Raw genomic sequence first — 288,358 nt, 5'->3', positions numbered from 1 at the left:
CTTGATTAAATTGCCACAGGGGGAAAAAGAAAGGAAAAACACATCAAGAAAAGTCAACAAGAAGCATAAAGATATGCATATGAGATTTGCTTTCCAGTATTATATATCAGCATATTTATTTAAGCAGGTTGGTTGTGTTTCACTCTTTTTTCAGCCTGGAAAGAGAAGGACAGAGTGCTATTAAATCACAAGACAGCTAGGGTAACAAATGGGTATGGAGCCTGCAGAGCACTGGCCTTGAGCATCCTCCAGCCTCTGAAGGCGTCACACACATATAATGAATGAGATAATGAGATGCATGTGAAAGGTTTTGTTTTGATTTGGTTTGGTTTGGTTTTCTCAGTGTTAACACCAGTGATTTGCTTTGTCTTCTTGCAAGCCCAAGGGATTTTTGACACCCATATGCCAGGTTTGCTGCTATTGTGAAGAAGAAAAGGGGCAGGAAACCCAGGAAGTAATGGCAGAGGGCCAGTCATAGAGCCAAAGCAAAGGAAATGGTATTAGAAGCATAAAAGCGGGATGTGACTGTAGACAGCACCAAATCCAGCTTGTCTGAATACAGACCTAGCTCATCTGAAATGTTCACAAGCTGCTTCCTAGTAGTTTAATGCCTGGAGTGACTAAAGCTGAAATTCCCTGGGCACTTTAACTTGGTATAAGATGACTTTCTTGCTGCAAGAAACTGATTTTGTGCTTGTTGGCAGGTGAATTTTCCTTTCTCACATGGAGACAGCAGGAACAGAAAAGCGGAAACGGAAGAGGAATATCTGGAAAACATGAAAGGTACTTTGTTCAAATCCTGATCCAATTCTGGCCAGCTTGTGAATGAGACATTCCCTTCTTCTACATGTTTTTCATCCAATAAAATTGGAGTATAAGGCCTGGCTTCACAATTTTTAAAAACTTTTTTATTATAATATTGGTTGGAAGAAGCTCTGCTTGCAGTTCCCCTGCATGAAAAAAGTACAAGACTGACATGCAGCCTTGTGCCACAGGATCTAAAACCAGAGTCAATGGACCTCACAGAAATAAACTGAGGACATGAATGAATTAACAGGATTGCAACAAACTGGGGAATAATGGAAGAGCAGAGTTGCTGTTGTCACAGACTGCAGAGGCCTGGCTTATGTCAGCTCTCCACTCCTGACTGTGCCGTGTTCACCTCCTCCCTCTCCTAACAGCAGCAAAAACATCTTGGAAACCTGGAGTATGGTACATTATGGGGACATCTGTCAGGAAATACACCCAAGCTGTTGTGGATGAATGGCAGATGGGTAAGGTTGGTCACAGTCAATAAAAATGTGTGGAAGGTAATTTAATCATTCCATGAAAACAAACACAGAACAAAGCTTTCCTTCCTGCACATGGGGTCTGTAAAAAGCCTTTAGAGCCAGGCATCCCCATTCTCCTCTGCAACATGTAGACTCAGGGACAAGAGTCCCCTTCTCCTTCCACCTTCAGGCTCATTCCTGTCAGTCTGTCATTCCTTCTGTTCAGCAGCCCAACGCTCATCGGGTTTGAAGGGGGCAAGCACCCAGCCTTGAGCTGCACATCAGTACTCACGAGAGAACCTGAAATTTGGTTTCCCATTCCCTGCCCAAATCCCCTCGCCAGCAGGATGCTGAACAGAACTTGACCATGAGTCCTTCTGCCCATAGTTTGCTGAGAGGAAAGCCAGAAACACTCCTGTTGTCTTAGGCAGAGAGCTCGTTGGGAGGATTTTTGCAGGCTGCTGTTATACTCAGATACCTGTAACCCACCTGACTGACATGCAAGTGCTCTTTGAATCCTGTTCTTGTTATCTTTGTGGCTTTGATAACATCAGTGCGTTTATGCCCACCTAACTTTTTCTTTTATGAACACATAAGATACAGAAGACATTTTTACAGTGCAATTAATGTCATCCATGTCAGAAACTGCAGTGGCATAATTACTGTAATAAAAATCCCATACTTCTTTTTGATTTTAATATTGCCTACTCTCTGTATGTAAAATTGCATATTGTGATGTTTGGAGCACCTATCACTTTTTTTAAAATTAGGCTGGTGTTCATCATTGGCATTTGCAATATTTTTCTACACAATCACTACTTTTTCATCCTACTCTGAAGACTGCCTAAGAGCTACACATTCCTTTGTCAACATTTCTGGAGCAAATGTGCTCTTCTGTTTCTAAAGACCATGGTAACGCCTGCTTCAGAAAGTTTGCATGTGGAATCTGGTGAATATTTCGCAGATGTGGAGCAGGACCTCCCTATCAGCCATTGGATCTGACCAGATGAAATTTATAACATCTGCTGTTGCTAGTCAGACACAGCTTTCTGTTATTCCAGCTGTTGCTGAGCATGCATTAAGCACTTCCAATTAGTTCAACCTCCTCCTAATGTTACAGCAGCTTGTTTTTTTGCTGCCAGAGAAGAAATATTTTTCAGACCTAAAAGATTTATTTGTAGCTGTGATGTTGATACACCCTGTAATGGGCTTTCATATTTTAGGCCAAAATACCAGAAGCCCCAACTGTCAATAAGAGTAACAGATTGCATGGCATCACCCTTCTCCAGAATTCAGAGTGCTATAAATGGGTAGTGAATTCCCTCTTCTGCAGTTAGGAAGAATGAATAATGGAAGGGATTAAGACTGGAAACAGCCTGCTATAAATTAATATGGAGAAACCCAAAACTTTTGCCCTGGGATCTAGTAGACAATGCTGCTTAGTATCAGCTACTTTTAGCTGATGTATGTTTTGCTTCAGCTCCAAGGAGTTCCTACCATCATTCATTGCTGCAGCACACGTGCTGCAGGGCTCATTTTAGCCACACTTTGGTACTTCATTTCAGAGGGCTGTGGATTGGAGTGGGTTTAAAGCAAAGAAAGGTGCTGGAACAGACCTTTCAGCAATGTTCTTCATCTCTAATTCAGTGTGACACCCCCTCCCAGTGCTTCACAGCATCACATCTCCCAGAGGTTTTGCTGGTTAGAAACTGTGGCCAGCGGCACTGTGAAAACTGTGCCTTTGATTTAGAGGGACATGAAGACTTCTAATAAGGTCATTTTTTCTTGTTAGTGTCTCTGTCAAGAGAATGAGGCATCATATTTTAATGGCCAATATATTTTGTTAATTATGGCATTTCATTATTTTTCTCTGACCTTGTCAACAGCCAACATTTTGATCGTGTATATACATTAAATGCATTAATGCCTCTCCCTCTAATAATCCAAGCTGTCAAGCAGGGGTTCAATAATCAGGCAGCGACTCTGTGGAATAATGAAAATATCAAAGCACTGTCATGAACTTCCCCAGTTTGTGCAGCATATGAGGCAATCACTTTGCAATATTTCTTTTCTGCGACAACAGGAGGAGGGCACCAGCCGCCTCTCTGCATAGAGACCTGCATAGAGAGCAGCAGAGTAAGCTTAAATAGTTGTCACTGGCACTGTGGCAAACAAAAGCAGCCAGCAATAAGTGGCACAGAGACACAAGTGCAGAGGATGTGGCCTTCTGTGCATTGTCAGGGAAATGGAAACACTCTCCCTGATGTGGGAGAATGGAGTACTGTGCAGTGGCCTTCTTACAACACAGCTACACATCTAAAATAATTTTGCTTCAATTAATACTTTGTGTTCTTCTCCCTTCCTGTGTCCAGATCCTTTCCTCCTTTGTGAAAACCTGAAGCAAAGAAAATCCCCGAAAAGTCTCAAAAACTATTGTCCTTTTTTTTTTTTAGTACTTCTTTGAAAGTGCACTGATTTGTTAACTTTTTGCCTGAGAATATTTTCTCCTGATGATTCTTCTTCATTTTCCTTCATTATTATTTTGTCTCTTATGCTGGGGAAATCAATGCCACTTTGATGAAGCGTGAAGTTGTGGTGGGCTGTCAATAATTCATCATTTGATCCTTTGGTCAGTGTGGCTCATTATCTGTGTGGGAGAGGTGGTATCTTCTACCTCGTGTGAGTTTCTTGTGGGAAAAAAGCCAAACACCTCTAGCATCTGTTATGCTTTCCTTCCCAGTGTTTGGGGTTATAACTAGCTATTAGCACATATTTCTTCTGCATTTTTTTTACTAAATACAAACAGATAAACACAGAGACTGTTGGGCTCACTTACTGCAGTCTTACTGGAAAAATGGAAAATGAAGCAATGGAATGATAACGTTAAGGTTATAATTAAGCCAGAATCTATAAATCAATGGGTTCAAATTATCCAGTCAGTAAATTCATCATGCATGTAATGAAATGATACTGTGAAGTTAACACTAGAAGCAATGGGGCTGTACTAGTTTGTATTCAGAGGGTTTATAGTGGAGCCAGCTTCCTTCCAGTGCCAGCTCACCAGCAGTGATGGCTCGGATGGTGCCCTGAGCCTACTGACAGAGAGAAGCCCTTGACATGAGAACCCCAAAGCAACACAGCACCAGTTTCAATCCAATTTGCACCCATTTCCTTAGACCCTAGTGAAGGGATGGTTCCTGCTTGATGATAATCGCACATGACTTTGCACAGTCAACAATTCCACTTCAAATACAGTCTCTGTTAAGGTGTTTTTGCTCCACTTTCTCCCTTCCCACAGAACACTACACATTTTCCCCAGCAATGAATCAATCAATGCTTGTAGCAGCTTTTGTATAATGTTGCTTTTTAATTCAGAAACTAATGACTAGCATGATGGCACCTCAGTGTTTATTTCTGGGAACAAATCCTCTTGTAATGCACACCCACATGCACACTTAATGAGGGCGTCTCTTCATTAAACAAAAGCAAAAGGATGAGTCTGTATTCCCTCTGCTCAGAGACTCGGGGGCTGTGAGTTCTTCCCTGGCAGTCACTGATTGCTGTCTGGAATTGGGAGACAGAGGCTCTGCTGAGTTTAACTCCACAACAAACTGGCTACACCAGAGGACACACTGTTTTTCTTCTGCTCCATCTTTGCTTTTATAGGGATTTATTCTTGTTACATTGAGCCTATTTTCCAATTTTCAGTGCTCTGCCCTTTGTGCAAGTCAATCCTGGTTACAGGTTCTCCTTAGATGTCACTCATCCCAATAGTCCTCTCTCCTGATCTCACCTGAAGTCAAAAGCACAGATCTCTTGGCCGATGGAGCACTGCAGTGACTGCAGTGTAAGTTCCCAGTGTTTGTGTGGCCTCTCCATCTAAGCTGGCTCTGCTGCTGCTCCATGGCTGGGAGCAGTGGCACAGAGGCAGCTCCATGAAAACAGAAGAGCCAGCAGCAGGCAGGTGTGGGGCTGAGGCCTCATGGGGAGGTGGTGAGGAGTAAAGGGTTGTGTTGGCATGACTGGGTAGCAGACCAAAAACAGAGTTGGGAGGAGGTTTGTACTGCCCATGTTTCAGTGACCATGTAGTGACCTGGAGTAAGAAGCTTCCAGGGGGCAGAGAAATGTGAGTGCAGCTGGAGACAGTCCCTCCTAGCCCACTTCTCATTCTGAGGTTGTGGAAATGCTGTCCAGGAGTGCAGGGAAGAAGCTCTTGTAGGGCCATCAGAGCCCTCACAGCACCTCTCCACACAGCATAAACAGCCTTTTGTCCAATACCCTGCACCACCTGTCCTGTCCCTCAGTATGGTCTGAGTCACATTTTATATCCAGTGACTAGCCCTTTAGTTCCCTCTATTATTAGTTTGGTTTATTTTGGTTTGAACCATGATGCAGAAGTCATATTTGCCTTGGGAGTGTCCTCTTTCCACCCCATCATCACCACTTCCCCAACAGCTGTTTCTAATCTCCTTGTTTTGTTTTTAATCTCCTTTTGGGGGTAGAGTGATACTATTTACCACCCTCTCAACAAGGGAGTTATTGCCAGGGCAGGGGTATGTGTTACTTACATTCATCATGAGGAGGAGCTATGCAGAGCCAAATACAGGCTTGGGAGAGGCAAAAATTATTCCAGCCCACCATATGAGTCAGGTTATTGTGAGGGAAAGTGGCACTTTGCTGATAACAACAGCACATGAGCAGTACTCTAGAAATTCAAAACAAATATTCCCTTGTGCATACTGGTAAAAATCTGGGGGACTGTAAGCAAAAGTTACTTCCTCAATAAGGAAAAATGCCAAGTCCTGCAGGAGAAATAACATCCTCACACACCAATATGTGCTGAGAGTGGATCAGTTGGAAAACTGCTTTTCTAAGAAGAACCTTGGGGTCCTGATGAATGGCATGAACATTCAGCATGCCCTCACAGCAAAAAAAAAGCCAGTCTTACTCTGGACTGCATTAAGAGAGAGGTGATTCTTCCCCTTTGTTTAGTGGTGGTGAAGGCTCTGCTGGAATGCTTTGTCTAGTTCAGGGCTTCCCAGTACAAGAGAGGTATGATCATACTGGAAAGAGTCCAGTGGAGGGCCACTAAGATGACTGGAACACCTTTCCTGTGAGGAGAGGCTGTGAGATCTAGAACTGTTCAGCTTGGAGAAGAGAAAGCTCAGGAAAGGAGATCTCATCAATGTGTACTTGATGCATCTGATGGGAGAAAATGAAGATAAGGAATACAGACCCTTAGCAGTGCCCAAAGACGGGGTAAGAGGCAATGGGTACAAATTATACATGAAATGCCATTTGAACACAAGAAAACACTTTTACAGTGAGGGTGGTCAGACGCTGACACCGTTTATCCATGGGGGTTGTGGAGTCCTCATCCTTGCAAAAATTCAAAACCCAACTGAACATTTCCTGGAGCAGACTGATCTAGCGGTTTCTGCTAGAAACAGGGTGATGATGATCAGGGGGGCTTAGACCCAGGTGACTTCCAGAGGCCCTTCCAACCTCAACTATTCTCTGATGCCACGCTTCTACCAACTTGCCAGAAGGGGCTTTTGGCACAGGCCATAGAAGGAGGTTTCACTATTTTAGATGAATCATTTCTTTCCTTATGTTCTTGTAATCACTCCTTTCATTTATGCCTTTTCTAATTTTGCCACCAGTTTTGCTGGTAGTAAGGTACTTAAAAAAAGGTCTCCACTGATAAAGGCAAAAAAGTACACATCTTGTTTCTCTGAAAAGATAACCAAAATGCCAGGCTCTGAGGGCATGCTTGGAAAATGTGAGGCCAGAAAGCACTATTGCAAAAGTTGCACAAATGGGATATACCTGCCTGACAGCTAGAACACCCACTCTGCAGAGCTTGTTCAGGCAAGGACCATGTCCAAATCAACGTCTCTTTGTCAGAAAAACGGGTAGGTCCCTACAGTTATTTTTCAGCAGAGTCTGACATTAAAACTTCTTCAGATAATCTGGGCTGCCATGTCACGAGATATTTTGAACCAAATAAGTGATTTTCATGCAATAAAGTACCATTGACTTCAATGGCTCAGGGAAGAAAAACCCCAAACTTTTTCAGGGGCATTAAATTCTTTTTCAGCCTGGAAGAACATAAGCACTGATGTTTGCTCTACTTGGAGAATGTACAGTAAATCCACACTGAAAATGTCATTTCTCCTTACCCAGCTGAAACACAGCAAACAGCAGAAGCTACTGCAAGTGTGTGTGCTGGTGTTCCCTCCACCCTCCACACAACTTGATTACTTGATTTGCAGAAGAAATTGCCCTTAAGTAAATGTGAAAGCAAAAGTTTTGACCACAGGTGCAGCTCAGTTTTAGAAATAAAAGTGGGAGGACACAGGAGAGGAACAGAGAGGAAGGAAGGGGCAGGGTGGAGGAAAAGAGAAAGGAGGGAGGGAGTGGAGTAACAGATATTTTTTAAAGCAACAAAATAAGGGCTTTAACACTAATCTAAGAATCAATTTTATGCAGGTAATTTCCACTATAAAGAATGCATTTTTTAAGATGTGGTAACATTGCAGTAGTGATATCCAAGGGGTACATTCACACAATTTAAAGTGCCTCCAGGTGAGGGGGCAGAGCACAAAATCTGCTGCCACCACCAGTTCTGCTCATATTCATATAAACTGAAAGGGACAAAAACAGAATGTCTTGACCTTCAGAAGAATAGGAAAACAGAAAAAGTCTTAGATAAGTAGTAGAATAAGCTAAGGCAGATTCACAGTCAAAATTAATCTTGTACTATGATGAAAAAATTGTAACTAGAAAAGACAGTCTAGGGTTACTACTGGGTTTCGTCCAGGATTTATTTCCAAATGTGTCAAACTGATCAGCTTATACATTTAGTAAAGCCTTTGAATTAAAAAACAATCAATATTTCAGTTTCTTCTCAAAGTTAAATAGACTTCTCTACTGATAAAGAAAAATAAGTATATACATTAGATATATCTGGTCTATCTGAGGTTGGGCAAAATGTAAAATTTCCTATGCTAGAGTCATTAAGAAGGAATATCTTTAAATTAAATGTTAATATAGTTTATTCTTTTAGAGGAATATTCCTTTTAAGGGAATAATATTGGCCATCCTTATTATGTTTCTTAGAATAAAAGAAAAATTAAAAATGGGTATATGTACAAGCTAACAGGGTTTTTTTTAGTTAATTTAAGCATCCAGACTCTCCTGAAACTGAGAAGAGGGACAAGAATCTCTAGAAGAAATATTTTCCAGACTCTGTAATTAAATCACCCTTCTGGTCAAGAGCTGTGGCTGTTACTTGCTGCTGTATATAAAGAAGCTCATCGCTTTGCTGATACCAAGGCTTGCTGTCAGAGATGTGAATTTATTAAAGAGGGTAAAGCCAGAGAAGAGAGGTTGAGCTAAATCAGCAGCCCTTCTCCTGGAGTCTGATTTATGTTAGTGACTAGAAGCTCCTGCTGGTTGTGTCAAACCCCTTGCCATGTTGGCTCTGCAAAATGCAGGATTTGTTCCCAGATGGACAGGATGGTTTCAGGGAGGTGGGTCAGAGGCCAGCTATGATTCAAGCCATGAGGGCTAGGAAATCCTCTTTTTCAGTGTGTGCAAAGCATTAGCTTCTATTTTCTAAAAGTTATAAAGTATGATTCACAGTCCCTATATTAAAAGAAGTTGAAAGATAGCACACTCTGATCCATTTATTCCATTCCACTGTCTGTAGCTGTATTAAATCAGCAGGCATCCCCCGTTTGCCTGTCGCTGGTGACATGCAGCCTCCCCTGCTGTGGTTGCTATTGGTGACTGCTGTAGCTCAGGAAGATCAAGGCACCTCGAAGGGCTCTTTCACTGCTGCACTTGCTCATCTGCTTCAGGACTCACAGTTCGCTAGATACTGGCTTTGAGGTTATTGAGAGAAATATTTGCTTTTCTTTCTTTGTTCTTTCAAGATTTTCTTCTGGCTCTTCCAAATGATCATTGTGTTTTATGGTGGAAAGAACAAAACAAACCTGTGACTTCAAGCAACCATGGAGTGGTCTCTATTTTTCAAGGGTGATTTGATAAGGGGTAGGAGCTAAAAATAACATGCAAACCCCACATTTCTGAGGCATGGGTAAAGGCTGATGGTCGTGTTCCAGGGCACTCCTACTTCCAGGGGAAAAAGGAGTTTTTAATTCAGTCCTGTCACTAGTCCCTGCTTGATTTTTGCCCTATATCCGTAGCTGCTATGAGACTAATTCTTATCAAATTGCTTTGGGTCCTAAAACTTATTCCAGAAGTATAAGGTAATGTTGCTTCTGTTTCATATTAATGAAAGAAGCACACAGATGAAGCATCCAGCAGCACAAATGCCTTACTGTGTTTAACTTAGTACACCTTCAGTTCTGTATTATTAATTTTAGTGGGTTTCTAAATGTTATTGATGAAAAAAAAATCCTCTCTTCACTTTTTTTGCAGTTACAGGGCAAAATTCAAGACTTGCTTTCACTCAGCCTTCCTTTTTGTCATATAGACAGAGACAGGCACAGCCAGGTTCTGAGGAGTGTTTGCTATTAATTAGAGGTGTTATGTTGCACAGTATTGGCACAGTCTAAGAACCAGTACAGGTGTGCTCCATTGGCAGGAGAGATTTTTCTTACTTTGCAGCAAAGACATTTACACTGGGGTTTACAAAGGGATTTAAGAAGGTTAGGTGCCCAAACCCCACAGCAGCTTAGGTGGAATTGGGGGCCTTGCTGCCTCTGGTTCTGCTGCATAAAATGGTACATGCATGAATGCACTTCACTGATGTCACTAGCCATAATGTGGCCCCAGATCAGTGACAACGCTTGAAATAGTGGGTTGACCTCTTCCTGATCCAGAGCCTTTTTGCTCCAGTGAATTCTTCTAAGCACTCAGCCTGACATAAATCATCTGTAGGGCCTTTGCACTGCTTCTTTCCACTTATTTTTTTCAGTGTGGAGATGTGTGAGGGAGGAGGGGAGACAGAGAGACTGAAGGATTCAGGAAGAGCAGGGAATGCTTGGGAAAAAGATAAACCAAGCAAAAAGGGAATCTGCAGGGCAGATCTGGGAAAGCCAGGGGAAAGCATGATTTCAGAGCCAGGTAAATGAATATTTTATGAAGGCAGTGGTCCTTTTACTCCAGGGCTATGACTTTCATAACGTGTTAGGTACAGTTTGCTATCTATACACTGGTAGGCTCCTGGGTGAGAGCGCCACACCCTTAACTGTGTTTAATAAGATATAGAAGACATTAGAGAGTGAATGAAGAATATTTTCAAGCTGATACCATCTGAAAGATGTGTCCAGCTGTTGGTCATTTATGCAGATTCTGCCTCAAATTGCTTAACACATAGTAAAGGAAAGGCAGAGGCAAGAAGCTGAAGTGTGGAGAGAATGTGATTAGGGGAGGTGAAGCATTGTGTCCATGGGGTTGTATGATGCCCCTCTCTCTGCCAGGACCTTCATGCCAAATTAATGTTCTCAGGCTCATGTTCAGCTATAACAGAGCATTCCATCAGTCTCCTGCGATTACCAATACTGTACCTTCAATGTGGCTTTGCGCCTTCGGACTTCACATGCTCACTTCTGCATGCACAGCACTTGGGTTTCTATTGCTTTGCACGTTGAATGTCATCTGGGGAGCTGCCTGAAGGGCTCTAAACATATTCCCGAGCTACATTTGCCCTTGTACAACCTTATTCATAAACTTACTCTTGGCAGAGCTTTTAATTACGTCTTATATGGACTTGCATACACGTGTAAAACCGAATTACAAAAAATTCACAGTTTTCAGATGAATTCACATCAGCCTGGAATGCCTCACAGTCAGTGTCTGAGATTAAACACTCCTTTCCTGTTGCAGGGGCTAATTCCAGCAGGTGAGCAACCTTCCCTCCATAGAGGACTCCAACTCCTGTTTCTTATTCTTTTTCCCCAAATTAGGATACTTCACCTAGATCCCATTACAAACTGTCAGGCACACCAGAGCATGACAGGGAGCTGAGGATGGAACTGGTACTCCAAGCTCTTGTGGGGAGGGATGTCCCTACCAGCTGTCCACAGAGTTCCTGGAGAAGTCCAGAATGTTAGGTCTGACCCTAACTGTACCTTTAATTCGGCACAATAGGAGTGCTGATGCATTGCAAAGCAGGCTGGTGGCCAAACACCCCTGAGGCCAGAGACCTAGTGTCTAAGTGATTCTTCAGTGGGCACCTGGAGTGAGGGTTCCCACAGCTCAGCATCTGGACAGCTGTGGCTTCACTTGGTGATATGTTAAGAACTGGACAGTGGGAGTAGGAAGGAAACCACAGGGCAAAGACTCCAGTGATCTCTGTTTACAGCTTGCTTTATAGTATATTCTTGATCTCAAATACAGCCTGATTAAGAAGCTACACAAAAACTCTACAGGCACAGGTCAATACCTACGCTACTGCTTCATATTTTACTGTTTGTGTATAATAATGACATGACTTATCCCGAGTGCTAAGCCAGACAGTTTAGACCAGCTGTACAGGAGATTTATCTCTCCTGTTTTTTATTGCTCTTCCCTGGTCTTTTGTCCTGATATGCAAAATCTCTCTATCAGGACAGTTGCAGACACTGGAACAGATTCTGTTACCTGTGCCAACCCACATCCTGACTGCTTATTCATTCTCTCAGCCACAAACAGTGTTTTTGCATTACAAAGTAGACCTTTCATTTGAAAATGTATCATCTTCCACATCTGCAGACTTAGAAGGTATATTTTCATGAATAATTCAAACTAACAATGAGGCTGAAGGGAATACACTGTAATAATGTGTATAAGCATAGAGCCCTGAAGCACCCTGAACTTCATCTTGGTATTAGAAAAGAAAAGCATCAACTTATTTGACTTTGATTTGATATTAAGGGAACATTTTATTTGTTCAAATACTTTAGCAATTCAAAATTTGAAGGAGAAAAGCACTTCCCTGTGTGCAGGACTTTGAGCATAAGCCTTCCCAGGTGCACAGAGCTAATGCTGTGCTCTCACACTGCTGAGAGGGATTTCTGAGACTCAGCACCAGGAGGAATGGCTAGATACAAATGCTCCTGGCTGGCTGATTTGTCTCCTTTACAGAGGTTGTTGGTGGTTCAGAAAGCTTCCTTTTGAATAATATTTTGACCACATAAATATGTGCCATGTTCAACAAAGTTGAAGCTTCACTTTTCCACCTGAGTATTTCCAAAACAACATTCTAATTCTTTCTGTTTGCTTTCACAGAATCACAGAATGGGTAAGGTTGACAGGAACCACTGGAAGTCATCTGGTTCAATCACCCTGCTCAAGCAGGGTCCCCTAGAGCACATTCCTCAGGGCTGTGTCCAGATGGCTTCTGAATATCTCCAGGGAAGGAGACTCCACAACCTCTCTGGGCAACCTGTGCTGGTGCTTCGTCACCCGCAAGATAATGAAGTTGTTCCACATGTTCAGATGGAACTTCCTGGAACTTCAGGTGGGACTTTTAAAGCCAGAGGTCATTCTAACTCCTTATGCTGAGCTGTCAGACTGATATGTATACCCTTGCTCTTCTTGTTTGCAGGAAGACACACCAGGTATACTGAGGACTGTCATGATTTCCATGACTAGAGGGAAAACAAGAATATAACCAATCTAGAGGGCTTTTTTAGCCTCTGTGATTCTGCATTTTTTTCATTGATTGCAAATACTTCAGTTCACTTACCAATAGACTTGCCATTTGTCAGAGTTTTGCCTTTTGTGTTCCATATTTTTTGTATTTTTGAAACCTTTTTACACTCTACACTTTAAGAAATGCTTTGAAAGGCAGTTATTTTTGCAGAAATATATGTGTCCCAGCTCTTTCCTCCCAACCTGATTTTGCAGCATCACTGTATTGGGTGTGTTAAGCATTTTCTCACTTCTTAAACACATGTAAGATTTGTAATGTAAGATTTGTATGTTATGTGCCATAGTTTGGTAAAATTAGGCTACTCTTTTTATGTAGGTGTCTGCTTAGGTGATCTGCCAAGCATCTGAATGCAGACTTCTGAATTTCCCCTGGGTTTATTTGTCCTAACCACCAAGACCTTCTCATCAGGAAGAGAGGACTGGCACAGACCTTAGGTTGTCTCATTTTGAGCAATTTGTAAATACGGCAGGAAAAAATTCAAGAGATAAAAATTTTATTTTTCTTTATTATCATGAGTCTAGCACATTCCTTTTTTAAATTTGCTTGCTACTCCCTTGAATATGAATTATAAAACATTTTAGCAATGCAGAAATATTCATTTTCTCCATAGCCGGAACATTGAAAGCAACCAGCAGAACAGTAGAAATCATGCCTTCATGAGCATAATACATCACCATGTAAACAGCTTTGAGAATACTTTTCAGTTTTGACACTAAATTTAACCATGTCTTATCAAGAGAGTAATATCTAGAAAATCCAATTTACATAACATGAAAATCAGTCATTACTCAGAATTGTGCATGAATGCTTGCATGAAAAACCACTTGCTTCTCTAGACACAATATCCGACTGCATATTTACACAGTTTAATTGGATTTCTCACCCTTCTTGTTGAACTATTTGTTTAGATACTTACAAACATACCTAAAACTGTGTGCGCAGCCAGTCCATGGAAACCATGCAAGCCTCCCTCTGCTTCTTCAGGTCAGTCATGTTTCCCAACTCTTATTTCTCAGTGTAATCCAACATTGTGTTATTGTGGGCAGGTGGCTGCCTTTAACACCTACTGCCTGTAGCACAGTACTGCTGGCATAATTTGAGTCATTAGGAGGATAGTAGCATATTTAAACATTTAAAGAATAAGACCTGATGAGAGATTAAGAATTCTAAGAAATTATTTCCTGAGAGGTTAAGAGTGCTAGGGAATTACTTCCCTCCTCAAAGATAACTACAGCAAGAAGAAGAAGGGTCTGTTTTTACCTAGCTGGTCTATCCTTAAAGAAAAGAGTCTTTCAGGACTGGAGTATATTTGGTTTGCTTTGCCTGGCACTTTTCTGCTGAGGAAAGTCTTTCCAGTGGCCTAGGAACAGCAGCTGGTCCCAGGGAGGACCAAGCTCAGGATAACCAGTCTTGACATGCTGAGCACAATTGCAATTTGTTAAGATGAGGCTTAGTGGAGCTCTTTCATGTTGCCCAAGAAGAATGACATCTTTGGAGAACTACTTTAAGAACCTAAACAAGTGTGTGATCTTCAAGGATGCAGGGTGTCTGCCACTCAGATTAAATTTAGACAGTATTAGGCAAGATCCACCATGTCTGAAAATCAAATTTGAGCTCAAATAAGTGTTTTGGGGAACTGAAAGGAGGTTCCCTGACTTAGAAATGTCATCTTCTCTTCCCTAATGGTGATTTATGGAGTAGTTTCCATGAACCCACAAAAATGAAAGACTCTTATAATGAGAAGAATAATATTTTTCTTTTGGCCTTTTTCTTTTAAACCTTTCTTCCTTACATCCATCCAGTATCAAATTGAAGTCCACCGTTACTGGACAGCAACTCCAAAATCTGCAAGGTGGTATGAGCCATGCATGAGCTAGCTGATGTCCCTCTACATGGAGCACAGGGGGACTGAGACTGGGGATAGTCCCTTCTCCTGCCAGTTCCTCAGGTGGGGTTGGCTCATGGGAATGGAGTGCACTGGGAAGCAAGGAGAGATCAGACTGCCCCACAGCTGTGCCTCTGCATTTCTTGGCTGTAGCCAGAGCACAGCAAGGGGATGTACTCAGTTCAGCCAGCAAACATAACACCTCCAGAGACTTTCACTCACCCACCCTCTTTTCCCAGTGCAATATATGCAAGTTGAGGCTTTTGTGGACAGGCATGTATAAGAACTCCCTTAAGAAAATATACATGCTATTTCTCTGGCTCCTGGGACTGCAGTAGCAATTAGGTCAATTAGGTCATTAGTAGCAATTAGCTAAGTTTCACTGCTTATCTCTGAGTTGAGGGAAGGAGCAGCAGAAACCAGATATTACTTACCTGCGGGGATTAAGGACATGACCCCAAATGAACCCCATTTACTTGCTCAGCAACTCAAATGTCATCAGTCTTAAAAAATCAATGAACACTGAATTATGAATAGTTTTCATATGGAAAGTTTGAGAAATATTGATGTGACTCCTGAGAAGTTGGTTCCACAATATTAATATGAGCTGTGAATCTAATTAGAGCTACACACTCAGCAGAATATGGACAAAGACAAGGTTAAAGTATCACCTTCAGCCTTTCAGAAAGAATTGAATGGCTTCTTGAAATCCATATTTGATACTCCCTAAGTAGGTTAAAAATGCAGTTACAAAATAAACTAATAGATCCAAAGCTGAAAACCTGTGTGCAAAGTAGGTGCTCTTTTCTTGTCCACAAGGACAAAGTTTATAGGACTAAATTTGATCTTTCTTTTCTTTTGACGATCTCCATGTGTTTCCATCAATGAAAGTAACTTGTTTACCATCTCTCTGTTCAGACTTTATCTCTTCTCCAATTATATTTTCTTTTTCTTTCAGTCCTGAGTGCATTTTTACTTTCCTGGTCTTTCAATATCTCTATCACAACCACATGTATATAGCCCTTCTGTTAAAGAATACATAGCATGCCTCTCTACCCGCTTCTAATACAGTAGAGAAGCTTCTTGTTTGAAACATTTTACAACAAAATAGTAAATGACAAGTAATTGTTGTACTTGGTCCTTTCTCTTGCTGGTGGACAGTGGGAGAGGCTTTTCCTGGGGGGCACAATCACTGGCACAACATAGCACAAGTCTTACCATCTGTGGTGTGGCCCTGCTGTCTTGGGAGAACAAAGATGTAAGCATTCACTGTATATGTCCCAGCCCATGAATACCTAAGGTTGTTACAGCAAATGGGATAGGAGGAAATTCGATTATAAATGGTGACTTGTTTTCTTACTGTTGCCCACAATAAACATATTTACAATTCAGTGGTATAAGAAATTATGGATGTTCAAGAAAAGCCTGTTTGTGTCTCAAGCATGGTGAACAATGGGTGAAATTCAGCCCCATGTTGAACTCCATTAGTATCAATGCAGTTTCTTCTTCTTTGGGCTATAATTAAAGGCCATTTGTGTCATCTTTACCTCCTGATTGCTGCAGGGGAGCAGCCGCAGTGGGTGCACTATCGGCTTGGTGGCTGTGCTCATGCTGCCTTGCCTGATGGGGCACATCAAGCAGCACCCACTGAATCAGGGAGTGACATTCCTGGGACCCCCCAGTAGCATTTCTCTGCATGGTACCTCCTCCCTCCAAGGGCTCACCTTCAGTTTAACCAAGGAGATGCCAAATATCACCTGAAGGTTCATGCACATGGAAGCCAAGTCCTGTTTTCTGCAGTGCCTTTGCAGAGCTGATTTGTTTGGAGCCAGGCTGTGTTTGTGGCCTTTAGGGACCCGGGGCATAAAAAGTCCCTTCTCTGAATCAAACTGTCATCTATGCTGATTTCAGTGCTGAAGCTCCCTGAGCTCTGGCTGCTTCAGGCCAGGGACTGAGCTCTGTCAGAGCCACAAATCATCATGCAGCCACTGTAGAGATGTCCTGCTTCTCTTCACAGGAATACCCAGATGGGCACACATCAAAATACTGCCTAAAATTCCTGCAGTCCTACAGTAAGGGCCCCATCCTCATTCTCCATCACATTGGAGATACTGCATCCCCCTGAAGGGATGTGATACCAGCTGATAGCCAGTTGGCAATGCATGGATATTTTCATTGTAACAGTCCTCTGTGTCATCCTGTGCAATTCAACCTGATTCTCTTTTGCCTTACACAGACACTCTGCCTCCTTTTTTGCCTGCTTACCTTTGTTGCTTAAATGCTGGACACCAGGAGTCCAGGAGCCATCAGAGCAGACAACCAAACATGTTCAATTAGATTTTGTTGTTTGCTATTCAAAACACTAATCTCGGCATTTGAGCCAGTAAGGTTTTGGGTTTTTTCTTCCTTTATTTCTCTGCAGCAGAACACAATAGGTGTCAGCATATGCAATGCCCACTTTCATGGCCATGAATAACAAAAGGCCATAACTCTGGGTTTTCAGTTTCACAGGCAGTGCACCTGGGAATTCATGGCTGGCAGCAGCTTGGGAGAGTGCAGACTACACTGCAAGTCACTACTGAGACAGAATTATTTTAACAAGGTAGCAACACAGCTTTAAAGTCCAATAGAAAATATGAATAGCTCCAGAGAGAATACAGGGGGAAAAATTAAACAATGACATTATGCATACAGCTGTGCAGCTGTTGTGTTCCCCAGTTTATGTTTACCTGAAGTGTGATGAAATATTCAAAAAATCTTGCCTTTGAAAATAAGTCCTATATGATTTTCCCCAAGCCAAGCAATATGAAATGATCTTCACTGCTCAGGCATGAAGCTTTAGTGAGGTTATTACTGAGTTCACAACACAGATGGACAGTCTCATTATACAGAACAAATGGGAATTGTCTTTACTGCAGTGTTTAATTGGCCATCTCCAGACAACACAAGATAGGGCAAGGCATGTTCCTCCATAATGATGCTGGAGAATGATCACCAAGCTCTCCACGAGCTTCCCTTCTGTCTGATGACTGACTTTTTTTGGTGGAACAGGCTCCACTCTCAACCTCTGCCTGCTCAGGGGGAGCAGCTTCCCCTCCTCTCCCTCTTACGCTCACACACTTTCACCTGTGTTTTCTATCATTGACCCCTAATGCTGAGGGTAGAAGCTGTCAGAACTGCAAATACCCAATGTGTCAGTACATCAAAGAAGGAACAGCTTTCACCCAGCTCCCCACAACACTGGGGAACACAAAACAAGGTTTTATGATCCTTCCCTTCTTTATTTGGTTGAACCCATGGGGGAGCCCTGTGCTTCCAACCTGCCAATTCCTGATCTCCCAGCACAGGTTGTGCTCAGCCCCAGATCACTCCTTCCTTGAGAGGTGACCTTTCACTGAGAGGACAAGAGTGCCCCGTGTCTCCTCTCAGGGTAATATGGTGGTTCAGACAGTCAGGTGGGAAGCACGAGGAGCTTTTGGTGCTCCCAAGGGAGAGGAGGCAGCTCAATGCACACACTTCAGGATGGAGATGACTGCCCTGCATCATCCAACCCTGATAGTTCAACAGCAGCAGTTCCTTTTTAGGAAAAAAAGCCAAATGTTCAGACATGCTGGCACTGCCAGAACTAGGCAGCAGCTGCAGTCTGGCATCATATTTTTGGACTTCTGTGCCTGATGCTCCCTTTCACCCCTCAGCTGAGTGCCATAACTGGGTTTTTTGGTTGTTTTCACACAGTTATACCCTACAGGCAACTCGAGATTCTCCTTATAGGTGTACTTGTGCTTTGCTGTGTGCGTCTTTGGCTGAAGGAGTGTGCATAGGGGCAAGAGGGAGCCGCTGCCTCAGGGAGATACTGCTGCTCATAGCCTGCTACTGCTGAGTACTGGAGTGCAGCCCAGCAGAATTAACCTAAAAGATCACAAATTATGCACATTGCAGCTAGGAGTATAATTGCTCTGCTTTTATGTACCCAATTTCTGTAAAATAGCATTATTTTACTGTTTAGAAATGTGTCTTTACCAGCAGCTATAAATATACTTGCATTCCATGGCGGGTTAATTAAACATCAATTAAAATATTTATTGAATTGAATTATTAATTGACATAACTATCATGTTACATGAAAAAATTGTTTAGAGATGTGAAATGATATCTTAGACTTGTGCAGTTACAGCTGATAAACCCGTAATTTTAAATGATATATTGAGAATAAGCTTTTTTTACACTTTTTTTGGACACTCTGTTTTTTATGTCCTCCTACTTCATGAAAGTTGATTTGTTTAGACAGTATTTTAAAATGTATAGATGACAAATTAAAGTGCTACATTATAGTTTTCCAGGTAAGCTTTGGAAGCAGCAGAGGTGAAACAGGAGGTGCTGTTATCTCAATCTCTGCAGCATTCAAGCACTTTACCCACTTTTGTGGGGGAAGCATTTGGTATGCACAACGCAGCAAGGAGAAAATTACAAGGAGGAATCTCTAGCAGCAGGACTCATAAATTACATTGCCAACTCCCCCCCTCCCCCCCCCCCCAGTGACATCCTCACAATCAAGCTGGCACTGCTTTCATTGTGGAGGTGGGAAGCATCCCCAAGGTTACATGGCTTTTGGTTGCCAGCATCTCCTTCCCCTCCTCTCACCTCAGCATCACTCCAACATGCCCTTCCCTACACTCATCTCCCCTGTCTTTCAACCTCTCCCTTTTTTTACCTGCTATACCACTCTCTTAACCAAACTTATCAGGGGTGATGGTAAAAATTAAAGTAGCAGAAAAATATACCACTCCCCAGCCAAAAGAGTGGGCAGGTAGTTGAGCCATATTCCTCTCTTGAGGAGGATAGGAGCTCAGTAGGAGGAGCTGAGCGACTTCTACTCTTTTCCCTGCTTCATTTGGCAGGACTATTTTCAGATGTATTACCCATAGGCTGCTTGTGAAATGAAATACACAGGCCATGAAATCAGTGAGTGTTGTGACACAACAGCCATGTGAGTAGTTACTTATGGAGGGTTAGACCTTTTCCTTTCCACCTTAAAGCACAGGATCACTCCTCTTTTGATGCTGGTCCAGCTTTCCAGCGTTTATTTTGAAAGCATTACTGGGACTTATCTTGCATAAACGTTGCTGTTTATCAGCTGCCACACTTTTAATTGTGAGGGATGTCCACAGGAATTAACACCATTTGCACAGATGAAACATGGGCACGGTGCTTGCAGCTTGCCAAGCGGCACCAGACTGCATGTGAGCAGTGGTGTTCTCCAGACAAACACACACACACACACACACACACACACTCTTCCTCCTGTAAAAGATGTCAGCACGTCTCTGCAATATTCAGATCAGAGCACGTTGCTTGCCTCTGCTTCAGGATTCCCCTCCTGCCCCTCCCAATAGCACCAAGACAAACTATAAAATGACCTTTGTAATGAGAAAAAAAAATAGCAGGCAATTAGTATGCTAGAAGGGAAAATATGATGCTATATGGTTTCTTTCTTGCTACGCTTAATAGATTAACTATGCTTGTAATTTAGTAAAAGGCTGTTGTGGAGGGCATGTGACAGAGAACAGATGCAGTGAATACTGTTTTTCAATTTTCTTTATTTAGTTATTGAGACTGAGACTCTGAAATAGATTTCCCCTCAGACCTGAATACTGCATTCTGGTATTTTTACATACTTCAGACTGTAGTTATGCTACTGTGCAGATTTTGGTGAAAATCTCCCTTTTTATTAAACTTTTTCCATTACTTATTAGAAAGGTCTCTTTCCTGTAAGTCACTGTCACAAGGTGGGGGCAGAGATTGATTTCCTCATGTTTGACCTGTACTTCTGTGAATGCCTCCAGAATACATAGAAAATGAATATAGATAAGTGAGGATCAAAAATATGACATTTTGTTGAAAACTTGGCACCTTTGAGATCAGTGGAAACCCCTTCTTTCAGCAGGGCCAAATTTTTGTCCTTAGATCCTTCTAGCTATTGAAAACTATGAGGTTGGCTGTCAGCAGCTCTGGTTTTTTCAATATTTATTTGTTGTATATATTATTCTGTGATCAGTGCCACTCTTATCCTGTGGCACCCATTTCCATTGCAGTTGAACGGCTCTCACCCAAGCAGCCCTTCAAGTGGCTTCACCCCCTGCCTGGTTCCATTCAAATTTAAGGGAGGAAGGTATCAGCATGTTTCTGTCTAGATGGGAGAGTCATTTGGTGAGAAAGAACTGGAAAGTAGTGAGAGCCCCTGATAAGTAACTTGATCTTCTTCGCACCAGAGCAGGAGAGGAGGAAGGGAATCATTAGGACTGTGAGTAAGTGCCTTTGGTTCAAGCAGTTATTACATGCTACTTGAGCCCTGTGAGAAGGAAAGTGTGTCTGCTTTCCATGCACACATAAAGAATGGCTTGTGAGGGTCACCACACAGCTGTGACTTTGCTTGCACAGTGCCATGGTCTGTGAGCAGGAAGGAGGTATCCCATTCCTGGGATGAGCAGCACCCTTGGGAGCAGCTGGGAAAGAGGAAACTCATCTAGGCTACTACCAGCATTATGATCCATGTGTGACAGTTTTCTGGAGCCTGGCTGCAGTGCTGCAGCAGCTGTGACAAGCAATTCAGACAAATAAACATTAACCCCTTTCGCTTCAGAAGCTTTGTCAAACTAATCCTGATCTGAGGCAGTCCCTCTGCCATGGTCTGGGAGCACTGCTAACTTGGGGGGTGCCTTGGGGGATGTGGAGGTCACAGTCTACCCACCTGCCAAAAGCGTGGCTACCATCAAGAGCAGCATTTGTGCCTGTGGCTGGCCAGGACACAAACACCAGGGCTGTGTTCAGTACCCTGTGTTTTGCACGAGTTGTCTTTTTCTTCTCTTCTCAGCCGTGGAGAGGAAAGCAAAGAGGCATGAGTAGCCTGAGAAACAAGCCCTTCATCTGCACTGTAGGGACTGAGAGCTTTTGTATCCTCCTTACCTGAAGGAGCAGTGAAACTGGAGACTCTCAGGTGTGGAAGCCAAGCAGCAATGGCATTGTACAGCTGCTGACTCCTGAGGAGTCTGTCGTTAGCGGGGAACTGAAAGGGAAGGTAGGCTGTCTGTTTTTCTAGCTCCAGCTTATGGTCAGCTGGGGTTCTGATTGCAGCTGAGGAAAGTTAGAAAGACAGAAAAGAGCACCTGCCTGCAAAAAGGTGAACCTCAGGTTTCTTCTGCCTGTCTTGCAGCACCACATTTTCAGGCCCCCTTTCAGTAAGGCTCACCAGCATGGGCACACCTAGGGTAGACACAGCTCAGCCCAATAGTGGGTATGTCTGGATCCCTTCAGAAGTGAGGACAGCACATTAGCACTAGAAGAAATCTGCCAACGAATTTTTTTTTCAGTGCAGCTTTCCTGAGATGGACAATATGCCCACCTCTGGTTTGTGGGGTCTGTGGCACTGCCTCATGCAGCATCTCTGTTGTCCTGACCACAGCTTCTGCACTTGATGCTTCCTCCTACATTTTCCCGAGGGATGCAGTAAATAGTGTAGCTCTGTCTTTTACTCCTCTGTTGCATCACTTGAAGGACCAAAAGACCAGCATCTGCAAGTCCTGAGGTGTGCAGTTATCAGCAGAGTGCACCCCACTCACACAAGGACTCCATTGTCTTGGGCTCTGTACCAGAGACTCCAGAGAAATTCCAGGAGTGAGAGGAAGAGGCAGAAGGTAAAGTCAGGCTTGGATAGGGGTGGAAAAAGGATGAGGGGACAGCAGCAGGAGTTTGGCAGAGCCAGGAAAATGTGAAGAGGATTAAGAAGCCCAGAACAAGGCTTTCCCTGTGCTTCAGCTTGCTGCACTAAGCATGCCACAGTTCATGCTAGTGGGGTAATGCCAGTTCATTTACAAGATCTGCTGACTGGAGGATTCTGCATGTGTATCTATCTGTCTATACTGATATATGTATATATAGCTTTTGGCTTCTGAGGTGTTTTTCCCAACTAGCTGAACAGACAGAAAAGCAGCAGCGGGGAATTTACACATTCAGATGTGCCCACTGATGGTTTCCTCATCATAATCTGGCATTCCACACATTTGTGGGATATTTATGGACAGGAATCAGTTATATTTTGGGAAAAGAAAGCTACTAGAGCAGGAAAAATAACCACAAAAGGGAAAACATGACAGAGGGGGTAGGAAATAGAAGGAAAATTCTCACTGTATTACCACAGAGGCTAAGAGCTTTATCACACATGATGGTAATAAGAGTTTACAATGCAATGAAGCCCTGGTGCCAGGGTGATCTGCATCCCTGGTTTGGCTGGGACAGGACTGAAACACAAGCTTGAAAATAGCAAGAGGATTTTTTGTCTCAGGTCTCTATCTTATGTTCATGTCAGGTCACGCCACACCACCTAGCAGAAACATGTTTCTGCCACATCCTTCCTCTCTGGTTGCCCTTTCTTACACTTTCATCTGAATTTCCTTTTTCAATAAGCAGGTCTTCATATCCCACAGGAATTAATTTCATCCCAGCTCAGGAAAAGGAGCATACATCCTTAAGTAAAGAGATATTGTGCTTAAATAATATTTGTATGCTTTAAAAGAAAATTCCAGATGCCAGCCTTGCTCCTCCTGTCCACGTCTTATCTACATCCTGCATGAGTCACACAGAGCACAAAAGACTCCCTGTCTGATTTTCCTTGGCTGTGTCAGAATGGAAGGTTAATGATAGCGCAAAACACAAACTTAAAACTCCTGCTAGCTAGTGTCATTTAAGTATTTAGCTCAGAAAAACAGCAATGTACCTTTTCAAGCAAATGCAAATAAGCTTGATTAAAAAATCCTGCAGAAGTCTGGCACATTTACTCAGGCCAATGAAATTCAAAGTATTGCCATAATACCTGCCTTATAAAAAATGCATGTATTTCTTCAGCTGTGTGTATTTAAACATTTTAGCAGTTCTAATGAGCTTTCAGAATGAAGCTACTACAGCAATCAGCTTCTGTGTAACAAGCAACATTTAAATATTAAAAACGTAAATTAGCGAAGCTGGTTAATTACAATTTTCCAAATACTGTAGAAGTGCAAGTAAGACTATTAACTGCTTTGAAATTCAGATATCAGTTCCTCCTACTCAGGGAACATCTAGTTCAGTAGCGAAGATGAAGTTACAGAACAGTCTCCTGAGCTAGCCAAAACAGTATCTGCTTACCAGAACTAAAACCCCTGCATTTCAGATGCAATTGAGAGATTTTAAAATTGCACAGAAGGTTCAAGGAAATACTTCTTTTTTTTTTTTTTTTTTTTTTTTTTCAATTAGAGCATATCAATTTCTGCAAAGAAAAATATCACCCAGGAAACAGAATTTCTGATGAAACACAGGCTTTTACCTCTGATGCTGGGCACTGCGGTCAGCCATGCTGGGATCAGGGCAGGCTGGGTCTCACCTCCACAGCCTTCCAGGCATGTGAGGACGTTTCCCTCACTGAGCACACAGAGAAGCATTTGTGTCAAGTTCACCCACTGCCAAGAGTGTGAAGACAGTGTCTGAGCTACAGTTCCTCTGTCCCAACTTCTTCACAAAAATTACCTCAGCAGCAAATGTAATATCAGCAGAGTATTTACAAAAGCCAGCTGATGAGACATTATTTTTGTTTTCTCTTAGAGAGCACAGGTTGGCTTATGCTGGCATTCAAACCCATCCTGTGATCCCATTTCTGTTAGAGGAAAAAGTGGAGGGAATCCTCTTTGAAGTCACCCACTAGGAATGTCCCTTAATGTCCCAGATCAGCCATTACACCCACCTCCATTTACTGACATGGGAGCAGGCATGCAGTAAAGATGACTAATGGCTCAAAAATTAAAAATGTGCACACCTCTTGACTGTATCATCTGCCTGTACTGCTTCATGCTGCAGAAATAAAGAAGGGGTGCAGAAAATTCCTTCTTCTTACTGGAACTGATTGAAACCACATGGAAGTCATTTTCAATGAGCTCTGGAAGTTTTTGGTTGGTTTTTTTTTTTAATACTGAAAAAAGCCCATATTATTTTCTCTTTTTTTTTTCTTTTTTTTTTTTTTTACTTGATACATATACATACATATTTACGAGATAATGTCTTGCAAAAGTGAGGAAAATGTTTTATTATACTTCTTCACAGGAGTAAATGTTTTTGTTGCTCAAAGAAACAGGATTTCATTGCTAGCTCTGCAGTGGCTGTGTGAGCATTTATGTTTCTGAAGCGTCTCAAAATCATGCATGTTGCCTTTGTTTCCTTTTAAGTTATCTTTAATTTTCCATCTGTCTCTGACCCACCCTGTTTTTGCCTAAAATGCCAGCTGGCCTGTTTAGCTTCATCTAAGGTGAAAATGAATTTCCAAACTATTTCTGGAAGACATTGTGTATTAGAAGGATCAGCACTTAGTGGCATCTTTTCACTTGCAACCCCCTAGCTGACTTAGTTTGGTGTTGTCTTCAGGCAAGTATCTCCCAAAAGGAAATAAGAAAATGAAAAGGTTTACTGAACTGACTTTTGAGTGCTTAATAAGGATTGAATAAACACTTCTATCACTCAAGCATACTGTAAACTAGGACAATTGCTACCATTAGCAGCTAAAAAACCCCGTAATACTTCAGACCAGTGAATAGAATAGCTGCTGTACAGCAGCCTGAGTGACCTTCCAGCTGAATTAATGGCAATTTAGTTTTTACAATGGTAATTTCTTGTTTATATTAGCTTAGAGTCTCTGGGTTCCCAGTGCTGGAACATCCCTCAGTCTTGGCATTGCACATGGTGTAAGAGACTGTCTTCCCAACAAAGGTTATAAACATGGGGGAGGGGGGGTTTGTTACTCTTGGGAGATTGTGAAAAGAACATGCTGATTGTAAAATACCACTGCTGAGACACTGGGTCAGCTCTTATTTCACTGAATTTAGAATAAGGTTATTTAAGCCAGTGGAAGGGAATTTAGTGTCTACATAGAAGTGATTTTTAAAGATTGTTTTTGTGGTTGCTTCAGACTGTGTTCAAGAAGGCCTGTTACTGAAGTAAAGTTCAAAAGGGATAGGCTCAGAAGGGAAAAAATGGATCTATAAAGGCAAAAGCTGCAACAATTGTATAGATTTCTCTGCAGAACAGATTTTATCTCATCTTCCCAGTTAGTTCCCTTTGAAAGGATAACTTCAAAGATGTTCTCTGCAATGATAGCACTTCAGTGATGAACCACAGCAGCAAGGAGATATCAACGAGTTCACTAAGTGAAGTCCTTTAAAAAAAAGACTAAGTGCCTTATTCTGTTCATGCTCAAATGCTAACATCTTAATTGTGCTGTAAGATTTAAAAGCAGACATAAAAACAACAAAACCTTACACAAGCCCGTCAGTGAGAGAGAGAAATATAGAAGTGGACACTCACTGTATTCTTTGAGGCATTTCTCAAGCAAACTCCACTGCTGGCTGGTGTTAAAATCATTGTGGTTCTCCTTCCTTTCTCTCAACCAATTTCTTTTACTGACTTGCCTATGACTGCTTTTTCTGGGACAGAAATCTGAGTGAATCCACAGCTACTTGCCATGTAGTTCATTCTCATGATTCTTGGCCAATTGTGGCTTCATCCAAAGTATCCCTGGGTTTCCTTACGGACATATCAGGCCGGATTCGCTTTTACTTTCTGTTTCCGGCTGAGGGAAGTGTTTCATGTCTGGAAAATTACAAACCAACACAAAGCTCTTTCCGACAATTCCTACATGATTATTACCAATGAGCACTTCAATTTCTTTTGGGGATGGAAAGAGCAGAGGGGGTAATTGCTGCTGCAGACACAGACACTTGCTGTGGATGCATGTTTACAGCACAATGTGTGGTTTCTCTGCCCAGGGCAAGCTTCTGCCTAGAGAAGTTACCCTTCGATATGGGCATACAGCATTTCACTGTGTTGGCAGAGCAGCCACTTTGGAAGGATTTTTTCTTTTCCAAGAGGTGACTGTGTGTAACTAGCTACAGCTTCTGTAAAAAAGGCCTGATGACCAGAGCACAAACACCTCAAAACCTATTTGTTTCAATTTTTTTTCTCTGGTAGTAATACTAAGTCATCTATTTTCAAGGATGAACCTTAATTTTCCTGAGCCTGACTAAAGGCCCACCACCAGTGGGTTGTTAACATTTTGTTTGATGTTTAGGTCTTTTGAGTCACGAAGTATGATGCTTGTCTGATGCTTTGCTAAGCCCACGCTTAAGATACTTGTGCTATCATTTTTTCTTCTGAAAGGAGAGTAGGACCCATAGAGTCCTCAATGAGATATTTAAATTACTTTGAATGGGATGAAGGAAAGTGTGTGTGATTCATTCCCTACACCCCAAAAGGAAGAAACCACCCAGCTACGTGGATGGAAGAGATGTCCCCAGAATAAGGCTGGCAGAGGACACAGTCAAGGGACTCTCAGAGAAAAGGATTTCCTCTCTCTTTTGAAATCTTGGAAAGCATGGAAGACCCCATTGAAGACAGCTGCTTTATTCTCTCTGGGAGAGAGCCTGGAGGTTCCTACTTTGAAAGAAGAATGCAGGGGGAGCACTGGGGATCTCCATCCTCACTGGCACCCTGGGGACCTCAGTGTCAGTGCCCGTGTGCCCCTTGCCGGGGGCACCAGGGGCTGCAGCCACGCTGTGCAGCTGAGCCACGGGCTGCAGGATGTGTCCAGCACCACGCCGTGGGCACGGGTCAGCCTCGCTGCTCATGTCTCTCTCCACTGTGTCTCTGTCATTGTACAGATTCACAGGGAAAAACCCATGGATTTGTGTAAGTAAGTGCTGGAAATGAAAGCTTGAGTTTGCTGATGATTTTTCCTTTCTCCCCATGCATCTTGGTATCAAAGGAATAATGAAAAAAAAAAAAAAAGATACTCCAGCATTAATCCCTGTAACTAAATAAACCAGCAAGTTAATGCCACAATACTTTTTTTCTATTTTTAGTTTCTTCTGCAGAAGACATGAGTTTATTATGTTACCGTATGAGGAATGTTTATGTTGGTAGCAGTTCTCTGATGAAGGAAAAATATTAGCTCAGTAGAGCCCAGGTAATAAGGGAAATTTGAATCTGACCTATGCTTGGATAAACATCAATCCCGTCAAAATAAAATATCTTCAAATTTTAACTCAACAAATTTTAAAAATAAAAACAAAGGAAATATCTTGACAGTATCCTTTTAAATAACCTTCAGATCTAGAAGCACCATTTCTGAAAGTCTATTTAAATTCCTGTAAGCATCTAAATGACTCAGGGGAGAGCAGGCAGAGGAACAGATAACAAAAATCAATACATGTTTTTAGTAAAGGACAGTGGAAAAGGAGAATGAATGTAAACAATTCTAAGAACAGAAGATTGCTGTAGCTCTAGTAATATTTCAGTCCCTTTCATCTTGTTCAACCTGCTGTTACTTTAGACAGGGGAGTTGTTAAGGCTCTTTATAGCCAAGGAATGGAAGAAAGCAGCCTGCTTTCTTCTGTGTGCTTTTTAAAAAGCAGAGAATAACTACATTAAAACACTTCCTGGCCTTTTCAGGTTTTGAACAGAGGCTTATTGGGAGTGTCCATGACTCTTTTGCACGTGCAGGCCAGCTGTGCTAAAAACTACTGTGTATTTAGAGCAATGCATTCACCTTTGAGGAAAAAAAATCGCTAGAGGCTCTCTGGCACCCTTCACACTGTCACTAACTGGACAGCCCTTCTTGTCCAGGTCTCCCTGGGCATCGATCTCAGAGGTTATGATGAAGGAGCCCTGCAGTATTGCACCAGTGTCACTCGAATAAGAATGAATCTGCTTTATAATGCAGTTTCATGGCTACTTAATTGTTTAAAATATTAATAATTCAGGATTCGCAGGGATGGCAGCAAGAATTATGAGAAATAGAGATATCTGTGAATTAAATAGGATTGCCAGAAAGACAAGGAGAGCTTGTGCACTTATTAACTCGGCTCTGTAATGAATATGAAGTGCAGGAGGTGATACTGGAAAGCCCAGATGGACTTGGCTGACACACTGGTCTCCTCGATCCTCGCCAGGGCTGTGTCAGCAGCACGTGCTCAAATGCTTTGTTCGGCCCCATTTTTAGGTAACCAACTGCAGCCCTGCTACACCCCAATCTGTTAATTTTTCCCCTTGTTTTCCCTTGTCTTTTTTATTCATCGCACATGTGGCGATGAATCCCAGGTTAAATGTTACCGCTGTTCCGTGTCGCTGTATGGGCACAGACCAAGCAGGACCAGAGTCTGCTCCTGTGTCATGCTCAGCACCAGAGCCCCAGTGGATCTTTGAGCATCTTCTCTGAGGGCTGGGCTCGGTTGATTTCCACTGAAGCTTGAAATGAGACGTATTTTTTTCCCAAGGCATCAGTTGTTTAAAAAACAGTATAAAATTGTGGGGTAAGGGTGGGGAGAGTGGGAAGGCAGGGAGGGGGATAGAGCAGGAGGAGTGGGCTCCAGGGATTTTATCTACATGTGCGAAGAAAAGGCTTTTGCTCCATTAGTCATCGTGTAATGGAGCGTCTGGCCTCCAGAGGCGTCAGGGGTGTCGTGATCTCATTGCAGTTGCAAGGTGGGTTCCTCCAAAGACGGTTAATAGGATCAGTTAATGCTTTTTGCTTTTAAACCAGCGCCAGCTGGAAAAATCCTGCTGTACAGCAGCTTGCCGGAGTGATGTCAGGTGCCCAGGGGCTAGGAAGGGGGCGAACAAAGGCACCACGGGGATACAGTGCACCACTGCTGCCTAAACATACGATACAAATTGCCCCTAACACTGAGCAGCCCTTCTGCTCACTGTCAGTCAGACGAACAGGAAAAGAAACAATTGAATTTGGGTGCAGCTGCTCAGTGTGCTGATGGAGCTGCCCTCTGCCCACGGCCACGGCTGCGCGGAGCGAGATTCCCCCCGCGTTTCCAATGCACGTCGCGGGAGCCAGGTCCTGCCGGCTTGTCTGTCCTGCCCACGCTGCCCTGGGTCCTGTGTCCTGCCTGTAAGCGCCGGGCAAGTCCCAGCAGGGACTCCCTTTCGGCATGTGCCACACTGGGCCCTGCTTTTCTTATCATTGCTCTTGAGTTATTTTCACTGGCTGTACAGAAAGCTGCACTCCACTGGGTTCATCCCACTCCGTAAGACTTCTCTTGCCTCCAGCTGGAGGGGCAGCAGGCTGCCAATGTTCAAGCATCCTATCTTTGGCAGCCTGGCAGCCTGGCTTGGGTGGCAGTGGCATGACAGCGCGGTGGCACAGAGTGAGCCAGCTCTGGGTCCTGGCCGGAAGAGGTGACAGTCTCCCCCTTGGGTTTCTGGCATGGCAGCTGCAAGGACAGGAGGGCTGGGCAGTGCTGCGGTGGGCAGTGTGTCAGGTGCAGGCTGGATCCAGGCTGACTGGGGCATCTCCAGTGAGATTTAGAAGGGTACTGCGGTTTGGTGCCAGCATGGATGTCATTCATAAGTTTGCAGTGTGCAGGCATACTTGAGTAGAATTACAGCATCTATGGGCACATGACAAGTTTTAAACTGCTTTTCAAAGTTTGGAAAGTCACGTTTATAAAGCTTACAGAAGAGTGCCAGAAGAATAAGAGGAAACCAGAAGAAAGCTATTGTTAATAAGCACAAACAGTCTCATGTGCTGCATTTGCACTGAGGGGATGCAACAGTACTCCCCCAGAAAATGTCAAGAAGTGGTAAATATCCCTTGAGAAGAGAAGCAGTGTGGTGTTTTTATGCTTTAATTTCCCAGCCAGTGATTGTTAGACACTTCTTTGTGATTAAGCATTCTCATTAACTAGAAGGGTCCTTTGCAGAGCTAAACTTAATCTATATGTAACCTGCTTATTGCTATCTGGTGACAGTGTATAGTTTGGTGCCAATGGACCTATAGTTAGACAGAAATAAAATTGAAAGAGAAGAGATCCCAGAACACAGAGCCCGTGCTTGTGCCCGTGACAGAAATATGTTCCCTTGCTTTGAAGGAACATGAAATAGATCTTAAAGCTTTGTCGTCTTCCTGAAGGTTGACAGTGATGTACTGATAGGAGAAACAGCAAATGAGGTATAGACAGGGCAGTGGCACACAACAGACTGCATGGCCTGATAGTCTGGTAGTCTGGTTGCTGTTAAAATACATGCACTTAAAAAATGCAGCCAAGCTCAAATCCAAACACCCAGGGAGATAGTGCAGAGCATCCTTCTAGGGAAAAGGCAGTGCTTCCTCCAAGGAAACTGTGAAAGACTGGAAAAGAGCTGGAGACCACAACGAATATGAGCTGCTAACCCAGCCCTTCTGCCAAATGATTAAAGACATGGGAATACTGAGTGGGAGTAAGTAGGATATATTACCTCCATGTTTGGTGCCAGCACATTGGCCAAATGAGTCCAATTCTGGTGCCAGCAATTCAAGGAGAATATTGAAAACTGGAGAGTAAGAACTACCAGACTGACAAAAAAAAAAAAAAAAAAAAAAAAAAAAGAAAAAGAAAAAAAAAAAAAGAAAAAAAAAGAAAAAGAAAACATAAGGAAGTCTCAAGGAGAGAAGTCTGTTTATCTTATCAAAAACAAGGCTAGTTCAGCCTGTGAATATCTATAGAGGAAAGAAAAATTTATTAGCAGATAACTCTTCAGCCCAACAAATATAGAACACTGTACTATCAAGAGGAGACAAAGAGAGAAACACTTCGGATTAAAAATAAGGTGTAAGTGCTTAACAAAAGGAGTAATTAACAACTAAGCTAGTCGATAGCTACCATAGCTGCATTATTTTCCTGCTCAAATAGATAGTCTGGATAGAATAGGGGTTAACAGAGGAATTTGAGTTTGATGTTCTGCAAAATCTCAAACCAAATATACTCAGCTGTCTCTTCCAGCTCTGCCTTTGAATTCTGTAATGAATTCTGTTCCTAATTCAATATCGGAAAAAGGTTTTATTCCAGTATCTACAATTTCTACAAATGGTTTTTGCATTTGTCTTCCAGTGGTTTTTATTTCCTGTAATGAAATTTTGGCTGATCTTTAGCTCTGTATGCATAAACATTGCTGGCAGATAACAACTGGGCTGCAATATCCAAAGCTTCATAGGAGCATTCCATAAGATAGCAGCCAGTTATGAGAATAAATTATTAGATTATGATTCTAATTCTCTGTCCTGAGGGAATTTCAGCCAAAATCTTTTTTTTTTTTTTTAAGAACAGTCACAGCTTTTCCCAAGGGCTTGCAAAGTGGAGACTGAAAAAACATCTGAACCCTATGTATTTCCTATAACTGTATTTTATTGTACTTGTGTATTGTAGATAAGTATTCAGAAGCAGATAATTTAAAACATAAATTTTGCATTGTTTGTTTGTGTGAAGCCTGGTGACAGTTTTTGATACGATGTGACACCTTGTTTAAATGCAGAGCTTGCTGAAATGAATCTCTAATGTGATTGCCTACCCTTGTATGCTGTAAATCCCAAACCAGGTGGGTTTTAGAAGATACTGTGCTATAGGATTAATATTTTACATTTGTTTTCTGGGGGCCAGAAGGGCAGGACAAGTATCTGAGCTCAGTTATTTTACTGCTTGCAACACCTTGCCTGTGCCTTGTGTTTAAGGGAACAAAAAGTTTCCTTTTTTGAGGGATTTCTGGGTCACATCATCCACTGGTTTTAGCATACCATTGTCATAATTTGATTACAATGATACTTTCATAATTTTTATTGTTGGTATTACCCAAAGAGTTTACAAAGCTGTGGCATATGGACACAACACCCATGAATTTTTATCACAATTCATTTACGAATTAGCCATATGCATATGCTAAAAAATAAAAAAAAAAAAAGAAAAGCAGCTGTGTTTAAGGCGAAAATGTTGCCAGATGCTGCATGCAAAATTTGAGGAATGGAATATTTTTATTAGGGTTAGTTTAATGTGTTCTCTTACGTTGTCTGTTTGAATAGCTTGTTCAACTCACTTTTCTGCTTTTGATGCGGGGCGGTCCAAAGCTCTTCTAGTTTCATTTTTAACTAGTCTGGTATGTGCAACACAGAGTGATAACCAGATCAGGTGGATTGGTTGGGACACTGAACTCACATGAACACATTTTCTCCATGAAAATGGATGGGGCAAGCTCACATGTTTGACCAGCTAACTTTTTATTTGTATTTTTACCAAAACTGAGGAAGCAAAGGGGAAAATCCAATGCAAACAGCGTGGATTACTGCCTGGACCTAGTGGGCACTAACAAATGGATTTGCTATTTACAGGGTTTTAGATTCAGTGTTTCAGTGCTATGAATTCAATTGTTAAAGTCAAACTCTGTTTTCAGATTTACCATGTACAAACATGCATCTAATTCAAACCCTCTGTGTAGAAATAACAATAATTTGAAGCACCAGAAAGCACAGACAAATTCAGCTAAGAAATCTTCATACCCTGTTTCCATGTTTGCTTTAGAAATCACTCCAAAGCCATGGCTCATACCTCCATTTCTGTTCCTGTGTGAAGCCTAAAGCCTCACATGTTCAAAACACACACATCCTAGAGTCAGAATTTGAGACAAATTTGGTCTACAGATATGTGGGGGTTGAGATGGAGTCTTCTGCCAGAAAAAGGCACAGAATCAACTTTGTTTTGTTATGTCAGTAACCAGTCCAGCTTGGATTCTTTAGTCCTGTCACAGGAAAACAGATGTGGTTTTGGTGACGCTTATGTTTCCTTGCTTTTGATTCTTTTTCTTCTTCCTTTTCTGTAAGAGATGCCTCGTCCTTGTCTGTATTTCAAAGCAACACTCCCCACTACAGGTCATCAGTGGGAAAGAGGAGAAAGTCATGGCTGCCTGTGAAGAAGGCAAATAAAGATCTGGAGTTTTTAATCAGATCCTCTTCCCTCTGATATAAATGACCCACTAGGCACTTAAAAAAAAAAACAAACATAACCAAAACTTTTATTTAAATAAATTAAATATAGATAAAAGATAAAAAGATAATTCTGTGCTCTTATCAATTCATAAGCAAGCCAATTTACTAGCAAACTTGTTCTAGCCTGGCCACTATTTTTGACACCAAACTAGTGCTAAGCTTTGGATGAGCAAGGCTGCACTGCAGAATTAACAAGGATAAGGGATAAAGTAAATAGATGCCTGTGTTTGTTCTGTAATTGATCAGATTTTAAATTCTGAGCTCTGAATGAGAAGATGCTCATATTTCTGAATATGAAACTTATGGAGGTGTGATTTCATTCTCAGCCTGCCTTCCAGCTGGCCTCCTTGCTTCTGGCCCTGGGCAGGCAGTAGCACTTTGGGAGTCCCTGTAGCAGCAGGCAGCTCTATGTCAACCACTCTTATGATCTTCATAATGTGTTGATAGTGCCTGCTGTGAGCTTCAGTGTGTATGAGTCATTAGTCCCAAGCAAACATGCATTAGATCCCTTGCATTCAGGGGAAGAAGAAAATGCCAGGGTGGTATTTTGTATGTTCCAGCTACTGAAATGTGAAAGCAGGAGGAACAGCAGAGGCAAACAAAGATACCATCCCGAGATAATCTGTTCTGAGAAGCCCTTAGAGATAAAAAGAGGAATATTATTGAATGTATATTTGAGGTACAATTTTGCACAGGACTGAGTTCTGCAGGGGTGCAAGTCACTCAAGATTGTTCTCATCAAACTTTCTGTTGGAGACACTTTCATATATTGTGAGAGTACTTGTGGGAAATAAGTGTTTTAGACCCTTTTATTCATCTTTATTTTTCTCAGACTTGTTAATATTTCATTTGGAGTTAGATATGTACATGATGAAGGTGGAATTATTTCATCAGGACATCCACCAATTAAATGTCCTCTAGGAATCATGGCAAGTGCATTTAATGCTCCTTCATGCTTCAAAAAACAGTATAGGAGCATAAGAATTAAAGAAAAGATGTAATCAAGCATCTGTGTCTGTAAAGACATGGTTAGCTCTGAGAGGGTTATATCTGTTAAAAACAGACAGAATTCAAAAACACAGCTTTGCTCTGTGTTCTTCTTGCATTGAAGGAGACTGAGGTAATTCACAAGGAAGCTTTATTTATGCAGTAATGACTCAAGACAAAAAAAAAGAGAGATCTTTTAATTATACCCCAGTGACAGAAAAGAATGAAAGCAGTATTCATGGTACCCTGGAGATCATACAATATCTTAGTGGCAGTTGTTCTGTCCAAACAAAATTACATATGAAGGAAACTATTTACATTTTGTCTAAATACATTCCCCTGAGGATTAATATTTATGGGGAATTTGGAAAAAAATTTGTTTCAAATCAACACTGATTATTTAAATGAGAAACTGGACATTAAATAAGGGATGAAGGATTCAATAAGAATATAAGATCAGTGGTTCTGTTTTCTAGGACAGAGAAATACAGGTGCTGGGAGTCAGTCTGTAAACCTTGCTTTTAGGAACTGGATTTTAAATGATTCTGGCCCCACTGAGGAAGAAAAGGTGGCTATATTCCTGGGGAAACAAGGGACCATACCTACCCACTTTGAAGGAGGATGGTGTTGGGGTTTGTGGAGTTTTGCTTCATTCCTTTGTTCAGAGAAACAAAGACATTTTCAATGTGTATACCTGAAATCCCGCTGCTCAGCATTACTAGCCTGGCTGGGAGAGAGATGCAGCAGCCCACAGACATGGGCATTTGCTTTGTCCCAGGCACTTCTGGTAACAGAGAATGTTGATTTTCATATGAAGAAAAGGGGGAAAAAAAGTGTTATCTTTAATATTCTGTATTAGGTTTGCCTCCTTCCCTCTGGAGGGTTTGCACCTTTATTTGGGGTGATGCTGGGACTGGCGAGATATTTTTGTCATTCTTCATATTTAAAATATAAAGCTTTTTGATGTGATTTTTTTTTTCTAAAGCTGGGGAGAAGGGGAGAAAGACAATCACAGCCTTTCAAGGAAGGAGGGAAGGCCAATGGGGATTTTTGGTGTGCTCCCAAGTCATTAATTAGTATCAGCTGATGAGTCAGAAAAATGTGGCTGTCTGCTGACTTGTAACGTGTCCTAGTAACAAAACAGGTTCCTGTAGTGGCAGTTCACCGTTACTAATCCAGAGACAAGCCCTCTGTCAGCCCCACATCCAAATAAAGGCTGCTTTTTGCTTCATGTTTGCTTGCCCGATCTCTTGGTCCCCCCTACCGACCTCTGCAGGCAGCCTGATGGAAATAGGGTTTCTACAATGTTCTACAGCACCCTGTGTGTAGATATATATAGATACATATATATAGATACATATATATATTTTTTTTTTTCAAATTGACTCAATAAGGATACTAGATTGTGCAATATTTAATAAAACAGTGATCTCCATTGTTAAGACTGTTGAAAACTGCAAAGCAGTTTCAGGTCATTCACTGCCTGAGGCAGTGGCTGAAGGCCATCCTTCCCCCCATGTATCATGTCCCCCAGCAGCCCAGCGCTGCTCCTTACTGCCCAGGAAAGGAAGCAGCAGCCCCAGCTGGGATCCACCACTGCTGATACCTGGCTGCATCTGCTGCAAGACAATCCCCAGGGTCAGCTGTGATGGAGTGGGACTAGGGAAAGGCAAAGGCAGATGGCAAATGGGCTGCTCCTGCTCTGAGCGGGAGGCTGGGCTGCACCCACAACCTGTTGAGGTCCCTTCTACCTGAGTCACCCTGTGATCCTCTAATCCACACCAGAGCTACTCAGGACCAGAAGCCCTTGCACTCACTTGCCTGAGTCAAATATTTTGCTCTATGGCCTGCTTCCAGCCTTCTGGCCACACATTTGTACCTACCTCATTCTTTTGTGAGCTGAAAGTCTGGCCCCTGCTCTACGACTTCAGAATGTGCACAAAAAGAAAAGGACATAGAATTTTATGTTAGGGAAATTATCCAAAACTGTGTTTTCTGGTAGATTTTTATGGTTTGAGATGCAGACTTGCTATCTGCTACCAAAGCTGAGAGACAGGATTGTTGTACGAAACCTTAAGGGCCGTGACAAAAGGCATTCAGGGAGGGAGGCTGAGCTGGCACCACTGGGGTATTTGTCCTCAATGATGCTGTGTGACACACTTTGCCCAAGACACAGACTGTTGTCCTTTCCTGACCAGAATAATGCTGTGGTAATGTCACAATGAGAAGTCAGACACATTGGGATCACAGCAGAGCTCCCACCTAGCCTGGAGTGCCACAGCATTGCACCCTTCCCTCTGCAGAGGCTGGGAAGCTGTGCTGCCTGTTTGGCAGGATACACCATCTGTCTGATCCAAGCTCTTCCTGCCTGCCCTGCACAGTTGTGTCACATGTCTTCATTCCTCTATAGATGCTGAAAGAAACCCATGTAATCAAGCAGGCAAAACTAAGAGAGGCCACATGTGCAAGTTGTTGAAGTATCACAGAACCCACAAAAAGGAAAGGGGAGGATGGCCTCTTCCCTTGAAGGGCTGAGACCAGGGGAGCACCCAGCAGGAGTCAAATCCATCACTCATTCTCTCATGTTTAGTGAAAAAAGCCAATGATCTCTGCATTGGGACTGCTCTCAGCGGTCAGATTTCAAAATCCCACTAGTGTCTGGTAGCAAAGAGGGACTGAAAGGGCCTTGGGAAGGTGCATACAGCCACATGGATTCCTTGAAGCTGCTGGTTCACCTTCTCTGTGCTTCCCCCATCAGAACCAGGATAGACCTTGTTGTGCAGGTTGGCTCATGCATCTTGTGAGCCATTCCCCAGTCCCAAAATTCACCAGTGCCTGAGCAGCTTGGAGGCTGAGCCCTGACTGCCCATCTTTGGACAGATGTAGTTGTTTTTGGCTCAGATATGTCCCCACCAGGGCACAGGCTGCAGGCATTTCACTGCCCACTGCCCCACCTGCCCTCATTGTGCCCTCTTCCAGCTACCAGCCCACAGCAAACACGGGTTTGGATTAGATGGGGAAGGCTTCAGCCAGCAGCTCATCTCTTTTAATCCCATGAACCCAGCTCCTCCTCGACCACAGTGTGACTGGGTGGGGAAAGAGCATTTCTAAATGTCTGCCCATGTGGTAGGACCAGCAGTCTACAACATCTGTATTTCACACTGGGATTTGGAACTGGAGTGTCGCCAGTCAAACCAAGGTGCTGTGGATCCCTTCACTCCCTTATACAGAGTAGTGAATTATCTAAATGTCAGTATGAATTACCTAAATTAGTTAATGGCTCTGATCAAATGCAGTTATCTGCTAATATAGTAAATGATAGCTGGGCCATAGCACCATAGAAGCGATTGCTTAGGAAGGGTAGCATGGTTCCAGGCACCTGCCAATCATTGCTCATAGTGTTTTGAGACCTAGTTGGCAAATTAATTAGGGTTTTAATGTGAACTTTTTTTTTTCTTGTCTGACTAGCCTTACTTTCCTCCTGGTGAAGTTCTTGCTAGATCTTCAGCTTATGAGGCTGTTCTGTATAGCTGCATAGGTTTCTATGTTGGCTTTTTCCTGCTAACTGCATATTTCTGCTCACTCTTGTTTGACAAGCTCAGAGGTAAGGAGCTAACTGCCATTTATTCATGTTCAAAAGAAACTCTGGCACATTTCAGTTTAATCATGATCACTGAATCTGATTTTGAGGACAAGTGCTGCTCAGAACATGTGTGGTGTCACAGTCCATGCAATGTTTACTGGAAATACAAAGCACACTAGGAAGCAGGGTAGGAGGGACACAAATATTTTGACACAAATAGACAGAAAAAGCATTTTTTCTGAGTAGTTAATTTTCAAAATAGAAATCCTGTAGGATTTCAAAATAAAAGTCACTTTTATATAATTAAATCTTTTGAGAGGTTCATCTTCATGCTTGTCCTTGCTGTGGGATGGCCGCTTTGCTGTCCGTAATCAGGCACAGATGGTCCCCCCTGTAGCATCCAAGTGACTTTGTGGTATGGCCAGCAGGTCCCAATGTGTTTGTGGGGCATGTGGCCTCTCCTCCAAGTAACCATGTGCCTGGGAGGGGAAGGGCTTTAGAAAGGCCCAGATAAAATAATGAGAGAAATTTACACAGCCCCCAGGGGCCAGATTTTCAAAGATAAGCATACATGCACTGTTTCCAGTAGTGCTCCTCGGGGACCCAGTATTGTCCACACAGTTTTTACATTTGGAAATATGTCATCTGAATGTAAAGCAAATAGAAATGATGAGCTATTACAGACTTTTATCCCCTGTTCTGCATGAACACAGGGTGTGGGAAAAAATGTGTCTGCAAACATTAGTAGTACTCTGCACCAAAAATAACTGGGTAGTTTTTGGGCAGGCTGCTTTTGCACGTGGGTGTCTCTCTTTCTGTTTCTGTTATTAGGCTTCACAGATTTCTCTGCAGAGCAGAGAACAACAGGCTGTTATCTTTTGAGGTGCCTCTGTGTTTAAGACCTTAGCTGCAGGTATCTTGGGTATAAATAATCCCAACCACATCATGCCTGAGAGTGCAGAAACAATGCACTGCTGCTCAGCCAAGCAGTCAGCATTGGGCTGATGTGGGAAGGCATTTGCTCCCATGGCAAATGCTGGCAGGCAGCCCTCATTCCCCACAGTGGGGAGACGCTTGTGGAGGGGTGACAGAACCTGACAAACATGTCCTGTGCACTTGGAGGTAGACCAGTGCTTGCAGGGGGCTGGGGAGGAGGGAAGCAGCCCCCCTGCCCAGCATGCTCTCCTGAATCGCCCTCACACCTGGGATGAGGTGCTGTAGTGGGAATGGTTGCTTTATGCACACAAAAATACACAAAGCTCTTCCTAGTGTGCTGCACATGGGACCTTCCTGGGCAGAGAAGGAGGGCCCCGGTGCCACCGAGGCACTGATCTATGCCAGTGCTGTGGGGGAGACAAGCATCCGACCACCATGGTGCTGGAAAGCTCCTGGAGGCTTTCCACCATGGGATGCCCCCAACAGTCCCGGTACCCCTAGGTGCCTTTCCCTGTGGTGACAAAGTGTCACCAATGCCACCACATGCCGGCTTTGCCTGCTGCCCTCATGGGTGGGAAGGAGCTGCCCAAGCATCTCGTGTCAGGGCAGGGCTGATTTTCACTGGTGCCTTTTACATGCTCCAGGAACTCAGAGGTAACAGATGGCAGTATTTATTGCGTTGCAGTGGTGTCCCCTGCCAGCTTTGCACTGATCCGAGTCTGGCAGCACAGGACAATCCCTCCCATTCATAAAAATCCTGGGATTTTCATGGTTTCCTTTGACACTTTTTATTTTTGAATGATACTGATTTATACTCATGAACGGCCTAGCAATCTTGTAACAAATAACAGGGTGGCATGGGGTCAGGGGCAGGGAGGCCAAACCATTTTTCTTTTTGCTCCAGTTCTCTCCCAAGCTGGGTGTGAAATATGGTCTGCAGTTAATGATGAAGTGCTGAGGCTGCTGGAACATTCTGCTTACCCAACAAAAGGAACAAAGCACATCTTTTAGCAAAAAACAATATTTTTTTTTTTTTGTATTTGAAAGCCCAATGGTGCTCAGAAAGCACTGAAGATTTGAAGGTGGTGTTTAGGGGGAGGCTGAGTGAATGCAGCAGTAAAGCTGACAGTTTTAGAAGCAGGGACACCTAAAAAGCCTCCTCTAATAGAACAGTGATGCATGTAAAATGACCCAGATGGGGTATAGGTCTAACTCCTGCTCATAGCTCTGGCTACAGCTGAGGGTAAATGACTGTCAGAATAATATGCTGTTATGGCACAGTGCTTTCACAATCCCATATGCTGCTACAGCACAGTTATAACCTAAAGAGCTGGTGAAAGGGAACTGTAAATGTTAGGAACAACAGGATAATATGACAATATAATAAAATTTCTCAGTACTAAAGCTGTGAGTCTGCCCTGGATTTGATAAATATATGAATTGGTATCTTCTGGCATGGAGATTCAGAGAAACCCTGGGCCATAAGGCTTCTCAGTGGGTAGCACTAGCCTTGGGTGCAGCTAGTATTCCCTGAAGTGCCCCAGCACTTGGCAGGAAGGGAGAATTGTTGCCCTGAAGCACCTCACTCCCTCTCCAGAAGTGGGACAACTGGGAAAGCTGCTGCCCCCACAATGTGATAAATACCCACACCCTACTCATTCAGCACCCTTCACATGGTCCCTATCTTTACTGTAACTGTGGATCCAGCTCTCTGCTAGCCAAGCTTGGTCCTCCTCCATTCCCTGAGTATGCTGGGTCACAAATTTCATTGCATGGCTTCTATATGGTACAATGGAGATACACAACACTGTAATCCATACTGTAGAGGGATAAAAAATAAAATTAAATATTATTTATACAGCATATTTCTTACCAAATATTATTAAATATACATTTAAATTCATATGGACCCACTCACATATTATTTTAAATTTAGCTTTTTTTTCCTTGAAGTAATTATATATTTGATATTTAATTCACAATCATGAGTGTCCATTTTAAGGCTATCATGGGTATTAAAATAGCTTGAACTGAATAAACACTGATAGATAATATTCAAACACTACTTGTTTGTTCTCAAAATCCTTGAGACAGTTGGAGCTCTAGGACAGGAGCTGATAATGTTGAACCAGAGTTTCACCAAGGAGATGCACCAGCTCTCAGCAGCAGCAGCAGCCACTTCTCCAAGTACAGAAGGAACACCCACTTTGTTTTTCTTTAGTTGTTTAAAATCCATGACTATGAATAAGCCTTTCAGTAACCAAGCTAATAATTTCCAGTGCAAAATGCAGTTTGGGAAGAGTTACTGAAACATATGAAACCAATTTACCATAGATTTAAATTTCAGTACGTTTACTAAATCCCACTTTCCATCCAGAAACAGCAGGATGCAAAAAAGAGTTAGCTTTTTCAATTTTCGTTTGCTGTTCTTTGTTACACAGAATGAAGAACCTAAACAGGGTGTGTTATGTAATGGCTTAAACTTGTTCACCATGTGTCACTCTGGATTGCAGAAAAAAAATGTCAAATTCTGTGCAAAGACTGCATAAAACTTCAAATCAATACATCTTTGTGGCTAGTAATCGGCAAGGTCTACCTCTCCCTTGCAGAAGAATCAAGGAGAAGAAATGTAACAAGATTAAAAGTAATTATTTAAAGGAAGGTTTCTTGCTGCTAATTTATATTGTAATTAGAGATACTGATTATAATCCCTTTGGTTGAGATGAGTCTATTCACATGCACTGTTCTCTGAAGATGCCTTCACTCTTTCCTTCAACTAGAAATCATTGATTTTGGTGAAGAGAAACTTTGAGGAAAAAATAGTTACCCCTGAGCCTTCTGATGCAAGTGGAATAATATGAAGACCAAATCTGAAGCAGGACCTGGTGGCTAGGCAAGGCAGTCAAACTGAGTGCCATGGGAGGAAATGTTCTTGCTGTAAAAGTGGGCAAGAATAGTCATGTTCTCTTCTCCCAGCTTAAGGATCTGGTATGAAAAGGTTCCTGGACTAAAATCTTGTCCTGTTGCAATGTATGCCCTGACTTTACTTCTCCAAGGCAAAGGTAACCGTTATGGTCCCTCTGGAAGGCATGATTGAAGGGATATGTGGAATGTCCTTGCTGGTCTTTCCTGTGTGCTACAGGAATTATTCATGAAGTGGTAACTGCTCTAAGATTCCTCATTCCCCAGAGAGATGTCACAGACTGGCTATTACCAAACACAGTCTCATGAGTTACAAGAAGAGAAGTTTCCTCCTGTATGAAAAGGAATAAATGATGCACTGTGGTATTCAAGACATCAGAGGAGTCATTCTAACTATGAAGAGCATTGTCAAATGGGCAGGTGTTGCCTCACTGAGATTTCAAAAAAATCCCTTTAGCAACTTGGTATTCCATTTCCAAATGGCGTTGCTGCATGCAGAAACCAGCCCCATCCTGCTATTCTCACCAAAGGCCAAGAGATGCTAAAGTACTCTGGAGGCTTTCAATTGATTGCAGAATACTGCTGGCTCTCAAGAGCACAATTTCATCTGAGCTTCCAGTATTTCCCATGGTGTTTATCCCTCTTGATTTTGCAGTCTCAATGACTCCTGAGTCTCTGTGCATCACCCAGGGTCTGCTCTGAAACATGATGCATAAACATGAACATAAACAGCTCAAACTCTTTCACATCTTTGTCTTATTCCCATTTATTCTTGGATATCAGACATTTAACATGTTTTAAGTAGTTTTTATCACTTACTGTTTAGTCTGTTATCTTTTGACTATCATTCAATTATAGCGATTTTTAGATTCCTGCAGGGTAGATTTAACTAAATACGTTTGACTATTCTCATTTAAGAACAATCTTCATTGCAGTATTATCTTTCTTCCCCCAGCCTTTTTTTCCCTTCCTTTTTTTTTTTTTTTTTTAAGTGATGAAGCAGTCTGTGGTGTCAATGCAAATGCTGTGACATTTACAGCAGTTCAGCTGGGAACATACTGCCTGCATGTTCCTTTTATTTCTAATTTGCTGATGATTTCCAGCAGCGTGAGAGCACAAGCAAGCACTCTGTTTGATAGCAGTGTCTGCTGGTGCCCTTGTCTCTTTTTTTGTAACCCTTATCTAATTTTGGCAGGACCACAGTTCCTGCTCTTAGACCTGATAACAGGATCAGCACACAGCCCAAGCTTACAGTAAAATGCTTTGAGAACGTTTAGGCAGGATTCTCAGTCCAGCACATGCTGAAGTGGGGCCACCTGACCCATGAGACAGGGTATCCTTTGGTTCTAGTGAGCTTGTTGGATAACCACAACCCTAATAATCCTAGCATTTAGTACTGCAATTGGCATGTCCTGTCTATCTTTGTTCCCTCTCTCCTGATTTGTAAAAGGTCTTAACTACTAAGGAAGAGCTGCTGTTTAACCACGGTGTTTTATAAGTTTTTACATTTTTCTAATTTATTTGTGGTTTCCATGGTGCAAACCTTAATGTGCAGAACAATGTGGGGAGAGAACTGGGAGGGTCACCAATCTTAAGGCAAGAAAGAATCATGAAATTAAGCACAACCATATGCAAGGAACAGATAATTTAATTTTGAGTGTTCATATATTGAGATCAACACTTTGTGTTGGACTACAGCATATCACCCAGAAGGGCAATAAATCATCAGCTGATACCATCAAGAAGTTGAGAAACAATTTACATCTCAGCCTCCTTTTAACCACATTGTACTTGTGTACAAATGTACTTGTGTAAAAAAATTCATTTCTTATTTCTGCGACCTAAACCTGATAATTATTATCTGTTGATAATTTAAATATTACCACTGAATAATTTATCTGAAATATTAATACCTTCTTAATACTAGGCATTTTAAGAAACTATAGAAGTATTGTCTACAGATTTTGACAAACAAATGAAATATTTTCATAGAGCTTTTGGCAATTTTCCTGTGCTCCAATTCTTTGCAAGGTTTGTTCTGCAAGTTAATTTAATTTTGTAAGAAACGTAGTCACTAACTTGACACAGGTGTTCAGGATCACCTCACCAATGCTGTATTTAAGCATTTATATCACTGTGTTGCTCACTGTTTTCTTGTCCATGTATCTTTTTTATTTATTTTTTCACAGCATTATTCTGAGCACTTCAGTTGCATTTCTTGATTCTTTTAATTCACAAACTCTACAGAGTAATTTCTTTCCAGCATCCTATTTCCTGCCATGCAGATCCAGCACTCCTCATCCCTAGATGTGTGGTTTTGCATTGCCTGGTGTTAAAATCTTTCTTGTTTGGGTGACTTGAGCTGAGCAAGTGCTCCAGCTCACTCTGCATGACTGCCATGTCATAAGAGATTTCCCTTGCTGCTTGGGCATCTTCCACACACTGGCTTTGCAGGGTTCTTGAATTACTCTCAGGTGCTGAAAAAAAACCAGTGCCTTGGTCCTAGGCTGCCTGACTCAGAAACACAGCAGTCCATTTCATGACTGTTCCTCACTGTTAATCACTGAGGGCTTAATCCACTGGGTCTGTCCTGTATTATGTAGTGGGGAGTTTCTGTTGATTCTGGTGGGGTTTTTCTGAGATAACACCCAACTAGCTTGTTACAACAAGTATGGATTAGCAGTCTGTCATGTCCACGATTGCCTTTTGCAGACAAACTTATAAACCAGAAAAGTTAAGAGATATATTAAACAAAGTCAGCTTGTTCTTCTGAAACAATTACTTCAGTGATTAAATGTACATCTTCTTGATCCCTGAATTGCACATCAAGCTTCTCCATAGTTTTACTCAGAATGAAAGTCTTTCAATCAGTGACTTCCTACTTGTCATTTTTAATTAGTACATCACAATCTTGTTTAAAATGCTCTGTAATGCCTCCAGTACTTAAGAAGTTACTGAAAAAAATCATCCCCTTATCTTTTGGGACATCTGGGATGTGCATGACATGCTCTGGTCCTGTTACAGGAGTCAGCATCCTACATCTTCCAAAAGTTGAGAAAAAGCGCTTTACTGAATGTTTCTGTCCTTTTGTTGTCTCATTTGAAATGTATTTTAATCTTCAGCTATTGGAGGCCTTCAGTCATTTTATGTTCTTGTTTTGAGTAGATCTACCTTGAATAATTTTCCTCAAACAAATAGTAGATTGCCACAGTAAGAAGATGTATCTATCCAGCCTTGTTCATGAGACACATGTACTAGGGGCTACCATGACAGACTTTCTCTGAGCTTGGGAACATTCTAGCACATAACTCATGCAGCTCTGGAATGATGGGACAAACACTCGAATGGGAGCAGCTGTGATGCTCTGTACGGGAAGCTGCGTAAGGTTCCCTCTCCCCTATAATCTTGTGGTTGTGCTAAAGGAAGGCTGGAGCCTGGCACCCACTGCCTGCCCCACCACTGTCTGCCAATTCTACTTCCACTTTTCTTCGGAGGCTGCAGCAGCAACTTGGTGCTTTACAAGTCAGAGTTCACTTGCGAGAATTCCAAAGCACCCTGCAGCTTTCCCAACCTGCTCAGACTTGGAGTCTCCTTGTATGACAGCCTTTTGAATTGGCCACAAATATGTTTTCTTGTTAGCCATTCATGTATTAAATACTCATCTCAGTGATTAAATGCTTGCCTGGGTCTCTCTTAATGAACAAGTGTCAGATGTTTAGCACCAGTAGACTTTATTGCTCAAAGGCACAGGCTTCTTGGAGTTCCTCTCAGTCATTTCCAGCTCTGTCTGACTCAAATTAATGGAGAGGAGGAAAGGGAAAGGAAGAGGCTGTTCCTGTCAATGGGATTCCAGCTGGTTTGTATATAAAATCTTTCCAGGACACCCAAAATGCTTTATTCACCAGTTGGATGTCATATTCTAACTAAAACCAATTATTTGGTTGACATCTACAACCCTGCTGAGGTATGTGATAATGGTGCCCCTTGTCTGCTAAGACAAACACATGCATTCTCCCTGCAGCGAGCAGCCAAGCGGCCCTCGCCAGCGCCGGCAGTGGAAGAATGCACCCCTATTCCCTGCCTCTTTCTCTCTCTGCCCGCCTGTCCTGGCGAGCCAAGCCTGTGAGAATACCCTGGCTTAACTTCCTGGCAAGAACCATCATTTTTATGTTCCTTTTGGGCAAACTTCAATGACTCATCTTGTATTCATGCTCATCTATGGTTGGCTTTTCTAATTTTTTATTTTTTCTTCTAATGTTCTGATCTGCCAAGCTGCAAGTAGTTTGCTTAACAATGTGCAGTGCTTGGAGAATAGATGGGCTCTTCCACCCGGTAGCATGCAAAAATGAAATTTTATCCATCAAAATTCAGTCTGTGACATTTTATTTGGAATGGCTGTTTTAACAGCTACTTTGCCACCCAGCAGCTCCATTGTGTTTTCTTCTGCACTAGATATAACTTCATGACAAACTCAGCACTGAGCAGCCAGCAGCCTGCATTGTGATAGTACCTCACACAGGATTATCTTGAATTGCCCTCCTGCACAAACACATACTTAGAAAAAGTTTGTGTCCTTGAAAATTTACAGTGTAGGCAAGGAAAATGGTTTTCCAAGCATAGTAGCAGCTCTGGATATGGATACCCAGGTTCTCAGGCACACTGTAGGGCTGACTACACTGATGGACTCCCCTTTTCCAGGACTGGTGCAAACTGTTATTGAACCTACAAATTCTGCTTTAACCCAGAAAAAACATTTTGGAGAAATTACGTTATGTCTTTCCATGTGCCATTTAATGAAAAGCTAAGGAAAAAGACAAGAAGGAATGCTTCATACTCTGCTGCTCCACTTGTTCAGACTTCCTTTCCAGAGGGTTGACTAATATATTTTTTTTCACTGAAACTTTGCTTGCTACCTTTAGAAGACAAATGGCACTTTCCTCAAATACACTGTTCTCACTTCCATGAAATACCAATGGGAATGGCTGGAATCAGAGCTAGCCTAGGACTACTGAGAAAGTCACATCTAGAACTGCTGCATTCCATACACTTAGTCCAAAGTGCTCTGGCAGCCCTCATGGCCATCTGTGCAAAGAAGAAAGAGTTTGTTCTTTAGTTGGCTGACATACTTATTTCCCTGTAAGTAAAAGAAATCAGATGTAATAGATTGGACATTCCCATATGTTGCTGGTGAATCTCAGTTTCTTGAAGCTGTTGATAAGTGGTGCAATCTTGCCTAGAGCAAGAGCAGCACACAGACATGATAGGCTTTTGAGAGCTAAAAAGATGTATTAAAGCAGAATATTCACAAAGGCTAATTAAGCAGCAACAGCTGCTCTTCACAGGTCAGTCTGCAGGCAGTGGGCAGAGGGAAGCTCCCCTGGAAATGACTCAGAGCACATCCCTACATTAAACTCTTGTTCTGAATTACCTTCTGGGGGAGCCTTTTCTCCCCTTGCAGATGCCCATCTCCACCATTTCACATCATTCATCTTTCCAGCTGTTTCCCCTGGGCTCCTCTGCTGTCACTGCAGACACAGACCAGGGGAAATTGCTGTGAAATCTATTGCAGGTGGAAGGATAAGCATGTTGTAAGTGGCTTCACAGACTCAAACGGGGTTTAATCTTTACAGTGATGAAACACAGCTTGCTAAATTCTGTGTTTTGAAACTCACTGCTAATATTTTAAAGAGAAAAACAATAACCATATGGGATTTAGCAATTCGCATGCCAGGTTATGATGAGCTTCTTGGTTTGTCAGTTCCCAGCTGCTCCTTTGAAAAATCACCAGGGGATTTCCTCACTGACTGGGCTGCCAGCTATCCTGGGGTGAATACAGGGAACAAGAAGTTTGTATTCGATTTTATGGGCTGGAACCTTCAGCATGCCACAATCCCTCTGAACCACACAAATGTGAACCAAGGACAAACTGACTCTCATTAATCCCTGCATTTGTGGGGAAAAAGCTCTCCATTTACACAAAACTGGTGGAGGCAATGTTCCAGCTCCATATTTCAGACACATGTCCTATGGCACAGAGAGGTAAGAGGATGGAAGATATGTGGGAACAGGGCTCCTCTGTGTCTCATCCTCTGCCTTCTGGTTTCCTTTGAGCCTTAGTTATGGCTGCAGCAGATAGATGCTTTTACAGCTTCTAGGGACAGCTGTCCATCACCTACAGCTACACTTACGCACATTTACTGACACATACATCTAACATGGACAAGAACTGAGGTTTTATGTGCTCTGCGGCACAGAAAGTGTGACAATGTTCAGAGTGAGCCAGTGGGTTGTTGTCATGCCCTTCACCCTTGCTGTGAAGTCAGCCTTATCAGACTTTGCCCCCTGGAGCGTCTGGCACCAACAGCAGCAGTGAACTCGCCCACGCAGCCTGGCCCGACTCAGTGCAAGGAGAAACAGTGTGGCTGGCTGTAGAAAGCTCTGTATCTCAAAATTAATTTGCCTGTGGTTCTGCTGACACCTTCTGATTATGCTGCTCTCCCAGTAAAAGAAAGGGTGTACTGAAATCTATTTCCAGCCCCCTATTCCACTGCAGATAGAAGACAAAAGATATATTGCTAATTAAAATGTTCTAATCTGCTGGAAAGCAGTTTTGTAGGATTGATTTGAATAAAACTGATGATGCAGCCCACTCAGATCACTGGGAAACGACCTCTCTATTATGAAGTCCCAGAATAACATAGCCAAGCAATCTTGATTTCCTAATATCTGTCAAAGGAAGAACTTCTTAGTTACAGCATATAATACGGATATTCCTGAAATGTCCTCTGCTTAATGAACAGCTGATATTGGCTAACCTCACAGAAATAAGAGAGAATTAGTACCAGCTGCAAAATGCATTCACTGGATAGTGAAACTGGCAGTTGGTATTATGCCTGCTATAAATATTTTTAATTAAAAATTGTTTTCTGTCTCTTCAATTGGTATAATAGCGATAATGCTTACTGAGAGTTACTGAAGATGTAATAGGATTCCCCTTCGTGTATAGCAGAGCTATTTATTCTGCTGTAATGTTGCTATAGTGGAAATCTGCATAATAATGTCCAGATTCTAGTGCAAGAGAAAAATAGACTGCTGGAATGTTTCAGAATAAAGCACATGAGCAGGCAAATTTCTAAATAAAAACCATGCTCAGACTCTGTTTTCACAGGTATTACTTTAAAATTATATCAAAAAACCTTTGCAGGGGGGAATTTTCAGCTTCAATCCACAGCCCTGGGGTACTGTATGCCTCTAAGGATGGGTTTGCTTTTTGCATGCTTACACAGAGCAGTACAGCAGATCCTCTTGTGCTGCTCTGGCTGGGTCCTGGCACAGCTCTCTGTCAGGGAGGATGGGGACTTGGGGATGCTTCTCTTGTCCTGAGTCAGAAAGGATCATCCCTTTTCCCCATTGGAAGGGCTGCGAGAGGCACTGGCAGAGAGGACACTTCAGTGCTGCAGCAGACCCAAGCCTCTGGGTACCTCGTCTCCACTTGGTGCTCTACTGCCATGACCATCCACAGGTGATGAGGGACACCTGCTCCTTTGGGGAGTCAAGAGGCGTTAAACCAGCTATGCCCTGGCAGGCACGGCCCATGTTAGGCGTTACCTAAATAGGATGGATACTGCAACAGCTGGAAAAATCTGCTAGTTGTCCCTACTGGGCCTTTGGGAACTTGTGATTGCTCTCCACACTGTGTGGGAGAATTTCTAAAGCTGATGGGACAAAATGCTTTCTCATCCCCACTTGACTCTCTTCGCCTGTGAGGCTTTGGAGCAGTATAATGATTTAGGCATTTTCTTCCACTGTCCTCCTCAGGCCCCTGCCTTCGTCCTCCCCAGCTTCCAATACACCTACCCCTGACCAGCACTCACCCTCACTCTCATTTTTACTCTCCTGTGTATATCTCAGAGGTCCTGGTGCAGCTTGCCTTGGTCTGGTGTTTGCTTTCTGACAATTCCCAGAGGCTCAAGTGAAGACAAAAGCCTCATTCTGTCAGCCACTGTCGGAATACATGATTAGGCACATTCCCTGCTCCAAAGACCTTTTGATCTAAACCTGCTGGTTTGATTTCATGACACTAAATTCCTTTCCCAGTTTGGCTCTCATTCTTTTTTTGCCTCTAAACTGTCAGCAATTTTATTGCAAGCAAGTAATTTCCCAGACAAAGCTATGGTCTCTTTTATCCATAGGTTCTTCCTTCTTATTCTGGGTTCTTCTTTCTGCCACAAATTATCTTTGCTTCACTATTCCAGCCAGCCCTTTAAGAGGCATTTATGGTTTACAGTCCTCTCATTTTCCAGCTCCTTGTTACTCTTAGTGTTCATCAGGAATTGTCCTCTCTGCTGTCTTTCAAAGGGAAAGATGAACTTTGCTTGCTGGAGCATTTCCTGAGCTTTCCACAGAGAAGGCAGAAGCCCCACCACAGTGTGTTCCTGCCTGCCCAGGTTTGCAGTGGATACCAATACCATCATCTATGAGCACCTCTACAGATCAATGGATTCTACAGCAAAGACAAGAACAAAACAAAACAAAACAAAACAGAGAAGTGACTCACACCAGTGCCCAGAGAGATAAAGGAAGAGAGAGACAGAGAAATGACACCACAACCCCATCTGCCTGAGGGCACAGAGGTCATGTTAGCCAGGGAATTTAAAAAAATGGACTTTGCTGAGGGTGGCTGGGCAGGAGGAGTTTAAGTTTGATTATTTAATTCTTCCAGGCTACCTCCCAGGGTCAGGTCACCTAATTTTATTCCAATAATAAAAGTACTCTATTATGAAAAAGAGATTACATGAGATTTTTTTTTTTTTTTGTTCCATCCAATCCAATGAATTGGTTTTGGTAGCCAGTTTGAATGCTATTTTGACCACTTGACAGGTTTTATATAAAATACCTGATAATTTAAGAGCCTGTTACACCAGGAGAAAATCTCACTCACACATGTGTCTCATGCCCTGTTGTAAACTAAAATTAAGAACACCCTAAGCCAATTCTCTAGTTATTTGAATCTCTAGTTATTTGAAAACAATTGTCTACTTATTTGAATCAAAAGGCAGTATTGATTATTTAATTATATAGAAATGATCCAGATGCTTAGCATTTGCTACAGATTAATGACTGTCCCAGAGCAGTTAATGGCCCTTCTTGCTGCCATCAACAAAAGCTGTTTATTAATCCCTGGAAAATGGCTTGCATAACAATCATAACTTGCTGTTAAAAGTGTATAAATAGATAAAAGTGTCACATGGATTTATGAATGCTAAGGCTGAATGGGATCTGTGTGGTGTTTCTAGCAAATGAATGCCATGTGCATGAGCTCATCTGATTGCTTGAATTATCACAAAATCCCAAGTTGCTCTTTTGGATTGGAAATGGCACATAAGAAAGTGCCAAATGGCTGGAGTCCTATCTACTGACTGGGAAATAATTACTTTGCTGCATTATAAAGAGGCACCTTCCTTCTAACAGCAGTGCTCTGCCCTATTTATCGTATCATATAAATGTGTGGAAAAACACACACACACAGAGCTGAGCCAGGTCCTCCCACACACAGCAATGGCTCCAGCAGGTGTAGGAGTTTTGCTAGACTAGGATCTGTACTATTCAGACAAAGGTCTTTGAGACCTTTGAGAAGGTCTCTCCATCTTCTACCCACATTGTGCTGGGTAGAACACTGAGCATGGTATGTGCTGCCAGTGAAAGGTGATTTTGGAAAACATGTTGCTCCTGGGAGGGCATGCAGACCCTGGAGGAAGGGGTGGTGGAGGGCAGGGATTTACAGCATGCAGCAGCACAGCATCCCCACATGCAGTAAGTGTGCCCCACCACTGCGGTGACACTCACACTGTCCCTCCTGGCTGGGAGCTCAGCTTCAAACCAGTGTGCAGAGGTGTCGGAGTCCATGACATCCCTTTGGCTGCCCTGGCTGTCTCGAGACCCTGGCAGGGGTCTCAGAGACCCTGGCAAGAAGTCCAAAACATGTGTGGCTTTGATTTTAACCCATGGAAAACTGCCAACTCTGTATGAGGAATTACAAGTCACAAGGATTTTAGTAGTGTGATATGTAAACTAACACAGGGTGGAAAAATAGAATTTTGGGGTTTTTAAGATAAGGGATTCAGGGGACAAGATGGAGTGATTTGGGCGTATCCTGACCTTCTTCTTGTTCTTTTTGTCCTCCATGTCTTGCTGTGATAGTGACATTTTCTATAGGTTTAAGGTAGGGACACACTGTGCAACATAAATGTTAGGTATTGGTAATAAGTTGTAAACATAGTATACGTAACTTTTGATATAAATGGTAAACACAGCCCGAGAGGGCACACAGAATGTTATGGCCTCCTTGCTAGCCAGAGCTCGGCAGGTCAGAGAGAAACTGTTATAGATAAGAAAAAATAAACAACATTGAAAACACAATAGGAAGCATTCCAGACTCCTTCTTCAGCTGTGTTCGGGCTAAGGGAAGCAAAGACTCTTTTTGGATCTCTCTGGGGGTCACCCTGACCTATAGGAACACTGAGAGAGAGAAATCCACACAGAGGACCCTGCTCCTGAGGGGTTGCAGAATCCTCGTCCCAGCCACCTGGACAGCAGTGTCAGTCCCTGTCCCCTCAGTAGCCATTGTCCCTGTAGCTAGTTGTCATCAGCTTCCTAACCCCAACAAATGAGCAGTAGCTGGTTATTGCATTTGAGCTGTGAATAGTAAAAATTATATACACGTGCCGTTGTCTGGAGAAGCAGAGCAGGTCTGTGGGAGCATCCTGATCCTATTAGGAATTTAGGGAAGTAGCTTCCTTGTATCCAGCCAGACTGCAGATACTGAGGTAAGAGGAGAGATGAGAAATTACTGTCTCCTTCAAAGAATCAGAGAGGAGGGGACCTGAGGACCCTTCTCAAATCACATCTTCCAAGTCTGTTAGCATTACTGTCTCTATTTTCTGTTGTTTTCAGTGTATCTGTGTTGATCAGGCAAAGAGATGTTTCAGGGCAGCACTGGACCACAGAGGGTTGCCCATTGTTAGAAAAGTCACAAGGCCCCAGTCCCTTGCCCCTCACACCACACCGTTCACTTCTCCTCCAGCACAGGGGCTCAGGGGCTCAGTGACTCCCTGGAGTAGCAGCTGGCCAAGGGGCTGGGATGCAGGAGAGGAGAGGGCACACGAGTAGGCTGTCGCTGCCACTCAGACGTGTGGGACGTACACATGGAGCAGTCACACTACTCAGGAGGTTGGCAGGCTGGGGGCTGCAGCCTGTAATTCCTCTTCACACTCTCAACACTCTATGCATTGCAGCCTCTCTAACTCTCTCCTCTCATCCCATCAGGAGGCTTACTCCCACTGCCCAGCGCTGAGGGCATGCCCCTTCCACAGACCACTCCCGTGATTTTTTTGGTGGGCTGCACCACAGGAGTCGTCAGACACTAAACAAGAGCAGAACTAAGCTAAGTATCCTTCCTCAAGCTCTTTCCAAATCTGCTTTGCTGCGCTTTCACAGCACGTGGCCAGGTTTCAGGTGAGAGAGACGCGCACTGTGCGCTTGACGCGCTGCACTGCGCCGCCTCCCCAGGACCCCCCGCCCTCCCTTCGCATCGACCGGGTGCCTGTAGCCGGGCAGGACCCCGTCCTGTGCTCAAAGGCTTTGCAGCGCTGAGGAAAACCAGCCCGGCAAGCAGCCCCAGAAAGCTTCCGTGTCCAAGAGGTGGGAGAGGCAAATTTGCCTCCCTGAGCTCGTCCAGGGGCAGGGAACCTTTCAATGTCAATGGCATTCGGCATCCAAAGCCCGCTGCCGGGCGGGGGGGGGGGGGGGGGGTGCTGCGTGGGCGGAGGGGGAGCACATTCCCCACCGCCTCCATCCCTCCCTCCCTCCCTCCCTCCCGGTCCTGTCCCTCCCGCGGGAGCCACAGGGAGGGCGGCAGCTCCGTTCGGGGCGCTCCGCTCAGCGAGGCGGCCAGTGCCATCTAGCGAGACCGGGGGTGGATAACCTGCCTCCCCAAAGCACCGCCGGCACCTTCTGCCCTGGGCCTCGCGGGTTCCCCTTTCAGCTTCTTTCCCTTCTTTGGGAACCGCTCCCGCCCCCTGCTCGAAGGATGCTGACAGACAGAAATTAACATGAATGGCTAAAAGCGTGCATCAACTCGATGTCAAGCTCGCAGCCAGAAAGGACCCGCGAAGTCCTGTTTGTTGTGGGAGATGGGGGTGCGCAAAGGGCTGGCAGATGGAGCAGGCGAGGAAAAACAGGAAGGAAGGCCGAAGGTTTTAGGAGGGACAAAACTGATTTTTAAACTAGTATTTTACTCAGGTATAGATCAGGTGATAGAAATCTCTTTCTCATAATGTAGGTAATTAAATATCGTACAGTGCCGGTTTTTATGAACAGATGCGGTGAACCCCTGCCAAAGACACCACTGTCCTGCCTCGGAGTGTTTTTGCTCTTAAAGATCTCCTGCAGTTTTTCACTCCATTGGCTTTTCATGGTCTCCATAAAAGACAGCGGAGGAAGCGCATTCTTGCTTTTTCATGGAAGGAAATGTTCAGTTACAGGTACAGGAAAGGGCCTGGAGGAGGATGCAGAGCATCCCCCAGAAAACCTTAAACTACTTATTTACTATCCAGATTCATCAACTGAACAGTAAGCTATTCAGCTGAAAAAGCAGGTCTCACCAGGAGCCCCTTTTCTCTAGTTACGAGCACCGAAGGACGCCGGCGGCTCCCGTACGCGCCCCGGGGCGCAGGCCCCGCCCGCGCTGTCCCACACAAAGCGCGGGGGAAGCTCCGCGCCTCCCGGCCGCAGCCCCGGCCCCGCCCCTTCCGGCGCGCGCGGACATGGCGGCCGTGCCCGAGGAGGAGGCTGGGCCCGGGCCGGGCCCGAAGCGCAGAGAAAAGCAGAAGAACAAGAGCAAGAAGAAAGCGGCGCCGGGTGAGGGCGGGATGCGGGACTGGCGGCTGGCCGGGAGGGCCGCGGGCTGAGGGGGCCTCCGTGGGGCGCTGCAGAGAGTACAGGCGGCTTATGGGTGCTTGGGGCCGGCAGCGGCGGTGCCGTGTTGTGGTGCGCACGCCGTCGAGGTACTCGGCTTCCTCGCCTCAGTCTGTGCCTGTTCCTGTGTAATGTACTGGAATAATCGTCTTGTATATGCCAGATCAACAGCGCATATCTCGGCTGCGGATTTCTTCCTTTTGTTTTTTTAATGTAAAGACTTTAAAGTAGTAATTTTTCTAAGATCAGAAGAGATGCAAACCGCACTTAACAGTATATCAAGTTAATCTTCTTATAACAATAGCTTTTTTTTTTCTTTTTAATAGCAGTTGATGAATCTGAACTCCTCACTGTGCCAGATGGATGGAAAGAGCCAGCCTTTACAAGAGAGGATAATCCCAAAGGGCTGCTGGAAGAAAGCAGTTTTGCAACATTGTTCCCAAAGTATAGAGAAGCATACTTGAAAGAATGCTGGCCACTTGTCCAGAAAGCCTTGGGTGAACATGTATGAACTCTTAATCGTTGTGATACTGCACTTCACCTTTTGGGACATTCAGGTTTTACTTAAGCTAATAAAAATAGTGCAAGTTGCTTTTCTCATACCGTGTTTGTAAATTTCTACTGTGCTTGCATTTTGAATTTGCTTGCATTTTGAATTTGCTTGCATTTTGAATTAGCAGTGTCATTTTTTGTCATCAAAATCGGTGAAGAACTGTGTAGCCAGACTTGCAGTTCTTTACAAAATGCTATCAACAGAGTATTTGCAGCAGCAAATATCTCATCATCCAGGCACTGACAGCTTTATTATGCTTGAAATCAGGAAGACGAGAGAGGTGATGCTTGGGGCCTTGTGACACTCTGTGGGTGTGAATTTTCTTAAACTAAAAGTCACTTTAGAAATTTTGGAAAATAGATCTACATTCTGTTAGTCAACTGCTTACTGTCAAAGCTGAATTGTGATGTTGAACTGGTGTTTCTTTTCAAATATTGCAGTATGTGAACGCAGCGCTGGATTTAATTGAGGGAAGCATGACTGTCACTACCACTAAGAAGACTTTTGATCCATATGCAATCATTAGGGCTAGAGACTTAATAAAACTTCTGGCAAGAAGCGTTCCATTTGAGCAGGTCTGTAATAGATCCTGAAAGTTTTTATCCCTCCTGATGCTTGTATTTTGTCTTAAATTCTATTATAATACTTATAAAATACTACATTTAAAAAATGTGGGAATTTCAAGTGAGTCAAGTAAAATAAAACATATATTAAAAGTAAATATATCTGAAAGCAAAGGGAGAATAATAAACTGAAGTATTCTCTTGACTCTTATGATTAATACATTTGAATTCAGATGACATTGTCTGCATCTCTTTAGGCAGTTCGTATCCTTCAGGATGATGTTGCTTGTGACATCATTAAGATAGGCTCTCTGGTGAGGAAGAGAGAGACTTTTATAAAAAGAAGAGCACGGCTTCTTGGGCCAAAAGGATCTACTCTGAAGGTATTTCCTATAGGTGTAGTAACCACACAATATTGAGACCCAAATTTGTGTCAGGTCTTCATATTATACTAATTTATTTTCTTTTTTTTTGGTGTAGGCCTTGGAACTGTTAACAAACTGTTATATTATGGTGCAAGGCAACACTGTTTCAGCTCTTGGACCCTTTAGTGGGCTAAAAGAGGTAAGATGAGGTAGATGAGCCATTTATGTAGCAAACAAATTTCTGTGCCCAGCTTGAGGGTGGGCGATACAGAAAATCTGTCAACCTCAGCAGTATCTCACTGACTTTTCAGCTGTGTGTTAGTAAGCTGCATTTATATGAATGCCCATAGTATTATGATCTTAGATGCTGAATTTTGTTTAAACTCCAAGATCATCTGTTTTGGAAGAATAAGCATCTGTATGTATTTTAATAACTGTGTGGGAGAAGAATGCTTGTCAAAAGCAAGTTCCTCATGACACCGTAAGATCCATGGTAACATGAAAATAATGTTTGTGGGGCCTCCTGGAGTCTATAAGAAGCATGACAATAGTATTGGCATTTTTGAACTGCTGTTCCTTCTGGTTAACCCTGTGCTTTAGCTTTTGAAAGGCTGGAATCAGTGATCTTGGAGAGCTTCTCCAACCTTAATGTTTCTGTAATTTTAAATCTTATTACTTCAGGGAGGCAGAGGCAGGGAGAGGAAGCACAATAATTTATAGCTGATATTTAAAGTGATTAGCATATGAAATACTTGATGAGCTTTCTGTTCTTCTTTTGTATTTAATACAGGTTAGAAAAGTTGTTCTGGATACAATGAAGAATATACATCCCATATATAACATCAAGGTTAGCGTGGTCCACTGTGCATCTTTGTTTACAAGAAAATGCTAATTCTTCCCAGAGGGTTGTATGTTAAAAACTTACATGTTTCTGTGTGGTAATCTATTTTGAGGATATCTGTCATGTGTACTTTATAAAAACCGGTGACTTTGATATCCTTCATTTTACTAGGATACATTGCCATAACACCATTATGGCAGTATCTGCAAAATCAAAGGAGAAGTTTGTATAAACTTTCTCCTTTGATTCTTGGCTTGATACTTGCTCATTTAAACTGAAGCACCTTCTCCAGTGCATTCTGTTCCTGTTTTGAGACATCTTTTTAGTTCTGCTGTTCATAATTAAGCCCCTCTGCTCTTATTGAAGTGAGATGTGGAAGGTTTGAATGTAGCAAATGTAGCATATTCCCTCTAAGAAAGTCTAGTAAACTTCTGTTTTGGATCTCTTGGCTTCTGCTGTAATACTGTTTCTCTTAATAACTTCTTTGTGACGTTCTGAAACCACTGAAGACTTTGATGATCAAAAGGGAATTAGCAAAAGATCCTGAACTGAGGACACAAAGTTGGGAAAGATTTTTGCCTAAATTCAAGCGGAAGAACTTGAAAAAACGCAAGGAGCCCAAGAAGAAAAATACTAAGAAGGAGTACACACCATTCCCACCTCCACAGCCAGAAAGCCAGGTCAGCTGAAACTTGATTTGGTTATGCAGGAATATAGCACACCTGAAATTCTGTTCGTTGTAAAAAGAGATGGGGAAGCTTTTTCTGTCATGTTCTGATTCCCTGATGTTACACGTCTGGCTTATAATGCATAATTAACTAAGGCTTCTTGCTACTTGTCTTCCACAGATTGATAAAGAATTGGCAAGTGGCGAGTACTTCTTGAAAGAAAGACAGAAGAAACGCAAGCAAATGGAAGAGATAAAGGTAAAGTTGTACTAATCCAGGGTCCAGTTAAAAAGCATTTGATTGCTGACTTGGAATCTGATTTTTTTTTTTTTTTGTCCTTTTTTGCCCTGCTCTATTCCTGCTTGATCTTTTTATTGGTAACTTCAGGCAAAGCAAGCTGATGCAGTCAAGAGAAGACAAGAAGAAAGAAATAAAGCTTTTATCCCACCAAAGGAAAAGCCAGCTGTGAAAACAAAGAAAGGTAACCTTTTTTTTCCTGTTGTAAAATCTTCTGTTGTCTATTTCCAGGCTGAATGATTTTGCAAATACAGCCTAAGAAAAAGAAAGGTCATTGAGAAAAAATCCTGGTGGTAAGATCCATGCCCAGAGTTTGCCAGGGACAGTAGAAAGATCATCTAGCCAATAATTCTATACCTATAAAATAGCAATTCTCCATTGAAGAGCCAATCTCAATTGGTTGTTCTAGCTTCATCAGTTTTTACCTTGCAGTTTTACAGTGAAGCTGCCATGACTTTTACATTCAAGTAAACAGAAAGCGATACGTACTTGAAAAACTTACATCACAGTTTTGGTACAAGACAGGGTAAATAATTCTAACCTTTTCTAATAGTTTTAACCTTTTCTAAAGGTTAAAGTAAAACCACATTATGTGTAGAGTAAGAGCTTATGTTCTCAAATGTTTTATTTTTTTTTAATGCACTGGCGAAACAACAATCTTTGTATTTCTTATTGTGTAGCCTCCACTGAGAAAAAGATTGATATTGAAGCGATTAAAGAAAAGGTAAAGAATGCAAAGAAGAAGAAATTAGGAGCACTCCCTGAGGAAGAAGTAAAGTTAAAAATGGCAGCAGATGAAAAGAAAAAAAAGAAAAAGAAGTAATTCACCACCCAAGATGTTTACTTGTCAACTCTGATAATGAATATTTTTACACTCTGAAGATGGGAGATTTTTTGCTGTCAATATAATGTGGACAAGAAAAGACTAAGTAAATGATCATTCTCTTTTCCTAAGTACAGTTTAATTAGTGGACCTACAATAGCTGTACAGGCTTGGTGAGGCTGGTGAAGAAAATTTGTGCTACTTTGTTGTTTGATATAATAAGAGAATGTATTTGGATAATGTCCATCTGTCTAAAGGGAAGGTTTCACAGTAGAAACATTGAGGAGTTTGATGGGGAGGTTAAACACTTGGGCCAGATAACTGTGAAGGTGAAAGCTCAAGGTAATTCTGTAAAAGACTAGCAGACAATATGCAGCCTCAAGCTGTGGTGATAACTTTTGCTAAACAGGCAAGATTAATTACTATATAATGCTTTTATTTTTGTAAAAGCTAATATTTTTTTGTGTGTCTTGTCTCGCTGTTAATAAACTATTTTAATACAATGTTCTTAAATCCTTAGTTAATTTACTGCACAACCTCCATTGTGTTGTCCAGGAAACAAACTCGTAGTTTCATATGAAAATTAAGACAAACCATAATCTTTATTGCATACCACTGATTAACTGACATTTATTAGCATTATCCTGATGGGTTTTTACACAGAATATGGTACAAAGTAAGTGTCTTTGCATGGGGATTGTGCTGCAGGGAAAGCAAAAAGTTGTGTTATTTACCTTTAAATATATTCTTAGTTTAGTTCCTTCTTGCAAGAATGTCTTAAATTGTGTTCCTATTTTTTTTTCTTGGCACTTGCCCTGTTTTAAAGGAAGTTTAGAGGTTTTTCAATTTCCTGAAACTGTGAAATGTGATGAAATAAAGTGCACCAGCAGAGCAGCTATTGCTTATTTCATACATCTGAGATTAGAGAAACAAATGTATTGAGGGGGAGATAGAGCCACACTAATGTCATGATTCTGAGTGCTTTTGCTGGGGTTTGGAATTTTGATCACTGCACATGCAGTGCAAATGGTTCTCCTAAAAGGATGCAGCTCAATGCCTTTTAAGTTAGTGACCTTTTATTTGAAACTAGTAGGTGAAAACACATCCTTTTTGTTTGAAAGATGCCACATTGTAAAGTTTGGGTATTTAATCCCCCTATGCCCACAGGTTTTTAAGGGGAGGTCTTAGGTTTTCCTAAGAGCTCCTGAAGTATCTAGTTAGATTAAACTGTCAACATTTTGAACTTTTAGGTCTCTGCATTGCTTTTGTTTCTTCTCCTGGAGACTGTGCATTAATTAAACTAAGCAGGAGAGAACTGCTGAGCTCATTTTAAGCTTCTGGGACACAGCAGTGTATCTGGTTCCCTTCCCTGCGTTCCTTTCCAGTAGTAGGCTACTACCCACCATGGGGGGCAGAGACCGTGCTGGATGGTCTGCTGTGGAGCCCTGTGCAGGAGAGTGTCTGCACACATTAACTGCTGCTGCCCACGTGCCAGCTGATTTTTAGATGGGACTTTGCAGTACATGAAACTTGAGGCTTGGGTTTCAGACAAGAGTGTCTGTGTGTGTACTGTCTTGGCTATGGAGGCTCCAGCAGTCACCAAACTAAAATGTATATATATAAAGATATATCAAGCATGAAATTTGTGATTTTGTCCCCAGACATATTTGCATTTTGAAAAATTATTTATTCAAGGAATGCTACAATATTTAAATTATTCTAGTATAAGCAGTACTAGCAGATAACTATCTGGAAGTGTAATGTGAGAAATGTTGGGCCCCAGTTCCAGTGTTTTCAGTTAAAATCCATGCCAGTAGTAAGATCAGGAGTCAGGGTCAGGAGTGGGCACGCAGAAACACTGACAGGCATTGTGGTGATTGTGGTGACAGTACTGCAGAAATTGAGGGATGAGGGGAACTTCCCAGCTTCCTCTACAGCAGTGTGTGCAGAGGTACAGAGTGCAGAATCTTCTAAAAGTATAGACAGGGATTGCTGTGGTCCAGCTGCGAGTTTGTGCTGCTCTACTGCTTCCAGACTCTGCTTGAGCTAAGTGACTGGTTGGTAGAGGACATACTGAGCTGAACATGGCAGCTGTCCCCGAGCCTTCTGCCTGCTCCAGATGTGCAGGTTCCAGACTTGTTCTTTGGCAGCTGTTGAACCAAACTTGTAACTATGGGCATAGTGTGATCTTATTTGGAGTTGTATCTTTCCCAGTATTGTTTCTAGTGTTGTGCAAGTTGGAGCTGAATATGGGGTTATTTTGTGCTCCAGCAGTTAAGCTTTAGGGGATGTTTCAAATTCATGATTACCATACACAGGAAGCAGGAAATAATGATTTATTCTTTGAGACAACAGTAAAACCCCCATGCTCAAAAAAAAAAAAAAAAAAAAAAAAACCCACAACAGGAAAGATTGCAGTGATATATAACCATGTAAACACAGGTGAAACTGTTTAGGCACAGGTGCCATGAGTTTAAAAGCAAATTCTAAGCAAAATACCAATGACAAGTGCTCTGTGAGACTGGGAAGTGTGCTGGCTGCCCCAGGATGCAAATGCTAGAGCTCACAGGGATCCAAAAATTCCTTAAAAGAATTTAAATTATACAGGCCACTCTGCATCTTGCTGTAGGAGTGCCCAAGGTAAGAGTGCAATAGGAATGAGACAGGCATGCTCTGCCTGTGCCTTGGCTGTGGGCTGGGGCCTGGCTGCTGGGCTGGACACTCCAGCCGTTCCTAAAGTGTGTTGGGCAGCTGACTGCACCTTAGTGTGCTGCCTGGACAGTGTGCTCCTCTACTCACCAGATTCCAGGCACACTGCTCTACTTTAAAAATATTTTAACTTTTTAACTTTTAAAGCAATTTTAAGGTCTAAATCTATTTTAACTTTTAACTGGTTCTGAGCAATGAGAAAGCTGCTTATCAGTGCTTGTAACTACGACCTGCAATGAAGATGTTATTTCTATACTTCTAAATCACCTGTGGCTGCAAACAATGTCTCTACCAAAGTTTGTGCTGCCTGTAACTTATGTGAATGGAACAGATGAGTTGAGCCAAGTGGTCTTATGGTCTTCTACATGTGTGTTACCCACTGGCAGGTACTAGAGACCAGTATTTTGGTAAGAGCCAGGAGGCCACAAATGTCAGTATAAGAAGAAGTGATCTCAAAGCAATAACGGAGATGCAGAACTCATCACATGCAGGCCTGTCCCACTCTGGATGCCACTTGGAATCCTCTGTAAACAAAACAATTCACTTGTTTTCAAGTATAACTGCAACAAGGGCAACAAAAAAAGCAGTAATTCCAGTGGTACTTACCAATGACTTTGTCACGCTCTGCATTTTCTGGAGAGCAAAAAGAGGTAAACATAAGCACACTTATAATTTAGAAACAATTTTACTCTAACCAAAAGGGAATGAAATGTGAGTATCACAATGGGTTTATAAATACAGCTGATGTGTTTCTTCTCGGGAAAAAGCCAAGACCCACTGACTCTGGGAGAGCCCTGCAGTGACTCTCAGGATTCTGCTGAGGTGTGGTTTATCATACTTTTTTGACTTCTACTGCCAATGGCTGGTGTAGAGAGGACTACCCCCTTGGTGGGCTTCCCAAGATTCCAGGCTTCCAGGTTTTTGCCCTTTGCTTTGAGAGCCTGCAATTAACATTAAACAGCTCTGTGAATCCAGGACTCCCTTAAATTCCTTAGGTACTGGGGTTTTAACGGCATCTTCCCACTCCTTTTAGTTCACCAATGGTCAAGTGCTGGGGAAAAGCGTGACCATACCCTCAGCTCCCTGCAGGCCAATGGCCACAGCACAGTGCCTTGTCTTTATGGAAATTTCAGGTCTCCTTCCCTCCTGACTCCATGCAGCCATTACAAAGCCAAGTACAAGCATATCAGGAAGGCTGTCAGACTTGAGGTGAGCACTGCATCTCCATGAATGCTCTTGCATGTCAGCCTTGTTCTCTCCCAGTGCTTAGGGGAAACCAGATGGCCTGACTGATGGTCATTGGAGTGAGCAGCTTTGCCAGTGCCATGGCTGCTCTCCCCATTTGTAGTGGCATGGCAGGGGCAAAGCTTGCTTGGACCTGCACCAGCTCAAGCCACAGCTCACACATCAGGTGTGGATAACATGGAGTCCCCAGGACAGGCATCCCATTCTCTGCTTTCTGTTTCTTCAACGCCTTAAACAGCAGCCACCATATCTCCTGTAACACAGTCTCCAGCACCTGAAGAGTAGACCCCATTCCATCACTCCCCAGGGTAGAAAACAGGCTCCTTCTGCCCTCATCTCCTCTCTTTGTGCATCACTACCCACTTGGCTTCTGACTGCAGTTTTTCAGCCTATATTTAGGAATAGGAGAGTAATGTGCCTGCCTCCTGCCACTATCTTTTGTGTGCTCTTTCCCTTTCTACATGTGCCTGGGGAGGATGTCTGGTTGTCTTCTACTTACGACACAGCTGCATGGTACACTGCTCACCACCGCACTCACTGCACGCTCCTCCCGTCTTGTACGGGCGCACTGGGTAATTCCCACTGTGAAGGAAAATACCACTGCTCTCAAACAGCCCTTGGGAAGATGTTAATACCTACTGATGATTAGGTTTTAACCTGAGTTCTGCTTCACTTGTGTTGATAGAATGATGTTTTTTTTCGAGTCCCATCTGACTGCCCTGTGCCCAAGACATGCAGTGAAACAGAAGAGATTAGGTGTAGTGGGACACACTGTTTAGGAACTTGGAGACAGCAGTATTGCAAACCTGTGAATTAAAACAGTCTCAGAGTTGTGTAATTTGTGTGCGTGGAGACTCTGGAATCTCATAGCTGGCTCTGGCTATGGAAGCAAAAGCATGTTCAGTTACTGTGTATGTATGTGTGTATTCAGCCTTGAAGAGGAATGCTCTGGTGTTGGAGAATCATAGGTGGTGATTTCATCCATTTGTTGTTTAATATTTTAGGAGTGATGTAGGTCTCTCTCCTGCTCCCTCCCTCTGCCAGTGGTGTGAGTGGGACCAACTACCTCTGCCCAGGCTGATACTGCACCAAACAGCCTCAGCGCTTTGCTCAAAGCACGGCCAAAGCAAGACTTACGACATGCCTCAAACTGCCCATGAACACAGAGAGGGATTTTGTAAGCATGAATTCTCAGCAGTAAGATGAAACTTCATGGTAAAACCTCATTACTTTCAGCAAGGCAAGACTTTCATTACTTGGTCTAAGCTGAAGAGTACATTCACTTGAGGAAACTGTGTATGCATCTTGCCTGGGCCCTTGGCAGAGCTGAAACAAAGCAATGAAGCTGCTGCTTCTCAAAATCAATAGCTGGATTTGACATTACTTCACTTGTTAGCTTGCAACTGACCATTTGTGGTGTCCTCACCCAGCAGGGAAGGGCCCAGCTTTAAAGCCCTCTCTAGAGTGCTTTGCCTCTCCAGAGAGCCCTCTGCCTGCTTTGCTGGGTGCTGGTGAAGGGACCACTCCTCTTCCCCATGCCAACACAGGGCAAGAAATCCAGTGGGATTTTGGCCCTCTGCACATTTGGGTGTGGGGCTTCTGGGGAAAGCAGCAGCTGTGTCATTTCAAGGTATCTAGTCACAGGTACATATCCTTCCAAGGACGAGGCACGGGCAAAAGGAATGCCAAACTTGCTTGAGTTCAAGGGCTGCTTGGCTTTGGCTCAACATGGTATGCATGTAAAGCTTTTAAAGCTACATTTATACCGAGGTGGTATTAATTAGCTGGAGAAGAGAGTAATACATCCATCCTAGCTGAATATCCTACTGACTATGCGCATGAAGGATGTCTGGATTAAATTTTGTCTTGAGCAGCCCCAGCCTCCTAAGCAGCCCTCAGCTGCTAAGACTGCAGACTGCCAGCACTGCACACTTCAATGTTTATCCAAGCCATTGACTTAGGGGCTTAATTCCTCAGGCACATGTGGGAATATCTTCAGACTTTGGGTTTGCACCCTGGCAACTGTCTGGGGCCATCTTGGCATTTAGGAGCAAGGGATTAACTTTCAGATGATCACTTCAGTATTTTTATGTCAACAACTTCTATTTAATCCTTTCTTCAAGTCCCACTGCTTTTTCTCTCCAATATATAGCCCTCATCTAGCAAATAAAAAAAGCTGGTTGGACAAAGGTGTACCTCTTCTCTATTTTGGAGATTATTTCCTCCCACAAAAAACAGGACTAAATGGACTGATCTAATAAATTTGCATACTGTGGAAAGGAAGGGGTAGGACCCAAACCCTGTGAAATATCCATAACAAAAAACCTTACGGTGGCCCATAGTTGCAGACGAAGTGTGCTGCGTTGCGTATGGAGATGTATTTCACTGTGGGACAGAAGTGGACAGCACAACCAACCTTGTAGCTTGTAGCCCAAACTACCTGCAAAGACAGATGGATACACTGGTGACAAAGGCTTTGATTCAGCACCTGAAGAGTTAGGAGATCTGCTCTCCCCTGTTTTATCATATACAAATGGGATGAGGAGGACTCCTTTGGTAGGCTTCACAGGGAAAAGCAACAATAATGGATCTCAAAATCATCATTTGTTCTGACAAAAGACTGATTATTTTACCCAATTCACCACTTATTTGTTAAAACTATGCAGAAAGAAGACACAACTGACTGTAACAAGTTGTTTTCCTTTCTTGCAAAGGAGAAAGGTGAAGTTCATCTCCTTTGTTTCAACCTAATCTATTAGCATTCTGTCTTTCCTGCTGTGGGAGCTGAGTTCACACCAGAGCAGAAAAGGCTGCATGATCTGCTGCAGCTCTTATGAAAGCTGGCTGCCTGTTTACCAAATTCTGTGAGGACATAAAGCAAATTGCCAGAAGGCACTGGTGCCTTGGGAGGAGGATTGGAGGATTGTATCTGGGCTGCAGTCCTGCCTTTTAACATCATGGCCATGACTAAGATAATCTAAGGACAAGGCCATTACTTCACTTACTGATCCTCTCTCTACCAGAAGATTTTCTGTGGGAGCCAGCATCCTATCAGAGTGCAGCCAAATGCTGCAGTCCTGAAAAAGTAAGTCCCATGACAGCAGCAGAGGGGAGACAAGAGCACAGCAGCACTTGAGGGTAATAAAACAGCAGCAATGACTGACTACATGAGCAATATGGAAGGATCCTAGCCACTTAGAACATAAATACATTTGTGCTTCCACTGACTTAAAGGGGAAATCTGGCTCTTTCTGCTTATGCCTGTTTGGTACCAGCTCTAGGAAGATGGGATGATCCTCAGACTCCTGAGGGTCTTCTCAATGCAGTGGCAGAGCAGAGGTTGCTCCTGGCACCAGCTGTAGATAACTTCATTCCTGAGGACTGTGAAGGACTGAATAAAAGGACCTTCCCTATCCCAGGAGGCCACTGACCAGTGATTTGTGGTAACTGTGCCCAGGGAAAATTCTCTTCTCCACAGCTGAGGAGAAGATGAATGACGAGTTCCCTAACAGTAAAGACCCAAGGATACATCCTGAGAATGTCAGATATACATCTTCTAGTTACAATCACTATAATTGCTAACTCCAAGTGATAATAATCTTATTTTTTTATTCTACCCCCAAGAAACTGCATGGGCCACTTCTCTACAAACACCATGGTCAACAGCACTGTGCTTTAGTGCCAGGTAAGTTGTGTTTTTGTGCAATTTCCAGGTGCAATGTTCTTGAGAGCAAGCTCAAAGAGTAGCACAGTCACCTCTCACAGCTGTTGCATCCAAGTGTCTTCTCTGCACACAAGTTCAGAAAGCCCACCAGCTTTACCTCATCCACTCGAGTCCTAAATGCACATGTGTATCTCTGAAAAAAATACTAAATAGCCTCAGGTCAAAATTTAACCATAGAGTTGCTGTTGCAAGCTGTCCTGCTTTCCTATAGCTGTGGGTAGTGACTGCAGGGTTGCATGGCAGCTGCAGTCCTTTTCCTCCCTTTGCCTGCTTCCTTTGGGAATAGCAGTTGGACAAAGGGCATATATGATGTTTGCAGAACTGCAGATATCTCTTTTCATGATGGTACTTCTCCAGCCCTTGGCATTTGAAGTCTACCTGACAGAGCTGGGACCTCATTCCACTCATGCATTGCAGCCCACAGCCACTGCTGTTGCCTGTTTTTTGGCCATTGCTTGGCTAATCTGACTGCTTAATAGCTGCAGTGTTTTCTTCCCAAAAAACCCACAAACTGCCACATTTAAAGTAACACAATGACTCTTTTCCTCCCATAATTTGGAACATAAGAACATCTTGTGCACACAGACATATAGTAAGACTACAGACCTTGGAAAGATTCACTGAATCTTCAACAGAAATGTAGAGGTTTTGTATCAAAATGGCAAAGTTAGTTCATGGTTTAGATGGAGAAATGCAATGCCTACCTGCGTATAGTGGCCACATACTTTACTGCACCTATTGGTGCCATAATTGTAGGATTCCATCTCGTGGTACCAAGAGGCAAGGGCTGCTTTCACAGTAAAGACAGAAAGTGAGCCAGTCCAGATGTTTTCTCCAGCAGAAGCAAATCTGGGGTGAACTTTCCCTCGCTCTTTGAGGTGTATATTATGTTTAAATAAGCATTTACTTGCCCAAGCTTTTGCAGTTTTTGCCAAATCTGGATCCCAACTCTGCAAAATAAAGACAATTAAAAATCACTTTTATATTGGCAGTGCAGTAATTCAGAGCAGCTCTCAGGAAAAACTGTATCTCAATAGTGTAGATGCTTTTGGGTCATTAATTTTTTACTTCTGTGAAGACTTACAGAGCTACATGGTAGATCAGTCTGCAGGTTTATTTCTGATTTGAACTTAAATTGCTGATTAAGCTTGAGGAAATTTTTTGGGGTGGTATATGATCTGGGCTGACTGGCTTGTTGGACACCAAGAGCTGTATATCAGTCAATTACAGTGTTTTGTGGCACAATGAGCTGTTGCCCTGATTTTTTTAATTTTTCTAAAGCCTTCTGAGTTTACATTCTTGTAGAGAACTTTCTCACACAACTTTCTGTAAATAACTTGTTGTTTTGCATTCCTTCATAGAGGCGGAGAAATTTGATGGACTGGTAGTTTGTCCAGTGTCATTGAAGAGGTGGCACGTTCACCTTCCAATCCACTGGCACCTTTTGAGAACTATAAATGATAGGAGTCAGAGGAAATAAATTAATCTCTTCATTGTGACCATAGCTGTGGTGCGTCATTTTTCCTTGTGTCCTCTGGTGACAATGAGCATTTCAAAGCTGTGATGGCCATGACAGAACATTAATGTAAATTAAACTGAATTTACATGGAATCTGGAAAATGAGGGTTATGCTTACCACATCAGTAATGCAAAAGTCTTGTGTAGCCTTATAATCGCTTAAGGCCATAGCTTGCAGGTCAGTTCACAACCACACGGGGATTCTGGGGACAGTTTAAACTCAACCCTTTGGTGAGCATCATTGTGTTTGGTGGCTTGAAACCTGAGTGCTGAATTCATATTTGTGGAATGACTCATTCACTTGCTATTCAATTTTACAGAATGAGGTTATTTAAACACCTGAGTCATGTAAATGTCTTTTGTTTGCACTGGAGGTGGTGTCTGCTCTTGCTGGGTTTTCTTGTGCACACACCTTGATTGAGCGATTACAGCATTGTACCCCCTGGTAGATACAGTACCACAAATGTATGCTTGTAGTCCTAGTTATACTTTGTGTTATGTAAATGAAGTTGTCCAGCACTGAACTATTTTGTACTGAAGTTTTTTTTTTTAAATAAACTTTCTATTTGTCCTCTTCTGAATTAATTAAGATAGCTTAGTTGCTTCGGCAAATGATGGAAACGCTAAGGAAATTGTTTTGAATGGATCAGAAACTATGAAGGAAAAGGTGTATTTTACAATCTACCTTTTTATAGATTTTTTTGGTAGAATCTAACAGAGGTAGGTTGTTAGATTTTATGTCTATGTTTTATCAAAGTATCTTTTTTGTACCATAGCTAAGTCTGAAACAATATGTATTGTTTACGCTACTAATTAGTAATTAAAAATCACAAGATCACGCCAAAATGTATCTACAGAGATTTAAAAATATTTTTTAACCTATGTCATCCATTTCTTCCTTTGCCTAATGTTTGTGGAGGGTGTATTTTCCCAATGTGGTGGTGTGGACACTGGCCAGGTCCCCACCAAAGCCACTCTATCACTGCCCTCCTCAGCTGGGGAGGGGACAGAAAATGCAACCAAAAGCTCCTGGATTGAGATAAGACAGGGAGAGATCATTAATCAATTACTGTCATGGGCAAAACAGATTCAGCTTATGGAAATTAATTGTATTTATTACAATTTTAAACACCTTCCTCCCATCTCTCCTTTCTTCCAGGACATAACTTCAGTCCTGATTTTCCACCTCCTCCTTCCCCCCAGCAGCACAAGGGAACGTGAACTGGGGGTTATGCTCTGTTCATCAAACACTATCTCTCCTGCTCCCTCCTCCTCATGGGGAGGACTTCTTACACTCTTGTCCTGCTCCCGTGTGGGGGTCCCTCCAACAAGAGACAGTTCTCCACAAACTTCTCTTCCTTCTCATGGGGTATAGCTCTTCCCAAACTGCTCCAGCATGGTCCCTTTCACAGGGTGCAGTCCTTCAGGAACACACTGCTCCAGAGCGGGTCCTCCCTGGGGTCACCAGTTCTGCCAGCAGACCTGCTCAGTGCGGGCTTCTCTCTCCATGGGGCCACAGCTCCTGCCAGGACCCTGCTCCAGCACAGTTTCCCACAGGGTCAAAGCCCCTTTCAGGCATCCACCTGCTCCAGTGTGGGGTCCTCCACAGGCTGGGGTCCTCCACAGGCCTCTCTGTTCCTCCATGGACTGGAGGGTCACATCCTGCCTTACCATGGGCTGCACCATGGGCTGCAGGGAAACCTCTGCTCCAGTGCCTGGAGCACTTCCTCCTACTCTTTCTGCCCTGACCTTGGTGTCTGCAGAGTTGTTCCTTTCATATGTTCTTAATCTTCTCTGGCTGTAATTGCCTGTGCACAACCTTCCCCCTTCTTGAATGAATTATCCTAGAGGCACTACCACTGTGGCTGAAGGACTTGGCCTTGGCCAGCAGTGGGGAAATGGCTCTGCGGGACATGCAGGAAGCTTCTGGCAGCTTCTCAGAGAAGCCACCTTTGTATGACCCCCCCACTTCCAAAACCGGTTCATGCAAACCAAATACACCCACAAAACTAGGACATAAATAATTTAGATAGGAACTCAAGTATTCACATTCAGTATTATATTCATATTATTCATTATATTCATATTCAGTATTATTATATTCTGTATTACATCAAGTATTAAATTTGGAGCAGGGAGTCTTATTTCAAGTAAGAAGTTGGTATTTCCTTAGATACATTTAAGGACAATGGATAAAATCTGGCATCGTACAGAACTTATCTTCCAGTCCGGGAAGATAACTCTGCCAGTTAAGACAGAAGCTTCATTTGATATCTTGTCAAGGCTCTGAGATGATCATCATGAAAGGAGTACAACAGTAGGGGATGCACCTTAATATTTCATAGTCTCTTTTTCTTTCACATTCTGCTTTTTAAGAGTCCATGCACCTCCTCTCCTTCATTCTACAGTAGTAATAGGTTTAAAGTTTGATAAAGGTATGAATAATACTAAGTTTAAAGTTGCATAGTAGGTTTAAATATACTTTCCATTTTGTGTGAATGCTTAATCTGGCTGACAGATGAAAAGCAGTGTACAGAAATGTTCACAATGATTTTTAGTTTAACTGCAGTTACACTCCATATTTGCTTATAATACTGCACTTAAACAGAAAGATTGGACTAAATGGCTTGCAAAGAAAATGCACAGAACAGGGAGATTTGCATATAGATATCACTGTGGTTTAAGGAAACAATACTTACTTTTTTTTCCCCTCCTGAACTGCTTCTCAGTTTTCCTTTTTTTAACAAGTTGCTTGATGACTTAAGGAGGAAAAATTTAATGCATAATATGTGAAAAGTGATGGAAGGCAGCACTAATTCAAAGGAGACTGTTGTGAAGCCCTCATGAAACCGGTGAGACTGGTGTTTTTGAGGAGCCTTAGAACAGAATGAGTGCTTTTGGTGGATGAAAAAGGGCTCACATTTGTCAGGTAAAAAAATTTTAGATCAACGTTCTCATTTTATAATACATGTATTATAAATATCAATGGTTGAGCTTTGTTACTTGCAATTAAAGGAGTTTCCATTTTGCCTTTTCTTTTAAAAACTACTTTTCCAAAATATAGGAATGCCCTGCATTCAATCTTAATTTTTACTTATCTAGGGGGACAGTTACCTCCAGCAAAAAAGAAGTTCCCTGTGAAATAAAAGCACCATCTTATTTTCTGCCTTTTGGAAGTGCCAAGGGCCACTCAAAATACTGTTTTCAATTCCAATGCTTTTACTTTTGTAACAGATTTTATCACGTATTGCACTGCTATCTCCACATTAAATAGTTCCTGGGAGAGGTGATATTTAAGACTAGGGGTTTTGCAGCGTTTTGAAAGAAACCTGCCATGATTCAGTTTCTGTTTTTGATGCAATTTATTTGTCTCTTTCTTATGCTGCCTTTTTTTTTTCAGATTTCAGTTCTTTACTTTTTCAAAAGAAAAAATTAAGCACAATTTAAAAACACAAATACTGCACTTTTAACACATCCTAGCTACATTTTGTTTGTTTAGGGCCAGTAAAGCAATGTAGAAAATAAAGAGTCTAAGCAACATGTTCTGAAGATCAGGATGCAGAGCTGAGGAGAGCTGATCTAAAAGATTCATCTAGAAGAGAAACTAAATAAGTTTCCTGTCATGTTTGCAATTCAACTTTTATTAGTGTGCAGTTACCCCTCCCAAATGGGGCACTTATCTTTTAGTGTCCGACAACCAGAAATGGAAAATGAACTTGGTGCTTTTTGCAGGCCCAGCCCCTTGGAACTGCTGCCCTGCTGGCTCAGTTGGTGAGAGCCTTGCAGAGAACGCTCAGAGAAAGCTCTCCAGAGCTCTTTGGCAACAAGATCTGCCCTCGCCGACTCGAGCATGAAAGTTGCGCTTAGATGTGCACAAAGCCCACACCTCCGGCTGCCGAGCTGCGTGTGGTGCCTCGCAACCAGGAGGCTTCTCATACAACACAACAAACACAACACAACACAACAAACACAACACACCACCAAACACAACACCAAAACACAACACCACAACAACACTCGGCTGAGGGCTGGCATCTTCGGCTTCGAATGAGCAATTTCAGTCAGAGCTAAACTGCACATATCTGATTGCATAAAGCCAGCTGATAATTAGAGCCGCCTTCTCTGCTTTGAAAAGCGGTCAGTCTTATGACCCCGGGTTTTTGTGGGGTTGTTTTCTGATTTTTTGCATTTGATCACAAAAGCAATCTTTGAGAATCATAAACAGCATCGCAATGCTACAGATTTGTATATAAGTCATGGAGAATGCCTTACCATGTAGAGCATGTTGCTGGCTGGTGGATCCACTCTGGACCGCAATGTGTTGTGGGTTTGCACACATTCCTGAATAAACTTTGGATCCCGAGGATCAGGCAATGTCGATGGAGCATAAGAATTAGAGAAGTAACAAAAGAGTAGTAAAGCCAGCACACAAGTTGAAAATCTGCTTGTCATTGAGAAAGGGAGAAGAAGAGAGATGCTGCAAGCAGAAAGTCACCACAGTGCATCTAGGGGCATCCCTAGATATCCCGAGCTGGTGGTGCTGAAACCCGCCAGGCTCCGTGCCTGGCTCGCCTTTATAGAGCCCCTCGTTAGCTGAGGGCAGCTGGGCGGGGCCTGGGCCTCGCCGCGGGCGCTGCGCGGCGGGCGCGGGTAGCGGGGCGCGGGCCGCGGCTGCTCCGGGGTCGGACGGGGCGAGTCCCCGTAAGTCGAGTGTCCTGTTGGAGACCCCGCCGCCTTGTTTGTGCTGCTCCTCACTCGCTGTACAACTCACCGCAATGGAACGCCGCCGGCAAAAGCATCAGTGTCGGTCCTGCCCCCGCAGGGCCGGCGCTGACAGTCGGTTCATTTCTGCGGTTTGTTCACAGGCACCAGGGGAGTTTTCTTCAACCAGTTCCGTCGCCGAGCACTTGCTCAAGGCATAGACTGCAAATGTCATTAGCTCTTTCCTTACAGTCATGCTTCTCATCATCTGGTCTTCCAGCTTTAAGAACAGTGTTTCAGCTGTACAAAGTGGTTTTAGCTGTACAAGCAGCATTTTGCTTGGAAGATTTGTGGGCTGGACTTACCTTAGCCATAGTAATTGAACACAAAGCTAGTCACAGGAAACGAGTCATATTTCAAGAACACTGCCATGAGAATAAGGAAATTGAGCTACAAGTTCACATTAGAGCTGCAGCAGCCTTGTCTCTTTTTTTCTTCTTTCTTTAATTGTGGTGGGCAAATGTCTCTCCTGTCCTTTAGGCTTCTTTGTTACTATTTGTTTGATCCCTGTAATCCTATTCATAGCAACCCCTATGTATTACAGAAAAGTTGTAGGTAAATTTTCTTATTTTGATGAAACTACATGCTGTTAAGGCTATGGCTTTTTCTCTTTCTTTTCCATATATATTTTCTTCCTTTCCACTACAACCAAATTGTTATAAAATAAAGCTGCCTTATTTATTTATTTATTTTTATACTGGTCATTCAGTGTCATTTCACTCTAATCCACCCCAATGGATCTATTAACAAGAACTTCGGTTTGGGCCCATTTTTATTCTGTGGGATGACATGTTGCGAAGTGGCTCAGCATTTGAGTCACTGTGTTCTTAAAACATTAGAACAAAGACAAAAGAGGAAAAAACAGCTTTAAATATTGACAGCACAGCTATGCATTGCTAATATCAGTCAGTATCTCCTGGCTTGAAAGATTCCCCTCACTAACAAACAACAATGGAACAATGGGGTCAGGTTGAGGGCTAAAGGTCTCTTAAAACAAACTGAATCCATCAGAGGTTTGGGCTTTTTAAATGAGTCTGAGATATTCCATTTTTAAATCAGAATCTGTCCTTGGCCCATTTCATTTTCCATCTCTGTTTCCTCCTACCTCAAAACTCATGATGGCTGCCATCTACCCTGCATATTTTCACCATCTCACATCCTAAAATTAAGCTTTCCCCATTGACACCCCTTAATCCTTACTCTGTCAACTTTCCCTGGTATTCTTCTACTTATGGAAAACAAGGATTAATTCTGAGAGGAGAAGAACTGAATAGTACAACTGACACACATAGGCTAAATATAGCAAAGGGCAAGATTTACTCCTGTTCATGAAAAGTAATATATACAGTTAAATCTCCATTATCTGGGGGAAATTGTGTCTGGGATAACTGAAGGTTAATGAAGATGAATTATTGATTCTTTTGGATACAGTGTACCACTTCAGACATGTCCTTGTGATGCCCCAGGCATCCAGGAGAATTGTGAGCACATGGTGTCTAATCTCTGTGGTCCCTCTAGCAACCTACCCCTAGAGCTAAGAGGCTCATACAGACATAGGAGCATGTTGCAGCTACTGCCAATAAATTATACTAGCCACTTATATCTTGCCTTGAGTGAAGAAGCAGCCTTCCCCATGCTGGATAAACATAGCAGTGATAATGAAAGATAACCAAATGTTGTTTTTTTTTTTTTTTTTAATGTGTGCCAATTGTGTGAGAGTAATACAGCAGTAGGATCACAATCAGTATCTTAATTGATCACTACTCATAAAAAAAAGTGTGTGGAAATTGCTGTTGTACTAGAAGTACAGCACTAGCACTCAATACAAGAAACAGTGGCCTTAAAATTAAAACACTAAGACAGTATTGGTCACAAGAGGGTCGTGGATGCTCAGCAGGTGGGACGTGTGATGGCATGGGAGGCCTGGGGGGATGGGGCTGTGGTGGCTGGGGCTGTGTATCCCCGTCCGGATACCAGTTGGCATAACCTAAAAGTCAGTGGAGAAACAGGTGTTAAGACTAGTCTTAGCCATACTTACAGGAAAGCCATTAAGAACAATTTGATACGTACTTATCAGCTTCTCACGTTTTGTATTTTCTGCAAAAAGATCAGAAGAGGAAAGTAATGTGAGTACCATTCAATGGTGGCTCTTAATCTAAAGAGGTAAGCCTTTGCACTGATGATGCCAGTTAATGCCTAAAACATCCTGCAAGGGGGAAGCCGGCCAGCAAGAGCAGGCTCCCAACTGGTGTGGAGTTCATACTTTTTATTGAATTGAAAGAGAAACAGAAAAAAACAGCTGTATCAGGAAGAATTTGTGTCATGGAGATGAGGGAATAAAAAATAACAACAAAACATGGAATTAATTTAAAATTATTACATATACCAAATTTAAGTAGTTACAAACAGACAAATATAACTACTAATTTATCACAGAAGTACACCTTTACTAAAAGTTTTGATGCATTTGCAGGATTACCTATGTGCATCCTATTGAAATTTCTCTTTTGCCCTATAGGAGAAAATGGTAAAAGTGGGTAGTAGGATCTAGCACTTAACTTTTAAATTCCCTGCCCCTCCTGTCCCTCCCCCTGGTCGTTGAGATATTTCTAGTTTTCCTGTGATGTGTCAGTCTGTGGCTTTCAGATGAATCAGCCAGGATATTACAGAAGGAAATAAGAGCACCAAATGCTCAGTAATTTCTACAGCTGAAGCTGTCTAGAGCCTGGCTAGTAAAGACCATCCCCATTAAACCTCTGTATAAAATTCATATTTGATTTAAGACATTGCTGCATCTCCTTTAATTAATAAGTCCCTAGTCCCAGTTTGGGACTAGGTAAATTGACATAAAGGTTCACTGCTGTTTGGAGCAGACTCAGTGATGGGGTATGGGCCGTGCGTTTCCCTGCTGCACCCACACCCTGACACCAAAGAGACAGACCCAGCACAGAGTCACTCTGGCTCATTAGAGGGGAGGCAAGGAGGAGGGAGCAGGCTGAGCCCCTTGCCATCACTCACTTCTCTCCCAGACCCAGGCAGCACGTTTGCAAGGAACACCTCCAACCCAGAGAGGTTCTTACTCCAACCACACTCGTTCATTGTTGCATCTTTTGCAGGGTTTGCGAGGGAGCTGTGCCAGATCAGCCCCACATCAGCTCCCAGCACCGGCCAAATGTCCCACAGCTGCCACAGGCCTGCTTCAAAGGGTTTACCAGTCCTTTATCAATTGCTCCTCGAGATTTGATTAAAATCCCCTCATGCCCTGAGCCTTCCGAGCTCTGTTACAACTCTTCATTTAATTATTTATCACCAGCACTCTGATAATACTGAGCATAGTAGGGAAAAATATTACAAACAAGCTCTCACTCACTGCTGTTTTTCAGAAAACTGGAAGTTAGAAATAACTGTGCTTTTTGATACAGTCTTATTATTACTTCCGAAATACAGTTGTCTGGAAAATGTGTTAGGATATGCTAAATAAGCAGAAAAGCAGAAGATACATTTCCCATTTCTGCTGAGAGAGAAGAACTAGACAGTGAATATTTGTTGGGGCTAAAATTTTGGATTTGACTTCCTGACCAGATAAAAGGGACAAAATAGTCTGAGACTTCTCTACATCAGAAACTCTGGCTTCTTCTTCTGAAAGCCTTCAACTGCATAGTATTTCAATTATTTCCTTATTACAGTATTCCTCCCAGAGTTTGGTACTGCTGTTGTGTGGTGTGCTACAGACCTACTATGCACTTAGTGCAAATTGACTCGTTGTTGTCTTTCCACTGCTAATTATGCCACTTTTGCTTCTGCGCAATTTTCATACATGATCACTTTGGTCTTACCACAGAGCTTGTCTACACACTTGTCATTACTGCATCTACTGCATGGCTGTCCTTCTTTATATGGTTTTCTTGGGTAATTCCCCCTGCAAAACAGGAACAGTATTTTGTTAGCTGTCATTGAAAAGCTGTCAAGGGGAGGGAATACCCTAATCAAAAAACTGGCCATTGCAATTGTGTGAAACTCTTTTAAGATCAGATTAAAGCTCTCACTGGCATGAGAAGCAGTTGACTCCTGCCACTGAAAATTAATGAGACTTCTTAGGCAATACCGTATTATTGTAAGCATACAAGAATTTGCCTCTAGCAAATCATTACCCACCTGGATTCTAAAAAGCAAACATGTAAAAAGTAAGTAGAAATACTGCAAGGTACCAGATAAACTAGAGGACTGTCTTCCTTTTATTTCTTAAATTGCAATATCTTGTTTGAAATTCGTGTAGGGCCAGAGAAAGATGTAATCTTTCTGAAGCAGGAAGATTACACCTTCCCCATATTTCCTGCAAAGACTGAAATCAAAACAGATTTTCTTCCACCATCTGCATTATGGTGAGTGGTGTCAGCTATGATCTGCTCTCCTGCCTTTTTTAGAATGGGATTTTCTGCAGTTCCAGCTATGTCCAGTAGGTTCGGTTCCCAATGTCCAGGGGAAGTTTTCCTTGGACAAGTGACATGAAAATGTAGCTTATTCTGAAATTTGTTACAACTGCACCCATCATATCAATTGGCATCTGATACCAGATCAGTTGGGATATTTAAAGAACAAAACAAAAAAAACCTCAAATGCCACAATTAACTTACGCTGGCCCATAGTCACAAACAAAATGTGCTGCTTTGAATAGTCCTGGAAAATTTTCAACCGTATTGCAGAAGTGAACTGCGCAGCCAACTTTGTAACTCTCTGCCCAGACGACCTGCAGGACAAAGGGAAGTATGTAATGCACTGTTCAAATACTGTCAAAGCAACAGCATTAAGAGAAGAAGAAGAAGGGAAGTAGCTCAGGGAAATTTAAATCAGCTGACACAGGAGCAACTTAACCGAAGGGCAGCTGGGACAAATGACGGATTGATAGCCATTTTTGCACTTATTATCTGGCTACCCTTTAAATGTGAAATTGCCAGGGGATAATCCCTTTCCACCATTACTGGAAATAGAGCTTGACATTCCTGGGGCTTATAATATTTATTTCCAATCTCATGCAACAATAAACTGGGGGGTGCAAAGGCCTGCTGTAATTCCTGTTCCAAAGCAATCTGTTCCAAGCGACAATCCATATGTTAGACTATAAAGCACTGGGCATGCAAGACTTACCTGAGTGTAGTGACCACACTTGTTGGTACATGTATTGGTGCTGAAATCATAGCTGCTGACTTCATTAAACCAGGACCTGAGAGCTGCATCCACAGAGAAGATGTGGGCTGGGCCAGTCCAGATGTTTTCTCCAACAAAGCGAAAGGTGGGGTGCATTTTTCCTGGCATTTCAAGGTAGGTATTGTGGTTAAACTTACACTTCTTTGCCCATGCTTTGGCAGTCTTAGCTAAAGCAGCGTCCCAGGACTGTAGAAAAGGAGGAAAACATACTATAACCTGCACTGCAGTGACTTTGCCGAATTCAGACATTTTTAAACAGAAACTTTTCTTCTTCCCATCCCTGCTTTCAATTTCTTTCTCTCACTTGACATTTCTACTCCCACAACAAATTTTTGTCTTCTTTCTCCCTTAGCTACTTCAGGACATGCAGGATCTATCCACTGTTCAGTTGTATCTGACTTGTTCATATATTTACAGCTGGAGTGCATTCTTTAAGCTGCTACGCCTGGAGGGGGTAACTGTGTGAAACTTACAGCTGCAGAGGGGCCTGGGGGACTTTGTGCCTAGGAGATGTTGGTTGTCCAGGGATTTGCACTTGGCAATTATTACCAGACCAGACAGGAATTCTGTTCTGCTGGCCAGGACAGAAGGAAGCATCACAGCTGCTCCCTTCCTCAGCTCCTTCTGCCTCTTTTCTCTTTTCCCTCCTCAGCAGATGGACAAAGCAAATAAAAGACTCCCTCATCTCTGCTGGGCTGAGAAGGATACACCTCTCATCCAAAGAGGCAAAAGTGATAATTTAACAAACCAGTCTGGCAGACTTGCAGATTTTATGCTGACAAGTAAGGTTCAGTACAGGGAAATTCAAGTTAAGGGATGTGAGAAAAAAAAAATTGAGTTTGTGTTCCTAATAACAGATTTGGAGATGGCTATTACCACTTGAAAGTAGTAGACCAAAAAGCAAACAAAGTATTAGAAACTCTTTGCAAAGGAATGGAGAATAAAACCACATATATAATCACAAATCTGCAGAAGTCCTGTTAAATGCTGTGTGCAGCACAGCACCTCACCTCAGGAAAGGTACACTAGAACTAGAAAGGCCAGAGAGAACTTCGAGTAGGATGATCATCTTCAAGTTCAGAGAACTTTCATATAGCAACAGAGAGTGCTCTGCAGCTTCAATCAGAGACATCTGGACTTCTTGTGTGAAATAGGTAAATAAGCAGCATTAACTAATAGCAGTATGGAACAATACTGTGAAAATGAATGTATAGTCTATTTCATACAAAGAATCAACATATATGTTACAGAAATCATTAACTGAAATGGAAAGAATAGCAGTACAAAGGAAGAATAAGATGGGCTAAATCAGCAGCCCAAATATAATAATTTCAAAAAGATCACAAACACCACCTTACCATGCGAAACATATTGCTGGCTGGTGGACTCACTTTGGATCGAAATGTGTTGTGAGCTCTCACACAATCCTCAATGAACTTTTCATCTTCTATATCAGGCAAGGGATAAGCATGAAAGCAAGAGAAAAAATCCAGTAAGAACAATGCAGCAAAGAAAAATGTGTTTTTCATCATTCTCCAGTGTTTTTTCATAAGTTTTAAAATGAAAAATCTCACAGGTGGAGATGAAACCGGCAAGCAGTTTTGCAGAGGTTGTCCCCCGGCTGTGGAAGAACTTGAAAGTGTCAAACAGGAAGTGAAGAGCAATTGCTTAATCAGGTACAACTCTATCTGACATCATAGCTGGCAGTCAAAGGGTAAAGCGTGAAACAGGCACTTGCCATGCATATCAGCAAGGAGCAACACTCCAAGTATACTTCTGTCTTTTCTTTGAGTGTGCTCCATCCTGGGTGAATGCCAAACCATTCTGTGATTTTTGGTCTTATCTGAAGAGATGGTGCTGAACAGCTTTCTGAAAACCTGCATCAATCACAAAAAATGCAGCTTTGACAAAACAGAAATCTGCTATTCAGCTGATTTTCCAATAGTATTGCTTAGTCATACCAGTTTAGTTACAACTATGTAGCAGGACATTGCTTCCATATCAGAATTACTCAAGAAATAAACAGAATTAAGAAATCTGTGCTTCAGAAGGAGGAGAAAAAAAAAGGTTCCTGAACAGCATCCTGTTGCAGAACAGACATTCTGGCCTGGTTTGGTGTGTGTAACAAAAAATAAAATTTGGAAATCCCAGGCTTGAGTATGTGATGGTTCTCTCCTCCTTAATTGCTTGCTATTGCTAGCCTGAAATCACTGGAGCAGCTTCCTGTGCTCCTGGAGAGCAGCTACAAGATTAGCACTCCTGGTATAACATTCCAAGTCTGATCACTTCTCAGGGCAGTAGGATGGTATGTGTTGGCATTTGCATTGTCTCCCCAACTGTTCTACAAGCTGGCTGAATATTTCTTTTTTCAAACCTAAGCCAAATTGTACAAATATGCAAGAGTGTAAGAAGAACCATATGTTTTAAGAGCTAAGGTCTTGTAACCCAGTTTTAGGTAGGTTTATGGGGAAAATTTGTTGCAAATAGATTGCAAAATATGTTAATGGGTCTCATTCCCTGCTCAGTTTTGGTGGTCAGACTTAATGTAAAACCATGATTTTATTACAACTACATGCAGTTTGAACAAAAACACCCATTACACTAAAACTGCACCATTAAACAGTACAATGATCTTGCACTTATATATGCATGCAGTTGAAATTCTGTTTGGAAGATGAGTGGTGATTTTATGCAGTAGGAAATTTTGATGGGTCCAGGATAGTCCAGGTTATAAAATGTTTTCTTGCATTTCTGGCTCCATCTAGTGACTCTATCTATAATTAAAGCAGAAGTTCAGCCTGCCCTCGAGCATCTATGATATTTTTCCAATAAGAGAGTTTTAGACTTTTGCCAGCATTAAGCAGTGGACCTCGACAATTAAGTTTTTGGATTTGGATAGCACATTATAGCACATTTGGATAGCACAGTCTGGACAATACAAGCCATTGCTTATCCACAGACCTCAAGTGAAATTTAGCACCATGACCTGGGTACATGCAAAAAGATTTACAGCCTCATGATTTTGAAAAATTCCCCATGTTTACATCCCACTTTTGCACTTCTGACCTGCTTTTAGTTCAAAATGGCTGGAAAAAGAAAACATCAGATTTTAAATTTTTCCCTAAGGTTCTATTTAGTCAGAGGACTAAAACCTGGTGAATTACAGCCTATTACAGATATCCATGATGCCTGGGAATCTGTGAAATCACATTTAATTTTGTTCTCAAATCATCAACTTCCCCACAGTATTGTTCCTTTTGTTGGGGAGAGAAGGTCTGACCTTGACTTACTAGGTTGAGTTGAACAAATGGGGTGGATCTTCTGGGTTTTCTTATTCTATCCACAGGATTAGGCAGCTGCAAGATCATTTGGCCTTCCAGACCTGTGAATAAACTAATATTCTGACATGCATTGCTTCTGCTATTACACAATGGCACCTCAGGGCAGAAAACAGATTACAGGACAGGACAGTGGTGATATTGAATTTCCACAAGAATTATTCTGTAAGAAATAATTTTGTACTCATTAAAAGCTAAAAAAATCCTAAAATTATTTTGTAATAATGAGGCTGTAAAAACTTTCACAATTAACAGAGGAGGCCATTAGTATGTGGCTGGACTGCAGATAGTTTTACTGTAATTTGGAAGTGATCTGGATGATTACTCCTGTAAATTTAAGTGCAAAAGTTTTGGCACTGCATATTTTTAGACCAAAGAGTTTTACCTGCCAAACTTAAGAGAAGACAGGCATTACAGTTTAGGCATCTGCTTTGTCTTAGGAGATTCTTTCAATACCTTTTGCACATGATTAACCAAACTGTATTGAATTCAGGTAAAAATGTTTAATTCTATAGCTAGAACATCTGGATGATCATACATTCCATTTCTGGAAGACATGCAGACATGGTAGCTTAGTCAGTATCGAAGTATCTCTCCAGTAGGAAGGGTACAGGCCTCAGGTGGACAAACTGACTCGACCATTCCCAAAAGTTTCATCTCTTCAATTATAAATGAAAGAAGCAGTTGTGTTCATCAAACATAACCAGTTTCTTGAAATGGATCTTAATATTTAAAGTGGTGTTACCTGAATACTGGGTTAAGGACTAAGCATTTCAGCATATGTGACAGCCTCACATATATTTTTGAGATTTCTACTATTTTGAGATTCCGGTGTTGTGGTTCTCTTAACAGGTCTACACAGCACATCCATTTATGGGTCATAAATTTTACCCATTTTCAATTTTGTGTCTGAGCCTTCAAGAATACAACTGCTCCTGGATCGTGCATGGTCTTTGGTTATCAATTATGATGTTCATAGTGTTTAACCCATGTACACTGCTTGTTTTTTCTGGTGGTTAGTTTCCTTTGTAATGTTGCCTGAAATTCATGAATGTTTTGATATGACTTAACTGTGTATAACAGGAAAGGAGCAAACAATCAAGGGAAAGAAAGTTTAGATGTGAACATCACTCTAACAGAAATGTGCAAAACCCTCCAGAATTCTATGCAGATAAGGTTGAATTGCAGTTATTTAAATTTAAAAACTACCTTGATAGGTAACTTTTCATAATTTATTGTGCCACAGAAAAAATGAAAAATATTTTCCTATGATACGTCTACTTCTAGCCTTCTAAAAATTCTACTGCCAAACAAACAGCAAAACTGAAATCCTCCAACCTTGCTTTTGGTTTTGTTATAGGCAGAACCAGGGGCAGAAAACAAGAATTAACACTTGAAGAGAAATAAGCGAGAAAAGACAAAACGAACTGAAAGGAAAATGCTCTATAAATTATTCTGGTAACTTTTGCTGTTTTCATTTCACAATCCAAAGCTTACTAAATAAGAATCTCACAGATACCATTGTGTCTGGCAACACAATGGTAGTGCAGTATTTTCATCTGTAATTTACATGGAGTGCAGTCTAATCATCTTTGAACACTGAGATAAGAAATTTAAGAGCTGCTTTTACTAGATAAGATCTACTTGACATTAAAATTATCATCTGTTTTACATCAGTGAAATATCATATATTTGCTTATAGATGAAACTGATTCTACTGCAAAGCTTATTTTTTCAAGATGGGAATGAATATTTAAACCTAAAATGTTAAGTGTTCAAAAGAAACCTTTACTTGCACAGCAGTATTATGTTTCTCTGAATTACCACTGAGAAATCAGAATATAATGAATTTTGTTGTTAATTCTTTTTTTATGAGAATTGTAAGGAAAAATTATTTTGGCTGGATTTTATCCTTCTATCAACATTTTTACTAAGTAATACCTACAGACATTCTGCAATTACTGTGATTTGAACACCATCTCCAGACTTATAGAATACTGAACTGTGTGGCTTGGTAACAAGAGAACTGGAAATCATTATTTTATAAAGTTCATGTAGTAATCATGCAGTGAAATGAGAAGTGAGGCTTTCAGTGAGGTTGATGTTGTGGACAAGAAGACAGAATTATTGTACGAGGTACTGGGGTGAGCCAGTGCAGGGGAAATGCAGTACAGTCATTGCTTGATGTTCAAAAAGACAGTGAGCTGCTACTTGCTACCACACGTACACCTCTGTGTTATTTACAGATGGTACCGATTTACATGGCAGACACTAACCAGGACATTTTACCACAGACAACTCTCACTTGAATGCAACAACCACAAACCTTAGTGCAGCTCTGCACTTCACAAATTAAAAATCTGACCTCACCATACCAATTTAATGGCATCAGCAACATTAAAAACTTCATGACCTCCAATCCAAGTATTCTCTCCAACAAATATGAAATTAGAATGGTACAGATGTTTCTTACTTAAGTATAAATGCATTCATTTGTCTATGCCTTTGCAGTCTGTGCCAAAGCTGCATCCCAAGTCTACAAAGCATGAAAGGTGAAATAGTTGTGCAATGTTGAGTTACAACAAAATCTTAATCAGATAAAGCTAGTCAGCAATAAGCAGATAAATATCAAACACTGGAGTTTCACAAAGAAATACTTTTCCTTATTTAGGCAAGTACCTGTGGTTTATTTTAATTGACTTTTCCTATTGCAGCACAGAAATACGAACTAATCTAATGAGACAAGTTTTCCTCCCTTCACTGTTGAAAAATAACTTTGTAAGAGCACTTGCTAGCAACTGAAAAGATAGTTGAAATGCAGTTTTGTCTTCAGGCAAGGAATAGCTGGCATGCTAATTAAACACAAAACTTTTTTTGGTTTTATTGTTGAACAGGTCATTAAGGATTTTGATTTGATACATAAAAAATAATTCAAATTAAAATGCACCGATATTGTAGATTCAATAGTACAAATATTTTAACTATTTTTAAGAGAGCCTCTGGAAAGAAATATTTACTCTTCCTATGGTATGGCTTTAAATACACATCAGGGCATTTTACAAAGACAGTTTCATGAGGTAAACGTGCCAAATCCTGACCAGTAATTCATTCTACTACCTCTTCTTTGCAGCTCGTTCCTGAACATGAATGATCTTCTGTATTTGTCTTCCAGTCATGACTGTTTCAGAAGGTTTACCATTAAAGTACTCAGTTTTATATCTTAACAGAAGATGCTGTGATTTATTGCTTAGGCTTACTGGTGCTCATATGTTTCACTCCACTCTTAGTTTCTTTTTGAACTTTACAATTACTTCACTGGCTGCTGATACTCTTTCCTCCCCTAAGGCCTTTGGTTTTTTTCAAGCCATACTTTCGGTCGTAACTTTCCCTGGGTTCCCTATTCTTGAGCATTGAAAACCGTGTGTGGTCTTTTGCAAACTTCATCATTTCCTAAATCACCACCCCTCCCCTTTTCTGCCAATCCAGTTTAAAACCCACCCAAGCAAAGGACATTCTTTGCCGAATAGATGTGCGCTCCAAGCGTGTTCAGGATGCTCCTCGTTTAGCTGCCCATTGCTAGCATGTTCCTCTTGGGACGCTAGGCGGACTAAACATCGAACAGCTGCTTTTTCTGCATCTTCACTTTTGTTTGACCCTTTCCAGCAAACATTTCCATTTGCCAGCGGAAATGCCCTTCAGCGCTAGGAGTACAGCTTACACGCGTGCTCCACAAGGAGAGCCCGGCTGCCGCGGGGCTGTGGGGCCGGGCCGGGCCGGGCCGTGCTGCGCCGCGGGGCGCCGCCGGGGGCGCTGTGGGGCGGGGCGCGGCCCGGCCGCGGGAAGGCGGCGGGCAATCGGGCGGCGGCCATGGCGCTCTCGGCCGTGCAGCAGGTGCTGGTCTCGGCCGTGCTGGTGCTCTGCGTCTTCGTCGTCATGCCCAGGATGTTCGGGGGAGGAGGCGGCGGGCGGCCCGGCCGGTCCCCGCGGGGCGGCAAGGCCGGCCCCGGCCATTACGATCCCCGTCAGCACGGCCGAGGTAAGAGCAGGGGCGATGCCGTGGCCGGGGTTCCGTGCGGGAGCCGCCGCGGGCTCGGGCGGGCTCGAAGGGAGCCCCAGGATCCGAGAGGGATGTATTCCTTACATCCCGTCCGACGGGGAGCTCCCGGTGTACACGGGCTGTGGACGGAGAGGCCTGGCCAGACCGCTTCGAGCTGGCCTGTGAGCGCCTGAAACCCTCACCTCCTGCGGTGTTTTGCTGTTGTGGTTCGCCACCGCTTTGGGTTTTGGCTGTGTTTCTTACAAAACTGCTCTTAAGTGGAAGAAACACCCGGTAATTGCAAGTGCGGAGCGGCGTGATGAGCAGTACCCTCAGGGGCCCAATTGAACAGATGAGCCGAGAGGTGTCACAGAGAAAAATCAATTGCAGTAATGAAGCCGAGTGTTGCTGTTAGTAAAAATACGCACAGTCATACAAAATCTGTCCGGCAGTATATTAAAAAGGAGTCCAAGATGCTTGTTTAGAAAAGGTATAAAGGAATGGGTTGTAGAGTGTACTACTTGTAGGAGCTATAGTGGGTATCCACGTATATTAAGCCGCATCGCTGCATGTCACGATTTAGCTCAAGGTCGGAAGGTACACCTTTGTTTTTGGCAATCACTAAAAGCCCAGTTTTGTGAGGTAGCTCTGTGATTCATTGATGATGCCTTCCAAGGTGTTTCAAACCAAGAGACAGCCACTTGCTGTAATCCTCCAAATGTGCTTTTTCCCTGCTGGCAGAAGAATGGAGGCTTGAGCTGCTACCATGTTCTTCCCACCTGGTGTGGAACTTACTGTGCTTCATAAGCTCCTGCCTGGTCTGTTTCGCCTGATTATTTTTTTATTTATAAGGTAGCTGTATATTCCCTATAGACCAAATTATTTTAAAACCAAATCCAAAAAAAAAAAAAAAAACACTTCACATGCCTGTGATTCTGCTGAACTACTGGCCCAGCACTGAGTAAAATAAATTTTAGACAGATCTCCTATTCTCAGCTCTTTTGGTGGTTCTTTTTTCCTGGTTGGCTAGTAACTCACTTTGCTGTTTCTTCTGTGGGATAAACTTGGTGCAGGACACTAGTGGACTAGGATTCAACATTCCTCTACCCTGAAGGTGTTTACCTTGCCACATTCTTATTTGTATGGTCTGTAGAAATCCTGTTCATCTGTGATAGTAACTATTTTAGTAAAACTACTCATTTACTTTAAAAACAAATAGAACTTAAAATAGGGGAAAAGGTGAGTGTAAATGTAAACTAGGAATCAATATGAAACATTCTGAAAAGTGGAAAAAAATATATACTATAAAATGTGATTTCCAGATTAGTTAACGCAGTTTTAGCAAGTCTAAACCTACTTGTCCTGAAAGGACAACGCCTGCCTGAATTTGCACTGAATGATGAAGGTAGCTTGAATTCTGATTGTATCAGCTAGAGCATTTAGGTTTTGTGTAATGTTAATTTTTTCTCTTTCTGATCATGGCTGTACTTTGCACACTTGAGTTATGTAACTGTGAGTTCCTGAAATGCCACAGTTACAGTAGTAATTGATAAGTCGTGATAATGGTATTTTGTTTGGGAGTTTTTATAAAAGGTGAACCTTGCCGTACCCATACTCAGTCTTGATACATTAAGTTTTAAGTCTAGGCACTCAGTTGAGACAGGAGTGTAAAATTTCACAATCCCCCAATCCCCTGCTGTCTGTCTCTGCAAGCATGTGCATTCTTTAGCTGCTGGTAGTGTTCCATGTGTGCATGTCCCATGAACCCTTGGTTTAACTACCAAATAACCTGTTTCCTAAGTTGAACAATGATATTGGCTGTTTTGTCATCTGCTCCCTATTCTGGTAGGCAAATTACATGCAAAAATACTTCTGACTTCCAAGGGTGCATCTCTTGGGTTTTGTATAATCTTCTCCTGCTAAATATTTGATTTGCAGAGGTACAGTACTTCTAAGCCTGTAGGAATATCCATGTAAAACTGGATTTACTGTCAAAATAATGAAAGCAGCAGCACAGTGTATTTCAAAAAAACTTTTTTTTTCTGGGACCAGACAATTCAATTTGTAATTAACTTGGTACCTTTGGTGCAAAGGAAAAAAATAATGTTTTCAGCATTATCAATAGTTTCTCTGAGTATGCTTTAATTTCAAGATTTAAATTTTTACTTGTTACATCTATCTTTCTGTGATTTGCTGAGGGTTTGCAAATGTTGCTGTGAAGAAGCTTAAAAATTGTACATTAAAGAAACCAAGCTTGGCTTGAGAGATTTTGCTGCCTAGATTTAACTGTGCATCCTGTTAATGTAAGAATAATTTTTAATTTTTTAAGAGGCTACAAGGCTACCCACACCATCTTAGAAGAGTGATGAGCAATGATTACAGACGAAGAAAACAATTTCATTCCAGCTGTTGACTCCTGATTTTATTTCTTACTTTGTTGTCTTTCCCTCAATTTCATTTTTAAGGTAGTCCTCAGACAGTTTATCAAGTTCACCGGAATCCAGGAAATTCTGACAGTAATACTTACCAGAGTATTCAACAGATGAGAAACGCAATGGAAAAAGAGATAAAAAGCGAGAGAACGAGAGGAAATGGTCGAGAGTTAGCACTCACCCTCATGCCATTGTATGCTCTTGGAGTGGGAATGTTTGCTGCCTACAAACTTCTTAAGGTAAGCCATAGGAAAAGCACTAAATTATTGTAGTTAGGAGAAAGTGTAAATGCTTGGCTTGTATTTTGTTTTTCTAATTCTGAGTCTTGCTCTGACTTTAAATGTGAAGTCCAAAGTTAAAATTTTAGCATATCTAATTCTTCCATATGAAGGCTTCTGGCTTAGGTATTTTTAAACGCTTGAAGAAGTGAGAATCTTACTCACCCTGCAGCCTCTAATGAGAATCTGAGAACCTAAACAGTGCTGCTACCTGAGACTGTAACCTAAGTCTCATCAGTGTTTCACTTCCTTTTCATTCTTCAGAATGAGATTGAGTATGGGAAGGAGGCGGACAATTCCTGCAGAGCAGCGGTCTTAGATTAGCAGCTAGGTAGAACAGCGAGTAGAGTTGACCTTTTATTTGGACTCCTCATGTGATCATGCAGTTGCAACATGCAGGTTTATTTGCGTTATGGGATACCTTTTCTACCGTTTGTAAATTCAAAAAGGAGAACACATGATCGGTTGTGTTTTAAAAGGAATCAATCTTGAAATGTATTATTTATAGTAAGAGATACACAAAGCGGAAAGTGCACCTGGAATATTGTTGCTTGCCCTCAGGGAAAATAAAAATGAACAGGAGTAAGACTGGAGACAACATGCTCATTTCTGGAGTCACTTCATGTTAATTTTGTGTATGAGGAAAATATCACAGCTTAGCAAAATGAGTATAGAGGCTGCCCAGTTAAGTATAAGATTTGAAAAGTATGAAAACTGTATTTTGGGTGTTACAATTCTATACACTTGGGCTTGTGGGATTAAAATGTAAGTATTTTTATGATAGTATCTTTATTGCTTTAAGAAATAAATTCTGTATCCTAATTAATGATAGGAGACTGGATCCAGTGACCTAGAAGGTTTCTTCTGCTTCTTTTTGAAATAGCAACTGCTTTCTTTTACAGCTTTTGCCAGTCATGTTGTGTTTACTTAACATCACAAGTGTTACTTTAAGACAGGATGAGGCATCACAGAAGAAAAGTTTCATTCATGTAGCACATTTTCATGGTTGCTGTTTACTTTCACTAAAGTTCTAAATGCAGTTTTGTTTTTAGTACACAAGTAGTGATGAGGTTATTTAACTCGATTGTATTTTTTAAAGATGAAGTCGCATGAAGAAAGTCACTCCAAAAAGGAAAAAAGTACAGAAGACAAGGCGAAGGAAACAGGTAAGATACCCATTCAGAATGCATATGTTCAACAAAAATGCTTATTTCCTACTGGAAAAAAACATGTTTTAATTGATGCAATCTAGCTAAATGAAGACAATCTCTCAAGTTACTGAGAGCAGTTAGGAATCTACAAAAACCCACTTTGTTATGCTGTATGTTTTAAATGCTTGTTTGAGGTTTGTTTTAATTCTCCAGATGTAATGCTCTTTAAAACAGCTGTTGTAATGCTGTATGATTCTCTGCCTCTAAAATGTCTGATGTTTTTCTCACTTAAGATCTTATCAGTTTTCTTCAGTTTAAATGGGATATAATTAAATAGGGTATTTAAAAATAATATAATGATCTGGTTTAGAACTGAACTGTATTGATAGTGGAACAGTGTGGCTAAACAATTATAGAGACCATTTATGATTTCTAGGCCAAATGAGAAACTGTCACAAACATTCAAAGTTGTTGCTGTTTTCATACGTCTTTCTCCCTTGAATAGACACATTTTTAGTGAATTAAACAACTACCAGCATCGTTTGGTGTCTGTGTGTACACCATGTCTATAATGAGGTTCAGCAGTGATTTGCTACACTGCCTACTCATCATCCTTGTGCATTCTTCTTTCTTCAAAATTTAATTGTATTTTAGGAGGAGTGACTCCTCTTGAGTCTAGTGCTTGAAGCATTAAATATATTTGTAAGGTGTGAATAGACAAACACATGAAAGCATATTAAGTATAAGTACAGTACTTACATGTCAGGAAGTCTTGCAGCTGCATAGTTTTTGAGACTGGGAAGGTGAGCTCTACATTCTTGCTCAGTTTCTACAAAGGTGTCCTCTGTCACTATTGGAGATAGGTTACTGGGTGGAAAGGACTACTGTTCACACATAATAAGGCTTCTGTTCTTACCCCCACCACTTCCTATTCATATTGTCGAATTTTTTAGGTGAAAGAAGCTTTCTGGTTTTGAATCTGTCCAATGAAAAATATAAATAAATATCCCAATGATATTGTAAAGACATTTTTTAAAATGTTCTTTCTTTCCTCATCCCCTCTCCCTCCCCCCACACCTTTGTCTTTTTTGTTGTATTTTTTTTTTTTTTTTTTTTTTTTTTTTTTTTTTTTTTTTTGTTAGAGCATCAGCTTTTAGAACTGGAGCAACATCTAGCACAGACAGAGAAAATGTTAAATTCTTTATTGACTCAGTTGGATCCACTTTCAAACTGGTGAGTGTTTCTAAAAAATCTCAGTGTTGTTTCCTGTATATTGAAATTTGCCAAAATGTTAACAACTAGTTCTTAAAATGATCCTTATATATAGGTAAGGAACAGTTCTAGGAACCTTCTTTGATTATTTATTGTTTCTGTAGCCTTTTGCAGGTGATACCAATTCTTCCATTTGTGAACTTTTTCACAGACACCTCCCTTTTCTTGTTCACCAAACATAAATGCAGAAGACATTATCATGTTACTACAGCTTAACAAGATGAACTTTAATATTGACCAAGGAAACCAATAGTGAAAATATACTTAAACTCAGTACTATTTCAAAGCCCTTGTGGGAAATAGATTTTGGCAGCAGAGTGAGTTTCTTCTTTTAGATGAAATTATAAGAAAGAAATAGTTATCAAGGTATAACTGCTCTTTTTTTGTGTTTTGAAATGAATCTGTGAAGTGTGTGCATTTCAGTGAAATAGAACTTGTCTATTTTAATATGACAAGGAAATTCAGTAATATAAAAGCTCCTTGCAGTTTTAGAGAAGTTCTCTTCTTAAGAAGCTAGAGCCTTACTTATCTACTAGAAATAAAAGTATCCGTGCAGTTAATTTTCTAGACTGACATCCTTCATGAAACACAGGTTAAAACATGCGGAATTTCCTGATTGTTTCCACGGTGTACTTCTGAATTGGGTATGTGCTGAAGCTCTTAAGCAGTAATTTCATTGGCCAATTTGCCTAGCAAATTTCTAGTAGTGGTGGGGAGGAAAGTTAAAAAACCTTGGATGAGAAAAGCCTTCAAACTCTAAAGTTCTGTATTCGGCATTGTCATAGTACTAATAACAGTACTTTGGATAATTACCGGAGTAATTAATTTGGAGTCATTACTTGACTTTGGCCATTGGGACTCCAAAGTTAGAGTTCAATGACATTGAGTGGTTGTATGATGTAATGCCCTTCCAACTTCTCAAGAGACAGTTCTCAAAGGAAAGCTTGACCTAAACATTTCACAAACTTCACTATGGTATTTATGCACAAAAATAAATATTGCAATAAGTGTTTTATTGTCAAGCCCTCCCTTCCAAGATAATCTTTCAGCTGTTAACATTTGTCTTTTTTTTTCCTAGTGTCAATGCTTTAGCTTGTGAGCAGAAAGATGAAATAATGACACAGCTCCAATCAATTAGACGACTGATGAAAGAAAGTGGATTGGATAAATCAGAAAACAAGATGAAAGGTAATTTAATTTTCAGATAGATAGATAATTAAGTAGTTTATATTTTAAAGGAATAAATAGATCTTAGTATAATAATGTTCAGCTTCTGAGTCTTAGGTAATTTGTGTGGAATTAGTTTTATTCTGAAGGAATACCATTTTTCTTATTTGAGATGTATCCAATTTCAAATTTTTGATACATCATGATTTAGTTAAGAATACGTGCTCAAGACATTGAACTGGGATGGACCACACAGTCACATTCTGTTTTGATAAAGGAACAGACTACTATAGGAAGATCAGTTCCTAAGTAGTCTGTTAGTATTGGCCTAACTTTAGGCAAAGGATTTTCAAATGGGGACCTCGGAGGCTGTGAGTAACACTTACATGAAACACTATACAGCAAATTGTATGTTAGTTTCAACTGGAGACTCCCAAGAGCTGCATAGTAGCCCAAGAGAAATCTTAAATGTTAAGAATGGTCCATTAAAAATTTGGTGATTTTTTGCATTATTCGAGTCTTAATAAAAGAGACAAAAAAATTTAAAAATACTCCACTTCTAAACTGACCCTGTAATTCAGAGCCTTGCCAGTAAACTTTAATTTTGATTAATTCTTGGGAATTTTAAGATCTTGGACACATTTGTGATGAGAAACTTGAAGATCTCATTCAGTCATTTGCCGAACATTCTCAAGAGAAAGAAATGGACAACAGAGAAGATGACTGTAATGAAGATTTGCTTGAGGATATTGATAATGATTACAAAATAGAAGAGCATGAATTACACGGTGAATGTGAAATACATCAGTTGGAGCCAGATGTTGTAGAAGACGAAGAAATGATAAGCAAAGATGCCATTGAATCAGAAGAGATGGGACTGAGAAGACGCAACAGATATGAGTGGAATCTGCATATGTAAAACTTCCAAAAGCTTATGAAATCTTTCTATAAAGTATGCACTTTAAACTGAAATGAAGTTATGTGTACTGCTATATGCTTTAAAAAGAGGGGTGAAATACTGCCTTTGCTCATATCTATGACAATTCTGTAACTGACTTCAGTGGCAGCAGAATTTTACTCAGGATGTTTACATATTTTTTCTATTTATTTTTTCCCTATAAAAATATTTCTGTACTCTGTATATAATGCACTGTAATTTTATCTGATGCTTTACTAAAATATTAGAGTATCTTCTTGAGACTGTAAAGAATAGATGTTTCATAAATGTTTTGTAACTAGAAAGCATTATGCCTCTTGAACTGTGACTCTTGAGTTCATTAAAGAGCATGCACTGATGAATTCAGCTCTTTGTGGAAAAACTTTTTCTGGGAGTGTGAAAAGCAGTATGCATTAAGTCTTTGATACTCATTCATAGTTAAGTTTCTTTATTTGGAGAGAGAAATTTAGCCATGGACACTCTATGAAAATAAAGATGGCTGAATTTCCAGTCTCTTGAGTAATAATGTTTAGTTTTGTATGTCAGTGTAATCCCAAATGTATTACACTGGATCACTTAATTTTTCCCCACTTGTCACTGGTTAAACTCAGCAGCTGTCTGATAACTGATTGATACCCATTAGTATTGTATCTCTGTTTCACATTTATTTTAATACCACGGAATCTGACCTTTTGATTCATTTTAATACCCTTTTTTTTTTTACATCAGAATTAACAGATGTGTTACTATATACCATTCAAGAACTGTGGGGTGAAGGATCTTTTTTCAATACATTATGCCAACTTGATAGCTGCCAATTTAGGTCAGTATTAGGAAAAGCATTTATTTTCATTTGCCAGAATAATTTTTGTTCACTGTTTCAATATTTACTCTTTTTTTTTTTGTTCACTTAATGCTTCTTTTATTCACACCTATGGTACTGCCAGCCTTTAATGACAGGAGTTGCCTTAGAGGTAGGTCTGACAGTACAGCATTGTTACATTTTCTGTTTTATAATTGCATAGCTTTTAAGTAGGCCAGTTATGATGCCTGAACTCTTCTGGCATCCTTATTCTTACAGGAAAATAGCATGTGAATTTGTTTTTATGGAGGAAATGTACTGTACTTGAAGGGACTAAATTTATTATCGTGTCACTCACTGAAATGGAATGAATTGTTCATTCTGGTGTAGACACATGGGTACGTGTTTTGTTCTAAAACTGGATCACACAGGCTTGGAAGTAGCAGCATCCAGAAATACATCCTTAGCATCAGTATGTTAGTAGTTTTGCACTAAGTGAGATTTTGCCTAACTTTGGAAAACTGATTGACTACAGAGCCAGGGTTTCTCAAGAGGTGGCAGATTTTTCCCCCAAGGCAGAAGGGGTGAATCAGAACTGATACTTGGATACAATTTGATTTCAGAAAATAAATGCTGTTGCTCTGGGCATTCAGGACAAATGAAACTGAAGAAAAATCAGTTTCATTGAGGCTTTTCTTTGAAATACCTAATGTATTAAGGTGAACTAATGTCAAAGCCACTGATCTGCGGGAACCATGGAGTGGGAGCCAGGTGTGCTGCGCTGCCGAGGTGTGTGCGGGGTACAGGTCAGTCCTGCTCCTTCCAGGTCGTGGTGCCGGTGTCCTTTGCCGCGGCGTTTCCCCGGCTGGGGCAGTGTTTGAATCATCCCTGCTGTGCCTTTCACCTCCGCGAGTCTTCGGGGGCTGCTGACACTTGAAGCCCTTGTCCGAAAGGCTCTGAGCTGCCTCGGGCTGATGGCTGTATTTCTGACCCAGGCTACAAGCGCGCAGCTGCGCTCTCTCGCCGCAGCGGAGGTCTCCGATTCCAGCTGCCGGGGTTTGCCGCGGCAGAACCCGTGCGATGCCTAAGCGCCCGCCTGGCGTGGCGGGGCTGCGGGGGCCGCAGGGCGGGCAGACGCACCCGTGGGCGCGGGGAGGAGGGCCGGCCGGGCCCCGGGCGGGGCATTTCCGCAGGAGCAATCGGGAATTGCGCTTCCCCGCTCCGCCGAGGTGCACCTTGCGCAGCTCTGGTGCGAGGCCTGGCTCGGATTGGCCCCTCCGCGCTGCTGTAGCGGCAGCCCCGCGGCGCGGCCGGGCGGGCAGGGGCGGCGCGGGCGCCGTGGAGACGGCGCGGGGGTGCGGGTCCGGTCCGGTCCGGTCCGCCAGCCGTGCGCCCTGGCACCGCTCCGGCGAGACACGGCCCCTGCCCGCCGGGGTCCCGCGCCTCTCTTGGGAAAACGCACCATGTCCATGGAGCTGCTGAGCTCATAATGTTTATTTCGCCTTTTGCAGCATTGTTGTTTGATAAAAGTAATCTCAGCGTGTGAACCATTAAGTACAGCAACGCTGCCTGCCCCCCAGGTGGGAGGATGCTCCGTTCCAGGAGAGCCTCCTGGCCGTGCGCGGGCATTCCCCGTGCCCTGGGAAGGGCTTCGGCGGGAGGGCTGTGCGGGGCTCCGAGCAGGCCCTGCAGCCCTGCTCCTGCTCGGGAAAGGAAAGGGTGCCTGGGAGCGGGAACTGCTCAGTGCCTTTCGTTTGAAAATGGAGTGTCTGACTGATGGGCTTTTGGTTCAAAACTGGCTGCGTGAAGGAGAAGCCAGCGGAGCAGGAATGCTTGGTGGCATGTCTCCCTGGAGCTCTCGGAGCCTGGCAGTGTGCCGGGACGGCCCGTCCGTCTTCCTGAAATGTTCCCAGGGCATCGAGCAATGGAGAGCCAGGCAGCAGTTGTAAGAGGAGAGTACAAAAGGTTTGATGTTGCCAAGGGGTAACAAATCAGTATTACTGGAACGAGAATGTATCGATAAGTGTAAGGGAAAAAGGGAGTTAAGCTTCAGGCAAAAACATAAGTTTGAACAGGAATTTGGTTAAGCATTAGTAATAAGACTGAAATTAAGAGGCAGTGAAAAAGAGAAACAGACAGCATTTCATAGCTTGCTGAAGACAATACCAAAATTCCTTCTAATGCAGTAACTTTTTTTTTTTTGCCCCAGAAGTACTTAAATAAAATAATACATGTTTTTCTCAATAGTATTTTCTGTTTTTCAGTTTTTTTTCTGAAAGCTGCCATTGAATTTGCATGGATTTGGACGTTAAAGGAGTTGCTGCATCCCCTCGAAGGAAGGCTGAGTTGTCATTGAGAGGGAAGAAATGTCAGGTAGTCAGTGGAAGGCTTGTGATTGTTTTTCTTCCTTACTTTGATATTTTTATCATACTTCAGATGGTTCTTAATTTGAGTTAAAATCCATTCTACAAAGAAGACACCTTTTAAAAAAATTATTTTTGTTGGAAAGGTATAGTTTAGTATGACAGCTTCTCAAACGAAGGCGAGAAATTCCAATATAAACAGCTATCCTAGAATAACTGCTACTCTGAAGACTTAATTGGAATGTGGGGGATTTAAGAATGAACTAGTACTTGCAGTTAAGAGCAACAGAGGCTTGAACTGTGTGCTGACTCAGGCTATTAGTGAAACTGGCAACAAGTGTGTCTGTGTTTTTGTTTTGTAAGACAGCAATAAAGTAAAGCAGGCCCCATAATATAATTTGAAAAGACATGATTTTAGGTCGACATGAAAAATGAATCTCCCTGCTCTGTGTTCAGTATGGAGGGAAATTGTGTTTTCCAGGTATTCCTAATAGTCTACACTTTGAGATAGGGTAGGTGTGCAACCCTCACAGGTTCACCGTAGTAGAAACTTTAGGGCTAGCTTTTGATAGTCCCTATGAATATGATCTTGGATTCTGAGTGCCATGATTCTCCTTACTGCTGAGGTAAATATTAATATTGTTAGTAACAGTTGATTTTTCTCACAGATACTGTGTACTCTATGTCCATGAACTAAAGTTAATTGCTAATCCTTCCTCAGCCCCCAAGCACCCATTTTACTTCCTTATTTGTTGCATGACCCCATTAGGAATTCTTGGAGTTTGGCTGCCAAGTTACTAGTCTTCTTTTCAGTTTGATTTGGAATGAAAAAAGACCTTTTGTAAATGATATCACATCAATGTTATAATGTTACTGTTAATGTTTTAACCAGATTTGTGAAAATTAAATATCTGGATAACAAGAACATTTGAGGCATTTAGTGTAGGTTGTAAAAGAAAATAAATCTCTTTTTTTCTCTAATCTCTCATCCCTTTTTTCTTTCTTTCTTGTGCAACTCAGTTTCCAAATTTAGACTCTCTAGTCCACATGATTTTTGGTAGTTTGCAAAAGTAAATCTTAAATTAAAATTATGGTGAAGTCATGTGCTTCACCCCGGTGTTCACAATGTTTTTTGTTTGCATTCTTCCTGATTTGTTGACTTCTAGAAAAGGAATTATATTAAGGCTTTAACATCTAGAATTAGCTGTGTTCTTTGCATCACCACAGTTAAAATGGTACAGAAAAAAAGATAAATTTGGGATGTAATGCCTTGTTTTTGATGCCTTGATGGTCTTACGTAGGTGACCACAGGGTGGCGGCGCTCATTAGGTGCGGAGAGCTCTCAAACCTGGGTACCCGGGCTCGTTCTGGAGTCACTAGAGGGTAGTGTTGCCGAATTTCTGCTTCGGGAGCAGCTACAAGGCTGTATGGCAAAAAAGGAGTTACAGTTTTGTGCTTGCTCTCAGATCGTGAAGGATGTTCGAGCACTGCTGGAAATAGGATTCGGCTCAGTTTAGGCTGTGATGCTGAGATTTATGTGCTGGAAAGTGTGAAAACAAAAATGTTAGCCCTGGTTCTGAATGTTCTCAAACCATTTTTTTTCAGACTGGGAGGCCAGTTAGGTGAATTGTTACTTTGTGCTTGCCCCAAGTAGCCTGCCCTACGGATTTGCTGCTAGCTGTTTTAAAAAGCCGTAGGGGGATAGATGATGCTTTGGCTTGAGTCTTTTCTTGCTATGTTCTTGCTCAGTTGAATTTGGAGGTCTGTGTGGTATTCAGCCTTGCAAAATAAAGTGAAGTGTCTAATCCTCATCATAAGTGCTATAGTAAAGCTGAGATGAAACAGTTACACCAAATATCAGGGGTTCTCTGGGGTCTGAGCTAGCTCCTTGTGAGCCAGCTGGCTGTCAGTCTTGTGGTTTTGGTTTAAGGGTTGGTTCCCAACCGACAAGGACAATGTGACCTAAAGCCTTGTGAGCAGTGATGGTACAAAGCCTCAGGAACACGGATTATTTTTAATGTATTATTAATAGCTGATGTGGATGCTGTCTAGATTCTTAATGGCTGGAAGTCTTCCTGTCATGATGAATATTCAGTCTGCTAGTCTCATGATGTGTAAGAATTAGCTTTCAATGAGGAGTTTTTTGGGTTTTTCCCCTTGTTAGTAGTGTCTTAGTCAAGTATGTTGGACAGATACTTTAAGCCTCTAATTTTAAATATTTAAGGGGAAATTGAACGGGAGAACTATGTATTTTAATCTGGATCCCCTAGGTATATAATAATGTGTCATTTTTTTAGGGCTGGAGACCAAATAGACAGGCTACACACAGTCCTCGCCCACCAGAGTAAGTGTGCTTCTATTTCTGCTCAGCTTGTTTAATTGTGTTTGCAAATTGCAAAGCTTGGAAATTGCGTTTGCATTTGTAGTGATGTGCAACTTAGTATTCCATGAAATTTATCATCATATGTTTGTTTTCTGTGATTTATATATGAAGTAGAATATTTGATGCATTATTTACTTTGGAATTAAGTTGATTTATCTTTGGCTGAGTGGAGGTGTAATTACAGAATAGGTAAAGATGGAAGAGACCACACTGGGTCTAACCCACTGGTCCATCTGTGTGGGAGGATGGATTGTAAGAGAATAGAGATAGTGCTGGGGGCAATCTTGTCCCTGAGGAGTGGCAGCTGTACTAATTACCAAAGAGTAGGAACAGCCCTGCCCTTAATAGGGCCCATCTGTGTCCAATAAGGGTGGGTGTTATAAAAGAGTGGGTTAGCTGGTTGAGAGAGCGCTGGAATCAGTTGGTTGTGCTGCTGCAAGGTGTGAGGGTCAGGTGTTTGTTTGTGTTGGGGTCAGGTGTTTGTTTGTGTTGGGGTCAGGTGTTTGTTTGTGTTGGGGTCAGGTGTTTGTTTGTGTTGGGGTCAGTAAGGGTGAGGTGTAAGGGTCAGGTGTTTGTGTTGGGGTCAGTAAGGGTTAGGCAGTTGTGATGGGCACAGGAAGAAGTCAGCTGGCCATGCAGAAGAAAGAGAAAAGGAGTCAGTGCTGTGAGGAGCTGCCTGTGGGAACTCACAGAGAGAAAGCAGGGAAGTTTTACAGTGAGATAACAAACTGGTGATGACAGTTTCCATCCACTGTCAGTTGGTGCCAAGCACTGATGCCAACAATTGGTGGCCCATATGTGGATGAGTTTTGACACATCTGGTCCAACTTCCCTGCTCAAGCAGGGTCAACCCAGAGCACATTGCTCAGGATTGCATCCAGATGGTTCTTGAATATTTCCAATGAGGGAGACTCCACAACCTCTCTGGGCAACCTGTTCCAGTGCTCAGTCACCTGTAGTGAAGAAGTTTTTTTTGGGCAGAGCTTCCTGTACATCAGTTTCTACCCTTTGCCTCTTGTAGTATTGCTAGGCACCACCAAGAAGAACCTGGCTCCATCCTCTTCAAAGGGTGTCACTCAGAGCTACAAATTTATACATTGTTTTGCTTGAATATTTTTAATGTGTCTGCAAAAGGAGAAAAACAGTATTTTAACTATTGACTGCTGTTACAAGTATTACAGTAAAAAATACAGAGAAACTGTTGTGAATGGTTTTTACAAGCAATGGGAAATTTTGCTTGTGCTTTTAAAATTTAAAACCTTATAATGACTTTGGCACATAAGGAATATCTATTCTTCCAAGGACCATGATTGATAGTTTAGCCAGTTTTGTTTACTGAAATGCCTTAAAGCAAATGTGTGTAATTATTTTATAAGTGTGTCTGACTATGACCTTTGATTCTTCCAACCAAAGTAAAAAAATTCCAGTTTGTGTGTACTATCTGTCATTATGTAATTAAAAAAGACTGTAAAATAAGGAACTCTTATTCCAAGAAGTTATAATATAATTGCTTGGAAATATTGGTGGTAAAATATAAAAAAATAGATATTCATGGTGCTCTGCAGTATACCTGGAGTAAAGGCAGAAGGCACAGAGATGCTTTGATGAATTGGAGATATTTTAATTTCTTTAAGCAGAACAAAATACGTTGCTTTTACTATGTTAATCTCCTATGAAAAGTTTGGAAGATTTGCATCCCAAGTAGCAATTGCTTCCCTGTTGCCTCTCTGCTGACTGATTGTGGAGGAATATTGACACGAATGTGCTGTGGAAGATGAGAGTAAGGTATCCTTGATTTAGGATCTTTTTGTAGTAGCTCCTGTTGGGGCATGAAGAGAAGCCAATGTGGGAATAAAGAAGGGTCCTTTTCAGCTGCCAGGGTACTCTGCTGCTGGGGAAGAGAAGCTCAGTGGCCACTTGCTGAGCTGAAGCAAGAGGGGCTAATAGAGATTTGCTGAGTAGGCCATATCCATTTGCATGGAAATTTTTGTGAAGGACCTAATAATAACTAATAGGCAGTGCTTTTATTATAGTTAAAAAATAAGGGAATGTATTGCTATTAAAATTCTTTTAACTCCCTGCAGGGTGCCATGCCTAGATCTAGGGAGGCTGGGAGAGTCTGATGAAGAGGTAATTGTAAATTAATTTTGTCTCAAAAACTTTTTAGAATTCACATTTTTCAGGAATTTATAAAAGTATCACTTTGAATATAAAACAATTATGATTGCTTGTCCTTTTTTTCCTGTGATTTTAGGATGGGGACTCTTACATAGTATACACTGGAAGTTCTTCTCATAGGTGCCAACTAGATTCATCTTCAGAGTGGAGAACACCATTACAGACTCCATATGCACAGCATCAACATGTCAGTCTGTCACTACAAATATCTTTATAATATACCCCTTTAGCAGTAATTTAGAAAAGCATGCATATATTTTTATGCAAGTTCTTTTTTTTTTTTCTTTTGGTTAAGCTCATATCTCCAAGTGCTGTTAGTCTGAAATATTTATAGCAAAGTCCTTTTACTGAGATTCTTTAGAATATTTAGAAAAAATATTTTATTAAATAGCTTAGTTCTTTGTTGATTGATGCCCTTGCCCTTTTGTTGTACTTTTTTTAAGAGCTATATTAATAGTAGAAATAACAAAGATAGTAGTAGTAAGTGTATGATTGAAGACAAAAATCTGTGTTTACAAACAGTAAGTATTATTTCTATGGAACAGTAGTTACTTCTGGTGAAAGGAAAACTTCTGGAATTCCTTACAGCCATTTAATGTGTTTTTTCTTAGGGCTGTTGTCTTTAAAACAGAACTGTGACCTAAACTTTCGAATTCTGTCTAATTTGTTGATGTTCTTTTTATTGCTAAAATTTCCTCATCATGTTAGCTTTTTCCCTAAGAAACTTAATCTTTACTAGTCTTAGGTGCTTTTTAAGTAAAATCTATATCCCAGATGCTAATATTCTGGTTTACAGTACATGCAACATTGTTCAGGATCAATATCCACTATAAAAGTTCTAAGAGTTAATTTAATTACTCAGTTTTTGCACTTCCCTGAATGCAGGAAAAGAGTCCTTCTGAACTCTTACATCTGAATTAAGTATCAACAAAATAAATGTGACAATTTTTAATTTGATCCTGAGGCATCTTATCTCCTGCTTTCCTTTAAACAGGTGACTAGAAAATTGTGTCAGAACAAATTTGGAGGTAAAGATGTTGAACAAATACAGACTGACAAAAAATCTTATTAGTTCAGTGCTGTGGTATAAGGTCTGAAAATGTAATATGTTATAATTTTTTATGTGACAGGAACTAGCTTATTGGAGAAACTATTAAAATACACTGATTAAAAGTCCATTATTTCAAAAATATTTAACTTATGTAAACTTAAGAAATATCCAAATGAGTGTTTAAAAAAACCCTCAGGATTTTAACTAGAAGGAAAACCAATTTTAAATTAATTTGTACATAACCTGTGCTCCTTGAAACAAATAATATAGTAACTTGAAGGGCAGAACTCCAGATTGGCTGGAGTTCAAGGTGAATCTCCCAAGATCACTATTTTGTATGTTTCCCTATAGAACCAAATGGTTTCTTTACTTAAAAACAATTTCATTTAAGTAAAAACTGAAATGGTGAGTGGTGTTTTTTTTTTTTTCTTTTAAAAACAATGTACTAAGAATGTACTAGTTTTTAGAATGCATAGGTATTTATACTTGTCTCAAGATGTAACTCTAAACATGTAACTCCAGATAGGCTGTTTTCCTTTCTACTGCCTTGAAATGTGCAGTGCAAACATGCTTCAGTTGTTATGGCCTTTTTGGGTCTGGATGCTTAGGATTACACTGCTTGCTTTACCATTTCTTTAAAACGAAGTTTGTGTGCATGGCTCTGTCAAGCTGCAGGAATGCTAGTAGAAGGTTGGTGTGGCTTTGTTTCTCAGGGTCTCTCTCCTTGTATTTTCTGCTTTCTTGTATGTCTTGTGGCTTCCTTTCTGCCTTCTTAAATACTGAGTGCTCAAAATACTGGAATGTATCTTCTGATTACTTACCCTTTCTCTCTCTTTCTCCCTCCTCCTTCTTCCTCTATCCTTTTTCTTGCCTAACTTGCTCCCCTTTTTTTTTTTTTTTTTTTTTTTTTTTTTTGAGAAGATTTTTAAGCTGTTTTAAAATATTTTAATGTATTCCTCTGAGAGACCTTTATTTCTGCATTTCTTGCTTCTGGGGCTCTGACCAAGCTTTCCATGAGCCAGATAGATTCTGCTTCTTCTGTAACTGTGCAAGTAAATCTTCCTAAAATAGGTCACATTTAAAAATTTAAATATACTCTTATAATTCAGAAATTAACCAGGGAAGGGATGTGAATCCTCTTTTGAAGAAGAAAGTTGGCTCTTCAAAAACATAAATCTTTTTGGGTTTTGAGAAATGGTTTTCTGAAGCAGCACTGTAACATTTTGTTGCAAGATGAGTTGCAAGTGTTGAGTAGAGATTCTAGAGAAAAACACATTTTTTTTTTTTTGGTTAGCACTGAAGGAATATACTTAAATTTTTGAAAGTGATAGTTATTCAGGGAGACAGAAGAGAATGAAATCTTGGACTTCTGTCATTGCTGCGCCTTCTACTGATGCCAGTGTCTGTTGTGCAGAGCCCTGAAATGGGTGTAAGGTTAGAAAGGTACTCAGCTGTGCAGCTGATGTTGTTCTAGGGAACTGTGTCCCAGTTCTCATTGGCCATACAAGAGTATTAGAACTTCTGACCAAAAAACATCCATCCATCTATTTTCAGCCATCCAAAAATCAAATGTCAGATTTTCCATTTTAGTGATTTTATAAGGTAGAACCACTGAATCTGACTTCTTTTTTTAAAGTAATGTAAACCCATTTGAGTATGTGTGTTTTAGATTTAAAAATGGTGGAATTTTGAGAACTCAATGAAAATTAAGCCTGAATGTGCAGTCCTGTTTGCATTTTTTCTTAATTTGAAGCATCATGTCAAAAAGTTTCAATCATTATAGTGGATAGGAACTAAAAAAAATGCTGTTTGCATTCAGTAGAACAGACAGAGGCTTTTATCTTGATTAGTCATTGCTTTAACGTTCTGTTTTGGAGCAGAAAACAAGACCAGAAAATCTACCATCCCTCACAGACAGATCCAAATCGAAGCATGGTCAGTATGAAGCAGGTACAAAGGAAGAACATAAGCAGCATCCTCAGAGAACTGCAGAAAAGAAAAAAGACCACCTCCAGTGTCCAGACACTTCAATAAAGGTAGCTGGCAAAGTAGAAATTGCATTTTTAAACAGTAAATGTACATCACTATTTAATTATCTGTTTGGAAAGGTTTTCACATATATGTTATTAAGTTCATGTTTTTGTTGTAAAGAAATAAAACCATGTAATATAAGTGTCTAATGCCGAGGAGGAAATAAACTGTAGGTAGGTTGTTTCAGTTGTTGCAGAGAGAGAAACTGAAGTGCTCTGAGAATTTATGTATGGTTGTGTTCTCTGGTAAAGAAAGTAACCCTGGCCTTCCTAGTGCACTTCTAGCCTGAGCCTGAAGATTAGCATGATTGATAAGGAAGAACCTAAAGTCTATAAGAAGAGGAGAGACAGCAGGAAGATCGTGATAAAGTGTTATTTCCAAATTCAGAAATTCATTCAAACTTTTTTATTTTTTAAATCTAGAAGTACTTTAATTACTATTCTGTAAATTGGGACTTTAAAAAGGAGAAATGAAAGATTTAATCTGCTTCTTAGAGAACTATTAACACTGAAAATGCAAAGGAATATGGGCTTAAAATATTGAAAGATATTATCTATTATATATTATATATGTTATATATTATCTATTATGATGAAATATGTTACTTTTTGCTTTGATGTGGTATAAGATTCAGTATAGTTGGACTGCAAGCTGTACTAATTCTGCCAGGTTTCTTTTGAGTTTTCAAAATATGATGGAAAGAAACTGGAAAACAAAGGGATGAAAAACCCCAACTTTCATCTTGTTTGGAAGAGATAGTGGAGAAGAGTGGTTGAACAGGGAAAGATGCATCATTGTAGATGTAAGGAAGCAGGAAGCCTAAGTAAGCAGCAGCTGTGAGGACTGGTTGAATGCTAGATTCTGCTGAGTGTAGATGACCTTTTAAAAATCTTAATGGAAAGTTAACTATGCAGATGTCGATATAACATATTGTGCTCATTGCTTTTCAGAGAAAAGGTTTGTGATGAATAACAATGAATTTACTGACTTTCTTAGCATTCAGTAGAATGAAAAGGGAAGGTTTTTCAAAAGACAGATTGTTTCATGTATTATAGATAGCTTTAAGAGACCTTTATCTTCATAGTTGTGCTTCTAGTGATCAGATAAAAGAGAACCTGAAAAAAACAAACCAATGAAAAACATTCTGTGAATAAGAGGTGAATGAAAAAAGTTGAAATGTTTTGTGGATTAATTTTGTTTAGTGGCATATAAGATATTCTGTTCTGGAGATTTCTTATAGTTCGGGTTTTTTTGGGTTTTTTTTTTTTTTTTCTGTTCTAGTGATTCAACTCTAATGTACTGGTCTGACACTCATATAATCTGTTTTTCAAGGAGTGACTCCTTTATATGCACTACTGCAAGCCCATCAAAAGGGTATTTACAGGAGCAGCCAAGTTATCTGAAAATGAAGATATAGATGGCAAATATATGCTGGGAGAGAAAAAGCAGGACTGGCTTTTTTTTCTCTGGTGGTTTTGGGTTTCAGAAAGATACTTGCCAAGCACTAGAAGCATGTGTGTTAATTCTTCTCACAGATTTTAATATAATGTCTATCAGAACAATTTATTTGTGTTAGGTATTACCACTACCTGATTAGATGAATAAATAAAAAGATTTCAATACACTTGTTTTGCTTGATTAGTGGAACTTGTAGCAACTCTTTTCAGTAAAGAAGGTACTTATGGAGGAGATTGCTAAAACTGTTTCTGTCAAAAATTCCTGTATCCTTTTTTTTCATATTGTCCATATAGGAAATATTTCCATGATACTCTGGGACTGGTTTACAAGTCTGTTGGAAACAGTAGCATGCTTTGGCTTTTCCCTGTCTAGCCTGTATTTAACTTCTTCACTGGTCACAAAGCAGTGTCTCTACAGTGAGCTTTGAGCTTTATATCTAACAACAAATCCTCTGCTTCCACTTGGCTGTTCCTGTGCAGAACAGAAAAGGATGAGTTCTTGTCTTCTCCTTAGAGATGCTAAAGTCTGCTTTCTCTGACTTGCTGCTGTTTTTTCATGAAGCTTGTAGGAACACAGTATTTTTGAGATTTTTAAAATTTATTATTTATTTCAGTATGAATGAAAACTGGTAAGTATTCAAAAGATACAAATCTTGCTCTCTAGTCTTTCCTTGTAAGTTCAGTTTCTGTGGAAAGCTAGGCTTAAAATTCTCTTTTAATTAGCATGAAGTGGAAAAAGTAGACACTTTAAAAAGTGAAGAAGAAAGAAAGTAGTACTTTTAAATAAATTGTTGAGGAAAATGTGTGGGTTTTTTAGTTTGTTTTTATTACAATTCATTAAATTTGAGTTATAAGAAGAATGTATTTTTGTGTAGGGTACACAGCTTGAAGATGGACATGATGATTTTGGAACCCTTGATAAGAAAGCTCTCCTGCAACAATGCTATTCAAACAAGCCTTACCATATGCAGCACAACATAAGGAAATCAGAAGCTGTAAGTATTTTGACTGGTATTATGCTGCTAACCACCTAGATGTGGAGAATGGCTTCCCAGATGTGCAACAGAAATTACGCCTTTGGGGATTTGGGTCTAGTATGTAATTGCATCCATTGAAATCATGTGAGTTTAAACATTTCTTTCAATGGGAGCTGAATGGAGCAATCCAGCGAGCATTTTTAAAGTCTTTTCTGCAGTGCTGGTATTTTATGCAGTAATCTATATAAATGAGAACACAAATTATGAGTAATATATACAGATACATTCATACAGTAACTGCTTTTGCAGCGAGGGCCGCTACAAATTCAGTGTTTGCTTCTGCCCTTTGCATTTTTGTAATTTCATAGTAGAGCTTTTGTCTAAGAGCAGAATGGAAGATGTTTCATGAAAGACTACATTCAGTGACCTAATATTCAATTGAAATTTAAGGTGTAAGGTTTTTTTTTTTTTTTAATCAGATTCTTTTCAGCATGCTAACTGGTTTGGATCTATAACCCAGGTCCATGGAATAAGTTATAAAAAATACTACTCTATAATATCACTGTGTCCCCTAAAAATCATTCTTTTTAATACATCTGTTGCAACAGTTAATGGGTAAAGAATCAATAACTCAGAATAAAGCACCCTGTAGTTCTGATAGATGCAAAAATGAAACATGAAAGCAAACTAAAAAGCTTCCTATCTCTTACAATTCCAAAATCTTTTAAGGCTTAAAATCAATTTGGAATAACCAACAGCTGATCTGGTGTTGCATTAGTTATTTGGGTTTTCTTGATTTGTTGGGGTTTGTTTGGTTTTTTTTTTTTGGTTTTTTTTTTTGTTTTTTTTTGTCTAGTGCCAGTCAGTATTTATTAATTGGAAGATTGTGAATTCTACCCATAACATCTCTGTGGAATTAGGAATTATCTCTTTTAGATACCTGGGAACTCTTCAGTTCTTCATTCACACAAAGGCTAGATTTCTAGAATTTGCTTTGCACACAAAAGACCCATTAGAGAAATATCTTAATTCTTTAGTTTCAGAATATCAAAAAAAAAGTTAGGTTGCATAAAGCCTCTCAGTAACAATAATCTCTATTTTCTCATATATAAAATTAATTTTTTGGAATAAAAAGCAAAAAAAAAAAGCAGTAAAAAATCAGAAATGTGGAAGATTCAGAGAGGTGCTGAGGCCTGGTTATTGCTGGTGGTCTTCGTACTATCCTGGGACATTCTCTTGTGCTTTGGTTTCTCTCCGTGTAACAGGTTATGATCAGCGCTTGCACACATTACAGTGAACAGCACCAGGTTACGGTTCTGCGTTACTCTAATAAAAATAAGAAGATGATCATGTTAAATCCCCTTTAGTATGATATTTCCTGAAAGGTTTTTCAGATTGACCTGTCTCAGCAGAAAATTACTGTGGCATGCAGGAAAGAAAAATCTTGCAACTGAGACTAAGTCTTAATTTTTTGGACTAAATATTGCTGGAGGTAAAGTTTTATTCTCTTAGTTGGAATCTGTGTCACCTGAAAAACCTGGAATAATGTGACTCTCCTCAGGCTCTATTGTATTTACAGAATGTATTGGAAACAATACTTACTGACTACTTAAAGTTTGTTAATACTTACTGTCTACTTAAATACTAGAGTTATATTTATTACAACCAATATGCATAGACAAATTGAGTGTGTAGCATAGAATATTATATGTAAATTTTTATGCAAACAGACTATTAAAAATGTAAAAAATATTAATTGTGGCATGGGTAAGTTTGTGACCTCTGAATGCTGTCTTAAAGGGTAACTTATTATTTTAAGTGCCTGCTATTATATATTTCACTTGTTCTCAGCCAGTTTTTCATTGCAGGAGGATGTTGCTGCAGAGAGGAGAAAACAGGCTGTTGTAGAACAAGTTATGGTGGATCAATTATGTAGGTAAATGAATTTATAACGTAAAATTTCCATTTTTCCCTACTGAGGAATTTAGATCTGTTAGTGTTTGGCTTTTCTTGCTTAAGAGTTGTTTTGATCATCTTGTTCCAAGTCTTATGAAGTCTTATGTAGTAGTAGTATTCTTTAAGTGAAAGACTTTTTAATGCAACTTAAAATATCAGTTTAAAGTGCCATGTGTATGTTGTTCTTTTGTGGAAATAATTCTTAATTTTATATTTGAACCTATTTTAAGGTCTTTACAATAGCACTAGCTCTCGAAAATAACCCTCTTGCACCTCAAGAAAACATATGGATGCCTGATCTTATAAATTACACCTCCTCAATGTTTCTTGTCATTTCTAAAAATCTTAGCTTTACTAATATTTATTAATACTGAAACAGCACCTCTCAGGCATAAAGGAGTATTATACCAGTGCTGGGCATGTAGGATAAAAAAGGCACTATTATAAATTGAGTTGGTCCAGGTTGTGCAGTAAAATCTCCTGCCTTCATTGCTATCCCTTTAGCTTCAAGAAAGCATTGCTTCTGTGCAGAATGATCCCTCTATTTTAAGTATGCTTTAATAATTCAGGGCTTTATGCAAGCTGTCTGGTAATGACAATATAAGAATATGCAAGCTAGTTTAATATAGTTTCATGTTACTTTATACTTACAAAAATTATCTGTGGGTATGTCTAGATTATTTTGCATTCTGTGCATAGTTTACATTCTCTGGAGTCATTTGCACTGGTGTTCCAGCCCATCAAATACTAAGATTTTGAGGTTGAAGTGTTGTTGCACTTCACCATTTTAGTTTTTGTTTGTTTCTGTTACAATGGCAATTTAAATGACCTATATTGTTTAAAAGTCTATTAACACTTTTACACTAATTAAAAGCTGACATAACAAGAAGGTTGCCTGAGGGAAATAAGGCTGTCATGAAACACAATGTTAAATCCCAATTTTAGTCCTCATTTAGCAGGATTAAAATTATGGAACTATACAGGGTTGAAATCTCCCAGTTTTCAGATAAGTGCTTGGCTTGTGTCATATCCCTTTAAAGATCATTACAGAGGTGATCTTAAATACACTGGTTATGTTGAAGTGTTTCAGTACTACAGATGTTGCATTAAATGTACAGCTTTGTGCATCTTGGATCATGGATGCCCATTCTGTGTTTATCCTCCTGCTGCTTTGCCTTATTTTTTCCATGTATTCCTTCTCCTACTCGGAACCCTTCTGTTGATAATGTCACAACAATATTCAGTAGTGCTGCAGCTGCATCAGCATGAAGTTTTAATTTAAAAAAATCTCTCTGTTTATGTTTCAAATATAACTCTGCCAGTACTTCTAAACAAATTGGTATCAGATATCAGGATGTTAATCAGAAAAGATTAGTTCAAAACTGTTGCATGAAAAAAAGCTATTTAAGGAAATACAAAAGTATTTTGAATATTTTTTGTAGAGCAAATCTTGCAATTAAATCAGTGTAACTGATGTGTACAAAGATGTGTCTGTATAGATCAGAGAGCAAGTTTAGAAAACTATAATAGCCATGAACAATTATTTTTCCCTTCTGATAACCATTTCAATAGCATAACAAGCATCTCATTTATTTTTAAAGGTTCTCTTCTTTTGTTTACTTGTTGAACTGATACAGAGACTATCAAAATGTTCAAAACCCAATCTGTTCCTTTTCTGCTTGTTGGGACTTTGAGATCCTCTCACCTGTGTAGTTAGCACTTTGAGGGAGGAAGTACCAATATTTTTGTTGGATGACAGATTGGATGGGGTTCTGAGCAACTGGGTCTAGTGAAAGGTGTCCTGCCCACAGCATGGGGGTTGGAACTAGATGATCTTCAAAGTCCCTTCCAACCGTGGCTACTCTGTGGTTCTGAGGTGATGTCACTGGCCAGTGCTAGTAACTGATATCACTGATATTGGAGGGAGCCATGATTAAAGAATATCCCTGAAGGAATATTCACAGAAATAGTAGAAATGATGAAAAACTCCACAAGCCTTCTTAATACTAAGATTTGTTTTAGAAAAAGATATATAAAATATACTTTAAGTAATATGTATCTGTATGTAACATTACTACATAGCAGTGCATTGCCAGAATATTACTGCATATGTTTGGTATTGAGAAATAGATTTAAGAATTTATAAAAATAAACAAAAAATTAGGCCCACAAATTTATGCAAGCTTAGTGGATAACTCCAAGATTGTATTACTGTATTATTCTTGGGTGTTTTCTTTCCTGCATAAAAATATGTAAGACCTGAAACCCAGCCATGCTAACAGTCAGAGGGCTTCTCCCTGCTCTTTGTGGTCAGAGCTGTTATAAGTGATCCAGAGCAGTCCACACGTTCTGATGCTTGCAAGGAAGCTCAAGGACTCTGGGGAGCTGGGATGGCACCAATGCGTTTTAGAAAAAGGACACTCCATGAAGCAAAGTAAGTTCATAAAAATCAATTTTCTGCTGTATATTGTTTTTTTAGCTCTGTGAATTGTTTGCTTTTCAAGTTCTGTTTTTGGCTTGGATCCACCAGCTTTCCTGTGATTGTTATTGTCTAGTGAGATAACAGGGGCCTTTTTATGTGAGTTCTCTGTGTATTATGATTGATTCATAGAATTTATAAAAACTGGGGGAACACTGTTAAGCCTATGTTGATGTTATTCATCACAAGGATTTGCCAGCCTTTTCCAAGTGGTTGGATGCTTCCAATCCTTTTAGAGATTCGTATCTTTAGGTGCATAAATTGCATAAATATGCATCTGTAAATGCTAATGTAGATCTTCACAATAATCATACTTTTCTTTCATGTTTTGATTTCTGCTGCAATAATTAACCCTATTGGCATTTAAATGACATTCCTGGACTGTCAGCATTGAATTAATTGCTCCAAGGACTTAAGAAAACCTGAGGAAACATTGTGATCTGTAAAATTAAATTAATCTGCAGGTCTGAGTTTTGTTATGTTTTTTCTAAACATCCAGGCAAGCATTTCTGCTTTGTGCATTTTAACATCCCACTCTAAAGTCTTTTGCATCAAATGTCATCTTTGTATTCTTAAAAAAAGGAAAAAAAGACAACAAAACCAGTTTCAATTTCTTACATCCATCACATAGACAAATCTCCATTTCTGGAACTAGTAATAGGGTCAATATAAAATATTTATGTGGATAAAAATGCCCCAACCTGGCTTTTTTTGCAAGAGAATGAATTGGTTCATGGAAGTCTTGTGAGTAGCAGAGGTAAAGGTTAATTCTTTATATAAGTGTATGAAAACAAAATTTCCCATTCATATCTATGTTCTCTGTGAATGTACTCTCATATTATATAATAACAGAACACTTTACAGCTCTGAGTTGCTTTCTGATTCAACTACAAAGGATCATCTCCTCAGCCAGTTGCCAAGGATACTGTGTTTCATGGGTTTTGCTGTTTGAAAATGGTTGAGTTTTATGTAACATTTATCTGGGAGCATATAGGTATCATTAACATGCTGCATTATTTTCACAGAATAAGGACCAAATTTGGACTAACTGAGAACATGCTCTCCAACAAGCTATGCTTTGATAGTAGGATTATATCGAGGTAATCACAAATTTTTGAAGTTTTTCAATGCTCTGAATTTGTGAATGAGGATTACTTTCTTGAACTGATTAATTGCACTGAATGTTTCTGCTTCCCTATGTGAAGGACACTCACATATACTACACATGTGGGTATCCATGTGTAGTACAAATTTTGACATGGCTAATGGATAGTGGCTTAACAGTCCCATTGTACAATGATAAGATCTGTAAGCAATGTTATGTTGCTATCATACCCATAGCTCTATTCAGGACAGTTACCACAGGGGCTGTATAAATAGTCCTTTTAGCACAGTTTAATCATCTCAGTTGATTAAAATTATTTTAGCCTTATCTTTGATGTGGCAACTACTATAAGTAGTAACGGCTTTGCAACTTGTTCATTGCCTCATATATTACATTTTAGAACATCTTTCAAACTGTTTTGATTTGAGTAGTGGTAGCATAAACATATTTTTCAGTTTTGAAAGTGATGCTTTTCTGCAGCTGTGAGCTGTATACTTGTTAGACACAGCTGAATATTAAGCAACATACTTTAATATACCTCAATGAATGCAGTAGTCCTGGTGTATGTAATCCTTTAGTTAATCAGTGAAAATTATATTGGCATACTAAAACATGAAACCTTGAGAGGTGTTTTTAGCATTATGGAGAATAGAATATTGAATTAAAATACATGACTGAATCCACAACTTGAATTTCACAGTGGGTTAGAGAAAATAGTCAAAGAGCTCTTTAAATTGTACAGCATGCATCAGTGGAAATAAAATGGATGCTGAGAGCAGCCTTGAGGAGAAGAACTTGGTGGTGCTGGTGGATGAGAAGCTCATCATGATCTGGTAGTGTGCCCTTGCACCCAGGAAACCAGCCATGTTCTGGGCTGCACCAAAAGAAACATGGCCAGCAGGGTGAGGGAGGGGATTTGCCACTCTGCTTCTCTTCCGTCAGACCCCACCTGCAGTGCTCTGTCCCCCTCTGGGGTCCCCAGCATGAGAAAGAAGGTGGAGTGACCCACAGGAAGGTCACAAAGATAATCAGAGGGCTGGAGTACCTCTCTTAGGAAGATAGGTTGAAAGAGTTGAATTGTCCAGTCAGGAGAAGGGAAGGCTCCAGGGCGACCCTCTTGCAGCATTCAACAGGAGGCTGCAAGAAAGTTGGGGAGGGTAGTTTTTTAAAGGGTGTGTAGTAATAGGACAAAGGGAAATGGCTTCAAACTAAAAGCAGGCAGGTTTAGATTAGATACTAGGAAGAAATTCTTTGCTGTGAGGGTGGTGAGGCACTGGAACATGTTGCACAGAGAAGCTGTGGATGCCCTTTGCCTGCAAGTGTTCAAGGCCAGACTGGAGGGAGCTCTGAGCAGAGTGGTCTAATGAAAGGTGTCCCCGCCCATGCCAGGGGTTTTGGAACTAAGTGATTTTTAAGGTCCCTTCCAACTCAAACCATTCTGATTCCAAAATAAATGTTACTTATGTTTGGGTTGAATTGGATTTTATGGATGAAAAACATAAAAGTGCTTTTCAATTTCCCTTCTAGAAATGGTCATGATGCTTGTAGGGAGTTGATTGGATTTTTTTTTGCCTGTGACAAATCCCTTACTGTGTATGAATTTCGACAGTTTGGAAAAAACAGGTAGGATGAATTACATTTTAAAAAGGTTTAAAGAAACATATATCACTGTATCCAAGAAGCTTAAATAAATATAATTATTTTAGTACTGGTTTTGAATTATTTCACAGGACAAATGCCTTGCCTTTCATTCAGAAGGGAGTTTATCAACATCAACGTGGACAAAGAAAGGGAAAATCTTATGATCTTAGTGACTTCTATATTGTAAGTATTCTTCTGATTAACGTAGTACTATTTTTTGGAGGTAATATTTGGATATTTGAATTGTAAATTGTGATCTAGCCTTCTGGGAAAACCAAAAGTCTTCCCTTTAAGTGACATTTTTGAATTACAGATTTTCAGAAGTCTGGATTGTTTTGTTGTCCCCTATTTAAGAGGTTCCCAATTTAAGTTTCCGTTTAAGCTGTACTTTGCAGTTCTCCCCCTGGAGGGCACAAGACTGCTGACAGAGTGGACCTTTTCTGGATATAGTGATCCACTAGGGAAGGAAAGTCCTAAAGAAGACCCAAGTACTTGTTGAAAGTAAATAATCTATGCAAGGTCTGCTGACAATTTTAACTCGAAGCAAAGATTAAATATTTTTAAAAATGAAGAAATTGCAGGTTAATTGTTTTTAACCTACAGTTTGAAATGTAAATGACCAGCTTTTTCGAGCAAGTGTATGAAACAATGTTAAGCTTTCTCTACCAGCTAATCTGATGACTGATTAAAAATCATATTGCACCTTCTTTGCTGCTATACTTCTGTACTGGATAATGTGTTGATGGTTAATAAATACTTGAGCAAGTTTTCAAGCACAGACTATTTTCACCAAATTCTTCAAATGCTCCTGCAAATCTGAAGTTTAGAGGAAAAACCATGTTTGTGAAAAATGTAGAAAGTAAAAGATGTTGACATTAGGTTTTTAATGTGTTTTGTCAAATCACATGCCTATTCTTACTGCTTACACAACCACCTAACAGTTTCGAAGATGAAATAGATGAGTTTAGATATGGTCGATAAAGGTACTTGTTGGAATTTTCATATTTTATTGCCATGTGTATTTTTGCAGCCTGCAGATGGAAATGTGTTCTAAATAAAGATGCATCATAAAGTCATCCAGAAAATGTACTGCACTGAGTTCAGTACCTCTTCAGAATGATGCTGTGTCTGTGAATCTCCATACCTGCAATCATGCTTTCTGTGCTGACATTAAGATATGCAGATCTCTCACAAAGTCCAAGTGGTTGAGACCCTTGCAGTATCTGTGTCTCCTTCTTCCAAATTAATGTGTTTTGGAGACTTTATAAACCAAGCCTGCTCAGATATTAGAGTTACTGCATTTTTTTATTCTTCTCAGAATTCTTAGCTTTTAGTATGCTGCTTTTCTTTATTTCCCCTTCCCCTCTATTTATGAAATATGCAACCTATTTTTAAATCACTGTGTGCTTTACCAACAGGGAGCCAATCTGACTTTCCGAAGTGCTGATCATAACCTTCCAGAAAGTGTTAAGCAGAACCCTTTCTTCACCCTTCGTGTGATAAGTATTGATGAAGCAGCTATGAATTATCTTAAGTAAGTGCTGCTAACTGCTTTTCAAATTACCTTTCCTTCCTTAAGCAAAAAAAAAAAAAAAAAAAAAAAAAAAATTTAGCCTCTAATACCTTATTACTTATACTGCTATTTAGGCTGGTGTTAGGAGAAATTAGTAATAGATGTTAGAAGATTTTGTGTAGTTCAATGACTTCCTAGAATAGTAAGGAGTAATTTTAAAGAAAGAATTGAAATTTGAAGCTGTTCTTTTGCTTTGGTTGAGGTCACATGTTTTTATATACAAATCATATACCTCCTTTTTTCAGTTTGTGCACATTGCCTCATTGTGTCAACAGGCACTACTGAGCAGAGCCTGTCTCAGTCTTCTTTACTCCTTTCTGTCAGGTATTCATATGTATTTGAGGGTAAGATCCCTCAAGGCTTCTATTCTCCAGGCTAAACAGTTCCAGCTTTCCCAGGCTCTCCTTATACTTTGATCCCTTCCTGGTTAGGAAGAGAGTAATTTTAATCTCAGTTAAATATGTTCAGTATCTAAAGACTACTTTGTTAGCAGAACTTGACTATTATTTTCTTTCTGCAAGTGTTTAGATACAGGAAGCTTGTTCTCAGATATGGTAATATTCACTTAAAGTCCCTTTAGACTGAAAGCTTTGCAAAGGAGCCATAGTAAGCTAACAGTGCATAGAACAGTAAATTCAAATTTAAATGGTTCTAGAACTGTGTAGTTGTATGATGCTTAGTGCTAATTGTTCCCTCTCGGCAAGGTTTCAGTGAAATAAAACACAATATAGTTTAATTTCAGTTAGCTGATGTAAGACATTTTACATCTCAGAAGCCTATCATTCAAATAAAGCAGCTTTTTTTGTCATTTGTGGCTAATCTTATAACTGTGAATTTTGGAGTTGAACCAATGTTATCTCTGAATAGAAGAACCATAAAGAAGAGCTGCTCAATGGGTTGTAATTTTGGATTTTTTGCTACCTGTGTTGGAATAGATTATTTCCTTTTTTATACTCTGTATTCTTTCCATTAGTGACTAAGTTTCAGTCTATCTTTTTCTTCTGTATGAGGATGTTATTGAGCTCTCTGTTCTGTGGTGCATAACTCTTGAATTGAATCCTCTTACCTTCAGAAAATCCTTTACTGACAGAAAATCCTGTTCAGCTACAGTCCAAAAGGTCTATGCAGGTTCCCAGCTATGCCCTTCTGTCACAAGCCATGAATCTTTTGGTTTACATATGTTCTAGAGGGAGTACGTTGTCCTCTGCAGGTGGCTGTTGACTTTCCAGTTTAGGTGATCTGATATAGGTAAGCTTTTAGGGACTTCATAATGGAAGGTGCGCAAAGTGGAGATGAAAAGCTCTACTAGATAGCAGAGAGATAAGTCTTTGGCCTCGGAAAGCAGGAGTATATCATGGCAAAACACTGGTGAGCAGGCAGCTCAAAGTTGACAGTAATGATTTCCCATTTTTTAAATATTCTGATTAAAATAATTGTAGGACTTTGCTGGTTTGGTTTGGTGTTTTTTCTTCCAGTAGGTTCTTGCACTATATTTTTATCAACCTTTACAGTAATTTCTGATGGCTTGTGGGAGGCCCTTCTCAGAAGGGAACTTAGCAAAAAAACTCCACAAAATTTAATCATAATTTCTAGAAATACTTTTGGTCTATGCATTTGCTATTAGTGTTCTAAAGAGAGATATGAAAATAAAATACTTATTGCAACAAGCAATACCTGGCTCAACAAAAAATGTTCTGCTGGGAGGTGCTGTCCCATTTTTCCAGTTCATCCCATTGTGTGCCCAGGTTTTCAGTTTATGCCTCCTCTGGTCTGCAGCCTTGGCTTTACCACTGGTACAGTCTCATCAACTAGAAATTTTTATTTATTAAATGGTTCACATGCAAATGTGCTAAGAGATATGAAAAGTATTTCATGTTATTTTCCTGTTGGTGATTAAATGTGGTTGCTTTAACAAACTCTTCCAGTGGTATGAGAATAGGATTGAACTAAACTTCTGGAGATTTTATGCATGGGAGGAATTATCCATGGTTAATGAATTAGTAGAAGAGATTTCAGTTAATATTGTTAGAAAAGAATTTCTGTGTATCTGCAGCTGGTCAGCAAGTACTTTTGTGAGTGCCCTCTCAAATTCAAGCAATTGGATATTGTGTTTACAAGGGTAGTATATGAATTAAATATAAAGTTGAGTATGTTGGGATTTTTTTGCTATATCTGTTTTGAATATAGTCATATTACATGTAATTTCACCAATCAATATTAATTTTCACTTCTCTAGAGCTTCTTCTTTGGAACTCAGGGAAGAGTGTTTCAGGCAAGTCGTTGATGACAGCGAAGTTTTCAAGAAGATTCAAGGTTTGTATCTACCAGAACCCATTCAATTTTAGTTTCTCTATCTTTACAGCTCAGGGCAATGAATAATAGTGATGTAATGAAGATTTTATTTATGTAACTGAAATTAAACAAAAGCTAGATATCTATCAGAATATTATTAGAATCTGATACCAGAACAAATCAGTCATAAGAAAGCTTTCTCCTATCTCTTCAAATAAACAGTCTGGATAAAGATTGTGTACAATGTACAGAGTAATTATGAATGTAATCAATAAAATGTTAATTTCTGTGTCAACATAATCTCTGAAAAAATTCTGAGACATTATGCTGATGCTATGTTGTACTGGCATTAAATTTCTTATTGGCCAAGTGTACAAACACCATCTAATTTCTTCCAATTTTGTGCTAAATATTACTTTTGGCCATTGTTGCTATTCATTGATAAGTTGCATTTGATATTTTCTATTATTATGATTTTTAAAAATCATGAGTATAATTGTGTACTGTACTCTGGAATACGTAAATAAACTCTACCATAGTCCTGTTTACAATCTTTAGGACAAAGGCATAGCTTTTTGTTGAAGATTATGGAAGGATGTTTGTACAGTGTTGTGCATTATTTTTGTAACCTTGTTAACAAAAAACAGTTGACCTGAGCAGTTCACAGCTCATATAATCTCCTCTGTTTACTGTCATTAACTAAACCTGCTGTAAGTAGGCACTCTTTGGTCACTAGAATCTGCTCGGACATTTACTTTTCCCAAAACAATGTTAGAATAATAATTACGGTTATTTTTTCATCTTCTAGTTATTCCATTTTTCCCCTTGCATAATAGACACAAGCTGACTTTTCAGTTCTCTGACTGCATCTAAGGTTTGCTGGTGTGGCCTGGAATAATGCTGAGTGTGTCTACTTCAAGGCACCTTTTAATAAACACCCGAGTTTCAGTATTACTGGAAAAAACTTTCTTCTTTCACCTTGCCCCTATTTGTCTTTAAAATTGTAGATACAAGTAATTTGAAGGTAATAGCAAGTGACTTCTCTTAACAGAGTATGCTGAGAAATTCAGACATCCCTAAGTGAATATGCTAGCTGAAGTGTTTTGTAAGTCTTGCCATAGAAATTGTGTGCAATTTGGGAATGATTTTGCCAAATTAGTCATGTTTGTTCTCATTCCCACATATTCTTAACAAGTTTGTAGAACAAAGAAGAAACTTTATAAACTTCTCATAATAGAATTTTTATTTTGTTCTGAAGTAGTTGTTCCAAAGTTACTTTGTATGTTAAATCATGGTATATAATCAGATCTCACAGAAGTAGGCAGTTTTACAGTCTGAACATATTTAGCGCAATAGCCATTCTTTCTTTCTTGATGCGGTCTCTTTGAAAAAAGTTTGTTAGATATTGCTTGTGTGACATACTTTATGTGATTTTCACTCAAATGTTAAATAACTGATGATTTCCTTTTGGACTGGCATTTTTTCATCAAAGACAAGGGAGCCTGAATGCATGGGTATGTCTTCCTAACCAGCACCATCATATGTAGACATGCTGTTCTTTACTTCTATATTGTCTCCATAGCAAGTGGACAACTTCAGGTAAACGTTGTGTCCTTTATTTCTCTAAATCCTTAGGTACATTCAGAGAAATATTAAGTAAAAGAGGAGTTCGGGTTATAACAGGCTTAGGAAAGTATTTCCGACAAATAGACAAGAACAGAAATGGTTTTCTCTCTCAGGCAGCCTTGAAAGAAGCTCTAAAAATATTCCATTTGGAAATGCCTGAAGGGGTGAGTCTAGCTGAAACTGTAAACGTGGGTATTATCTTTTTTAATTTATGGAATTGCTTCTTTTCTTTGCTTAAATCTATCGTTTAATACCTGGGTTGTGCATGTTTTCTTTTGGTGGTTTTTTTTTTCCCCTTATGGTACGTTGGTATTTCTGCACTCAGTTCTATGTGAAGTTCTCAAAAAAAAAAAAAGTATTTTAAAACATGCAGTCTTTTTTTACATCCTAACATGAAGATGCAAGTGTGATTGCAACCCATTTTTTCTTTTTAGACTTAAAAAAATAATTTAGTTTATGCTCTTAGGTTTTTTTTTTTGTTTTATATATTATGTTGTAAAAGTAGCTCACAGCTATCAGAACTGTGAATAATGTGAATTATGGTCATCAGTGACATGTATTATTGTAACAAACCTTTCAGTGAGTTTGAATCTAGAAATTTGGGGGGTTTTGTGAGAATACTGTAATTTCCCATTATAGCAATTGTTCTATTTCAGGATATAGTGAAGAACTTTGGCAAAATATTTTTAAATTTCAGGACTTCGAATCCTTATGGCTTATTCTTGATGATAGAAAGAATGATAAGGTTGACTATGGAGAATTTACTCGTGCCATATTTGGAGAAATGAATGAATATAGGAAAACATTTGTAAGAAAAGTAAGTCTTATTGCAGATATTTTAAGTGTAAATATTTCTCAGTCTAACTTTGGAGTTAGTCACTCATATTCTAGTTGTTGGGTTTTGTTGTTATTTTTCTTAAGGTCTCTACCTGGAAATTGACTTCTTGAAGTTTCAGATCATTTTATTAACAGAAAGGTAAATTAGTGGACTGCATGCTGTTCCATTGTTAAATTAGTTAATTTTAAATTCTAGAATTAATTCCTTTACTATTTTGAGTTTTCATGCTTATGTGCTGTTCTTATAGTTCAGTCCTGTGTATAAAGTGTCTGGCACCCTGAGACAATCTCTTCCAGAAGTCTGTTTCCTTATTTTGGCAAATGACAAATTTTGGCAAAACTGCATGTGTAGACTTTCTTCCCACAGTGCCTGAAATAGGAGGCGGTCATACTTGTCTCCTTTGAAACTAACAGTAAGAGTCATTATATATGTGAGACATGTTATATGTGAAATGCCACTTGTTATTTGTGTATAATGTAATGTGGAGCTGTTTGCAGTATCAGACACTGATCACAAACCAGCCAAAGGAGTAGCAACTGGGTATCAAGATCAAGAAGAATGACATATACTTTCATGCTTTCAGTCATGGAGGATCTGACTCTCCTAGCCTTACATATCAAGCATGTGTATTTGAGTAAACTGAAATGCAAATGAAGCTGCTGTTAGCAGTGCTGGAGAGGCTGTGTGGAGGCTTCTGTCAGCATGATGTGGAATCTTAATAATTGGAGGAGGCAGAAGGGAAGCAGCTAAACCTCTGATTCTAAAGATGAGCTAGAAATTAGGGAGAGAAGACAATTTTTTTGTGTTGACCAGGGGACATGCATTTGATGTGAAAACTGTTGAGATAAAATAATCATGAAACTGCATAATCTGGAATGACTTTCTAGTATCTGATGCCTTACATAAAATAGGTAAATTGACATAATCCATTGCATAAAAAGCAAATGTATGTACTAGATAGTTAAGTGTATTTGGTCGTTTCATCTTTCCACTATTTTTTTCCCTGTGATTCTTATATGAAACTCTTCTTTTTCTCCTATAGGCTTATATGAAACTAGATTTCAACAAAACTGGGAGCGTGCCTATGGTAGATGTCAGAAAATGTTACTGTGCAAAGAAACATCCTCTAGTACTGGCAGGTAATTCACGTGAACAAACCAACCAAAATCTTGAACTATGGAAGTCATCTTGTTAGCAGAGATAGCAGATCCAGAAACTGGTTGGAAATACAAACTGTTTTCATATTTACTTAGATTTGAGCTGTTAAAGGGGAACTTTCTTCATCTGAGGACTTAAAATGAGTGTCTCAGAACATGACTATAAGTAGTAATGGAGTTCATATACACAATTTTATTACTTGCCCTTTATCAAGCTGCTAATACTGACTGAATGCAGAGTAGTTCTTTTTCCTACCTCTGTAAGCAGTTATTTTGCAGCTTTCAGCTGTAAGTTACCAGTGGCAAATATGATATTAATTTTCACTTAGTAGGATACTCTCATTTTCACATTACTGTTTTCCATCAAAATATGCAAGGATTCCAACTGACACGGAATGTAGTCAGTACTTGAATTATTTATTCAGAAGGAACTTAATTTATTTCTGGGATGGGTTTGTCATCCTGTACAGAGGAAATGCTGGTTTCTTCATTATTTTTTCAGGATTCTTAAAAATGTATAAAGTCTGCTATTGAAAAAAATAGAAATTTAAATATTTTTATCTCAGTTTTAGAAAACAATACCTCCACATACCAAACTAGTCACTGTGAAAGTCTCCATGATGTCATGACCCTTTCTTTCTTACCTGTAGAAGAGAGAGTTTTTTTATATTGCCAGTGATTTTAATGGTAACACATGAAGTCACATATATGGATACAATATATGATTTTTTTTCCAGTGCTGTAATGCCATATTTTTTGTACTTTTTTCCTCAATTAAATCATCTCGAATATTATCTTTATAAAATTGCTAGGACAAAGATGTAAATTGCAGAACATTTTTAGAATGCCAATTTCCTTCTTAAAGTTTTCCCAGAGCTCTGAAGTTCTTCTGTACAGTAAACATACACTTTCTTACAAGATAACTTCAGAATTTTAGTTTACAAATGCATTATGCAGCTTTTGCAGTAATTTGAAGAAAAAAAATTCCCGTTCTCATAATTCATTGCAATTGGCTGACCTCATGTCTTCTGTTGATACTTAATTCTATCATGCTATTAAAGTAAGGTAATTTCTACAGGTGGTAATAAGTGAGCCAATGACTTAATTCTGAAATCAGAATATTGAATTTATTCATGAAAAAATATTTGCAAGCTAAAATTTGAAAGTTTCTTGCCTGAAGTATATTAAATGCTACATCTTCATTCTTCTTTAAAATGCATTTGATAGAAAAATACACTTTCACAGGCAAAACTGCAGAAGAAGAAATTAAATCATCGTTTCTAGAAGAATTAGGAGAGTCCTGCAGCAACCCCAATGAAGTGTCCTATTCTGAGTTTGAAGATTACTATGAAGGATTAAGTTTTGGAATTGTGGGTGATGATGATTTTGTTAATATCTTAAAGAATTCATGGGGAATTTAGAGTGGAAGATGACAAAAAAGAAGGGATACTTTCTAAACAAGAAGTGACTAAGAGAGGATATAATCTTGATGTGCATTACTTTATAATTAGTGACTTAAACTGATTTCAGGGACAGAAAACTTTAGATGCTTTCAGAATAATATATGGCAAATTTCATGGAGTGTCTGTTGAGTTATGCTAGCCACAAAATTCTGTTAATGTCTTTTCACTGGAAATCATTAAAACTGTTTCCCATACAAAAAGCCATTTTTAAAATATCAAAATAAAGTTTCCTATTTTAAAATAAGAGATAATTAGAATACTAAAATGTCTGAAGGGGTATGGGCAAGAGAAAATTTTGTTTTATGATGCATTGTGAAAAGCTTCAGATTTGACTGCATAAATGTGAATAATAGCTTTCCTTCAGAAATTTTCTTTTAACAGTCTTCATCTTGCTTATTTTTTCCTATGCTGGTACTTAGCTTGAAAGAGAGCGGGTCATCCTTTTCCAATTTTGAGGATGTCTGCTGCACTGAAAGTGCAGAGATGTTCACAGCATTTAGCCCCTTGCCCTGTCCACCCTCTTGACTGATCTTGCTTTGTCATTTTGATCAGGCATCTGAAGCTCAGCATTGAATCTCAAGGCTTTTGTAATCACACGTGTATTTTGTAATGCATATCTTCTTTTCCTGTATTTTGCTAAATTGTTTTCAAAATAAATAATTTATATTTAAATATCTGTTTTCTTTATATTGCTGGGATTTTTTAGCTAAAACATAGCAATTATGTATTTTGTCAAACTGATATATGGCATTTCCTATCTATTCTGAAAGTATAAAACAGAAAAGTATTTTAAAAAGGCCCAAAACAACCACCTCTGCCACCACAAAAATTAAATTATAAATTAAAATATTCTTTGCTATTTCAAATGTTCTGACAAGTACACTTTTCAATGCAATACATCTTGCTAATTCTGTAAAATTCTTTGTGTTAGGAAATAAAAATACAAAGTTAATGTGAGAGCGACTTTGATTTTCATACACCTGTCACTGAAATTAACTGTATGTTGAACTGCATTTCTTAAGCATGTGCAATTAAAATATGTAACTTTCCTCTAAGCTTGTCTGCCTGATTTTGAATTTATAGTCTGTTGTTAAAACAATCTTCCTCTGAGACAGAATTTGTGTTTTATAGGAATTAAAGGGCATTGCTGGAATGGATGCTGAAAGGAGGGACGTTGGTCCCCTGTGGCTGACTAGCATAGTCTACATATAGTACTTCCTTGTTCTAATAACTTGTGTGTTTTTATGTCTGGATTGTTTGACCATAGCCTCAAATGTAACAAGTATTGGAGGTTCTATTCTAAACCCTCAAATGAGGGATCTTGGGGGGTTCTTTTTGGGCTGCAAAAGTCTGCATGTATTTTTTTTTTTTTACAGGGAAGAGAAGATTTTTGTCAATGTGTATTCTAAGCAAGAATTCTGACCTACTATGATTTTCTTGTTCCCCATTCCTGCTGGAATTTCCCTTGCTGGAAAGGTTTTGTTAATTAGTGTTCTTGGAACTGGTGATTCTGAGAAGGGCAGGTAATTCTGAGGATGGGAACTTTAGCTGGTTGTAGAGGGATCTGCTCGTTAATGTGTCCATGCAAATTGCTGAAAAAATATCAAGTTGCATTTTTGTTAGTTTTTTAAAGAATCATGTGCTCTATTTAGACTTTTTCCACTTAGGAGAATTGTACCAACAGATAAAACTGTAGCTCAGTTTAATGAATGAAAGTGATTGTGAAATGAGGTATTGACATATGTCTTTATGCAATGTTTAATTTTATTGTGAAGCTTTTAGGAAAATTGTTCCACATTTTCTTATGGAATAGAAAAATTCAATACAAATATATGTATACTAAGTGGGTCTGCTTGTCAGAAGAAGCTGTATAAGTCATATCTACTGCAAATTTATTTTGTTGTTATCATGGAAATGAGGTACTGTTATAAGAACATAGCTTTGGTAGTCTTGTGTTGTTTTTTTTTATCTGAAGACAGATCCCTAACAGGATAATCTAGGATAAATTCTAAAGGTCAAAATTTTCCTGAAAATGAGAACAGTACTGTGGTAATTATGTGAAACCTGCTAGCTATGTAATTTCTATTAACTACAAGGTCATTTACACAGGTTCAGCTTGACCAATGTGATCTCCTTTTATGATCAAGTGACTTGCCTAGTGGATGAGGGAAAGGCTTTGGGAGTTGTCTACCTGGACTTCAGTAAAGTCTTTGACACCATTTCCCACAGCATTCTCCTGGAGCAGCTGGCTGCTCAGAGCTTGGACAGGTGCCCTGTTTGCTAGGTGAAAAAACTGGCCGGTTGGCTGGGTCCAAGAGGGTGGTGGTGAATGGAGCTACATCCAGCTGGTGACCACTCACTGGTGGTTTTCCCTGGGGCTCAGTAGTGGGGATAGTCCTGTTTAATACCTTTATTGGTGATCTGTAAGAGAGAATCTAGTGCCTCCTCAGTAAGTTTGCAGACTGTGTGGGAGTATTGATCCACTGGAGGGTAGGAAGGCTCTGCAGAGGGATCTGGGCTGGATCAATAGGCTGTGGCAAATTGTGTTAACATCCTACACTTGGGCAACCAGGCCAAATGCCAGGTCCTACGCTTGGGTCACAACAACTTCATGCAGCACAACAGGCTGGGGACAGAGTGGCTGGAAAGTGGCCTGGTGGAAAAGGGCCTGGGGGTGCTGGTTGGCAGCAACCAAACATGAGCCGGCGTGTGCCCACAAGGCAAAGAAGGCAAATGGCATCCTGGCATGTATCAGCAATAGTGTGGCCAGCAGGAGCAGAGCAGTGACTGTTCCCCTGTACTGGGCACTGGTGAGGCCACACCTTACCAATTCTGGGCCCCTCACTACAAGAAGGAGCTGGAGCATGTCCAGAGATGGGCAACAGCGCTGGTGAAGGGCCTAAAGAATAAGTCATATGAGGGGCAGCTGAGGGAGCTGGGGTTGTTTAGCCTGGAGAAAAGGAGGCTCAGAAGAGAGCTTATCACTCTCTATAACCACCTGAAAGGAGGCTGTAGCCAGGTGGGAGTTGGCCTCTTCTCCCAGGTAACCAGCAACAGGACAAGAAGAAATAGTCTCAAGCTTCAATGAAGGGATATTAAGATTACACATCAGGAAAAAATTTTCACTGAAAGGGTGATCAAGAATTGGAACAGGCTACCTAGAGAGATGATGGAGTAACCATCCCTGTAAGTGTTCAAGAAATGATTTAGCACATGGTGGTGTCTGGTCAAAAGTTGGACTCTGAGATCTTTAAGGTCTTTTTCAACCTTACTGATTCTGTGATCAGGTGTTGGATCATCAGATGTGATGTCTATGATGAATTTTTAATAGCATTCACAAAAGTCGCTTTTATCTGCCCACAGTTTCTCATTGTCTAAACTTCAGATGGTGGCAAAGAATTCAAACCAAATCTTCCCAAGGTTTGCTCACCATGCTTACTGTGAGTAGAAAAACACAGTAACTATTTAAACCAAGATCTATGGTATCTGATTTTTCATTAAGAGTTGTCTCAATGGCCTGATTAATTGTGTTCTGACTTGCTCTTATTTACTTGTGAACATCTAATGAACCTGAATCCTTTTATTTAATGAATGCTTTGTAGCTTTAAAACCATCTGGAAATGTCTACTGGGTTTACTGCCTTTAAATGCATTTCAAATAAAACTTTCTACATTTGCTATCTTTTTAAGAATTGCTCGTGTTTTCCAAATTAGAGCGTGCTCTTAAAGTGGGGTTCTCAAAGAAGATTCTTCACTGAAACTCACGGCTTAATAAACTAGTTGTCTTCATGCCACCATGATTTACACTTCTGCTAAAAAGTTATAGCAATTTGCTGTAGTTGAGAACATCAGAAATGCATTATGGTGTGAATATATTTTGTCCTATTAGATGTGCAGGCTCCCAGAAGACAAGTAGAAATTAGTTATGTAATTTAACTCCTTATTCTTAAGGTAACTACTTCATGAAATGAATATGCACTGACATTGTAAGCTGAAATGTTTAAGAGCATTTTGAAAAATCAAAGCACAGGCACACAAAAAGCAAACCTGCAGTAGCTTCACTTTATCTGCTAATGGAAATACAGCATCCTCACCAGGCTTGGCTTTGTTGCTGAGAGGAGGCATTTTTACTGATTCACACTCAAAAACTCATTTATCTTCCATAGGTTACTGCCAGGTGATCTAACTGTGTGTGTCTTTGTGGCCAGAACAACAAAAAGATTAAAAATGTATCTACCACTGCATGTTTGTAGGGACGTGCTGTTTACTTTTGGAGTTTGGGATTTTGTTTTTATGGGCACTGGTTATTTGGTTATTGGTTATTTTGGTTTTTGTTTGTGGATTTTTATTGTGTGAGAGGTTTTTTGTGGTTTTGATTTTTGTTTTTGTTTCTTATTGTAGTTTTATTTTTGGTTTGGTTTTGAGCATGCTATCTCTACACAGTAGAAAAGTCTAGAACTGATTTCTGGTGTATTGAAGAAAACAGGTAAGCTTCTGTGGAAGAAAAAAGGAAGGTGGAAAAATCACGTGCATTTTTTTTTCCTTGACATTATGCTAATAGTTTATCCTTCTTCTTCATACTTAGCAATTCAGAGACTGAGCTAGTTCAGTACTTGCTTTTCATGTTGTTAACCATCTTGTCTTTGATAATTTGAGTCAGAACTACTCTGTTGTAACCATCAGACATCTCCAGTGATGCAAGAGGCTATTTGTTTAGGAGACATTTCAAAACATTAATCAGATTGGAAGGTACTTAGGAAAGAAATTTGGTAAGACATTACTTTCATGATAACCCTATGAAATATTTTTATTTTTATTTTGTGGTGTCCCATTTTGACTGTGAGAAACTTAAGGCCTAAAGTTGATAAAAAATACCTTTGAGCAAAATAAAAAAAAAAATAGATGTTTATCACAGGTTTCTTAATGTTTATTAGAGCATCTGTTGTGTTTACCTGGAATTTGTAGTATCTGACTAGCTCTTTTCTGGGTATTTTTTCCTCCTCTCTCATGCGTTACTTATTGGGTGGACTTAATTGTATATGTGCACAGAAATGTCAGTATCAGAATTTGTTGCCACTGTCAGAATTTAGTGTGTCCAGTCTCCCCAGAGAAGCAGCTTCAAGATAAGAAAAGTAATAACCATTTCTTTGTGGTTCGATTTTTTTGCTCCATTCTCATGAAAGATGTTTAATATTTTAACAGTTTTTACTGGTTTGTGTATGCTTTTTTAACTCCTGTCTTCTGACCTTTTACTGTCATTTCCACTCCAAGTTTTAGGAGAAAAAAGGAACCTGAGAAATTCTGTAAAAGGAAGGAAAAATGGTTTTTAAGAAGATGTACTGTCTATGTATCCAACTAATGAGGATTCTCCCTCTAGACATTTAACATGCTTTCAAACTGCCCTTTGGAGTCTTCTCAAAGGATGTCTTTCGTGGGCTCCTTCCCAGTAGACAAAGACCTGAGAAGTTCTCTTCTGGGACAGCTGAGGTCAGCAGGCACAAGCACTGGTGAGAAGGGCTGCCCTGGTGGGTGGCAGAGGTGAAGCTGCCTGCCTTTGTGGATACATTCTTCTCCCTCAGCCTTGTTTACTTCTGCCTAGACCTGAGATAATTGGACAATAGTGGCACCTTTATCTTATCTCAAGTTCCCTAAGGTCGCTTAACTCACACTCCAAAGTTCCTGTCAGGGAGCATATTTGGGGAGGGGTGGGCTTCAGTGGTCAGAGCTTCTTTATACAGTTTTGCCAGAATGGGCAAAAAGTCCTTCATAACAATGTTGAAGCCATCAGCCATAACATTTCAGTCTCTCACACCCTTTGCCTTGGGCAGGGACACTTTCCACTAGACCAGGGTGCTCAAAGTACCATCCAGCTTGGCCTTGAACAATTCAACCTCTAGTTTTCCACATAGCTCTCTGTTTTATGCCACACCTTGTATGAATGTCTCCATTGAGGAAGACTCTATAGCCTCTCTAGCAATCTGTTCCAGTGCAGTCAACCATAGTCAACCCTAATCATAGTGGCAGCTTGGGGTTGAGCCTGAGGACCTCAGGAACGTGGCAGACACAAATTAGAAAGGTGTGAAAGGAGCAATGCTGGTTCTAAGCCATGCTCCCCTTAGCATGCCTTTTCCAGCCAGGGTATCCCTGGAGCTGTAGGCTCTGTAACTCTCTAAACCCTAGCACTAACCCTAATGGTGGCTGGGGCTGAGGCTGAGATCCTCAGCACCCTGGGTGGCCCAGATGAGGGGTCACAAAACTTGCTTTGGGACAAGCATGCCTTGCATGATAACTGCTTTACACTGCTTTATACTTCACATGGGGGAACCCCATTCTGCTATAGTAAAGCACAGGTTAATATCAGTGGAAGCTAAAATAACAGCTGTGGAGATGTATTTAAAGCAATATTCCTTTTCTTCTTACAACTTGTGTTGAGTAAGTGAACACTTAATCACTCTTGTGTCTAATTCTGGGATCCTATGATTTGTCTTGGCATGAATTAAATCCTGCACTCACAGTGGTAAAATTATTCCCCTGAAGTAATTTCTTTTGACAATAGCATTTGCCTTGCAGATGCAGTGATTAACTGTAGGCTTCAGTTGTGAATACTGCAGTTGTTTTCATCCTCTAGACATTTTTGAATTCTTCTCCGTTCTCAATGTTTCATGACCAAAGGAAACAGCAACAGAAGTCAAACCAGTGCTTTTATTTTTTGCTTAGAACAATCATTTTGCAAGTGCCTGATGTAGCAACACAGCTTAAACCAAGATATTCTGCTTTTAATGGGTTTAATATGCCTTTGAGAGGTATCTGTTCTAGATATTATTGTTGCATAGATCCAAGTAACCACAGGAAATAGGCATACCAAAAATTCAGTTATTTATTTATTAAAACCAGTGCAGTGAGAACGGAATCAGTTGTCAGTGCCAGATAATTAACTTTCCATATTCTTTGTGTTTATTTTTTGATACTTTTCCCCTTGTTTGAGACTATGTGTTTTCTAAGTTCTCTTTCCAGCTTTATCTTGGTATGCCTCCAAACTTTTCTTTTGGGAGCATCCTTCTTGGAAATGAGCTTCTTTAGTAACAACCATAATGCTAAAATATGTTCAGAAATAAATCAAAATATGAACTAACATCCAGCAAGAAAATTCTCTGGGGAAAAGGATAGGAGATAGGACAGATAAAAGCAAATTGTAGCTGTAGTGGCATTCCTAGTCTTCAATATTTTTTGTTCATTCATATCTTTTGAGTTCCCTCTTCCTTCTGGAACACCAGTCATGAGACAAAGCCTACCCTGTAGTATTATTGGTCCATGTAAATACTCTTCCTTCACATAAAGAAAGTTAGAAGAGATCTATCTGAAGGAGATTTTACAAGGCTGTCTACATCATTATTCTGTATTATCTGGAAAAAAAAACTCCAGTTATGCTGCTTTCTCACTTGTAATAGAGACTCCACCACATTCCCAGGTAATCTGTTCTATTGCTGGTACAAGCTGTCTGCTGATTGACCTGAATATTTCTTGCTATGGTTTAAGCTGATTACTCTTTCCACTAGCCCATCCTTCCCTTATGTAACGGCTTCAGAAACGATTATTACACCCCCTTTGATCTGAAGTCTGCTAAGTATGGCTGTTTAGGAAAATTGTATTAACAGGACATTCTGTTAATGACATTCTGAAGACCATTCTCATTTTTCTCCCATAAGTTCCAATGGGTACTTTCCTTGTGTTGAATTCAGTGTTCTACACGAGGCACAGTGCTCTGGTTAAGGTCTTGCCAGTGAGGTCCTTGCACTACAGAGCTTACTTTTATATCAGGTGTCTTTCCTCCCTCTCTCTTTCCTTTCACAACCTGATTTTATTAAGTCTTACTGACATTGTGATTTTAACTCACAAATTTTCTTCTCAAGAACTGATTTTTCTTGCATCATTTCAGTTGAAGGGAAACGGCAAAGTTCTACCATGCTTTGAGATATGGGGAGGTGTTTCTGCTGGAAAATCTGGCATGAGTGTCTCAGTTTTGTGGGAGCTTTGTGCTTATGCTTCTTTTCAGGCTCCTAACAGGTTTGCATCAGCTTTACCTGACAAGAAGTATTATTTCTCCTTCCCAGTTTTGTTTCATAGGATACCTGTTAGTGAAATCCACAGCATAAACATGCAATCTTTAATGGAAAATAAAGAAGAACTGAACAGTTTTACTTTTAATCCTTATTTTCTTAAGAACAGGGGTAAGGGTAAAAGGAAGCTGAACCAAAACGTAAGGTGTTTAACAGCTTTTGTCAGACACTGTAAATAATCTCTTATGCATTTAATAAATGTAATATGATTATGTATGCAGGTATTTATTAGAATAGGTTTTACCATTGCTTATTGTTGATACCGTATGAAAACAGAATTTATGGAAAATACTTTGTGTCAGCTGAAAATATCTTTATTAGACTTTGAGATATGTAGTAATCCCTGTTGCAGTCTGATGCATAGAAATGCAGGTAAGACAAGCCAAAGCTTGCTTTTCTACAACAATGTTCAAGATGTAGGATGTCTATTATTTCCTGCTCCTCTCTTTTACTTAAGTTAGGCTGCCTCTAATCTGGTGAAGTGAAAGGTTTTATTCAGTAAACATAGTGGAGGACTGCTGTTTCCAGGTGAGATTTTTCTTCAGCCCCCTTGTCAACTTGCTACTGTATTAATGTCTGCAGTGCCTTCCTCCTCCTCCCCTGTGAAATTACTACCATAAATAATACATAAAACTGTGAACTGCCTTTCACCTTGAAGGAGCAGTCCACAAGGTTGCTTTAGACACTAGTCAGGATTATGTCAAGATTACTAATTTTTTAGTATTCTTTTTGGCTTAATTGCATTTTTCTCTCACTAAAATGAAAGGAGTACTAAAAACTGCAGCTGTATTAGTTCCAAATGAACACGTACTACAAATTGTTCCTTTGCAATTCAACTTCAAAGACAGTCTTTTTGATAATTTGTTAGATTGAATTGTGCTCTTGGGCTGTACAGACTATTTGATAGTAGCATGAATGTAGGCTGTGCATTCTTAACTCATATCTATGAGCAATTTAAAGGCAGAAAAATATGGTTTTTTTTTTTTTTTTTAAATCAACCCAGAATGAGGACAACATCAGTTTAGACTGAGTTTTAATTGCTGTTTTCTAATATCAGTCTTGATAAAAGTGTTCAGAAGCATCAAACAAGAATTGGCATAGTAGGTGTCAGTTTAGTGATCTAGTAAAATGTAAATGGAGGCTGGTGTCATATCTGTGCTTCTGGAAATGCCTTATGTCCACTCTGTAGCATGCAGCTGATTGTCCTGTCACCAAAACAAGATGTGGAGATGCTTTTCCCTTTAGGAGAGATGATGAACCATTGGACTTCTTGCCCATCTGTATTCTTGAATGCATTTTGCCTAAGGGAAGGGCTGGGTGGCTGTAGGATGGGAGCTGGCATATGGAACATCCGAAGAAATTTTCAAAATTAATATTAAAAGCCTAAGCCAAGGAGTTATTTAAAAATGTAAATGAACCTGATAAGCAGTAGTCTTTTTTCCCCCACGATTAGCATAATATTCACATTAATTATGATACTGCTAGATTTTAAATTAGAGCTTCCTTTTATGGAGGAGGAGTACCAATCTTTTAGTCACAGTAGTGGGAGAAATTTAAAGGTATATTTAAGTCGGCAGCTCTGCTCTCAGAGCATCTCTTTTTGCATTTTTTCTTCTACTCTGCCTCCCCTTTTGCTGCTGAATCTTTTTGAGCTGGGACATGTCAGTGACTGTTTCATTATTGTGCTTTCTAGCTTTGAAGATGTGTCATGGCCTGGGCTAGGTACAATGCATACTACTACATGGGGATATAATCCTTGCCTCAGAAAATGTAAAATATGAATTGGAAAAAAATATGAGACCAGGAAGACATGAGGATGGGAGATGGGGAATACTGTGTCAATGATACAAACAGCTCACTTTTAATGTAATAGCAAGCATCTCGAATTGCATCTTGCTTAACAAGTACATATGGCAGCAATTATTAGTATGAGAAGATTATTGGAAAGTCAGAGCAAATCTTCAACTCTGCTTTGTCTAGCAGGAACACTAAGGTAGGTTCCTTGACTGGCAGGGGTTTAAAATATGAGGATTTCCTTTTTTTGGTGATTTGCAAGCAGATCTTTAGAAGCTATTACTTTTTAGAGAGGGCCTTTGAATCTCCCATGTGATATTTCCTGACTGCATAAAGTTTTCTAAAAAAACAATTGTTACATGATATGCGAATTCTTCTTCCATTTTGGCAGTCAACATTTGCAAAAAAAATCTGATAGGGAGGATTTGGTTGGCTCTGTGTGTGTGCTGTTGTGAGCCTCGATCTTGAGAAAAAGCAGATGAGAACCTGAGTGGAACACAGTGACAGCAAGGGGCTTCTCTGTGCATACCTTGCTAGCAGCTGTCTTGCATATTTAAATGGTGTTCCCAGCTACAGCTGATTGACTTCTGTCTCTCTGCCAGTCCTCTTAAAGGCCCAATTGCAAGCTAAGTAGAAGGGTGAAGTTACAAAACTAGCACCTTGAATTCCCACCAGAGGCTGATAGGAAGTTTGTACCCATGCTGCTGCATGTGCACTGTGATCTTGAAGTGAAAATGTCTTCTTAAAAAGGGTTATTAAACTTTCAGGACATTTTAGCCTGTGTGCTTTCAAGTTGTAGGGAGATGGAGGTTCTACAGCAACCCATTCTAAAGAAAAGGAGTCATGAGAGTTGTGGCAGAGTCTTGGTTAGTCCCTGGCAGGCGTGTGCTGCTTTAGGCAGTTGCTTTACGGTTGTGATGTCACACTCTTTAGGCTGCCTGCTTATTCCAAAGAAAAAACAGAGCCTTCCAGAACTTTAAGTCATGTATCATTCTCTTTCTGAATATAGAAGAGTTTATGGAATTCATCATAACTATAGTGACTAGCAAAAGTGAAGTGAGTATTCACTCTTCCTGGACACAGATGTTAGAGGTTGATCCCCATTTCCCCGTTTCTATGATTGGACAGATCAGATCAGTCCAGGACCTAACACCTGTCTCTGTTCTGGGTTCCTACTGCAGGAGGTGTGCAGAGCCTCAGATAAGACTGCTTATGCCTTGATGGCCCCATTCCTTCAGTCCAGGTACATCTCTCCACATCTCCACTTACACCCACGTGCACAGGACAGGTAGCTGGTGTTTTGTTAGTGTTGTTGTACCTCCTGTCCCTGACTCAGGTGGTGTGCTTAACAGTATTTGCTGCAACAGCAGCCCCTCAGCCTGCACCTACCTCACATTTGTCCAAACCAGCTCTTTTTTTCTTTTAAGAAAGGTATACTTCTTCTAGAGCACTGCAGTTCAAAACAAATTGGGAAAAGATCTAAAGAGTATCAAATGATGCTGAAATGTTTACAAGACCAGCACGGACATGGCATGTTCTCTGACAGCTAAGTGTAACAGTCAATATGACCAATGTGGTTTTACTCTAAGTATATAACCTGACTTGTTCAAAGACATGGAGAAACCCACAATTTGACAACCTTGCATTATTTTCCTAATACTAAGAAGGGCTACTAACTCACAGTTAGTTATGTTGTGTCTGCCAAGACTTCCCACCTCAGCATGACCTTGCACAGCTGTTTAAGGCTCACTGGCACCTTATCTCTGAGGAGGAAATGCTGATGATGCTACCTGCAGTGGATCTGGTGATTCCTATCTGGCTCTCCCCGGTCTGGTAGGGTAATGGTTCCAGTTTATGGGTCATAGCAGAAATCTGTAGCAGTGCCTCTAACTTTGGCAAGCAAGACCGAAGCACAAGCAGAGGAGATGCAGTGTTTATCTCTTGAGAATGCTGTTCTGTTTCCATGGCAGTAGACAGCTCAGTCCAGATTTGGGCAATCTTGTCTGCAAAGTAGCACAAAAAAAAAATTAGGAGAGGAAAAGCTTCACTGCAGCTGAATGGAGGCAGTCAAAATTAATCAAGCTTGCATGCACTGAGATTGGGTCTGCCATATGAGACTGCAGAAACTAAGAAGAAACCTCTTTGCTTCCTACACTACTCAGGCATCTGATTTCAAATCTGCCTGCCTTAGTCAGTGATGCTCTGTGGGAGACTTCTGTGCTTTGAACTCTTGGAGTTGCCTTTCTAATAGGTAAACTGCATCTATTCACAGCGGGAAGACAAAAGCGTTGCAAAACAAAATTATTAAACTTTGACTCAATAGTAGAAAATTATTATTACAAAGTATCCTCTATACACTGATAATCGATTAAATTGCTGCTGCTTTGGGGTTGCCTCAATGATCATCAGTGCAAACATCTTCAGAATATGATTTATTAAAGCATATTAAAGCCTGTATTCTTGAGGCATTTGTATTATGGTCTCTTCCTAAAAATTAATTGAAAGAAATGGAGATTGCTAGTCATGGAAAGGAAGAAGATGATAGATGAGGTTTCCAGTTGGAGGTCGATGAAACACAGAAACTAGGTGTAACAGTGCCAGTCACTTGAAAACGTCTGTAGTCCTTATTGTGTGTTTTCATTGCTTTTGGTAGCATGTGAGGGAGGGTGTGCTGACTTCCTCAAATAAATCACTGTCATATGTAAATTATGTATCAGATTTAAACAGATTTTAGAAGATTAGTAAAAGTTAGCATTAACTGAAACACAAGACTGCTTCCAGAATATTTTATTGAATAGACCTAATCTTTTAAAAACACAGACTAGCTGTTCAATAACAGTTTGAATATTAATTAGGTAGTATATAGAGTGTATGCTGGAGGACAGATCATTTAATTTACCAAAATAAAGTGTAAAGGTCTCTTTTCCATTTTTTCTCTACAAGTCAAAATATGTCCAAGTCAGTTTGATCACTTCAAAGACTTAGAAACTAAATACCACTTTAAATTTCTTTGCAAGGTTGTTGACTGTACATATACAGTCCTCTATAAATTGTCTGTTTCTTAATACAGTATTTGCCAGTGAAATGAAACTGACAGAAGTTTCAGAGCAAAGTGTGTTACAGATGTTTGTGTTTTGTTTAGGGTTGTTGTTGTGGTGGTTGGTCTGGGATTTTTTGGTCTCTGTTCTGAAGAGACTTCTAAAATTAGGTAATAGTGCACTTCTGTTTAGATAAGGTTAGTTCTTATAGAGCATGCTCTTCTGTAGCTGAAGAAACCTAATTGTCCTGCAATCTAGGTGATGGTTTATTATTTATATTATATGAATGCTTAAGACTTGCAACCAGATGAGGCCCTCATTATACTGACACAAAGTTTTATTATTTATGTGTTGCCCAAAAACTTCAGTTAAAATTAATGAGAGAGATAAAAAGTACAAAAGCACAGAAATTTTAGAAGCAGAGTTTCCCAAAATTTTCATTACACTGCCAGGAAACAGAAACTCCTCCAAGTTGGTGCAGGCTACCTTGGCTCTGCTGGCCATGCTGTAAGAGAAGATACACAGCTTTGACATTTCCCCATTTTCCATCTCCCTGCCATTTCCAAATAGAAATGGGAAGTTTTATTCCTTTTGAATGAGGAAAGCTTGTACCCAAGAGCTGTTTGGAGATACTGCATTCATTTTCCTGTCTCTTGGGACTCTGTATGCTTGGAGGACATTCCAAGACCCATTTCTTTCAGTCTCTTTAAGTACTAAGAGCACCTGGAAGAAGCTCAGTCCATGTATTTACACATGAACTAAGGAGTAAGTGGCTGTCCAGGTGCTCAGTACTTTCTCACTGCCTAATGAGTCTTTGCAAAGGCACTCTTCCTGAGAGGTGCCAGACCCTTAGAAGAGGCATCATGTGCTGGCTAGATATGAAAGAGAAAAACACATCACTGACCTTTACCTGAAATTGAAGGAAATTTTCTGGATAGATAAAAAATTAATTTCAACTATTTTAGCACTGGACACTAAAAAATGTAAGTGTGGACAGAGCCTGAGGCAATATCTCCTTTTATAAGCAGAATGTAATATCCTAAAGCTCTTGAGGAAATCTGCATCCCACAAACATGAATCAGCACTGACGAAGGCACTTGAATCACAGCAGAAACAGGTGAGTAATCTTGCCTTCCACCATCTTGCATTGCTAATACCTCTGGCATTAGTACTGGGAGGGGCAGAGGACACCCCAGGGTCATGAAGGAAAAAGGCAGTGACTTGAAGATTCTGGTGAGGTTGACACTGGGCAAAGGCCATGTGCTATTTATCCCTGATCTAAAGGAACAGTGGAATGGTGACATCCCTCTCTAAGGGGGAGTTTCACCAGGTGAGAGCAGGTACCTGTGAGAACAGATACCTTGGATCTGAACGATTATGAGCCTGGAGGAGGTGATCTACTGGAAAGGCTGCACTTGCCTACGTGTGTTCTTGTAGCATCCCAGGCAAAACAATCCTGACATGGGGGATTTTCGCCCTTGAACATACCAACCTCTGCCTTTCTTTTGAAGAGAGAAACCCAAAGCCATTTTAAATGTACATACACTTTAGAATTCCATCCCCACCACTAGGGAAGGCAAAGATATAACCACATAGCGTGGATCATACTGGGGATTGCTAATTAGGCAATGCAATTAGTGCTCACCTGTACTTTTTTCTACTACGTCATCTCTTCTCAGGAGACCCCAGTCTTGTGTTCACTATTTTTAATTTCCTTGATAAGTGTAATATACAAGAACTTTTTCCAGGCTTTCATTTTTTAATGAGATACCACATTCCCCAGAATTTCTCAGGGAGCTGAAATCGAGGGGAAATCATATGAAGCACACCTGTCTGTATAAAGCCTCTCATATGGAGAGCTCCTGCATGCTAGTGTGGGACTAAGAGCAGGCTGACTTCATCATAGCTTTCACATTTTGTATGTCTGTCTTGTCCAAGCTTACTTTTTTTCATATTTCTCTACAGTAAGACTTTTTTTCAATAATTCTGTATTTTTGATCAAACCAAGTTTATATCTCACTCGCATTAACTAAAAATGCAATCTTGCATTGGAATTTAAAAATAATGACATCTTTCTGCTAGCTTTGTTTTGAGCTTCATCCAATTTAACTACACCATGGCTCCTTACAGTTATATTTCAGAGATGTTTACTTAATCTATTAATTCAGGGGTTTTTGCAGTTTCAGAGTAAGATTCTGACTGATCATCAGTGTACTTCAGTATAGTGTGGCTGCCATGTTCTGCAAGATAAGTACATGTAATTATAAATAGTAGAGATTATTATAAATAATAAGGGAAAATAGCAAAATACATGAAAGAAACAAGTAGAGGCTTAATAAAATGTTAATGACAGTGGATGTTTAAAATAATTAATTTATTTAATGATAAAGTTGTTATAAGTAGATAATATTTTACCTTTGTACTGTCTTCAGTTATAATTTTTGATTATAAAATTGATTATTTTTTGTTTCCCAATTTGACATCATATGAATAATATGGAATAGTAATCTGCACTAGAAAAACTTGGTGGCTTCAACCTCTCAAGTCCTCCTCAGGATGACAGATGTTATCTGGCCAGAGTAACCTTCCCAGGGACCCACTAGTTAACAGGGACAGACCTCCTCCAGAAGGTGATTCAGAGCATGACTTTAGCTGAAGTACACTGCATTTTTCCTCAAATTTGCTTTTCTTTTGGGTAAATCCCTACTTCCATTTACTCTTGTTGTTAGACAGCTGGTAACCCAATGAGTTTGCATTACAATACTCAAGCTTGCACAAAAAATGATTGCTCCTAGTAAGTAAAATGCTCATTTGCCTTGGTTTTCTCACTGTGATCATTATATCTAATTTTATTGCTTTGCTGATGAAAAGCATAACATAGGACCTTTCCCTTTGTAAAGGGATTATTAACTAACAGCGAAAATCAGTTGTACATTGCTCGTATCACTCAGTTCCTCAAATAAAGCTCCAAATTCTGAGCTACAGAAATGTTTCCACTTATCTTTTAAATGTATATGTTTGAGCATGTGTGTAAATAGTTTTTGGGTTTGTTGGGGTTTTTTCCCCCTTTGCAGACACATTTCACTCAGCAGACACATTTCTCTCTCTTACATATGTCTCATGCTTTCACTCTTACTGGAAGCACTGAGGAGTGCAAAAATTCAGGTCAAACTCTTGTAAGGAGGAAATTAATTCATAAATGTCACTATGTCTATGTAGGATATTGTGATTCAAGAAAATTTCAGCTCTAGAAAGTCAACATCTAACATAACTTCATCCTTCATTAAGAAGTCTGCCCCATGATGAAACTACGAGGAAGAATCACACACAGAGAAATTAACAACATTCTATTTAGTAACAGACAAGTTATAGAATGTGAAATTTTTAATATGACTGAAGGACTATTATATTCTGGAAGAGAACATTCCTTTTCTTACCAATTAGAAAAATTTTTTCTGTTGCTATTCTTACCATGCAGTAAAACCCCCTGCGTGCTTCATAAGTCTGAAGTGTCAACTGCTTGCTCTTAATAAATGCCTTTTTCATGGTAATGGCATTACAGGTATGAATGCAAAGATTTTATTAGATGCCATCCGTGTTAGTCTCGGGTTTCTTAGGATTTTGGGTGGGTTGTGGGGGGTTTTTTGGGGGGTGGTTAGTGGGGCTGGGTTTAGGGGGGTTTTGCTGATTTTGTTATTGTTGGGGCTTTTTTTTTTTTTTTTTTTTTTTTTTTTTTTTTTTTCTGGAGGGGTCGGCTTGTTAACTTGTGCACAGATGCGGGACTTGAGCACACAGTGACAGTTCAGATGGAAGTCCTAGTACTCTGTGATGGTACAGTTTGTGTAGTGTTTTGGCAGCTACTGCCACCCTATGGTTTTCTATATTGGATGAATGCTGCAGAGCTTTAATGTGTTGCATTTCTCCAGAAACCTCTTATAGGTCAGAGAGAAGACAATGAATAGTCCTTTTGTCTTACTCACTCTTTCTCTCTGAAAAGGGGACACCCTTTCCAGAAAAATCCCATCTGCAAAGAAAATCAAGTATGGCATGAAAGGCCATAGGTGGCATTAGGATGGTAGAATCTTTTCCACTGCATTTACAACTATGTAGTTGAATATTAATTTGGGTTACAAGGGTTTTTGCTAACTGATTATATCTGCTTTGGCAGGATAGATTTTACTGGGTTTTTTTTAGGAACTTAAAAATGTACATCTGGAGAAAGCTTCCAAAACCCATTTCTTAAAGTTGCTGCTGCTTTGGGAGCCTGTGTTTACATCATGAATGCCACATATGGACAGATCTGGGTTAAAGCAATCTGGTCTAAGCAAAGTGTCCTCAGAGCATTGCTTCCAGCAGAGCTTTGCCCTCCAGACGCCAGCAAGTGCCCAGCCGAAGGCTCTGATGCGGAAAGAGGACATTTCAGATACCATTATTCCACTCATTGCCCTCCTTCAGGGCAGGGAATACCCTTTGCGTGGAGGAACTTTTTTTTTCTTTTGAGGAAACGGCAATAGGGATCACCTCTCATGTTGCAGATCTTCTCTTTGGGGCTGGAAGCTTCTTTCCCTTTGACCAACCCAGCTGAAATCAGGCAGCAGTGTAGGCTGTAGAAAATAACTCAGCTGGCTTGGAGGCAGAGATATGGGACTCTCTCATATATTATAGTGCACAAGCATTGGTTTCCCTCATATATTATTGGGGACTCTCAAGTTCCATCCCCTCTGCCACACCAATGCAGTGCACGAAGTTTGAAGTGCACCCACTGCTCTATTTTTCTTCGCCGACATGGAAAGCGGATGCCCTCTCCTTAAGCCGGATCCCCAAAGCCCACTGCCGGCCGGCGCAAGAGCTGGCTCTGGGGCTCTCCCGAGTCGGGGCACTCCCCGCCGCCGCCACGGTCCCCCGGCGCCCCGCCCGCCGGGGCTCTGCGGACTCTGTGATCCTCTCCTGGGGGCTGAGCAACCACCTGTAGCTACAGCTGATTTTTCTGCATTTCTCCGAAAAAGAACTATTCTCAGCCCTGCTCCCTTCCCGCTTGCTTTACTTAAGTGAACCAAATGTCCACGTATCAGCAGCGGAGGTGGTGTCTTTTCCGGAAAGATGCAGCGCTTGTTTTCGCTATCGCCTCCGTGCGCCCCCCAAGGCTGGTAGCGCGGGACCGGAGGGGTGTGTAGGGCCGCCTCGGCTGCCCCTGCCCCCGCCCCGGGGCGGAGCTGCGGCCCCAAATGAGGTACGATTTCACCTTTGGGCTCGTCTTCCTCGAGCGCCAGTGGAATTACGGCCGTCGCGGTTCCTGCTCATGGCTCTGCGCTCCGCCAGTGGTCCCCGCTCCCAGCCCCGACGTGGAACGGCCACATCCCCCCTGTAAAATGAGGGGAGCAGGATCTCCGCGCGGGCGGCGGGAGCCGCTGTTACGCCTGTCGGAGTTGGGCATGGAGGGAGGTGAAACAGCCACCTGAACGCGGAGAAACACTCGAACCGACAACAAGTAGTCTCGCCTGGCAGGGCGGCACGGAGAGCGGCCAGTGCTGGAGCTCGCCCGGGAACAGAAGCCGCTGTCGCTCCTCCGGCAAAGGTAGCGGCGGGGCGGCGCGGGGCTGGCGGGGGAGCGGGAGGCACCCACGGCAGTGCTGATCCCACCTGCCCTTCCCCGAGATGCGCGCTCGCCTTCGTGATTTGTCTGAGAAAGCAGAGAGCCGAGCTCCACACAGCTGTTCCTAGAGTATGCCTGCTGCCTGCGCTTATGGGGTGCTCTGTATTTCTTCCCAAAAAGCAACCCTTTCCTCCCTCCCACAGTGGGGGTGGGGAGGAAGAAAGAAATATCTAAGCCTTATTTTTTCCCCCTCGTTAAGCTGTTAGGATAATAAATGATAGATACCCATTAAATAATTAACCGTACACTTTCCGTTCCATCAACTCGGTTCACATAGCCTCGCGAGGGAGAAGGGGGTGGGGACCGTGGCGGATCCATACGCGGTCGAAGCAGCAGCAGTGCCATTTCGGTAGCTTGCTTCCAGGGGAAGCGGGAGACAGCCCGGAGCTGTGCCCGGAGCGGGCAGGCGGCACAGCCCTCCGCTGAGGAGCGTGCGGAGCTGGCCGGCGGTGGGTGGCGGGCCGGGCCGGGCCGGGCCGGGAGGGCTCTCACCGGAGTGCGGGTACGCGGGAGATCTTGGGAGGGGTCTGGGACAGGCCGTGACCGCGGGGAACGGTCCTCCTCCGGTAGTGCTTGTGGGGCTTCTCCTCGATTTCTTCTGTTTGCGTTTAAGGCAGAAGCTCGTTCCCCACGGACCTGCCGGCGACCGGCTGCCCAGCGAGCGGCGCGCCCCCCTCCCAATCCCCGCCGCCGCCTCCCGTGCTCTCCCCAGTCATGTCCCACCCGGAGCGATGGGGAAGCTCGAGGACAACGAGAGGGTGATCCTCAACGTGGGGGGCACGCGGCACGAGACCTACCGCAGCACCCTGAAGACCCTGCCGGGGACCCGCCTGGCTCTGCTCGCCTGCGAGTCCCAGAGCGAGTCCCCGGGCGGCGAGGAGCCGCCGCCGCCCCCCAACCCCCCGCCGCCTCCGGCGGGCGGCTGCCCGGAACCCGGCAGCGGCTGCAGCCCCCGGGGCAGCGGCGGCGCCAGCGAGTTTTTCTTTGACCGGCACCCGGGGGTCTTCGCCTATGTACTCAACTACTACCGCACCGGCAAGCTGCACTGCCCCGCCGACGTCTGCGGGCCGCTCTTCGAGGAGGAGCTGGCCTTCTGGGGCATCGACGAGACCGACGTGGAGCCCTGCTGCTGGATGACCTACCGCCAGCACCGCGACGCCGAGGAGGCCCTCGACATCTTCGAGGCACCCGACCTGCTGACGGGCGAGCCGCCCCCCGACGGCGACGACGACGATTTGGCCGCCAAGAGACTGGGCATCGAGGACGTGGGGGCGGCCGCCGAGGGCAAGGGCGGGCGCTGGCGGCGGCTGCAGCCCCGTGTCTGGGCGCTCTTCGAGGACCCTTACTCCTCCCGTGCCGCCAGGGTAAGCGCCGCCGGCCGGCGCTCCCACCGGGCGCTGGGGAGGCCGGGGAGCTGCTGGAGCGGGAGCCGGCATCACGGGGAAGCTCGCCCCGCTCGGGGTGTGCGTGCAGAATGATGCTTTGGTGGGCCACTGCAAGGGGGGACATTGGTCCACGTGGGGTGGTGATACTTGTCCCCTGACATCGCCAGGCAATGTCAGGCAGCACGAGGGTCCCGCTGTGGAGTGTATCCCATCCTTCCCATGGGAGTGTAGGGGGTGAGGTGGGAACTGCAAGGGAGCCATAGTCCCCCCCTGGCCTGTGTGTGGTTGTGGAGGGGCTGACTCACTGGTGGACCTGTTTGTGTGTGGGTGTGAGCAGGATCAGCCCCAAGGCACCCTCATCCTCCCTGAGCGCCTGCATGAATGTGCGTTTGGGGCCGGGGCAGCTGGCCTGAGGTCTTGGGTTTGGGGTCAGGTGGTGACAGTGACACAGGACAGCAACCTCAGTCCATTCTGAGCTTCGTTCTGTCTGCACTGGTAGGTGATCCCGGTTCAACAAAGTAAATGTGACAGGGGGTCACCCTGGCTCTTCCTCCATTGATTTCTCAGGGTGACCCTGGCTGGCTCAGTGACTGAGGGACTGGGGACAAGACAGTATGTGATCATACTGACTTTCTTTTACTTAGATAGGGATTTTAGATTTTTATGCTCGCTGCTTTATACTTGGATGACTTAGATTTTAGTTCTGTCTTTTCATTGCAGTTGTCAGTGGCAATGCAGGTTCGCTTTCTAACTCAGGGCTTTGGAGCAAACAAATGGTTGTAATTCCTTTGAGAGAAATATGCAGTGGTGTCTCCAATTTAACCAGACCAGCAACCACCAGCAAATCCTCCCTGCAATACAAGACAAAGGACTTGTAACAGGAAATGCTTGATTATAAAATGGCAATAAGTATTTTGTAGCTTGTTTATGAGGATTTCCACAAAGTATTTAGAGCTAAATCTCATTCTGCAGAAAGTGCGGTTATGGTGGGTGTAATCTCCTAATCAGTTCCACTTATTCTGCTGGCAGTCTCACAGGTGTGCATATAAGTGTGTGGTTTAGTGACTTCTGGAATTGTACCCCATGGTATGATGCCATTTCTACCCACTTACCCTATGAGCTTATTGAGGTAAGTTAAACAGAAAGTAAAAGTCCTCACACTTATTACTGTCACTTACTGAGTGCCAACGTTGTTAAGTTTTTGAATGTTGCCTACCAGTATGTTTTCCCTCAAAAGCTGGCTCCAGTTGATTCTTAAAACATGTTTTTAATAAAGAATGGGTTCTGAAGAAAAGCTGCCAGAAGTGTCTATCTTTGCTCATCAGTGACATACCCTCATCTCGCATCTCAGCTGCCGGCATCCTAAAGAAAATTTGGCTGTCAGTTTCCTGACAGAATGTAGTGTATGAGGTGATTGCCTGCAGGTTTTCTTTCACCTACTGTCTTGTGGAAAGTTGCTGACAGTGTCAAAAATGCAGCTTTTATGACAGAGAATCTTCCTGCTCAACTTTGCTGGGGAACTGAGGAGTATGGAGTAAATGTTAAATGGAAGATACCAGGAGAAGTAGGAAGGTAGGCATGCTGTTGTGCCCTGGAGTTGAAGTTGGGTTTTCAGTCCAGTCTTTGACAGAACCTGTAGGCACTTGCTTTCCAAATTTTCCATCTGTACTAGGTCATCCTGAACCGTTAGTGGTTTGGGTGAAGATATTTCAAATTTGCAAAATGAATACTGTAATTAACACTATAGTAGGGAATTGCAGCATGGCAGTATTAATCTCTTACAGTATTTAACTTTTTATAACTTAGCTGGTTTTAAAGATTTTATTCTGATTTCAAACCCAGGCATCCAGAATAAGGCAGTGTCAGAACCATAGCAACAGTGTCTAAATCTGCATTTTCATTTTCTGAAGATCTATACTTGATCTTTCAGGTAGGGAGACAATATTGAGAATTTCTGGTGAGTTTTAAAGCATTAAAGTGAATTTGTATATAAGGACTCGCACGCACTTAGTAAGCACTCTTGAACACATTAGTTTAAGGTGATGGTAACCTTAGTTTGGAACTGAGACATTATGTTTTTCCACACCTGAAACAAGAACCCTAATTTTCTCAATATTCTGGCAAATACACTCTTGTTTTGTGTCAGCAGAGATGATGACTAACTCTAAAAACATTTGAGTGAAATCCTGGGCTTACTGAAATCAAGACAAAACTCTGTGAATATCAATCTTTGCCTCACAGTGTTAGTTACTGACTCATACACCACTTAGATTATGGTGGGGCTTCTTAGTGGTAAACTTTCCTAAGAGCTGTGATAATAACTTTCTTTTTAGCATTACTGATTTAGGTTCACTAGTGTCTTTTTTGGGAATTAAGATGCTGATAAAAATTGAATATTATCTGTTAATGAAATGGTACTTAATTTTTGTGGTTTTCTTTATTCAAAACTGTGATCTCTAAAAATAGAAATTTATAGAAATTCAAATATAAGTTGCCATGGTAACCTCTTTGGGGATAGTGCACACACAAGATTATTCTAGCCAGACCATCCAGTAATGTTATATAAATAGTGGAACTAGTTTGTTGACAAGAAGGTTTACTTTTTGTTGAGATTCTAAAAAAAATTCAACTTTTAGTGCATGCAATTTGATAGTCATATAGTGACATTTACTAAACATGGGGCTTGTAAATATGAAATATAATCCATGTATATATGATTGCTTTGAAGCCTGAAACACTTTCCTTTGTTTCCCAAGTTCAGGAGTTAGGTCTGATTGTTATTTCTGTCTTCATATTACCATTTGGGATTTCATGGACCGTGAAATGAAATTAAAGAGTGCAGCTGTACTCCTTTCACTCCACGTGTAATAGAACGATCATTCACAAAAGGCTGTTTGACACAATGCTGGTAATGTAGATATGGAAATCTACTGGCATAAGGTGCTGTCACAGGAGGAGGAATGCCGGGTGACTGAATCTTTGTGCGTTGGTTTAAACCTCTCTGAAACAGACACCTAATTCTTATCTGACTAAAAACTCTGCACTGTTTTGTTGGTTAATATCTGTAAGTGATTTTGGTGTCCAGTGGCTCCTATGTGATACTTGTTTGGTTTAGTAAAGTGCAAAGATACATTTAAGTAGTTTGTAAGAAAGCACAAGAGGCAATATTTAGTGCTGAATTCAAAAAGTGTCTGCATATGTCCAGTAGGAACTGGAATGCCAGTGCTCATCTCAGATATCCTATTTCAAAGTAATTACCTCTAAAGCCTTTTTACTTTTGAATAACAGTTGAAAAATGATGCTGTTTAAAGAAGTAATTAGTATTTGTCATTGATTTTTTCCTAAGGATTATCGATTACTCCTGTACTGGGTGCAGAGGAATGCAAAAATGGCCCTGAAATTCACCAAGTCCATAGCTATATATCCTTAATGTTTTGGGAAGACTGTAAATCTGTTCATGGATAAGGGGCAGCACCTGCCACGTGGGGTAGTTAAGCAGTGCGGCAATCAGCATGGTCCAGGGCACTTGAGCTGGCACTGCTGTTTGCAGCAGCTGAAGGCAACTTACACAGCCACTTTGCTATGGTTTTTATCTCTAGGAAAGATCATCATTACTTGGTTTACAAGAAAATATAAATCCTAATTAGCAAGTATTTGTCAAGTTTGCTGTAAGTAAATATTCACTGCAATGCAAATAAACCCACAGAAGCCTTGCAGTCTAGGCATCAAGATACATCCTGCAAGTGTTCTTAAAAATACTGTTGCTGCTTCATAGTGACATGGGGAGCTGTATTTGAGCAGTGGGTGGTATTTTTGGAGGGAAATAACATTCCCCTCTACTGCTTTATATGATGTTAACTTGTCAGAGATGCCTTTCAGTGACCCATTGCATCTACACCAGCTTTGGACATTTGGTGAGGTGAAGAATCAGCTGAAATGAGTAGGATGGGAGACAGGAAAAATATGATTTTATAGATTCCCTTGAGAGGCTAAAGATACATAAGTTATGTTGGAGAACATTCTTATCAAGGATAACTTATGTCTTTATTTGGTGGCTTGCTTATGTTTTCTCCAGGTACCTAGATACCTACTTTGATACCTGTCAAGAGAGCCTTGATTTAGGAAGCCTGTCATGTACTATGGTGAATGACTGAAGTGAGTTATATTTTTAGGGCTTTGCCTGTTCTGATGCAAGACAGATTTTATTTTTGGTGGAAACAACACTGCTGCAGCAGTCTGAAATACTGTGAATGGAGTGGTGGAGGTACATTAATCTCAGAATACATGTTTGTAGATTAATAATGAATAGCAAAGGTTAGCTTTCTTAACTGATAAGAAGCCCTTTAATACATAAATAGAAATCTTTACTCTGTCTTTTATTCAATGAGGAAAGCAGATATACTTTAGATTTTACCATTCAATTATTATTTAGGCAGACATTGTCTGAAAATGGCACAAAGAAAATAGTTAAGGTTGATGCTTCAAAAGAGGGTATTCCTTTGTTTGGTAATCAAAGCACTGGATTTATTTACAAGTGGGAAAATAGTCAATGACATTAAATTAGTGAGAAACAGTCATTCTGCTTGACGCATTTATGCTATGGGAGCTGTCTTTTTTAAAGACACATCAAGATGGTTCCTAATGACAAAAGTCATAATGCATTACTGTTACAGATATTCATACACTCTGTAGCTTCATGCATACATGGGCTGCCTAAATCACATTGTAAGTAATTTTTATTAATTTACTTCTGGCATGCTGGCTTTAAAAAGTCCTGACTGGAAATTCTATCATATTACATGATGTATAATCAAGTAGCTTGATCTACCCTAAGTGTAGATGGTTTCTGATGGTACTGACATCAGTGAGGTAAAATCAGCAAGATTTCTGCCTTCCTAACTTCTGCCTCTTCCTCTACAGCTGTTCTGCCTGATGCTGCTAGTGTTTCCATGGAAACAAGCCAGGTCTTCGCTTCCTCTTCCCATTGAAAACAGCCTTCTCACTGTCACTTATTCATCTGGGAAAAGGATTTTGTCATGGCTCTGACATAAATGACACAGAGATGATCTGTCCTATCATTTCAGAAATAGATGCTATTAGGTATGTGCACGTGCATACATCCAGATTGTCCTTCAGTGACTCTAAAATAATTTGGTTAATGGACTTAGGTTGAATTTGTTTTGGTGTAACTGGAAGTGGAAAACAGCTCATTAGACGCAGCCCAATATAGTAACAGTGTGAGAACTATTTTAAATTGAGTAATCTGGCAGACAATGTTCTCTCTTTTATGTAGTTAGTAGTTCTACTTTTTAATGTAGTTAATATAGAATGTAGTATTTGTCATGTTTGTTTACAGTGATAAAATTCTTAAATGGTTTACTTTGAGGATGAGAATTTATTCTCAAACTGAATAAGATGGTGGTGAGAGGAATAGCTCACAACTTGAGATGAATATTGTATAGGTTTCAGTGTTACTGTCATCCGAGGAATCATGTTATCATGCATGTCGTGTGATGCAGTCAGAATATGAAATAAGTGATGCAAGAAAACGGGTATCTTCAAGGTCCTTTTATTCTTAAGGTGTTCGGTACTTAGTCCAAAGTAAATACATCAATCAATACCCTGTGAAGAAATCACCATTTTTGCTTGATTTGGTGAGTTTGTGTTAAGTCATAATCAAAAAAGTTCAGAACTCAGACAAATTCCATATCCTTGATTAATGTCCTTCACTGTAGGGACTTTAATATACTGTAAGGGAAGTTTGTGTAAAATTTGCCTATCCTTCTCTGCTTAGTGATCATTGTCAGAACGTGATTGTTCTCTTCCTGTGAAGGTGCCTTGCAGCTGCGGTAGAAGAATAAGAGAAGAGGAAAGGCTCCCTCTGTAAATTTTTAATGTTGTAATAATCTGTTATAAAAGTGATGTCCAGTAGTTTTAAGATGGAAGAAACAAGTTCTTCTCATGATCAAGTGCTGTTTCAGCACTGTTCATTTCTCAGGAGATGGTTCCTGCTCATCCTGTGATTCAGATTCGTGGCTCATCTTAGGGAAGGAAAGTTTCCTTCAGCCATTACTGGAAAGAGAGGGTTTATGCTCTCTATATTTAGCACCCAGTGGAGGTATTGTGTTCCCTTTTAATTCTCTTTACTAAACTTTTCTTTAGAGCTCACTTCTGTCAGCATGGTTTATAAAAACTTACTGATTCAGTGTAAAAAGTTGTGGGGATTTCTGCAGGGTTTTTTTTTGGGTTTGTTTTTGTTTTTTTAATAGTGAGTAAATTAAGCAAATAAAATACAGGTACAGTAATATACAGAATATCAAGCTATCAGCTGTCAGTCTACTTAGTGTATTTCTTATAGTTATACAGTTCCTTTACATACTCTTGTTCTTTCACAAGCACACACTTTCCTAGTATAAATCAATAATTGCATAGGAATAAAAATTTTATTTCACAGAAATGCTAAGCAAGGCTATTCAATGATTTTATATGGAGAGGAAATAGGGGAACTATGTCCAGTCTTACTTGTGCTCTTACTTCCAAAGAGCCTTCTCCCTCACACAAGGGCTGAAACATGAGAATATTTCACACATCAGAAATAATTTATTGAAGGAAATATTCAGTTGGGGTAATGTGCAAGGACATAGTAATATAAGTGTAGCTTGGTGATATTTATCAACATGATAAAAGAGATTCAAGTTGTAGTGATGACCTGGTACATTTTTTTTTTTCCCTATAGTGGTATACACATGTATATGTTGATATAACTAAATGGTAATTTTGTCAGATGTTATAGAAATAGCTGTAGAGAATGAACATGAATCACACATTTTTGGGGCTTTTTTTTGTTCTACTAATTTGTTTAATTAACGTCTTTGTTGGTACTTTATGATGACTAAAGCGGTTTTGAAAGAAAAACTCCACTTCCATCTGTTAATCGGAAGTGTTAAAAATAGAATGCCATCTAATCATATGAAATACAATGTCTTGTGATTTGTGATTTGCTTTACAGATTTCCTGGCTGAAGTGGTGGCTTGAAGCTTAAAAATCAAATCATCTAATTATGTATTATATTAGTGTGCTGTTATTCCCCCTGCTGCTTTTAAGTTGAAAATTCTGAGGTGTTGCTGTGGTTTTGGTCTTTTTTACCAGTAGGTTAATTATTACAGTAGTGTGACAATTCAATTCTTTCTTGTTACAGACAGCCTTTGGTAGTTTCTTAGTGTTTCTAGGTGAAATTTAGATATTGGGTCTTTGATATACTCCAGCAAAAGGCTGTAAACAGAGAACAGTCTCTTAGCCCAATGCAAAATAGTGTGGTAGAGTTCATTAATATGCATGAAATATGACATGGAATATGATCTAAGCTTGTTTCTGAAATAAGTATAATTTTAAATAAGTATAATTTTAAAGTGTTTGCATTTTCATTAGTCTATAGCATAGAGAATTACATTTTTCCACTTTGCCTAGTCTTTATAAAAGGGTAAGTATCCTTTGAAGATTTGCATTTGGCTTGGATAATTTTTAGAGTACTAAAGATATAGTAGATATATAGCAGTAAACTTCTTTTTAACTGTTTAAACCTTACCCTAAGAGAAATAATTATTCTTTGGCAATGACATTCACCCCACTAAACTGCTTGCTTTGATAAAAGCACAAGGCTCTTCCAATATTAAGGATCTGATAGCACCTGGGATTTTAGAGCAACAGAAATCAAATGGTGAAACTCAGTTAATGGCAGGGAAAATTGCATTGGAGAAGATGAAATGTAGTTGAGTTGAAAGAGGGGGCTGCAGAACACTGCTGTGAAGTGCTGGGTACATGTTGTTGCCATAATGCAGAGCACAGGCTGAGTCCCTGACATTTTTGCAAGGGGATTGTGTTGGTACCTGCTGCAGCCCTGAGCGAGAATTTAACCATCTCAAACAGCACCCTGCTGCTCGTGGGCACTCTTAAGGGATGGGGAGAATAACAATGTCTTCTAGTCACATTCCTGTTGGCCTAAGTAATTTGTCAGATTGTGAACATTCACAAAATATATTAGGCTTTTGTATGCTCTGAACTATAAGATTGAGGATAATCAAATATGTAGTAATTAATATTTTATATAAAACCGGTGCAGTAACAAAACTTTAATATTTTTATTAATGTAGATATAAAAATTATTACAGGAAAATGTAAAAAATGTTTTTAAAGTATACACAATGTCTGGGTATAAATTTTATTTAGTTCTTAGACAATATCAAATGAGATGTCCTCAACAGTCCTTATTTTTACATAGGCATTTAAAAATTCTCTGAACTTTTCAAGTGAGAAATAGTCTTTTTTGGCAGTTGGTAATCCTACTAATATGAATGGCAATTATGTTTAGTAATTGTTTTCAGGCGTATCTTCATTTTCACAGGATAATTGTTAAAAGCTGAAAGAGATATTTTTGATATTTTTATTAGTATCATCAAAAGTGCTACACATGTCTTTTTTGTGACAATAATTTTTCAGTATTCTAAGTTTAATCCAGATATGGTTTGGAGAAGAGCCTTACTTGTCTTCCTGGTTTCTGATCTCATTTGGGAAATAAATTTTCTTGCACTTGCAGTTCTAGATCTGATACCTACCGTCAGATTTTCATTTGAATTTGAGGCTGTAATTGATGCACAAACACATCTGAATTTCACCTTGAACATTCTTCCCTTGGCCTGCAAAATTATTTTTAAAAATTGTAAATAACTCAGTTGGGATGGAGTTATGCCTTTCTACAGCTTCCTGAGAAGGGAAAGTGGAGAGGGAGGTGCTGATCTCCGGGTAACATTAACAGGATGTGGGAATAGTTTCAAGCTGTGTCAGAAGTTTAGGCTGGACATTAGGAACTATTTCTTTAGTGAGAGGGTGGTCACACACTGGAAAAATGCTTCCTAGAGAAGTGGTCAATGTCCCAAGCCTGTCAGCGTTTAAGAAGAATTTGGGCAATGCCCTTAAGACCATGCTTTAACTGTGGATTCAGCTGTGAAATGGTCAAGACTGGACAATTGTTGTAGGACCCTTTCAACTGAAAGAATCTATCCTATTCTAAAGAAGTAAGTTCTGGTTTTCCAACCTTACCTTCTTTCCCTTACAATGAAAAATCAAGTAATTTTATTTAGCAATTATGGTGTTTCATATTTTCATGGTTTAAAAAAAAAGTGTGTATAATAAAAGACATATAACAAATGACATCAATTTTTTTTAGGGTAAAAATCAAACAGGGTAGGATTTCAGTGTAGGTATTGAACATCAGCTTTGCTGTATAACTCATTATTTGGTAATACTTTATGTTAAATTGATTTAAACACTTCAGGCACCTTAATCATTTAGCCAGTGAATTTTATTGCTGGCTGTATTAGAGACTGTTTGAATATAGTTTCAAATTTGAGAATTGAGACTCTTGACAGCAAGACAGTTATTTTCCTGATTGCCTAGGTGATATACCTGTGCAGATTGTAAAAGAAATGGCTGTGGTTGTCATTTTCTGCAAAACAGGCATGTGAAACTAATAGTGCAGTGACCTGTGAATGGTCAACAAAACTGGTTTGATGCATTGCAGCTACAAGGTCTCCTTGGTCAGTCATTGTATTTTTTAAGTTGGTGCTTTGATAGCAGAAAAAATGAAATGGGGGGATTAAAAATGAAAATAAATATTGAATAACAGGGAAGATTATGTCTTGGGAAAAAAAAGAGCCATTATGGACTGAAGCAAATAAAATGTTTTCATTGTCTTGGTTTGTCAAATATTGCCAGCCAAACCTTAAAACTGGCAAAGATATTTCAAGTTGCATGTGTGTTTCTTTTGTCTATGTTCACTGTTTTAGGGATGGAAGATGCTGGGTTTTTATGAACTGCAGGTTTATCTACTTAAACTTCTTGCTTCAATTGCCATTTCCTTAATCTTTTAGTGAGATGGGAGATTTGATCTTTCTGTCTTTTCAAAATTACTTCCCTAATGACTAGATTATGACATTTTTGAAACAGCCATGGTAAGTAGGTACAGTCTGCACCTCCATCCAGGAGCTGTGACAGCAGTAAGTGTCCCTTAGAACTATCATTGAAGGCTCTCAGAATTGGTTCTTCCTTGCTTCTTCACTCTTCAGCTGCACTGAGTTGCATTCAGCATCTTGCACTGTCACTGAGCCAACGACTAGCTACTCTAGTACTTCTGAATCAATGCCCTTTCTAATGTTTTTTAATTAAAATTTACCATTTTGCTATGTTTTGAAGTGCAATGATAGCTGTAGATACCTATCTACTGCAAATACTGCTTTAGTAGCTGTGTTAGCAGTTTTTTTTTGAAAGTGTGATAGCTTACCTCACTTACTGAAATGAGAACTCTGCATAATTTCAATGACTTTGTATTCTCAACAATTGAAAGACATTTAAATGTAGTATTTGGTAGCAGAAATGTACCCATTAGTCTCTGGAGAAGGGAAGATTTAGTTTATTTTGGGTTTGTATTTCATTACAGCAACCTCTCTTGCAATGCAGTCCTGACAGATTTGTGAGATGAAGGCATTACTCTTTGAAAAGATACCTGTTTTCTTCAAATATGAAGAGCTAATTTTCTAAAATGTAAAGAAATAATAATATCCTATTTTGTACTGCTGCTGTTTGTATGCTGCTTGCAAATAAGGATCAGGAGGTGTCTGTTAGTAGTTATAATGAACAAACTTTGCAAATCTGTTTTTGTTTGTTTACTGGCAAAGCAATTTTAAAACAACAAGGTAATTGTTACAGTTTCCTAATCACAGGGTGAGTAATATGTTTCCTCCAGGAACCCAAGCCTTGTCTATGGTTGGGAAAGTCTTCGAAAAAGTGGAGGCTAGAGGAAAGTGTGTGACCTAAATTTTTCATTGCAATTCTGCTGTTCAGGCATGTAGTGTGACAGCTTTGTGCACTGAAGAAATGTGAAAATGGGGTGAAATGTGAGTGTGAGACAGGAGGGAGATGTTTGGGATCCTAGTGCTTTCAGACTTCAGGTGTTCTTATCCATATATATACAAATGTGGGTACAAGTATTTTGTATGTGTGTATAGATGTACGTACATGCACAGACACACATGCATTTATAAACAAACCAATACATAGGTCTTTCTAACGTGTACTTATGGTAGTCAGTAAGATTTTCTTTTTTTTTTTTTTTTTTTTTTTTTATTTCCCAATTTGTCCTTGAAGAATTTAATGAAGAAGGCTACATCCTCTATTTCATTATTAATTCAATGTTCTTGCTTTTGCATGCTTAATTCAGTTCCTGGCTGTAAGTGTGAGTAGAGTTTTGTGGACAGTATGAGTATCTTGCCTTTTTAGGCTATGATGGATCAATCTTACTAGATATACTTCTATATTACAATATTGGCATACAGTAATTTATCATGTTTGATAACAGTAGTAGTGTTCCATTAATTATAAATTTTATCTCACTGAATGTGGGAGAAACCTGAAGGAGTTACATAACTTAAGACATCTTGTTTTCTGTAAAATGCTATCTCATCTGTGATTCTCAGGGCTGAATAAAGTTATTCTTGTTTGTCAAAACATACATTCTTTATTATATTTTATAAGACATTTTAAGAAAGGCATGTCTTCCAGGGATGCAGTTTTTTCTCCTTCAGCTTTAGTAAGGGGTTATATTAAACAAAATCAGATTAGGCAATCATTTACATCAGGTCATGTTGATAACACACAGAGTAATTTTTCATCTTTGAAGTATTACAGCCTGTTTTATTATTAATCTGACTTTTTTTCACTTAGTTCTTTTTTTTTGAAAGGAATAGAGGATCGGCTCAAGTTAAATTCATACATCTCTGCTTCTTGTGAGGATTATTGACTAATGAGAAGCATAAAACTACAAAACCAACATTTAAGCAGAAGATGCAGAATGTCATAATACAGTGAAAGCTAGGAATGGTGTAGGGATTATATGACAATGAACTCATTTGGTCATCCTTGAAGGGACATTGAGATTGAAGAGGGATCAGGAACTGAAGTGCTAGCAGGGAGTTCTGGAAATCTAGGTTTATGTCTTCTGTGTTTCACCCTTGACTGGAAACTTAGAAGATACAACTGCTCTCTTACCTTACAATATAAAAATAAATAAAAAAACAATTAGTGCTCTAATAACAAGAGTTTCTAAAAAAGAAGGAATTTAATTTTTGTTTGTGACTGTAAAATATAGTGCAAGTGAGAGCTAAGGTAATTTTTAAAGAAGGTTGGGGATTGTTTGCTGGTTTCTGTGCCTGAAAATGTAAGCATACGTAATCATTTAACAGTCCCTTTTTTCTTTCTTTTTTTCTCTTGTTAGGTTTTTTTCATTCAGTGGCTCTATGGTAGAAGTAAACTGTGACTGTGTAGTAATTTGAATGTATGCAGTAATGAGTATGGGAGGAAATCCTCAATGTATTGATAATAGTGTTTGTATAGTTGTATACAATGTATTGTATAATAGTGTCTATAGTATACTAATAGAGCAGAGTTGAAAGAGTGTATTCAGAGAAGAAGGCTTATATCCTACACCCAAAGAATACAGAAAAAAAATCCAAAATATTTTGACTTCAGTAAGAAAACAGTGACAATTTTGAGGAAAAGTCTATGTGGAAAAAAAACTCTTCAGTCATGTTAGTAATAGTTGCTTCGTTGGATGTAAACAGAAGGAGATTGAATTAAAATCACAGAACAGTAGAAAAGACCTTTAAAATCATGAGTTAAGGAGGAGGTTGGCACATACTGGTCTGCTATAATTTTTCTTCCACAATTTTATTAAGTAAAAATTTTGCAGAATTTGATACTCTTCACTGAATGTCTGCAAAGACCTTTGGTATTCGGCCTGTGCAGTTAAATTCTAGCACGACAGAATGTAAAGTCTCAAAGTGAAAAATGTTGTTCAATCTTTACAGTTGGCTCTGCTGTCAATTTGATCTGCAATGTATTAGAATGATAAATATGTTGAATGAGCTCATGTTGATTGTTGATTGTGTTCTGTAGCTGCTTTCTAGGGGATGCATTTCATCAGGCTTTAAAAAAAAAAGAGGGTAGGATTCCAAGGGCATGGTCAGTGTCATCAATTCTTATGGTGGCACCTAATTTTGTATTTCAGGAGCATTTGCATTAGTTACTGAAAGCTAGTTGCTATTCTTTGCTGCATTTTAATAGGTTAATAGTTTGTACTTAATTATATAGATCAGTATTGGCTAAGCTTGTTGTAATTGAGTTACTGTCAATTTTGGTATGAGAGTTTTTCAACAGAAATTAATCCTTAATTCTGAAATAATCCCCATCTTTGTGTCCTGCTTTTCATGTACAAGAGCTGTAGCTGTAAATTCTCTCTGTAGAGGTGGATGAATTTGAATGCATTTTCATGAGCAAGATGTGTAACGTGTTGTTTAACAGATGAAACAATGCCAAACATGTTGCTTATTGATCAGAAATGTGAATTGTTATCTAATGTGAAAGCTATGAAGAGGAAGAGCATTGCCATCAAAACTGAAGTGTTGTTTTGAAGTTTTCTGGGGGCACTAATATTTAGATTTTTTTTCTCTTTTTCCTCACAAGGGGAAGCTATACTGAGTAACTATATCAAAAAATACATTTTAAGGAAGCTATACTGAATTATTACAGGAAATTCATTAATAGTTTAACGGTGGTGTTTTCTGTTGGGGAGTAACAAAACAAAACTAACATTTAGTTGTATCTGGCCAAGATTTGAGGGTGAGCTTAAAGCGCGTGGCAGTATTGTCTGAATGAATTCCAGAAGATGGCAGTTGGCAAGCCTTAAGTCTGCTGTGATTGTGGACAGGCAAGTGATTTCTTCATTCAGTTAATTGCTTTGGAACAAACAAGATGCAGGATAACCAAGGGAGCCCAGTTTCTTTTTCTACCTGAAATGATGCCTGCCTATACTTTTGACAGAGAATGACTGTATTGTGGGGATTTCTTCTGAGGCTTTTGAGGTTGGAAAACTCTTTTCTAGTGTGTTGTTAATAGCTGTGTAATACAGGGCTGGATTTCAGCACTGATGCCTAATACAGAGTAATGTCAAAACTTAAACCAACATACAGCATTTTACTTAGAATTCAGTGCACATTCCCAGTCAGTAAACCAACAGTAAAGTATTTGTCAAGAGAAAATTTATAGCAGTATAACTTCATGTCTGTCTCACCCACTTTCTCTTTTGTTCATGTACTGTGCTGATGTTGTGTGTTCCGAATTTGACAAAGCTGGTTCTGAACCAAGAGTTTAAGGACAGATCTCGTTTCCCATTCACTGCGTATCTTAAAAAAACCCCAAACCTTCCATTATAAGAGTTTAACATGAAAAAATAGTTCTGTGTATTTCTAGTTGTTGTTGCAAATTGCTGGCACGAGTGACTCGCTTGACCCTGAAAAAGTTACAAGCTGGTAGCCATGATAATGATTTGCAGTGCATTTTAAACTGAGTTTGGCACTAGTTGTTCAGAGGGCTCTCCTTCACTCCTGTGATATTCATTAGAGTGAAAACCCTAATAAATGAACGGATTTTCAAAACTTACCTAGATAAATACTTACCTTGCTTTTTCTGAAGATTGGTGTTCATAGTACTGTTCTGTTGAGTCAAGGCTGTTTGTGCATAAAAGAAGTACACTGCTTCCTGCATTAGTCTGGCAATCTCTGAGTCAGGAAAGGATTTCCTAGAATATGAAGGGAACACTGGACAAAGTGAGAATTGTCAGACTGGTAAGTTAAGTCTGCTAAAGGGTGGAAGTGCACCTATAAATAGGAAACCAATCTGCAAAAAATACATAAAGATCTTGAGAAGAGGGGATCTTAGAGGAGAAATCTAATTGGGGGATACTGAAGAAAAGTGATGCATTTGAAATGGCAGTTAAATAAAAAAAAAGGTCAAGAGTGAGAAAAGAAAAGGCCTTTTGGGGAGGGGTGTTTTGTTTGAAGACTAGAAATTAAGTAAGGCTCCAAAAATTAGGAACTGGTGATGCCCTGTAATGTAGGTTGTGTTGGTTATAGTTGCTTCTGGATTTGTTTTATTCTGCTGCCTAGGGAAGAAATAATACATGTTAACAGTTTTGTAGGGTGAAATATTTGCATTTATCACAGTCCTTGGGAATTCTTCAGCTGATTAAAGTATTGGCAAGGGAAGAGAAGGGAGAATGGTAGGGAGAAGCCTCAGTGTCCATTTGTACAAAGCTACAGTCTTAGGTTTAATTAGACAGTTGGTTTTTTACTTTTGAAAAGCAATATATTAAATCTTTGCGTTTACCATGTATCTCTCTGAAGATTTATCTGAAGAACAGTACTATGAACTCAAATCTTCATAAATCTTCTGTGTACCTCTGTAAGCTTTAGAATGGGATCCTGTACATACACTTGCTTTTTATTTATTGGAGAGTCCATAGCTCACAATCCTGGTGCTGTGCTTAATAACTCTCTATTAAACATGGTGCCTGTTGTGCATTTTCTGTTGCTTTTTAGATAAGAGATTTTGAAGTTAAATATATAACATGTGGCATTGAGGTGTAACTGTGTTAGATAAACTGAGTTAAGTGTGTACCTGTATGTAGCAATATTGTGTGTACCTCTATGTAGCAATATTATTATTTAAATTGTGAATTTCAAGAAAACTGAACAGAACTGTTTTTTATTTCAGTTCACAGGAAAGTAAAAGAGGTCATGTAGGAAGAAGAGAGGATAATAAGATAAATGTTTAATATTTGAAATTCAGGAAAACCACTACGTGGCATAGAGTTTTATTTTTAATTTCAAACTCATTAGTTTTTACAAAATGGCCTTGAATAAAATTATCCTAAAGGGACTGTCTTATACATTCTGAGCTGATATACTCAAATGAAGGCTTTTTTTCCATCTCACAACTTATTTTAGTGCTGTTGTTGAAGGAACATTGATACTAAGAATGATGATTCCACTTTTTGTGGCAGTAATCCATAGCAGAAACAGTTCACTCTGAAATTCCCCTTGAAAATAAAGTGAGACTCCTACAGCCAAGCAAAGGTCTTCGAGCTCTAGATCTCTTACAAGCATGACTTCTTTGCACAGGATCAGAATTAGAGAGGCATGCCAAGTGAATGATGAAGCAAACCGTCTCTTCTGTGCTGCTGTGAATATAAAAAGACATTAAAAATCATAAACACTGTATATAAAAATACCCCATTTCTTATTGCCATATTTGAAGTTTAACACACACACACCACACACACACACAAAAAAAAAAAAAAGGAGACCCAAAACAAACAAACAAACAAACAAAACTAAAAAAACAAAAACCAAAAAAATCCCGACCTCTACTTCAAGGATACATTTTTATAATTTTTATTACTAGGTTTAGGAGACTTCTGTGTCCATTCAATTAAGATGAAGACCCAAGCAGAGGAAGAACAGTAAAAATCAAAAATGAAGCTTGGAGATTTGTAATACCCCTTTTCCGGAATTATAAGTGATGGCAGTTAAAGTGTCAGACAGTCTTGATAATCTGCTTTGTCTGTGTTCATAATCAGATTACTTCATGAAAATTTGAATTATTTTGGAACAAACAGAAAGAAATGGAATAACCAGTCATATAAAAACTGGTATGTGTGAATGATGATTTTATGACACCTTTCATCAGAGATTCACTTCAGAATGCCTTATTGATAATTGTGTGGAAAGGAAAACTCTGCCTACATATGCAGTGTCAGAGACAATTCTACTTCTCTAATAAATTTAGATTTTTAAAACTTTTTTTCTTTTTTTAAATTAAAACATGAATCATCATCATCCTTATTTTATGAATTTGTTACATTTTGGAACAAACTGATTTTCTTCAGGCTATTTTCTACTTTTTCTAATTCACTTATTTTTCTGCTTGGGTTTTTCCCTTTTTTTTTTTTTTCCTCCTTATTATTTGAGGGCTCTCTAAATTTAGGATACCTTTACTCCTCTGTAGAAGGACTCATCAGCAAGGCTTCTTCCTGTAAGTATGGAAGTGTGAGTTTTATATCTGTAGAGCTAGTGTTGTATCTCATGAGTTCAGATATCTGATCCTGTAATACAGAATAAATGGGCAAAGTCCATGCCCCCTTCTTTTTCCATTTTATTGAGTATTGTTAAAAAAGCCCATAAATCTCTATAGTCTCACAGTCAAGTATAATGAACAATAATATTTTCTTTTCAAACACAGACTTAACAATCTTAAAACTGCAGAGAGAACTGCATCTAGTTTTCAGTCCTATCTGCAGATGAGTTATATCCCTGTTACAAAATCCTCTACACAAAGTCTGCCTGAAAAGCTCTCAGATGTTGTGGTATATGCTTTCTCGGTTGCGTGGCCTGGAGGTGTAATTCAGTGCATCTAATATTAGGGATCTAAGTTCCCCATCTTTTTAATAATTTGAGATACAGGCCTAGATAATTGAAAATAACTGAGAGAGATGCATTCATTTGGACACAGTAAACTCTCTTTTGAGTGTTACATGTGTGTGCTATATGTGTGACTGAAATGGGCAATTGTGCTCTCTACTTCATTGTACTGCATTTGTTTTCCTATAAGCTCTACTAGTGTGAACTAAGCAATGTGCAAAGTGAAAATTGTATTTGTGGCCTAAATGTAGAATTGGCACTGAACTAACTAAATTGTTAGCTAAAGCCAATTTGCCTAAATCCATGTAGCAAGCTTCTGTGACCATAGGCTGTCTCTGATGTAAGTAAGTTACTTTGCAAATCAGTTTAGCTAAACTGGAGAAATTTCTCCGTGATTTCTGCTCGTAAGATATTCTAGGAAACCACTGTTGCATGCCTTGAACTATCAGTTCTGGTTCTGACTGCCTGAGATGTCTGAAATACAGACATGTAACCAGAAATGGTTTTCTTGAAATTAAAGTATTTGAGTGAATTCAGCTTGAACTGATTCTAACTACTTTTGAGATACTCATTGCTTGTGTTTAGTACTTCTATTTTTCCAGTCCTTGCTGTAGCCTCTTCCAGCTGTAGATTCCATATACATGCAGACTATCGTTGCCATGTGTCTGCACGTATTTGGCTTGTGTGTGTTTTGGATTGCACAGCATGAGCCCTGGTAGGGAGAGTAATGAGTTCCTACTGCAATTCACTGTCAAGTTTGTGACCTCATCAAAGTCTAGCATATTTTAGAGAGCTTGGATGTTCTTTTTTCATCAAGTCAGTAAAATCATCTTTATTCCATTCTAGCCTATCTTCTTAATGTTAATGTGGAGGAACTGTGACAGCTGCCAGCATACTTTATTGCAATTTATAATATCACATAACCGCCAATTGACTCTTCACATTCTTGCTGAATTCCCTCCTTGTTTGCCATGCCCCCCAAATGCACAACAGAGCCATTGAGTTATCTTGGGATGTGCTTTGGCTGCATGAACCATGTTGAGGCAGACCTCTAAATCTACTACTTCAGTATTGGTGATTTCGGTTCCCTTCGGCACACCCCACCTTCAGCATTTCCAAGCCAGGGAGCAGAGGCTGGGATGGCTGCATCACATGGGAAGATTTACATGAGGCTGGGATTTGTTCAGAATCAGCAGATAAATTCTTGTAGTAAATAGCAGGCTTGTGTTTTTGTGATGGATTGCACCCAGGAGGATCACAGTCTCTTTTCCTCTGCTGTGTGGGGCAGTGAGAGCAGTACTGAGAGGGCTGCCATGGACAGCTGCCAGGGTAGACCTGTGGAAGTCCATGCAGGTACAGCCTTGGTTTTGTCTTTCAGGCCTTTTCTAGTGACAGAGTAAGAGACAGACCAAAACATAAAAGTTGTTTTTCTACATGAAAGTATGGTAATCACAGTCACAATGGACAGCAGCACATTTTGATTCTAAAATGTATGTAAATAGTCTCTGTTCAAAGGGAAAGTAAAGCAGGGGCTCAGCAGGAAGCCTGAGAGGAGGCTGCAGTAGGCACACACCTGCTTAGTAGTGCTGAAGTGATGTTCAAGTGGAAGGCACAATGTGCTTATGCAGCATCATGGTAGCTTACTTTAGTTTCTTTTTATTTTATGAAGCTGGAATAATTCCCTAACTGTAAATTCTAGTTCTGCTGTTTAAATTTTTGGTACAAGAAATTATTCGGTAACTTTTTGATACAATAAACTATATTTTTACCTCTTGCCCTCTTCTTCATTAACTGTCTCCTTTGCACTGCTGTGTATCTCTGTTCATTTTGAGGAAATAAATGTGGCCCTCTGTGTTGAGTGGGTTAGTAGGTTATGCAATTGCAGCTTTTATATAATTTCCTCTGTCTGTCTCCTTGGGGAACAGAAACACCAAGATCTTCAGATCTTTTTGTTGTTGTAGGTGATGGACACCTACTTTCTAAAAGACACCTATTAAAATTGTACAGTTAGCATCCTGAATTAGGGAATGCTAAATTTCTTTGTTTAGAAGTATCACCATCCTATGTACATATTTAAGACACAAGATTGTAGTGCTGGGTGATAACTATTTACTTAGACTGTGAGGGCTGTTGCTGGCTCTAGAGTTTGTTCACCAAACTCCATTGCATGATAAAGACATACTGGTAGGTAGTTATTAGTTTTTCATGTTCTTATATTTCCTTGAAAACTTTGCAATAGATTCAGTATCTGGTGTGAAAAGCAAGGATCCCAGTGTGGACTGGGACTTGCTTTCATTTGGGAATACTGTGTATTATTTTGTGCTAAAAGGGTTTCCCTTTCATTAGATTATATCTATTCTACCTCTGTGGGAAGTGAAAATATTCTTGTAACTTTCAAAGTCATTGAGTAGATGAAAGGAACAGATTCAGTGATGAAATGAAGAATAACAAGGTGGTGCTGTAGAGATGGCCTTGGTTTTCTCATTACACATATTAAGCTGCCTTCTCAACACTGCTGTGGGCATCAGAATGATTTGTATCCATCCAAGCTGACTTTTTATTGAGGTTTACTAATGTGCACACTGGTCTCTATGGAGAATTTGCTGTGTAGTATTCAGCAGTGTCAGAGTAGAGTACAAATGCAGACTTTCTGATAAAGACCAAGAACTGCCCTTCAAATACTGACAGAATAAACAAACTATCATGGAAAAACTGCTTCTGAAGAAGAGCTCTCTATTGTAGCTTTGTTTTTCCAGAAGCTGCAATAGGGAGGGAAGCCAACACTTATTTTCTTAACTGCAGTTAATGACTTCACCCATTTCAGAGAAGACTGTCTCCTAGTTTACTAGAAGCAGATTGCTTGCCTACATGTCATTGTAAATGTCATAAATATAAAAAAAAAATCCTTGATTTAAATTTCAAAGCAACAGTTCTTGCCAGTGGGAACATAACCTGTTCATGCAATGCGTAGCTGCTCAGCATCTCTTCAACATCTTTTGTTTGCTATTTGAATTATTGTTTCTGGCAAATGAGATGAGTTGTGAGAACGAAGTTTGCTGCTTTAGTGGATAGTGGATGCTTATGTGATACATTAACCCCATACTGATGCATTTCTTTAAATAAGTTTATTCCCAAGGAAAGGAGGAATTATTACATTTTTAAATGTTTATGCTTACTGTAAGATCTGACTTAGAGAAGTTTCTGTTTCATGATTTTGACCTGAGGACATACAAACTTCCAGGGTTTCGCTGTTGCAGAGCTTATGTTTAATTCTGGGTCCAAAGTAATATTTTGTTTAGTCAGGAGTCAAGCAAGGTAAACATTAATGTCAAGAGGCATGAACTATCTCATTTGCTTCAGTGGATGCTGAGGCCCTGAATTGACCAAATAAGCATCAACATGATTAACCCTTTAAATGATTAACACATTAAAAGAAAAAAAAAAATCTTATTTTTCTGGTTATCCATTAACTTCAAAAGATTGTAATTTAAGGGACTAAGATTAAAAGTAAATCTTCATATAGACTGATATAATAAAAAATAATACTTTCATTAATGAAATAGTGACATTCTAGTATTACGAAGACAACACTATAAAATCTATGTGACTTTTGTGTTGTGGTTTACAAGGTTTTGTTGTTTTTTGTAAAACAGAATTGTCTTAGTAGGCACAAAAACTGTATCTTGAACTGAACAGCTGTATAAATATTTCCTGATGACTCCCTTTCAACAATAGCTGACAGACAAAAATAAAAACAACCAAAAAACAAAACAAAACAAAAAAACCCCTCAAAAACACAAAACAAGAGAAGAATAAAAAATATCTGTTTATATTACCATTGGCTGTAAGCACACCACAGTATTCCTCTCTCCCTCCCTCCTGAGATTACACAAAGTTCTGTGTAATCTCAGGAGGGAGGAGAGCTTTGTCAGTGCTTTAGTGCCTTCCTCCTTCTGGTGAACCCCTTCTGAGTGGCTCTTCAGGGCCAACAGCAAAGTTCCACCTCACATGGACTTGGTGGCTGTCATCCAGGAACAGGAATAGTTTGGTGATGCTGCTTTTCTTCCCAGGGCATTTGTGACATTGAGTGGGCCAGGGTCATTGCATCTTCTGTATAAAAAATTTGATCATTGCCTAAATTACTGTTGAATATTATCTTTTCATCATAGCTTTTCCACTGCCCATACCAAGGAGAGCAAAGTATAGTAGGATTAAATTGGAGGTGGAAAGTTTTAGTATAAGTTTAGTTTAGTTTTAATTCAGTGCTTTAGTTTAGCCATAACAGATTCTGATGATACTGAGCTGAAGCCCATAAGCATGAAACAACATGACTTTGCTCCTGTCTCCTTGCATCTTTCCACATTCTGTGGAGTTGCCAACACTCTTTAGGATTTAAAATTCAAATTGCAGTTCTGTAGCCGGACAGTTATAGAATAAATAAATAATTGTTTTGGATGAGAAAAGCCATATTTCATTCCCATCCATGCTTATTTCATGTGTTGTTCATAATTGCAATAGTACTTTGTCGGTGTTTTAAAAATGGTAGAAATTGTTAATAATTGGGAGATTATATGTTTCTAGTCACATAAATCTGAGAAATGTGCATTTGCCAGTGGTATGTAGAATAAGAGAGTGGTCTCAAATTATAGGTTAGGGTTTTGTGTTTGTCTTGATTAATTTTTTTAATGTATTCTTACTCCATGTTGTCGATCTGTATAACTGCTAAAAGCACAACGTGACAAAAGTAGTTCCCTATGACTCCTATGAGAGAAGTGTTGTGAGCTAAGAGAATTATGAAGTCAGAATGGAGACTGGAGTTATTTGTGTTCATATTTAAATAACTGTGTAAAAACAGTGATGTTGAAGAGAGCAGTAGCTCACCAGGAAGAGTTGTCTGGGAGGTTGGAACACTTTTGCTCTGCAGTCTCTATGGGCAGTCATGAATTCCTGCTCCAGGGTTTCTAGTCACGAAGCAAGCTTTAGGCTTTTTTATGAGTCTGAAAGGTGACTAAGGAGGTGCAGCATCCTATTGTTTTGGCTACATCAAATTCCGAGTCATCATTTATGATTTCTGTCACACAAATAAAGATTTATAAGCCTGTTCAGCAAAAGAGGAGATGCCAGCCAATTTGTACCTTTGTATCTGGAATCCATATGAAAGACTTGCACTAGTTTATAAATAATCCAGTGAGAGATCTAAATAAGAGCAGGGAAATAGAAACATTTATAGTCTGTGCCTGTGCCAAAAATACTTCATTTTAATTGAGAGACCTATCTTTTTATGGAAAACGGTAGCAAGATTTTTACCTGAAATAAGATCTGAAAACAGGTTTTGAAAGACTAGAAAATAATAACAGAAACCTTCTGAAATACCCTCCAAAACCTTGATATCAACCAGACTTTATCTCCTGTATATTTTATATTTGTTCAACTGTTTCTTCTTCCAAATTTGTCATGCCTTCTTATGTTGTGCCTTTTATTGTTACTGCTTATGCAAGAACATGCTTTTTTTATGCTCTTAAATACTTTTCTGAATCAGGGCTATAATGTTACCAGTAGTGAGTGTCTTTTATAGGTGGAAATACATTCAAATGCATGAAAGGCAGCTGAAACGCTGGGTAATTATTAATACTTGGCTAGTAATAAATTTGTCTAAACTGCATCTTAGAGGAGATAGAATGTATTCATAAATTTAGTGTTGTTATTGTTGGATAATTTGGGGAAGGAGAAATAATGGGAAGGTACAGCATTTTAAATTTTTTTGAATCAGCTACTAATTCAGAAATGTGATATTCAGTAGAAATCTCACTAAAAATCAGAAAAAAAAAGTAAGATAGGTTTTAGTATTTTGATATTGAGAGAAAAAAAAACATCCGGAAAACTAAACCCTGACTAAAACAAGAAAAATGTCCATTATGGACTGATCTCTTTTACCATTTAGTTTTTCTGTGTGTTCCTCAAACTGAGAAGTCTGATTATTTTTGTTGTTGAGGTGACTGTCTCTGGTTAGGCATTTAAGGCTTTCTGGGGGAACCAAGAAGAAAGCAGGCAGAATTTAGAGCTCTCTGGAGGACTTTTACAGTAGCAGCATTAAAGGGCAAACCATGCTTGGATGTCAAACACCCAAACCAAAACCAACAGATTGCTTGAGTCAGAGAAGCTGGTGGTGTGGGTTTAGGCTGCCTGAAACGTGTACTGGGACGACTGAGCCATGTGCACTTCAAACAACTTCTGTGTGGCTGTCAGGAGAAGGTTCATTAATTTCAGAATAGTTATCCTGGGAAAGGAAGAGTGGAAATCTGGGCTAAGAATTTAAATAGAAGTAAGAGATGTGCAAATAATTTAAAAAAGAACAACCCAAAGTTTTGTATGGTTGGTGGTCTTGATGAGTTCATTAAATCTCAGACTCAAGTAGAGGCAAATTTCAGAAAAATATAGATGAGGTTTCTTATATAAACATGAATATATTTCATGAAAAGCCTGTGTAGATAGATGTAGTGAGACTTAATGAACATCTGTTGACTTTTTCTCAGAGTTCATTATGCAGAAATATGTCTCTTCTGCTCATTTTGAAGTTTGGACATTAAACTTAATTGATTCATAAGAAGACAACATGGATAATAGACTGCTAATAATGTGCATAACTTACTAAGGTGAGCTTTGTTGTGCTGAATTAATAAGTGAATTTTAACAAAGATAGTCCAATTGCCAACAGAAAGGGAATGGAATTTCTTTGTATAAATAAGATACAAATAACTGTTATCAATTCAGAGTCTTCTCAGTGGAGGAGAATGACAGAAGTTTCAATATGAGAAATCACAAGAGTTAACGTCTCTGTTACAATAGCTATTCTGAATTAATGGAGTATGACTACATGCAGGCAAGGGAAGAGCTTTTTCTCTTCAAGAAGCAAGTATTATCCTTACAGACACCACTGGGGAAAAAACCCCACTGCAAACCAAAAAAAAAAAAACAGCTTTAGAAGGCATCTCTGCTATTTGGAATGCAAATTTGTAATTTGTGACATGATGGATGTTCTTTACACTGAGGAGTTTGCATTAGTGCTGTTGTCCAGGTGTCATGAGCTGTTGTACAAGTGTGTAGGCTTCTCCCTGCTGGTGTGAGATTCTGCTGTCGAGTCCCACCTGGCTGGTGTTTTAGCAGCTTGCAGACCTATGTGAACCTTTCTCTTCTAGAGAATTTCGTAGACCTACAGTGAGGGATTTTCCTTTCCCTTGCACAGGAAAACTAGGAACTCCAGCCTACATGCTCTCTCTTTACATGCGTTCTGAAGTCTTTTACACAACACTCAGTTTTGGCTTGGCTTTGTTGGTGAAGCTCATCAGTCTCAATCCCATTTGCAAAGGTTGAATGACTGTTTCACTTTAAAACTCAAAGCAGGAGAACTACTATTTCAGGTAAATGGTAATTTTTCACCAAGGTGAAAAAGTTCTGATTGAGTCAGAAATTCAGACCAGAACTGTTCTTTGCAAGAGTAGTTACTGGTTGCAGGTAAATAAGCTTTTGAGGAAAAAGGGTTTGTATAACTTGCTGGCAGTTTCATACAAGAGGAATGTACTGCTATGTGTTCCCTGTGCAAGGAGCCTTTTACAGAAGTATGGTCCTTATGTTTGCTATACTGAGTGCTGTTTCTCAGTCTCTGTAGTATGAGTTGAAACATGAGTTAACTCAGTTCAGTGATCTGTTTTATGGAATAATGAAGATGGACAGAGTCTGAGGTGAAGGCCTCTTGCACAGGAACATCAGCAGACACATATGCCCACCTTGTAGGCTCATTTTGTTACTAATATTTTTGCTCACAGCACTGTCAAGGCTAACTGTCTTCAGCAGATGTTTTACCAGGAGTACTACATTCTTGATGTTACTGAAAGGTTTTCATTGGAGAGATACAACAGCATGTTTCCCTGGTACTCACAGTGTTGTAGAAAAATTCAGAGCAATTCTGCTAAAGGGAGAAAGAAATGCTAAACTAATGGAAGCACATGTCTTGAATATTTAAGGTTAACAAGGTCTTTGAATGATCAAAGCTGCAAATAATTCAATCAAAAGGGGAGGAGGAGGAAAGAAGCACTGAAATATCAAACGGCTCCTGATACCTGTATGACCAGGTATGTGGATTTCTCAAATGAGCCCAGAGTTTGAGCAGTGCCAGGATTATTTTGACAGCTATATAGAAATGGGCAATGTGATAATTCAGCCTGTGGTCTTCTGCCTGGGGGTTGAAACATGACCTTTATGTCCTGTTTTATTGGCTGATTTGGCTGCCTTAGAAATGAATAATTGGCCAGGTAAATCTGGATATTGAATACAATTGAACCGACAATAGAGAGGGAGGTGAGCAATGACCCACATAAAGATCTTTTTCAACTGAATCCAGAATATACATCGTGGGGGGACTTTTGGAGCAAAATTAACCTCATGGTTGTTTTCTGTGTTAAGGAGACTTCAGAGAAGGAGAAGCAATGTGGTGAGGAAAGAGTATAAAGGCTAGTTGAAAAATGCCTGTGTGTGGTTGAAAGGGCCAAATACAGCACCTCTGCTCTTCCTTCTGGCCATCCCAGGAGTAACAAACAGTTCCAGCCCAATTTTCTAGGAGTGCTAGACAGAATCTGCTTCATAGCATTTCTGGTGTAATTATAAACTGGCACTCTTTTTGGAAGAAACTGATCTTGTGAACACAAGATTGCATTGGCTATTGCAATCAATAGCTTTTTTTTACAATAGGTTTGTATTAATTTTCTTAGTAGAAATGGGTATATAGTAGTAGTTTAGTAGTTTCAGGATATATCCAAGACAGTCATTCTTTTGATCATGAGTTTCTGGCAATTAAAGAGCACCAAGCAGTCAAATGGGCAAGTATGAAAAGCACTAGAGAGATCTTTCAATCCCAAGGAAACTAGGTTAATCATCGTAGATGATTATTTGAAGATGTCTGCCAAGGTGAAGACACTTTTAGCTTATTTATTACTGATAGTAAATAGAACTTGAAACAGCAGGATTTTTTATGTCCATCTATTCTATATGGAAACTCTACTTGTCATAAAACAATGGAAACTAGAATAAATGTTTAATTTTTCTTAATTTGGAACAGATAGAATAAGGTGAGAAGAACAAAAAGAGATGAAAAATGCATTTTTCTTAAATTCTCTCTGTTTATATCTATCTGGGGTTTTATCAATAAAGTGTGTTAGTATGAATAACAATTTACTTAGCCATATTTTTAGTGACTTCAAGACAAGTTGGCTACTAATGATGGGAATAGAGGCTGGCAAATGACTACCCCAACTCCACAATAACACTTGTTAAATCCGTCTTTCTTTTTGCTGTGTTAAATAGAGCTAGTAATCTGAATATATTTTCTTTTCAACGAAGAGTAATAACAACTATAATTATTAATGCAATGCCAGTCACTTAAGCATGTGGTATTTAGCATGAGTAATAGTCTTTCTTTTAAAACAATTTTTACTCCCACGGTCACAATTTCATTACTTCGTGTCATGTTATTATTAAATGGAGTATACCTAAATGCTCTTCAAAAAAGATATTGCTGGCATTTTCAAATTAGTTGCGGTCTAATTAAACTTTCACCATAACAGATCAGGTATTTGGGGTTTTCCAAATTATCTTTTTTTTTTTTTTTTTTAATAGCAGATGAAGTGCCAAGGGAACAGAGAGAGAGAGAGGGAAAGGCAAGTTGCTGTGACATGATATATTTGATCAACCATGCCAGAGTCCTTTTCCCATGTGGTGGGAAATGTTTAATGCAAAGTGCCAAGTGTGTCAAGACACAGCAGAAAATTAAAACTGTCACATTTGAATGTCAGTTGGGATGCCATGGAGCTTTATAAGGCAAAGTAAGTACATCTGATGTGTTGAAGCTGATGGGATTATTGGAATCTGTAAAAGTCTTGGAGAAGCCCTTTTTGTAAGTTAATGTTATTAATCACTGTCTTCAAATCTAGAGCCTGTTAGGTTTTCGTTAGCAGACAGTGAGGTTAGGTCCAAACACAAGGAGTACTGAATGCCCTCTGTTGATTTAGGGGCAAATGGTCTAGTCTGCCCAAAATCACAGAGTGATAGAATGGTTTGTGTTGAAAGGGGTCTTAAAGATAGTCTAGTACCAATGCTCCTGCCATAAACCAGATTTCTCAGGGCTTCATCCAGCTGAAACACTTGCAAGGATGGGGCATTCACAACTTCTCTGGGCAACTTGTTCTGGGGCCTCACCACTCTTACAGTCAAGAATTTTTACGCGATTTCCAGCCTAAACCTCTCTTCCTGTTTAAAACCATTGCACCTTGTCCTGTCACTCCTTGCTGTTGTAAATAATCTCACTCCATCTTTCATGTGGACTCCCTTCGGGTGCATTTAGGTCACGTGAAAGGCTTTGCTTTCCAGGCTGAACAAACCCAATTCTCTTAGCCTTTCCTAATAGGAGAGATGCTCCATCCCAAGTGCATCGTCTAGAACTTGGTTTTGTTGAACTGCACGAGATTCTCCTTGGCCCATATTTAAAATTATTTTTAGGCCTCTGAAACATGTCAAAAGAGTACTACCTCCAGTGAAATTGCAGGAGAGATCACGTTATCATTCACATGTTTTATTTGCTTGTGTTCTGAATGCAGCATGAGTTTCCAGTTTGTGATAGTTGTATTTTTTTGGTCTGGATCAGATATAAATATTGGGAATAGGTTTGAATTTTTCAGCACTGAAATGTTTGAGAATGAAATATTTGAGAAGAGAAATTGTGGATCTATTGCATCCACACTTCTGAAGTTAAGAGAAGTATCACCTGAGTGTCTTTATCTTACATGCAACGAATAAAACTGCTGTCACATATGAGTTCTTTTATTCCAAAGGAAGAATTAAATGATATTCTGGCTTCTTTTTGCTGATGTTCTCCATGTCTCAGAGTTGTGGTTTTCAAAGGAGAAAACCCAGAATTTGTGCCAAATTGTATTGAATGCCAGTAATGTTTCAGCTTATTAAACTGCTCTGTGATTTCTGCTTGACAGTGGTCAATAGTCATTTATCACTCCTCTTGTAAATTGCTGTAAACTGGGTATAATGGATAGTTGTTAGTTTAGTGGAGAAACTCTTTGTTTACATCACAATAGAACCTGTGGTATAGAACAATTTTTTTATTTACTGAATACATCAGAAAGCTCTTATTACTTTAATTTATTTCAGGATTTTCCCCCCTCAGTATCATTATCCTTTTATTAAGTAAGAAAGAAGTCTCAGTTTTTTATGCAAGAATTCCAAGGCTAAACTTTTGATAAACATTCATGTTCTTAGGTTTTTGCTTGTTGATCAGATGTTGAAAAATATTTTTTCATTTAACTATTCCATGGAAAATTGGCTTGGGAGAATATTTTAATTTTGTGAGGGGTCATGAAATGATTATTTTATATTAGTCCAAAATAAAGTATATGAGAGGCAGTTGCTTAAGCATTTGGCATGGCGTTCTGCTGGGCATATCTGCAAACCTTTAAAAATTAATTTACTATGGGATGGAAGCCAAAATATTGTGCTGTTTATGAGACTCTGAAAAATTTTAGGTGTAGTATCAGCTTCTTGTTAAATGTCACTGTCACAACTGATGGAAGTATTTCCTAGACCTGATTAGGATTTTGATTTCATGCTCGCTCTTCTTATCTTGATATTTACTTGTGTAATTTGAAGATACAATAAGTCTTCTTGCCATACTGATTATGTATTTATTTTCTTTTAACATTGGTAGGAGTTTGAGCCACATTTTTTTCCAATTTCTTCATGTAACACAGCTGTATTTACAGTTCTGGTCCAGTTAGGATCATGAAGGTACTTTTGAGTCAGAGTTGAGCCAATAGGCTTGCTTATCGGCTTCTCTGTTTAGGCTAGTAGGAGGGCTGAGGTCATGGCACACATACTACAGTAATCAGTGATCCCAATAAATTCCATTCAAATCACAGACTGGTTGAGGTTGGAAGGGGCCTCTGGAGGTTGTCTAGTCCAAAACCATACTTAAAGCAGGGTGGTCTGGAACAGGTTGTTCAGTAATCCTGGGTGAGTATATGAAAGGGTGAGGACTTCGCAACCTCTCTGGCTGACTTGTGCCACTGCTTGACCATTCTTACAGTAAAATGGACTTTTCTTGCATTAAACATTCTTGCATTAAATTTCCTATATTCCAGCTTGTGCCAGCTTCTTTTGTTCTGTCTCTGAGCAGATATGAGAAGAATCAGGCTTTTGTCATCATTCGTTTTCACTGATGCTTGACTCAGCTGGGACAGTCCTAAACTTGGCTTGAATGACTGTGATTACCCGCATCAAGTTTTTTGTATGGAGAGGCTTAAAGGACTAAGATAAAGATCTAGTTTTTTTCTAAGACCATATGGGAAATCAGTATTCTTAATGTTCCATTTGGTGTGATTTACTTGTGTTGCATTTTGATGGTTTTTCATCATGTGTTTAAAATAAACTATCACTCCCTTGATTAAAAATAAACACTTGGTATATTGGAAGAAAGGTAAATTTCTGTTTCAGAAAAAGCAGCACCTTCCTATTGCACAAGCAGCTGGTTATAGTTTTCCCTTGGTGGAATAGTGGGGTGTTTTATTTTCAGCAAGGAAGAAGTACAGCATGGAAAAGAAATTTACTTCACAACATGAGGAAGAATTTTACTAATCTTGCCTACCGTACCAAAGGGTGAGAGCATTTTTCTCTGTTAAACCTTGTGTAGCCTCCATGAATTTATAATTGCCTACTCTGAGCAATGCATGTGAAATCTCCTGTTTTACAGAGGCAAACATTTAAATAAATCTGCTTGAACCACGAGCACAGCACACTAGCAATAAAAACCCATCTTGGATTAATAAGAAATGTTTTTGTTTTTAGTTTCTTCAGTGCTGAGCCATTTCCCCATTATGCTGAAAATTTGAACAATTTGAAGCAGACTGGACTCTGCAAGTGTCTGTTTCCAAAGCTCTTCGAAGCTTTCCAAAGCTTTTAATCTCCTGTATTTGGGGCCATCTGTGATTTCAGAAAAATTGTCAGAAAAACATTTTTTGGGTGGCATTATTTACTCTACCACCACTCTCTACCCTTGTTCCTAAGCTACTACAACAGTTCTTCAAAGCTTATTTAGCAATCACATTGCTACTTGTGTCCTCAAACAATTTAGGATATGTCAGTGCTTCTGTTATAAGTCATAGTTTTCAGGATGTCACTACATTCTTTCTTCTCAGAAATATCATGGACAAGGTATATTAATAACAAGATTTGGTTTTAATTGACTTGTTCTGACAGCAAGCTCTTGATGACTTTGGCTTGGGTTCAAAGCTTGTGTGAATCCTGTGGGTTGCTGTGTTGCCTCACCCCAGCACGTGGCCCCAGCCTTCCATACATTTTCTTTCCTGTGGAAGGCTTTGCATTATGGTGAAAGCATAAAAGGCTGCTGTGAGGTCTTTTCTCCTCTAAGGGCTTAGGTTAAGAGAAACAGAAGCCACAGTTTCATTCCAACTAAATGTCAAATTTGAGGCCAGTTTAGTGGAAAACAAACAGTTCTGCTATTAAGACATTTAAACACATGGTTTGCTGATTTAACTAGTTAATGTTCTCTGCTAAAAGAAAAATATTTATTTGTGAAATCATTCTGCATCTCCAATAGCATTACAAATAAAATTTATGTACTTGCTTTTCAGATAAGTAGAAATCATGGCTTAATAATTACTTAAAGAGGAAATAGCAGAATTAGGTAGATGTATCATGGTCTGCTTGTTTAAAGCCTGCAGATTTGTATAGGGGCATGAGCCTTCATATAAATAATCTTTTGGTGGTCTAGTGGGACATACGTGCTTTGAGATGATTCTTCCCTGAAAAGAATAGATACACTCAGACTGTCCAAGAGTTAAGGCAACAGGACATTGCAGCTGTTGTACTGTAAGAAGTCTGCAGGCTTTGTGAAGGATAATTACAGTTCTTTTGGGAAATGAAAATCCCCTCTCTTCAGAAGCTGCAGAATATATGATTAGATATCATGAAGCATTGCCTTGGATTATAACCAGTCTGATTGCTGAGCCTGAAAATATGGTCCTTTAAACTGCCTGCTGTTTGATAATAACTCTGTGTCAGGATTTGGGATTACAGCAAATGACTCCAAAGAGCAGAGGTACCAGAAGTAGATTGTAAACAGCCCTTACACTTCAACATATTCCCTTGTGGCAGGTCAGGACTGTACATGCATGTATGTAAATGCTGAGAGAAGAGTGAAAACTTTCTGTTTTTAAGGAAGTCAGCAAGACTAGGCATTCCTTGAATATCTGCTCATCTGGGGGTAGTTGGGGATCTTTCATGAAGAGGATAGCCATGGGTGGCAGTGCTTAAAAGGGGGAAATGCTCAGATGCCAGGAGAAACTATATATCTTTGTATTCCTTTTTTGGTTACTGTTTTTATGCATTACAGCTTTATTTTTGTGGACTCTAGAAGCAAAATTAGTGTTGATTTAGGCTATCTTAGGCTTTGCTGAAATTAGAACTCATTCTGTCCAACAACAAATAAAAAAATTATGGTAAATTTATGGATGGACTTGGGTGATAACATTGCTAGAAATTGAACCAACTAGTCTGAGTTCATGGGTGGCCAGCTTGATTATACCCCCAGAGGAGATATGACTGGTATTGGCAGTGTTTATTTCGATCCTTTGTGTATGAGTCATTGCCCACAGCTTACTGGAATTGTCCCTGGGCCTTCTGTTGTACATCCTGTCTTCTCAGGGGTTTTCTCTTTATTCCCTTTTTTGCTTTTTTTTTTCTTTTTTCTTTTTTATATGTTTGTTTTTTATATTTTTCTTTTTTATATTTTTCTTTTTTATATTTTCCTTTTTTCTTTTTTTTCTCTTTTTTCATTTTCCTTTTTACAGGGGTTTTCTTTTTTGTTCTTCTTTTTCTTAGACATATCAGCGCTGTTAAAGGTAGGGGATCATTCTGACCCAGGTTTGAAAGTCAAGAGTGGTTTGGTTGGTTGGTGTGTTATCATCTTAATTCCATTGTAGAATGGGGTCTGGGTCACTTCCTTAGATTTTTAGGTCTCTTCTAGGACAGAAGTTTGAGATTTTTTTTGTTTGGAAAGGGTTTATTTTTTAAATAATATTGCAAAATGTTTGTTAGCAGCACCATGGAGTCACTTCTTAAAAAAATTAAAATAAAATAAATATCTGTTGTTTGCTTGCCTGCAACAGTAATGCTTGCTTAGTTGACCTGTGGGCTTAGGATTGACAGTGGTCATAACATGTTCTTTTCTTCTGTTCTTGAATGGAGGTGGAGCAAGTGAGTCTGACATTTCTGTCTTCTGAGTATTTGATTTTTATGATCTCGTTAATATTGTTAATGTCTTTTTTTGTGAGTGGAGAATATAATGCAGAATATTGCTTTGTGCAAGACTTCATTTTTGGAAAAATACAAATAGAAAAATATCTCATTCTTTTCAGTTCTAAAAAACTGCAACTTTCATGTGTAGGAAATACCTGCAAAGGTGATTCAAGATACTTTTTCCATCAGTGTGGAGTATTTGTTTTTTTTAATGATTTAATATTCAGTCCCTTTAAGCATTTGCTAATTTACATTGTGTTGACATAGTCCACAAATATTGTACCTTTTCATTCAATAGGTCTTTTATTCAAACATATTAACAGATTCCCATGTTTAATGAGTTTTTTTAAACTTCTCTTGCAATTACTTAGGCTGCAGCTGTTAAAAGAGTTGACTAATGATTGCTCTTTTATGTACATCGGTGAGGGAATTGTTTACCTAAATGGTATTGATCACTTGTCTGTGAGCTGTGGGAGTGTTTATTATAGAAATTTTCTTTTACCAAGAGAAATAAAAAAATACTTCAAAACCTTCTGAATGGAGAACTGGTCCAGGCTGTGTTTGAAAACAAAGCTGCTGCCTTCAGAGGGTTTGCAGTATGCCACCATAGCATCGAACCCCCAACTATAAAACTCCTGGAAGCCATCACCTCTTGTTCTGTTTGGAGTGTAGGAGGCAGCATCACAGTAGCTCTTGGGCTGAAAAAGAAGTGTGCTGTGAGCTGATGTGAATTTGCAGGGGTTGTACTTGCAGATGTCTTGGGAAGGGTCTCGAGACTGATCCTTCATTGGGGTCAGAGGTGGGGCCAGGTCTTCTTGGGGACTTCCTTGGGGCCAGAGATCAGTCTGGACACTGATAGGATAACCAGTTTATTTAAAGTACTTATCATGGACTTCATGTAAGGATAGATAATAGATAGTAATGGGAGAAATGCAGATTTCTCCTGTATTCCTCATACAATTGAAATTCACATTGGAATTAGGATGATGATATTTAATTCTGTAAGTTTTTCAAACTAAAGGTTTGGTGAAATTTTCTTCTCAGCTTATATTGTGCAGTTTTTATTTTTTACTTTACAATATTTATTATTTTCTAAAGAAATGCTTTCCTTAGTTGCATTTTGACCTGCTGTCTTACATAAAATCTGATGCTTTTAGCAGCGTTTCTGCTTGAGTTGGAAAGACAGATGAAATTCACCAGCCTTCTTTGTCTGTTTTCCATGTGATATAATGCCTTTTGTGAAAGGCATTGGCAAAGAACCGAGGTGCAGAAAACTGTGAAATACATGGAAATCCTAAAGCCATCATATAAAAAATTTAATTTCTAAGTGTATGAAGCTCAGACAGCACATCATCCTGCTACATATTTAACAGTTTTTCCTGAGTAGTAGGCAGCTAGCTTTGGAAAGTCCATGAATATTTAATTCTGAGAGATGAAAAGTAACTATGGAGCAAACATGTAAGACTTTTTGTTGTTGTTGTGGTTGTTTACTGCTTTTATTTGTGTGTCCTTTGTTTTCATATGGATGAATCAGCATTTAATCTCTCAAAACGCTTCTAAAATTATTCCCATCAATTTAGTAGTACTCACTTCTGAGGCAGTCCTCATCAGCTGGAGTTTCCCTTGGTAAAGATGAGAGCTAAGATGCAGAACATGAATGTTTCTTTAGTCTTGGGGCAGTTTGTGGCAAATAAAAACAAAGGGAGTTCTGAAACTATAATGCTGAATTTCAGTATTAAAATACAGTTTGAACCCTTTTTGCTGCTGCGAACTGTAATGTTCTGTAACCTTCTGAACTGAGGGGAGAAGCAGAAACCTGGAACGTTGGCACATGGTTTTTTTGACAGCAGCTAGCTGGAGAGAAGTGAGCTGCCTTATATAAGCTGTTTGTCCTAGTTCTGCTGTTGAGGCTGTTGTAGTTTGGCTAGAATACAGATCGAAGAGAAACATGATTTACAGGCAGAAATAATGTCTTTTGTGAGATCAGAAGGCACAGAGGGAAGAAATAGGAAAGGCTTTGGCTGTGTAGGCCCTTGTCAGATGAGAAACAGTAAAAACAGAGATAGTAGGTTGATAACAATTGCTATGAATTTAATTATGTAGATCATCTAGACAAGTCAGAGAAAAGAATTCTTCCTACCTGTGGTGCAGAGTGCTGCTGTGATGGATCATATTGTTTGATCTGGAGGAAGAAAGCCTTAGGCTGGTAAAATTTGCTGACATACAGATTTTCCTTCAAGTCTATAGGTATGTTAGGGGGAATACATGATCATTTTTGTCTGGGAAATTACTTTGTCACTATGCTAGAATTTATTTTGCTGCTTGTTGACAGAGATCCATTTAAATTATTGTAATGCAGTTTTAAAATACTGTTTTATGTCTTTTCTTCACAAGGAGTATTGATTCTGTTGCACTCTGCACTCTTTTTTTTTTTTAAAGTTTTCTTTCTTCCCTCTCCCTCCCTTCCTCCCTCCCTCCCCTACCCATAAATCTGCTTAGCTTACATCTCGCTCTCATTTCTCTTTGTTAATCAGAGTTCTCTTTTCTGTGGCAAGTTATCAGGGAAGGTAACTGAACATGCCAGTACTAGTTCCCCAGGTGTCAAGTCACATGCGTGGTATCTAGAATGCAATGATTGCTTAGAAATGATAAAGAAATTATCTCTATGCACTGTTGTTGGAGGCAGAGTAAAGGAAACCCTTCAGCAGCTGCCAATATTTATTTAGTACAGGCAATCAGTCTACAGCTGTAGTTCTGAGGTGGCCAGGAGATCTTCTATAAGGGGCCATCAGCTTACTAACTGTCTTTTAAAAAGAATAGAAGAGCTAGTGTTATGGTTTGACACTGGCACGATGCCAGCGCCCCCATGAAAATGTACTTTTTAAAATAATTGCTGTGAGATGTGATCAGGAACAGAGCAGAGCAGGCCCAAGCTTAATAACAAAGAAAAGAACTTTATTAAACTACTACTACTATAAAAACTACAAACACTAAATCTTGACTTTCCAAAACACCCCTCCTCTTTCCACCTAATTTCCAAACAAACTCAACAGTGAGACACCACCCAGGATCCTGATCAAGTTGCTACCCTTCAGATATTCAAATACTCAATCTTTCAAGGGAGACAGGAGTCTCTCCTGTGCCACAGACCCCCCAAAAAACACAATTGCCACCCTTGTGTCTCCATGTCACACATGGCAACCGCCCGGAGAAAATCTGCCACGGTGACACTCTCCTTTCCATGTCACAGTGCTCTCACCACCGTGCATGGGCAGACTGCTCATAGGGCTCCTTTAAGGATGCTTTGCCATGGATCAAAAGAGACAACAGTTCAGTTTCTCATTTTGGGACTACAGTCCCCCCCATTTTCCCCTGGGGCTGAGGGTCTAAGAACAGAGGTCTTCTTCTCCTCTTCTTCTTCCTTGAAGATAGAGGGCTTTTCCACACCTTCTCCAACTCTCCTCTGTTCTCTCTACTCCTCTGCTGGTAATCACTGAAACAAGTCTTTTGGCTCACCAACGCACCCCCCTAAGTGCAGCTTCTGTTAGGAGAATTTGGTTCAGTCTATGGCTAACAAGAAAAGTCCGGCCACAAGCCACTCCATCATCTCCTTCCAACTCAAGAATTTCTTCTTCCATCATCTCGGATCCCAGACTGTCTCTCTTCTACTTCAAATCAAGGAGGAGTAATATTTTACAAAGCCTTCCTTTCCCAGGAAAGGGTTAAAAGCTCAGACTCCCTGGATGGCTGATATCTCTGCCCAGCAGCCGATTCCCAAGGCCAAGGCTGGGCACCTTCCTCCCACGTCCTTCTCCTCCGCGCCGGCAAAGTTACAGGTGCCGTCCGGACTCTCTGTCTCTTCCCTCTGGGCGGGGGGACGACAAAGACATCTCCGCTTCTCTCCACGCTTCCGTCCACAGGAGCTGGCTCAGTTCCAGTCCTTCTACCCCTCGGCTCACCTCGACCAGGCCTCATGGCTTCCCCTCTCCCACCCAGCCCGCGGGCTGGGCAGGGGAGGTCTGCACAGCACCTTGACCGGAACCAAAGAGAGTGAGCTCTTGGGAGTTCCTGCTTTTAACCCCCTGTGTTCTCAGAGGCGTATCCCTATCTTCAGTGGTCACTTCAGGTGCCAATATCCAAACTTGACCACTGATTGGTTTGACCCAACTTCCTGAAAAAATCACTTCCATGTCAAACCACGACAGCTAGTAACTGGTATCAAACTCCAAAGCTGTCCCTTGGAGAAGAACACGTGCAGTAGGACAGCCAAGAGCACCTGCACAGTTCATGGCTGTTGAAGGGGTCAGAAATCTGTGGAAGAGACAGTTTATACCAGCTGAAGAGTTGTCATCAGTTGGTGTTTTCCTTCTGTAAATCCTAAAATGTGCAGTAGTATTCTGTGTTATCTCTTAAAAGGAGTAAGCCAAAACATGCAGAAAATACCTACAATATCCATAGCTCCTCATTTGAAACTGAGGATTTGAAACACTGGTTAGTGTATGCTTGAGAACAGTTCAGGAAAATTTGTGCCTGGGCCTTGTATGTAATAAAATGTGTTTGTTTACACAGAGAGCAGTTGAAGACGAGAAGAGAAGGTTTTGTGACAGCCTGTTGAAGAGGTTGTATATTGTTGAACTGTATTTGGAACATGAAGCTCACTGAACCTGCTGCCTTTCTTCCAATTTGTATAGTCTAAAGAAGGCTGTACAAATGGGCCTGCCCCTGCCTCCCTTGAAGGGACCTTTGCCTTGCAGATCTATCAGGAAAGATGAGTATTGCAATTAGAAAGACACAAAGTGACTACATTTTCCCATTTGCACTCTTGCTTTTTCTTGATTTTTTTCCCTTTCTGCCTAGCTTTCATGCAAGGGTGGTCATGAGGATTAAATATGTTGTAATGATATTGCAAGCTAGGCAGGAACTCCTCGAGTCCTTCTGCAGGTCCTGAAAGTCCTGATTGCTTTTCTTTTTGCACATAAGCTTGAAACTTTGCAACTCTTCAAAGCCTTTAGGCTTTTTCCTCAGCATATGTTTATTCCCGCAGAGTACCACTAAGTATTACTTCATTACGTTCATGCCCCCTAATCAACACTGTCTCTGAAGGAAAGACAGATGGAATTTGTTTGCTTATGAATTATGCAAAATTATAGTCTATCAAGTTCCTGAATTTTAATGGACAGATAAGCCAATGTCTTTTGTGGGTGAGCTGGGTACTACGCAGTGTGTAGATGGACTACAGTTACTTCAGTTTGCTAACTGTGCTTTCAAGTACGCTTGTTCTTCATTGTGGCTTTCAGCTGGAAAATCTCCCGTCTAGAATCAAACTTGGAATCAGGTTTGAAACAAAAACAAAACCAAAAAAACAAACAAAAACAAAAAACAAATCCAAACAAAAAAAAAAAACCAAAAAAGAATGGCCATAAATTTAGGTGTAAAAACTTTTTTCTCAGCTGAAAGAAAGCACTTTTTCACAGAACTTGATAATAGAAACAACTGTGTGTTGAGAAATAAAAGTATAATTAGAAAGCAGAATTTCATAATGCATGCTAATGGATGCTGAAAGAAGAAGATGAGAGAAATAAATAGTGTATTGGCACCACTTTACATTTTGCAGATTGTATTGAGTCTGAACCATTTTGGCTTGAAATGACAGTTTGTGGAAATTCCATTTTTTAAAATGTTCTGAGAGACAGAATATGAAGCTCCAATGCTTTTTTTTTTCAATTTAAAGGGAATGAACTGGAAAAGATAGGAGGCAGCAGATGACAGGTGTGTTATTTGGCTGTTGCCTAACTTTATTTACTTTACATACAGACAGGAAATGTGCGTCTTTTTTGTGGCTGGGCAAAGTTTGATGCAAGATTCTTTTAAAAATCATCTTCCATTTTGGTTTTGAAAGACACTGCATCAACCCAATTTCAAAGTAGTAACCCTAAAGTACAAGGAACTCTATTACAGTCTCTGGTAGTGTAGTAAAAGGCAATAATTAAGATTGCAGAATGAATCTGTTAAATTACTGTGAGTTTTCTTGTAAACATGAAGAGTTAACAGCCATGTAAACTTAATGAAAAGAACCAGTACGTAAAGAGAAACAGGAAAAGTAGGTATTAGCAAATTAATGTTTAGTGTTCAGTTTTATAGGCCGTCTTTTTCATGGTACAGGAGAGTCAGAAACTAAAAAGATGAACTAAGGTAAGCTTTTATATACACTGGTGCCAGTTCATTGACCTTGGTGTGATTGCAAAGCTGTAACAAATGCTGAAATGTGTCTGTTAGGAGGGAGCCTGAAGGAAAAACCATTTCCTCCACTGCTAAGGGCAAAGGCAGATGCCCTTTCCTGCAGGCATCAAAGAAAATGTTAACAGTTACCTGTGTATTACCACCAGGATAGAGGTTATTATGACTGAAGAATAATAGTTGCAAGGAAGAATAATTTATCTATTTGTCACCACATCTTACAAAATGCTTTAGGAAGGTATTTAGAGCTAAGATGAAAAGCTTTGCTTTGAAATGAAATGAAGATACTTACAGGTTTGCTTTTTTTTTTTTTTTTTTTTTTTTTTTTTTCCTATGGGGGGCTGATATGCCATAGGAGGGGACAAGTAGTCCCAAAATAGTCAAGGATATCTTTTTTCCTAGTTCTCCAGTGACTACTTTTTGGTGATTACTATTTCCTGTTGCTATTTTTATGCCAGAGAGAGTGATTTTAGTTGTTGATATTGGGGATTTGAAATATTTCCCACCCTTCAAAAGGGGAGTATTTTTTTTTTTGCTGATACTGCAGGATGCATAAATGATGAGCATTGATGACAGCTGCTCACTCACATTTGTCATCATTATGTAAGCTGCCATCTGCCAGAAATGGGCACTGTCCGAATAAAAAGAAGAGGAGCTCAGCTGAATATCAACCACTAGGCTGGGCTGAGCTTCAGCAGAGGTTAAAAGATCATCTGGTCATAGACACAGCTTCTTCCTGTGACTGGCTTTCAGACAAAATTGGTGCACCTTGTTTGGGTAATTTGCATACCTTGCTTCTGGTGCTGTGCTCCCAAATGAGCATTCAGCAGTGAAGAGCAAAGCTGATGATCTAAAGTGTTTCCAACAGTGCCACTGACCATGGTGGCCTTTATACCATGTTCACTGTGTTTTTAAGTGCTGTATTTGGGAGAAATGTTGGATGACCTGGTTATTGCTTTTACAACAATACAGCTCTGATACTCTGCAAATAAGTAATGAAAGCATCCTGTGGCCAGAATAGAAGGAAAAGTAATGACTGATCTGTAACAGGACAATAGAACTGTTCTTTGCAATATAGTGTAGCTTGGAACCAAGATAGATCAATCTTTGTCCAGTTAGTAATAGATTATACATGAGAAAATTCCAGTTAAATATATTTTTAAAAGTCCCAATGACAGTTACAAATTGTTGTAGAATCAGCACAACAACAAGAGCTAGTGTGTGCCCAGGTAACCGAGAATTCCAATGGTACTGGGGCTTGTGTTAGAAATAGTGTGGCCAGCAGGGTCATGGCAGTGATTTGCCCCTTGTACTTGGCACTGTTGAAGCCACACCTTGAGTCTGTGTCCAATTTTGGGCTGCTCACTCTAAGAAAGACATTGAGTTGTTGGAGCATGTCCAGAGAAGGGCAGCAGAGCTGGGGAAGTTTGATGAGGAGCAACTGAGAAAGCTGGGGTTGTTTAGCCTAGAGTAAAGGATGTTCATGAGAGATCTCACTGCTCTCTGCAACTACCTGAAGGGAGGTTGTAGCCAGGTGGGAGTCAGTCTCTTCTCTAGGCAACCAATGATGGAACGAGAGGAAATGGCCTTGAGTTGTGCCAGGGAAGATTTAGATTAGATGTTAGGAAAAATTTCTTTACCAGAAGGGTTGTTAAGCATTGGAAACAGCTGCCTGAGGATGTGGTTGAATCAACATCCCTGGAGGCATTTAAAACAGGTGTAGATGTGGCATTTAGGGACGTGGTTTAGTGGTGAACTCCAGTGTTAGGCTAATGGTTGGACTCAATGATCTTAGGGATCTTTTCCAACCTAAATGGTTCTATGATTCTAACATATGTGCTGTTTAAGTGCTTTTTTACAAGTTTGTCTCCTTATTTTTAAGTTGCAGCTACGTTAGCAGTAATCTAAACCCAGCAGGATAATATTCCACATTGGCCATTATACAGTAATACTGTAGTGATCAACAGCTGAGACATTTCCTACAGCAAGAGGATTTTGTTTTGTTCACAAGCATTAGGTTGCTGTAATGTTCAAAATTTTCAGTCAAAATTAGATTGACTGTGAGTCTTGATTAAGAAATAATATTGAAACTTCAATTTTTCTCATATCCTGTGCGTAAGAGTCATCAGAGAGCACTGATGCCTGCCTCAGCAGTGCTGCAGCACAGTGCTTAAACAGGGCAGGAGACAAGCAAGGGCTGAATTTTGTGTACTTGAGAGGTTCACTGCTCTGTGTTGACAGTGACAATATGATAAAGCCTTCTGTTCATAACAGGCCATTTAAAATGTGATTAGTGCATTTAGTCAAAACCTAAATATAAATAGAAAATAACCAGGCATATAAAAGTGTTTGTTGTGTGTAGTTTTTACCCAGGAGCAATAAATTAGTCAGTAAGAGGTTTTGTGCAGTTTTGTGATGTATATTAGTTACTGTGCCATGTTGTACTTTAGGAAAAAAACACCTCTATTCAGTTTGATGAAGCAGTGAAGGGCTTTTATATGAACAGTTTGTGACTACATGTCCCAGATGATGGGTGCAGGGAACAGTAAATTTAATTTTTAGTATAACTTTATTTCATCAAATGCTTAATGCCTCAGAAATAAAAATGCTTTTCGTTGCAGTTTACACTTGATCTCCCTTATCTGAGGCAGCATATTTTGTGTTAAAGAGTTTGGAAGTACAAAGACACCAGTTCAGGGTCTGCAGAGTTGGCCCTCTGGAGCAGAGCTATGGACCACACAGTCAGGTAGCACCTGGTATCAACATCCAGTACGTCCAGTCTGTAGACTATAAACAGTTCTGTACACACATCAGCAAACAGCTACAGATTCTCCCCCAAGCCTAGACTCCTTCTTAACCTCCTCTCTGTTTCTAACAGTGACACAAAGTCTTCCTTGTTCACACTTGCATTATTTATGTTTTGCTGCCAAGCCTTTCTCCTGGCTCTTCTTAATCCACCTTGAAAAATCTAGGTTTTTCCCTCCTCTTTTGGCTTTGCTAGGAGGCAGAAAGCTACAAGTCAGCTATGTTTTCTTTTTCTGTATATACCGCAAATCTCTTACTGCTTTCTAAACTCAGTAAAAGTCAACTTCAGGCATCAAGACCACCTGTATTCTTCTGTTGGTGACTTGACTTTAATACTAAATATATCCACACCATCTTACTGGATGTGATACATTTTTCAGTAGTCTGTGGCAGTCTATACTGTAATGCCTAAGCTTTGAAGTCTCTTCAGTCATGTTAGCTTGGGGCTTAAGTTCATGCTCTTTGTTAATTCAGTTTGTTTCAAGGGATGTAGCCCTCTAATTGTGACATGAGAACAGAGCCAAACTTCTAGAGGTTTTCCCTGGTTGGTACTGGTTGCAGGAGGACCTTCAGCCAAAGCATAGGCTTGATGATTCAGACTTAGATCTTCCTAAAATGAGCAGAGTATTTCAAAGCCTTTTTTGCTTGCTATTTGCAAGGGATTTAGGATAAAAAGATGGATGAAACATCCGATACAGACATGTGAACCATTCTGCTAATGTAGTTAGCTGTCCTTGGGTGTCCGATACAGGAGTACCTTAATTCCAAGGGATTTTGCAACATTTATAGTTAGGAAAAAATTCTATTTCCAGTACTTTTAGAATATTTAAAATGAACCTGTTCTATTTCAACAGTTACAGTGGAACAGCTTCTTCTTTTGTGTTGAGTTTGTTTGTTTTCTTCTTATTCTTTTCCCTTTTAATTTTCACCTGAGAAATGATTAATAGGGTTTGTTAAATCTTTCTGTAACATAAAACATTTGGTCTGATTCTAAGAAATTTCTAATTGTGCATTTGCTGTTGAGATAAAATAAGCAAGGGGAAAAATGGAAAACTGCTTTTTGTGAAAATGAACTTTCTTACATCTTTGAGGAAATGACACTGTAATTAAAGCTGAGACAGATATTTTATTCAAATCCCTTCTCTTCAGCTGTGCATAGCATGTTGAAAATAATGTGATAATTTATCATGTTGGTGCTTTTTAATGGACAGTTTGTGGAGAGAATTTGTACTTAATTCTGAGAGAGAAAATAGAGTATTTCTGTGTATATTAAGACTTGGGTGAACTTTTGTAGAAAGTCCTTGAAAGCTGGCTTTAACTTCTTGTTTTGTCCCAAACACTATGTGTATTGTTTCCATGGATGTTCCAATAGAGTGGAATTCTGTCTTCTCTCAAGAGCCATAAAAGCAGAGTTTGGGTTATGACATCAGTATACATGATATTTTCTAATGATGAAAGATTGCTTTGCCAGAGCAAAAGTGGAAAGGGAGCAAACAAAGAAAAAAAACCCAAAATATATACAGTTGACTAGTTCTTGTTTTGCACCTGTTACTGTACCACGTGGAAACTTTCCATTTGGGATTTTGGGGGAAAAATAATAATAAAAAAAGGGATATCATACTTGCTCTCATTTGCTCCCATCTCAGCCATATTTACTATTGAGCTGAAAAAGCCATGAGATTAGACCTTTTTTTTTAACCTGGAAAGAAGAGTTGCTCTCTTCTGTCTTTCTTTTACAATTCAGTTCCAGTAAGTCAATTAGATGTCAGTTTTCATTTTCACAGCTTTTCCATCCCTCTTTTAAAACCAGCAATATATATTTTTCCATTTAGGAAAAAAAAAAATATAGAATAGACAGACAAAATATTGAAATATTGATTATTTACTCAGACCTGTTTAATAATTAGCTCTTCCCCTTGTTCTGGTCTACAATGCTTCATTTTCTCTTTTCAGTATTTTCTTATTGCAGCCTTTTTTAATGCCTTCTTTTCATTTACCAACAAACAGTGTAGTTTTTCAGAGCACAAAGAATCATTTCAGGTTCTTTGAACACAATGAGAACCAAAACAACTCATATCTGTAGCCTGCAGTTAAATTGTCTGTTATTTTTTCATTGCAATTCCATTTTTTTTTAGTTGCTTATATTTTTGTCAAAATCACTCCCTACTGGTAAGTACTAAACTAATTTGCACTGCACAGAAGGCAAATCAAGCACATTAATTTCTCTGGCAAAGGAGAGCTGTGTTTTAAAAGGTTTATGCTTACCTGAGGAACCCAGGTTATATGCATGAAATATAACAAATTTCATCTATACATACAAAAATACACAGTAGTTGCAAAGATGGAAATATAAATATTTGAGGAATCTAGACTTTTTTAAAAGAAGTGTGAGTTTTGTGATAGTTAGTAAGAGGTTTCTATTTTTAAGCAGCAAGAGTAACAAATGCTATTTTCAATTTTCTTTGCTGGTGTAGGGTCAGGGTTTCCAGCTATGAAAAACTATAAGGGTTAAAAGTGCCTTTTAAAACCTGCTTAAGTAGATAAGTGATACCTCATATTAAGTTTGAAAACCTTTGATACCAGGTGTGCGGGCTAAACTAAAATCCTTTCATGTGAGGGGAAGGGTGACTTTCTGGCCTGTATCCTGAGTCTATATAGAAAGTTTACCTATAAGCTTTTGACTGTGAAAATTCATGTTATATTGTCAGATATAGAGGTAAAGTAGGGAAACAAACTTTTTTTTTCCTATTGCAACCTTATATTTAAAAAAAATATGTATTTTTCTTAGCAATGGGAAAATGACAAAACAACTACCATGAAATACTACACAGCTAAAGATCGCGGCTGTGAGGAACACTTACCTAAAAAAAAATCTACTCCTGCTTTAGTTATCTTTCAGCTTTAGTTATCTTTTGTGGGAATATTTTCACAGGTGCTTTTTGAGGAGAGCCTCCCCAGTACAGGTGCTGAGCTGGAGGGGAAGACCTGACCAGCAACTGCTCAGATCAGATTAGTAAAAGGGTAAGCTCCTGTCATCTTGATCTGTAAGATGGAATTTGTTAAGTTGTTCCAATAAAGTCTGTGCGTAGCAGCAAATAACTTATTTTCAGTTGTCAGTTTTGGAGTTGCACTGCGATTTGAAATTATTTGGGAATAATTATTAATAGTGCCATGCACCAGAAAGGTCTGTGATGCTTCAAAGGGATGCACAAGCCCTAGAGGGATGCTCTGAGTTCTGCTGTGTGCGATTGCAGAAGAAAGTTATGAGGCTTGCATACTTCAAAAGTCAGGGCATGCAAAAGTTCAAGCAGCCCAAGCAAATTCTCCTCTTCCCTTCTGCTTGCTCATTATAGTGCATATAATTGCTCAATCAGTTTCATTTCTTTGGAGCATCTCCTTTAGCAATTAAGATGATCTAAGTATGAATGGAGTTCTTAAATTATATTTTTTGGTATTGAGGTTTTTGGCCAAGTAGAAATGCAGACTTTTTGCTTCATTACTGCTGCTTTGCCTTTACAATCAATTTTTTTGACTGTGATCTGGTCTACTAAAGACCTTTCCTGGGTATCAAAGCAAGATGCTGTTTTCAAATGTCTATATGGTGCATAATTTACTGTTTTTTTGGTCTGTGGGTAGCATTTTTATGTGCTCCTATAGCTGAAAGAAAAATTACACATGAACAGTACCCTGTCTGCCAATATTTAATCTCCTCTATGACAAAGATTTTATTTCCATACAGAAAAGAAACATATTTCTTTGAAAAACATAAGACTAATTTCTAGGGCTGGAGTCTTGACTCCATGTGTCCAGAAAAATGACTCTGACGTGATGCAGACACATAAAGGTTTAAGCCTGGGATAGTTAAGCCCTCTCTGGAGTGTATAGAGGAAGGTGAAAATATACTGATCAGTGTTAGAGATTTATAGTGTAAATAACTGTAAAAACAACAGCAAAAATGATAATGATAAAGATGCTACTGCTACTACTTTTGCTTTTGTGTTTTCAGTAAGAACACCCAGCTTTCTTTAATAGACAGACCAGTCTTTGCCTTCAGTTTCAGTGGTGTCAGGCCACATATAGAAGTGTTCTGGATCTGGTCTTGTCTCTAGCAAAATAAAATTAATCCATTCTTGATTGTGACCTCAAAAAAACCCATGACTGCACTGCACTGTCTTTATCCCTATAGAATCAAGAAGTTTCAATGTAATGGCTTCAAATAAGCACTTTTTGACATTTTCATTTCTTGAAGAGCACTTTCCATAAAGGCAATAAATGGGTTACAAATATTACTGTAAAGGATTTTTATGATAAGGCAAAATAGTCTAAATAAATTTATATTGAGTGATTATACTTTAGGTGAAGTGGTAGGTGAAGTTTGATAGCTTTGACATGTACTAATGACCTCTAGATCTAGCTGTTGCTGACTTGCTAGTTAGTGAAGACATACACTAATGTCAAATCTGCAAATACAAGCTACATTAAAATATTTGGATTTATGTTCATAAAATATTCTATTCCCCTGCACACTGAGACAATTTACTTCCAATCACTGAATTGTAATGTTTTGATGAGGCTACTGCACTTCAGGCTAATTTTTAAAAATCAAATAGTTGTGTTGGTTTTTATTCCTGTCTCCCTAAACAGAGAAATGCTAAGGCTAATGCTGAACTGGGATGTTAACAGTGAAAGAGAAGCAAGGCAGAACATTTAAATAAGCTGGTATTTATTTTCTTGAAAAATTATTTTAGAAGGAAAAGGAAATTGTTTGTAAGTGAAACATAGAAATAAGAATCAGGAATGATCTTTATTTGTAACTCTAGCAGGGATTTAGAAAGTAATTTCATATTTCTGAATGGTTTTGTTTCCATGTCTGTAAAATGGCATGATAAAGGTGTACAGGAGAGGTTAGTTAATTCAGGGCCACAGAGGTTTTAGAGACCAGTGGGTGTGTCAGATGAAAAAAACTGCAATTTCTTTCAACCTGAGAAATATACCTTATTTAAATTGACTTGATTACCATGCTACTTACTTTTTTATCTAGAGCATAAAGCTATTGAGTGGCTCATTTTTGTAAGTCATAACTATTCTAAGTCATAACAAATAGTGGAAAAACTAGAATTTAATGTCATTTTCTTATCACACAAGAGAGACCACTTTGAAAATCTATGTTTAATTGATTCCAACACTGAAAGAATGTGGAATTTCTATCAGAAATGTGCAACAGCAATAATTTTCAGGCGTTATCTAAAAATAGAAACTATTTTAGATTTTCAAAGAATGTAAAACTTAGAAATGCTGGTAGCTTGAACTCAAAAAGCTTCTTTGGAAATCCCTGAATTAACTAACTTGTACAGATTTTTAATGGGTGGTCTGGCCTTCCTGGCTATCCTACCTGTTTGATTTTGGAAATGCTTTCAGAGTTCTTCAGAGATCATTCGTTTGGGTTAATAAAGAGCTGAAGTTCCTTGGAAGTACTTTGGTTAAGATGATTGAAAAAAAGTTTTTGGCTTTGAAATTTGAATCTGCTTTAATTTCACATTAGAACAGATGGTGAAAAGTAAATATCCTTCAATACAATTGTCTTCAATTAGTAATATTTTTCTACTGGAAATAAACGTTATATTTTATAAAATAACTATCCCATTAGGATTGAGCAAAATATTGGTTTTTATTTATTCTGGATTAGAACATTTATTGTGCCACAGTAAAATATTTAAGAGCCAGTCTGTGCAAATGAAACAAACAGCTAAAAATACGTGAATAATGAATTAATCAGATGCATGTTACTTACTAAAGTGTCTCTAAGGATTTATTGCCTTAGTGAAAAGAAAATTAAATACCATGTGTATTTTTCTGGTGGAAAATCAGTCATCAGGAAGATACTGTCTTTGCCATGAGTAACCTCTCTGGGAACAAATACTGACAAGAAAAATCTGAAACCAAATTCATCTGGGAAAAAATACTGAAAGTACCAAGATTAACCTTCTTTTAATTAAATGATAGGCTTTTATCAAGATAGACAAGCACCATTATGTTTGAAAATTTTATTCCTAAAATATTAATTTAGTTAATAATTTTTCTGTGCTAAGAAATATGGATTCATAAAACAGGTGAAAGGAGAAAGTTATTTGAGATCCAGAAAGGAAACTCTTCTAATGTTTCTTTTCAAGTTTGCAAGATCTCAAGGGACTTGTTTGCAAGCTATTATATAAGAGAGAGGAATGAGCAACCTTTCAAAGTGCAGGCCTTCTGAGCACAAAATCAGTGTAGATTTCAAAACCAAGTAACCAAATTCATTCCACCTTTTCCTTCTGTACTCAGCACTGGTGAGGCTGCATCTCAAGTCCTGTGTTCAGTTTTGGGCCCTTGTGTACCTCCATCACTGAGGTGCTGGAGCAAGTCCATAGAAGGGCAGCAGAGCTGGTGAAGGATCTGGAGCACAAGTCTGATGAGGAGCAACTGAGAAAGCTGGGGTTGTTTAGCCGGGAGAAAAGGAGGATCAGGGGAGACCTTATAGCGCTCTGCAACTACTTGAAAGGAGGTTGTAGCCAAGTGGAAGTTGGTCTCTTCTCCAGGCAACCAATGACAGAATAAGAAATGGCCTCAGGTTGTGCATAGGAGGTTTAGATTGGGTATTAGGAAAAATTTTTTTCAATTAATGTGTTGTCAAGCACCAGAGTAGGTGGCCCAGTGAGGTGATTGAGTCACCTTCCCTGGAGGCATTTAAAAGAGGTGTAAATGTGGCACTTGAGGATGTGGTTTGTTGGTGGACTTGGCCGTATTGGGTTAATGGTTTGACTCCATGATCTTAGAGGTCATTTCCAACCTAAATGGTTCTATGACTCTATATTGTACCTTTATACCAAAAAGGATGCCTCCCTCATGCCTGGCTGTAACTTTGAATGAGTTTTAGGTTATACAGTCCACATCTCTTACAACGTATAGAATAGGAATGATAGGAATTAATCAGTCCAGTGCACAGGCCCAGCCTCAAGGTGGTAATCAAAATGAATGTGCCAATCTCTTTTTTTTTTTTTTTTTTTTGAGGAAAGAAGCTGTGATTTTGATTATTAGGTCTGTTGACACAGTAATCTCAGTCCTTCACAAGGCATGCCTACACATCTGTAGTTTTGCATATTTCCACATTGTCAATTCTTAAAGAAAAAAATGATTAAGTGTATCTGAGGCTTTTCCTTAGCTACTTGTTTTATTAATGTCTTACCTGCTCTACGTGTTAGTTCTTACACTTTTTGCATGGCAGCTTCAAAAGTTATTTCACAATCCTGCCCAGATATAAGTGGTTGCTTCATAGATGCAAAAAGCTGTCTTATCACAGCTAAGTTGCTCACTGCAAGTAAATCAGAATCAAGTAAAGAATCACTGTGTATGTAATAGGCTAAAAGTGGTGTTGTGAAGCTCTGTGACTTAATAAATTACAATATTTAATTGTCTCTTTTCCTTCTACTCTTAGAACTGTAGACATTTGTTTCATTTATGTAAAAGTTAGTTGAAAGAAATTATTTACTTAATTCTTACTTAAATCTAACTGTGCAGAAGACAGAAATGTCTTAAAAATTGAGAAAAGAAAAAATTACATTCCTCAAACTTTGGCTTTAAAATTTTTTCTTTCGGTCCTGTTTATTAGTGACTTTGGAAAAGAACCATAACAAGTGAGCGTCAAGCTGGCTTTTCAAAATGGGAATTTGAAATGCTGTAGTTCCAAAAAAAAAAAGAAAAAAGGGATTGCTTGCACATAAAAATCTTTGTTTTCACATAAAGGTCTTTGTCTCACTAGAACAGTTTTTATTTTATTAGCTAATCATGTGTGGTTTCTTTCATGAATTTTCTTTTGAAAGCAATGACTTAAATGGAAAATCATGCAAGTTAAAATGCTTTCTAGAGACCCTGTCCATAAAAATGGTAGTTATGAAGTGTAGGTTAAACCATACTGATTTTATATTGTGTTACACAAAACTTTAGAAGGCTATCCGGGCAGAAAGATTTGAAACACCATATGCATCATCTAGTGTGAATATGCATAGAAAATTAACTGAATGATAATCTAAACCCATAGGCAGTTGCCTGTAGTTACATTTTTTGATATACCTCTAGAGAAATTCAGAAGAAATCCATCAGGGGAAGACTTTCAGCTTTCTCATAAAGCTTTTTCCCCCCCACTATTTAAACACAAAAATTAAAAGGCAGATATCTGGGTGACAGCTATTGGAAATAGGAAACAAGAATTTTTTATGAATGGGAGTAGGATTATTCTTAGCAATTTATGTCAGGCTTGTAAAACATCTTTCGCCTACTCTTTCAGAACTACAGTAACAGATTCACACTGAACTTGAAAGACGTCTGGGCTTTCAATTATCTTTATTCCTTTTTGTTCCTAATGGATTGAACAACATTTGATGCTATCTCAGTGTTGTTACCGATGCTGGATAGCCAGTGATTTCACCATATTTCTGTTAAACTCATGGGGAAACAGGATGTGTCTGTTTTTTTTTGAAGTTCCAGCAGCTTGGGGTCAGAAGGGAATTACCAGGTCTCTTGGATTCTCCAGGGTGAAGAGTCATCTTAGGAAACAAACTAAATTGTTTATAGTAACTCTGAAACCTATGAAACCTTTCAGAAAGAACTTCCCTGAGAGAGTCCTCTGCTCACTTTGAGTATATCCCAGTGGAGTCCTGTACACAATGTGGTGTAGTGGTACCTAACCAGTAGGCCAAGCATAAACAGGCTTTGTATTAGAGTCTGTAAATGAGTGGGAAACAGTCAGGTAGATGGAACTCTAAAGAACTTACTGGTCTTAATCATGCTTACCGGGAAAAAAAAAGAAAAAAGTGTTGACTTTTGTCCTTTACACCTTCTGATAATTGATATTCTACTCCCATTACAACTTCCAGGAGCTATTCCTGAAGCTCTACACTTGTTTATTTGGCAGAGGTGGGTATGCTCATTGGAATGTCACATGCATAAACCTCTTGTAAATCTCTTTGGGATAGTGGTGATGATGATGATGATGACGATGATGGTGATGATGATATCATGATGATGCACATAAAGGTTAAAAATAAAACTAAGTGGAAATTTCTCTTGTAGATATTTAATTCCTAATTTCTCATATTACATGGCTTGTAGCGGGGGGCCATGCACAATTTCTTCCTGCAGTGGTATAAGTTGTCCAGTGTTGTGCATGTGGGTCACTGACGTGTTTCTCTTCATACTGGTGGTGAAAATGGTCAATGAGTAAACCATTCTCTTTGCCTGGCCTAATCCATCTAAGTATTATTTGTCTGTATTTAGTTAGTGTCTGTACTCTCACCTAAGTCCATGGAAAGAGTTTCCAAAGGATAAGATGAATCTCCTTCCTGAAATATTGCCTCTCTCCAAAGACAGTAAAAGAGTAATTCTGCTCTTGGTTCCTCATCCAACATTCCTCATCCAACATTCCTCATCCAGAATATTGCTTTCCTGAAGACATCCCTAGTTCAGAATGATGTTTGACAAAAGTATTTGTGTTTCTCCTAATGTACTGATTTCTTTTTCCTCGTATTATGTGCAAATAGTTTTATATTCAAACGGCCAAAGGTATATATTAGTCCTACCTGCATTTATACTATGAAAAATGCAACCTTTAGTATCTACTTTCCTACTCCTGATTTGAGCTTGGCTGTTGTGGTACTTCAGGTTCTTTGACTCAAATCCTGTTGCTTAGTACAATCCTACCTGCAGACCTATCCAGACTAGAAGGTCAGTCACTAGGGTGTGTGCATGACTCCTTAGCTGGAAGAACTTGAAATTTTTTACACTTGAGGTTTAGACCCTGTTCATTCAAAATTAAGCCAATTTGCATCAATTAGGCTTTTTCCCATGGCTTCTCAGCAGCCTTTTGCATGCTAGTCATTCCAGCTGTTGCTAACCCTCTCTGCAGTCACTTCCCTGCTTTGTTTAACACTGGCTTTCCTTCTTGAGGAAACCTTACGGAGGAGGAAAAAAGGGAGAACCATTTTGTGTCTGGAAATGACAGTTTCAGGAAAAGTCAAAGCAGATTCTTGGACCCATTTCAGAAAAATTCCCAGCTCCACCTTCAGCAACATGGTGTGAAGGAACCTTTTATTAAGAAAGGGGAAAGACTCCTTTAAAACACTGTTAAGCCTGTAAACCAAACTGGATGATTTTTTTTCTTTTGAAAAATGTTTTTAGTTAGGATTTACTTTTATGAAGCTTTCCTGAGGGATGATATTTAGTTGAACTGTTGTCGACTGCAAAAGGGGACAACTGAAGTCCCTTAAGCAAATGTTAATTGTCTGCACTACATAAGGACAGTAAGTGCTGGAGCAAAGATGCTGCCTGCAACCTTGTGGTAAAAAAATCAAAGCTTGACTAGAACACAAGGAAGGTAACCCTTGGCAAAAGTTAGACTCAAAGTGAGATGTTGCCTGTTAAAATCTGAGCTTAAAGCAAAAACACATGATGGTTGGGGATTTCTGCTAGCTAGAAAATCTTTCTAATAAGAAAATAAGGAAAGGCAGGGTAGCGCTACTTTTAGCAGAAATTCTGCTCCAAGGCTCGCTTGGACTGTACATGGAAGCTGTGACTTTCTGTCTCTTCTGTAAATTTTATTTAATGAGCTGTAAATGTTATGTGCGAATAACCATCTTAATATTTCTGAGGCTGTCTGCCATGCCAAATACTTAGTTCACCCTCAGATACGTCTAATGCAGATTCCATGACAGATTTCACATCTAGATATCTAGACATTGAAACTGAATTGAAAAGACCAGTTAAAGATGTATGAATGTAGACTTCATAATTTTCAGAAAATTATGCTTTTGTTCCTAAGAAAACACTTTAAAGACAAATTTCTAGGAATTATTTTATTTATTAGAATATGTGTCCATCTCTCTGCAGGCTTATACAGTCTCAAGCCTTTAGAAAAATAAGTGGTGTTTTGGAGTGATGTGCTAGTGCAAAACCAAGTATCAGTCAGACAACCTAAAGAGATGTAGGAGTTGATGCAGCAAAAATATATACAATCAATTTAGAAAAATGGTTCAATGATAATTTTTTTCATAGCCCATGAAAATGTCTGGTTTGACTCTGCTGATATTTTTGGTAAGAATCTTCAGGAACATGAGTTTGTATGGGTCCAATTATTTCATTATCCAGGGAGAAAAAGCACTAAGAAAATACACATAGTCTGAGTAATCTTAGCTGAGCTTAGTGACAATGTTTTTACTCTATAAGAAAAATACTGCAGGAGTTAAGAAATAATTTCCTCTCCTTGCCCAAGTGCTGTGGAAAAAAATGGAACTGTGAGTACTTCCATGTTTTTGCAACAAGTGTTTTCTGTTTCTTTTTGAAATAGCCATGTGGTGTATCCATCCAGATATGAAACTGGGTTGCTGAGCTTCCATGTGTTAAGTGCCTAAGAAAACTATAACTGACCTCCAGTCATTTGTTTGCAGACTAAAATAAATCAGTGCTGGAACCATTCCTTAGTTACCAACTGATTTTGAGCATTTCATTCTGAATCGTAATGCACAAAGTCTGCCTACATTCTTGCCTGCATTGGTCATGCTAAACGAATAAAGTTAAAAGTTTCAGTTAATTAATTCTTAAGACTAGTGATTTGTTAAAATGTCTATTGAATTTTTTTTCTTTTAACACACATCAAGCAGAGAAGCTTCCAGATGAAAGCTGGTTAGCTCAGTGGCTTGGGATAAGTTCAAGGCCAGCAATGACGTTTATGGTATGGGTCCAATGGCAAGTAAGAACTCACAGAATTCACAAAAAAATTAAAGAACAAAAGTTGTAACCTTACCGTACAAATTGCACAAGAGCATCTCTTAACAACACAGTTCATAAAAATAAGGAAGCTAATGTTTATATCAGCACCCAAAGTGCCTGTCACTCAGATGTTGTGGCTGCATAGGGTAGTTCTGAGGTAGGATGAAAAGACAAAATAGTTCTTGGCTTTGTTACTTGGTAGGAGGAGTGTTATGGAATCACCTTCCTTATTTGGCTTGTCTGGTCCTGTCTGGACCACAAAAAGGCCCAATAGGTCCATCTACTAAGAAATGGAAGGAAATGCTAATGGATCCAATTTCTTTATCATCCATAATCTTCAATTCTTTCTAGCAGGTACATTGCCTGGTGGTTGCTGGCATTTGTATTGCATTTTCCTTTGAGGAGACAGAGAAGAACCTCTGCAGCTGCTGAAGTTAAACCACCCTGGACTTTGATTGTGCTTTGCACTTTGTGGTGCTTCTACGGGTGTAAAATTTCTCCTGGAACTGCTTTAGTTTGTTCCATCATGTCAGCTTCTCCTTGCACTTGTCTTTCTGTACCCTTCACATACATAAAAAGGACATCTCCAGCAAAGCTTCCCACTTCTCCCAGCTTTTCTCTATAGAACTGAGTATGTCAGTGCCAGAGTTTACATGTTCTGGAACCCTTCTGCAATGGCAGAAAAGCATCTTTGGGCTGAGATACTGTGTCTTCCAAGAATGCTTATTTCTCTCCACCGTCTATAAAGACAACCCAGATTTAGATATCTAGGGTTCAGGCATCTGCATTTAATCTTTAAGGCCTGCTCTATGCTGTGTATACTAATTGTCCTCTCTTTGGAGTCCACATAAAATTAGATATAAGAATAAAGGAGAGAATAACCCTTCCAGATTTACTCTTCTAGTATCATTTCAGTGGTGAGGTCTAAGGATGAAAAGGAAGAAACTGGTTGGCAGGACCTGTTGGTTAAAATGCTGTGTTAGAGCACTGTCAAAGCCTTTCTTTACCTGACTGCAGAGAAATCCTATTTTTAAGTAGCTGAGAGGAAGGCAAGTTTCCATAGTGCCAACCGTCATGTACACAGGTTCTAGGAATATGTGTTCAGAATGAGCATGGAGAACCCACATTCTTGTTTTTGAATATGCTCATATGTTATGAATATATAGTTCATTGAAAGTGCAAGGAATGTTGTCTTTATCAATGAGTGAGTGGTTGTATATGTATAAATTCTATGTAATGCATGTGTTTATTTATAAGACATATTTATTTATAACACATAAATTATAATGTATATATACTTATATGTAATTTTGGTGTATTTTAAAGAGAGAGAAAGAATCAACTACTGTGTAACTGTTTTAATTTCACATAATTCATGCAATCTTCTTCCATTCTGCTTGAATAGTTGATATAGTGTACCTTTTAAGCATAAAGCTACAGGGCTTAACAGATTAATTGCTGTAATGTAAAATGACTCCAATGTCCCTGCAGATCATGCTCTGTGAAAATTGCAACTAATTAAGGCTTATTGGCTATCCAAATGGATGCAAGTAGAAAAAACTGTACACAAAGCTATATTTTTATAATGAATTAACTAAATAGCATTTTCTCTAAGCTTTTTCAGAAATTTGTTGCATGCTTACATCAAATGGATATATTAATTTAAAATTTTGAAGCAATTAAGCCATTACTGGTTTCTTGGATTTGAATTACGCTAAAAACTCTTGGGGCAGGGACTTGTCACCAGAGTTTATGAAATTCTGCTGTCATTGCAATTAAAGCTCAGTACTACCACAAATTATTTAATAGCAGAAGGAAGGAATCCTTGGATTTCATATATTTAGGATGTGTATTAAGTAATTTATTGAGGTTTTTATTTTGCTTTTTCTGAATAAGGCAAATTTTACAAGGGCTATATTAAAAATTGGCCATTTTGTCTTTTTATTTTCACAAGTACTTTATGAAAATGACATGTTAATTTGCATCTTCCTATGTAGTAGAAGTTGTAAAATCGTGAGATTTGTACATTTGCTTTTCTCTGAAGAAATGTCTCCTTTATACAGGCTTATTTTCTTCCTTATGTGAAATTTTTCAAATTTATCAGGGAAATAAAAAGCCCTTTAAAATGCAAGGACAGTATAAATTAAAAAACAGAGAAACTGAATGTAAAGCCTAGAAATCATTTAGGTAATGATCTGGGTGTGCACATCTTAACTTTTGAATGAGTCCTGGTAGTTACAGAGATAAAGAATTTAGTTATAGTTGAATTGTAGGTTCTGAACCCTTCTGTGCTGAATTGGTGGTAGTTCATGAAAATATTTAGAGAAACTGTTAACTGCAGTATTTATGAGTATTTACAAATCCTTAATGCCTGCTTAGTAGCAATCAAATAACAAGATGAGCAGATATGTCTCCCAAGCTTCTTAAAAAGAGTTTAAGAAGAGTGGAATATGACTTAGGAAGCATAACTAATGCTGCACACACTACCTCTCTCTTCATCATACATTCAAATTTGCATGGTGGGGTGACATTTCAGTTATGAATAAAGCAAACCTGTGCCTGATTGCATCCTGACTGTGGTACATTTATAGTGCTAACCCTTGACATAATCTCTGTGATGTTTGCATGTTTAGGAGAGCTGCATGGATCTATTTTATTTTCAGGCCTTCATCTAACATTTTGAGGTTATTTGGGCATATGGAAAGGAGGCAAAACAAACCCCAGCCTGGTTGTTGTGAGGCTGCGGAGCATCAGGAACCTGGCAGAAATATATTGCTGCTGGTTTCAGCATCTCACTCATTGTTAAGGGGCTTGGGGAAGGTTTTCTCACTATCTTCAGCTCAGCCTCTGCGGTCCAAGAAGCAAGGTGACTTTTGGGGACTGTCTCCTGACACCTAGGCTGGTCATTATCTGCAGCTGAGTGACTTTTCCTAGTTGCTGATGCAGGCCTGTGATTAAAAAGCATTAGCTCAGAACATATAGTTTGTTCTAGAGGTTTATCTAGAGTAATTTGTACAATGCATAGTCATCCCTGTCTCATTTATCTAATATGGGTGGAAAATAACTCAGGTTATGAAATTTGCAAAGAAAGCTTGTGGCCATAACATTTTGAAAATAAAATGGTTTATGCTTTTGTTGTTCTTTATGCAAATTGGCCGATGAAAAATGAATGCAGTATATTTTTTTCTGTAGGGAAACTGAAATCCTTTACCCTGCACAACTCTAGCTCACCAGTAAACCTGAATGACTGTTTACATGTTTGGTTTCTTTTTTGTGGTGTAGCATGGAGAATGGCAATGATATTTACTACTTTAATGAATATGTCACTACCTAATCACACTGCATCATATATGTTGGAGTAATGTTAGAAGTACTTTGGATATGGGTGCTTATGCAGAGATTCCCACTTCTGCCTTTCAATACATTTCATATATAGGGAACAATGTCCTGGCACTGCCTCTCTGAATAACGCCATGATGGTGTCCTCCTCTGTTTGCTGTACTTCTTCTGCCTTTAGATTTTCTGGTAAATCACACCTCCTCCCTTGCTGAACAAGCCTTTAATTTCTGATCTGGGAGTCAGGAAACTCTGCAGCTCCCACATGGATAAGCTATGCTCAGTGCTGCAGCAGATACCTTGTGTGTTCACTGCATGCACTTGGACTGTAATTCCTTGTGTGTTTATCTGTCTCACTTCACAGGGGAGCACTATTGCTCTTTCCCTTGGACTCAGACACATGTGCATCTTGCTTCATCAAATTTTTCTTTTTCCTATTGACCACAAACTCCTTTGATGACACTTTTGATGCTGTCAAGGAAACAATAGCAATAGTTTGCTTGTATCTCTGGCACAATGTAGGCAGATCACCAGCAAGAATGCCAAATGCAGTCTGTTTAAAAATGCTGTGTGGTATTAAGAATTGAACATTTCTATATATCAACATGTGATCAATGTTATGTCATTTTATGAGTCTGTGTATAATTTCTGTCCTTATTTCCCCAAAAGTAACAAGAAAATCAGTGAAAACAAATCTGTTCAATGAATTTGTCATCTATTCCATTCAATGCTACCAATAGATGTGTTTCAAACAGGCCATCTTTTGAATGTGTTAAGATTGACTTTGTTTTCTTGCAGGCTGTTCTGTTTCACCATAATGATATATCATCTCATTGCTTTTATGTAGTAGGTGGTCTTATTTCATAATGCTTTTGTTAATTTTTCTCAAACTTTGCCAGGCCAAAGTTAAAGTCCACTGATCTTCAAAAGTCACCTGGAAATCTGATGAGGACTTGTATGTTTTTCAAAATTTCAGCAAGTCTGGAAATTAGAAGCAGAATTGTGTTATTAAGGGCTTTGGCAGCTGGTAGAACACAGGAAGATGTAATGGGAACACTTAGGACTCTTTTCAGGAGCAATACCTTTACCTTTGGAGGAATTCTGACAATTTCAAATGTTAATGCTACTGGACACTTGAAAACATAATATTCTCCCATCTAGCAGATGACGGAATGAGGTATCATTATTTCATAAGCACCTTGCTCATGTGCATTAGATAAAATTCGTACTGCAGATAGTGTTGCTAAATCTTTGTCAAAATTCTGACTAAGCATGCACTTCCAGAAGGAATTATTACAGGGAAAGCCAGATGTTTCCACTCCTCATGTTGTCTGTTTTTCAATTCCTTGTCCAGTAGATTCTGGTTTCTTTAAACTTTTCAGGGAAGTTGCGATGGAGGATGAGGGAAACAAAGAAGTGAAAGAAGATAGTAAGGAGTGTATTGTCTTGTGAGAAGACAATAACTTTTTGATTATTATGCATGGGTATATTACCCATGCATCTGATTTTTTTGAAATAATATAATGGATATACAGAAGCAAAACAACCACATTGCAAAAGCTGGCAAATATTGAGACAGAAAGTCACACGAGATAACAACCACAGGAGAGAAAGAAAGAGCCCTCCATCAATTTCTGAATTACCAATGTGTTTTTCAGATAAAAATACTGGTATTTTTAGTAGAATCTAAACATTTTATCATATTACAAATGTGAATGTAAGTTAGAAACAAAGTAGTTTAAACAGCTCCCTCCAATTTTTCAGCTGCTGCGGAAAATCCTATATTTCTCTTAAAGGACTATTGAAGTTATTTTAAAATTTTAAGGGAAAGAAACCATAGCTATTTTCCACCAAGGTTTGGCAATTCTGTTGAAGAAATCAGGCAGTGACACATGGAAAGAGAGCCCTGTATACAAATAAATCATTCTTGACATATCCCTTAGGCAGTTAGCTTTCTTATGCTCCACAGTGCACTGGCATGTACTATTATTATTTCCCATGTGATTATATGTGTGCATATGCTGTCACTTTCCATTGCTGGAATAAGCTGTTTGAGCTGGATTTTTAAAATATTCCCTCTTTATTCATCAATGAAAAGTCAGCTTGATGCAAATGAGGGCTTTACTGAATTTCATTAACAAGGGAAAAAAGTCTTTCTCTCCTCTGTCCCATCTACAGTTCTACAGCTAAGACAAGTCAACAACCTTTACGGTGTTGCCTTAGATGCTGGAAGTGGTGTGAAGTAAAATTAAAAAGATGCAGCTTTAACTATCCATCTCCCATTTGAAGGCCTCCAGTTTGAGTACGTTGTGTTAACAGCTAGCACTGAAACCCAGAGGAGCTGTGTGAGTATGCATTATCTCCCCACATGTAGACCTAAGGAAAGATACCTTTACCCATGAAGCAGTGGGAAAGATAATTGTCTTTTGTAAATCACTGCATGATGCCCTGTGCAGTTTTCAGTGTGATTTTGTTTGTGTCTTTCTGTCCTTCCATCACATCTGCTTAGAGTCTGGTAAGATAGTGATGTTTTCACTGCATTAAATCAGGACTAAGACCTCTGTGACTCCTGGTCACAATCATATCTAGTTTATCCTGGAGGGAAGAAGAGTCTCGTTACTTTGTTTGTTCATGAATGCTGTTCTGTCATATTCCTTTTGACAATTATAATTTCTCACTGGCTTTAAGTGCTTGTTGTAGGGGGAGACACAGTGTTTAGCATCCTTGTCAATATAGGGAACATAATATGCTCAGTATTTTGCAAAACTAGTATGGATCATTCTGTGGCTGATTGATTATTTTAGTAAATATTGCTGGAAGTTTTATTGCTGAAAATGGATCATTTTTTTGTCGATCACTGGGTGTTTCCGGATGCATGTTGCTGTGTAAGGGCACAGGTTGGCTACAGTGAGAGAGGAGCGGCTTCTTAATGCAGCAACTCTTGTTTGCCCTTAGGTTGCCATTATTTTCCACCTCTAATCACAAAGTTGTGGGGGAAGAGAGGAGATTTCATCACCCAAACTCAATAACCAGCCGCAGCCAAGGGTTTATCAGACAAAGCCATATGTGATATTGGCCTATGGCACTCCTGCTTTGTCGTGGACCCATCATTTTCTCTCCAGTTTTGCTCCCTTTGCAGTTTTGCCACAAAGCTTTGTGCAGCTGTGCTGTGAATTGGTTTTGGAAATGAATGACTTAAGAAGTGCATGAGCTGGGAAAATTTAAGGCAGTAAAGCAGTGTTTCTGGTGCAAACACAGGCAAATTCAAAGGATCTTCTGAGGAACCTTATGTTTTATGTGAAAAGAATGAATGATTCCTTGATAATTCTCTTTTTTGTACAGAGGGAAGTGGCTGAAAGTTAACTGGTGTCCATGTGTTTTATAAAACAGCAGAGGAGCCCTAAGTATGAATTGCCCTGCTTTGTGGCTGTAATTATGGATTTTTTTTTAACAAGCATTCCTTTGCTCACAAAATGCATCATGTATCTTGTGTAAACCAAGTTGCTACCAATGACCTGAGCAAAAAAGGGATCTTTTTCTTGCATTTATTCATTTTACCTTCAGTGGTTCAGTGGTACCTGCTCTCTCTGTGCTTTTTGAGAGGAAATAATGCAACCTAAAGGTGTTTTGTGTGTCTCCTTTAGCAGCTCCTCATGCCTGAAACTTCTGAGATTTTCCTCATCCCCTGGCTGTTGTGATGGCTTTTGCTGTTCGCAATTAATAGTCACTGTGCTTTGGCTGCAGCTGCTTCAGAGCCTGCTCACTGAGCCGGTGCTTTGGGCAGAGGAGAAGTGAGAAGTGAGAACAGCCTGAGGGGTTCGCCTTCAAAATGCACCTAGCACTTGGCTGATGACTTCAGTCAAGTTTATTTCAAAGTGTCTCTGACTTGCTGTGCAGGCCATGTGAGTTATCGTGCCGTCAGATGTGCGTGCTGGATCCGGCTCAGACCTCAGAAGGTTATTTCAGCCTTCTATTATTAAAGTGTTTAAAAATAAACTGTGGCTTTCAGCCTCTGTCCAAGGTGAGGGGATGGTCAATGTGCCCTTCCCTGCTGGAAGCACAGCTGAGAGCCAGGAGATTCGGCTCTTCCCACATAGTCAGATGGAGGTGAAGAAAACTACGCAGCTTCCTGTCTCATTTCTTCCCCATATTCAATATCAGACTTCTTTGCATGTTATGATACCTGTTGCTAGGAAGGAAGACTGCTTTTGACTCTATGGGTTGCAGAGGGTACATAGGAACTACTTAATAGGTGAAATTATGGGTCCATCCTGGTCAATATTCTTTGACAGCTTCAGATCAGCCAGCAGCATTTCTTCTTTCTTTACTTTCTCCCTTTTTAACTGTGGGATCGGTCTTAATACAGTAGATAATATAGAGAGAAAATTGTTTCATATAGAAAGGGATACTGTTTTAGGATTGCAAATATTGTATTGGAACATACAGAAGAAGTTATCTGGAAGTGAGAAATATGCCTTTATGCATGTCTACACAGAGATGGTAATTTGAAATGATTTAGTTTGAGATGGTATACATACTGTCACTTCAAATACATGTTATATATTTTTACAGAGAGGCTATGGGGAAAGAAAGGAGACATAACTTTCTAATCCTTGTGGTTGTGTGTATGTCAATGCCTTAACAAATAATTTAGAAGAAAGTATTCAAGGCCAAAGCCTTCTAAACAGAAAGGTGATTTTATGGCTAGCCCCAAGCATGTGTCCTAGGAGACCATTGCAGAAATGTGTGTTTTCTATAACTCATAATTTCATAGTTTATTTCATAATGAGTATCATAGTGAGTCAACTGGAGTATGAAATTATGTAAAGCAACCATTTCAATACCAAAAAGGAAATGCAGTCAAAGCAAGTATTCAAATATCTTCCTTTATTCCTTGTTAACATGAAAAATAGAACAATAGTCAAATGATACATCCACAATAGAGTCCAGTAGAATTGAAATTGTGCAAAAACCATCTTTTGTATTTTGAAACTCTTTCTTAATGGTATCTTATATGTAACCTTCATAGTCAATGGCAAAAACGTTTCCCTGCCCCCAGGATGCAACAACTTTTAATTTTTCCTTTCACTTCTTTTGCCCATCTAACATCTTCAGTTTCAGCACCTCAGTCAAATGGATGTTCTCAGAGTGGCAACGTCCTGACTTCCATGGTCTCTTGTGTAGAGGATTCCAGTTGGTGTCATGCCCTGTTGTTCCTATGCTGTGAAGCACCTACTGTGAAGTGTAAACCTTACTGCTAAATTATCTTGCTCACCCATGGTAATATACTCTGAGGGCCAGATGCTGACATGATCATGGGCAATCATGTAGGTGTTCTGTGGGCTGACATGTGCCTCACCTCCTGTGTACTTGTCTCATGGGACGTGCTTTTCACTCCCCAAGCTGCTGACTGCTCATTGCACGAACTTTCAAAATTACAGTCCTGGACTTGTACTGATAGTTACACCCTCCAGCTTCGTGACAGTGCCCCTTTTGCTGCATTTTAACTTGTTACTGGCTTCTCTGACCTTCTTTTAACTCTTCACAGCTCCTTGACTGTCAACAATCCCAATGTTTCATTGAGAAGACCTGCAAGGAAAATGCAGTTCTGGAGAGGACTGTATAAAAAAATAAAGTTTTGTTGAATGTTAGGAAAAACTTATTGTTTCCATCTCTTCTACTCTGCCCCACCTCCGTATTTTAAGAGGTAGGTACCTGAAGGTGAGGAGAAATTGTCTGTGAAGCAACAAATAAAATTGCCCTTTTAACTTGCAGACATGGAAAATACTGAGACGGTTCAGGGAGGGTTTTGTCATGATCATCTTCTGAGCTTTGCTCAGTGAAATACAGAGACTTCTCAGCCCTCTAATTGAGTGGTGGCAGATGAAACATGGGGAGGAATGCTGTTTTACATTATATGATAACATGCTTGATGGAATTCTTCCTTTCCATTGGCTTCCTGCTGGTTTTGATGGTGAGTCAGAAATGCCACCTTCAACCCCACGAACCCTGAGAAAGGTAATAATAAGTAGGCCAATGAAGCATGCTGCAAATATCATAGCTCTTCATGTGAAATGTGAGCTGAACATTCTGATCTTTGTTCATTTAGTGTGCTTGAAGAGCCTCTTTGACGTATAATATCTCAAGGGCAAGCACAATTTGATAATTTTTTGATCTGCAAAATGAAGGCACTTGGTTTTGTATCTAATTAATTGCTGTTAAATATTTGTAAGCAGGTGGACACAGTCCATACAATGGAGGTAAAGATAAGTCTTCTTGGAGATAGAAAAAAATTTCATGGAATTATAAATGTATGGGAACTTAAATTTACAGTTAAAACAAAAATGTCACCGAAGAACTTTTCATTATCTGAAAGCAAATTGAAAAGTCAAACCAAACAATGTTGCACCACCATTTACTTCCCTAATTTGATGTTGCTTCTAGGTCTCTACAGCATATTGATAATTAATCCCTGTTTGGTATGTGAAAGAGAAAAAATGAAAGCTGTATCAGTTCAACTCACAAGTAAACCTGCCTGTTAGTACTTAGGCAATTTTCAACATTATGCGATGTTGAGGGATGAAGGACAAGCAGAGTAAGGCAACTAAATACTTTAAGGATTCTGAGAACTCCCGAGGCATTAGTTCATGAGTCAGACATCCTTTCCCCTTGGGAGGCTTACTGGTGGAATCAAATGAAGAACAGAGTGTTTGCTTTCTCTTTCACGATTACTTCTGAAGCAATAGGGAAAGGAGTTAATCAGGTGCTGAATTTTTGCTTTGATTTTCTTCTTTAACCAAGGAGCATTTATTTTGTTTTGCCTTGCTTTGTCTTGCATTCATAATTCCATAGGAAGATGCAGTCTTTATATGTGTAGGCTAAGGATGTAAAAACAAAAAGGAAAGTATCACAGATACTTTTTAATTATATGAAAACCATATTTATTTGTTAGAGAATGAAGTTAAATAATGCCTTCAAAGGCTATCAACATTTTTTTATTTTTACTTGAATGTCATTAATTTAAATGCTTCTAATTCCTAATTGCTAATAATTTCTAAGCTTTGAAGATTTAAAGAGCTATCTACAGTACAATTTTTGCTTCTTTTGAACTTTCATTATTATTATTATTTTTCATATATTTCAGAACAAAAAAAGAGAACATAGAGGCTAATTGTGCATCTGCCAGAAAAGTCAAAGTTTTCTCTTCATATGCTGAAAATGTAGCGGTATAAATAGATGCATTTATCAGTGATTCCAAAGGTCAACAATTTGAAAACTTGAGTTTTCAATCCACAGGGACATTATTTCAGTTAATACTTGCACTCAGTGCTTACAGATCTGCTCATGTTGTTTTATACCTGCTGCTATTTCTTACACAGGAGAAGTTCACCAATCAGCAAAATTATCATCCACCTCTTGTGGGTGTATCAAAGTGGTTACTCTTTTCTATTAATCTGTTTATTTTTACTGTTGTTACATATATATAAAGTCCTGAATCAAAAAATACAAAATATGTTAGAGTAAAATATATCTAACTTAGGAAAATGTAGTAATGATAACACATCTAGGAAACAGGACATTGGTTGTGAATATTATTGACTCATTTATCAGATATTTTGAAGGGAGATATTAACATTGGCCTCTGTGTATCCTGACTGTGTATATGTATTTTGTGAAACAAGTTCGTAAAAATATTCAGGAGTATGGTTTTTATAGGGCTAGAATATTGTGGTATATATATATATTTTTTTTTCTAAATTAGTTTTTCTATGATACCGTAATAGCTTATTTTTAGATACAATAATTGTATTAGCAGCTATGTAGCATTCTATGTCTTCAAAGCATTGATACAATGGAGAAAACATGAAGAATCTTTTTGAAAAAGAAAGTGGCTTTTTTTTGCTTTTTCTCATAAAAGAAATTGTGTGGTCTGTAATTACTTTTCTTATCTTTGAATTCAGTGGCATTCTACCTTGGGAACATGGGGGAGAATTAGGCTTTGTTAGTAGTTCTGTACTCAGAGTTACTCAGAGTGGGAAGTAGCCAGATTATACTGAATTTGGGTAAACCAGGAAATGTGATGGCAGTTTCAGTTAGTTAGAGACATTCTTCTGAAAATTGATATAAGTGATTAGTGAGGATGCTACATCTGGCTGCGTAGATGGGATGGGAGAGAAACTGTCACTCCAACCTCCTATTAGTAAACTCATTTCACTTTTTTAAGTGTCAGTATCTTAATTTTTAAGGGAAAGATGCAAAAGAGGTGTGCTGTGATGGTTTGCTAATGTTTGTGGAAACGGTTTGTTGTGTTGCACTCCCTCTTGCTCGCAGCAGCTCTCAGTGCCTCTGAAGAGCCCACTCTCAGACCTGAAGTCTTCTGAAAGGTTTCACGTGAGTGTGTGTGTTAAGACACCTTTGAATTTCCAATGAAGTGATCTCTGAAAATCCAGTCTTGTTGGTAGGTCTCTGGGAGACCTTCAGAACTCATGTTCTTCTAGTCATGATGTCTAGCTTGAACAATTGCCAGGAAATCCCTGGTTTAATGGGTTTGCCTCTGTTTAATACAATTTTGCTAGTGTAACAGGATATATCGCTGGTCCCTGGGGTTATAGGCACTTCTTAAATCATACAGTATCAAAGATACTTTTCTCTTAAACTTTCCTTTGCACTGTTTCTCTAGAGCAAAGTATTTCTCAATTTCTATTTAAAGTAAGAAGGTTTCTTCATTACAGTGCATTGTTGCCCTAAGATAGAGGTTCATTTGTAGACTTATTAATAACTGATTGTTTCTCTACCCTAGGTTGTATAACCGCTTTTACACAGAAAGAATTGGCCAGTCATTCAACCAAATAGACTGTATCTCAAGACCAAATTAAGATGTCACACTTTGTTTCCTGATGAAATTGCAATGTCATTCTCTTGCTAAAAATTTCTTCTGATCTGGCTTTGAAGGTACATTGGGAAAAAGTATTTAAAAACCTGTTCTTATATTACAGTTTCCCTCAATGCCTAACTTAGCAGAAATTTCTTGGGACATAATTTTATAGCTACTGTATAACTATAGTGTGAAATACAGCAAGCAGAAATTATTCTGTTGTGTTTCAGGATCTGAGGCAAACATTTAGATTGGAAATTTAAAAAAAAATTATTGGACTTTCAAAGATATCTGAAGAATGTGATGCTTTCTGGTCATAATGAAATTATTTCAGAGGTAAAGTAATCTCACTGATTTTTTTTTTAAATCAAATTTTACAAGTCTGTAAATATTTTGAATCTTCTTTCCAATATAAAATCTTGTATTCAGTTCTTCAGAGTCTCCTCATGTTATGTAAACTTTACATCTATACTCCTCCTCTCCTCAAAACTAGGGTAATTGAAGCCTAACAGTTCTAAGTAAAATTGCTGTCACAATTAGTCTTTTGTCTTAAGATATCTGCTCTCTGAATATGAAGTGTCCTCAGGTTGTTTCAGTGGTATTTGTATCCCAGGTGCATTAGAAGTGAAGATGGGAGGCATTTCCTCAGATGTTGGTGTGCTCAAAGTTGTTCAGCTTATCTACTTCCATAATCCACAGTCAAATGTCCACTCTCATGCCCTGTGGTTCTGTTCTAAAGGAGAGCTCTTCATGGGCCAGATGAATGGTAACTTAGAATTGCCCCACTCTCTCTGTTGACTATAAAAAGAAGCTAGAAGGTAGGAATTTTGTGCAGACTCATTGTAAATGTCAGAGAATATCTATTTTCTGCTGTCCCAGTGAGCTTAAGGAGAACATAGACCTTAAAATTCCCCAAGTGGGGCAGCTCTGAATAAGGAGAACATGTATGTTTCCTAGAAAATTATGAAGACACAACAAAGAGTCAGCTGGTAATTTTGTGCACCTCCAACCTCAGAGGACAGATAAGGAGATTCTTTTATATCATAGTTTTGATAGTTTTGAGGACTGTAAGTCACATGGTCACATGTGACTATTTCCTCTGAATTTGGCCTTATTAACCTAGGAACCTGAGAAAGGTAGAGGTTTTTAGCTTGGAAGGAATTGGCACAGAGATGCCAATTGAGAAAAATATGGAAGTGCTAGATTTTCAATGCAAGCCTATTTTCCACTAACTTTGATGAGATTTATTATTTCTACAATAGCAGGAACTTACAAGATGTTAGAAAACATCCTTTAAAAGCACCTCTTTGAGATAACTTCCAGCCTGGTTAAGGTTTTTGTAACATTTGCCATTCAAAGACGGTTTGTGCATGGACATTTTAGATCCAGTAATTGTAATAGCAGCTATGTAGCACTTTATATTCTCAAAGAATTTCAAAGCACATTTTCATAGTATTATATTTGGTTTCAACTGCCCTATTTCAGCACTTAAGAAACATACATCAAAGAGTTTTAAATCCCGCCAATCCTACAAGCTCTAGCTCCCCCTTTCTACATAATTAAGTTAATCTTTCAAGGCAAGTTGACACATGTAGTCAATTGGTTACAGGGATTTTTAGGATCATATTTTGTATTCTTCTTACCGGCTAGTAACTGTGGTGAAATCTAACTTGGGAAATTTTCAGCTTGCACTGAGAGTTCTTCATTATTAAATTCAAAGGGCATATATACTGATTAATTTCTGATTAAATCCGTGTCTTCTTTCTCGAATGCTGTATGTAGTTTATCTAGACGGTTTCTTTTACAGTCAGATATTAAGAGGGAATAATTCACTGTGTTATGTGCAATTATTTGAAATAATAGTGTTTTGATCAGTAATATTTCCAGAATTACAGACATTGGCAATATAAGCTGCAATAAATGTTCATTATAGTTCATATTGTTATAATTTTCCTCCTATTTAGCTGCTTTCATGCATTATTAGTTGCTGTGAAATTTATAGGCAGCTAGAGAAACAAGCAGCTACCTAGTGTGGAGCATGAAACCTGCATTTAGTGATTGCTGGCATCTTGACTGATGTGCTATTATGCTGAAAATAGGGTATATAAACAGTTTTCTGATGAAGGAGGAATCTTTAATTGGGAGTTTGACCAAGGTCAAGTAGATATAATTAAGGAGAAGGTCATGGGCAGAAAATTGTTTCACCAATAAATGGCCTGATAATCTGCAGAATGAAATCAGGTACTTTACATGACTGATGGCCAAAAGGAAGAATGTAGTAATGGCTACAAAGATAAAAGATTTAATATCATCACAGTGAGCTGATGGTGGGTCAGATGCTGCTCCTGCCACACCACTTTGAATCTGGACTTCTGAAATTGCTGAACCAACCTGGATTTATGTTGCCCTTGTTTTTCACTATTGCATAGCTATTTCTGCTCAGTGGTTTCTGGAGCACATGTAGCTATCTGTTTTTATCTCCACTTGTTCCTGCATCCCTGTAGGATGCAGGGATCCCTGTAGGAGCAGCATCCAAGGGAGGTGAGCCAGGGAAGGTGAGAGGGGCTGGGATGTCCCACTAGAGACTAGGACTTTATGCCCAGGGCTGTTTGCTGCCCTTTGGTTTGCTGAACCACCATGAGCCAACCTTTCCAGCTGGCACCAGGGGCACAGCTATGATGAAGGACTGAAGATACAGGACTGTTACATTCCATGGAATTAGTCCAGGCTTGCAGTAACTCAAGTGGCGTGTTGTTGACAATGGCACAGCTGTTGTTGCTATGAGAAACCTACTACATATTGGCAAGAGAGAAAGATTGCATATTGAATATTTATGGCATAGTTATTTACCTTTTCATTAGGACAGCAAGCAAATTAATTGTCTATTGCATGATCAGGTTAAAGACAAGATGATTTTTCAGTGTTCCTGGTGAAAATATGGTCTCTCTTTAAATGTAATCTAGAACCATCCTGAATAGAGGATCTAGCATGTTGAGGAAGTTACAGAGCAGTTGGTAGCAATGGCATATTTTTAGTTATGTACATTTGCCAGGGAGAGATCCTGTCTTCTAAGGAGCAGCTCTTTCTCTCTGTCCTTTGTTACAAGATCAGTTCCCGAAACTGTTACACCAACAGAAGGAAACACTTCTTTCATTCAGTGGTTTCCACTTATGGTCATTGTGATCAGCTCCTTCCTCATGAATTTTCAGTGTTAATTCACCATCTGCAGACATGCCTGTGCAATACTAAAAGTGTCTGATCTCATCTACACACAGTTAGTAGTCTGAGTCTAAACTACACTTCTAAACCCAGTCTTTCTGTGGGAGGTGGTTGATGTTTATGGAAAGCTTGATTTTGTTTGTGGCACAAGTGACTGCCAAAATATGTGTGAAGGGCTAATTATGTTAAATAGGTAATAGTGATCAGAACATATGTTCAGTCCATGTCCCATTTTTTCCTTAACCAGGCTGTCTACATGAGGAATCAGGATACTTTTCCCAGGGCTAAAACTATAAAAAATCATCTGACTGAAGGTCAGCTCTAAGAAAAGGAATTACAGTTATTTGTGGTGTACATCTACACTGCTGGGCTAAGAATAGCTCATTTAAAGGTACCCTCCAGCTCCCACTTGTTGATATATTCCCTCAGGTAGACTGGCTCCTATTTTAATGTTTCGATCCAATGTCTAATGTTGCTTTTGGAGATGCTGGTGGGTTCTTCCTTCTTTTTTATTTCTTCCTTGAGTCTGCCAGGTGAGAAAATAAACTTTTGAAGCCTGGGATTTATTTAGTCTTTCTGTGATTGTAAGAAAATCTCTGTTACAGTAGTCAAAACGTGAAATCTGTTGTTTTCTTTTCTTGGTTCTTACATTTTCTTAATTTCTTACAATTTTCTCTTTAGTGAGAATGTAGGCTGAAAATCTAAAATCTGTTAGAACTGCACAGAATATTCAAACACACACAAGAACGCTTACACACCCAGAACACAAAGACCTTCAGAAAATTTAAACCTTTGCCTCACCGTATTTTAACCTGTGATTTAGATCAACTGTCGGAATTACATGTACCTGAGAAACAGGAAATTCTGAAGAAGTGCTCCTTCAATACTGCATGGTGGCAGCACGCCTCTGAAATAAATCGCCCTATTTGCATGTAACTTACTAAAACGTAAAAAAAGGACACTGAATTGAAAAAAAGTTTTATATTTCTGTATCAAGTGTGCAAGCCTTCCTTTCGCTCCTGACTTGAGAATTCCTCCTGTCTCATCCATGAGCTAGTCAGCCCACATATGATAGCAGCTCTCAAGTCTAGCCTGAGGTTTAGAGTAAATTCATGCTGAAGATCAAAATGAGGCTTCTAATCAGCCTTTAATTCAAAATATTTCTGCTGGCATTTCATCAACTTCTGTTGCATCTAAGATGAGAATATCACCAGAGGTTGAATAAAGCTGTGTTTATTTTTTCATTTGTACTGAGCTACATTATGTGGCATAATTATTAGCACTATTCTTAGAAATTAGGACTCACTTCATGAAAATAATGTTTGGAAATAGCTTCAACTGTTTGTCTCCTATAAGTCATTCCAGCTAGTAATCTTTAAAAAGGCAGTGTCATAGTCTTAAAAGTGCCTTGAGGACAGATGGGTAAGTTTTATTTTACTGCCGTTTTCTGTTACACCAACCTATTCACTCATGCCTTACATCACTTACTCATGGTTTACAGTGACAACAAAGTACTTTAAATTTGACTGGTTTGGTAAAGATTCCAATGGCTTGATGCATACGTATCATCCCGATTTAGTTCAATGAACACTTTTACCATGCCATTAGTTTAATGGAGATATTTAATGGCACCTGGGAGAATTGGAGCTTTCTCACATGCCCCGTCACATAGATCAGAATCTTGCTGTGTGTCTGCATATCTTACAAGCCTGTACTGAATATATTTGTTAAGTACTTTGAAATTAAATTAGTTTTTCCAGGTTTATTTGGAATAAAAGAAAGATCCTAAAGTCCCCGTTCTGAGCTATGGATGTCAGGTTTTGTTTTATGGCTTCTCTATAACTTTATTGCACCTCATAGCTGCAGACCAGTATAGTACCAGTCTGTGCACATTGAGTGAGCTTATGCATACATGGGCATATGGAGTCAGTGTCGCATTACCAAAATCTATGTGCTTATTGCTATCTTAGCAAGATTCTTAATCACATGCCTCGTTGCAAACTCTGAATTGCAGTCAGTGTCTCAGGTGGTTACATTGCCAGCCTACTCTCCAATTTCCCCAGTTCTATGAGATTTGGTTTGTTTCTATTCTCCATTGCAACAGCATGAAACTTCATTGTGTTCTACTAAGTTACTCTGTTATTATACCAGTGTAGTTGCATTTGTAATCAGGTCTTGTATGGTGACGATCAGGCACTAAAGGACTACAAGCCTGTATCAGCTAATATTTTGGAAAGAGTGTCATTGACACTGGGAGCATTACAGGCAGCCTGGATTTGCAAGAAACGAGGGAAAGATGTCCTTGCCTTTGCATGCTGTTGCTGTGCTGTAATGTGGATGCGTGTACACCACGCTGAGTCTCACCTAATGGCCTACTGCCTCCCTGGTGTGCCTTGTAAATGCACATTCAACTGGTAAAAGTTCTTTTGCTCTGGCATATGACTTGCCTTATTGCCTTCTATGTTCTTTCACAGGCCCAAGTTTTCAAATGGGCTGTTTCTGATGTTCGTGTGAATCTGTTCATAAATGGAAGTTGACCCTATATTGCATGAGCCAGTTTTATGCTTTGTCATTTTTGCAGCCAAGAAACCACTAAAATGTTTTAATATCTGGCTCTATCTACACAGAATTTGAGTCATTTTGCTTGGAAGTTTTCCAGCTACCTTATGTTCTTTCCTTGGAAAGTTCAAGAACCTCATGGTCAAACCAGTTATAGCAATGTCACACTGTGGCCTCTTTAGCCTCTTGCAATGTGCATATTTTGGTAGCAGAGAGCAGCAGAAAACAAATATAATAATGTCTTCAGACAGTACTATTATCAGATTAAGTAAGATAAAATAAAAAATACTTTAACTCAACCAGTATGGGTAGTGACTTTATGTTTTCCTGTTCTGGTTTTCCAATGTAGTCATGGATTTGTGACAGTGGATAAGGCAATATACCAGTGGTCGGTTCATCTGGAGTGGGCTCAGGTCTATCTATGAGTGCACAAAAGCCTTCCCAGGCTTCATCCTCAGTTTCTAACATCTGAGTATTTGGATTGTTAGCCAGTGGTAGATGGAAAAGGATTTAAAAATAGACATTTAAATACTTTTTCTGGTCATATCTTGCATGTTTTTCATGCATTTGAAATAAGCTATTAATTTGAAATTTTGAAACATACATTTTCTGACTTCATATCTGAAGCATTATATGACTTGATAGCATTTGATAGCCAAAATGTTTGATGAAATCCCTACATGTAACATGGGAAATAAAACTTCCTTTATTTTAAAATGTAGACCTATACTCAGTGATCAAAACTCCATCTTAGCTGTCCTGACATGTATTTCTAACCCTGTTTTTCCAAAAGTACTCTCAAAACCTGTTCCGTATTGGTAGTCTGCTAAGAGAAGCAATATTTCTTGCTTCCCAAACTCTTGCTATCCATAATTTTCTAACTTATAGAATATTTTCCTAGGCTGTGTTGTGTATCTCTTCCCCAGGATGCCTATTGATATTCATCTGAAATTTTATGGCTGAAATCTAAAAAAAGAACCCAAAACCAAACACCCCCGCTGCCAGTGAATCTGCTCTTTGCACCACAGTTATCTGTATCTGAAGGATTAGCTGTTTCCTACTTATTTACCTTTATGAATAAACTACAGTGAACTTATGAGCAAGAAAGGCCCCACAATAAAGAGGCTTGTGTAATGGCTACATTCAACAAACCCTCTTAATCTTGGTAGGGGTGTAACCTCATGTAACAGAGTATTTTCTGAATCTCAGAAAGTTCTTGCAGATTGGGCCGAAAGAGAAATCTGTATATGTTAATGTGGGTAACGGTGAGAGCTGTATTAGGACATTATATAATCAAAGAAAAGATGAAATAAGAGAAAAAAACTCACAAAAGCTGTGACAACAAGGCATGAGCTCTAGAAGGAGGAACATAAAGTTTGAGCTTTCATCTTCATTTCTGCATGGGACATAAGTCCCATGCAGAAATGAAGATGAAAGCTCAAGAATGTCAGTTGAAACAAAGTGAAAAAACTGATATTTCTATTGGGTTTATTTTCCATAAAGCCAAAGACTTTGTCAGATTCCCACATTCAGATGGATGCTACAGGCAGCCTGGACAGACAGCCCTCACCAGAGCAGTCCTGTGTTCTGCTTATCTCTCCCTCTAGTGAGTATCCCCAGTTTCCACTGCAGGAGGTGCTCAGTATTTCATAGGGTTGAGCCTAAACAGCTACATATACTTGGTTCCATTTGAGTTCCACATAGCTTTTTAAATTTTTCAGTAGAAATAATATTGGTTCCAGCTGTGCAAAATGGAAAATAAAAACCCCAAACCCATACAAAGAGCTCACCCTTGCTTTGTCTGATTTCTTCTGGAGCGAAGCTCTGGTATTGAGTTGAGTTGAGTGCCTGGCCAAGCCAGTTTTTGTTCTGGACTGGCGGTATAGTATTTTTGTGAGCTCCCCACTGCTATCACTACAGCTGCACCTGGCAAGAGGAAACAGCCCACAATCTAAAAAGCTCATCAGAACAATAATGTCTGCTTCTCTCTTGACAGGTTAATTAATTGCATGCTATTATATTTTGTGTGTGGTTTTGGATAGTTTTAATACTTCTCTTTCACATGTGCTTCCCAGTAGGATTTGAAAAGGCTGGTGCATTGTCTGCCTGTCTGTCACTTCAGATGGTGCTTGATGCAGAAAGAAGAGATGGAGAGGAAAAGAATGAGAGAGAATATGTTGGGGTGTTACAGTTAGAAAATCTTACTCACTGGGAACTGGGATAAAATAATGGTTATGGCTGACTGGCAAACAAATTTTTTTTTTAATAAATTTTGGGGTTTGAAGTTTGTTTAGCCCTTTGGAAATCAGGGAAGGGTGGACTTCTCATCAGTCTAAGGCTGCAGTTTTGGCACACATTGACTCCTGAGAGACTTTACTTTAACATGGTCTTTCATCTCCTCATCTCCCCCATGGGCATCTGGACCCCTGAACACTGTTGGTTTTTTTTTTTTTTTTTTTTTGGTGGGACATCTCTTTTGTGGGGGTGAGACAGAAGAAATTAAATTCTCTCCTGAGGAGACTGGAATCCCCAATGAAAATGTCATGAGCAGTTCTTGTCTTAATAATAGCAGCTTTTCACCTCTTGGATTACAATATTCTAGAAATTGAAGTGTGCAGATGATGTGCTAGAACTAAGGGAGTTGACCAGACATGATTTTTCAAACTGGAACATTTCCAGATATTGTATAACACTTCTTTATGTCCTCCCACCCAGAAATATATTGAGACTTATGGGAGGAAGAAGTTTAACAGTTTTCAGTGTTCTTGGAAGATCCACTGCCACAGAAAGTTTTGAAATATTTAAGTGTCTTATTAATGCATTGTCTGTATCAATGTCCACATTAAGCATAAAGAAAGATATTACTAGAAGAGTGTTATTCATGTCTGTAGGTTTGGATGGCATCTATTGTATTGCCTGAGACAGAAGCTTTGTCTCCACACAAGAACTTGGCAGTGAAAGATCCTGCATGCCATGCAGAGTGCTGTCCTTCCAAACATTCACAGTAAGCTGGAAATGTACTGGAATTGCTAATGGCTTTCACCAGGCACTGCTTTTGTGTCTGCTATGTGGTACTGATGCAGAAATCGAGGGTTCAACTTCACATGAATGAAGGTGAAGGACCAACAGAAAAAAAAATCAAACCGAAACAGAGTGACTTATCGAAACACCCTCACTTATAACTGGATGTCATTCACGGTTTGGGAAGCTTTCACTTCTAGATGAAATGAATGCAATGCCAGAGAAGTGAGAGGCCTGAAGGTCTGGGAAGCAACCAAATTGCATAGATGTGGGAGACAGGTTATTTTTATCTGAACTTGATGGTTATCATCTCTGTTCTATATGAGGTAGTTTTCATCTCTGTTCTATATGAGGAAATAGTAGTTTTTTTGGTACTGGGACAATCATAATAGTGTTGTGGCCTGAGAGCTGCCTGCTCTTGCTCTGGTGGGATGGAATTGAGCTCAGGATCAGGAAGCACTATGGGCACATGGGATTCAAAATCCAAGCCCACACAGTACAAATGGTATCATGGATCTTTCTGGAGTACTTGAGCTGGGGAGGATGAAAAATATTCAATATAGACTAGTCTCTTTATTTACTAATTTAGAAAGTAACTTCTCCTTTCATTGTTTTCCTCTGGAGAAGAGGAGGACTGGGTTCACAGATGGGAGTCACTACTGCTGCTGTGAAATCAGATGGATGTATTTATTGCAGTGCTAAAAATTCCCTTTGTCACAAGATTCTTCCATTTGTTGGGTAGAGATGCTACTCTCAACCTTGGTACCTTACTCACCTGGCACCAGTCACCCTCTGTCTCTCCCCAGGGGCCAAATTCATAATTGAACTGAGAGACATGCCCCAGAGCAGCCTGATGTAAAACTGCAGGTAGAAAACACAGTAATGTATAAGTAACCTGTACTGAAAATATAATTATAAACATAGAATACTTGGTAAATCTTGCACAAAAATCTTGAATGATTTTGTTCTGAGCTATTCATCTGTTGAGGGCGGGGGAAATACCTGACTGGCTGGGCTAACATTTATATTATAGCATCTCCTTTAGTAAAGGAAGAACCAGCCTTTTATTCCTAAAATGGAATACTGTCTGCTATGTGCTGAAAACTAGAAAGAATCCTTTGATGCTTTGAAGTTTTCTTCTGTTTTCCACAGTCTTCCTGATTTGTTACATACAGTCTATTAATGTTTCTCTGCTCTTGCTTGGCAAAGTAATCCTGAACACTGGGTAAGCTATAAACTATTTTAATGATCATCATCTGTCCAAGTAGTTTCAGTCCAAAAACACACCCCACCCCAAAAAAACCCCACAGCTGATGTTTTAACGCAGTTTTGTTATAGTTCTGAAGGGACATCTTATGGAACAAAGAATCTTAATGGTCAAGAAGTGGATTTAGGAGGCTGGTAAGTACACTGGCATCCTGCTAATTTTTTTGGTTTGCCTTATAAACATAACCAGTGACCAACTTCTGCTGGTATGTCACATGCATATTTCATCAGGGACAACACTTCTAATTCCATGTACAAGTAATCTGCTCTTTTTTTAAAGAAAATTATGCAGGCAGATGTAACTAGTCTTGAAAGGAAAGTGCCAACAGTAAATATACCATGTAGAGCTTAAAGTGGAAATAGAAACTGCAAAATGTGCCTCAGTGCAGCATTGCGTGCCACTCCTTTTGCAGATTACATTCTCAAAAGGTTTCTAGTGAGCATAATCTGCCTGGTAGTGGCAGCAGTGGCAATTCATTCTCCCATAGTCCCCTTTGTGCATAATCATCAGCAAGATCTCCAGACATGTCAAAGATCTCCTTTATTGCCTGATTTCCTAACTCTGGTTTCACCACAGAAATGCTCTCTAGAGAACTTCCTTAATACAAAGTTTCCACTGAATGCTGCAAAAGTTGCTTTTCATTGAGAATCATTGGAAAGACATCAGCCCAAATAATAAATAAAGAAATAAAAATACCAGCCCGTTGTAAAGATAGCAAGTGCAGAGTTCTTTAGCTTGCCCAAAACCCTAGTTGAATAGAAAAACATCTCCCCCAGCCAACTCAATGGTGTGTTCACTCTAACACATACATGATAATTGGAGTACTTCTTACTGCTGGATGCTTTACTGTAGGTAAATTTTTGACATCCAGAACATCAAAATTTTTATTACATTAAGTTTATATATTTCTTCCCACACTCCTTTGTGTGGAGAATGTAATTAAAACATCCTAGAATGGGTCCATTGTGTGTATTCCAGTATTGATTTTTTTCATAAGTAAGCTAATAATGTAAGTTAAAAAATAAGTGGCATTTGGAATCACAAGGATAAGGATAAAGATACTTATTTTCTGAATAGCTGTTATACCTCTGAAAGAGATGAGTTATCATAAGCAGTGGACAGTCAGTAGCTTTCCCTGGAATTTTGGGAAGGCTTCTTCTGAAGCCTACTGGATTGGGATGAATGCTCTTGTCCATATCAGAACCTGGTTGTGAAGAAATATATATGCCATAGTGGCTTGGCAGGTCTGACGCAGCAGTTCATTCCTGGGTTTTTCTGAGGACACAAAATAAGTCCTGTATGGTTCCCTTCTGCTGCTAGCAAGCTTCTGCTTGTCAACAACAAGCTCTTGAATAAAGGAATCTTCAGCAGGATGATGCACAGTGTTGCTGATATTTGTCCTTGTGCTGATTAGTCCAGCCCTGAGTGTAAGTATTAGTGTCAGTCCCTCAGGCAAAGTGGTGGCGAAGCTCTAAGAGAATGTTTAAGCTAAATAATAGGAATACATTTGAAATGGTGCTATTCACAGAGTCAGTGCTAATGCTTGCAATGGCAATAGCTTAGAACGTAATCTGTGTATTAAATAGATGTGTAAATTGGATTTGGAAATATTCGTGGAACAAGGGGCTGGGGGAACCTCTTGAGTCTCTGAGTCCAATCCTCTCTTATCACAGGCCCAATGTAATATAATCCCTCTCATAAACTTGTGTAGTCTTTTTCATATGCTTCTCCCAGGTTCTGGAGAAGAGCCTTGAACTATCATTCATCTCAGTTCAAGTGTCTTCTTTGAACAGAGAATGAAATCTGAATGTCACAGTTGTCTGAGTAGCCTAATAACTGTTGCACTGGTGGCTTTTCTTTTTCTTATTTTTGCTTTCTCTTTTCAATTGTGCTGTCACTTCTGCATTCCTGGAGACAAACTTAAATGATATTTTAATGTATTACAAAGTGGAAGTAACCTACATATAGTTATTTACCTACCTTTCAAAAAACCTTCAACAAGATTCTGGGTAACTAGTTGACCAATGCAATTTTTTGCACCGTGGAGCCAAAAGATAGGTCTGAAAAAAAACATGTGAACTAGTATTGTCTTGGGTGATATGCTTGGTTCCTCAGGGTTCAGATAAGCCTAGCTGACAACAATTGCAATGAATAATTCACGGTCTCTAAATTTAGATTTGATCTATGTGATTGTGTTGTGAACTTGAAACATACTCACATACATCAAGATCAGGAGTTTCAGCAGTCTTACCCTTCCCTCTCTCATAAAAATGCCCTTCTGACCTGAAATTCTTCTCCAAGTGCATCACTCTTTCAGCTGTACCAGAGTGTTAAGGTGCATTGATTTAGGTATCTCAAAGAGTTTTGTTTTTTAAATACTAAGACTTTCCAGAGGGTCGTGTAAGATCATGGAGGAGTTGCAAGGACACTGTCTTGTCTGGCCTAGGAAAAGGATAAAGATGAGATACTGTTTCTGTCCAGTGATTTAACAATAGAAAGATGTAAATATTTCTCTGAAGAGGAGCTGTTTTAATTTTATTAGAAGGTAGATTTTTAAAAATTAGGGTCAGCATATATGCTCCCTTCCATTTTTCTGGAATCTAGTTGATGCAGGGGAGGAAGCCTTCATCTCAAAGTCAAACCAGGTTTGAAAGAAAAAATATCTTTCATTAGACCAGTAATTCGGTTGGAAAAATCAGATGAGTTTCCAGGCACATGTGCCCTTCAGAAACAAATATAAAAGTCACAGAAACTGCACAGGGAGTGTAGGCTGGCATAAAAATCCTGATGAGGTTGTGAGATGAGGAGACAAGATACATGACAGTGAGTGGCTGGACCAGGGGACCATGGAGTGGTATCAGCACTGGAGCAGAAGGAAGGTCTGTTACTTTTGGAGATGGAAAACAGGAAGGTGGTTGTGATTTATGTCAAAGGACAAGGACTTGAAGGTCCAGAAATGTGGAGTGAGGTAGAAAGATGCAGAGAGACTAACAAGCTGAGAAAACTAACTGGCCTGGGACAAATAGCCAGGTAGCCTGTGAGGTGAAGGCTGAGTCTAGGGCCTGGAAGAGCAGAAGCACATCAGCTCTGGAAAGAGAACTGCATATGGAAATAAAGAATGATTAGAGGTATAGGATGTGGATATGCAAATAAGGTAAGAACAGGTTGCTCAGAAGAAGAGAGGAAGAAAGTCTGGGATCCAGCAGTGAATCTGGGGAACAGAGCTGGGGCTGAGAAAGAGAGGGAAGGACAGGAAGAGAAAGTACCAGGGCAGTCACACACTGGAGTTGGAAATGCAGAAAGGGTCAAACTTTGGACATCTGAGGGAGGAAAAAAAATCTGTACTTCCTAGAGGATTTTCAAGGTAGAAGAACCAGGGAGCTGGAGACTGCTGAATCCTGGAACTGTATGCTCTGCCGTGAGTCAGTTAAACTACTCCTGCTGTTGGCTGCCCTGCTAGTGCAAATGGCAGAGAGGTTTTCTCTACGGGATTGCAACTATGGCAGTTCAGGCCACAGGCTGAAGTTTCTGTGTTCATTATTTTCTTTAATTAATTCCAGATTACTCCACAAAGCCTGCTCCATTGAAAGCTCATCATTAGGACTATCCTATCAAGCAACTAAGGGTTAGGCAATGCCACAGTCTGGGTATCCTATTCCTTATGGTTTTGCTTTCCCATAACTAAGTTGCAATCATGCTAGTTGCTAGTACTAGTTGCTATCAAATCTATTTTATTACTGTGGTGCAGGTATGAAAAACTAACCCAGTGCTACTTAAATAGTGTATGGAAGGAAAAACTTCCAGTCAAAGGAGACCTGTTAATCAGTGGTTTAAGGACTTTGCATACACTTTTGAGTAGCAAGGAAATGGCTCCGTCCCTTCAATTTTTTAGAAGTTAAAGTTTTAAGTTTTCTTTCCAGCACTGGCAGTAGAAGTCTTATTATGTTGTACAGGAAAGACACAGGCCTGGAAAACTAGTAAGTAATTCCAGAATGATTTGAATAGCTTCAGGATAACATAAAGAGGTTGCATGAGTTGGTTAAAAGGCTTCTCTGATGAAAGCTGGGATCGGCTCTATGACAAATCTTAATGGATGTCAAGCCTCAAAATCTCTTCTGAATTCACCCAAGTGTAATTTTAAATTAGGCCATCAGACCTGATTTCAGGGAGAGGAAACATAGACATAAAGGAGCCTGAGTGCTTATGTGAGACAGAGATGATACAGATGAAAATGGTTCTATAATTTTAATGGATGTGAGATTTATGTACTAGGCAAACTACATTATAATAGAATTTTCATTAATTTATATTAAGAATGTTTCTCTTTTCACCATTTGTCTGCATGGGTGTAAAAGTCTATTAATAATAAATAGTATTATACTGAAGATTTTTTTCCAGTTTTGACCTATTGAGCCAAATGAGAACTTCTCATGATAAATCAAGTGCAGAAGGAAAGATACTGCCTGTGTAGCATTTCAAGTTGCCAGGTCCCAGGGCCTAATCTTTCCTGTAATAATGTGAACAGCGGGTAGTCTAGAGAAGTGCAACAAAGCAAACAGAGAGGCTAATTTGACACATTATGCAAATTTGGGATTGGCTGAAATGCACCCTTCAAAATCTACATTCTTCTTCCCTTCAGACAATTTTAGCTCATTTTAGAATATGCTCTTTTAGTAATAAGAAACCTGAATGTCTCATACCAGGCCAGAATACAAGCTGTGAATTCCTCTTTTTCTCACCTTTGCTTTGACTCTGGGAAGAACATCCATTGCGTTTTTGCAGCTGCTATAAATATTTTGCCTGTTTGATTTATAGCAATGTTTAATGAATGAGTGGCAGTGGTTTGCTTATCAAGCCACATAGCCATGCAGGCCTTTTCAGTAAGACAAGGGCAAAGTGAGCCTTGCTGTGCCTTTTTAAAAAATGATTGCTAGAATATAAATGCCAAGTTTAGTTAAAATAATGCACACAGCTAGCTGTTAAACCAAAAACATTGCTGCAACAGTCACAGCCCAGAAAAATCACAAGTGAAGCAAGCTTCATAAATTCAAGTGAATGGAAACGGAAGCTTCCAGAGGCAGCGTAATTGCTGTTCAGGGACTTCTGCTGAGTCTCCAAGAGGCAAGACCATGCAGTGGAATGTATGTTGTGTGTCGGTGTGACATGTTTTACTTAGCTGCTCCATGGGACAGCAAAGTCAGATGATTTTGATTTGCCTAGTGGGAAACGACAGTGGTCGTTTAGGAAGTTAGTAATCTTCTTAGATGGTAGACAATGAGGGATGGAGTATGAGGAAATGTCCTGGGCGGCAGATCAGTCCTGTCCCCGGGAATCCCACTGCATGAGGTGTGGTCCTGCCATGGAAATTCATTCTCAAGTCTTCTTTCCAGTTACTTGGCAGAGGAAAAAGTTTTCCATGCTGAGCAGGAGAACATATGTCTAAATCAGGGTAGCTTTGTAAATCAGTTTTGAATTCTTTGGAAAGATATATATCAATTAAATGCAATTAAAATACAAAATTTGTAAAACCAGATTTGTAACTCTGGTTTTCTTTATGATCTGCTTTAAAATGTAGGTGTGATTAAGATGTGTTGAGTCAGACATGTATCTGGGTCAAACTGATGTTAGGCTGCTGATTTACCTAACAACTTAGTTACAGTGATTTAATTTTGTGCCTGGATTTCTAAATATGAAAAGATACATTTATAACCTTTTTATTTTTGCTCTAGCTGGTAATGTAAACCAACAGTTTGTGTGAAACTATAACAAATGAGAAAAGAATGAGCGAGCAAGAGAACATTTGTGTTCTCACTGCTACATACAGATAGTAGCCCCTCTCAGCTATAAATACTACTGCACTATAAATCTACACAATGGACATTAGCTATAGGCTGTTCTCAGACAGTATACCAATAAAAATGTATTGACATACCATTTTTTTTCATTCAGTTATGAATATGTGTAGAATTGTAACAGCAGCAGTTTAACTGCTAAATGGAATGCCAAATGTTGTTAGCAGGAGAGGGTACAAATGAGGTGGAACTGTATTGGGGATTTGAAAAGAGTAGACTTAGCTTTTGTAGGATGAAAACAAAAATATTGGCAGGAACTGTTCTAACTGTGGCTTGATGTTGGTTAAGATATTATGATGGCCAGAGTTTTCCAATTAGGATGCTAAGGTTGGGCTGTTAAATCTTTATGTAGGCATTTTAAAAAACACTTTAATGCTGATATTCCACATTATTCCCCAGAAGGACGATGCCTTACAGATTTTTATTGGTCTTAGTGCCTGATACTTTATGTACCATGTTTTTGTTTGTCCTTTGCTGGTTTATTTAAAATGCTATGTCTGTATCAATTCCTTAATCTTTGCAGAGGAATAATGTGAGAGATTATGATTTATGAGTGGTGAAGTAAATTGATAATATGTTTGCCTTGAGTTTATAGTTTAAATGCCAGTAGTTTGGTTAGTAAGTTTTGATGGTATTTGTTTTCTTACCAAGTATATCCAGATACAGTGCACTGAAAATGCATTATGCCATAAAAACTTGTGACTTTGCCTTCTTTTTTTTTTTTTTCATGAAATGATAGTTTTCCAAAGGTAACTTACAGCTAAGGAAGAATAGCAGCTTTGAGAAAAAGAGTTGTGAAGAGACTGATGGTATGTTTGGTGAGGTATTTGGGTTTATGTAAAATGCACATTAATGTTCAAGTTCTGCCACACAGAACATTAAACTATATAGAGAGGTAAGTTCATCACAAGAGTTCATTCTGAAATCACATTATGATTTTAACAGTCTCCTGATAGCCAGATGGAATTAAACAGAGGGAAAAAAAATCTATCATGTTGAAATCAGAAATGAGAACAATCTGTCAAATCTAAACAAAAAAAAATCTCTTTAAAGCTGGGAGTGGTATCTAATTCTGTTATTTCATTGCCAAGGTTAGTTGCTACTTTGAGTGAAGCATGCCATGTACTTTACAAATGCAGCTTCTTTTTCTGCATAAGTAACATTCACAGTTGAGTCATATTCTCGTTGAATACCCAAATCCTTCAAATTTATTGGATTTTTTTATGGGATTTTTTTCTTTTGAGACTTTGGTTTTATATGGCTAAGCAGCTATAAAACTAGATTAAAAAATCAGCATTGCAAGTTAGTTAGGACTGATTAGAAACAGTATGTGATTTTGGCTCTGTTCCCTGTTTGACTGGGTCTCATTCAGTCCCCCTACAGAGCTGGGGGGATTTCAGACACTGACAGTTTGAATTCCTGAAAGAATAAAAAGGCTTCTGGAAAATATTACAGGAAAACATTGTGGAAGATTTGCAGTAAAAAGTACTTTTCTTACCTGAACCTTGAGAGAGACCAAAAATAAAAATCAGTATCAGCTTATAATGTTTATGATGGGAGTAAATAATTTTGGTATAAAAACTATTTAACTGTTTTAGCCTAAGAAATAGCTCTATGAGTCTTAAAATACACGTGAAGAAAATTTGTAAAATACAATTTTGTTATGCATATATATGACAAAATTCTTACAGTCAGTGAGAGTGGAGCATGTAATGCATAGATGAGCTTACTTTTTGTGGTCAGACGGTTAGTATGAGGAAGAAACTGAATCAGTTATTTTTTTCAAATAATTTGTTTTATATTCTGAAATATGAAAAGATGAGGCTTAAACTAACAGATATGAGCAGACATCACTGGGAATAATTTTTAAATCTCTAAAGTTCAGACTTTTTTATTTATCAAAATGAGTATGGTACTATAAAAAAATACTGCTTTCCTTTTAAGTTTTCTGTTATCCTACAGATGTTACCTGGTTTTGAGGGTTCTGGTTAACATGAATGATCTGGGAAAGCAAAGAACCCATGAGTGGAAACTCCTCTACTCTTGTTTCGGTCAGAAAAAATTAAGTGGTTCAGTAAGCTCTTACCTTTTGTAATGAAAGCAGGATTTTGGTTATAATAGTGAGCAAGCCATCAGAGTTAGTTTCTTTATGAAAAAAACCATAACAGTCTCTTTTCTTGAATGCTTTATAGTTGTATTTTTAGTCTATGAGTGTGGTGGGGAGGAATATTGATTTTTAAAAATCGTTTTAAGTTCTAGCAACACACATGTATTAAATCTCATAATGTGCCTGTGAATAAATTTATTTAAAGCAACATTTTAATCTTATTTCTTTAAAGGCAATTCTGTACCTGCATTAGAGAATATTAAGTGTTGTATTTTCAAGGGCTTATTAAATATTCAGTCATTTTCTTTTTCCATTGTCAAGTATGTCAAGGGCAAACTTTCCGTGTCCTGGAATGTAACTCAAACAAAATGATTCTTAAAAGCTGCTATTAAGTGCTCATGATAGAAAATATACATTACACTGTGAGGGGAGTTGAAAGAGGAGGTGTTGAGATCCAACCCCAGAACAAGTTGTATCCAGACAAGATACAAACTTTTTTTGGGAAAAAACTGAAATATGGTGAGAGATTTTATTCAAAACTTAAATGTGAAGCAAGAAGTAAGGATGACTGTGACTATTAACACTTTGCATTAACCTCTTCACTGAATATAACCTGTCCATTTTGGAACACTAAATAATTGTGTAGAAATAATTGCCTATTTAAGGGCGTGGGATTGAAAGAAGAAACTTATTTTAAATATGAAGTAGGGTCAGTCTGATTTTATGAATATGTATAATACATCTGAGTGCGAGGGTCAATTTCCAGCTCTGCTGTTGCTTTGTTCGGGCTCTGTCTAAGCTGTTGAGCCATAGAATGGCTCAGCAAGACCCTGGCTCCATCCTAGGACAACGACCAGTCCCATGTCTGGGTTTGCTTGGAAAGCAAATGTGTGTGTGTGGGTCAGATGTGAGCCACAGCATCCTCTGACCTTGTGCCTTTTTCTACTGGGAAATCCAGACGTGGCCTATGAGGCAAGACCGTTGTCAGGTCATTTGCAGCCATAATTTTTAGTGACCTTAATTTTTCAAGGCGCTTAAGGAGGTATGTGCAAGGTGAAACATGACTTTGGACTCATAAAAGTTCTGCTAATCTGCTCAATTTGGTGTTCTAGAATTGGTTGTCAATTTTGAAATTGCTTTAAACTCTGAGCTACTCAGTCCCCCATGCAACACTGAATTCAAAGTAAGAACCATAAAATTTTTACTTCCAGCAAGTTGTCTGCAGGCACCTCACATTCTAGATTTATGTGCTTCATTGAAAATTGAGTTATAGATGATTAATCCACTTACTGTAAACATTAGTAGAACTTAGCAACAGAGCTTGGCTGGTTATCCTGTCAACTAGACAAGCTGGGAGATGGAATCTCTACTGTCTGAACTTGTGATGCTGACACACAAGAACAAAATTGGGTGCACACTGCCTTCAAACTGTAAGCAGAGGGAATCAGCAGCCTACTGAGAGCTTTAACTGCTTAATGAGGAATGCTTTACATGTTATGTATTACATACTGAATATTTTTGTAACTTTTCACTGCTCTCTTCTGGCAAAAATGGACTGAACTTTTTATGAATTCAATTTCTGTTAATTTCAGTCTCAAAAATGGTGGTCCCAGAGTGTGTCTACAACCATTCTGTCACTTAGAAAGGTGGTTCCTTCAGAAGGAAAAAAGAAAACCTAAATGAAGAAAGTTAATTTTATCACATCCATTGAAGCAAACAAGAAGAAATTACTTAAAAAAAAAAAAACCAAACCATCCCCTTTGGATATTATTTGAAAATTTTTCTTCAGTTTTTTTTGGAAGACTCTCAAAAAATGTGTTAGGGCTGCAATCTTTGGTTTAAAAAAGGGGGTGAATAAGATGTTTTGCTCTATACCATGACTGAATTTTTCTTGCAACTAGTCAAAACCAAAGTTTTCAGAACTTCTCACAGTAAAAGGTTGCTAATGATTCAAAGAGAAAATTGTCTCTTGGTGTAACCTTTCTGAAATAATGATCAGACTAACTCCTTTTAGATTTTTGTGCTTTATAAAAGAAAATGGAAACAACCAAAAAGTTGTGTGTGTTACCCTGGCTATTGTGGACTGAGAAACTATTGCAGGACTGAGGAATGGGACTTGTTTGGTAACATCCACTAGAGAATCAGAGTTCAAATCTGTACTGTCTTTTTCTGAAATGTGGTGCTTGCCCACATGACAAAAATGGATGTATTTTTAGAGGCTAATTACTTTAGAGAAGCTGGAATTAGGATGAAGGAGAATGAAAGCAGAAAATGGGGATAGCACCTGACTTCATTTCGTTTCTATCATTGCAGTTGTGCATGAAAAAACAAGGAGTTGGCAATTTAAAACCAAATGCGATGAGAGATAAAAGGAATGTGTGTCTTTGCTCAAAATCAGTGATGGCATGGATATGCATGGCAAAATATGTACATTTTATTGTTTTACGTTTCTATGAATGCTTATTGCAGGCTTACCAAGAAATCTGTCACCAGATTGATAGTGTTTTCTTGTCTTTCTTCTAATCTCTGGAACATGACTGTCTTTAGGGTAGATTTTGGGCATGACTGAATGTCTTTTTCTTTTAGGGAGAGTAAAACACTGGATGGAGGTGCACAGCTAAAAATTACAATCTTCCTTGCCAAGTGCAATGTCAATGCAGTGTCAATGTTAAGCAAAACAGTAATAAATAGCTTGTTGGGCAGTTCTACCTGTAGTTACTCTCTTGGTATTTGGCATTTTTAGAAGGTTTCTGAACCTGAATGGACTCTGAAATACAGCCTAGAAAACAGTAGTAATTATTTACATACTGTTGGGTTCACTGCACTGTTGAATTCACAGTTAACCCTTGTCATATCTGAGTTGTTGGTAAATTATTTTGTTTTTGGTAAATTTTACTTTGGTTAGGCTGAATATAGTTTTCTTTTATTTTCAGACAAAAAAAAAAAATCACAGTTGTCTGAAATCACCAGTGTTGCTGTTGAAGAGGTTGCCCAATATTTTATCTGTCAAAAGTTCCCTCCCAAATTAAAAACTACAGTGCTGACTTCGCTTCAGTGACTCAGCCTCCAAAGATTTGTTTGCTTTTTCCATCCTTGACTGTGTAGAAGGATTCTGGAGGATGCTCTAGGAGACACCCAAGGGTCATTCTTAGCTCACCAGTGTCTTAGAGTCTGATACATTCTCTATCCCTCTTGTGGAGAAGTTTTGCAAAGATCTGCTGAGATTAATTCACTTAGGTTGTATAAATCTGGTTGTATTTGCTGACTCTAGTTGTCTCGCACAAGACTGAAGCTCTTTTGTGTATGTTGGTGTCAGGTGCTTTGAGCTATGAGCATGCAGCAGTTTTGTAGTTAAGGCAAAGGCAGAAAAGCCTGTTCAGTAAAAATCAGACAGTGTAAGATTGTTTGCTTAGCTTGTGGCTAGAAGTCCAGACTGGATAATAAGTGTTCAGTTCAGTCTCTGAGTCAGTACTTTTTGAAAGGTAACAGATTTAGAGTGTTTGCAATTGTAGGGCATGGTCTAATAACTTTTCTTTCCTTGACTGGGGAAAGGAAGCCATAAATAACCTGCAAATATCTGATATAGGTAGTTATATGGAATTTTTCACAGATCCATCTTGTGAATCTGAATGTAATAAATTTGCCAGATCTGCACTGCAAATTTAAGCTTGTTTCCAGAATAAAAGGAATTATCTTTACAGGTTGTGGAGACAATATTTTGTTGTCTCGCAAGTGTTCTGTGTTAGAAAAATACCAGCATTCAGTATTGTACGAGTCCAAATGAGTTCCTGTGGCACATAACACTAAAGATGAATGCTAATACTAAATTAAATCATTGATATCCAAAGTACACAAAATCAGTTTTGCCACAGTGCTGTATCCTAGATTAAAGTGGCTTATGGTTGTTATTTTGTGTGCCTTGCAACTAGATTTTTTCCAATGTCATTCAAGATTTCAGTATGGTAACTAGATACCAGATATTTTTAGCCTGTTTAGACATCTTTTTGCCTCCTTGAGCTCCTAACAATTTTAAAAATCTTTATGTCTCCAGAAGGCTTTTTTACCCCAGGATAATATTGGCTTTAAAATATTTATTAAGATGCAAATTCAAAATAAAAAAATATCGTTATTTATGTACCACACCACTGCTGTCTGAATGTTAGCTAATATGGTTGTAATGTCATTGAAAAGAAGTTGACCATTGTAGCAAAGGAACAACTGATCTCAAAACACCTTTTCATATGGTGTATATTCCTCAGTGTAAAGAAAATCTATCTTCCGCTCGAACTGTTTGGCTCAGTGTTAATTTTTGAGACCCTGTCCTAGATGTTTTCTGTTATTCAATGCTTGACTATGATAGCTGAGTTAAAGATCAGGCAGTATGTGCTTTTTAAGTCCTAAACAATCTTCTGTGATGGCTGTTTCCAGGTCATTTACCTGTATTTTATCAATTCACATGCCCCTACTAGAACTGAATTTGTATTTCCCTTTTTCTTTGGATTGCCCTGAATTTGTAACCTAGTAAGCAAGATTGTAGATCCTAAGACTGTGGCAAAGTTCTGCCACCACAGTGTGTGAGGTTCTGCAAGGTTTACTTTTAGTGCTGCCCTAGAGAATCAGTGATGGGTGACTACAAACATAATAGGCTACACAACCAACTCTACCTGCAACACAGAAGACATTTTCTATCAGTTAATATCCTGTATTTGTACAGGATATTTACCGATCATTGAAAAACATTGAAAATCTAAAAGAAACCCAGAGTATGCATCTGCTCCTAGATCCCTGTGAGATGCTTTACAAACAGGTGTGAATTCTGAATCATAATCTCAAGACCGTTAGGGTCAGCCCACATTTTCCCCTCTGTGAGAGCTGGACCAGTGTAAGTACTGCTGTGGTTGGTGTGTATGGGGACTGCTTGCAAGGAACCTTGACAACTGAATCAAATTCAGACAGTTTAGTACAGATTAAAGAATTCATTGCCACTTTCTTAATGAGTTGCATTTTGTCATGATATCTATTGCCAAGACTTTTCCTGCTCCTGGACTCCTGACTTGTGTGCGAGAGCTGTCTGCTACTCTTCTCTGGCCTAGATGGAAATTTTTATGTGTATGAATTTGTCAGCCATTTGGGGAAGAATGAGTAAAAGTTTTACTATAAATGCAGACATCATTTGTATTAATGTGGAGAGCTGTGTGGTTCTGATGTTTCTTTTATCTCTTTGTGTTTCAGTTCATCGCTTTTGCCTCTTTATTCTTCATCTTAGTTTCAATCACAACCTTCTGCCTGGAAACACATGAGGCTTTCAACACTATTATAAACAAAACTGAGCAGGTCATCAACGGGACAGAAGCTGTGTTACAGTATGAGATTGAGACAGATCCTGCACTGACATACGTGGAAGGAGTCTGCGTGGTATGGTTTACATTTGAATTTTTAGTACGTGTTATTTTTTCTCCCAACAAACTTGAATTCATCAAAAACCTCTTAAATATCATTGACTTTGTGGCCATCCTGCCCTTTTATCTAGAAGTGGGCCTGAGTGGGCTCTCCTCCAAAGCTGCTAAGGACGTGCTTGGTTTCCTCAGGGTGGTAAGGTTTGTCAGGATCCTCCGGATTTTCAAGCTCACCCGGCACTTTGTAGGCCTCAGAGTGCTGGGCCACACTCTGCGAGCCAGCACCAATGAATTTCTGCTGCTGATAATATTCCTGGCACTTGGTGTTTTGATATTTGCCACTATGATCTACTACGCAGAGCGTGTGGGAGCCCAGCCTAATGACCCGTCAGCGAGTGAACACACACAGTTCAAAAACATCCCTATCGGCTTCTGGTGGGCTGTGGTCACCATGACCACCCTGGGATATGGGGATATGTATCCACGGACTTGGTCAGGCATGCTGGTGGGAGCCCTGTGTGCACTGGCAGGAGTGCTCACCATAGCCATGCCTGTGCCTGTGATTGTTAACAATTTTGGGATGTACTACTCCCTGGCCATGGCAAAGCAGAAACTGCCAAGGAAGCGCAAGAAGCACATCCCTCCTGCTCCTCAAGCCAGCTCACCCACCTTCTGCAAGACAGACTTGAATATGGCCTGCAATAGCACACAGGGTGACATCTGCCTGGGCAAGGACAACCAGATGATGGAACACAACAGATCATCAGGTAGGACCCCACTGGAAATGCATGTCCTCTGAAAACACTTTATAGACCAGTATGTTTGGTAGGGGTCAGAAAGCAGCCAGTCTTTCTGCCAGGAGAAGATGTAGCTCCCACCCTTCTCCCCTCCAACATTTGCGTGTCAGTCTCATAGAGGACAAAAATAGGTATAGTGATGTTCCCAAACCTCTATGTAGCTGGTCTATACAGTTTTGCTTGCTCTGTTGAGAATGCTTTCCTGCTGATGATATCAACCTTTTCTTTTGCCTGTTGTTTGTTGCGTTGTATGGATGTTTCTTGTTTTTCTGCATGACTGTGACTATTTGAGCAGCCACCGTGTCCCACCCTGTTGGACTCCATGGTGTTTTGCCTCAGTGTCTGTCTCTTGTGTCAGCTTTGCCTGTGCCACATCGTGGCCTCTTAAGCAAGATCCTACAAAGAAGCAGTCATTTAAAAGGAGCAGGTGCTTTACATCCAAAGCCCAGCACTCAAAGGAAATAGGAAGAAATTTTCTTTCTAGTTTTCTTTCCATTTGGCATTCTGCTTCCCTGGCTAAAAGAATCTCCTTCATCTGTGTTAGATGAGACATTGCATGATATTTACTCTTCATTAAATTACACTAGCATAGCTGATGTAAATCTTGTCAAGAAAAAAGAAAATGACAGCCCTTAGCACCATCATCACTATTACAGTTGATTTTTGTGATTTCTAATTCCTTCGTTCCAAATGATGAATAAGGAGTATTTTGTGCTTTACTCAGTGAAATTGCATATCAAATGACAGCCTCAGTCCCTCCAAGCCACTGCTCCATATTCCAAATCTGTTGCAATTAAAGAGTAAATTTTAACTCTCAGTATAATTAAATAGTTTAGCAGCAAGAATATTTTGTTTCTTAAGTGTATTTATTCTTAAGCCAAACACAATCTGTTTAAAAGCTCACATACCAGTCATGAGACTCCAGCTGTAAAGCTGCTAAAGAATAATAAGAGTAAAACCACTCATGACTGGTGTAACTCAGTAATTGAAATATAGTTTTAAAAAAGAAGAGTCTGGAAAATCTGTCTCTGAACAATATCCTTCTTGGTCTGTTGCTCTGTTACTGAATAGCATTTATATTCAAAGAAGCTTGGTTTCACTCTCTGAGTTACTGTTCACAAATTAACACAGTTTTTTGAGCATCCTAAATGTATTTAAAAGGATGGAAATGCTTGAAAAAACTCAGACTGACAGTAAAATATAGTTAGTTTTTCAGTGCTTTGACTGATACCCAATTTGAGATAGCATCTTCAAATTGTTAAGGATAACAGCTTTTTCATGCCATCAGGTCCTACCAAAGGTATTCTGAATGGAGAAGGCTCAGTGTGATCACTGTGTCTCTCACTAAGAGACACTTTTTTTTTGTGTCTACAGCTTTATTTTCAAGGGGTTATAATCCCTTGTAAAGGGAGACATGCAAGAAGGAGCCATTTTAAAGTGTTATCTTTATTTTCAGTAGTGCCACCGCTCACATCACGCACTGTAGCTTTATTTCTAGTAGAGAATGTTATTAGAGTCACTATGAATCATGTGCAAAACTTCAAGGCTGAAATCTGCCCTTTGCATTCCTAGTTCAGGAAAAAAAAAAACAAACAAAAAAACATGCTCAGGGTTTATATGCAAAGGTAAATGTGGTAAGTACTTACCACAGGTAAAGCTGAAGTTATGTGCTGTACTTAGAAGAGATTTTTTTCTTGAAGTGTGGCCTGAATTTGAAATGGTAGATAATTTTAAGAGTGACAAATCAGGAGAGGTGCAAGTTTTTCCATTTGAAAAAATAGAGACCGAGACAGCATTTAATGTTGGATGCTTATGATGACAAGCAGTGCAAGTGTAATAAATATGGAAATGAAAGCTAAGTGTGTTAATAAAGAGTGTATAGTACCAAACATTGAAAATATAGTCCTTCTGGGTGAGGGCTTGTCTTTAAAACTTTAAACTATATATTCTAAACAAATATGCCTAATATGACCTCTTGTTTAGCAAAAATTATAGCCAAAATAGTAAATAAGTGTTTGAAATATCCAAGGCTGATTTTATTTTGACAAGTTACAGTCCAGAGTAGTTGAACCTTGGTTTGATTATTTCTTAGTTCATGTTAGTTTAATCTAATTTTATACAAATTTTAGAAGAAGAACAGAAAAATCAAAAGATCCTTTATTCTTGAACAAAACTTATATCTTTTGCTATTTTGTACTGATTAATGATGAATTGCAATCTTGTTTTCTTCTAATGATTTACTTTATATCTACTTTTTGAGTGATGGGAATATCTGGCATTCAGCGTAAGCTCTTTGTGATGTCTCATTTCCTCATTCATTATTGTCTGTAAATGGGCATGGTGCTTTAACCAGTGTTATCAGGTGAAGACAGTGCAGGAAGTGAGCAGCCACTCTCACCTGGTGAAAGGCTCCCTCCCATCAGACGTTCTAGTACAAGAGACAAAAACAGAAGAGGGGGAACATGTTTCCTACTGACAACAGGTGATTACACGTGTGCTACTGATGGAGGGATCAGGAAAGGTATGGACTTCTTTCATTAGATCATAAAAGGTTACTCAGCAATGTGCTTGTGAAAAAAAATCTTAGAGTAAAATGATGTGCACAATGCTCTAAGAGGAAAGACTGTACTCACAATGTATCTTTTTTTCTTTACTCCTAGTCATTCTTTTCCTTTTAGAAACACTCATCCCCTTTAGTCTTCAAAAAATGTGCTTGATGTTGGACCCTCATTTCATTTGTGTCTTCATTTGTCTGTAATCTCTAGTGGAAAAGCCTGCAATTCAGACCTTGCTCATTCAGCCACTCATCACTCAATATAACTTGTCATTCTAAAAGACGAATTAATCATATTATAACTTAGTAAAATTTACAGCTGAATACACTTCAAAGATTGACATGTCAGAAGTAAGCAACATTTCTGAACACAAAAAAGCATATACTGAGATGCTATTTAAATTTCTTTCAAGCAAAATTTTGAGCTTATAATGACAAAAAATGTTTTTCTTCCTTGGCAATAAATACACCACTGATACTAAAAGATTACTGTCTACCCCAGCCATAATTCAGCTATGCAGTAAAACAATGCTTGACCTTGCAAGGTGTTAAAAATGTCTTTCTAGTTATTTAGCCTCTTCAAATCTGATTACTTGCTGCTCAGTAGGATGGGAGCGCCCAGGTGGAGTTTGCAAAACTGTTTCGTGCTTGCGTCTCCCACATGACTGATTGTTTCTGCCCCAACAGACCACATCTGGCTGTGGCTGCAAACCAAACATCAGGACATAGCCTTAAGACCAGTTTGCCAGTGGTAGTCTTCCCATTTCCTTAGATAGGAGATGCTTTTGTTTCTCGGCAAATTATATTCCTCTAACTTTGTATCATTCAGACAGATTTTGCTTTCCAGAGTGCTGAAGTGTAGTTGTTCACCTCAGAGTTCATCTGAAGTAGCTGTGTGGCACTGGACAAATATTTTTGCCTGAGATTTTTCTGGCTTTTTTTTTTTTTAACTTGCTTGGTGTATAGCAAACATAGCTGTCCCAGCCAGCCATATATCTAAAGGAATTCTCTTGGGTTGTTCTGCAAATGCTCTTTTTACACTTCAAAGCATAAGCTCAGGAGTTAAACCTGTGAAGGCAGATATGCAACCAGTTCCATGTGTATGGCATTTGCAGAGTATGACTTTCTCTGCTCGGGCTTTTTACGTACTCCTGTATATAATGTTTAGCTTAAATGAAAAATCATTGCAAGCATATTTTTGCACAAATTTACTACATTTTCCACTGAGTATATATTTCACTGTCTTCTCAACAACTAGGATTATTTAAAATACCTCTAATGCTAAGAATCTTTGAGGAGGTCGAGAACACCTGGATAAGGTAGAGTACCATGGCATCTTGCATGATCAGCTTTTTGACTTCACTCAGAAAGTTAGGGTGGTAACCATGACTAGAGCAGATCAGAAATAATAAAATAAGTTACCCATCACCTACTAAAGACATATTTTTAACATTAAGACCTATTTTGTCCTTGAACATTTTGATTTGTAAAATCAAAAATTTAGATTTAAAAGAAAATGGTTTTGTAGTTTTTACTAGAAAACTGGGGCTTGAGTTCAGAATTGACAGTTTTTTGATGAGAAATGTGCTCTTTCCCCGGCTCTGATGATAATCTTCGCTGAGGCTGAAATGTTTTAGTCACTGACTTTGGACTGTATTTTATACAGAGTAGGGAAGTTAGCCCATAAGCAGAAAATATCTTCAAATAATATACAAATGGGTTTGAATGCTTGAATGTCATTCACACATCAAGTCTGCTACTTTTACGTTTTATTTTTACCCTTTCTTTTTTTCCTTCTTTTGGTACATTTTTCTTGTTTGGTTTGTTCCTTGGTTGATTCTTGGTTGTTCAATTATAATTTATTCTGAGCTTTTTGGCATCTCCATCTCCAAGATGATTCTGATTCAGAGCTGATCCACTAAAATACCTGAAAAGTACTGATTTTGGATCATGTATCTCTCGCTATTCATCTTGTGTATCTGGTTTTCATTTTTAGGAATTTCTACTTTATTTATAATCTTTACCATCTTCCTCTACCATTTCTTTCCTTTTATCATTAGAAGAGTAGCAAGAAAATAATCTTAAAAACTACTTTCCTAGTTTCTATGTAAAAAAGCTACCTGATTATTTTGATTTTGCTTTAATAAGCTTTATGTTTACAGGGAGTTTAAATATATACACTAGCATTGTGCTTCTCTTTGTTTTTCTTTTCAAACATAATTCTTTCTAGTCTGTGTAAATACTGACAGAAACTCAGAAACTGGAGGCTGTTTCAGAAATGTATCAGAATTCTGTGTAGTACCACAGTCTAGTCTGCCCTTGCCATCTGGAGAGAACATTGCACAGAGTTTTAGCAGACATGAGGTTATACATTAGCTTTAAGTATGGTTTTACAGTATGCAGGTTTCAGTGGGTAAGAAATACATTATTTGTTGTAAGGGGAGAGCCTAAGATATGATTTTTTCTAAAGATGCCATTAACTGTCTGTTACCTGGAAATCTGGTATTTGAGCCAGTAACCACTTCAATCAGAAAAAACAACAAAAAAAAAAAAGAATGCTGACATTCCATGTGGTGTTTAGCTTTACTGTCATTGGTATTTTAAGGTTTCTGTGGGAAAAGTCTTATTATTTCCCTATAAGCAATTTAGATCTGAATATCTTAACCTGACTAATGCTTAAATGCATACTTGTCTTCAAGGAAATAAGTAGTACTGCTGAAATCAGTGAGACTTCTCATGCTTGCACTGAAGCATTTACCCACGTACTTCAGGCGCAAGGTCTTGCCTGGCTTAATATATTTTGTATTTCCTTGCTGATATCTTCAGGCCAACGAGCAGATCTGTTTCCTAACAAATGGGGTTATTCAGCAGCTGCTGAAAATATTTGAATATGAAGATAGTGATGCAGTGAATAGCAGTGTTTTTCACTGGTTTACAGCATAGCCTACAAAGTGAAAACAATCCACAGTAGCAAAAAATAGGTAACTAGAGCTCACAGTGTATGTGAACAGAAATATCTGCAAGTGCAATGTTCCCTTCAAATTGTGAAGCATTATGTGGTTGCCTCATTTAATGATTAAAAATTTACTACTTGCTTATGTGGATTAATACCATTGATTTTATTCAAATCATCTGGAAAAGAAGCACAAATTCAATGCTTTAAGCTTGCCATTCAGGAGGCATTTACAAATACGTCAAACTCTGCTGTCTTATTAGACTTCAAAATTAGAAGCAAAGCCTAAGGGTTAATATTTTTGAAGATAAAGCTTCTTATATTATCATTCAGTCCTCTGCAAAACTCATTTACACATACTGTATAAAGTTTATCTGGTTTCTGGTTTATTTATTTTAAAGAAAAAAATTGTACTTTTTTAGGAATTGAATTTAGCAGAGATTATGTAATTCTGACAGTTTCTGTAGTCTGTCTTAATGGGTTTTTGATTATGCTTAGCCAGATAGCTCAGTCACCCTGGTGGGATCCCTTATCTTGCTCTCTGTGCAGCCCTGCTGAAGCCCACAGTGTGATAGTAAGTGCAAGATGGGATGTGGAAGAGCAGGTCAGACCTCTTTTGTGGTGGTCTGTTTAATTTTTTGGGGAAAAAGTGGATGCATTAATTTATAAATAATTTTATTTATTAGTATCTTTTGGTAGTAATGTGTCTCAGCACTGAGTTCTTTTGCAGGCAGATTCCCTCTGAGTCCCTGATAGCTCCCTGGATTACATTACATTGTACTGTTTGTCTTTGTCTATTTTTTGGCTGAATTCAACTGATGTCTGTGCATTTTCTCATACAAGGCTATGAAAAATCTCGAAGCTTAAACAACATAGCTGGCTTGACAGGCAATGCTCTGCGACTGTCTCCAGTAACATCACCCTACAGCTCACCTTGTCCTCTAAGGCGCTCTCGGTCTCCCATCCCTTCCATCTTGTAAACCAGATGGCATCAATCGGCTACATAGTATTACATAAAATACTATTTACCACATATTGGAAATAAATGTAGCATTGAGCATAGGCTCCACAAATATGGTCTAACTCCTGCGTGATACAACTGCCAGTAGTAAGAAAAGCCACTTGGGTACCTGAAGATTTTTGTCTTGGCTTTTAAAGATACTTCAGGTAGCATTTCTTCTTTTATCTACTATATTGTCCTGCTTTCCTGTGGCAATAAAAGGACAGTTAGTGGATGCTGTTGTCCATATAAGTAAGCATATTTTCAGGGAGATTTACTTTAATAATGTGCTTCCAAGTATTTATCAGTCACTCCATTGAACCTCCATTTCTTGTGACTCTAATCCATTCTGAAGATGTCTGCTCTGAAGGGCCTGCTCATTTGCATGGACCATCCTGTCTCCATCACCTGACAAGCAGTGTTGCGGATCGTGGAGACCACAGAGGGCTCTGGATGTGTGTTCTCACATTGTTACCATCCTGCTGAAATGAAAGCACTGATAAACTGGTCTGCATGTGGGATTGTTTTTCTGTGTTTAACCTTTTCCTTTATTTTTTAACTATCTACTTGTTGATAAACGACTTTATTTTGCGATTAACTTATTTTGGTACTGGATTGCTGTATCAGAGTTCTGAATGTCTCCGGTTGTTTGCACACAGATAACTGCAAAGAGGTTGTCATTACTGGTTACACGCAAGCAGAAGCCAGATCTCTTTCTTAATGGCTTGGGGAAGGCACAAAACATGCAAGAAAGGTAAATGCCATCCAGACTTGCAATTTTAAGCTAGCAAGTGCTGCTTGGTACTGTAGTATTTTCTCTACTCCAGGGTTCTTCAACATTTTCAGAAGCTGAGTACCAAGTAAAATTGAAACAATTATTGGGGGCTTTTTTTTTACCATTGAAAGAGGGTAGTAGTTCTCAAGTTGGGTTTTTGACCAGCCTTATACCTCTGGCTAGTGGGCTTCAAAAATTTCTTCAGTCAATGTTTTTTGAGATGCTTTGTCCTATATGTTGTTTGTCTGTCTGTTTTGCAACCTGTCTCCTTGTATTCTCCATCTGTCTCCATAAAGCACAGAGATATTGTTAAAATGCCCCCCTTTTTTAAGCTGAACTAGGAACATTTTTTCTCCTTTTCTCTTTTTTTCATATGAATTGTACATCCTTAGATAGATAGAAATATACATATTTTTCAAGTGCAGTTAGTATTGTCTAGACTAACTCCTGTGCACTCCTAAGATTTTTCCAGCAGCTTTTCAGCACTGACCGGTTGCCTATTGCATCAATCTTCCTCCTAGCAACCAGCATTCATTACAATTTTGAAACTATATCTCCTCTAGTGGCTTCTTCATTCAATACTAATCTCTGTTTATGCAACAGGACAAATGCAATGGCAAATTTAAGGTTCTGGGCTGGTGAGGAAAAATTACCCTTAAACTGTAGAGTTTTAGAGCTACATGGGGAAGACCATAATGACTGAAATCTTAAGTGATCCTTGAAATTGTTGAATAATACCTGACTGTCATGTTTTACTTTTTTGTTAGGAAAAGAAATTAAATTTATTGTTGACCATGTAACATGTTCTTCTGTATATAGCTAAGCCCAACAGCATGACCTGCATGTCAGAATTCTTGTACAATAATGTATTTATCAAAGTATACATTTCTGATATTTAGAGATGTACATTGATTTACTTTTGGTAAAATATTGTCAATAGAGAGATAATTGCAAACAGCTTTTAGCAAATGAATTAATATAATATCTGGTGCTGCTGTTATATTAACTACAGTGTTGTACAGAATTTATCATGGATTTTTGACTGCTGAAAAAGGGACAATGGAATTTAGCCATACCAAGGACTGTACTGGAAAGAGACTGCTGCTGCTGAATGGGCCCTGATAAACGACTCACACCTTGAGGAGGTCACTGAGACTTTGCGTGCGAAGCAGAGCTTGTTAAAGAAGATGAGAGACCACTCATAATTACTGCTGCCAGAGGAAGGGGTGACTAGTCACTGTTGATGAGTCAGTGTAAATAAAACGTGTGTGCATGGAAAAATCAGTTTTTATCTATATCAAGGAAAGCTGAATTCATGTCATAATTGCTAAGGCTCCATGCAAAGACCCCCACCCCTGTGTTTATTATTCCTGGTTCCTGCAGTAAGCTGTGCTGTGGATCATACAAAGACACACGCTTAATAATGATAGTGATGTAAACTACATCTGTCTTGACTTCTGTCATACTAATGGCATATATTGCAAAAGTCACAAATTTGAACAGAGTAGGTTTGCATAAATTCTTGCTTTCTCAGTTTGCCATGACCTAAATTGTTATGAATTGTAGTGTACCTGCCAAGTCCTAAGTTTACTTTTCACTTTGATAACAAAAAATGTGACTGCAGACAAACATCACTGACTTTGTTCACAGCACACAGTCTTCTTTCATTGTTACCTCAAACTATAAGTATTATCAGAAATAAAATTCTGGCAGCAAGAATATTTTGTGGGTTTTTTTTTTAATTCAAAGTGTTGCAAACCCAACATCAATAAGTATAAAAATTGTATTAAAATTATATTCTACAAATGTATATTTTACAGAAAATATATATTCTTTGATAAGTTATTTTATGTGATTTTTGTGGTAAATGGATCTAGTCTACTCTATGTTTATGAGACATTGTAGTGCTATGATGTGATAATTATGTTCTCTCCATCCTATTCAGTGGGAAATTCTCCAGAATCTGTTTTGTCACCCTGGTGTCCCGATTGTAGGGACCTGTCCCAGTTGTGAAACTCTGTATTGTGGAACTTCTGTGAACATGTCAAGGTGCATGCACAATCCTGGTGGAAACCAGTGGAAATGTAATACCTGAATTGGAGAATAAAAGGCAAAAGACCTGGGGAGGAATTTGGAACATATCTTCTGAACTGGCTCATGAGCTTTCTTTAGCTGTATCGGTCCCCTGCCTGCTACTGGCCATCCCAGTTCTCAAATCAGCCTCCTGGAATGCCTGATGAGCTAATTCAAAAGCTAACATGAGCTGGCTTCTGCAGCAATTGAAAATTTATCAGCTTGTTAATGACCCTCTGCTTCATGTGGAAGTTTCTGTCAGGCTGGGTATTTTAAATCTGATGGGAGTTTTGTTGCATCCTGCAGTGAAGTCAAACCTAAAAAAGGAGGTAATAAATGGTTGCTTAATGCTTCTAATATACTGTATTTGTGGCAACCAGAAATCCCCAAATACACAAGCAGATTGAAAGCAGCGAGGTAGCTAGTACAGTATTACAAATGATCTGAGAGGCTGTAACACAGTATTTTGGCATATGTGCTGTAATGTAAGAAAGGTTCCTGAAAACAAGATCAGAAAACAGGTGTTCAATTTTAGAAAATGTGTTATAACGTTATGTCAGGAAAGCTCACTGCGCTGTTTGCCCAAGGGTTAAGAGTTGCCTGTACTGTGATTGTGAGCTGTATCCAAGGGAAGAAGAGGTGTAGTGGTCAGCCAGCACAAGGCTCACAGCCAGCCCCAGTCTCCTGGGGTGATGTCTGCCCCAAACACCTAGAGAGAGGTGCCTGGCATTCCTCAATGAAACACAGGGACAGTGATGATCTCCAGAGGGGATGCAGACAAGGGGGTGAATTTGTTGGTCAAGATTGTAGAAAACACTGATGGCCAAATGGTGTCTGACATCTGCTGCTATCTTTGGATGGTAAGGAGCCTGGATGGATGTCCACCAACACAGGACCTTGAGTCCAGAATATCCTGGACTCGGTATCATTTTTCTACTAGAGAACCAAGCCCATGTTTAAATGCTTTCTTTTAAAACACACATGGAGGACAAGCTGATGGTGAGTCTGGTAACTGTTCATGTGTTTTGAAACTACAAGCCAATTCTGACTATTCTAAGAGGAAAAAGGTGACTTAACCACCAGCCCCTTCCTGTTCCTCACCTGTTTCTGGGCCCAGAAAGGAGTGAAAGGACATTTTTATGAGAGGTGGGATACCAAGGTTTAACTTTCTCAGGCTGAGGAAGGCTTTGAACCTAAACCTCAATCTTCAGGGTACTGCAGTGTCTCAGATAAAATGTAAAGATTGGGCTGCACATTCTCATTCACTTCCGTTTTTGGCCATCTTTTAAAGGAAAGTAGATGAATGATGTGAAGCCAAATTTCACCAGGAGAGAGGAGTTTTGGTGGAAGCAGGAAGATGCTCTGTGGGTGTTCAGGGGATCAAATACCCACCAAAGGGTGCTTGTGGCCATCTCTGGGCTTGACTCAGGAGTCTAAAAACTTATTCAATCCTTGTTTAAGTATTAATTAAGGGTTAGAAGTCAAAACTAGAAAGCAAGCTGTGAATTTAAAAGCAATGCATCTGCTAAGACAATTTAGGAGAAGCTGTTACTCATTCGCCTTTTAAAATTGTGAAGTCAAGATGTCAAAAGTGGGCATCCTTTTGAAAGATGAGCTAATACAACAGCAGGGTTTGTGCAGAGATCAAAAGCTGTGATGTATTTTGGAGATGAGCAGATTATGGGGTGTTTGGACTTTGAAGGCATTTATTGTTCTTATGAGGCCTCGTTCAGCACTGAGAAAATGTTATTCCAGCAAATTTTGAGACTTTGCATTATGAATTTTTATAGGTGTGTACTGCAAACTGGTGCCAGAATTGCTAAGAAGCATGCAGCTAATGATAATTAATATAGTCCTGTATAATGTGGCTTTCTCATGTGTGAAAAAATTAGTTTTCATAAAAGTTCTCTTACAAAAGGTGTGGATTAAATTAAAGCTTCTAAAAGACAGGGAAGTTTAAGAAATCTCTTCAGATGGTTAACTGAAAAGTATAGGGGAGAGGGATCAATGAGCGAACTTGCCAGCATAGCTATGTGAAATATCAATTTTAAAAGTCATGAATGAATTAACTATATGAAAGAGAGCATTTTATCATCTGAAAAAACCGTACAGAAGTCAGATAAAGGAAATTAGAATGGAAAACTACAATTATAAAGAGAAAATTAATTTATTAATATGCTGTATTACAAGCAATGGCTTGAACAATTCCATAATAGAGCCTTTGAATACTGGGTGAGAAGAAATGAGAAAAAAACCAGAAAGGTTTCTACCAGGTTAAATTTATCAGAATTATTAGTATTTTTATAATACATTATCTTCCTCTTGGAAATAAGTTTTGTTTATTTAATTTCCCAAGAGAAAAGTTACTTTAACGATGGCGGGTTTTAAAAGTCAAGAGTTGGCTTGAGAGCAAATATTGAGCTGTTAGTGCTGGGTGTTGGGTACCTAGCTGGTGTGCCATTGTGAGCATTTCTCTCTTACTTCAGTGAATATCCCTGGGACATGTTGAAATTGCAGAGGTGTCTGATTTCTAGCCCCAGAGACAGGGATCTGTCACATGCTGTCTCCATGGGAAGGCTGGGATGCTCTCCAGCCAGGCGTGAGTGGTGCAGAGCTCCTGGCTCTGCAGCACAGCCTGTAGAACCATCCCGAGTTTGGTCTAGGTGGGGCTTCTCATTGCCTTCTGGCAAAATAGGCACGATTCTCTCACCCTTCACAACCTCCTTCCCAAAACCCAACCTTCTGTCACTTGCATTTTTTTATTACCAGCATGTTGATGAACAGCTGACAGATTTCAGATTCATGCTTTCACAGCTTCACATTCGCAGATGGCAATATTCTAGCATATTTTAAAAAAATGAAGTTGGAGGTGGACACTTTTTGAAAATTTGGCATAAAAATGTTATGCATTTCATTTAATGTCTCCTATATTATTTGCAGGTGGAAGACTGGAGATCAGTTTAAACCTAGGGCACAACTAGGCAATTCTGAAACTTTTAGGATGTGTTCCTTTTATGTTCTGCATCTGGTTAGAGCATTGCTGCACTTTCTTATCACATGAAGCTCTCCATTTTCTCCTCAAATGGGATTTTGTGATAAGATACTAGAGCAAGTCAGAGAATACTATTTTGAATTGGAGTTGGAACTGGCTTCCCAGGGAAGGTGTGGGATCACCATCCCTGGAGGTATTTAAAAGACATGTAGATGTGGCACTGGTGGATATGGTGAACAAGGCAGTGCTAGGTTAACGCTTGGACTCGATGATCTTAGAGGTCTTTTTCAAACATAGTAATTCTATGATTCTTATAGGAATGCAAACATGAATTATACTATGCAGAAAAAGATAGTCCCTGGGAAATACTGAAGCTATAAAAGATGACTGTAGCTTAACAACTCTTTGTTTTGCAGAATGGTATGGGCACCTTTTTTAAAACATGGTAAGCAGAAAATTTTGTGTTGGCCTCCTCAGAGCAGCATTACACTTGCATATGACAAGTGAACTATCATAAAAGGAAAGTGGAAGTTGTTCTCCTTGACCTTAAGAAAGCTTATTTGCAAAAGTAGCAAGATCAGACTTCTTGAAGAAGCCTGGCCTTTTCAGTGAGACAATGCAAAACTCCATCAATCTGAAGAATACTAAACTGTAGCCACATTATCCTATTAAGCTGATGCTAAATATAGAAAGGATTTTCAGTTCCTCACAGGGATTTCCTTGCTTGTGACTAAATGCAGCACCAAGGCTTTACAAAAATCTTATTTTCTTCATGCCTTTGAATGTTTTTGGTACAATGAAGTTTGGCAGTCTGATTGTCTTCAGATGATGCCATTGTTTAGATGCAAGTTTTGGATTTTTCTAGCGTAAAAATAAGTTTTTTTCTGAACTGGAACATTGGAAAGAGGGGGTAGAGGGAACACTGAACAACATGGTTTTCTTAAATTCTTATGAAATCTGCCACGTGAAGCTGTGACCACACAGAACTAAAAATACATAGCTTTCCCTATGTCAGTGTCATAACATTGACTGTAACTGTTACATTTCTGAAACTCCTCTTAGTTTTGTTTGGAAATTACAGCAACAAAATTTATTTACTTACTGCTGTTTATGACCTCTACTTAAACTTTGAGAACTATGCTTTAAATCTTTGAGTAATAGAGCAATTAGAGACCTTAAGAGCATGAAGACTGTGCTCAGAGAAGAACACATGCACAAACTTAGTAGTTCCATCTGTAATTACTGAAGTGTTTCCTCAATACAGGACATTATCTGAACAAGGTCCCAGTGTCAAATAACCTCTCTGACATGAATTGCAAAACTGTCCTTGGCTTACTTAAGCAAGACTAGGTCCTGGGAAGCAACTGGCTTATGGCATGGACATTTCCAGGATGTTTATCACCAACATCATAGAATCACAGAATAGTTTTGGTTGGAAAAGACCTTAGGATCATTGAATCCAACTGATTACCCAGCAAGTCCAAGTCCAGCACTGTACTAGCTTCAAGTGCTACATCTACACATCTTCTAAAACTGCAGAGTGTTTGGCAGCACCTCTGCTCTGTGCACACCTGGTGCAAACTCTAAGCAAGCTGCTTGGGTTTTTTTCTCCAGAGATAAAGATGGATGGTTCATGTCTAGAAACTGATGTTACCTTTGTCTTAGATGCCTCTTTCATTATGGGTCAAATTGATAAATTGATCTTTGTGAGTGTCTGTTGACAGAAAAATGTCCAGATCTGTCTCTCTCCTCAAGCGGGGACTGAGAGCCAATACAGGAGTAATATGGCCCTGCTCCAGTGCTTCTCACAGTGTTTTGCTTGCTCTTGCAGACATGCAGTGCCAAGACATGGACGTTTCCCCTCTACTGCCTCAGAAACAGTTTCATTTTCAGCACTTGTGTTCTTCTGAGAAAGGACTGTGCAAGCAGAGCCTGTCTGGGAGGCAGCTCATGCTCAGGTGCACATGGGACAAATATATTCCCACACTAACTCTTGAGCTTGCTTCTCATTTTTTGCTGTTGCAGGAAATCTCTGGTGAAACCATCCTGTCATATGAGTTTCAGGTGTACTTCAAGAACTCTTAGTGGAAGAGCATTTGACTATATTAGAAGCTTTAAGCAGAGTTCATATTACCGGTTTCCTTTTGTTTTTTTCCTTCTGCAGTCTACTGAACCCATTATGTAGATTATTCACTTGTTTTCTTTGCATGTGCCTTCACTGCTCTCTGTCTTCTGCAGTTTTCCTAGCTTCAACACTGCCCATCCTGTATTCAGGACTTACCCACATGCCTCCTTTGCCTGTCTTCTCATTACAGTGCAGCTGTAGCCTGCATTACAGCTGCGGGGAAGGGAAAAGGTAAGTGAATTTGGACCAGAATCACAAGGGCAGAGGAGTACAGGACTGAGACTTCTTTTTAAGCCAACTAAAACTTGTTGGAGATGTCGTCTTTTGCAGTTAGGTCCAGCCCGGCTTGGAATGAATTTGCAGTTCTCTACAGCATCTTTTGTATAGCTGCCACAGTTGGGAACATTAAATTCTGGAACCACAAAATGCTGTCTAAAAAGCAGCACAGCTGTCAATGAAAAGCAGTTTGCAACTGGAATATGTCCAGTGCCTGGGCCACTGCAGAGGGACATGCCAAAAAAAAAAAAAACAGAAAGAGATGATTGCTTAGAAACCAAATTCAGAAATTAGATTTTCCAACCACATATTCACTGAACTATTCATTTATCAATCAATATGATAGTACTGAGCAGAATGATTGGAGTGCTGATTATATCATAAGCTATCAAAAATAATGACAAATACTGACAGGATTCTTTCTGCCCTTTTTAAGGGCAGTAATAATAAGTTTCCTTCAGATCTGAAGATAAATATAACAAAAATAGGTGCATTAGCTAAATTAATGTCAGGAATTAAGCATTCCTCAAAGGTAACTACAAGAAGTTACTTAAAGAAAAGTTTTTATATTCTAGTCCTAGACAGAATCTCTGAAATAAGTTTTATTCATAATCCTTAGTACCCTTCAACTAGGGCATAATTTCTAGACTTCTATTGTCCTTATTACTAGAAAGCCTGATTCACTTATCTGTGTTTAAATCTTTAGACAGTAACAGGTAATTTTTTATTCAATCATTCCTGCATTGCCTGTGTCTTTTTAAAAATACTAAACAAACTATGTTATATGGTTATCCAAATTTTCAGATGAGATGTTTTCTAACAGCTGGCAGGGCAGGCAGGCATATGCTTAGCAACAGACATGCTCCAGGTTATGGTCTGTAGTTCACAGTAGATCCCTGGGGAAATTTGTGGGCCTGGCTTTGTCTCGGTGGGGCTGTTACTACCATGTCTGAACTAAAGGAAAGGGTTGGAACTGCAGCCGTCTGATTCCCCATAGAAGTTTCAGCACACTGAGCAGAGAGGTGCAAGCATCTGTCTATGGCCAGCACTGGAATTTGATTTGCTGCCTTCCTAAAAAGCCCAGCCCAGCCCACTGGGCAGTGTGGTTGTCCTCTGCAGGGCACAGCCCTGGTGTTACAGCTGCACTGCCAGCAGCACTGCCAACACCCTTTTGGGTTCTGGATCTGGTTTCAGCCCTGCAGCCGGCTGCCTTGGTTGGGACCCAGCAGTGGTGTGTGGGGTAAGTGTAGCAGTATCCAAACCTTGATACTAAGCTGTGCAATTCCTGACAAAAGTTTTAGGGAGTCAGATGGAATGCACTGCCTGTCCAAGAAGCAGTATTATGTGACAGCCACCATGCTATGTCACGCATGTGTCTATGTCCCTTTCTTCCAAGGATTTCACAAGGGTGTTTTCTTCCTTTGTGGTGGGCTTCACTCACTGAGCTGATGGCAGGGAAGCGGAGCTGTGCGGTGAGTGCCAAACATGTCACAGACCCCTCTGCATTCTTTTTTGCCTCCGTGGCTTTGCAGAGTAGTCACATCATCACAGAAATATTTGTATAATGCACATCTCAGTGTTTAACATTATCATGTGCTTGGTATAAGCTGCAAATTGGACCACGTGGCACAAGGCAGTGGGAGGCAGAGAATCTGCTCCAAATCTCTCTGTGGGAGCATGCCTTTGGGAGCTCAGCTGTAGGTGATTTTATTTTCAGAGATAGAGTTCGTGTTTTTGCCTATGGAGTAGGTGGATAGATTTGGATTATACAGGTCCCGGTGGGAGGAGGACAGAAGTGGTCTGGATGGTCCCTGTGTCTATGCACTGGCCTGTCTGCACCAAGACCCAAGGGATCTGTTGAATGGAGACTGTGCTGTGAGAGCTTGAAACAGTCTACCTCAAATCAGTCTCAGTGGCCAAATCCTGCTGGTCGTCATGCTGGGGCAGAGGGAGTGAGTGGGCTGGAGGGGACGAGCTGTGCTGCACAGGGAGGCAGACACTACAGAGAGGCAGCTCACAAGGTGCCCTTGTGCCAGGGCCTGGGCACAAGTATGGGACACCTTGTTGGGGTGCAGCATCACCCATTGCATGTCCTCTCCTGCTCACAGCCAGAGACATTGGCCCCTTTGCACCAATGTTCTACCTTGCTCCTCCTCAGTCCCCTTGTTTCCTCTTTTAGGTCTTGACTTCGCTCTTACACACTGAGGGAATGCAGACAGCATCCCCCAGGATGCATGCACAGAAAAGCATTTGCTCCTTGGGTGCTCTAGTTATGAGATCCTCCTTTCCTAGGCATCACTACAGCCATCAGCTTCTCTCCTTCCTGACCCATCTTGCACTTCATGCATCCCCAGCAGCTGGAAACTGAGCAAAAACTCTGCATTTCTGGTCCTAATGCAGTTTTCTTCCTGATTCTCTATGTAATCCATTGTCACAATGAAGGTGGTGCCAATATGTTTGTCACCACAACCAGCCTGACATGGTGTGGTCAAGGTTTGTTAGAGGCTCTGTGGGCTTGGTGTGGACTCCAGAGGCCTAGTTGTTAGAGATGCAGTTGTCATTATGCATTTTGCTTAAGGGATTATACTGGTTTTAACTGGGATTGTGTTAATTTTCTTCATTGCAGCTCATGTGGGATATTTTTTGAATCTTCAAACAAAACAGTGTTGATAACACACTCATGTTTTAGCTATTGCTGGACAGAGCTTACACAGGATTCAAGGTCGTTTCTGCTTTCCAGACTACCTTGCCAGTGACCAGGATGAGTGTGCACAAAAAGTTGTGAGGGGACACAGCTGGGACAGCTAACCAAAGGAATGTCCAACACTCCGTATGACATGATGCTCAGCAGTAAAAGCTTGTGAGGGAGGGAACTCTCCAGGGCTGCTGTTGCTTGAAGTCTGTCAGCATTGGTCAGCTGGTGATGAGCAATATTTTTGGCATTTTTTTTTTCATGACTTTTTTCTTTGGCTTTGTTTTTCTATTTTGATAGTTTTTATTTTATGTATTAAACTGTCTTTATCTCATGAGTTTTTCCCATTTACATATACTCTCAGAACCTGCTTATAGTTGCATTTAAGTGACAAGAGGGTGTGTTTGCTTTGCTTGGATGTTTTTACATCCGATTAGGCTTTATTATTGAATTTTGTGTATACATAGGAAATTAATTTTTTTCCTTTTCTTGCAACACTATTTTCTCTTTCAAGACCAACTTAAGGCAGCTTTAAGGAGACATCAAAAGCACAGCAGCTGACATTGAAATGCAAGTACTGGCTTCAAACAACTGCATGTGGTCTTTAGCCTCATTGGATTACAAGGCCACCAGTGTTTCTGAATAAATTTTACATAACGTCAAATAAATTACAATACAGACTAATACAAATGACGATCTTCCCCCACAAAGGATTCTAAGCAAAACGAAAGGAGAATTCTATCCTTTCACTGGCATGGTGGAGCTTCATGGACAACAGACTTATTGTTAAATATTCAAGGAAGGATCCCAGGAGCTTTTGAAAGGTGCTTTGTGTATAAGGTTCTCTGCAGGGGGAAGCTGGGACTTGGGTAAACATTACTCTCAGCCTTGGAAAAGGGCCTTCTTTGTAGGCATATGTGCTGTGAAGAAGCAGCTCATCTCTTTGGTCACAGGTGTCTCAGGAGGGTGGCTGATAACTGGGAAGGGTGACTGATAACCTCTCTGAGGCCGCCACACACTGAGCTGCAGGTGAGAAATCTGCAGAGGCATTGCCAGAGACCACTAATTCCCAGTCATGCTATACTAGCAGGCAAAAAACCCCAAACCTGTGTCATCATCCTCTCCTCACACTGCAAGAAAGGGAATGTTGTCTTTCTCATCAGATACTATTGCAGGTAATGCTTGTGAGCATGATTGCAGTGAGCAGAATGTGTGCAGATGGAGGGCATGTTTCAGAGCTCAGCACTGAATTTTTAGAGCAATCTGGGCTAGTGTGTTGTGCCACTGGTTACCATTCCATCATACAGAGCCTCCTGGAAAGCACAGAGGAGACACAACTCTGGAAGCTTGAATCTTGGTTTGTGCCTCAAGCCAGCAAAGCTGTGGCAGGCTGGCTTTCACCTCTGGGGAAAGGTGTTCAGTGGTCAGGACATGCTGTCTCATCATGCTGTCTCGGGCAGCATCCCCACAGGCTCCATTCCCTCAGTGTATGGGCACTTTACACCCTTCCACTGGCTTTAATTCAAACATGCTCATTCTGCATTTGGAAGCCTTTGTCTGTGGACCTGGATTACAAATTTATTTACCAGCACTTTTTTTTTTTTCCTGGAGAAAAAGGAACAAGGATTGATAAAATGTAACAAATATGAAAAGTTATACTTACAAAGCAGTACTATTATACTTACAAAACAGTTCTGTATATCTTTAGAACACTTCTTTAATATAATAGTTGTCTTAAAATAGTGTTGTCAAGGAAATCCCAGAAAAAATTACTTTGGAAAAATTAATATAGTTTAATGGATGTTCATTAGTGCATTTCCTTACTTTGTTTCCTCAGTCATTAATCAAAAAGATTAATATTTACTGTTTCCAAACAATAAAACTGAAGTAATAACAAAAGTAAATCTGTTCAATAATAATCTCAAATGACTGATACTGTGTTTTTGTCGTCTTGATCACACTGGGTTAATTTTTTCCCATCTCAATAAAAAATAGAAATTTTTAAATTTTTTTTTTTTAACACTATCAAAATATGATTTTTTCTTGTGGAGTGCAGAGACTGCTACATGTTGGAACTAACTAGAACTAGAACTAACTTTGTACTTCTAGTATGTGAAGAAGTGAAAACAGTGTTTTTACTGGACAATAATAAAGAGATTATGGCAGCTGTTGTGTCGTGTGAGTCCTGTTCAGAGTTAAGGGTTCTTAACCTTTTGGCTTTCCCCCATTTTGTATCAAACACTTAATGCCATTGTAAGGTGATATTACCAAGAACAAATTAATATAGTTGACATCACAACAAGTTATAATGGAAAGCTGAAAGAAGTACCTTGTGTAAAAAGTCTTTGTCAAATTTCTGTTTCAACAAAGTTACTTTCAGATTCCATACCTATTAGTCCTTTTCATTGAGACCATATTCAGCTGTCCTTAAGATACGTTTGCTGAATCTGCTTGAGTTTCTGGGTAAGCTGATTCTGCCAGGGTAGCCTTTGCAAGCACATGTACATTCTGAAGAGGAACAGCACATCAGTCCTGTTTCAGCATGCAGAGGTTAAACCTCACTTGTCACACTGACCCTCCACGCAGGGAGAAGACAATGAGTGCTGCAGAGAGAGAAGTTATTCTGCTGCAAATGTGTGATACACAGAAACATGTTCACAAGAACACCCCAGTAGTCATTAAAACATTCAACCTAACCCAAATGGTACAAAGACTATTCAAGCACTCCTAATTGACATGAATACAGAATTTCTTTTATGTTCTTCTATTCATATCATAACCAATCTCATTTTAGGGAAGATATTTCTTCCTGCCAAGTAGGATTGGGAGCACAGTTTCAAACTAAGGTATTGAAATTTGATGATGAAAGTGGTATGACAACCATGAGAGCACAGAGTGTTTGCCCACTGCTCAGTGACAGGAGGGATGAAAGATGAGGGGAGCACTTGACAAGGCAGAACAAAAACCCCAAATCAACCATAGGTGGGGTTGTTCCCATGGCATAATGTCAACAAACCTGTCAATGTAGTCTGGGGTAAAAAGAGAAAAAGGTAAACCCTAGCCCTCCACCTGGGGACCTGTGAAAATGTTTAGTAAGATTTGCTTTTCTGTTGATCTTACTCAAATCTCAGTGCAGCTTGTTCTCATACCTTTATGAAGATTATGTCATGTAAATTGGTTACACCAAAAGTTAATTTGCAGTTTGATGAAGGAGAAACCTGGTGACTCCTGGCCAATGGAGAGTGTTGGCACTGGCCCACTGACTAGAAAACTTGGAGACCAGTTGCAGCACACATCAGATTAAGATCCATCTCTGCCTTTGACATGGGATGCCCATGGTTCCTTTCTTTCTTTGGCCTCTAACTGCAGGAGTGAGAAGACCCAGACTGTTGCATCATGCTCATGGTCAGGGGAAAATTGAACTGCAGAAAGAACAACTAAAAAATAAGAAAAAGGGGAAGTACAAGGACAATAATCTTTCTCCAGTTTATGTGATTTTATGTCTCACTCTGCCTCTCAGCATGGAAGACATTTACAAATGTAGCTCTCTGGGCCACCAGAGGAAGGATATAAATGGTTTTGATAGAATCAGTCAGACTGATGGGCTGTGAATGCTTCATATTGCTTTACATGCAGCCTTTGAGCTTCTGCCCACATTTCATGCATGCCTCACCAGCAGCAAGATAAGTTTAGAAATATGACTTTTCCAGAAAACTCACATGAAAGTGCACACTGGTTTGCAGATTGGCCTCAAGCACATTTTTGTTCTTTTTCTCAAAAAAGCATCAAAATGGCATCTGCCTTCATATTTTCAAACCAGAGTGACTCTGTGAAATTGTCTTTTGAAATTGCACAAGTATGAAGAGTCCTAATGCAAGATGAAATAACTCTCTATTAGTTACAATAGAAGACTGAACCTTAAAATTAAGAATAATGGAATTGATAGAAAAAGCCTCAGTGAATGCCATCATGTAAAGACATCAGAAGCCACTGGTTAATGTCAGAGTCCAGGACATCCCTCTGGCTGCCCTGGCTGTCTTGAGACCCTGGCAGGGGACTCGGAGATCTTGGCATGAAGTCAAAAGCACCTGTGGCTTCAATTTTAGCTCATGGAAAACTGCCAACTCTGTATGAGGAATTACAAGCCACAAGGGTTTGAGTAGTGTAATAGGTGAACTGACACAGGGTGAAGGAGTAAAATTTTGGGATTTTTAAAATGTGATTCGGGGGGTACAAGATGGAGGAATCTGGGCATATCCTAGCCTTTTCTTTCGTCTTGTCCTCCATGTCTTGGTGTGATGGTGACACTTTTCTATTGATTTAAGGCAGAGACACACTGTCCAACGTAGATGTTAGATATTGGCACATTATTGTAAACAGACCATACGTAACTTTTGATATAAAAGGTAAGCGCCACCCAAGAGGGCAGAGCAGATTGCCATGGCCTTCTTGCTAGACAGAGCTCAGCAGGTCAGAGAAAGAGTGTTATAGATAAGAAAAAATAAACAACCTTGAGAACACAATCCGAAGCATTCCAGACTCCTTCTTTGGCTGTGTAGGGCTAGGAAGCAAAGACTCTTACAATCTCGGGGTGACCCTGAGACATCGACAGGTTAATATGTAGTGTGCCAAGAGTAGGCATTTTCGAAGTATGAAGGTGTCTTTGTGCAGACCAGGAAAAAACAGCAAAGATACAAGAGAAGAATAACATGCTGAGTCTCAAATTTTTACTGCAATCCACTCATCCAAAGTCTGCCCCGGAAAAGATTAATGTCCTAGAAATCTAACTATGAAAAGAAATCTAGGTTATCTGCCCAAGTGAAAAATGGTAAAGGAACAAATGGCAACGTAATAATTCAGGACTAAGCTATAAAGCTTAGTGTTTTTTACTGCTTTTGATGATATAAGTAGATTCAGAAAATGATTTCTGGGAATGGATCTGGGGAAAAAATATTCTTTTACTGTATTTAAAGTCTATGAATTAAAACTTAGAAATATATTCTGGACCTAATTATTTTTCTTCTCTTGTAAGATTTCCCCTCCTCCAAAAATGTTCATATTGATAGAATTTGGGAATACTATCTAACATATGAAAGCACATCTGAATATGGCTTATTGTGAGTGTAGAGTCTATGGTGTCTGTGAGTGATCCATATTTCATCTGTCTGTGGTCCTTTGTGATTGATTATAACAGTCGTATGTCTTACTGGACTTGCATTTCTGTAATAAAAATTACTATGTGGGAATTGAAAGTTTGTTTTTCTACAGTCATGTACATCCACAACTTTTTCCATCAAAGGGCAGTGCAGTAAATATTCACAACTAAACTTTGCTTGTTCTTTTGTGATTATTAAAATAGTGCATTGAATTCATACCATAGTCTGTGCAGAGATGGGTTTCACTCAAATTAAATGGAGGTTCCAGTAATATTCAATGACAAAAGTGTTTGTCAATTCAAAAAATACTCATGGGTATGACTCTAATAAATGCATTACAAAATATATGATGATTCATGCAAAATACTTGAAAGCATGTGTTCTGACTAGAAAGGAGTGTCTGCTAGTTTGGAAAAATATTTATAAACAAGAAGCATTTTTTTCCCACCAGATTAAACAAATTGATGCTTACTTTGCTCCAGGCAGCAAGTTTTTTGCCTTGTCTTGTCTTGTATTTTGCCACATTGAGAAACCTTTAGACATTCCATAATGCCACAGTTCATCTAAAGTCAACTGAGGTCAATCTAAAATATGTCTGTTTCCCCTCTGAAATTTTTCAGTCCCTGAAGGATCCTCACAGAGCCTTCTAAATGCATTTTTTTCTGTAAGCATTTAGAAATGATGCACCATTCTATTTCTAGAAAAAAATCAAAGAAATTCCACTACTGAGAACTCTGCCTCTCACTGGGCAAGGGGCTGAGAACACAGCCCAGGTAGCATTCTATAGGGATGCTAATTGCTTCAGTTCCCTTCTGCCAAGCCTCACCCTTTTTATCTGAGCTCTGGCTCAGTTTTTATCAGACAGTAGAGAATCTTGTACTGGTCCTTGTTTGCTGCACTTGAAGTGCAGGTATCTTTGACCACTGGGCCCCTCTTGCACTTTCACCTGTCTGGAAGTGCAGGAGTCAGTACTGCCCTTTGGGAATGGGAATGCTTTGGTCATTTCCTGGTAATACTTCTCTGCTAGGAAGTGCCTCAGTATTTTTAATATGATTTGTAAAGGTCTTCATTATCTGTATGTTTAAGTATCCAGAAACATTCTGATACTTACATTCAGTTTTCTTCACAGTGTTGTAAAAGTTGTCCAGTTCTCCATGGAAAGCTAAGAGTTCATCTATAAAGCATGTCTTGGTGTTTAAAGCACTACCTGGCATTCACAAGATTTAATAAAATCAGTCAACAATTAGCCTGTTCAGGAGACTGGAATAATGCAGTTACGTGTTCTCCAGCACCTGATAGAATTTCTACAGCCTCTTGCTATCACTTATTGTGTCATTGTCACTGTATTCTGCTGTCACAAAACTTCAGGACTCCTTCAGCTTCTTGAACATTTGCTTAAATTTTCATCCCAAGTCCACTTAAAGCCTCTGCCTTGTAATTGCTCTTAATGCTGACAATCTCAGCAGGGAAGTCAGCCCCAAACCCCTCACTTCTCTAATATTTAGAGTCTTTGGCATCCTTCCCCTCCTGGGTGACACACACTCTAGTGAGGGCACCAGAATTTTAATTTTTTTAACCTCTGCATTTTTCCATCAGGAATTTTTTTTCTTCACAGCAGTCCTGACCCCATGTTGTTCATCAGTTTTTCACAGCCAATCTGGAAGCTGTCTGCTTTATCCTTTTTTGTAAAGTTTTGGCATATCCATCATTTAACTCTCTCCAATGTAAGGCAACCTACTTCTGAGATTGAATGTGTAAGTGCTTTTCACTGTGCATGTTTCTGCCAGAAACTCTTGGTCATGACTGCAGACCACCAAGATGAATGTCAAGGCTAATATCTAAACCTTCATTCTGAGAAATGATCCCTTCCTAGCAGAGCAAGTAGGTACACTTGAATGCATGCACTTATGCAAGATCCATTGACTTCAGATGTGCTTAAACGATGCCTTTGAGTGTCTTAGTGAATCACCTTTATGATCAAAATCCAGATTTCAAAGTAATGCCCTTTGAGCAGATTAAGATCTTGTAAGGTATTTCTGTGAGAAACTGCTTAAAGATTATTTTCTAATTCTTCAGTAAGGTGACTCAGCTCCTTCTGATCATTCACAAATATCTGCTGGAAATCTTTAACCAGTTCAGGAAAATTCTGGCAGCTTCAAACTGAATCTGTCTTTCAAAGGCAACTGTCACCTCTGCTTAGTGATAGTCAGAGAGCAGGAACAAAATCCCAACCAACCAGCATAAATTAACCTGAAAATAGCAGCATTAAATATTGAATGGCTCTGGAGACTGCACATCTTTGGGTTATTCATTAGCATCATTATATGTAAGGTGTTGTCCAACAAAATTTTTCTTTGGGAAATCTCATACCTTTATGCACAGTTTATGAAACCAACCGCCTCAGAGTGTGTTCCATATCCCTTTCTGGTCTCACCTGTAGTTCAGGGGCATGAAAGGACCTGGGCACTCACCTGAATTGTCCCCTCTACCATCAGCACTTACATCCAACAGCCAGAGCCTCCAAGACATCACTTAATATTGCCTAATCCCAAAGAGGTCTAGTTTTTCAGCACTACCAGAAGTAAATCTGTACAGCTTCCTGCACAGCTGCCTTGGGTGTGCCAGCTGCTTTCTTTGTCTTTGGCAGAACAGCAACTGGGCAACTGCAACCCTTCCCCAGTTTTGCAATGGGGTCTTCATGTGCTCAGATTTGTGGGTGGAGGTACAGTTGTCAAATCTTGAGGACCATAAGTTGCCTCTGTGCACATGGAAGTAGGTTACCCATGTCCTCAAGTATCCATCCTTTCAGACTTCCCTGTGCTTCCTTGCCCCCACATTATGCTCTCTAAAGAAAGACATTGCACTCTCTACATATTTTGATCTTAAAATCTTGATAAGGGTGTGTATCACAGAGAAAAAGCTGATAAGGTAATAATTCAGAAGCTGCATTAATAAAATATTTATAAACTAAAATACAATTCCTTAGTATATCATAGAGCTATTTCCCACAAATAGAACATTGGTAAATTTTTTAAACACTCACACCATTTTGAATTGCAAATTTAATAGGAACACCTGACTGACAGCTGGCTTTCATGAACAGAAATTTAGCTTGGAGAAAAGAGGTGATCAGGCTGGCCTATTTTGGGGAAAGGCTGGCTGGCTGGGCACAAGGGATTCACAGGCATGGAAAGCATGTAACTCTGAGACAGTCATAAGGGAAACTCACAGGGTAGCAGGCTTGTTGCTGTGAGCATTGATCCATCTCTTTCCTTAGTAACATTTTTACAGCAGCAAAGAGCTGGTGCTGTGCTTTCTGTACCTTGTTCAGAGTGCAATTCTGAATTTAACCCTGTTAGTGGAATACAGCCTCTTAAAATTTACTCTGTATTCCATACTTATCAAACATCTGTTGCCCAAGACCTGCTTTTCTGTATACCCCTTCTCATTCCACTGTGGTAAATGCACTATTACCTTACTGCTAGTATTTTTTCCTTCTTTCTTTCCTTCTTAGTTCGACTTCCTATCTGTTCATGATGCCTTGCCTCAGACAAGATCTTGGCTCAGTTTGCACAGACCTGATGAGGATGAGGTCCTGGAAGGTGTCTGTCCTGCAGGTAGATATAACCTGGTTGCCCTTTGATGGGCTCACCTCTATAGAAAGCAATCAGACTCTCAGGGTGCAAACTGCTTTTCTCTCCTCTCCTTGGTTTTTGGGGCTTGCAGCCTGCTTTGTGACACCCAGGGATATAGTGCAGAGATGGCAACACAGCTCTTTAAAAGGGGAGATGTAGCCTGATACACAAGAAGCCTGCAATTTAGAGTGCTTGAGTTGTCTTCCCAGGTTTGCTTCTCACTTGCTGGGAGATGCTGGGCTCAGTCTGTTCTCCAGTTCTGATAGCTGCATTAGTATTGTAATATGTGCTGATGTCTTTAATAAAGTGAGTTTTATGAATGTCAGAATGATGATTATTTGGCTCAGACTCATTCTTCTGAAATGCTTACTCACATGATTTTTTTTTTCAGAGGTTTGAAAGAAAATTTGGCTAGATTGTTCCTTTCAAGTAAAGCAATCTCACATTTGCCATGGTTGGATGCAAAGTTGTTCAGCACTAGCTTGCCATTCATGTTCTCAAAGAACTTCAAAAGGGTTGCTTTGATGTATTTTATGGACTCCTTCCAGCTGCTGTATAGCTCATAGTGTCTGTGCTTCTGTAGCAAATTGTGACTTGTGGGATTTTTACTATTTTACTGACTGCCTGAGGAAGTAGTTTGAGGGGTGCCTTTTGAACAACACACAGGAGCTGGATATCAAGATTTCAGTCATAAATGGAAAAAAAGCAGCAAAATATCCTGTGCTCCTGAAAAGAGATAACCATTTCTAAAATCTACAATTCCCTATAGCTCCTTAGATTTCTGCAAAGGGAAATGACAGTGTGTGGCATTGTGCTTGCTTCTGGCTTAATTTCCCCCTGTTTCTCAGCTTCCCAAAGGAGTTTGTTGAAATCCTTTAGCAGTCCCACTGGCACAACTGTTATCCTCTCCAGGTGGTAACTGGGCTATTAAAGCTCCTCTCCATGGGAGCTCTGCAAAACTACTCCATGGGTAGTGCTGGGAAGGGACCCGAGAAGCTTTAGGAACCATTTTACCTGGTGAGAATGCCTGATGCAGCCCTGCAGTGGCTGTGTGTGCATGAGACCATGAACTACTGTCTGTAAGAGGAGTGTTGGCAATGTTCTAAGCTTGTGTATGGAGTGATCTGTGTTGTCACTGCAGGATCCCTCACCTGGGGATTTGCTGCAGCATCCCCTGGCCGTGAGGTAACCTAAGGATAAATGCGAACCTGTGAGCTGCACACGGCTGACTCAGAGCTCCACGGGTCCTGTGCTGCAGCCAGGCAGGGGTACCGCTGCCACAGCTCTGAATGCACAGGAGGTTAGCTCTTAGGGCTTGTAGCTAATTGCTAGACTTTAATCTTTGATTTGAGCCTTTGCCCATCTACAAAATGTCCTGACACGCTGGGGTCAAGACCAAAGCTGGTAACTGCCGAGGGATGACTGGTGCTTTATCACAGGGGTGAGGGCTGTCAGTCCTAGGTGCGGGCCTGACTAAACCAAGACTTTGAAGCTAATTGTGCAGGAACTAAGGACTGTTACTAACCTGACAATCACATACTCTGATTTTAAAAGTCATTGCTTTGAGTGGCTCAAATATGAATATTTTAAAAGAAAACATGCATCAGACCAAACCAAAAATCCCCTCAAAACTGAATGTTTCACATGGTCCAGACTTCTACCTCTGGGGCAAAGCTGAGAAGCTAAACAGTGTGTGGCTGATTTTTAAGTCCATCACTTAATGCATTGTCTGTTGTTCAGATGCTATGATGAGGAACATGTTATAAGAGCTGACATGTAACAGAACAAGTTTGAAAAAAGTCAGACATCATGTTGAATTTGCGATTCAGATTGAAGTGCATAAATAATAAATTGAAAGTATGTATTATACATGGAGGTTCCTATTGAAACATTTCTTGAGGGCAGATGAATTTTAGTGCCATAGCAGAATGATAATAGTTTTAGAGGAAATGTAGATTACTGTCATTTCTCTTGCAAATTGTGTGGGGAAAAAAATTATGAACAATGACAGGGCTGCTTACACAGGGTATATCATAGGGAACTCAACCTACTGCTAAGCTCTGCACTTCCAGCCTCAGAATCAGATTTTATGAATCTCTTTGGTGATGGAATAGTGAAAAATATGCTGTGGGCTATAGGTCCAAAAATCACCAGCAGTATGTCCAATGATTTTAAAGGAAAAACTGTTGATGCTGGAATTAAAGACCTCTAAGTGAAGTCACATTGTCCCCAGAAATCCAATCTTATAAAAAATAAATGAAGTAGTGGAAGCTTTCTGGATACTAATTTTTGAGCTTAACCTTAAGGATGATATGTTGCAAATGGTATCCGGAGGGATTTCTTCAAATCATCCCTCCTCCATTAGAAGGCAGGGAGAGGTAGACAAGGGGTGTAGTCACAACAGCACATGCTCTGATTCCCTCAGAGCCTGTAGATCTCCCTTTGCCTCAAACCTTCCATATAACCCTTTTCTTGTGGTATTGGGCTTGTGTGCCAAGGTACTGGTAGTGGTGGGGCTACAGGAGTGGCTTCCATGAAAAGCTTCCAGAAACCTCCCCTGACTCTGACAGAGCCAGTGCCCCTCAGCTCCACAGAAAAAGGCCAAGCCAGAGGTGTTAGTAACACTCTGTGATTACATGTTTATGGGGGAAAAAAAGTTGTTGCTTAGAAGCAATAGTGGCCAGAGAAGAGCAGAGTGAGAATATGTGAAACAACTGTGCAGACACCAAGATCAGTGAATAAGGACTCCTTTCCCTGAGGAAGAAGCAGTGGCAGAAAGAATATGTGATGAACTGACCATTCTCACCATGTCCCTGTGCTGCTGTGATGGACGACATTGAGAATCAAGAACAAACTTAAGCCCAGGAAGTAGGAGAGAGATTGGGGAAAGGTGTTCCAAGGATTTGTTTTACTTCTCATTATCCTGCTCTGATTTTGATTAGTAATAAATTCAAATAATTTCCCTAAGTCAAGTCTGCTTGGCCCATTACAGTAATCAGTGAGTGATCTTTCCCTGTCCTTATCTTAGCTCAAGAGTCTTTCATTAATTTTCTTTCCTTGTCCAGCTGAGCAGGGCAGTGATAGAGCAGCTTTGGTGGGCATCAGACATCAACCCACCATGCCTTTAAGGAGTAAAGAGATGAGATCTGCCTGTGCCCTGGAAATAGGAGAAATGGTGGCAGGCAACATCTGGTACTCAAGAGGGAAAAGGGAGATTTGCTTATGCTGGAGGGCAAGTACTGAAAAATTCTTAGTTTACTTCAAAAATCACCTTCTGAGTACAAAGTATCTTTGCTCCTCCCCAGAGCCTGGAACTCAGCTCAGGAGCATGCTAGGTGGCCTTAGGGGCTCTGGGTAACAGAGTTGCTCTTTACAGAGATAAAGGTTCTTGCATCCCCCCTGAGAGTTCTTGTAGAGATCCTGTCACTTCGGAGAGACTAGAGCAGCTTTGCAGTTCTGGAACCAAACTATAGTCCTTGTCTTTCCACATACAGACCTTTCTGTTGAGACAGTGCCTGAGGACCCTCAAGATTTGTGTTTGACCTTGTAACCTTCCTTCTGCCTAGTGTGAACACTTCATGCTGGCAGGACACTCCTTTCCTTCTTCCTGCCTGAGCCATGTTCTAAGGGCTTTGGGCCCTTATAAATGATTGGAATGCCTGCCCACCATTCAGTGTCTTTCTATTTCCCTAAATCTAGGTCAGAGAGTGGCAAAGGCCAAGGAACTGGCAGCTTCCACATCACTCAGAGAGTCCTGTGACCTACCAAGCATGGGGAGCATCACCAGCCTCAAAAAAGACACCCTCATTCAACTAGGTGTTTTCGTCCTTCACATGCTGTTGTTGCTAGGGTAAGAATTTTACTCCCTTTTTTTGGACATTTCTTCCCTGCCTTAGTGTTTCTGGCTATTTTCACTCAGCTTTCACTTTGGGTCTAAAAGGGTTGGGCAGGGAGAATGCTTTCCCAATTATAAGCATCCATTTTTGTTTACAGAAATGCTACCCTTATGCAGGAGCTGGATGCAGGAGAAGAGGCAGGATTGTGCCTCCTCCTCTCCTTTTGGTGCTCTCTTTAGCTGGTAGTTTGACCTGACTTTGCCCTCACTTGGATTTCTGCATTGAGTACATGGGGAATAACACCCATGCCAATAACACATTCTGCTTTCATGGTCATCTATTTTCAGGCTTTCTACTGCTAAAAGACAGTAAGAGCAGACAGGGAAGAAAACACAGCTTCCAAATTAAGGGAGGTAAATGACTTAGATGAAAAAACAAACCAGAAAAAATGCTAACCTTTGCAGAGTTTATCAGGAAAAAACCTTAACACAGAGGTGAGAGAGAGCATCAACATCAACAACTCAGGCTCTGCCTCAGGCCTGGATGTCCAACTGCAGTGACACAGTCCCAGTTCCTCTGTTCAATACTCTGCCATGGAGCCGTCAAGTCAGGATGGGCAGAAATGGTGATATGGGTCCCATGCTGCATTTCCTTCAGTATTTCAAACAAAGACTTAGGCACTGGTGTAGGTAGTAGCATCCTGACCCAGGAAGAGGGGATGAAAAGGAGCCACACAAACGTAGTGATTGTGAAACAGAAAAAAATTTCAGTCTCCTGTAGACACTATGAAGATTTTTCATCTTTTAATTTGAAAAAGAAAAGGTAGGAGGTAAGAGTATTAGGATTGAAAAGCAGACTTTTATAGCTCAGCAGAACATGCAGACCTCTTGAACTAAGACACCGAGAGAGAGCCTTTATCTGAGAAGAAAATGTGGAGGCTTTGTAAGTGAAGTCCTAGCAAGCTATTGGCACAGCTTCTAATAGCTTCTAACAGCCCCATTTCTCTTTGGAATAAATATTTGTGAGAAGCCTGAAATTTGTTTAAAAATGAAGCAGCCATACTTGACTGTTATTGGCAGAACAGTAGAATCAATTAAGCAAAGTCCAAGTACATGTCTCAGGAAAGATAACAGAGCAGTGAGAGTTAGACAAGGCAGCAGAAACCTGGGTTTCATGTGACATTTGCATATGTGTGGGGTGCTGGAACTCCCACACTGGTGGATTTAGAACTAGTCAGCAGTTAGTGGAGCCTAGAGAATGATTCAGTTATCTCCAAAGAAAACACAAGGCACGATTCAGCTATCATTTACAATGCCTTTGAGGAATCTAGACATCTCCATTGGGCTGTCAGATATGTCACAGGATCTACAGGGTCACCTGTAGTGACTGCTGGAGGCAAGGTAGATACCCAAGGCCATCTCAGATGGCACCAGAAGGCTAAGTTGAAGCAGTTAAATTCATTTGAAAATGTATCCTACAGCCTAGGCACCACTGTTTGTCTTTTCTCCACTGGTTATACTGGGAAATAAGATAAATTGACACCCAGCTTACATGTAGATAGCCTGCATTTATATGTCCAGAGCTGAATCTTGCCAGAAAAGCCTGGCTAGGAAAGGGTGGATATTTGTCCTTATCCAGGAGGTTGGCAACAACCTAAAATATGCACCAGAACTTGCAGTGTTAATAAAAAGAAAGGGACCTGGAGGTGCACTGTGCTGTCCATGCCAGGGCAGAGGTGGGAGCAGAGCATGGGGACTCACATTACTCTGAGTGCTGAAACCACAGTGCATCTGGAGCACAGGAAGACCAAGAAGCCCCAGGCCATGAAGTTACTGCCTTTAACTGAGCTTCTGCCTTTCAGCTGGAAGTATTGACCCTCCCAGCCTCAGCTATCCTCAGTGCCAGGCAGTTAATTTGTTTTATTGAGCATGGCAATGGGCTGTGCACAGATTACAGGCAGATACTGTGCCTCAGGTGAGAAGTCTGGTTTCCAGACAAGGGGTCATGACTTGTAACATTGCTAACTCTGTTTTTCAGATTTGGCTAATCAGATCTCAAATGCTCAGGAAGCTTGTGTCATCCTTGAGCTGTTCAGTTACAGTACAAGTAACTTGTGCCTTAATTTTATATATCTGTGAAAACAGAGATATTGGTTCAGGTCTTCTTTGTAAATTGCTTTAGGGTATCATGAGCAAAACTTATGTAAATTTCAGAGAGAGAAGAAAGTTCTAACAGCAGTTAGTGCTAGATCAAATGCACACTTACAGAAAATCAGCATAAAATTGATCTTCTACTCTTTAGAAAGTGAAACCACTGAGTCCTCAGCTTCACTATTTTCCAGATGTCAACATGGAGACACCTTAGAGAACAACTTCTGTAGCCAGTTGATTTAGGAAGCCACAAACTAATGCTGTTTGAATTTCTTTACCATTAGAAAAAGTTGGACCTAAAATTGAGCCTCTTACTAGATCTACTGTTTCTAATTTTACGGGGAGAGTATTTGGGTCACTTAAAGAAGCAAAGCCACAGAAAAGCCTCATTTTTTCATGTCTAGATGAGGATCTCTCACTCATCTTGTTGCTTTTAGACAGAAAACAGACTGTAATGGTAAACAGTCCATGTTGCAATTTTGTTATGAAGGAGGAGTGTCATTCTTTAGTAAATCACAACAAACCACCATGTTTTGAAAGAAAAGTTGTGGTATCTGGTTGTAAACAAATTGGCTGAACTTTTCAAAGCTTATACCTTCCAAGAAAGAATCTTAAGTAAGAAACAAAGTAGGCAAAACTAGACTTAGTAAAATATATAACTTCTAACTTAACTGAAAAATTAAGCAAATTTTATTGTATAGCTGAAAGCAATTATTGGTTGGCAAGCACTCATCATAAAGGGTGCTGTTGGAGAGGTTGCAAACAGTATTTCAGGAGATTTCAGGAGGTTGTTTGTCTATCAAGCTTATCTGTCCAGTGAAACTGTGATATTCCAGTTGAGAGAATTTGTTCTTTTGCATCAAACTCCACCTGTGTGCCCAGTTTTCAACTAGGTGCCATTATCATGAGCTCTTTCAGCATGGAGAGAAGCCAAGCCACTGCCTGTCAGGGCTGAGGTTTGCAGGGTGGAGCACCTGTGAGTGCCACAAGGCAAGGAGAGCCACAGGCCCTGTTACGGGCACTGCACAGGAGAACTGCCCTGACTAGAAGGGCTCTTCTCCACTTGGGGTCTGCAGGGCCTTCTCACACCCTCCTTCATATTGTAGACATGGCATGAACAAAGATCTTCACTTTTATTTCTGTACTCACACTCCCCTTCGCGCAGCATATATTAATGACAATCTTTATCCAGCTGCTGACCTTTTTGCCATGTTTGCTGAACACATACATGAGCTGTAGCAATTTATCTGGAAGAGGAAATCCCAAGGGTGAAAAGAAGCATTTGCTAGGGTGAAAAGAAGCATTTACAAGGGTTAAAGAGAAGGTGAGGAGAGAATTGGTAGTTGGGGGTGTTCCTTGTATAGCCTATACTTGCAACCAACTGAAATACATGAGTTTAGGGAATGTACTAAGTCAAGTCTAAATTGGAGTGACTACAAAGTAAATCTTCCCCTTCATTGATCTTCAAACATTCCTCATGCTTGTGAGGTCATAGCAAAAATATTTGAGACAAGATTAAGTATGACAGATTACTTCTGTGGTTTACCAAAATTTCAAGTCATGCTGTGAAACGATGACTCTGCATTTTAACCCCCAGCAGAAATTTGGGCAGTTTCTCCTGATTAAATTCTTGAAATATGTGTTGCAGACCTGTTCTCCTCTACGACAGGACATAAGAGAGTTTTCAATTCTTATTATTACTTTTCATCTTACTGTTAAACTCTTTGTTGTAGCCAACCATTCATTTTACATGTCCTCATTCCCCTAGTAAGTTTTGTTTAGCCTGGATCTAAAATCAAAATACTAGTAATATATAGATAATGATAGTGTTCTCACAGTAATAATTCAAATAGCTACAGCTGTTTTTCAGTGTGTGTACTTTCATCAGCCTCGAAAGTTACGTTTTATTGCTATCTATTGGAAAAAGTACTTCCCATTACTGAAGGATATAATTGTATTAAATTCTAGCAAAATTTAACTGTGAATTTTCAAAGGCCATCATATATGTTCCTTTCAGAAAAAAAAACAAAAAACAAAAAACAAAAAACCCCAAAAAGAAACAAATCATACCCAAAACAAGTAATCGAGCTTAAACATTCAAAACTAAGTAAATAAAACAGTCTTTAATCATGAACTAAATAATATTAGAATGAGAATGGCCACTTCTCAAGATGCTCCTTAGAGGCAATGGAGAGACATAGGCACCTCCTATTCATGCCATCTCTAAGAAAAGAATTGAAAGCTAAATGGGATGACTTGCTTTCAGATGTCATGTTATTGAATTTAAAGAACAGAAATGTCTACCTTAGACCAGATGTCAGACTTTAAGATGGTGACAGCTAGGTGTCCAACCTTATCAACCATCATTACTGTTAATTATATTAATGGAAAAAACTTCACAACAGTCAGCCAATGCTTATGGCAGCAGTACTGAAGATATGCAGGTAATGGCAAAGAGTTTCTCATGCCCACTATATGCAACTGTTTGGATGTCAATCTCTGTTGGTGAGCTCTGCATGCCTTTCAGTGTCTCATTTTCAGCTTTTACATAGAGTGTTACTAGAGTAAAATGTCACTTGTCCTGATGCACTGGGAAATCAGTCTTACCTAGCTGACTGAAAATAATAGAAATACCTAAAGATATGTTAAATGTTTTCTAATAAACTGTTTTTGAATCATCCAGTCGACGACTGTTTGCAAATAGAAAATATGTTTTTCTTATAGCAGAGGCAGCTTTCTTGTCCAGCTCTGAAGTGCATCTTGAAGCAGGACATTGCTCAGCACAGATTCAGATGCTAAAATTTCCACTGCTTTCTTTATCAGCATTCAGAAATGCAGCCTAGTTTACTACCGTGTAGTTATGATGGTAAACTACAGAGTAATAAAATTGGGATCTCATTAACTGGAGGATCATATGTAACCACATTATTTTCACAAACGAGCTGCCTTCTGAATATTGTTTTCTGTATCCTTCCTCAGCCTAATGGTGGGGAGGTCAGCATCAGGATAGACAAACCTTATGCAAATTCTGGTATCTTGCTTTTATTTCTTTGCATGCTTTCTTGCTTCTCTTTGGGCTTACAACTGCATCAACACAGCAAGGGGAATAGGTGCTTTCTGAGCCTGGCACATGGCAGCTGCTTGTTCCAGTCTCCCTGATGGCACTTGTGCCTGCAGTGCAATCTGTGGCCATGCGAGCACTTGTCAATCATTTCTGTGAAGTCTGTTGGCCTGACCTGGCCTCTGAGACGTCTGACTTTCCTAAAGAAGTGATCACATATCTTTTCTACTGCTTATTTTCCTGCTGGAATAAAACACATGGTAAAGAGAAGTAATGACATCTAGAGTCATTGCCCATTGCTACATGAAGCAATGTCTAAGACCTGGGGTTAATTTAGCCAAATATTCAGAATTCATTAATCAGAATCCAAACCATTTGAACGATGTCTTAAAAATGAGGAATTAAAAATAGTAACTGCGCTAATTCTTCCCTTTTATGCACCTGTGGATTTTCCAGTTTTTCTTTGCAGCTAGGGAGGGTAGGTATTAAATAGACAGTCTGTTTAGTCTATGATTTCAGAAGAAGTTGTTACTGGAAAACGCCCAAAATATTAAGACGTTGTACTATGCTGCAACAAAGACAGAAGGTTTGTATATTTGTATATTTATTAACTTATATTTCAGTTAATAAGTAGTTATTGATGATATAACAGATTTTTTAGACTGAGCTAAAGTGTGTTTTCTTACAAGATGAATTTGGACGCCTGAAATAAAGCATTTTCTAACACCTTTTATATTCCAGTCAGGAAAACTCAGCAGGGATGTATATATTTTTCCTGTAGTTCATTATATTCCAGCATTATCTGCAAATATTTATCTGTTGGTTGCCTTGTCTTTTATTGAAGATGCTTCTGCAAGATGCTTTGGTGAAATTAGTCTTTTCTTCAAGGAGATCTAAAATATTGAGATTGTAGAAGAACATTTCTTGGTAAGTCCATCTTTCTCAAAAAGGGATTGGAACAGTTTGTCTCACACTGTGTACTTGTTCAAAGTGCAAGAATGTCACTGCCCCAGGGCTCAGCTTCCATCTCCTTTCTCTCTCCTGGAAGCCATGTATCCAACCAGAGTGCTTTCCAACAAGTTAGCTGTCTTCATGGCCAACATCAAACAAGAGGTTTCTGATATGTCTCGTCTGTCAGAAACAAGATGAGTGACAACCACAGCAGTAGTCACTAGAGGAATCGCTCCAAAAGCCATCACTGGATCTGTTTTAAACTCACACATATATATACACACATCAAGTACTGAGTCATGATATTTAAGTTAATGTTTTTTCTGTGTTCATAACTGAATATTCTTTCTTATAAGTACAAATTCCTTTCTTACTCCTTTAGCTCAAAACACTTCTGTACTAGCCATACCACCACATGCGAGAACATTTTCACTGGGTTGTACAAAGGCATCTTCATAAGGTAGGTCTTGGCAGTCGTGAAAAGACCAAGCTCTAGGCACAGAATTTTTAAATGGAGTGTAAGTGGAGAGGCCTAACGCAAATGATATATATATATTTTTTTTTTCTGAGTGACATATGGACTGGTGAAACTGAGAACCAATGAGATTTTCCTCAATCTGAGGTATAGTGAATTCCTACAGTGTTCTAGGTTTATCAGTATTCAAGCAGAGGATGGCTGTAGTGGGTTGGCCCTGGCTGGATGCCACCAAAGCTACTCTCGCACACCCCTCTGCAGCTCGGCAAGGAAGAGAAAATAGGAAGGAATAAGGGTTCATGGATTGAGATAAGGGCCAGGAAAGATCACGCATCAAATACAATCATGGGCAAAACAGGCTTGAATTAGAGAGATAAACTGAATTTATTGCTAATGAAATCAGAGCAGGATAATGAGAAGTAAAAAAACCACCTTTGCCCTGCCCATCCCTCCTTCCCAGCTCTACCTCCTTCGCCAGAAGCACAGGGAGAAGGGAATGGGGGTTTATGATCTGTTGTTTTTCCTGCTGCCCAGGGAGGGGAGCCATTGCCCTGTTCCAGTGTGGGGTACCTGCCATGGAAGACAGTTCTCTGTGTACGGCTGCAACAGGAGTCCATCCCATGGGCAGCAGTCCTCCCCAGACCGCAGCAGCATGGGTCACTCTTCCACAGGGTGCAGTTCTGCAAGGAAAGGCTTCTTCAGCTAAGGATCCTCTCTCCATGGGCCTCCCACAGGCTGACAGCCTTCTCTCAGGCATCTACCTGCTCTGGTGTGGGTCTCCTCCACAGGCTGCAGGTGGATCTCCGCATCCATGTGGATCTCCATGGGCTGCCAGGGCACAGCTGCCTCACCATGGTCTGCACCAGGGTCTGCAGAGGAATCCCAGCTCCGGTGTCTGGAGCACCTCCCACCCCTCCTTCTCCACTGACCTTGTGTCTGCAGAGTTGCTCCTCTCACATGTTCTCACTCTGCTCTTCTCTAGCCACAACTCAACTGTGCAATAACTTTTCTCTTTCTTCTTAAATCTGTTATCACAGAGGTGTTATCACCATTTCTAATTGGTTCAGCCATGACCAGTGGCACATCTGTCTTTGGAGCTTCCAAGGATTGGCTCTGCTGGACATGGAATAAGTTTCTGGTTGCTTCTCACAGAAGCCACCACTGTAGTCCACATGCTACCAAAACTTGGCCATGCAAACCCAATGGCATATAATAGGCTGCAGATATTGTAATACTAATCATAATAATCCCAAAACAAATTTAAAGGGTTACTCTATATAATTAATTCATTGGAGGAAAATAATAAACTAGCGTGTCCTTCCTGATGTTGACTGAAGGCCAAGACTCTTAACAAAAGTCTGCTGTTCACATACATCAATCAAATTCATTTAATTGTGACTATTCTGAAAGGATTTTTCAATTTTAGTCTACATATTTTGATCTCATCGGGTCATGAGTCATCATTTTCTGTTATGGTGCTGTATTTTTTTCCACTACTTTCCTTTCACCCTTGGCTCATTTGTATGACAAGCTGGAAATGTGCATTCCACAGTGAGTGACAGCACTTGTCTTAATGGATGGAAATTGACTGCGGGCCACCCTTGCAAAATAGCACATATGAACACTACTGCATTTTTGGGGAATAAAATACTCTCCAGTGTTCAAACAAATTGCAAAAGCAACCCTTAAAATAAAGCCACAGTCTGTAGGGCTTCTAAATGCAAATGCTTGTTTTGGATCCTAGGTGATGAGCAGAACTGAGGAAGGAGCAACTTAATCAGATCACCCAACATTTTTTTCCTCTTGAGCCATCTATTTTCTGATCTTTCTCTCTAGACTGCTCAAGGGTGGTATAGTCCTTAGAAAGTGGATCAGAGAGAACTCTCCATTTGGATTCATCTTGGACTATGTTGAGAGACTTTTGTCCTTGCTTTGAGAATTGAAGTTGTCTACAGAAATTCTTGAACCTTCCCAAACCAGCCATAGGGCAGGAAAATAGACCTGCAGGGTGCCTGCTCTTTTAAATAAGCAGTATTTATTACTCAGTGAACGAGTAATTTCTAGTACTTTTTTTTTTTTTTTTAATCTCTCTGGTTTTTCCCATTCAAAGCAAGAATAGTCTGCTTTTGTAATAGGGGATATCAGTGTTCAGCGAGTCCTCAAATGCATATCTGGTTCGGTACTTGGAGCTGGTGTTGACTGGAGAGCCTCCAAAATGGCCTACATGGCCATCTTAGTCAAAATGTTTTAACCAAAGTAAAGCCTTACAAATTCCAAACCCTTGATTCAGACATGGTAGGTGCTCTCATTGGTGGAATGCTGTGCTTAATGCTGTACTTAATATAATGGCAGTGTTGTAAGACTTGGACTATTCTGAGGTTAAATACTTCAAAATAGAAAACATTCATCATGATAAAATAAGGCAATTCAACACAACATTGATAATTTGCTTTAGTATTCAGCAACCTGGCCGTTTGCAATAAAAAAAATCATATCATTAAATTAGATTTGACATGCATCTTTTGATATTTTGAAACATGTTCATAAATAGTTTACTTTCCAAAAAGAGAAGAGTGAATAAAATTACATCACCTCTATACAGGCAGACCATATTAAGCATTCAACTTCTTTACAAAGATAGGAACTCTTTTTTTTTTTTTTTAACTGAATGAAATGATCCTAGAGTAAATGGAGAAAATATTTCCTTTTGAATAATGGAATAAAATTATGGAATAAATAATGGAATGGAATAAAATTATTTTGATTTAATGAAGAAATGTCATTTAATTGCTTGATCTAGGCTTTTCCCCTCTATCATGTTAGATATGTTGTCTTGAATGTAATTAATTCTAACTGAAATAAAATTCTTTGATTTAAAATGTTCTTAATTGAACTTGCCAGCTAACCAAACTTTTAAAACCATATATAATAACCCACAAATTAAATGATAATTGACATGAAAGTCGTTGGTATTCTACTGCCAAAAATCTTTGGATGGTTAATTTTAAGTGGTTTTAAGTAGATAAAATGTAATGCAAAAAAGTTGTGATATCTCATTGAAGATAATGTTATTAAAAACTTTAGGTTTATTACTTTTATTTAAAGGAAGGAGGCAATCAAGTACCGCTGAAGTGTTTGAAGCAGGTTGTTGGGACCAGTTTACAAAACCCAAGCTGCAGTGCCAAGGTAGAGGTACTTACATTTGTGTATGTGATTTGTCTACACTTCCTAAATGTTCATGAATCTTTTTGAATTACAAGTTTCTCACTGTGACCGAATACAAAAAAACCCTTAGTTGATGCACGCAGTATTTATTTGCAGTGCTAGAACAGAGTTAAATTGCAAGAGGAAGGCTGCTATGAAGGATTTATGGCTTTTTTTTCTGTTTTCTGTGAGTGAATTAAATCCAGTCTGTAGTGTCAGCTGTCCTTAAAGATGGACAGGACTGTGTCTGAGTATTAATGAAGCACCAACTGTGATGGATGCACTCAACCCCTTGACCAAACCAGCAGTATTTTGGTACAAGCTCCAAAGGAGGTAAAGCCATGTTCCGTAGCTGGGCTAAGAACCTCTCTAGGAAAGCCACAAAGAAGTGGAGCAACACAGTGGGCATTGAAGCTTTTGCAGCTCTGGTCTCTGTGTAAATCAGTCTAGCTTGATTATAACTTGATTTTCCTTTGTATGTTTCTTCCATGTAGCAGGTAATGGAGTGAACCCTGACAACAGAATTTGTTGTATCATGCTTTTGCAGCGTGATCTTAAAACGACTTTTGCTAATCTCTTTGAAAGGGGGTATTTAAGTGATCTCGATCACTCATCTGATAGAATTTGGCATAGTCAGCAGGATCCTAAATCAGGACTCATGACACCAGCAGACATGGGCAATATAAATGAGGATAAGAAAATTCAAATTTGCAAGGCAGATCAATGCAACACTGCATGTTGCATTTCTACATTTCTACATTGTTGTTCCTGCTCCTGGAAATTAAGGTCACCATCTAACAAGCTCCAGTAGTAATTGTTCTGGAGGACTTCAAAGGGAAGCTGTTTGATTCCAGTCATATTTTCTAACTGTGAATGAAGTGCTTTCTTCTCTCAGAAGCAGCAAACATCAGAACAGATTAAAAGTATGTTTTAATATTCCTGTTCTTCTGCAAGCAACCTGGAAAATTATGGTGTTTTTCTTTGAGACCTCAAGCTGAGGCAGCAGCACCAGGGAGCTGGTGGACGAGAGCCCAGACCGGTAAGCTAAAACTGCAGTCATACTGCAAACCAGAGCCCCACTTCTCCTTTCTCTTTCAAACCTGTGCCATAATAGTTAATACTCCTGTCAAAATTATTAACTCCTTCAGATATTCATACCTGCCTCCCTTAGCTCTCTTTTCTGAAAGTCTGGAGGATTTTCAGTCAGACAATTTTTTTTTTTAATAAAATGTTAAGGAAAAAGTTATTTTTAATTTCCAAAATAGCACTCTTGCTATTATGAAATATGATGGGATTTGGGCAAAGCTACTTAGTTGTTAGTTGTTTGTCATTCCAGGGTTGTTTTGTCTTTGTAGCTCATAACTGGGCTCTCTCCAGTTGGTCCATGTTTCTTGTGTACTGAGGAGCCAGGAACTGGACTGAGAACTCTAGATTTGGCCTCACCAGCACTGTGTAGGAGAGAACAATCACCTCTCTCAGCCTGCTAGCAGCAGTTCTGCTAGTGAAGTCCAAGACACTCTTAATCACCGTTTTAGAAACAGCATGCTGCTGGCTCATGTTCAGCTTGGTGTCCACTGTAACCCCCAGGTCCTAGCAAAAAGATGTGGCTGTGTTATATTATTTCAGGGGAAAATGCTAACAGCCCACTAATGTCTGCTCTCAATGTTAGCGCCCTCCTGGAAAGAAAAACTTGCAGATGTCTGTGGTAGCAGGGCAGAGTGCCATGAAGAGGTATTTCAGGTCTCTGTGCAATACATTCCCATGAAAATAGCAATAACAAAAACTTTTCCTGCTGATTAATTGTTACAGCCTTTTCCTACTGTGCGAGTGTTTATCCTGGCCTGTTCTTTGCTCAGTAGCAGCCCTTAGACAAGGCTGAACACAAGTTTGCTTTTCCTTTAATCTCATGATGGCTTTAAATATAATCTGCTTCCTTAGCAGAACCCTTATGCTTTTTCACCAAGTTGCATAATCTCACTTTTGCTATACCTCATGGTTACACTCTGTGTAACTCATAGAAATGACTATTATTTTGCTTTAGATTCCTTTGAAGATGATAGAATTATCAAAGCCCTTCAAAGGCACCACAGACATATTTTTGTACATTATTAGGTATATTTAAGCCTTCCATCATCATGATAACCTGCTTGTATTAGTCAAAAAAGGAAAGGAAGTAAAGGTCTTTTTTGCAGTTGTTTCTCAGCTGACACCCAGCACTTGGATCCTCCTTCTGACTGTATCTCCTCTTACTAGTCATTCAGAGTATGGGGTTCTTTCATTATGTCTTCAAACTGTTCATATTGTCGGCATCTAATAAACAGGACCAAAAGCCACATATTTAAAAATATTTTACCCCTTGGTCTGTGTTTCGAGGATATGCATCTAAATTCTTACATGGCATCTATACTGCGAAATTTTTTTCAAAGGGGGGCAATCATTGCTGCCCCATTCTTGTGCAACACTGATATTCTGTTCTGCCTGCCTGATCACTTACTATTGAAATATATAGTGTTTACAAGCATCAAAAAAGTAAAATCCTTACATAAGGATGAGAAAGTCATTCAGTGAGAACCAAAAAGAAAAAAAGGAAAGTTGAAAGATTTAAGAAAGAGCACATAACTGCATGCAGGTTCAAAGGAAAAATACTGGATCCTATGCCTCATCTTCTAAGAAGAGCTACAATTTTTGCCACCTTATTTAAATTGTATTTTGGAAAAAGTATTTGAAAAAAATCACTTTAAGCTCCTTGGATATGTTTTCCAATCATGCAGACAATTTCAAAGTCCTTTTGCTCAAGCATCAGGCTTATGTTCAAAATAATCCCCCCAAACACATCTCTCTTGGAGATGAAATTCATGTGTTTCTTGTCTTGCCCCCAAACAAATGCTTTGCATGAGTCATTTATTGTGGAAGTATTAACCCTCATTGAAATGCACATCTAAACTGACACTTAACCCTGATTTTTTTAAGCAGCACATGAGGGTGTGGGTGATACTTATTTGGATAGCACCTTGCAGCCTGGAGGCTTTAAAAGTGTTTTATTTACATAATGTCTCATTTATTTTGTAAGAATTACACTCTCCCCATCACTGCTGTGATCTTCTTTGGCATAGAAAATATCCAACAGCTGTTTATCAGCCTACAGAAATGCTGTGTAATAAGAAGTAAAAAGAGATTGTGCATCTAACTGTAACCATGGAGTGAGTCAAGAAGAAACACCATCACAAGAAAAGAAGGAAAAAAGCAGTCACTGGTCTTCCAACTTTTATTTGTTCAGTCCTGCAGGTCTCTGGTAGACAGAGAATCAGATGGGGTAAAATACCATTCACTATGTTTCCACCCATGATTTGTACAGCCCTGCTGGTCACTGGCAGGCCCAGTGCACTTAGGCACAGGAACCATCCCAGGCAATGTGTCAGGAGCAGTATTTTACATAACCTGAAAAAACAAATGCATAAGCCAAGATTTTGAGAAATGACACATTCTTTGGCTGTGGAATAGAAGATATTTTTAAATGGAGTGGAGACTGTATGTTTTTTTCAGAAGCAGATAACTATGAGAGAATGAACACTAATTTCACCACTTGGTGCACCCACTATCAGCCACAGGAGAGTCAAAGTAATAAATTGCAGGAGATAAATTGCACAAACCTTTAGAAATTTCACATCTGCTGAAGTAGTTTTCTGTTTTTTTTATTGTTTCATATAGATTAGTATTCTTCCTCACCTTTGATTAGTATAACAGCACAGGAGAAGCATCTAAACTTCATTAGCTGGAGTGGCTATGTGATCTTAGAGTTTAAACATGTTAGATTACCCCAGCTGTATAGTGAGACAGATATTTATACAGCAATAGGAAAAACCACTGCTGTATCTTACAGGTAGGAGAGTATTTGTGTGTAGAGAAAAGCAAAAAAATTTGAGTTGTGAAAATTGTAGCTCTTGCCAGTTATAAGAGACAGAATTTTTGAAGTGTGGTATTAAATCCTGAGGGGAATAACAGAAACTTTGCTAAAAGATAATGTGTTTTTCAACATACAGTTTAAATAAACATGCTGAAAACCAGTTCATGGAAGCTTGCCTTGACATACAGAAAAAAGTGAAAATCAACTGAGCAGACATTGGGATGGCAGGCTTTGTGGATTTGTCTCTTCAGAAGGAACATTTGGTAACAAATACTTTGCCATTTATCATTATGAACTATAATTGCAATTGGGGCAACTCAACACTTTGTTCTGAAAGTGTGAAAACTATGTCATCAGCTATTGGTCTAACACAACAGAGGGCCTTAATGTTCACTGATAAGAAAACTTTGGAGTATTTAACACACTTCCTCATCAAAACTTTAGGTAGGTTATTAAATATGATTGTAGAATATCTTGTAGAGGGAGAAAGAGCGTCAGCTACAGATTTGGTATCTTTTTAAGTAGTGCATCCCTTGCAAAGGTCTTCCAGATGCTCTTGTCACAGATACATGCCAATATTTCTATTTTGGGATTCTAGCATTAGACAGGCATATTCAACTGATTACAAGAGAATGATATAATATCTAAATTCTAGAGCGCCAAATCAATTTAGCTGTTACATGTAAAGACTAGTGATTAAGGGAAGACAGAAATTATATTTGTAAATTTTTCTGGTTCTCCAGGATGAGGTTTTTTGCTCAGTGGTTTGAAGAGTGGCTGCTCTCATCTATCTTTTTTTGCCTGATGGCAGAGACTTGCAGGAGGACATGATGGCTTGCTGTGAGCCTATAGCCTGAAGAATACCAGCTCTTTAGCTGGCTTTCCATTTCTAATTTTTTTTCTACTAAATGCTTTTCTTCTTCACCTATCAGACTGTTCTAACAGCATTCAGTTAAACTGCAAAGATTGATATAGAATGACAACTGCAAAATAAAGACTCCAAGTGTACAATGTTGCTTTGAAGTATCTAGTAAAATTAATTTTAACATATGGTCTTGAAATTTAAGGATGACGTATCTGATGTAGTCATCTCAGTCACCAAGATCCCCTCTACAGAAAAGGGAAAGAGTTCATACTTCAGGAAGGTCATGCCTTCCATCTAAAGACAGGGGTTTAAAGTGCCTTTCAAGGTGCCTGACTCTTCTCCATCAACTGTAGAGGAGATCAGATTACAAGTTTTCACTATGTGTCTGGGCTTTTGATCCCTAAAAATAAGGTAATTCCCCAGCTGAAATGAGACAATTCCCATCTTTGGAGTCCAGAACTGCTCTTTATATATTCTCTCCTGGTGAGAAGGAGAGTTTGGATAATTAGCTGTGCTGAGGGAGGGGATTCATCTCAACCAATACTGAAGAAAGGTGTGGCATCTGTGGTTTCCTCATTTCAAGATACAGAAAGCTCCAAAGGATCAAATCAACACTTCAGAAAGATGGGGTGGATTGTTCTGTGATGATGTTATCCTCATCATAAGGAAAAACATCTTTTGTAGTCAAACCTCTAAATGGTGGAAGTTAAGTGAGCTGAATCTCATTAATATGACAGCTCAGATTGAAATGAATCACTCTATTGGGTGTTAGTGTCAGAGTGGAGGGGCTCGAGAGGTGGCCTCTGTGAGAAGAGATCAGGGGCTACCCAGCCCATCCCAACAGACTCCAACAGACCTTCTGGCAAAACATGGCCAAGCTGTTGGTTCCTCTGGAAAAACATGTCTAAAAAAGGGCAGAACGCCACAGGGAGAGGAGGAAGGAACTAAATTGTGAGAAAAAGCAGAGAGAACACAAAACATCATATGAGCAGTAGGAGGAGGAGATGCTTCAGGTGCCAGAGCATATATCCCTTGCAGCCTGTGAAGGATCCATACTGCAGCAAAGGAAAAATATGAGAAGGAGGGAACAGAGAGAGCAACTGCTGTGTATTGACCAAAATAACCCAGCTCTGTGATGCTTGCAGCAGTGGAGAAGAGGGTGGAGAGAACCTAAGTTGGAGAAAAGGGGATGGAAAAGGGGTTTTAAATGTTTGCATTTTTGTTTTCCATTATTAGAATTAGCAATTATGTTTTGGGGTTTGGTGGTTTATTTTTTGGTTTTGGGGTGTTTTTTTTTAACATTTCAGTTAATTTTCCCAAAGTTGTGTCTGTTTTGACAGTAACTGGTAAGTGAACTCCCTGTCTTTTAACTGATGAGGTTTTTTGCTCTTTCTTATTTTCTCTCCCACATCACCAAGGGGGTGGTGTGAGCAAGCATCTAGTGGGTGCTTGGGTGTTAGCCAAGGCTAACCCACCAAAGGAACATTTATCTTTATTATTATAAATTAACTTCATGTGCCTTTTCTAGGGAAGGAAAAAAAAAGACTCCAAGTGTACAATGTTGCTTTGAAATATCCAGTAAAATTCCACATATGTTATCTAATACATGGGAGAGATAGCTAAAATTCAGATATTGACAATATTTCCTTTTCCCAGATATTTCATGAGGGAAGATTAGAATAGTCTATGAGAAGGTGAAACAGCTTTGGCAATATCAAAATATTTCCAGATGTACATGCAGAATATGTGAAAACCTATGCTAATGTATGCATGAACTCAAGTGGCTGTCAGATTTGCATTGTAAAATGAATAATTGAATTGGGAATGTATTTTACATTCAAAATTCTAGTTTTCTGATTTTTCACTTACTCTGAAGTAACAGAAGAGCAACAGCCTTTTCAAAAACTGTAATAAATCAACTGGATTTTTTGGTTTTGATTTGGGGAGGTAAAACATTTAATTTCCAATTTCATCTTTTCAAAAAATACTATAATAATTTTTACTTTAAAACAGCTTTTCAAAAATGTTAAAACTGGGCTTTTCTGTATCATTTCATTTCTTTCCTAAATGAAAGGCTGTCAGTACTGACATGTATTAAAAACATATCATGGTGGGTGTGTATACCACTTCATCAGGAAAAAAGATTCTGTTTAAAATATTCTGACTGACAGAACATTTATCTCAGGCCATCCTTTTAATCCTCTTTGTCATCGAGGGCAGAGTAGTTTTTCTGTTCAGAAACAAGATGCAGTAGCCTTCTTGGCTGTTGTCACAGAAGTCACCTCCTCTGTAGTCATGATGGTTGCATGGCAAAAGCTCTAACCTTCTCTCAGCTGTGCCTATTCAACTTTCTACCAGGACTTCCACCATACTGGCAGGGCTGCATTCCTTGTGATTCTTCTTTATCCTTTTCTCACTGAGAATGAGCAAAACCCTTCGTGCTGACTTTCTCTTAAGTGTTAACCGTGGCATGATGTTTTGAGAACAGAAGCACCTTGCAGAGAGTGTTCACTGACCACTGTCAGGTACAAAGAAGGTATTCAGTGCGCTGGACTGGAGCCTAATAATGCAGTCTTGAAGGTGCTATGAGAACATAATATTCAAAGCTTGGTGTTCTTTAGGTTTAGTTGCAGCTGGGTACTCCTGGGAGCAGAAAGAAGTTCTGTAGGCATTAGGACAGAGTAAAAATGGACAGAAGTATCTGAATAGGATACACAAGGTGATTGCATAATACCCATCTCAACAACCTGCTATAAAGGTAAACAATCTGAAGTAAGCCTTCTTCCTTCTTTTAAAACAAGCTTTTGGGTGGCTCTTTTAAATTTTTGCCATGGCTTTTCATTCCTTGTTTTAGGCCAGGACCAACACAGCTATTCTGAAGTGCCTCAGCAAACATATGGTGCGTGTGCTGTTTCCATCATTAACCAGCCAGGCGGCAGGGAACAGAGCCTCTGCTTGAAAACATTGTGGGAATGGGATTCCTGGTACTGGGAGTGCAAGCATCTATGACTGAGACTGTGGATATGCCTCCTTGCCAGCTAATATCTGGACAGAGCCAGAAATTGTGCGTTATAAGGCCTAAGTATAATTTTGACAGACATCACCTATTGATTCTCATCACGACTGGTTATATTTTCACTTGCTAGAGAAACCTATTCACAGAAACAAGCATTCGCACTGGGCTTTTCCAACAGAGGTGCTGAAGATACAGAGCTGACATGTTGTGTGCACCCTGCCAGCTTGTTCACAGAAAGAGAGAAAAACATAATTTAATACAGATGTTTGAGTGCAAAAAGTAACAGCAACACTTCAGCCTTCTTCTTTCAGTCCTGTCAATCAAACATATCCTCTCCACCAGATAAGTTAACATGCCCTGAAAAAATGCCTGTTTATGACAGGCATGTGTGTTTTTTTTCTTTTTTTATTCTCTGTTTCTTTCACCGATTCATATGTCTATTTGTTCAGAAGACTACTCTAGTTATGAATTCAGATGAAGTTGTGGCCTCACCCCTAGGGCTTTAAAAATCTTTGTGTGTAAATGAGTAATTTCAGCTGCACAGTGGGTCACTACATATATCTGAAATCAGTTTTAAGTGTAAATGTACCAGATAAATATATTTGCATTTCTGAAAGTTTGGTCTCAAACCATTAGTTTATAGACCCTTTTTAAAAATGTATTTATACTTGAAGAGATGTGGTCTTCACAACAAGTTCTGACCTCACCCCTACCTTTTCCATTTTCCTGTCCTTTTGATAACAAACCTTGTCTATTTGTACTTATTTCACCTCCTAGCTTCAGTAAAACTTCCCATTTAAAGTTGTACATGAATCTGCCCTTGAACAGATGTTATACTTTGGTGTCCTGAACAGGAAACTGATGTGGGAATGCACATTATGGGGATCAACAGCAGTTTATTCTTTTTTCACCCAACTTTTGTTACTTCCATATAGATAATTTTTATTCTCTCATTCATATATTTTTAAAATAAGAAAATATATATGTCTGGAGACTACCCGATGCTGTGGTCAGTTTCTAGCTGGTGTGATTTCTCTAGTACTAATTTCTGAATACAATATAGCAAATCCTTACTAGGCCCCTGTCAGCAGGTAAATAACATCTTTATGAGACTTTCAATCCAGTTTATAATTTATAATGTTTTTCAAAAAAGAAACTGGAAAAGGGAGCTATATTTTGACCTTGCTTATACTGAATGTTTGTAACTATGGGGAATTTGAGTTCATCCTGATGAGCAGGAAGATTTATTATCTATTCAGTGAGAATTCTTAGGCTGAGCTCTCTCTGCCAATAAACCTTGATATTCATCTTGCCTAATTCTTTGTGAAATTAATGCATAAAATTCTTAAAGGCAAAAAAGATATTTTGACTCACTGTAAGTTTATAATGAGTGATACAGGATGAAGTAATTTGAAGCGGGGAGAAACCAGTCTGTTCTATGCTGGTTTTCTTGGATTCCATGACAAAGGAGTGAAGTAGCATGCTGGGCCCAGGGTAGGTACATGGTTTTGGCAAGGGCCAATGAAGTTTTCATTCTGCTTCAGACAGAGTTGTCCTGATGTGAAATTTTATTTTTCAGCAATGTATTTCAGCATGAACGGCAGTGCTAAAAATATAGCCGCTGTTAAAAATATAGACACTTGTGTTGTGTGCAGAAGACTCATTAGGACAAAATTTAGTTAGCTAAGTGTGTCTGGAGAGGAGTCCAAGAGACTCTCTGGGCCCCACGAGACTGTCCAGAACAAGGAACCATAAACCTGTCTTTAAACGATATATTTGAAAAAGAGAAATACAAGACAAAGATGTAACTGTCACTGTAAACCATGGCAACAGGTGGGGAAATCTCAAAAGAGCAGAGAATCCAGGAGCATGTTTTAAGACTAAAATGTATTGCTCTCTTCACTATGAAGTCCCTGTCATCTAGGGAATTGTCCTTCTGCAGCCTGCAAAACTTCACATTGTGGAATGTTTTGGAAATATGTTAATTTCTTTGAAAGATTTCAGATATGTAATTATGAGGAGGTATCTACAGGGAGTAACTGCACTGGGGTGAAGATATACAGGGAAAATGTGCCCCAAATGTACTTTACAAAGCTCCATCCTAATGAAATACTAGATGTGTCCCTGAAATGGGAATACAGAATCCTCTAGGGTCAGGTAGCTCCTTCTCTCAATCAGCTGTGGGAAGCCTGTTCACATGATGATGCCAGGTTGGTGGATGACAGGACACATGGTCACCCAGTTTGTGCACACCTTGGTTTCTCCTGCACGCCAGGAGCAGCTGGCTGGTGGAAACTTCAGTGCCTGCCTGAGATCTCAAGTTTAAGGAAATTGATTCTTAATCATCCACTTAATTCTACTTAGCTTACTCATTATTATAGCAGGGCAAAGTTATCATGTTTTAATTTATGGAGCTGTGCATAACATTTGTCAGTGTCTTTCTACTTTTTACTCTCATAAATATGACACCAAAATCTTATTTGCTGGTAATATTTTGAAACCATGTTACATATCAGAACTAAACACAAAGTTTCTGTACTTTTTAGTGACATGAATTATTTCTCTTGGAAATTTTTTATAAAGATGATGAGACATGTTTCACAAAACATATGAACACCATAATCCTAGATCTCTGGTTTATATGCTTTTGAAAGATTTAACATGACACTGAAAACACAAGCATTTAAAAGAGAAGGAAGCAAAGCCAATATATGTACTTGCACATAATTTTCATTCTTTTCCCCCTAAAAGCACAGAAAAACTCCAGCATTATTAAGAAATTTTTAACTCCTTAAAATGCTTCAAAATTATAGATTGATGGTTGAATGGACAGAAAAAAATTACATACAAAGAGTCTGAGAAATAATAGACCTAAAATGCAAAACAAAGAACATATTACTGTTTTTCTTTTTTCTAGTAATATTCAAGCTGACAGATCATCAAAAGATTTTACTCAATTTAGGAGGGCCAGAAAGCCATCTTTTTATTCAAGAGGTCATAACTGCATTGTGGCATTTCAGCTTCCCTTTGGGTATTTTGTTCCTGATCCATGTAGATTCCTATATATCTCAGCAACTCCATCCAGAAACCTGTGTTCATCCAAAAGGATAACTGATACCCTATTGCTGACCCACCATCATTCTAGAAGAATTGCTGTCCCCCAGATTATCTGAACATATTCAGAATTGAGGAATGCAAAATCCATTGCAGTATGCATGTTTTCAGACAATTTCCATGAGAGAGAAGTATTAATGTGCTTTTATCTTTTTCATTTGTTTATTTGTTTCTTCTCACTGAAGAAATCTGACTGGAGGTTTTTGAACAGGTTGCCATTCTTGCTGACTGTATGTGTTTGTTCCTAGAGATCTTTGTAATGCTGCTGTCTCCCTCCATCCTAGTTTCCTTTCTTTATACAGGTATCCAGTCTTTTAATTTTTGTGCTGATGGCAGCAAAACATGTCTATCAAGTAAAATCCTTTCCCTTAACATTTAATTATCTTTGAATTTGTGTAGTGATCATCATTTGTTCCATTGACTGCTTCCTTTAAGACTGGCTGAGAAAATGATGTGTCTCAGTTGACAGCCTATTTTCCAAAAATAACAACATGAAAAAGCATGAAAGGCTTGTCCTAAACTGTATTAAGAAGTCCTGCTCAGCCTGCAGTTTAATAGAAATTCTGTCATGGGACATCTGGGAGCTCAGTTGAATTATATTTTTAAAACAGCAAGAGGCCAGTGTTATTTCCTGTTAAGTTTTGGTGAAGTAACAGGTAAAATATCGTCTCCTTTTGAAATAATTGGGAGGCTCACAATAGAGATCAGTGCTAGCTTTTATTCAAGGGAAAACTCAATATTGAGTGTTATGCCTTGTGTCTTCAGGACCTAGAACTGATCCATGCTGTGGATCACTCATGGTCACTTTTTTTTTTTATTTTAAGACTGGTCCACCTGCAAAATACTCATTTTGGCTCATGAAACAAATTCTGAACCTAGACCACTAATCTGGTCTTCTCCTGACTCACCTAAGTCAGGAGATTTGTTTGTTATGGTGGCCGCAACAAGTCCCAGTATCTGAGGTGTGTGGGTGCCAGCAGGCAGCATGTGTTAGTGGAGACCCACCTCCTGGGAACAGCCCAGGGCACAGACTCCACAGCCCTCCCAGCATTGCCAGGAACCAAGTGCATCAGCCTTCAGACAAGGGTTTCTGCCCATCAGCATGCCACAAGTTTGCTGGTAAAACATACCCGGCATCTGACTAATTTATAAAACCCACTATAACTGATCAGGTGATCAATCCAATGCCAAAAGAAAAACAACATTAAAAATTGGGAGAAATTCTTAAAATAGAAAGTATGAGCACATGTCTGCATATAGCTCAACAGATGGGATCTCTTTAAACAGGGTTTGTCCATATGGCAAGCAAGTAGATTGAATCTGAATGCTGTATAGGATCCCAATGGAGCAAAACCTGAATTATTTTTTAGTTGAAGAGTGTACGCTATATATCTCACTTATGCTTCAGATGACAACATAAGCAGTTTTATGCCATCAGTTTCTGGTTTTAGCTGCAAATAATCAAAGAGAGAGGGAAGAGATGAAGAAACATCAACTTAGCACGTTCGGAAACTCTCTGAGGGTTTGAATAAATAGAAATGAAGAACAGGAAAAAAGAGACATTCAAACCCCAGTAAAGAAGTTTTCATAAACAGTTTAATAATTTAATAGCTGGCTAAGAGAAAATGCCATTACTGAAGCTACTCGACCACCCAGTCATTAGCATGGACAGACAGCAGAGTCCTGCAGTACCAAAAAGCCCATGTCAGTTCAGAAAGGCTCCTGAGGACATGAAATTTCTCTAATACAGTACCCAGGTAGAGAAGATTTCTGAATCAGAATGAGAACATCCCTTTTCTATTGATCCCTCACAAGAGCTTAAGTATTCAGCTCACGCACTGATTACTGCTTCTGAGCTGCAAACTCTTCTCAGCGGAGATACTCCAGGCATAAAGGAAAGGTTGTAGCCGAGAATGTATTACCTGCTGTGGCACAGAGATTACACTGCTTACACAGGAGGAAGCCTACCTGGCAGCCTTACAGTACAGGAGAACTGGGAAGAAGCCAATTTTATCTATGGACAAAACTTTAAATGTAGTTTCACCATTCATTTCAAACCAGAAAGTTTCCATTCCCTTTGAAAGGTAGCATAGCAAGGCCATGATGTTTGAAAACAAAGAAAGCAGATGTATCAATATGAAATATCTTTATTTTTAATGGCATTTAATTGATGACAAGTTCAATAAATCTCATTCATTGACATAGAAAGTATTGAAAAATATTTCTCTTTTTTAACAAAAAAAAGTAATAATAGAAAGAGCTCAGTTTAAATATTTCTTAGCTGAATAAACATGTGTCTGCACATTTGGTGAAATAGCAAATTAAATAGAAATAGTTTTTATATAGTTTTATAAATATAAAGTTTTATATATATATAGTTTTATATATATATAGTTTTATATATATAAATAGTTTATATATATTAAAAATTCTGCAGTTAGCCACATTTTTAATTCAGTTTAACAAACACTTATTGTCCTCTTTTACAGACAATATCATCTTTGGAACCAGGAAAAGAGATAAGGTTGCATATGACATTAAGGAACCTCTCTGGGAGAAAATATACCTGAACTCACCTGTAAAAAACCGAAACAGGCTGATGTCAAACTGTTGTGCTTTTACTGCTACACTTCATTACTGAATGTGCCAGTTAAAGTAAGACTGGACTATCAAAGAAATTGAGAACAGAACTTTATTTTCAGGCTTAAATTTTTCCTTTCAAATGAAACATGATATCTGAGCACATTGCTGGTTATTTGCAACCACCTTGTGCCTGCAGTAAAACCTGAATACACAGATTGCAGCACCTGCATACTGTCTTGAAGACTTTGGAGGCCTCTTGAGGGCAATAAGGTGTCTATGCAAATTATGGTGGAAAACACTAATAAAAACCTCTCTTCAAAACATCATTAAATTATTTCTGGGTCTCTTGGTTCTGAGTCCCATACAAGGCTAGAATGATGCAGTGAATGAGAATTCAGTCGTTTGCCATCCAGCTACCCAATCCCATAAAGTCTGATGAATTTCAGGTTCCAGCCATCCCAATTTGTATGATTCTCCACAAGCATATGGGGTATAATTTCATGTTCTATAGAAAGATGCCCCCCAGAACAATTAAGAGGCTAGGGAAAGAGTTTGCCGAGCCACTTGCAATCAATTACCACCAGTCCTGGTTAAATGGATAAGTCCTAGTTGACTGGAAATTAGTAACTGTGATGCCCATCTACAAGAAGGGTCAGAAGAACAACCTGAGGAATGACAGGCCTGTCAACCTGACCTTAGTACCAGGGAAGGTCATGGAGCTGGCCATTCTGAATGTCATTGTGTGGCATATGCAGGACAACCAGGAGTTCAGGTCCAGCCAACATGAGTCTGTAAAAGGCAGGTCCTGCTTGTCCAACCTGATCTCCTTCTATGACAAAGTGACCTACTTATAAGATGAGGGAAAGGCAGTGGATGTTGTCTAACTAAACTTCACAAAGGCCTGACATTGTATCCCACAAGATTTTCCTGGAGAAACTGGAAGCCCAAGGCTTGGACAGCTGTACCCTTTGCTGGGTGAAAAACTGTCTGGATGGCCAGGCCCAGAGTGGTAGTGAATGGAACTAATTCTGGTTGAAGATCAGTCACTAGTTGGGTTCCCCAAGGCTCAGTACTGGGGGCAGTCCTGTTTCATAGCTTTATCAACTACCTGGCTGAGGGGATTGAGGGCATCCTCAGTCAGTTGGCAGTGCAGACACTGGAGGAGTGTTGTTCTGATGGATGGTGGGAAGGCTCTGCAGAGGGATCTGGACAGGCTGGATTGATGGGCTTGTCCAGCCCAGGACCATTGTATGAGGATCAACAAGGTGAAGTACCAGATCCTGCACTTGGGTTGCAGCAACCCCATGCAGCACTACTGGTCGTGGACAGAGTGGCTGGAAAGCTGCCTGAGGGAAAAAGGACCTGGGGGTGCTGTTATACGGCTGCATATGAGCTTGCAGTGTGCCCAGGTGACCAAGAAAGCCAATGGCATCCTGGCCTGTATCAAGAGTACTGTGGTCAGCAGGACCAGGGCAGTGATTGTCTCTCTTGACTTGGCACTGGTGAGGCCACAACACAAATCCTGTGTTCAAGTTTGGGCCCCTCACCTCAAAAAGTACATTGAGGTGCTGGAACGTGTCCAAAGAAGAGCAGTGAAGCTGGTGAAGGGCCTAGATCACTAATCTTTTTAGGAGAGGCTGAGGGAGCTGGGGTTGGATATGAGGAGGCTTGGGAGAACCTCTGCTCTCTACAACTGCTGTAAAGGAGGTTGTAGTGAGGTGGGGGACAATCTAATTTGCTGTGTCTCAAATGAAAGCATGAGAGGAAATGGCCTTAAGTTGCACAAGGGATTAGATATTCTGAAACATTTTTTCACTGAAAGAATAGTAAGGCATTGCAATATGTTGCCCAGGGAGGTGGTGGAGTTGAAAGGCTCTGGAAGTGCTCAAGAATTGTCTGGATGTGGCTCTAGGGAACACGGTTTAGGCATGATTATGGTGGTGCTGGGCTGATAGCTGGACTAGATTGTCCTGAAGGTCTCTTCCAATCCTGATGATTCTGTGATTCTGTGAAGAATGGGTGCTATTGCTAACTATAACTACCATTAATTATTAAAGTTAGTCATCAGCATACTGTTACGTTTTTCCCAAATCTTTCCTGTTCACCAGACACAGAAAGTATATTCGACCTTTCAGACTAGAAAATGAGGCTCAGGAAACTGTTCATCTTTTTGACACAAAGAAGGCTGAGGATTGGTAATTCTATCCTTCCCTCCTTTATTATCTATAGAAAGAGAATGTAAATTTGGGAATGTATATCAGGCTGGTGAGTCATGCTGATTAACAGATATTTAGCCAGGCTCATTTGCTTAACCTTAATGCTTGTCACATGTCTTGCCACAAACTTCACTGTGCATTACAAAGGATTTGACATCACAGAAATAATTATTCCAAAATGATCCTGATAGATTAAAACAAACAAAAAAAAAGAAGGTAATTTGATCCTAACCCAACATTCTCTAATGAGAATGTTTCTGGGTCTGCAAATCCATAGTCATGTTTTATTTATAGCCTGCCTATGATTCATCATTAGAATTTCTTTCAGATTTTGAAACAAAAATTGTTCTTCCGTGCACGAGTGTTTTTAGATAACCACAGCTGCTCCTCACTAGCTGCTCTTTCAAT

General features: G+C 39.5%; 6 protein-coding genes across 18 annotated transcripts; 4 read left to right on the top strand and 2 right to left on the bottom strand.

Moving 5' to 3' along the window:
* Positions 1-54,922: 54,922 nt before the first annotated feature.
* KRR1 (KRR1 small subunit processome component homolog) lies at positions 54,923-59,711 on the top strand. 2 transcript variants are annotated; one of them, XM_068190265.1, is made up of 10 exons: positions 54,923-55,041; positions 55,428-55,603; positions 56,092-56,226; positions 56,472-56,597; positions 56,695-56,778; positions 57,370-57,426; positions 57,930-58,100; positions 58,269-58,346; positions 58,476-58,569; positions 59,066-59,711. In XM_068190265.1, the coding sequence occupies exons 1-10, from the start codon at positions 54,948-54,950 to the stop codon at positions 59,206-59,208; spliced, it is 1,158 nt and encodes a 385-aa protein (XP_068046366.1). In that variant the 5' UTR covers positions 54,923-54,947; the 3' UTR covers positions 59,209-59,711. The 2 variants fall into 2 exon arrangements, with proteins under 2 accessions (XP_068046366.1, XP_068046365.1); XM_068190264.1 differs by having other exon boundaries at positions 55,425-55,603.
* A 1,818-nt stretch (positions 59,712-61,529) lies between these two features.
* LOC137474034 (glioma pathogenesis-related protein 1-like) lies at positions 61,530-72,971 on the bottom strand. The gene is made up of 6 exons (XM_068190268.1): positions 72,677-72,971; positions 67,591-67,836; positions 65,493-65,602; positions 63,662-63,744; positions 62,524-62,550; positions 61,530-62,441 (listed from the first exon to the last, which is right to left on the bottom strand). Exons 1-6 carry the CDS (start codon positions 72,854-72,856, stop codon positions 62,290-62,292), a joined length of 798 nt encoding a protein of 265 aa, XP_068046369.1. The 5' UTR covers positions 72,857-72,971; the 3' UTR covers positions 61,530-62,289.
* Positions 72,972-74,641: 1,670 nt separating this feature from the next.
* On the bottom strand, positions 74,642-80,439 carry LOC137474033 (glioma pathogenesis-related protein 1-like). The gene is made up of 6 exons (XM_068190267.1): positions 79,729-80,439; positions 78,311-78,556; positions 77,800-77,912; positions 77,002-77,084; positions 75,236-75,262; positions 74,642-75,152 (listed from the first exon to the last, which is right to left on the bottom strand). Exons 1-6 carry the CDS (start codon positions 79,918-79,920, stop codon positions 74,926-74,928), a joined length of 888 nt encoding a protein of 295 aa, XP_068046368.1. The 5' UTR covers positions 79,921-80,439; the 3' UTR covers positions 74,642-74,925.
* A 5,084-nt stretch (positions 80,440-85,523) lies between these two features.
* Positions 85,524-92,974, top strand: LOC137474021 (protein RIC-3-like). The gene is made up of 6 exons (XM_068190251.1): positions 85,524-85,744; positions 88,210-88,415; positions 89,554-89,620; positions 90,748-90,838; positions 91,956-92,065; positions 92,674-92,974. The coding sequence occupies exons 1-6, from the start codon at positions 85,576-85,578 to the stop codon at positions 92,961-92,963; spliced, it is 933 nt and encodes a 310-aa protein (XP_068046352.1). The 5' UTR covers positions 85,524-85,575; the 3' UTR covers positions 92,964-92,974.
* Positions 92,975-96,044: 3,070 nt separating this feature from the next.
* On the top strand, positions 96,045-266,388 carry CAPS2 (calcyphosine 2). Of its 3 annotated transcripts, XR_010999109.1 has the most exons (18): positions 96,046-96,156; positions 98,444-98,490; positions 100,614-100,659; positions 100,784-100,894; positions 103,639-103,794; positions 106,122-106,241; positions 108,092-108,159; positions 110,494-110,613; positions 111,684-111,758; positions 113,291-113,386; positions 113,494-113,587; positions 114,823-114,938; positions 117,214-117,290; positions 118,905-119,059; positions 119,593-119,712; positions 120,776-120,872; positions 122,136-123,300; positions 266,379-266,388. XR_010999109.1 is itself a non-coding variant. In XM_068190249.1 (17 exons), the coding sequence occupies exons 1-17, from the start codon at positions 96,079-96,081 to the stop codon at positions 122,309-122,311; spliced, it is 1,752 nt and encodes a 583-aa protein (XP_068046350.1). In that variant the 5' UTR covers positions 96,046-96,078; the 3' UTR covers positions 122,312-123,408. The 3 variants fall into 3 exon arrangements, 2 of the variants coding, with proteins under 2 accessions (XP_068046351.1, XP_068046350.1); XM_068190249.1 differs by lacking the exon at positions 266,379-266,388 and having other exon boundaries at positions 122,136-123,408; XM_068190250.1 differs by lacking the exons at positions 106,122-106,241; positions 266,379-266,388 and having other exon boundaries at positions 96,045-96,156; positions 122,136-123,408.
* KCNC2 (potassium voltage-gated channel subfamily C member 2) lies at positions 140,440-241,767 on the top strand. 10 transcript variants are annotated; one of them, XM_068190244.1, is made up of 6 exons: positions 140,441-140,876; positions 141,568-142,318; positions 231,384-232,314; positions 234,698-234,865; positions 239,511-239,605; positions 240,639-241,767. In XM_068190244.1, exons 2-5 carry the CDS (start codon positions 141,686-141,688, stop codon positions 239,570-239,572), a joined length of 1,794 nt encoding a protein of 597 aa, XP_068046345.1. In that variant the 5' UTR covers positions 140,441-140,876; positions 141,568-141,685; the 3' UTR covers positions 239,573-239,605; positions 240,639-241,767. The 10 variants fall into 10 exon arrangements, with proteins under 10 accessions (XP_068046341.1, XP_068046339.1, XP_068046345.1 ...); XM_068190240.1 differs by having other exon boundaries at positions 140,440-140,876; positions 141,572-142,318; positions 238,695-241,767; XM_068190238.1 differs by having other exon boundaries at positions 140,440-140,876; positions 238,695-241,767.
* Positions 266,389-288,358: the final 21,970 nt, after the last annotated feature.

Source organism: Anomalospiza imberbis, chromosome 5, assembly GCF_031753505.1.
Source record: "Anomalospiza imberbis isolate Cuckoo-Finch-1a 21T00152 chromosome 5, ASM3175350v1, whole genome shotgun sequence".
In the NCBI taxonomy this organism is placed as follows: Eukaryota; Metazoa; Chordata; class Aves; order Passeriformes; family Viduidae; genus Anomalospiza; species Anomalospiza imberbis.
The sequence above is the reverse complement of the archived record's forward strand: the minus strand, read 5'-3'. Positions and strand labels throughout refer to the sequence as shown.

Bases quoted from the DNA above. Each gene is read 5' to 3' on its own strand.
- LOC137474021 (XM_068190251.1), top strand. From the start codon at position 85,576: ATGGCGCTCTCGGCCGTGCAGCAGGTGCTGGTCTCGGCCGTGCTGGTG. The intron at 85,745-88,209 runs GTAAGAGCAGGG...TTCATTTTTAAG, and splicing joins TCCCCGTCAGCACGGCCGAG to GTAGTCCTCAGACAGTTTAT. The intron at 88,416-89,553 runs GTAAGCCATAGG...TATTTTTTAAAG, and splicing joins CTGCCTACAAACTTCTTAAG to ATGAAGTCGCATGAAGAAAG.
- KCNC2 (XM_068190240.1), top strand. From the start codon at position 141,686: ATGGGGAAGCTCGAGGACAACGAGAGGGTGATCCTCAACGTGGGGGGC. The intron at 142,319-231,383 runs GTAAGCGCCGCC...TTTGTGTTTCAG, and splicing joins ACTCCTCCCGTGCCGCCAGG to TTCATCGCTTTTGCCTCTTT. The intron at 232,315-234,697 runs GTAGGACCCCAC...TGCTTTAACCAG, and splicing joins GGAACACAACAGATCATCAG to TGTTATCAGGTGAAGACAGT.
- LOC137474033 (XM_068190267.1), bottom strand. From the start codon at position 79,920: ATGAAAAAACACTGGAGAATGATGAAAAACACATTTTTCTTTGCTGCA. The intron at 78,557-79,728 runs GTAAGGTGGTGT...CCTTTTCTACAG, and splicing joins CCAGCAATATGTTTCGCATG to TCCTGGGACGCTGCTTTAGC. The intron at 77,085-77,799 runs GTAAGTTAATTG...CCTGTTTTGCAG, and splicing joins GTTTGTGACTATGGGCCAGC to GGGGAATTACCCAAGAAAAC.
- KRR1 (XM_068190264.1), top strand. From the start codon at position 54,948: ATGGCGGCCGTGCCCGAGGAGGAGGCTGGGCCCGGGCCGGGCCCGAAG. The intron at 55,604-56,091 runs GTATGAACTCTT...CAAATATTGCAG, and splicing joins AGAAAGCCTTGGGTGAACAT to TATGTGAACGCAGCGCTGGA. The intron at 56,227-56,471 runs GTCTGTAATAGA...GCATCTCTTTAG, and splicing joins GAAGCGTTCCATTTGAGCAG to GCAGTTCGTATCCTTCAGGA.
- LOC137474034 (XM_068190268.1), bottom strand. From the start codon at position 72,856: ATGACAAGCAGATTTTCAACTTGTGTGCTGGCTTTACTACTCTTTTGT. The intron at 65,603-67,590 runs GTAGGCATTGCA...CTGTCTTTGCAG, and splicing joins TATGTGGCCACTATACGCAG to GTAGTTTGGGCTACAAGCTA. The intron at 63,745-65,492 runs GTAAGGTTTTTT...TTTCCTTCACAG, and splicing joins GTCTGCAACTATGGGCCACC to TGGGAATTACCCAGTGCGCC.
- CAPS2 (XM_068190249.1), top strand. From the start codon at position 96,079: ATGGATTTGGACGTTAAAGGAGTTGCTGCATCCCCTCGAAGGAAGGCT. The intron at 108,160-110,493 runs GTAAATGAATTT...CTTTGTGGTCAG, and splicing joins ATGGTGGATCAATTATGTAG to AGCTGTTATAAGTGATCCAG. The intron at 113,588-114,822 runs GTAAGTATTCTT...CTTTACCAACAG, and splicing joins ATCTTAGTGACTTCTATATT to GGAGCCAATCTGACTTTCCG.